General features: G+C 51.9%; 6 protein-coding genes across 7 annotated transcripts; 2 read left to right on the top strand and 4 right to left on the bottom strand.

The window, feature by feature from the left end:
- Positions 1-5,475: 5,475 nt before the first annotated feature.
- NES (nestin) lies at positions 5,476-15,570 on the top strand. The gene is made up of 4 exons (XM_033174338.1): positions 5,476-6,353; positions 8,196-8,320; positions 11,009-11,082; positions 11,230-15,570. The coding sequence occupies exons 1-4, from the start codon at positions 5,529-5,531 to the stop codon at positions 15,438-15,440; spliced, it is 5,235 nt and encodes a 1,744-aa protein (XP_033030229.1). The 5' UTR covers positions 5,476-5,528; the 3' UTR covers positions 15,441-15,570.
- A 27,065-nt stretch (positions 15,571-42,635) lies between these two features.
- On the top strand, positions 42,636-60,879 carry LOC117061861 (dnaJ homolog subfamily A member 1-like). Of its 2 annotated transcripts, XM_033174841.1 has the most exons (8): positions 42,636-42,680; positions 50,904-51,107; positions 51,217-51,400; positions 54,756-54,860; positions 55,413-55,640; positions 57,410-57,640; positions 58,677-58,777; positions 59,237-60,879. In XM_033174841.1, the coding sequence occupies exons 2-8, from the start codon at positions 50,976-50,978 to the stop codon at positions 59,450-59,452; spliced, it is 1,197 nt and encodes a 398-aa protein (XP_033030732.1). In that variant the 5' UTR covers positions 42,636-42,680; positions 50,904-50,975; the 3' UTR covers positions 59,453-60,879. The 2 variants fall into 2 exon arrangements, with proteins under 2 accessions (XP_033030732.1, XP_033030733.1); XM_033174842.1 differs by lacking the exon at positions 42,636-42,680 and having other exon boundaries at positions 50,975-51,070.
- A 5,184-nt stretch (positions 60,880-66,063) lies between these two features.
- Positions 66,064-77,477, bottom strand: CRABP2 (cellular retinoic acid binding protein 2). The gene is made up of 4 exons (XM_033136016.1): positions 77,354-77,477; positions 69,713-69,891; positions 66,915-67,031; positions 66,064-66,351 (listed from the first exon to the last, which is right to left on the bottom strand). Exons 1-4 carry the CDS (start codon positions 77,421-77,423, stop codon positions 66,301-66,303), a joined length of 417 nt encoding a protein of 138 aa, XP_032991907.1. The 5' UTR covers positions 77,424-77,477; the 3' UTR covers positions 66,064-66,300.
- Positions 77,478-107,478: 30,001 nt separating this feature from the next.
- On the bottom strand, positions 107,479-113,606 carry ISG20L2 (interferon stimulated exonuclease gene 20 like 2). Its single transcript, XM_033135930.1, has 3 exons — positions 112,515-113,606; positions 111,846-112,046; positions 107,479-109,883 (listed from the first exon to the last, which is right to left on the bottom strand). Exons 1-3 carry the CDS (start codon positions 113,277-113,279, stop codon positions 109,770-109,772), a joined length of 1,080 nt encoding a protein of 359 aa, XP_032991821.1. The 5' UTR covers positions 113,280-113,606; the 3' UTR covers positions 107,479-109,769.
- A 19,041-nt stretch (positions 113,607-132,647) lies between these two features.
- Positions 132,648-230,637, bottom strand: KIRREL1 (kirre like nephrin family adhesion molecule 1). Its single transcript, XM_033174563.1, has 15 exons — positions 230,489-230,637; positions 158,181-158,330; positions 152,713-152,862; positions 148,692-148,849; positions 146,063-146,213; positions 145,042-145,147; positions 144,457-144,605; positions 143,570-143,697; positions 140,376-140,502; positions 138,762-138,862; positions 138,364-138,562; positions 136,805-136,912; positions 135,864-136,003; positions 134,307-134,384; positions 132,648-133,191 (listed from the first exon to the last, which is right to left on the bottom strand). Exons 1-15 carry the CDS (start codon positions 230,544-230,546, stop codon positions 132,727-132,729), a joined length of 2,268 nt encoding a protein of 755 aa, XP_033030454.1. The 5' UTR covers positions 230,547-230,637; the 3' UTR covers positions 132,648-132,726.
- A 29,139-nt stretch (positions 230,638-259,776) lies between these two features.
- On the bottom strand, positions 259,777-268,357 carry LOC117061500. Its single transcript, XM_033174337.1, has 4 exons — positions 268,255-268,357; positions 267,039-267,365; positions 262,785-263,051; positions 259,777-260,036 (listed from the first exon to the last, which is right to left on the bottom strand). Exons 1-4 carry the CDS (start codon positions 268,355-268,357, stop codon positions 259,951-259,953), a joined length of 783 nt encoding a protein of 260 aa, XP_033030228.1. The 3' UTR covers positions 259,777-259,950.
- Positions 268,358-277,133: the final 8,776 nt, after the last annotated feature.

Here is a 277,133-nt window from a genome sequence, read left to right as displayed (position 1 = left end):
CACAGAAGGCTCTGGTGGCTGCCAACCTGAATGGTTTTAAAAGAGGATTGGGCAAATTCATGGAGGAGGAGGAGAGGGATGTTGATGGCTACTAGCAATGATGGCTATGCTCTGCTTTCCATGGTCAGAGGCAGCCGTGCTTCTGAATGCCGGTTTCTGGAAGCCACAGGAGGGGAGAATTGCTCTTGTGCTTGGATCCTGCCTGTGGGTTTCTCTGGAATAGGCTTGGCCCCTGTAAGAACAGGATGCTGGCCTAGATAGGTCCCTTTTGGCCTGATCCAGCAACCAGGCCCTCCTTATGTTTGGAAATCACCCAAAGGGGGAGGACGATCGAAGCAGAAGCCATTGGGCATGTCCTTCTGTGCTCTGCAGTCGCTGAGTGGCACTTGACAGGGTGAGGTGGGCATCCGTGGGGGGGGGGCAAACCTGTCTCAGATTCCACCCCCAACAGACATTTTTTAATCCAGAAGGACCCCATGAACAATCCTGCAAAGCACTATTTCTGGTTCCGCTTCCTGCACCTCAAAGGCATCTTATAGAGCCCAAATGTTTGCAGGGATGGAGAGAGGTTTTTCTACCTTGTAATCATATAATCCTACAGCTGTAAAGTTGGAAGGAACCCTGAGGATCATCTAATCCAACCCCCTGCAATGCAGGAAAGTTGCAGCTGTCCCCTGATGCAATGGGGTCATCCAAGGAATCTGAACGTTTGAGGACTCTGGACAGGTGAAAGAACATCATTCAAACACGGCATGTATCTAAACATATTAAACTACAATGCTCCGCAAGAGATTGTGGTGCCCTCCGATTTGGAGGACTTTAAAGGGTTTAGATAAATTCATGGAGGTGCATAAGGCCCCCATAGCTGTGTGCTGCTGTGTCCAGTACGGGAGGCAGTAAATGCCCCCAAACACAAGCTGCTGGGACCCATTGCAAGTGGGGGCAGCCCTGCTTGTGGGCTTCCCGTAAGAGACATCTGCAAAGACACAAGGCTGGACTAGATGGGCACTGAAATACAGGAAGGAAATGGAAAAACCAGGGCAGTTAAAAATTAGAATTCAATGGATGTGCGGTGGTTAGTTCCATCCCTGAGAGCCCAGGGTTCAAATTCCCACTCGGCCACGAAGCTCCCTGAGCAACCTTGGGCCTGGTCTCAGGCTCTCGGCCTAGCCTACCTCACAGGATTGTGAAGATAATTTGCAGAGGGGGAGAGCACCCCCTTGAGTTCCCCAGAGAAAAGGTGGAATGTTACATGGAAATACGTAATAAAATACACAAACGGGGGAGCACAAACGTGTTTTTTTGAAAGATACCCAGAGGTGGTGAATGTGGGTGCGCACCCAAGCAGAGAGAGAAGGTGGCTCCATAAAACAGTTCAGCCTCCACACTAAAATCAAAAGGCAAGAACATTCAAACTGTTGGAACCGACAATCCACAAGGAGCACATGGAGAACCTCCAGCCAGCCAACACCTGGGCAGACAGGTGAGTTTTAAGGAGGCACCAGAAACGACCGCAGTCGAGGCTCCCTTACTTACTGCAAGGCTGGGGGTGTTTGGGGGAACTCATAAGGGGAGCCTAGATCCAGCTGTCTACCCCCCTTGCTGGGGGTAAATTAAAGGGTGGGCCAAGAGCTTGGCAACATGCCAAGTGGGGCCACAGGCCAGGGAAAGAAGAGTTTCCACTGGGGCCCAGAGTCTTGGTAAGGCTCTGACCTCACCATTGACTGCAGAATCAGGAATGACTGTTTCAAAGGAGACAAGGTGAGCTGTTTGCCAGGATCCTCAGATCAGTTGGAAGCACAGACAACGGTCTCCTTCGGATCAGTTGACGTTGCAGATGTCTGCTTGGTTGTTGTTTTTTACAGACCATTTAAATTCTGTTTTATACAGAAAAGAAACTGTTGAAGATGTAATATGTCTGCATATCCTTTGCAGGTAGGTGGGGGGAATGGATCTGTTCTGTTCTTCAATAAATTGGTTAGTAAGTTTTATGTTCAATAAACATACTGGGTTTTCCACTCTTGCTTAGTGGAAACTCAGAAAAGTTGTCCTGGTTATTCTCTGGGGAGGAACCTCCGAAACCACCTTAGGCCGAGTTAGACTGCTGGTCCATCTCACTCCATATTGCCTGCACTGACTGGCAGCAGCTCTCCAGGGTAAGGAGACTCCCAGCCTTTCCTGGAGATGCTGCCGGTGGGACCTTCTGCATGCTAAGTAGCTACTCTGCCACTGAGCCACAAGTCCCCCACACCTGCCTCTTGACCCCACAGCATCCCCAAAGTGTCACACAGTGTGATGCAAATCTTGACCATTAAAAGCCTTAAATTGGGGCCCAGGCTGAAGAGCAACAGCACAGTCTGCATTTAGGGGCCCAGTTTTTACCCTACTCCTGAGTAATGGGACTATCCATGAGGAATCAATCCCTGAAATGGCTCCATTGTTAAGGATAATGGTTTAATTTCCTGAAATGGGAATGTTTGTTTAGGTGGATTTGCTGTGTATTTTTTAACATGGGGTTTTTCCTTTAGCCGTAGCTCTCTCATGTGATTGGCTGACTGTAAGTCACATGGGAAAGGCATTCCATTCTGTTGTGACACTTATTCCAGCAACTGTCGGTTTTTAAACTGCTTTTTCTGCTCTTCTCTCTCTGTGTGTGAGGGAGAATGGCTGCTAGAGAAAGGTTTCAGGCTCCTGTGTGCCTGTCAAGGGTGATCTGCCTGAAGTCAAGCACACAAGAAGATCCCAAAATGTTAACAGGATCTCTCTACAGTGGTACCTTGGGTTACAGATGCTTCAGGTTACAGACTCTGCAAACCCAGAAATAGTACCTCAGGTTAAGAACTTTGCTTCAGGATAAGAACAGAAATCGTGCTCTGGCGGCGCAGCGGCAGCGGGAGGCCCCATTAGCACCCCATTAGTGGTGCTTCAGGTTAAGAACAGTTTCAGGTTAAGAATGGACCTCCGGAACGAATCAAGTACATAACCAGAGGTACCACTGTATATTCTTCTCAGTTATATGTTTTTGAAAGCAAAGTTCTTTTGAATATAAGGAGTCTGGACACAGTATAGTCTTTACTAAGAAGCTATAAATCACTAACAGAGAGCTATTTAGCTTCCTAGCGGCCACTTTGCATATCTTTTTTTTTTAATCATAACACCTACCACCTACAGGGTCTCCCTCTTGAACCTTCCTGGGGACACCCACTGAAGTTCTTCCATTGCTGCCTGCACATCTGTGATAATGGAGTGTCCCATTGTGGCCATATGGTGCCCCCACCTGGAAAGCCCCCCCCCCCTGGCAGAAGGACATTCCCTCCTGACGGAATGGGTGCTGGCCAGAGGCCCCTTCAAACTAATCGCCTTTTTGCTGACTTGGAGGGAAAAGCCACAGACACAGATCCACTCATGGAGGTCCTGAAATTGGGGGGGGGGGGCAGCAGCAACAGATTTTCTCAAAAACTTAGTGTGCCTTCCAGACGGAAGGGCACCAGCAGCCCCAGGGTTTAGAAAGGTTGCTAGTCCTCATGAGCTCCAGACAGGGGAGGCTGCACAGGCCTTCCTGAAGCCCTGGAGAGCCGTTGCTGCCAGTCAGGGTGGGCAGAACGGAGACAGATAGGCGCAGAGCGTCTGAGGAGGTGCAAAGCGGCTGTCCTGGGCTGTTCTGTATGGGGCGGACTCGTTCCCCCTGGAAACCCCTAAGCAGGTGGATTTATGAGCAGCTGCTGTTGGCGCACTGTCCACTAGGGGGCGCCATTGCCTATGGTTTGGGGAGCAGGTCCCAAGAACGTGCCTCGTTAATGGGGTTCCTGGTGGCAGGACTCGTCCAAATTTATTTACTCACATTTCACCGGGGAAAGGTGGGGGGCGGCGGGACAGGATGCAAACCCCTGTTTACAAACCACCCCTCTTGAACAGGACAGGTGTGGACGCGCCTCATGGGCTTTGGAGTTTGGTTTCCAGGGACGGATTTTCCCTCCAAGTTCGGCTGAAATCTCAAGGGGCGGACGGGGGCGGGGCTTCACCACTCCGCAGCGTAGAGTTAAACTATGGAACTCGAAGCCACAAGGTTTCAAGGCAGCATCAAAGGGGGAAATCACGCAGAGGACGGCGTATGGCTGCCATACGTCGAGAATTTCCCGGGCACATGTGAGATTCGTCCGTCAAAAATAGCGTCTGGCAACCCATGTCTGAAAGTGGGGTGTTTTTTTGTTTCGTTTTTTGAGAATTTCGAAAAAATAGTTTAAAAACAATTTTCATTCGTTGAAATATGGCAGCCCTAAGTGTCCACGCATTGTGACGGCTGAGCACAAGCTCCACATTCAGGAGCAGTCTACCTTTGTACCCCATGTGTTGGACAGCAGCTGCAGGAGAGAGCTGCCGTTGCCCTCGGGCTCTGCTTGCGGCCTTCCCAGAACAGGCATAATCCGGTTGGCCACTGTGATGCCCTCTTCCTCCTTGAGCCTGATTCAGCCTCTGGGCTCTTTCGGTAGTCTTCTGTGCCTGCTTTGCATTACTTTCCCCTTCAGTCTCTCCGGCTGCCTCGACACCATACATTGAAAGCACATCCCCCCCCCAAAAAAAAAAGAATTCTGGGAACTGTAGGTTTTTTAAAAAGGGGGTTTCTGGGAACTAGCTTTCCGCACCGTTCCCAGGATTCTCTGCAGGAAGCCAAGGGCTTTGGATTTAGATAGGAACCTGTATTCTCTTCTCCAAATTTAGTCCCGTTTTCGTTACGTGGTGAATGAATGGAGAGGAGGCAGAGCGGGGAAGGAACTGAGGCGCAGATTCAGAAATTTATCGCGGGGTGGGGGCGGGCAGAATAAGGGGGGCACGTCACAGAAAGTTAACGGTAACAGCTGGTCCGCCAGCTTCTGTCCCCCCCCCCCCTTGCCCGGTTGAGGGCTGCCCTTCACTGGAGGTATTTGAAGCAGAGACATTGGCTTGACTTGCAAGATTCCTGAGTTCAGCTGGGAGAGGTTGCAGGAGGAGGCAGGAAGGGCCTTAGAATCCAAGAATCTTAGGGTTAGAAGGGACCCCAAGGGTCATCCAGTCCAACCCCGTGCAACGCAGGAAGCACCGCTGACATGCCATGACAGGTGGCCACCCAACCTCTGCTTAAAAACTTCAGAGGAATGTGGGAGCCCCTTCTCGTGTAGAACTGCTCTTACTATCGGAAGGGTCTTCCTAATGTCGGGATCTCCTTCCTTGCCGTTGGAGTCTGGGTCCTGCCCTCTGGAGCTACAGAAAACCAGCTGGCTCCGTCTTCCCTGGGGCTGCCCCTCTGGCATTTGCTCCTGGGCTCCGCGCTGCTCCGTCGTCCGCCTTCCCTCGAGTGGGGGGGGGGGAGGGATGAAGGCCAGCCCCCTCCCCTCGGAGCCCTCCTCCTCCCGGCCAGTATGAATAGCGGTGCTGCTGTTGCGCCTGGGCGCTTGTTCACTGCCCAGGACCGTCCGCCTAGCTCCGGGACTCCGCTAGCTTCTCTGTCTCGTCTCGCTCTCGCTGCCGTCCAGCCAGGCTCCCCGGCGGCCATGGAGGTGTTCGTGGGCTCTCGCGCCTTGGGCGAGGAGTCCCTGCAGATGTGGGACCTCAACAAGCGCCTGGAGGCTTACCTGTCCCGCGTTAAGCACCTGGAGGAGGAGAACGAGGGGCTGCGCGCCGAGGTGCAGGGCTTGCGCCTGAGCCCCGTCGAGGGCTCGTGGCGAGCGCGCTACGAGGGCGAGGTTGCGGCACTGAGGGCCACCCTGGAGCAGGCTTTCCGCGACAAGGCGTCGGCCGAGCTTGCCCGGGACGCGCTGCGCGACGAGGTACAGCAGGCGACAGGCCGGTGTCAGCGGGAGAGGGCGGCCCGCGACGAGGCCAAGAGGATGCTGTCGCGGAGCAGGAAGGAGCTGGAGGAGGAGCGCCGGGCGCAGCTGTGGCTCCGCGAGAAGGCGGCGCAGCTGGAGCAGGAGGTGCGGGCGCTGGACGAGGCGCACCGGGACGAGAAGGCGGCGCTGGGCCAGGAGGTGGCCGGCGGCGGCGGCGGCGTGGGGAGTCTGCAGAGCGGTCGGCGCGGCGCCCCGACGGCCGAGGGCTGCTTCCAGCCTGCCGAGGTGGAGGACTACGCGCAGCGCCTCTCCAGCATCTGGAAGGGGGCCGCCGAGACGTACAAGGCGGAGGTCTGGCAGCTGGAGGCCGCCCTGGGCGAGGCCAAGGAGAAGCTCTGGAGAGCCACCGAGGGCAACCGGCAGGGCCAGCTGCGCCTCCAGCAGCTGGAGAAGGAGCTGGCCGGCCTGAAGATCCGCAAGGAGGTCCTGGAGGAGAGCCTGGCGCAGCAGTGGCAGCAGCAGCACGGCGAGGCCGGGCAGCTCCAGGTGGGTCAGCAGGAGGGCGGGGGTGGGGTGGGCGGCCCTTCCGTGCCACTCCAGGGCATCACGGCGAGTTGGGCTACATGACCCTTGGGGGTCCCTTCCGACCCTATGGTTCCAGGTGCGGCTTGTGCGATTTGGGGGCTTGGAAAGGCACCCGTGGAGCGTCAGCAGCAGCGAGAGAACTGCCAGGTGGCTCCTCTGGCGTCTAAGTGATCCGCCCACTAGGGAACAGAGTGGAGATGTTTGGTAGATGGGGTGGCCTGTGGGTTTTATCTGCCCATGAGCTAAAGAGAGTTGAAGCCAAGCCTGGGCACTGATGGAAGGGAATTCATAGAACAAGAGAGTTAGGACCTCAAGTGTCTTCAGGTCCAGCCCCCTGCAATGCAGGAATCCCCAACAGGTGGCCATCTCAGCTCTGCTTAAAAACATCCAGCATAGGAGAGCCTGTCACCTCCCAAGGGGGTCTGTTGCACATGCAGAACATTGCGCCTGTGCCCATCTGGGTGGGGGTCTCCATGCCAGACTCCCTACTCTGAGCATGCAGAAAAGGGGGGGGGGGAATCCCAAGAGTCTGTTTCTGTGCCAGGGGGTGGGAGGGGCAAAGCTTTGGTTTTTCCCAGGACAAGAAAACTCCCATTTTATCTTGAACCCTTTTACACATGCCTGGGCTGGGCTGTGGGGAATAAGAGCGTTCTCTCATTCCTATTTGCATCAGCTTTCCAGACTGCTGCTGCTTTAAAAACGATTCTCATTTGTGCTGGACCTCCGGCCTGCCCTAGAATGGGTTTCACTTCTACTCCAATTTGTATGCTGTTCACAGGGAGGGTCTCTGCTTAAATGGTTCCTCTCCTCACCTGTGGTGGAGTTTTAGGGCCCCCCTCACTGCTCCCTCAGTGGCATGAGAGACTATAAGGTCCAGCTGGCCGAAGGGGGTCTGCCTCATCCAGCCTCCTGTCTTCAGAGTGGCTCCCCGGCTGCCCATTATTCCTAAACTGAACTGAATGACCTTTTGCGTCACTTCTGACTCTACCATTCTATGATTTGTGGCTCTTTTGTGGTTTGTGTGACGCTGTGGGCTTGGACTCCAGGTGTGGAATCAGGGGGAGATTTGGGGCAAGGAGGAGTGTGGGGACAGGAGGGCAGCGAGGTTGTGGTTCTGAAGCACGATTGCAAGTGTGGGGGCAGGCAGGGATTTGTGCAAATTCTCGCTCACTTGGAAAAAGAGACAGCCAGGAAGTGGCAGTGTGGAACTTCTGGTCCTCAGATATTGCTGGCCTCCAGCTCCCTTCAGCCTTGACAATGGGTCATGCTGGGGGGAGAGGAAGCTTCAGTTGACCACATGGGGGGGGGGATAAAGGTCCCCCATGTAAGCTCTTTGGGGAAGCCTTTCTCCATTCCCCCTTCAGCAGGCCCAAGTGATGCTGTGCTGTGCTGCAAGGCACAGTGTCAGGTTGTCACAAGGCGGACCCTGGAAGGATCCTAGAATTGTAGGGTTGGAAGGGACCTCAAGGGTCATTTAGTCCAACCCCCTGGCTGATGTGCCCTGGCGAAGGGTGTCTCCTGAGCCAAAACACCCAGAGGAAACTCTCCCTGCTGCCACGCCCATCATCGTAGTGGGCACCATGAGATTATCTGTGCTTCCTGCATTGCAGGGGGGTTGGACCCTTGGGGCTCCCTCCCAGCTCTGTAGTCTAGGGGAGGTGGAGGTTCCTCTGGCAATTCCTAGGCCAGGGCCAGGAGCTGTGTCCTCCCCTCCAGCCCCCCTGCCGTGGTGGCCCTTCCGTGAGCTGAGGGAGCCCCCTTGGCAGGCTGACAGGTGCTTCTGTGTCTCCTCTGCCTCAACAGCTGGCCATCGAGTCCCTGGAGGAGGAGAAGCAGTCCCTGCGGGTCCAGATCGCCCAGGTCCTGGACGAGCGCCAGCAGCTGATGCACCTCAAGATGTCCCTCAGCCTGGAAGTGGCCACCTACCGGTGAGCGAGCTCATTGCTCCAGTGGCTACTCTGGGGAAGGGTGGGGCCACATGATGCCTGGGGGTGCGACAGAGGAGCAGCCTGGCCCTCTGGCCTCTTCCCGCCCCTGGCTTTGCTCCTTGAGTGAACTTCAAAAGAGCCCTGTAGCTGGATCCAGCCAATGGTGGACCATCTTGTCCAGCCTCCTGTCCTCACAGGGGCCAAATGCCCCAAAGAGCTTGGGAAGTTAGATAGACTGCCGCTGGAGCTGGAGGTTCCATAAGGACCACAGAAGATCCTGGCTGCTGGGTCAGGCCAAAGGGAGCCCATCTAGTCCAGCCTTCTGTCCTTGCAGTGGACAACCAGATGCCTTTTTGGGGAAACCCGCAAGTAGGATCCGAGCACAAGAGCGACCCTCTCCCCTCCTGTGGCTTCCAGCAACTGGGATTCAGATGCATTGCTGCCTCTTCACCATGGAAGCAGAGCAGAGCCATCACGGCTGGTGGCCATTGATAGCCTTCTTTTCCTCCTCACATTTGCCCAATCCTCTCCAAACGTCATCCAAGTCGGTGGCCTGCCAGGAAAGTGTCTTCAAGTGGTGAATCTTGCCTCTTGATTGCCTCAGTGAAGGTGCAGGAGGAGGAGAGAGGGATGTGTGAGAGAGAGCTGGGTGTGGAAACCTCTGGCTTTTGCATGGCTGGGATGTGGAGAGGCATCTCAGCTGCTCTGCCCACCTTTTGCCCCTGGCCCCGCCCATTGCTGGCATGCGGCCCCTGGAAGGCTGCTCGTCCTTGGTCTGATAAAGCTTCTCTGTTCCTGATCTTGGAGGCCCAGAGGAGGCCGGGGGGGGGCATCCCTTGGATCTCAGCCGCTGCGTCCTTCAGGGAAGGGCAAGTAGGAAACAGGATCTGGCCCAGGTGCCTGACGTTTGCCACACGCGTCTGCTAGACTGACTTACCCCTGCTAAAATACCAATAGAGCTATTTTTTAAAAAAAGAAAAAAAAGGGAGCAGCAGCCACCCTCCCCTCCACTTTTCCAGAGACCCTTCCCCATTTTGATTGATTTAATTGATTTCTACAGCTCTGTGATTCTATGGTTTATTTCTACACCACTTTCCATTCAAGCGAATCCCAAAGTAGCTGATAAACAACAGTAACTTAACAGGACATCACAAGTACAACATAAATAATAAATAATCAGGAAAAGAATTTAGATCTATAGAACTGCACTAAAACGCCAGCAACACAAACAACAACAACAACAACAACAAAGGCAAACATCCCAATTACAACATAAGTCACATTATGTGATTAACAAATAACCAATAAGGCACTTATGATCCAAAAAGCAATATTAACAAAACAGCAACTAACCCCCCCCCCAACCCTTTCTTCACCTATCTTCCTGGATAGGCAGAATCACACTCTATAAAAGGCCTCTACTCTCCCCAGTTGGGTGAAGCATATGCGCTTTGGCACCCTGCTTTCCAGGCTGTGTTCTGGATGCCCCCCCCCACCAAAGGGGAAGGAAGAGGGACCCCCTAAAAACACCTAAAGCCCCTTCTCTCCATTCCTGTGGCCTGTTTTCTCTTCTCCCTCTACCCCCAGAGACCCCTCCTCCTGGGAACTGGACTCTGGTTCACAAGCCCCCCCTCCCTGCATGGCTCCTCCAGGACAAAAGTGGGCTGGCCTCTGAAGGGGTTCAGCACTGCCATTAGCATGAGAATGGGGGGCCCTGCCTGGGGGGAGGAGGAGGAGGAAGCAGAGGCTGCCTATGACATCACCCCAATGGGCTCCAAATGCAGTTGCAAAGGGTGTCAGAGCAAGGTTTCACACCCCTCTGGTGCTGTTTGCTCTGTGTGGCTGGGAATAACTCTCTTAAAGTGCTCGGAAATCTCCTGGTGTGTTTTAAGTGGCGAGGTGGGGGCTTTGCAGGCTCCACGCCTCCACAGGCACTGTAGAAGTCGGTGGCTTGTTTTGCTGGAAGATTCAGGTCAGATAAAAGAAAGGGCTTCCCCACACTGTATAAACTGTGGAACTCCCTTCCACAAGAGGCAGGGATGGCTGCCTGCTTGGGTGGCTTTAAAAGCGGGTTGGACAAGTTCATGGAGGAGGAGAGGGCTATTGAAGGCTGCCAGCCTTGATGTCTAAGCTCCACCTCCACAGCTGGAGGCAAAAAACGCTTCTGAATCCCAGTTGCTGGAAACGGCAGGAGGGGACAAAATGCTCTTGTGCTAGGATCCTGCTTGCAGGTTTCCCATGGAGGCACCTGCTTGACCACTGTGGGAACAGGAGGCTGGGCTGGCTGGGCCAGGGGCCAGATCCAGCAGGCTCTTCCTAGGTTCTGATGGCTTTCCTCTGCCCCCTCTAAAAAGGGTTCTGTGTGAGAACAAATCTTGAAGGATTCGGTTCAATGGAGGGGGAAGAGGTGGTGTGGCTCTGTGGTGAGAAAGGCCACCTTTTGCAGGCCAAACGTCCTATGTTCAACGCACCATGGGCAGCATCTCCTGACAGGGCTGGGGAGAGGCTCCCTGGGCCCTGCCTGAAACCCTGCTGAGTAGCTACTGCCTGTCAAGGCCGATGGAAATAAGCTAGACGGGCCTGGGATATTAAAGAAGCTTGCGGTGCCCCCATTGCAGGCAAGTGCCCTGTCTTCTCCCGAGAGACCCCCACAAACCAACCAGCCCCTCTCCCACGTTTTTTCCCCAGGACCCTCCTGGAGGCTGAGAGTACCAGGCTGCAGATCCCGGTTGCAGACTTCAAACTGGCCAGTGGCCTCAGAGGTACGTATAAGTGGGAGACAGAGGGAGAATGAATGACCAGAATGGCAATGATCCCATGGGAGAAAAGAAGTTTCTTAGGACTGTAGAGCTGGAAGGGAACCCCAAGGGTCATCTAGTCCAACCCCACTGGAATGCAGGGATCACAAGCTAAAGAAATGTTTTGCTTCTCTGTTCTATCTACAGATGGGAAGCTGGAGTTGAGCAACGGCCTTTCCCTGGACAGAGGCCACCTGGGCCCCCGAGACCCCTGGCTGAGCCCAGCCATGTTCCCGAAGGCCAGCACAAAGCCCCGGCCACCCAGGGGCCAGAACGAGTCCTCAGCGGGCAGCTTCACCTCCTCTGCGCCCCCCAAGAACAGGAGCCCCTTGGCCAGGGATTTCCAGAAGGCCAGCGCCATCCTCCCAGACCCCTCCACCATAAGTTTTGAGGATGCCTTGCCAGCCAAAGACACCCTGGCACCCGTCAACTTGCCCGCTTTCGAGCAGACTGAGGTCTGGACAGCCACCCAAATCACAGCTGTCTCCCAGCCACTCTTGCACGAGTCCCTTCCGCCTTTCGACGCTGCAGCTACGGATGCCTTGGAAGAATCCAGCTTGGGCACCGAGCAGAGACTCCAGGAGGATGGAGACATGAGGGGTGGCAGAGAGACTGAAGCAGGAGAGAAGGAAGGACTTTGTGAGGAGGAGGGGGAGGGGGAGGAGGAAGAGGAGGAGGAAGAGGAAGAACAAGAAGAGGAGTGTCTCAGCAATGAGCCAGCAGGGGAGGCCACGACCCAGAACGGTCCTTACCCTGGCCGGCTGGTTACAGAAGCATTGGAAATTGCACTCAAAGTAGTCAATGCAGCCGATGTCCGGCCAGATACCGGCTTCCTTGAGGGCTCTGACTCCCCAAATGGCCTCCCTCTGGATGGCTCCCCCTCCTTAGAGGATGAAGGCAGAGCGGACCCTCCTACCAGTACAAAGTTGGTGAAAGAAGCTGTAGAGAAAGTGCTGAAAGAGCACACAGGGGACACTCTGCCAGCGGCAGACCTTATGGGGTCTGAAGATCCCACAGAGGCAAATGGCAGCCCCAGTGAGGCCTGCGCAGAGCAGCATGAAGGAGAGACTCAGGGCGCTCTGGCAACAGACCCCCCAACTCCACAAAAAATGGGATTGCTGGAGGTAGAAGGGGAGGACAGGGAAACTGCAAACAGTGTCCTGATGACCGGGAGGATCGAGGCCTACCAGGAAGTGATGCCTCCGGGAGGGGAAGGTGAGGAGCCCCCGACATCATGTAGCACAGAGCAGGGGGTGCATGGCAATGAGGAGGTGCCTGAGTGCCCAGAAGTGGCAGGTGCCCTGGGCAAAGATGTGGCTGTTGTGGTGAGGGTGGGGGAGGAGAGCTGGGACCCTGGTGCCAGCAGCCACCCAGAGGAGCAGGCAGGTGCCATGGGAGGGTACCTAGAGGAAGCGGAAGACCTGGAGGTGGTGAGCACAGAAGCCCTGCACCTGTCAGAGGATGAGGAGAGGAGGGAGCTGTGGAGCCCCTCCAAGGAGAACGAGGAGGAGGACTTGCAGGTGCTGGAGGGTGAGCTCCTGCAGGCAGAAGAGTTTGTTGCTTGTGAGAATGTGGCACCATTGAGCCACGTGGCGGCAGAGAGTTGCTTGGAGCAACCCTTTCTTCAGCTGGAGCAGGCACAGCTCCAGGCGCCAGGAGCCCCTCTGGAAGAGATGGATTTGGCCCTGCTGGAGGGAGAGGTGGGAGAGGCATCCCAGGAACCTGACACCTTTCCTGCAGAGGAGACCCCCTTGGCAGAAGAAAACTCAGCAAGGGAGGGAGGAGAGAACTTGGAAGGGGAGCCCAGAACGGTGGAAAATGCAAGGGATGCTGAGGGGGGCAAAGAGGGGGGGGAGGAGGAGGACATCACCAGGCCCCCAAGAGAGGATGGGTTGGAGAATGAAGATGCCGCAGAGAAGCAAGGCTTCTCAGACATGGAGCCTGTCTCCTCCCAAGAGATGGAGGTTGCCTTGCAAGGCAAGGAGATCCCAGGGCAAGGAGAGATCTCCAAGGCAGAGGAGCAGGATGTGGCAGGAGATGCTTCTGAGGAGCAGCAACAACAACTGGCAGAGGAGGAGGAGGAGGAGGGAGCAAGAGAAGAAGGAGAAGAGATCCCAGTGGCTGCTCCTGATGCTGACGGAGACATCCAGGAGGGAAGCTTGGTGGTGGGCCAAGAAGCCTCCAAGGCTGAAAGGGAAGAGGACGAGGAGAAGAAGGAGGCAGGCATTATAGAGATGGAAGAAATAGGCCCCTTGGAGACAAAGAACCTGCCATGGTGCCCAGAAGCTGAACAGGATGGGGCCAATGCGCAGGCAGAGGAAGAAGAGCAAGCAGTGGCCAGAGTAGAAGAGGTTCTCCAAAGTCAGCTGGCCACCCACCTGGGTGAAAGCCTGGCCCCCCCTGCTGACAAAGAGGTGGAGGCTCCTCCAGAAGTGCAGGGCAGCCCCATTGATGGGTCTGAGGGCAAGGACCAGGCTGACACCAGCTACTGTCAGTCACAAAGTGAGTCTTTGGGGTCTGAGGACTCCCTTGAATCTTGGGACAGCTCCCCAAATGCCAGCCGTGAGACCGAGGGGATTGAGAAGTGCCTGGAAAGTGGCAAGGCGATTATGCTGGAGGAGACTCTGCCGGATCACACCCCCTTACATCTGTACGAGGGGCAGGTGTTGGCTGCCTCTGGGGAGCCCCAACAAACGCCTCCAGAGAGCCAAGAGGCTGCAGAACTGCCTCTTGTGACCCAAGATGGATCCACGTCTTTAGAGGAGGTGCAGCATCCACCAGCAGAGGAGGAGAGTTTGCACAGCTCCCCAACAAAGGAGAACATCAACAAACAAGAAGGTGCAGAAGAGGAAGGGGGCTGCGCCATAGAAGCTGCTCCCATCCAAGGCACAGACGACCCCAAAGTTTCAGAAAAACGTATGACAGATGCTCTGGAACTCATCGGAAGTAATGGAAACCTACTTGAAGAAGACTCCAAAGTGCTCAGAGAGGAGGAGGAGGTTGCAAAGGACTCTGCACAGTTGGACGCAGAATCTGAGGAAGAGCTGGCTGGTGAGGAAGTCCCCCAGAAAGGGGGTGAGGTGGAAGAAGACGCCCAGTTTGTAGAACAGTTCTGTAAGGAAGAACATGGCCAGGATTTTGCTTGGGGACCAGAGGAGGACAGCACTTCCCAAGTAGAATGGCTGGATCCCAGCAATGTGGAGGAAAATGCCTTTGTGGAAGGGGATGGTCCGTTGGAGCTGGATGACCAGGGGGACACAGCGGCTGAAGGTGGCCACAAGGTTTCTCCCCTGACCAGCGTGGCTGACTTGGGTGAAATCGTGTTGGAGGGGGAAGAAGGGTCTTTGGATGTGCTGGGAGGAGACCTCACAGGACCAGAGGCTCCAGCATGTGGCAGAGATGAAGATTTGCCCTGTGCCCAGGAGACAACGGACCTTGAAATCTGCAGAAGAGAAGACCAGGTCCTACAGGAAGATGTGGCTGAGGGGGACCCAAGTGGCGAGGATCGCCCAGGTGAGGCAGCTGCGAGCATCTCAAGAGAGAGCATGAAAGATGCTGACATCCTGGAGATCGTGGAACAAGCTCTGGAGTTCAATCAGGAGCTGATCAAGGCAGCTGAGCCGTGTGTTGAGGCCGAACCAACAGTGACAGGAGGGGAGGAAGGTCCATCCCTGGAGAAAGAGGAAGAGGAGAGCAGGGCTGCACCAATTGCCTTGCCTGATGTCAGTGACTCCCAGGTCACCACAGAGGCCCCAGAAATCTCCTTTCCCGATGCCAAAGACCCAACAGGATCTGGTCCTCTGTGGGCTGACAGCAATGCTAATGGGCTGCAGCAAGAACCCGGCGTTGCCATTTTCACAAAGGAGATCCTGAATGGGATTGGAGTCCTTCAGCCTGGTGAGACAGAGTGCAATGGGGGCATCTCCAAGGAAGAACCAATGAAGAAGGTGATCACCACTCAGCAGTTCCTCAGGGAGGAGCTGGACGAGCCCTCCGTGGTGGAGAAGACAGCAGACCAGAGATCGCTTCAAGTGCCGCCCCATGAAGAGACACAAAGGATTGAAGATGTGGAGCCGGAAGTTCATGAGAAGGTTCTGCTGGGACCCAGCAAAGGCCTGGAGGCCACGGATCCCGATGAGAGCCTCTTTGTCGACATCTTGCAGGCTGCCTGTGTCAAAGGGGGGAAGGGCGCTGATCCAGGGGCCGTCTCAGTCCCACCACACTTTGGGGATGAAGTTCTCCGCCTGGAGTCCAACCAGCACCTGAACTTCCGGATGGAGGAGGAGGAGGAGGAGCAGAGATGGTCTTCAGAAGACAACTGAAACCCTGCCTTTGTCCCTCCCAGCAGCTGACTCCTGCCAGCTGCAAAGCGAGATCTCTAGGGGACCATGAGGTCACTCTCTTCCCATGCCCCACAACCTCCACAACCTTTTTTAATTTTGTTTTTCTAGATGCCATCCTACCATTTCTCATTTAAAAAAGGCTGTCAAATTGACAATCAAGAGCTTTGATTAGATAGAACTCTTCTTTTTTAAAAAAACAAAAACAAAAAAACCCCTCCTTTGAGACTTGATGGTAGCGATTTGTTAAAAACCTCCTGTTTGTTGGAGTGAGCATTCAAGCCCAGTGCCTTATAGGGTGGCAGGATATAGGGCCATGGTTTTAATCACGATAGGCCTCCCCTTCCCCTTAAAGTGGGCCCAGTTGTTTGGGAGAGGGGACAGTCTGAAGCCTTCCGACACCTGTGGGGCTGGCTACTTCTGAGGGGGAAGCGGCTGGATCTAACACCTCAGTGCCAACGCTCTAGCCCTTTGGGCCTTGGCACCCTCAATCCTCGAACCGCCAGCCTCCCTCAAGTTACGTTGCAAAAAACCAAACCCCTAACACAGCTTGGCACATCTCCTTTTCAGGATTTTGTGGCTGGCACAGCAATTCTTAAGATCCTCGACCCACAGATCAAGGTATCGCTGAGCTGGGTCCCACCCTCCTCACTGTCTGACCGCCTCCTGCTTCTTTGGGGCCTGATAGTTTATGGAGATTGAAAAGTGGGTTTTAAGCTGCAAAAATGTTGGTTTCTGTGCAAGTCAGGTCAATGTCTCCCAAGTGCAAATTTGAGGAGGGGGGGGGTGTCTTCAGGTGCTGCTTTGAAGTTCACTCTATAAACAAGCCAGCAAGCCAGCAAGAGGGGTGTTTGCAGCAAGACTGGGGCAGGCAGCAGATCTTGGGGTGTGGAGGGGCTGGTTGTTTGGTGTGGACCCTGTTAGTTGCAGAGAAAGGCTGACGGGTGGAGAGATGCAGCTGCTCCCTGGCCTTGAGGTGCAGGACTTAAGAATTCTGCTGCTTTGTTGCCTTCAGATATGGAGCCAGCAAGACGGACCCCCTGCTTCCTCCGACTGAGCCTCCCTGATATGCTAATAAAAGCAATTTGTTTCCCACCACTTGCAAACTCACAGCGTCTTGTTTCTAAAACTGGACTTTTACGAAGAATGTGATTTGCAAAGCGTTATATTTTGATGTGGCTTTCTCTTTGGGTGGGGAAGAAGGGTGGTTGGGTGTGGGAGAGAGACAGAGAACACAGGGCACATGGGCTTGTCAAAGAAAATAGGCTGGTGATCTCAAAGGGGTCTTTGAATGCAAGTCTTCATTTCCAAAGTGGGGGGCTGTGGTTCTCCAGCGGTTGCTGAATGACCCTTGTCCCCACCCTTTTTCATTGACCATGCTGGCTGCTGGGGCTGGTAGGATACAGAGGCCAACATCTGAAGGGCACAGGTGTCATAGAATCATAGGATTGTTAAGTTGGAAGGGACCGCTAAGGGCCATCTAGTCCAACCCCCTGCAATGCAGGAACCACAGCTAAAGAATCTCTGACAGGTGACTACCAAGCATCTGGTTAAAAACCATCAAGGAAGGAGAGTCCCTCACCTTCCAAGGGAGTCCCTTCCACTGTCAAATGGCTCTTGCCCTCAGAAAGTTCTCCCTAAGAAAAGTTCTTCTTTTCTTGCCATTTGAATCCATTGGTTTGAGTCCTACCTTCCAGAGCAGGCGAAAACAAGCTTGCTCCCTCTTCCATGTGACAGCCCTTCAGAAACCTGAAAATGGCCGTCGTATCTCCTCCGAGTCTCCTTTTCACCAACTCCCTCAACCGTTCCTCATAAGGCTTGGTTTTCAGGCCCTTGATCATCTTGGTTTCCCTCTTCTGCACACCTTCCAGCTTGTCTACATCTTTCTTAACTTGTGGTACCCAGAATTGGACATAGTTAGTACAGTCCACCCTCCCTGCCACAAAGAGGCGCCTTCCTTGAACTTAGGCATAAGATGAGCAGGCCAAGGGCCTACTGAGGCCAGCAGTTCCCAGAGTGGTTAACCAGGTGCCCTGATGGGAAGCCCATGCCAGAGGCCAGGAGCCCAGTTGTTGGCTGATCCCTCTTGCATGACCCCACCTCCTGCCTGGCGGATTGTGCCTAGCCATCGTGACTAGCATGAGCCATTAAGCAACTTTGTTCTCCTGTGAATTTGTCTGGCTCCCTTTGAAAGCCACCACTGCATCTGAGAGCAGCGACTTCCACGTTTAACTGCCTGTGAAAATGTCCTCCGTCCTGAATCTTCCAGTGTTCGGCTTCGCTGCAGGACTTCATGACCTTCTGTGGCACAGTGGGAAGTATGTCAGACTAAGACCTGGGTGACCATGAAGCTCACTGCGTGTGACCTCTTAGCCTACCCTACCTTGCAGGGTTGTTGCTGGGGGGATGAAATGTGGGGTTGGGGGTAAGAACCATGTGTTCCACATTGAGTTCCTTGGAGAAAAAGGTGGAATGTGAGAGCCAGTGTGGCATGAAGGTTGGAGTGTTGGACAAGGGCCAGGGGGAGCAGGGTTCGAATTTCCACTCAGCCATGAAGCTCACTGGGTGACCTTGGGCCAGTCACCATCTCTTAGCCTAACCTACCTCTTCACAGGGTTGTTGAGAGGGTGAAATGGGGAGGAGGACCACCATGTACACAACCATGAGATTGTTGGAAAATAAAGGTGGTAAATTAAATCAATCAATCCACCCCTACAGTTCAGCTCCTGCCTCTTCATCCACCTTGGAACTCCAAGTGGAGATCATTCAGTGTTCGTTCACGTGGACCTGAATGGAAACTGGCCACCGATCCTGGCACTGGGGTGTACGTACATCTGGCTGGCTTCCAGGGGACACCCTGGGAGCACAGCAAATTTCTGCAAAACTTGACTCACCATGAGGAAGCCTCCTAAAGTCTCTGAGCCAAGGCAAAGGAGCAAAGGGGGATCCCTAGAGGAGAAATCTCCCCTCCCTTGGTGGGGATGTTCCCTGGCCAGCACCCTGCCTTTGTGGAAGGGGTGGCAGGCGGGGGGGGGGGAGATGGTTGCGTCTTTTTATAGCCAGGGCCAGAAAGCAGGACTGATGGAGGGCCTCAGATATGCAGGTGGCTGATGCAACCTCCCGCTCATCTCCCTGGAGGGCAGGAATATTTTGGGAAGCAGGGAAGGGAGTTAAATGCTTCCAACTTCCCTCCCCCTGCTGGGACTGAGAGCAGGCAGTGGTGGGGCTGAGGAGAAGAGGACCCCTCCATCCCATGGGGGAGGCAGGCAGAAGGGTTTTCCCTGCTGGCTGCTGGTGATGCTGGCTTTGAGGTGTTGGGTCCCCATTTCTTCTATTCTTCTCCTTTAATTAATTTAAAAATCATGAAAGAACATATCACAGCTGGTGAAACAATATTATACACTTCAAAAACAAACTGACAAACTGATAAAGCCCTAAAGAAAGAGAGAGAAAATAAATAAATAAATAAAACAAAAGCCGGCAGTGGTGGATCTGGGTGGATCCAAGAGTCGACTCTAACCTAGCAGAAGAGAAGGCGGCTTCCGATGTTCCAGAAAGAAGGAAATAAATCCAGCAGGTTTATGAAATGGCGACTGGATTGGAAAAAAGCAGAGAGCCCATGAAGGTGCAGGGCAAAACAACCAGAATGATCAGGGTTGGGATGGATGTCCTCTCAGGGTCCCTTTCAGTCCTGTGAATTGTATAGCTGTATGCTTGGAGTCTACATAAGATGAGAATCGCAGATCATTTTATTTAATTAAGTAAACAGTGTGATCCATCACCCTTTTGTTGGGGGGAGGGTTCTCTACAAACTAACAAGATGGGCCAGGACAAGTGACTTGTTGCCATAGGGAATAGTGGTTGGGGGGAGCAGGATCTTTCCCAACCCAAGGGCCACATTCCTTCATTTGCAATGTGCTTCATTTGCTGGGTGGGTGTGGCCAGAGGCTAAAGTGGGCGGAGCCATGGATGGGCCAGAGGTTTCTCTGCTCCCCACTTCTCCATCATCTATCCAGGCCAGCCAGAGGCCTTGTCAAGCATTCAAGGAGGCCACAAAGGAAGAAGACGTGTGTGTGTGTGTGTGAGTGACACAGCTCCATAGACTAGCCCTCAGGGATAAATCGTACCAGCCTTAACTCTTAATATGATCAATCAATCATTTTATTATTTACTCTGTTCCTCAGCCATCCTTCACCAGTTGAGACCCGGGGGGGGACGGACGGACGGACGGACGGGTTTACCACATATTCAGTACATTCAATATAACATAAAAAGCACATATCATTACAGTACAAACTCTTTAATTTTTATTCCCTTTTGAAACATAACTTTTAAGATGGCAGCCATTCTGTTGGCCAAAAGGCGAGAGAGAGGTTTTGCAATCCTTTTGAAGGGACTGCTGCATCTAGTCCAGCCTCCTGATCTCTCAGTGGCTAAATATCCCTGAGAACCTACATAAGCAGAACCTGCTGGATGAGGCCAATGGCCCACCTAGTCCAGCCTCCTCTGAACAGTAGCCTGTGGGAAACCCACAAGCAGGATCTGAGCATGAGAACTTTTGTCAGCTCCTTTAACTCTTTCCACCCCAGCTGGTTGCTAACAAGGATGCTGCATCTGAGAGCTGCTAGCCGAGCTCACCTATTTTTCCTCCTCCCTCCCCAATCCCTTTTCCTTTTGTGTTGTGGTCTTTTTATATTGTATTTGGAACTGCCTTGGGGGGAGTTTTCTTCTTTGGCTGGGCAAAAGAAATTGGCTTCAAAATAAATAAATAAAAAAAAGCTTTAAATAAATAAATGACGAGGCTGTTTTTGAGGCATGGCATGCGGTGCCTACCCCTGGCACTGCCACGGCATGCCATTCCAAAATGCGCATTACATGGCATGCCTCAATCGGGCCCTTTGTGATGGCGCCGCCGAGTCACGGGAGGCAGAGAAAGGGCTGCCTTTGTGCTCCCTGGAGGGGAAAGGGTCTGAGTCACCCAAAGCCTGGCTTGGAGGTGGCTGGGTGGGCTGGAGAATAAAAACAGGCGGGTGTGGGTGTGTGATGAGGATTTCTCTCTCTGGCTTTTCTGTTTAGATGACCAAGACAGAGAAACACAATGTAGACTAGTGGTCAAGTTATGGGCAGCATGAATACAGTATGTGCAGTTGGGAGACAGTGGATAGTGATTTTTTCTTATTACAATAGAGAAAAGAAAGATGGGTTTGACTCAGTGTGGTCTCGCTTTACAGCATTTGTTAACAAGAGTGCCCTGAGGTCCCTTGCATTCTCAGTCACAGCAGCCACTATGGAGAAATTATCTTTTAACACTTTAGTTCAAAGTATTCACTGTGGGTGTGAGCTTAATCCATGATGTAAAAGATTTCCCATCTGTTTTGATGCCATGTGCATACAAGACGTTAGCATCTGTGCATGTGTTTGTGCTGGTAGGCAACAATTTCAGCACAAACACAATGGAAAACATTTTTTAAAAAATCCAATAAAATTTGAAATAAATGAACAGAAAGAGCACAAGAGAGAAGTTTCTCTTCCTTTTCTCCTAATGTTAGAACTTGTGGACTTCCCAATGAAGCTGAACATTGGAAGAGTCAGGACACAAAAAAGGAAGTCCTCCTTCATGAAGCACATTGTTAAACTATGGAACTTCCTCCTGCAAGAGGCAGCGACGGCCACCAACCTGGATGGCTTTAAAAGAGGATTAGACAAGTTCATAGCAGAGGGCTATTGATGGCTACTGGCTGCCAAGATGACTATGCTCTGCCTCCATGCTTGGAAGCAGCTGTTGCTGGCATCTGTCTGTCTTGAGAGACAATGGAGTGGGCCTCTGGGGGTGAAGTCAAACCTCTGGGTTAGCAGCACCAAAGGGACCGCCCAAGGACACAAGCCTGGGCAGCGGGTCTGGAGGCTGCCCAGATGACAAGACCCCCCTCTCGGCCTCACTGATGTGGCCCAAAGGAAAGCAGAGAAAGATGTTTGGCACCAGCTTGGCTGCCAGAGTTGCCAGAAGGAGGCGTACAAAGTGCCATCCAACCGCCTTAGGGACCCCACTCTGGATCTGTGTCGGGTTTACTCCTGAACCTTTTCTTCTCCCAAAGATATTCCGCAAGACAGAGGAGGTTTAGGAGCAGAGTCTTCCTTCTCCTAGATGGGCTACATTCCCAGGTGGATGAGCCCCACCTGCCCCTCACTTCCCTCTACAGCACATGCAGAAACCACCTTATTGGCCGTTGGACCCCCTCTTGGTCTCGTCCATCCCTTCAATACGCCAGAGCTTATCTTCGAATGCAGGGGAAGTGCTTAACACACTGAGGGTTAGAGACCCATCGGCTGCCCTCACCTGGTTTAGCTGGCTATTTGAAGCCGCGCCCGGGGTGTGGCTGCTGCCAGCTGCCAGGAGCTGCAGGTGAGAGCAGAGTGCAGGGTGGGGACCAAAGGTGGGCAAACAGCCCCAGAAGGAGCAAGATGTGTCTCCCACCAGAGGTACCTTCCCTCCCCTAACACCCCATAAACCCCTGGAAGCAGCAATGCTTCTGAATACCAGAATCCCATGATGCCACACCACAGGTCCGTTATCAACTATTGAGAGAGGGACCTTTAACTGAGAGCAGCAGAGGCTGTTATGTGTGCCTCTAAATCAGTTTGTAAATATTAGCCAGTCCCATGTATAAATCCATGTCAATGTGCTCCATTATTTGTGCCAGCCTAGCAGTTCGAAAGCACGTCAAAGTGCAAGTAGATAAATAGGTACTGCTCCGGCAGGAAGGTAAACGGTGTTTCTGTGCGCTGCTCTGGTTCGCCAGAAGCGGCTTAGTCATGCTGGCCACATGACCCGGAAGCTGTCTACGGAAACATGCCGGCTCCCTTGGCCTATCGAGCGAGATGAGCGCCGCAACCCCAGAGTCATCTGAGACTGGAGGTAACGGTCAGGGGTACCTTTACCTTTATACCAAGCAAAAGTCATGTGTGATTTTTAAACTTTAAACAACATATGTATCTTGCGCAGTCTTTTCTGGGAGAGAAAAAAAAGGGTCAAATGACCTGGGGCAACTTCTGCACTACTCTGTCAAGTATAATTACCACAGATCAGTGCTGTCAAGTCTGGCTGGCAGCAGCTCCCAGGATTTGAGGCAGGCATTGCTCCTTTCTTGCCTTGGAGGGCTGTAGGTCTTTGAGGGGTGTGTGTGTGTGTGTTTCAAGGTCCTGACTCTACAAGGCTGATTCCTGTGCCCCAAATGGGAGGCTGGGACTTTCCTGATCCCAGAGGCTTTGCATCCAGAGGCCAGCCTTGCCTGGCAGGGATCCCCCTCTCCTGTGCTCAGCCGTGCTGGACAGAGCTGGTGTGGGAAGAGCCTAAGCTAACAGGCCCCTTCCAGATGCCCTGACCAGGCCTGATAAGCGCCTGTCCAGCAGACACCGAGCTCCTTTTAAGGGCAAACTGCAACGCCAGAGAAGGAAGCAAAGTCCCGCTCTTGACTCAGGAACAAGACCTGACCCCAACGTCTCCGTGTTCCCTGGCCTGTGCCAAGCCCAGCTGTGTTTTCTCTGTCCATTGGGGTGCTGGCTGAGGGTGCAGATCACAGCCTGCCCTCTCCACCTCCGCCTCCGCAAGTCTTGGTTTTGCAATTCCGGGGGCATTCTGCAATGTGCACCTTGCTTAAGTTAAGGATGCTGTGCAACTTCACCTGAAGGGCGTCTGAGCTCCAGCAAGAGCCTCTTCAAGCAGCTCATCTCTTGCAGAGTCCACGTGTTTGCACATGGTCCTTCTGGAAAAATATGGACACCCTAGACACGTTGAGTCGGGATCTCTGTAGGTCTGAGGGTTAGTCTGGGTTCCTTAGGAGTTTTGGCAGCCTTGGTAGGCATGTGCTGGCCAGCCAGCCCTTTCAGACGCCGCCTCTCCCTGGGTTGATGTGGCCGGACCTTCACGTGCCGCTCTCTTTTTAAAAGTTTGTTCATAATTTTAATTTATAACAAATAAACATTTGAACAAACAAATTAAAACAATTCTCACAAATCAAACTTCAACTTCCCTCCTCCTCTTTCAACAGTTCGATGAGTTTACCCTTTCTTTCCCCTTTCACATATCCCAATTAACTCTATTCTTTCTTTTCCTCATCTATTTCATATGTTTTAGAAACTGCAAGTTTTTACAGGAATCCTACTAATGTCTTAATTTGTTTACAATTTGTTTGTAAATATTCAATAAACGATTTCCATTCTTGCAGCTCTTTTATCCCTCCAGCTTTTGGGGACAGACTGTTAAGGGACGAAGAGAGACCAAAGGAGCAAACTTGTGGGAGCCTATAGAGCTACCCATTTGTTTCTTTCACACATGATGCAGTGGTTAGAGTGTTGGACTAGGACCTGGGAGAGACCAGGGTTCAAACCCTCACTTGCCCAGGGTGATCACTGGGGGCCAGTGACCGCCTCTCTCAGCCTGACCTACTCCACAGGGTTTCTGTTTTGGGGATTAAATGATGTGGGGGGAGAACCATGGGAGCAGCCTTGAGCTCCATGGAGAAAAAAGTGGGATATAAAGGTAAATAAATAAAACAGACTCACTTCCCATGAAAACACATCCAAGTGATGGACAATATAAATCACAAGACTCATAGAACTGTAGACTTGAAAGGGTCATCTAGTCGAACCCCCTGCAAGGCAGGCATCACATCTAAAGGAAGTTCAGGAAGGCATGAGCTTAGAAGGCACACAGGGTGGGCCCAGTTTATGGAAGACGACATCCGCCAGGGGCCCCTTCCTGTGTTCGGCCGGGGATATAAAGGGTGAGACAATCTCCCAGTGTCCCTGGGCTCGTCCACACTTACAAGGCACAGGTCTTTCCCTTTGCCCTGCTCCTTTCCCATGGAAAGCCCTCTATTTGGTGCTAAACAGAGCAAATGTCAATCCAGAGAAAAAAAGGATTTCCCTGGGGAAAAGCAGCAGGACAAGAGGAAGTGGGGATAAGCCCAGTGAGTGAGTGAGTGAGTGAGTGAGTGAGTGAGTGTTCACCAGGACTAGCACCTTGATCTTAGCCCCATAGCAAACTGGAAGCCAATGTAACAATTTCAGCAACAGGCTAGTACTCTGGTGGGGACCTCCTGCCAGGGGCGTAGCAAGGGGGGCGGGCCGCCCTGGGTTCCATAATGGAGTGGGTGACAAATTATCAAGTAACAATTTTTTTTTGAATTTTTTTGTTTTTGAAAATGCCTGCTCCGAAGGTCTTATATTACTATACTAGGGATTATATAGCTATATATGAAATTTCATGCATATCAGTTAATATCTTGACCCTCCTCCACCAAAATAGCTGTTCACTTGGCCATTTTCCTGTCATGAAGGCTGAAATTTCAGTTCAGTGCACTTACTGCTCCCAACCCTAACCCTGTGGAAAGCCATCTAATTAGACTTTAATTTGATTTTGAGATGTTTTTAGGAGGTAATTTAATTATTGTTTGATTTTATACCAATGTTATGTATCTGATGTTAGCCACCTTGAGCCTGACTTTGGCCGGGGAGGGTGGGATATAAATAAAAGGTTTTTTTAAATTATTACTTGTTATTATTCCTTTGTAAGAAAATATGAAATAACGTAAAACCATTTGGGGGGGGGAATTAATGGGGGGGTTGACAAGAAATTTTTCGCACCGGGTACCACCTGACCTTCCCAAGCCTGGGGTGTGTGTGTGTGTGTGTGACAAAAATTCATTTGCCCCTGGGTACCAATTTACCTTGCTACGCCCCTGCCTCCTGCCCCAGTGAGCAGCTTCTGCAGCAATAGGCTGGCCAGGGAGCCTTGAGGAGGATACTGAGCAGCTAGAGCTGAGCTGCCTGCCCCCATCTTGGGGAAGTGAGGAATGAAGAGAGAGGGAGGCATACAAATGGGGGGGGCAGGAGGAGGCCACATACCAGCTGGTGAAACTGAAGCACATTCTTTACCACTTTGAATGCTGACAGATGAGGGCCAGAGAGATACAGATGGCTGTTGCTGGTGAACTTTGTTCCCCAGGGAAGGAGAGTGTGATGTATTACAAAGAGAAGGGGAGCGAGAAGGCACCATGGAAGCTGGTGGGTTGGGGAAAATGGGGGGGGGGGAGCGCTCAGGGAATCCATGGGGCAGGAAGGCGTTTGCCATGGAGCTGCCCAGCAGGCAGGGCTTACCCAGCAAGGCCGGATTGGCAGGAGGGGGCTGTGTGGCAGGAGTCACCTTGACCACCTGGCCTGGACCCTGTTGCCACCATCTCTGCTCCTGGACATAGCTGGGGCCAGAGAGAGGGCAAGAACAACCCTCATTGTGAGAACCTAAGAGCCTCCTGGATCAGGCCTAAGGGGGCCCATTTGTTCAGCCTCTTGCTCTCACAATGGAATCTAGACAGACTGCCTTTGGAGCTGGGGGATCCACAGGAACATCAGAAGAGCCTGCTGGATCAAGCCATCTAGTCCAGCTTCCTGTTCTCACAGTGGCTGACCAGATGCTTCTTAGGAAAGCCCACAAGCAGGATCTGAGCACAAGAGCATTTTCTCCCCTGCTGTGGTTTTCAGCAACTAGCATTCAGAAACCTTGCTGCCTCCAGCAGTGAGGGGCCGAGCCCTGTCATTGGCTGTAACTTTAAAAACTTGAGTAGGAGCTTGGTTTTTTCCTCCCTCTTCCCAGTCCCTTCTTCCTTGCGTGTCATGTCTTTTTGAGCTGAGGGGCAGGGACCATCTTGGAAATGATTTTTGTAGGCCTCCCTGAGAGCCATTGTGGCTTAATGGGTGAGGAATTCATGCTGTAAACAGATATCTTAACATGCATTGATTGTATGTGGGCTGTTCTGGGAGCTTCTTTGGCTGAAGAGCAGGGCGCAAATGCTCTGAATAAATAAAAATAGTCTGCCTGCCTGAAGTCTGCCTGCTCCTCCGTGCTAGGACATCACAAGGGAACAATCCAACTCCCGCTGGTCTGAGAGGAGGAGGCTAGATGGCAGCAGCAGGAGCTTTCTGTACCTGGACCCGGACCCAAAATGTACTAAGTACTAAGGATGAGGTTTCCTGGAAACAATGAGCCCAAGCCCCCCCCCTTTTTGGTCACAAGGAGCCACTGGAGCAAATGTAAGCCTCTTTCATGGGCCAGGACAGACGGTTGGGGATTGTTAAATGAAGCCGTTGGGGCACACTTAATCTAATTTGCAAGTGGTGCTGGTGGGTGTGCATGTGTCTGCAGCAGGATTGTGCAATGCTTGAGGAAACAGTAAACACAGCACTGCGCAATTGTGCATGGCGTGCTTGACCACAACACAACCACACTTAAGAAGTGCCGCACCTGACAGTCCTTCTTCTGATCTACAAAAGTGGTTTTGAAAACAGGAGGAGGGGGTTTAAAAATGGCATAAAGCCCCCTCAATGCACAATTGATAAATCCGTGACATTTCAACCCAGGGGAATGAGAACTCTGAGATCCTGAAGTTCAAGGTACAAAATGGGCCATTTCTAACCCTCAATTTGGCATTTCCAGTTTTGAGCGTCACAGAGAAACATGTGCTTTGCAGCCTGAGAGATTCTAATAGGGTGACTCCCAAGTTTTTAATTCCCTTATTTTAGCTTAGATGCACAAAATCTGCAAAGCAAGAACAATAAGCACACAAACCTGAAGCAGCAGGAGTCAAATGGAGCGCGGTCCAAGGAGTATTAATTCACTGTGTAGCTGCTTCTCACTAACACAACTTCTTTTTTTGTTTTCATTGCTGCTTGCATCAAGTAATACTGAAAGGAGGGAGATATCTAACCCAGAACAGCCACCTGCGGGAGTGGACCTTGATGGGAGAATCTGCCTGATTTGCACTTTCTGAAACAGAAGACCAAAACACAGGCAACCTTCAAAATTTGCATGCAGTTCTCCAGTCAAGTAATGTGTGAAAAAGTGCGTATGCACATGTGATGAATGATGAATGACATACAATGATGCATGATATCAGGCAGAATAGCCCTGCATAGATGGGTATGGGAAAGGCAAGATTGTGGTGGGCATTGGGAGCATAGCTGTCAACGTTCCCCCTTTTTAAAGGGAAATTCCCTTATTCCGAATAGGATTCCTTGCAAGAAAAGGGAAAAGTTGGCAGCTATGACATTGAGGAATTTGCACAAAAGTGATGCTGAATTTTCATGAGGGCTCATCCTTTTAATAAACCCTCAGTCTGATGTGGAGATGTGGGGAAATGAGAGAAAGCAAAATGCCCCTCTGTACTTCCAGGGGATCCTTGGCTGTGGCCTCCCTCTGAACCAAACCATCCACACCCCCTCCATCATCCCACCCATGGACAAGTCCACATCGCCATGGAAAATGGAGGGAAGCCTCCCTTTCCCCGCAGGCAGGCGGCTGATGCCCCCCCTCTCTTGGCCCCAATCCAGACAATTAAGAGCTTTGTTTCCTGTGATGGCTGCTTCAATGGAGGCCCACACAAAGAATCTCTGCAGGGGGAGGATGGGATGGGGATTGGGGGGGGGGGAGAGACGATGACCTCAGTGCAATGACCTCACTCAGCACAACTCCCCAAATCTGCAGGCCTTATAAGGCTAGATTTGGAGGAGGGGCAAGGAGGGAAGAAAAAGACACACACATGCACACACACACCCCACCACCACTACCACACAACCCCCCATCCTTTGGGGCTTCTAAATATAAAAGTCTTTTTCTTTTCTTTTCTGTGGAATGAGTTTAACATCCTGCTATTTCGTCCAAGTCGTCTGTCTGCGTGAGATGTTCTGTTTATTAGCCAGGTCTTTTTCTTTCTTTCTCTCTCCCCCTGCCCCAATTCCTTGAAAAAGCCTCCCCCCCCCTCATTCCCAAAGAGGGACTCAACAATGGAGGCCCCTTTGTTTCAAGGGATGGGGCAGTGGGGGCAGAGATGTGAGGAAGCTTCCCGGGGCGGATTCCCTTCGGCCCCTGAGGAATGTCGAGGAGGAGGAGGAGAAAAAACTGAAGGGAATGAAAAATGGTAAAGGACAACATTGTCTGGGTGGCTGGTTTGTTTTTCTCTTCTTCTAGCTGCCTCCTCATCCTCCTCCCAACCCCAAAACCGGCTGTTTGCTGCGTATTGGTGAACAACAGTTCAGAGCACAGCCTGGGCTGCAGCAAGGGGCATGCATTGTATGGGGGCTCCTGAGCATGTGGGGATTTCAGTCCCAGGAGCCGGAATGATGCCAGGCTCTTAATGGAGCCAGGAGAATGAGGAGCCACAGCCCAGTCATGCCTCATCCCTAAAGAAAGAGCACACCGGGATAAAAAAAGATCATAAGCATTTTGGAAATTCAGAGTGAGAGATATATATATATCTCATATATATATGTATGAATGAGAGACTCAGCAGAAGGAGAGCAGTGACAATGAATGAGCTATCTGGGGAAAACCCACAGTATTGCACTTTCCCTGACTCAAATTATGACTTTGCAAAATGTGATAGCCTAGGAAACAGCAATTAATGTTTACCATTTTTAATTTTATTGTGCGATTATCTTCTTTAGTAGGTTGTGCAACGTCTGGATAACGTTGTTTTTGGTTTTTTTAGGGGGCACCGGGAATGAGTTTGCAGGACCAAGGGACAGTGGTCCTGAAAAAGGTTTGGGAACCACTGGACTAGAGCTTTTATTTATCATTTCCTCAGCATCTCTCATTCATTGGAGGTTTTTAAGTAGACCTTAGGTGACCATCTATCAAGGATGTCATGGCTGCGATTCCTGCATAGCAGGGGGTTGGACTAGATGAACCTCAGGGTCCCTTCCAACTCTGCCATTCTAGTATTCTATGCTTCTCCTGAACAGTCTGTTTCTTTTCAGGCACTGATCATGATGATGAGGCAAGGGAGGGAGGGTGGCTGTGTGAATCCCACCCCTGCCGTGTGGACTTTCCAGAGGTGAGGGATCTCTCAGGCAGCTTCCAGGCAGCCCATTTGGGTCTGAACAACAGTCAGGAGTGATAAATCAGGAGGCAGCGATGGAGATTCTGGCCAGAGCCAGAAAAGGCAGGTTAGCTCAGCCTTTGCTCTCCCCTCTCTCTCCTAAAATAGGGCCTCCTTCGGAGCAGGGGGGCTTCCCATCCTCCAGTTGCTCCCCGGCAGCCACTCCCTATCTGCAGCTGTTGCCAGCCCAAGGCCCCAGAGAACTTCCAGTGGGGGGGGGGTAGGTTTTTTATTTTTTAAATGAAGTGTCTAAACCCCAGAAAGCAAAAGATCACAAGAGGCCCCCTCACCTTTGACTGGACTCCATGGAGACGGATTAAAACCCCTCAGCTGTGGGGAGGGGGACGCTTTCTGGAATGTTCTTTCAGAGACATCCATCAGCAGCCCCCCAGGGGTGGGGGGGGAGAAGGGGGTTGAAGGAAGGGGAGCAACCTGACAGAGCTCTCCAGTTTCATGGAAACTGGGGGGGGGGGGAGAGATGGACCAGGCAGCAGATGTTGCTCCTCTGTTTGGAGACCCAGACCCCTCTTGCACTCCAGATCAGGCAGGGGGAGGAATTGGGGAGGGGGGCACGATGGTGGGTCCTGCTGTTTCAGCTGCTCCAGTCGCTCAGAGGTAGCAAAATCGCTCAGTGGAGAGTTTGCAGAATCCAGGATGGTCCAGTAGTCCAACCCCCAGCAATGCAGGAATCTCAGCTCAAGCATCCCTGACAGGTGGCCATCCAACCTCTGCTTAAAAGCCTCCAGGGAAGGAGAGTCCACAGTCTCCCGAGGGAACCCGTTCCACTGTCAAACTGTTCCTAGAACTGTAGAGTTGGAAGGGACCCTAAGGGCCATCTAGTCCAGCCCCTGCTATCTTGAGTGCACCTTGCATGGGGAGAAAGAGGGGGAGAGAGATGAGTGAATGTTGCTAAGAAGCTGCCACTGAGTCCTGTGTCTCCAGTCCACTGGGAGCTAGGAGACGGATGGATTTCGGCAAATGTAAAACAAGAGGGCAAGATGAAAAGACCTTTCTGTTTGCCTAAGCATCTTCCCAAAGCTCCTTAGTTGGCATCAGGAAACAGCAATTTCTTGAACAGTAGTAAACAACACACATAATCTTAAAATGGTAGAGTTTAGAGGGATCCCCAGGGATCCCCTTCAATGTAGGAATCAAAGCTAAAGCATCCCGGACAGGTCGCCAAAATCGCCACCCGGAGGAAGGGGCCAGAGAGCAACTAAGGTCCCTTTGAGGCAGTGGGCTCCACAAAGGTCCACCGGGGTGCCCAGAGGCTGCCCCCAGCGAGAAGAAGGCCTGTGGGTGGGTGGAGACTTGTGTGTCTCCAGGCTCTTAAAAGATTCAGGACAAGGGCTCAAGGCCACAGAATCACAGGTGCAAATTTACAGAGCCAAACTTTGGCTTCAATTTATTTACTGCATTTATTTCCCACCTTTTCCTTCAAGGAGCTCAATTTAATCCCCACAACAAAACTGTGAAGTAGGCTAGGCTGAGAAATTGTGACTGGTCCTCAAGGTAACACCCAGTGAACTTTCTGGCCAAGTGGGGGGATTTGAACCCGGTCTCCCCCAGGTCCTCCTCTGCTGCTCTAGCCACTAAGCAACACGGCCTCTCTAACGTAAATGCCAGAGAAGGCAAGCCAACCAATTTCCCATTTGCATTGCTCTGACTAAATCATAGAATTGTAGAGTTGGGAGGGACACCAAGGGTCATCTAGTCCAAACTCCTGCAATGCAAGATTCACAATTAAAGCATCCCTTCTTAAACTGATTCAAACTTCAGCCCAGTTCACTCCAAACCAGGTCCTTTAACCCTTTCCTCAACAGAGCCTGCTCCAGATCAACCCACTTCCTTTCAGTTGCCTCCAACAGTTCATCTCCCACCTAGGATCCAATTTCCCCCCAATTCATCACCCACCCAGAAGTTTTTCGAGGTCCCTGGGAAAGAGCCAGGCCCAACAACCCCCCATGGGGGTTTGCCCCTCACAGAGCCCCTAGTGGTGAGAGAGGAGCAGTCCTACCCCAACACCAGCAACCCCTGCCCCCAAATTCTATTTCTGTCGGGGAGTGAATTTGGGGAGGCCAGGAGGGCAGAAAGCAGCTGGCTCTCTGCTGCAGAGCAGAGATTAGACTGGAATGGCATCCTGTCCCAGAATGCCTGGACTCTGGGGTGGGCTGCTCAGCTGCACCAGCAGCACACATGGCCCCCCACCCCATGGAGGGTAGAGAAGAGACTGGACTGCAGGGGGGCCTTTGCCCCAGGCAGCAGGTGCCTGGGGTCTTTTGGAGCATTTGCCTGCCGGCGCTTGACTCTGCTTGGGGGCCAGGGATGGGCTGACTGCTTCACACCAGCTGAGCCTGACCCCAGTGAAGCTGCAAGTCAGCAGTAGGGGGAGATCCCCCCCAATATGGGGCCAGACACATACCATGACAACAGGCCCTCTGCGCTTTGTGGGAAGGGAAATCTAGTGTCCCCTGCCTCTGAAAATGTGGAAAGTGGTCCTGTGATTTAAAATTTCCTCAGTTAATCATTTCTCCTTTTTTACCCCAAAAGGAGGGAGGGAAAAAACTGGGGCAGCTTTCCTGCATTGTAGGGGTTGGACTAGATGTTCCTTGTGGTCCCTTCCAATTCTAAGATTCTGGGATTTCAGGGCAGCCTTCCCAGATTAGATTTTGTTAAGGTCTCCTCCAGATTTGGGTGTGTGTGTGGTTTTTTTTAGGGGGGCACTGTACTCGGCCCCTTGTTCTTGACACAATAAATGTGCATTAGTGGTGTATTTGTACTGGACCGTCTACACATCACTTTGCTTTGTTAGTGGTTCTGCTTTCCCTGGTTCTTCCACATTATTGCTGTCTGAAGGTGCAACAGCACAAGAAAGCAGGATAAGCACCCCAGGACATTTGCGGGATGAAAAGTTCCAGGATTTCAGCGGGAAGCAACACAGGACGTGCCCTGATGAGCAACGAAGCACGATGTTCATCTTGAACCTTTCGCAGGTGTAAACAAGCATTGGAAGCGAGATCACGGGTGATCACCCCGATAGCATCGTGGGCACAAATAATATTGAATGCACAATAGAAGAGGAGACCTAGAATCATAGAATCCTAGAGTTGGAAGAGACCACAAGGGCCATCCAGTCCAACCCCCTGCCAAGCAGGAAACACCATCAAAGCATGCCTGACAGATGGCTGTCAAGCCTCCGCTTAAAGACCTCCAAAGAAGGAGACTCCACCACACTCCTTGGCAGCAAATTCCACTGTCGAACAGCTCTTACTGTCAGGAAGTTCTTCCTAATGTTTAGGTGGAATCTTCTTTCTTGTAGTTTGAATCCATTGCCCCGTGTCCGCTTCTCTGGAGCAGCAGAAAACAACCTTTCGCCCTCCTCTATATGACATCCTTTTATAGAGGAGGGCGAAAGGTTGTTTTCTGCTGCTCCAGAGAAGCGGACCTGCAGGGGCCCTCACTGGACATGGGAACCAGTAGCAGGAAAAGCTTGGCTGCCCCATTCATCCAAAAGCAGGACAAGGAGGAAGCCATTCTTGCACAAGTGGCAGCAGAGGGGATGACAGAAGGTGAGGTCCACATTTTAGGTGGGGGGGACTGTGGGGGGTCCTGCAGGAGGCAATGACGGCCACCAACCTAGACGGCTTTAAAAGATTAGACAAATTAATGGGATAAGTAGCTACCAGTGGCTGCTTGCCATGATGGTTAGCTCCTGATGGCTGGGTTAGGGTTCAGATGTTTTCTGGGTTAGTTAGCTGCCCCCTAACTCAGCCAAAACAACAGCCCCAAAGCCACTTGCTTTGAGAGGCTAGCTTGCTCTGATCATATCCCTTGTCACTGGCAAGGTTGGCTAGCCCAGCTGCAGATTGTAGAATTGCATTGGAAGGGAACCCAAGGGTCATCTAGGCCAACCCACTGCTGCAATCACAGCTAAAGAATCCCCGACAGGTGGCCATCCAGCCTGTTAAAAAACATGCAGTGAAGGAGAGTCCAGAGAGAAAGCCAAGAAGCCTCCTTCCAAAGTATCACAAATCACAGAAGTTGCCCCCCCCCCCCCCGCAAAAGACACATGAGTGAGACTTCCAGCTGGTCAGCTCCGCTGAGGAGAGACAGGGTTATTTCCACACCAGTTGGCTGCCAACTGTCTGGCTGGGTAGGGTTTCAGTTCTGGGCTGGTCAAGAAGCAGAGATGGATAAGCTTCTTTTGAGCAGGGTGGAAGCCGCGGTCAGGCTCAGAGCAGTTGGGCTCCTTTCCTGCTGCGAGATGGTTTTCCATCTCCAGAGATCGCTGGGGGTATTTGGGAAGGGGTCAGGGCTCAGCCCCACCTGCTGTCCCCCGGCAGGAAGGGGGCAGCCCTCTGCATGTGGCACAGGATCCCTCTGTAGTGGCAGCTAGAAAATGGCAATAATGAAGACTTATTGGGAGTTTGCCAGAAGGAGATATTTGCTGCAACATTGAACTGTAAAGGATTGTGAATGTTGATTTCAAGTTTTACTGTTGGGCAGTAATTATAGTGTTTTTGTGTTGTGCTAACCACAGAGTATTCCTTGATGAAGGGCAGTCTATAAAATGATTGTGATGGCAAGCAGAATACATTTTTCCCAGTTACCAGCTGCCCCGTGGATGCATTCTGGATAGCAATTCTGTTTTCTTCATCACTGGAACCAAAGAAGAGCCTGTTGGATGAAGCTGGGAGATGCTGCCAGTGGGAGATTGAAGCTGGGACCTTCTGCATGCCAAGCTCTACCACTGAGCTGTGGCCCTTCCTTGCGGGGTTCCAGTGGTCCTTCAGGCTGTAAACTGGATTCCAGGAGTCATTCATGGTGGTTTCCCCATAAAGGAAACCAGAAGAGCTTGCCTTGCTGAACCAGGCCAAAGGGGGCCCAACTAGGTCAGAGTTCTCTTCCCACAGTGGCCAACCAGATTCCTTTTCTGGAAAGTTCAATCTAACTGTGTCCCCTTAACTGCCTTTTCTCTAAACTGAAAAGCCCAAGATATTTCAGCCTTTCCTCCTAGGGGAGTCATTCCTTCCCCTTGATTGTGCAGGTTGCCCTTTTCTGAAACTTTTCCAGCTCTGCAGTGCCCTTTATGAGGTGAGGAGGGCAGAACTGGACACAGGACTCCAAGCGCAATTGCTCTGAAGATTTGTATAATGTCACAACAGTCCCAAGCAGTCAGTCCTGCCTAGTTAGGAGAGTTTATGCTTAACTCACGAGTTAAGTTCCAGCAGCAAGGGCAAAAGCAGCTGGCAAGGACCAAACCCCAAAGAGGAAATGTATCACCAGAGCGAAGCCAAGACTTGATCTCTCCCCAGACAAACACCCCCCCCCCCCGACTTTCAACCCTTTTCAGATAATGGGATGACATCAGACTCTGAGTAATGCTCTCTCAAAGGTCTGGAAATGCCTTTATCCTGAGAAGCAGCAAAGAAAGAAAAGGCAACTTCTGGTTTAATTTGGACCCTTTCCTGTTTTCCACTTTTTGCTTGCAGGTGGAAACAACATAAACCCAAATAGAAGGTTTATTTATTTTTATTTTAAAAATGTACCATCTTATTCAGTTTCTCAAGTTGCTCAGAGCAACTCAGAGAGGTTCATAGTGTGTGGAACATCATTCTCTTTGGCCTGATCCAACATACTCTTATGGTGTTCTTATTTTTCTCCCTTAAAACCAAACTAGTGTCTGGGAAGCCGTGCAGATTCCTAGGATCTTTGGGGTATCTGGCCACTTTAAGAACAGGATGCTGGCCGTTGGCCTCATCCAGCAGCCAGGCTCTTCTTATGCTCTGAATACCAGTTGCTGGAAACCGCAGGAGGGGGGCATGCTCTTGTGCTCAGATCCTGCTTGTGGATTTCCCACTCAGGCATCATTTTCACTGTGAGAAAAAGATGCTGGATTGGATGGGGGACCTTTTGGCCTCATCCAGCTGAAGGGCTCTTCTTATTTATCTTGTGGTTCTCTGGACAACATTCAACCCCTAACTCTTAACTCAGGCTCTAAAGAGCTTTTGGCATGGCACAGGCTAACCCATACTATTTAAAGGCAGGCATTTCAGAGTGTCCCAGGGCACCCCGATGGTGACAAAGACCCCAACAACTCGGACACCCAGCCCCTTTATTTACCGCTTTGTACAATGTGGTCCCAGGGGAGTCCTAATATATTCTTCCCCCTGCAAACAAATACTCTTCTTTGAGGTGGTTCAATCCAGATTCTTCAGCCACAGCCCTTATCTGTCAGCAAAGTATTTTAAGCATCTCTGCCAATTTGGCACAGCTGTCTGAGTGATGTAAAGCTGACAGCTGATTTAGAGGTGAGGAAGGGAAGAGGCTGCCACCTAGTGGCTAACTCCAACTAGTTGAATGCACAAGGACTTTTTAATTTGGGCCATTGCATGGTTGGAAAGCTTAAAAATCTTCTTCCCCAAGCAAAAAAAATTAAATGATGACAAATAAATGTTTACTTCACTAGGAGTGCTTGGACCTGCCACCGGGATATTCTGGTGGACTCTCCTTCATTTGCGGTGTTTAAACTCAAGTTGGATTGGCCAACTGCCAGAGATGCTTTAGCTGTGATCCCTGCATTGCAGGGGATTAAACTAGATGACCCCCAGGGTCCCTTCTAGCTCTACAATTCTATAAAAAGTGAGTTTAAAGGCTTTCCAGAACTGTTGCATGAAGCATCTTACCAACCTTAAAATACATCAATAACGATCAATAAGATACAACAGTGAAATCCCATTACACTAGACAAGTGTAGACTAAAATGGGCTGAAAACAGCATTGGGCACATAGCTCAACCCATCTAACCCAACAGTTAACATCACACTTTAACCCCCAAAAGCCACACTTTAAAAAGTGTGTCTTCAGAGCTACCGGTATATTTAAACAAGTCAGCGACAAGGCTTAACTTTCCCTGGAATTTAGTTCCAGAAATGAGGGTTGTGGGGTTTACAACTGAGAAAAGGCCCAACACATTTTCCTGGGTGACGAATTCCACCATTGCCAACTGAAGAAGATATCCTGGCTGTTACTGTGAAACCACAGTGCATGAGAGTGAGCTTTTGTGCACAAGCGGATAGTGGGTGCCTTTGAAAGAGTATTGGACAAATTCATAGAGGAGGAGAGTGCTATCCATGGCTACTAGCCATTATGGCTCGGCTCCGCATCCACAGTCAGAGGCAGCTGTGCTTCTGAATGCTAGTTGCTGGAAACCACAGGAAGGAACTGCTCTTGAATCCTGCTTGCTGGCTTCCTACAGGCAACTGTTTGGCCACTGAACACCACATGTTGCTGATTGAACCTGGGACCTTCTGAATGCAAAGCAGGTATTCTGCTGCTGAGCTTACAGCCATTCCCAGAAGGGCTGCGGTGGAGATGGAGTGTTTGTTCAAGGCAAGAAGCCCCTTTGGGATCCCAGGTAAGGTGACCCATCTTCTTGACACCCCATTGTCTGGTGAATCTTCTCAGCCGTTGGCTTCCAGGTGGTTCCAGGGGGCCTCTTCCACCCAGAGAGGGCTGCCAGGAGGCGATCAGAAAGGCATCTGTCTGGGTCTGCACAGAAGCTGTTTGCAAAATGACAGGACTCATCCTTCGCTGCCCGCCCAGCACCTGCCCTCCCTGACCCCCGTTGCTGTGGTCTTATTTGCTGGGGGAGGAACAGCTCTCTCATGCCCGGCTGTTGCTTGTCGAGAGCGAGCCAAGCTGCCACCATCTTGCACCACCTCCCTACTTGGTCCCTGGGCTGCACCCACTTTCCCAGGGGCTATTTCTCCCCAACAACTTGGTTACCGCCCTCTGAGGTCACCTTGCTCTCTTTGCCGTCTGCTACAAAACAACTGCTTTCTTCAAAACTGGTTAGACACACAAACTGGTTAGACACACACAGGGCTGGTTTCCAGGTACCAGGGCACCACATATATTTGCATGCAATTTACATATGCTAATCTATATACACTAACAGCTGGGGCAAATTAAGACTGGGACAGGGCAGTAGCTCAGTGGTAGAGCATGCAGAAAGTTGCAGGTTCAATTTTAACATTTTGTATTGCTGTAATTTTTTCTTGATTTTCTTGTTAACTTTTTGCAAAGCTGATTGAGGTTGCTGTTGTTGTTTTGCAATCAAGCAGCATATATATTTTATGAAGCAAATAATAAATAAACAAATCCCTGGCAGCATCTCCTGGTAGGGCTGGGAGAGACTCCCTGCCTGAAATCCTGGAGAGCAGCTGCTGCCAGTCAGTGTGGACAGTCCTGGGCTGGATGGGACCCATAGGTGCCAACTCCCTGGGGCCCTGGGTTCCTGAGCACCCACAAAATTCCCCATGAAGGGGCTGGGCACCCACAAATTTCAGTGCCAGGGCTATACATGCTGCATGGCGCCCCAGGCACCCATGGTCGCGGGGCCAAGCTGGCATTCTTGATGGGACCCAAGTGTCAGACTCTGCACAAGGTAGCTTCCTGTGTTCCTAAGGCAACAGTGGAAACAGTCACCCTGTAAAAGAAAACCTTATTTGCTAAAATAAAAGCACTCTCTTTTTTAAAATTAGGTAATCCATGGCAGAGGAATCCATTTCGAAGGGGCAGAGGAACCAGAGACCAAATTGCAAACATGCGCTGGATTATGGAGAAAGCTAGAGAGTTCCAGAAAAACATCTACTTCTGCTTCATTGACTATGCAAAAGCATTTGACTGTGTCGACCACAGCAAACTATGGCAAGTTCTTAAAGAAATGGGAGTGCCGGATCACCTCATTTGTCTCCTGAGAAATCTCTATGTGGGACAAGAAGCTACAGTTAGAACTGGATATGGAACAACTGATTGGTTCAAAATTGCGAAAGGAGTACGACAAGGCTGTATATTGTCTCCCTGCTTATTTAACTTATATGCAGAATTCATCATGCGAAAGGCTGGACTGGATGAATCCCAAGCCGGAATTAAGATTGCCGGAAAAAATATCAACAACCTCAGATATGCTGATGATACTACCTTGATGGCAGAAAGTGAGGAAGAATTAAAGAACCTTTTAATGAGGGTGAAAGAAGAGAGCGCAAAATATGGTCTGAAGCTCAACATCAAAAAAACTAAGATCATGGCCACTGGTCCCATCACCTCCTGGCAAATAGAAGGGGAAGAACTGGAGGCAGTGAGAGATTTCACTTTCTTGGGTTCCATGATCACTGCAGATGGTGACTGCAGTCACAAAATTAGAAGACGCCTGCTTCTTGGGAGAAAAGCAATGACAAACCTAGACAGCATCTTAAAAAGCAAAGACATCACCTTGCCGACAAAGGTCCGCATAGTTAAAGCTATGGTTTTCCTAGTAGTAATGTACGGAAGTGAGAGCTGGACCATAAAGAAGGCTGATCGCCGTAGAATTGATGCTTTTGAATTATGGTGCTGGAGGAGACTCTTGAGAGTCCCGTGGACTGCAAGAAGATCAAACCTATCCATTCTCAAAGAAATCAGCCCTGAGTGCTCTCTAGAAGGACAGATCCTGAAGTTGAGGCTCCAGTACTTTGGCCATCTCATGAGAAGAGAAGACTCCCTAGAAAAGACCCTGATGTTGGGAAAGATGGAGGGCACAAGGAGAAGGGGACGACAGAGGATGAGATGGTTGGACAGTGTTCTCGAAGCTACTAACATGAGTTTGGCCAAACTGCGGGAGGCAGTGAAGGATAGGCGTGCCTGGCGTGCCCTGGTCCATGGGGTCACGAAGAGTCGGACACGACTGAACGACTGAACAACAACAACAATCCATGGCAACAGTAATGGGGTTCAGGCCCCCAACAGCACCTGATCCAATCTGGGCTCCTCCAGCAAAGGCTGGCTGGTCCTGAAGAAGGCAGGTGCTGCCCCACAGTGGCCACATTCAGAACACCCAAGCCCAAATCCCCTAAATTAAAAAAGCAACAACACCCTACATTTAGTGTGCTTTCCCCCCACCAAAGAAACCTGGTAGCTGTATTTTGCCCCTCACAAAGCTGTAATTCCCAGCACCCTTAAACAAGCTACAGCTCCCAGAGTTCTTTGTTTTTGGGGGTGGCGAGGAAATGCACCTTAAATGGATGCCATGTAAGCAGCACAGCATCCCACCTTCCGCTCCTGGATAATCTAAAATAAATCCAAACTGCAAATGGATGAAATATACTGATTGCTGTATTGTTGCTGTTGGCACCTGTCTGTCTCGAGAGACACTGGAGTGCGCCTCTGGGGGTGAAGCCAAACCACTGGTGGAGAATCACAGCGCCTGCTTTGGCTGCAGAGACTTGTTATGTGCTGCTGCTGCCGCCTGCACTGCTTTTGTTGCACTGGCAGCAGCATCGAAGTGACCTCTCTGGGGTGCAAGCCTGGGCTGTGTGTATGGAGGTCCTGGGCTGCCCAGACAACAGGACTCCCTCTCTTGGCCTCACTGATGTGGTCCAAAGGAAGGCAGAGCAAAACATTTGGCATCAGCTTGGCTGCATGTTATGGCTGTGAAGGCAGATGAAAGCTGCAGCAAATAAGAATTTACCAATCGTCTTGATACTCATGCCATCTGAATAAAGCCTTACTGCGAAGACTGTGCATCAGTCAGCATGCACTGATCTACACACATAAAAGAAATTCATGCACTGGCGTCTTCCAAAAACCCATCCCAAACCCAAAAACAGTTCCATGGTGATTGGCAAATGGTAACGGGGGCAGGACCTTGAAATCCGGAAGTCATAAACCAGCACATGGGCGGTGGATATAGATTCAGTCACAGTGATTCAATGAAAACATGGACCATTATAAACGCCATCTCCAACACTTTGAAAGGTTCCATCAACAGTGTCTCCGAAACATTTTTCACATCACTTGGGGAGACAGGTGAACTAATATCAGCGTACTGGAAGAAGCAAAGATCAGTGCTGAAGCAGTGATTCTTCAACTTCGTTGGCCTGGTCATGTTGTGCAGATGCCTGATTATCGTCTTCCAAAGCAACTCCTCTACTCCTAACTTAAAAATGGAAAGCGTAGTGCTGGTGGTCAACAAAAGAGGTTTAAAGACTCTCTCAAGGCAAATCTTAAAAAAGTAGTATAAACACCAACAATTGGGAAACACTGGCCTGCAATCAACCCGAGAACAGCCTTTACCAAAGGTGTCATGCCTTTGAAGATGCTCAAACTCAGAAAGAAAAGGGAGAAATGTGCTAAGAGGAAGGCACACTTGGCAAACCCTCACCACGATCAACTCCTGCTCAGAAACCAACGTCCCCACTGTGAAAGGACGTGCGGGTCCAGAATTGACCTCCACAGGCACTTACAGACAAACTGTTAAAACCGTGTTCATGGAAGACAATCATACTTTTTTTTAAAGAAAAAAAGGTGCTGATATTCACCATGATGTTGTTACAGTCAGTGCCACACTTTTAACATCTGAAAAAGGTGCCGGTGCTGCATCCTCTCAAGGAGCTCCAGAAAGAGAGCACTGGCGGGCATGGATTTTTCCTTCGTGTTTGCTCTTGAAGGCTTCCTCCCAAATGAGTAGAGCTGCAAGGCAGTGGAGGTTGAGGGTCAGAGTTTTCCATCTCCTGGACGGACTTCCTTCCCAGGTGGATGAGCCCCACCTGCCCCTCATTTCCCTGCAGCCATTGCAGTACATTGCACAGCAAAACTGCCCCACAAAGGAGATCCACAAGGGCGCTGGCTGCCTGGCCTCAGGGAGGGAAAGAGGCCCCAGAGCTCCAGAGTTTGTCTAGCCTTGGCCCGGCCTCCTCTGCAGGGATGGGATTTTTGGCGCATCCGGGACTTGTTGACTTCAACCCGCCTGTTTTATTTCAGGACTTCGTTTTTCATTTTTGACTGGCCACCCGATCTTATAGCCATTCTCTCTGCTTTAATGTACATTACAAAATGCCACGAACGCACTACTTGAGATTCCTACATTGCAGGGGGTTGGACTAGATGACCCTTGGGGTCCCTTCCAAAAAAGAAATATTTACCATAACAACAACAACAATAATAATAATAGTAATTACAATGTATACGTGTAAACAAAATAAAATAAAAAATTCCTTCCAGTAGCACCTTAGAGACCTTCCCCTATCACCAACTAAGTAAGTTATAGGTATGAGCTTTCGTGTGCATGCACACTTCTTCAGAGACACTGAAACACTGAAACGTGCATGCACACTTCTTCAGAGACACTGAAACGGAAGTCATACCAAGAACAAACTTTGTTGTTCAGTCGTTCAGTCATGTCTGACTCTTCGTGACTCCATGGCCCTCCTGTCTTCCACTGCCTCTCGCAGTTTGGCCAAACTCATGCCAGTAGCTTCAAGAACACTGTCCCACCATCTCATCCTCTGTCGTCCCCTTCTCCTTGTGCCCTCCATCTTTCCCAACATCAGGGTCTTTTCTAGGGAGTCTTCTCTTCTCAGGAGGTGGCCAAAGTACTGGAGCCTCAACTTCAGGATCTGTCCTTCTAGTGAGCACTCAGGGCTGATTTCCTTCAGAATGGAGAGGTTTGATCTCCTTGCAGTCCATGGGACTCTCAAGAGTCTCCTCCAGCACCAGAATTCAAAAGCATCCATTCTTCGGCGATCAGCCTTCTTTATGGTCCATAAAAGTTGGTCTCTAAGGTGCTACTGGAAGGAATTTTTTATTTTATTTTGTTTTGACTATGGCAGACCAACACGGCTACCTACCTGTAACTGGAACTATGGAATGTGTGTGTGTGTGTGTGTGTAGGTTCTGGGTGCCAGAATTGGTGGGTGCAAGTCTTCCTGAATTTTTGGATTCAGTAAAAGTTAGAATTCCTCCAGGTTTGGCCAGATGGCGCTTCTCACGACAGCCCTGCCGTGTAGGCCTACGCGCTGCCTGAGGGCGGGGGGGGCTGAGGCGCGTGCGCGGGAGAAAAAGGCGGGAGTTTCGGCGCTCCCCTCCCCCACGCGCCCAACTGCCGCCTCCCTGACAAGAAACCGGCGACAAGTTCCCGCTCTTCTCACTCAAACCGAAGGTCGCCCGTCAGTGGCCGCCGTGCGGCTGACGAGCGTGGAGCACAGCTAATCCAGAGCCGCACAGGAGGCAGGCCGCTCTCGCCGCCGCCCAATCGCGGGGCTCGGAGGCGTGGCCTCTCCTCCGTGCGCGAGTGAAGGAAAACAACAAAATCCCGAAGGGTTTCTCTCCCATTGCCTTAGAGGGAAGGGGCGGGGCTTCCTCGGGAGGGCGGAGCCTTGGCTGCACCCGCTGGCCAATGGGCGCGGAGCCGGGCGTGGCGGCGCTTCCAGAGAGTTCCTAGCGAGGAAGGAAGCGGTCGGAGCGTCGGAGGGTGAGTGAGTCGGAGGGGGGGGGGGCGGGGAGCTTCTCGGACGCCTGGGTCCTTTTCCCTCTTCTCCCAAGCCACGCCTCTTCCTTCCCCGGACGCCTGGGTCCTTTAGTGGGTGAGGGGGCTCCTCGGATGCCTGGGTTCCCCTCCCGTCCTCACCTAGCAGCCGCTCCTGTGAAAAACTCCTTTCTAAGGCCCTTGCTGGCTCTATTGACGACTCTCTCTATTGTGTTTATTTATTTCATAAAATGTATACACCGCTAGAGTGTAAAACAACAACCTTCAAATCGGATCACAGAAATATAAATAAATCAAGAAAAATATACGATGGTACTTTAAAACATAAGAAAAGTCAAAATATTTAAAAAGATTCTAAGGATCTGGGTGGACTTACCTAAACAAGAATGTATTTGGCATATTTTTTTTTTAAAAGAAAGGGTTTTTTCTGTTTTTCTTTTTTAGCTATTGGTTTTTATTGCCTTGGTTATTGTGTTATTGCTGCTTAATAGTTGTGAAGTTTATTTTGTTGTGCCTTTTTAATTCTTAATTTCTTACTGTATAAGCCGCTTTTAAATATTTCACTGGGGGAGGTTGAGGATTTTGGGGGCAAAAATGCAGGCGTGGCTCTTCTGGTGGTGGCCCCTTGGAGGCTCCCACTCGTGTGGTTTTTCTTTCTTCATTAGAGGCGTTGAATAAACTTCCTTTATCACCTGATGAGAAACTAGGGCCCAGGAAATCTCCTGTAAATGCCATAATAAATCTTGCCTTGATTTCTGCTGCAACTTTGGCTACTTTTGAGTCCTAGTTGGAGAGAGAAGGTCACACATAGAGAAAGCAAACAAGACGTCCTGTTGTTGTCCCTGGCTGATAAGAGTCTTCCTTTTCCTCTCCCAGACTCCTCCTCACGTGCCTCTGGAAGCGAGCCCAGCTGACCTCAGGGGGACTTGCTTCCAGCTCAGTGTGCACAGGATTGCAGCCTGGGTCCTTCCTGGGGGAGTATTCTCAGTATAGGGCTACGAGCCATGATGTTTTCTAAAATGACCTGTTGCAGATGAAGCTGAAGCAAAATAGGCTCTGCCCGTGGGCAGTGTACAACTTCCTGTCTCTGCTTTAATTGTGTTGTTCCTCCATGCATCTTTCTTGGGCTTGGCCTAGACGACCCTTGGCTTCCCTTCCAATTCTATGATTCCGTTGCTGAAGTAACCTTAACACACTGTCACTCTTTTTTTACCCCGGTTTTCCTAGGATGATTCAGGTTCCTTCTCAGCCTTCACCCTCTCCAAGGCAGGCCAAAAAAGACACACACCCAGATCCAAAGTCAGATGGCAGCAATGCTTCTGGATCCCAGTTGCTGGAAACCACAGGAGGGAAGCGGGCTCTTGTGCTCGGATCCTGCCTGCCGGTTTCCCACACAACTGGTGAACATGCCATGAAGCTGCATGTTGGAAGATTCAGGACAGGTGAAAGGAAGCCCTTATTCACACAGCATGTAGTTTAACTATGGAACTGGCTCCTGCAGGAGGCAGTGAGGACTACCAACTTGGATGGCTTTGAAAGAGATTTATACAAATTCACGAGAGTGGGTATTTATGGCTACTGGCTGTGATGGGCATGTTGTGCCTCCTGAATGAGCTGCTGGGAACTGCAGGAGTGGGGGGTGTCCTACTTGTGGGGTTCCCACAATAAGCATCTGGTTGGCCACTCTGAGAACAGGGTGCTGGTTAGCCCCCTCCCTTTGGCCTGATCCAGCAGCCAGGCTCTCCTTATGTTCTTAGGGAACTTCCAGTTCCAGAGGCAGTCTATCTTGGTTCCTAGATTCTTAGGACTATTTGGCCACTGTGAGAACAGGAGGCGGGACTAAATGGGTCATTGGCCCCATCCAGCAGGCTCTTTGAGCGCTCTGTAAACTTGCCCCAGCCTCTGTGCAGGTGCAGTATTTGAGGAAGGGACACAGCTTTGTGGCAGAGCATCTGAGAGTCGGGGGTTCAGTTCCTGCTGGCATCTCCAGGTGGAGCTCTGAAAGCAGCCTTGGAAAGAGCCACTGCTGCCAGCTAGTGTAGACTGTCCTGATCTGGATGAACCAGTGGTCTGACTCAGTATAAGTCAGCATCCTTATTTGTTGGGGTGCAGCTGAGGTGTCACTTGCCGGCCCTGATCCTGTTGCTTTAGGGTGCTGACTGAGCAAACAGGATGCAGCCTGGCTGGGAGGGGGAGGATTGTCCTGGGAGTCTTGCTCCCCTGCTTGCTCAGTCTGTCTCGACTTGAGCAAGAACTGAAGATGACTGCACCGGATTGCGGCAGCCGGTCGAAGTTCTGAGGAAATCTACTGCACCCTGCTCCTTTTAAAAATTGGGCAACCCAAGGCAAATTTCCTAGAATTGTAGAAGAGTCAGAAGGGACCTTAGGAGTCATCTAGTCCAACCCAATGTAGGAATTGCAGATGAAGAGTCATCTGGCAAGTGGCCACCCAGCAAGCGTTCGTGCAATGAAAAGCAACCACAGGCACCCCTACCTGTGCCTTCATCGCACAGCCGTGCTGAGAGCTTGTTCCAGGGATAGAGGGAGGTGCTGCTGGCACTTCAGATGCTCACACCACAGCCACAGTCTCCGCGTGCTGTGCTGGTCACGCTTGTGGGAGCCTGCGGTGGCGCCTGGGCTCTTCCCGGGTGCAGCTGTAAGCACCGAGAGAACCTGTTTGTCTGGGTGTCGGCTGGGGTAGGCCAAGGAGGGAAGGAGAGGAGTGGAAGTCATTCCGTGGGCTGTGGCAGCTCCACAAACCTGCCCCTAGAAAGCTGTTTCTGCACCGAGCTGCTGAGAGGCTCGTGCTCTCTGCTGAACGTGAGGCAGGGTCCTGCGTTCCTATTTAAATTGACCATTTATTCAGAACCACGAAGACTGGAATCTTGCTTTATTTTAAGGGGGAGGACTATAGCTGAGTGCAGTGTTAGAAATTAGCCAGGTGCATTTTGTCACGGGTCCAATGGTGACCACGTGGAGATCTCTGGATGCCAGACTGGCAACTGGGGAAAGCAAAATGTCACTTAGAGAAGGATCTGAAATACTTTCCTTGAAGGTGGAATTTGTCTTTATTCTGGATTGCTTTATTTGATGTTTTAATGTGCTGTAAATCGCGTTGAGATTTGTTCTTCTTCAAAATACAAAGCAGTAATGAAATAACTACAATAAATTTCCTTGAAAGAATGCACCAAGACATTCCATTCTGGTGACCGTAACCCATGTTTAAGGTGCCATTTGGCGATTAAATTATATGTTTGATTTTCTAACGCTGGCTGAGTGGTAGGACACCTGCTTGGCATGTAGAAGGTCCCAGGGTCAGCCCCCAGCAGCATCTCCAGGCAGGGCTGATTCCTGGTCTGAAACCCTGGAGAGCTGCTGCCAGTCAGGGTAGACGATACTGAGGTTGATGAACCAAAGGCAGCTTTGTATGTCCTCAGATGGATGGGGACATAGGAGGCGGCCTCATATTGAGCCAGGCCATTGGCCCATCTAGCTCAGGATTGTGTGCCCTGACTGGCAGCAGTGGCCCTCCAGGGTTTCAGACCAGGATTCAGCCCTCCATGGAGATGCCGTTCGGGACTGACGCTGCATGGCTGCCTGTGACCTTTTCTCCCAACTGGAGGGTGGGTGGAGTTCAGATGTGGAGCAGATGCCCGGCTCTCCTGTACAGTCCTTGGGTTTCCCCCGAGTAAGATAGCCTGGCCTCTTTTGGCCGAGAGTGCAGAGCTGTGCCGTTCAAGGCCAGGAGAGCTCCTCCCACGTTTCCTTTGAGGCCTGCTTTGAACCAGGCAGTGAACATGGAGAGAATTCCTTTGCACTTTGAATGTAAGAGCCTGGGTGCTGCTGGATCAGGCCAAAGGGGGGCGGCCTCTAGTCCTGCCTCCTGTTCTCACGGTGGCCGACCAGGTGCCCATTATGGGGAACCTGCAAGCAGGGCCCAAGTGCAAGAGCAACTCTCCCTTCCTGTGTTTTCCAGCAACTGGGATTCAGGAGCGTGGCTGCCATGGTGACTAGCGGCCCTCGACAGCCCTCTCCTCCAATCTTCCAGGTTGGTTGCCCTGGCTGCCTCCTGCAGGAGGGAGTTCCACAGTTTAATTCTGTGCTGCTTGAAGAAGTCCTACTTTTTCTGTGTCCTTTATCCTCCAACATTCAGCTTCATTGGGTGCCCACCAGTTCTGGTGTCATGAGAGAGGGAGAAAAGCTTTTCTCCAGGCATAGGGCCGAGTTTGCCTGTGCCTGCTTTTCTCTCTCTGCTTTCTTCATGCCGTGCATAATCTTATAAACGTACACCGTGTCGCCTGTCCTGTCGGATTTGTTTTAGATCGTTCATGAGTGGAGCGTGGAAGTCGGACAGGGTGCTGCGTTGGGTTGAAAGGCTTTAAGGAACAAGGCTTTAAAGTGCTGAAGTTGAAAAGCTTTAAGGAGCAAACAAATCCCTGTCTTGCATTTGCGTTGGCTTTGTTGTGGGGCACGATCTTTTCCTTCGTGAAACGCCTTGCCGACTCCCCTGTGTGCTGTTTCCAGTGTGGGGCAGCGTCTCTTGCTCACGGAGGAGCTTCTGTGCCCTTGAGCAGGAGCCTCAGGCCAGCCAGGTGGGGCAGCCCTTCACACCCAGCTTTTCCTGGGAGATCAAAGGCCCAGCGTTGGCTCTGTGTGCCTCAGAAGTGGCTCTCTGTGTTCATGGTTTCTTGCTTGTTCAGGGTAATCTGGGAAGTTGTCCTGGGAAGAAGAGTTTTTCCCAGGCTTCCTCCCCGAAACGCTCCCCATCTGGGATGCAGCTTGGCTTTTCTTCCTAAGTGTTACATGTGGACTCCTGGCAGCCCTCCCGTTCATAGAAGAATAGACTTGCAGTGTTGGAAGGGGTCCCATGGGTCATCTAGTCCAACCCCTGCATTTGCTCACCTGTAATCTCAGGAAGCTCCCTTAGACTGAATCATCTTACTCAGTACTGTCCACACTGGCTGACAGCAGTGGCTCTCCGGAGTTCCGAAAACAGGACGCTCCCAGCCCTACTCGGAGAAGCCAGGAGCCTTCCTCAGGCCAAGCAGGTGCTCTGCCCATTGAGCTGTGGTGCCCCTTCCCCAAATCTCAGCCTGGCAGGCCAGGATAAGTGAATGGGCTTGCAGCCCTGTTCATGTATTTATTTAAGAGATTTCTTACCCGCCCTTCACTGTAAGGTCCCAGGATGGGTTGCAGTGACATAATCATTCCACTAAAAACAAGAGGTAGGACAGTTTGTGGAAAGGAATGCAAGGACTCTGAGCAAAAACAACAAAGCAGGAGGGCTGAGCCCCACACAGAAGTGCTGTCCGAGGGAGGGCAGGGTGCACAGGCGTGTCTGCCACCCATGGCGGGACCTGACTCGGTGGTGCCAGACATATCTCTGGGGTGAGAGGGTCACCACTTAGGGGCAGCGACAGAAGGCCCCCGACCATCATTCCCTCCACTTCTGCAGCTGACCGAATGGCCAAGAGCCCCCCCCCCCAACTTGCAGTGGGGCCCCAAGTGACTTGCCCAGATATCTGCCCTCCGGCAGGACCATACTAAGCAGCCCCTGTTGCCTTGCACAAAAACCGCTACCGTCTTCCGCCATGCAAGAGGGCAAGAGGGGCTCAGCATCTGAGTACCCTAGGAAGCTAAAAGAGCCTGCTGGATCAGGCCACCGGCCCATCTATTCCAGCATCCTGTTCTCACAGTGGCTGAACGGGTTGCCTGTGGGAAATCCACAAGCAGGATTTGAGAACAAGACCCCTCCCCGTTTGTGGTTTCCAGCAACTGGTGCTCAGAAGCCTTCCTGCCTCCAACAATGGAGGCAGACCATAGCCATTGTGGCTAGTAGCCCCCGAGCCTGAAACCCTGGAGAGCTGCTGCCAGCCAAGGCAGACATTACCCAGCTGAATGGACCGGTGCTGTGACAGGGTAGCAGAAGGCAGCTTCCTCTGTGTTGGATGATACCCAGCCTTTGCGTCTGTCAGCTGAGTTGACATTTAGCGTTCCTTCAGCAGTGGAACGCCCTACCTCGGAAGAAGGTGGGCTGTAGTCTTTTGGAGGCTTTTAGAATCGAGATTAATCAGGGATCCTTTAGCTGCGGTTCCTGCAGTGCAGCGGGGCTTGGACTAGATGACCCTTGGGGTGCCTCCCGGCTCTACAGCTCTATGCTTCCATCAGGGCTGGACAGCATCTGTGGCCCTCCAGGACTTGTTGGGACAACACTGTCACAGCTGAGCTTGGCTGCTGGGAGTTGGGAGTCCCCGTGGAGGGGGCGGCACCCAAGTTTGCCACCCCTCTCCTCAGAGGGCTTTGCAGAATCAGGCTCTTCTCCTCTTGCAACCGGTGGCTGCTCAGCTCCTCTTGGGCAAGGCCTTCACAAGGGAGTTTTTCTGCTGAGGGAAGCAGGGCACCCACAGACCTTCCTCCAGCTGTTTTGAGGAGCTTTGTGCAGAGAAGAGGGGGCAGCCGCTTGGCTCTCCAGCAGCCCACATGAACTCAAATCCTCTGCCTGTGTGTGCTTCCAAGGGCTGGAGCCGTTGCCAGTGCCTGGTGGAAGGGGAATCCTTGGGGGCGGGGGGGGGGGTGTTGTGCCTCGTGGGTCTCCAATCAGCCCCTCCCTGGAGATCAAGCAAGAGGTCTTGGCAGAGGCGTCTTGCCCAAGTGGCTGGCCTCTCCAGGGCTAGGGTCAAGATGAGACCCGGAGAGGTGGCCAGCTGCCAGGAAGGGCCATAGCTCAATGGAAGAGCATCCGCCTCGCAAGCAGAAGGTCCCACGTTCGATCCCCAAGGGTGCATCCAGTTAGGGCTGAGAGAGAAAGCTCCTGCTTGAAATCCTGGTGAGCTGCTGCTGCTGCTGCCAGTCAGTGCAAGCTATACTGAGCTACAGGGTGGATAAAAATGTTTTTTTAAAAAACAACAACAACAACAACAACAACAACACTTTTTTATTTAAATCGGATTATTTTTTCTATAAATCAGATTTTTTTTATTTAAATTGGATTTTTAAAATAAAATGCTTTTTGGAGGGAAAATCTTTCTAAATATAGTTTTCTAGTTTCAAGTTACATTATAGTCCAGGAAATAGGGATTTGTTTTAAGTTTTTCATGTGTGCTAAAACTCAGTCTAAGTTGTGTGGTTGTTTTTTTAAAAAAATCGTTTAACCACATCAGTTAACAAACATGGATACATATGCTATAATCATTATAATGTTATTGTTATGTAGTTAAATAAATTGTTTAAATTGTTATTAGGGAAATGATTATTTTTCTCCTTCCAATAAAGTACAGCAGAAAAGTTGTCCAAATATAAACAGTTAACTTATTAAACCTCACAATAATTTCATAATTATCTGTCAATGTATTTCTAATAGTATAACCAAATCAGTAATTTTTATATAACTAACTGTAAAAACTACTCTAAAAATGTATTATTCCAAAAATGAAACCTTCCTCTGGTTGTAAATATTAAGATTATACCAGCAAGAATGAGTCTTTCTGTAAAAAAAAAAAAAGATTTAAATCAAGTCTTATTGACTAGTGATTTAAATTGATTTGACCAATCGGTGGACCAATTGGTCTGACTCGGTCTGAGGAAGATGCCCGTGTTCCCAATTGAGGACTAGAATCTTACTTTATTTCAAGGGGAAGAGAGTGACAGGCGGCCCTGGCCAAAGTGTGCCACAGGCAGGCGGGGCCAGGCTGCTTCGTTAGCAAGTGGCAATTAAGGCCTTAAAGGAGGGTTTGGTGCGCTGGGTTGCGCAGCGGACGGAGAGGAAAGTAGGGCAGGGGAATCTTGCTTGGTCTGGGCTTTTCTATGGTGCCGCTGCCGCAGCTCCCGTCGCTTCCTCCCACCCCACGCCCGGGAGTCATTCACGCTCGCCCTGTGAGGCGGGCCAGGTAATCAGCACCTTTGGGACCTGACGCACACGCCCCGCCACACCCTCCTGCCGACTTCCTCCAACCGGTCCGTCTGCACAGGGAGGAGGAGGAGGAGGAGGCACTCTTAATTGGGAAGCCGCAGCAGCAGGGCATTGGGAGCCCCACCTGCCTGACAGGTGTCTGTTTGCGGGAAGGAGGCCAGCCGAGACTCTCTGGGAGCGAGCCCAGCGATTATTGTCCTTTTCCCTTCTCCTTTTCAGCTTGTTGCGCTCTTGGGTCTTTTGGGGTTTTCCAAGAGCTGCTTTTCTTTTCCCGAATGACCCCGAGGTCCTCTCTCTAGGGCAAGGGCTCTCTCTGGGCTTGGACGGGTGAGGCCGGGGGGGCTGGACGCTGCGGGACGCTGACCGCTGAGATGGTGAAGGAAACCGGCTACTACGATGTGCTGGGAGTCAAGCCCTGCGCCACGATGGAGGAGATCAAGCGCGCTTACCGGCGCCTGGCGCTGAGGTACCACCCAGACAAGAACCCCAGTGAGGGGGACAGGGTAGGTGCCAGGGGCGGCTGAGGTGGGCAGGGGGGTTGGACTACATGACCCTTGGGGGTCCCTTCCGGCTCTCCCGTCCCCTGACTCGACACCTTCTCTCCCTGCCCAGTTCAAGCAGATTTCCCAGGCCTACGAGGTGCTGTCGGACCCCCACAAGAGGTCCATGTACGACCGCGGTGGGGAGCGGGCCATGAAGGAAGGCGGCAGGGGCGGCTTTGGACCCCCCATGGACATCTTTGACCTGTTTTTCGGAGGCGGGGCGCGCACACACGGTCCCCGCGTGGAGAGGAGAGGTACTTGGGGGCAAGGGGAGAGGGAGGGGGGCTGGCCTGGCCGGGGGGGTGGGATTTGGTTCCTCTGGGATACAGGCTCTTGCTGAGAAGACTGCTTGGAGGAGCAGAGTCAGGCTCCATTTCAATTTATTTATTGAATTTTCACTTTCCTGCTCAGGAAGCTGTCACTCACCCACCTTTGAGTCCTAAATTGATTTACTGTTTTTAAGTGTTTTGAATAATCTTTGGTGTCGCCTTGAGACAATTGTGTAGAATGAATCGTGAAAATGGAAAAACAGAAATGAATCCTGTGGCCACCTGCCCTTTGGGAAGGTGGTTTGTGGTTCACGGGCCATAAGGGAGAAGTGGGGGCCCCCACTGAGTGATGGCAGCATCACCCTGAAACTTGGCTGCTTGGTAGTTCAGAGGGAGGGGAATCTTTCTAAGCCAGGTGTGGGGGTCCCCAAAGGTACCGTTCCCACCCCTTCACCACTGACCTGCTCCACATCGATATTTTAGTGTGGCAGCCCCTACTCTGTGGAACTCCCTGCCTGTTGACGTCAGGCAGGCACCGTCATTGCGCTTTTTATGGCACCTGCCAAAAAAAACACATTTATTTAGACAAACCTGTATCCAGACATGTAGAGTGTTGGTGTATGCTTGTTTTTAGTTTATTCCCGATTTTAGTTTTAAATGTTTCAAATGGTTGTTTTTGCTGATAAATTTTATTCCTTTCTTCTCTGTGAACCTCTTGAGTCTTTTCTTTGTGTGAAAATGTTGTGAAATCGATGAAATGCCTGCCCGTGGGGCCCCCTTGCTGCTTGGGCTGGTGGCTGTTGGGCTCCAACAATGTCTTGGAGTTCCGCAGATCCCCCATCCCTGGCCAAAACAAATCCCTGAGAGCCAGTGATCTGTTCTGGCCTTCAGAGGTCCATTGACACGGATAGGCTCACTGAGGCCCATTGATTCCAAGGGGTCAGTGGGACACCTGCCATCACAGAGCAAGGAGGGATGTGTTGCTGTGCTTGTTTCGGATTGACTTGTTGTTTTTGCATGGTGCGTAGAATTGGAATGGTAGTGTTGGGAGGGATCCCCAAAGGCCACCCAGACCAACCCTTTCAGTGCAGGAATCACATCTAAATACCCACATGGCGTGTGCTGCTGGAGAGAGGTTCTCAAAGTTCTGAAAAGACGTTTGGAAACGCCTTTGTATCATCACCAAATGTATTCGTATCCTGCCTTTCTCCCAAGCTGGGATTCAAGGTGGCTTCTGACATTTAACAACATCATTCTAAAATACAGAGTAATAAAAGCAAGCATTAGTTAGAAGACACAGAGAACCCGTCATTAAGGTGCAGCGCTTTGCCCTGACAGCAGCCCAGCGGATCTGCATCGCCTGCCCCAAAGGCCTGTCTGGACAGGAAGGTCTCAGCCTCTGGCGGCAGGATAACAAAGAAGGAGCCAGTTTCACACCTCTCCGGGGAATTCCACAATAGTAATAACGAGGATAAACACGAGTCCATTGATTTCAGTGGGTCTCCTCTGAGTAGAACTTGGTGGCTGGATGTAACCTGGGGGGTGGGGGGTTGTGCTGGTGCCCCCTTTAGACTTCCTTCAACAGCAGCCGGCCGAGGCTGTCCTTCTGGTCCTCCTCTTCCTTCCAGGGTTAAGGGTGTGACTCTCCTCCCCCCCCCCATCCAAGCTCCCAGTAATTGCATCCTGTTCCCTTTAGATCTCTGAGAAGTCTTTGCCAGCTGCCTAATTGCCCTGAGTAACCCTTTCAGGACACGGGTGGCGCTGTGGGTTACCTCAGAGCCTTTGGCTTGCCGATCAGAAGGTCGGCGGTTCGAATCCCCGCGACGGGGTGAGCTCCCGTTGCTCGGTCCCTGCTCCTGCCTACCTAGCAGTTTGAAAGCATGTCAAAGTGCAAGTGGATAAATAGGTCCCGCTCCGGCGGGAAGGTAAACAATGTTTCCATGCGCTGCTCTGGTTCACCAGAAGCGGCTTTGTCATTCTGGCCACATGACCCGGAAGCTGGACGCCGGCTCCCTCGGCCAGTAAAGCGAGATGAGCGCCGCAACCCCAGAGTCGTCCGCAACTGGACCTAATGGTCAGGGGTCCCTTTACCTTTACCTTTAACCCTTTCAGAAGTGTTGCCTTCCTGCTGACAGGGAGCTTTGCAACTTCAAGACTGCTGCCATGTGGCCCTGGGGATTTCTCACCAGCCGACAGGTGGGGGTGGGGGCGTTGGATGAGCAAAGATGGGGTGATATTGCACAGGCCCCTCTGCTGATCCGTACAGGCCCCTCTGTGAGAGCCAGGGGGGGTGTATTCCTGAGAGTGTCAGACTTGGGCCTGGGAGGGACCTGAGTTCAAATCCTCCCCATGAAGCTCTCACTGAGTGTGACCTTGGGATAGCCCCCGCCTCTCTCTCAGCCCTAGCCTACCTCACAGGGTTGGGATTAAATGAGGAGGGCCAGAGCCATATTGTTAAAATATTTATTTATATCCCACTGAGGGTGACTCAAGGCTGCTTACAGCTAAAATAGAAACAGCTAAAAGCATTGAGGGGTGGGAAGCAATCATTAAAAAAAACAATTAAACATTTAGACATATAAATATAATACCTGATCATTTAAAACATACGGATCATTACAATAAAAGTATACATGCCACCTTGAGCCCTGGGAGCAAAAAGTAGGACACACATGCCAATAAATGAATCAATCAATCCTGGTGGAAATTCCCTAGAGGGAAGGACTCAAAGCAATGGATTCAAATGACAAGGAAAGAGATTCCGACTAATCACCAGGAAGAACTTTCTGAGAGTGCAAGCTGTTCCACAGTAGAAAGAACTTTCTCAGAAGGTGGTGGGCTCTTCTACCTTTCAGGTTTTAAAGCAAAGGTTAGGTGACCACCTGTCAGTGATTCTTAAGTTTGTTTACTTTATTTCATAAAATTTACACACCGTTTGATTGTTAAAAGCCTTTGATTGTTAAGTGACTTAAACAGTAAAATCAAGAAAAAATGACCACCCTACTTTCAAAGAGACAAAAGTTAAAATACTAAAACAGAATAAAATTAACTCAACTTTCATTCTAGGAACAACCGTTTAGAAATTGGTGCCTGGGTTTTGAGTTTTCCTCCTCCCTCCCTGTCCCGTTTCCCTTGCGTGTCGTGGTGGGTTTTCTTTCCAAACAAGACTGTAAGCCTGCAAGGAGGAATGGTCTTGCTTTGATCGTATGCCAGCCGCTCCGGGAGCCTTCTGGGCTGAAGAGCAGGACGCAAAAGGCCCCAAATAAACAAACAAACAAACAAACAGTATCTCCTTGGTGAACAGCAAGATGTTTCTGATCCTTTGGCCTCCTCCTTTCAGGGAAGACGGCCGTCCACCAGCTGTCGGTGACCTTGGAGGACCTGTACAATGGCGCCACGCGGAAACTCTCCCTGCAGAAGTCCGTCATCTGCAAGAGCTGCAACGGTGAGCAAGGAGGGGGCAGAAGTGTGTGGCGGGGGCTCCTTTGGGTGACGGAACTCCCTCCCACAAGAGGCGGTGAGGATTGTCAACGGGGATGGCTTTAAAAGTGGATTCGAAGACAAATTCATGGAAGAGGAGAGGGCTTTCATGGGCTACTAGTCGTGATGGCTCTGCTCTGTCTCCACAATGCTTCTGAATCCCAGGTGTTGGGAACCGCAGGAAGGGAGAGTTGCTCTTGTGCTTGGGCCCTGCTTAGGAGTTTCCCATTAGGGCACCGGGTGGGGACAGGATGTTGGGTTAGTCGGGTCCCCCTTGGCTTGATCCGGCAGCCAGGCTCTTCTTAGATTTTTGTAGAGCCTCCAGGTCCAGAGGCAGTCTCTCTGGGTGCCTAGCTTCTTAGGGATGTTTGGCTGCTGAGAAGAAGAGGCTGAACTAGAAGGGTCCCCTTGGGCCTGATCCAGCTGCAGGGCTCTCCTGATGTTCTTAAGATTGTCAGATCCCAGGCGGTTGGTCATCCCCCGGCCTCCTGCCAAGCCATTTCTGTTTCCTTCCCAGGCCGTGGAAGCAGGGAAGGGCTGGACACAAGGTGCCCCAAGTGCCACGGCTCTGGCGTGGAGGTCATCGTCCACCAGCTGGGGCCCAACATGGTCCACCACATCCAGACAATGTGCTCGCAGTGCAAGGGCCAGGGGGAGTGGCTGAGGGCGCTGGACCGCTGCCTGGCCTGCAACGGCAGGAAGGTCATCCGAGAAAAGAAGATCCTCAACGTCCACCTGGACAAAGGTGAGCAAGCCCCACAAGGTCCTCTCCGCAGGGCTGGCAGGAGCCTGTCCGCCCAGGACTCCCACCCCCCCCCTTGCCAGCAATGGCACTGAGGGGGAAATGGGGGGGGTCAGCTTGTTCCTTGGGGTTTTGTTGTATCTCTCTTGATGCCAGGAAGTTAGAAGCTGGCCTGCACCTTTTTGGATTGTATCCAGTGCATCGTCTGCCAGGATGGAAAGGGAGCAGAATTAATAGGGTCTAAAGGGATTTGGTTATAAGAAAAACCCACTTTTCTTTTCTTTTTAGCAGAAAACGTAGCCACATTGGCCCATCAGAAAAGTGACGCCTCCAAAACTTTGTTTGTTTGTTGGGTTTCTCTCACACCTTCCTCCAAGGAGCTTCAGGTGGCAGACATGGGTCTCCCTCTCCTCAGTTAATCCCCACAGCAGCCCTGCAAGGGTTGAGAGCAGGTGACTGGCCCAAAGGCAGCCAGTGGAAGCTTTGTGGCCGGGTTGGGATTCGAACCCTGGTCTCTCCCAGGTCCTGGTCTGACCGCTAGTCACTGTGCCACCACTTTTTCTCTCAAAATGGCTTCATCAACCAAAACGTCACAAAACTGCAGCAAGCTTCTGAAGTTTTTTTTTTTTTAAATTGATGTTTTAATTGAATTTTGTTCTCCAGAACTCTTTGTCAGGCAGAATTAGGGGGTGGGGAGGGGAGAACATAAGAGCTCATGGAAGGACAGAGATTAGGCTGGATTTTTCTGAAGGCTTGGCTCAAAGATGGGGGGGGGGGGTGGCAGGTGGCCAGCTGAATCAGTCCCTCCCAAACCCCGCAGAAGCCTGGTTGCCTCCGCCTGGGGATGAAGAGTCTCCATCTGGTCACACCCACTCCTGGCATAAAACCAGCTCTGAGAAGGCTGACTTGTCACCCAGCCCTGAAATGCCTCAAAAGCACACTTAAGCGGGGAAGCTTCATTTGTCATTTTCATTTATGGGAAGGGGCCTGTTTTATGAGATGCCGTGCGCCACAGATCGGCTCCCACCTCTATAAAATGCAAACCCAAGCCCCAATTATTTATTGATTTTTATTTTTTAATAAGCCTGGCATACCTTCACCCGGAGATCACAGGGCAGTTTACAGCATAGAAACACAAAACGCAAAGCCTTTTAAATTAAGGAATACCTTCCTGCCAACACTTTCAAAAGGCCATAGATGGTTTGATCGGCTGAAGACCTAGTTGAAGAGGAACGTTTTTGCCTGGCGCCTAAAGGTTTATAAAGAAAGCGCCAGGGGAGTCTCCCTGGGGAGAGCATTCCACAAACGCGGAGCCACTGCAGAAAAGGCCCTGTTCTTGTGTTGCCGCCCTCCGCACTTCTCATGGAGGAGGCCTCAGATAACAATGGCAGGGTCCAGGTTGTTTCATGTGGGGCGTGCGATCCCTGACGTGTTGCAGTCCTGAGCCATTTAAGGCTTTATAAGTGAAAACCAGCACTTTGAATTGGGCCTGGAAACTAATTGGCAGCTAATGCAGCCGGACCAGGATTGGCGTTATACGCTCAAAGCGCCTTGCCTCCGTGAGCAACTTGGCCGCTGAATTCTGCACCAAGAACACACTGTGCAGTGTAAAAGCACGTAAAATGTCCTAATTGTCTGCTTTGTAACAATGCTAAGAGCCCAACAAGCCAGCGCAGAAGGAGACTGAGAGCTAGAAGGCAGCCAGGTCAGCGGTGCTCGTGGTGGGGGTGAGGGTTTCTGGCCTCCCTGCAGCTCTCTCCTCCCTCCTGCAGGGATGGCCGACCGGCAGAAGATCACCTTCCACCAGGAAGGGGACCAGATGCCCGGCTTTGAGCCTGGCGACGTCGTCATCGTTCTGGACCAGAAGATGCACCCCATCTTCCAGCGCCAGGGCAGCGACCTCATCATCAAGAGGGAGGTGAGCCTGGTGGACGCTCTGTGCGGCTGTCGGCAGATCATCCACACCCTGGACAACAGGAAGCTGCTGGTCTCCTCGCGGCCAGGTAAGTACAGGTGGGAAGAGGGGATCTGGGCCTGTGGGGGGAGAAGGAGCCACGTTTGCCCATGAGAGTGAAATGGAGAAACACCCCTTTGCTTTAAGCAGGGCCTGAAATGCTGGGAGGGGGCTTCTGAGTCACAAAAGTGCTGCCAGGCTTTAGGAGGGAGGTGTTTGGCACCTGCCTGCCAACTCTGCAGACTTTCCTGCCCTGGCCTTGGCCCTCTGCATGCGCCCAAGTGATGTTCTGAGAGGTGGAGAAGTTTGTGTCTGGCTCTTCCTCCTCCTCCAGGCCTGGGAACATAAGAAAGGAGGAGGAGCCTGCTGGATCCGGCCCAGGGAGCCCCAGCTGGTCCAACATCCTGTTTGCACAGTAGCTGACCAGATGCCCCTTATGGGAAAGCCCCGGAGCAGGATTGGAGCACAAGAGCTCTGTCTCTCCTCCTGCCATTTCCAGGAACTGCTTTCCAGAAGCATGGCTGCCTCTGACTGTGTAGGCAGAACAGAGCCGTCCTGGCTAGGAGCCATCAAGGGCCCTCTCCTCCTCCGTGAATTTGTCCCATCCTCTTTTAAAGCCATCCAGGTTGGTGGCTGTCGCTGCCTCCTGTGGCAGGGAGTTCCAAAGTCACTGAAGTGTAGTAATTATACTTGTCAGAGTAGTGCAGATGTTGCCCCGGGTCATTTGACCCTTTTTAATAATTCTCTTTTTCTCTCCTAGAAAAGACCACGCAAGATAGAGTTTTAAAATAACATGACTTTTACTTGGTATGCTGCAACATATTTTCATGAATATATATATATATATGAGACTGACTAATATTTACAGACTGATTTTGAGGCACATGTAGAATAAGAACAGCCCCTGCTGCTCTCACAGTTAAAGGTCCCTCTCTTGACAATTGATCTTCCTTCGCCTTTCCTGTGAATGAAAAAGCCCCAGGGGCAGCAGACTTCCTGCTTGGGGGAGCCTCTCCACCCCCTTGATCATTTTGGCAGCCCTTTCCTGCACCTTTCCCCAACTCTGCCCTCTCTCTGCCCCTCAGGGACCATCATCAAGCCCGGGGAGGCCAAGTGCATCCCCAACGAAGGGATGCCCATCTACCGAAATCCAACGCAGAGGGGGAAGCTGATCATTCAGTTCCAGGTACGAGGGGGGCAGGGGGGGTGCGTTCAGGCTTAATCCAGAGAGAGAGGGACAGGGAGCTGGGGGGGGAGGCTTGTTGCAAACCATTCATCTGCCATTCTAGATAGAATCAGAGAATTGTACTTGGGATGGATCTATTCCAACCCCTTTGCAATGCAGGGATCTTTTGCCCAACGTGGGGCTCAAACCACGACCCTCCGATTAAGAGTCTCATGCTCTCCCCAGTTTATCATTCCCCATCCTCTAAGGAAGAGCTATCTGAGGGAAAGACTGGGGGACGGATTCCCTGGAAGGAGGTGGGCCCTCTTTCGTTGGAGGTTTTTAAGCAGAGGTGGCTGCTGTCTGTCAGGGATGCCTTTGCTGTGATTCCTGCATCATCGGGGGGGGGGGGCTGGAATAGACGGCCCTTGGGGTCCCTTCCAGCTCTACAGTTCCGTGATTCCCCCCTCTCTTGCCCAGGTGAAGTTCCCGGATCCCGGCTGGCTGCCCCCTCACCAGCTGCGCCAGCTGCAGTCCTTCTTCCCTCCCCGCGAAGAGGTGATGGCCACAGAAGACACAGAGGAGGTGGAGCTGCGAGAGCTCTTCACACAACCCCACTTCCAGGAGAGGGGCTTCCACCACCAGGACGACTTTGAGGACCCCATGCACCACAACGTCCAGTGCCAGACGTCGTAGCGCCGCAGACTGAGCCCCGGGGGGCGAGAGGCCTGGAGGAGCCACCGTCACACTGCCTGCCGGCCAGGGACAGCTCAGCCCCACTCCTGACCCTCCCTTTGCCCTGCTGGATGTGCCTTCAGCCTGAGTTGAGGGGGGGCCTCGGGACCCCTCCTGGCATAGGGCACCTCCCTGGCTTCCGGCGCCATGGAGTTCGCCATCATTCCTGACCCCGTTGCCTTGTTCCCCCCATTCTGGAAGGGGCAAAGTCTGGACAGTTTGTCAAAGCGGTTGGTGAGCCCCAGAGCGCTCCAGGAGCCCATAGCGGGTGTGGGGTGGTAGAGTAGCCTGCGGGTGGGGGTCTTTCCTGGGATGCTGGGCTAGGAGGCCAGAAATATCTCCTGTTTTCCCCCGGTTGGTGCGGCCACATAACTCCCTCTCTCCTAGGGCACCTGAAATTCAGAATCCCAGAGGGAAGGATGGGCTGCAGTCACTCTTGATTCTGCATCTGCTTGCCTCCTTGGCAGGTTTCTTTTGGTGCTGGGCCTTGGTGTGTAGAATGAGGGGCGTCTGCAGTGGGGGGGGGCGTGGAGGAGGTAGCAGGCCTTGAGGGTGACTCTGGGAAGAGGCTGGGGGCAAACTGTACCCAATCTCCTTTGCTTTCTGAACCTGTTTGGAGACACCATTTGCACCCTTCTCTGGGGGTTTGGTGCTCCTGTTTACATCGCAGGGGTTGGGCTTTCCTGAAGGTGGCGGGGTCCCACTCTGGCCATTTCTAGGCCCTCCAAACAGTCGTGCCCTCCCCCTTCCACCTGCTGCCGTCCTCTAGAGGGTTGGCACCTCCCTGCCCAGTCACCAAACGGAAGCAGGTGAGGGTCAGTTTGGCAGCAGCTGAGCCCCACATCCCCCCTGGGCTGGGACTCCTTACTGAGGCTGCTCCAGCCCCCAAACCTTGTCCCCCACTCTGGCTCCTGGACTGGCTGGAGCGGACCCCCCTTTTGGGGAGAAGCGACTATTCCCAGTGGGATAATTTTGTAGGTTTCCTTACTCCAAATAACGTGTGTGTAATTTCAAGCACCCGAAAGGTCTCGCGACGACAGCTCATACTTGCAAGAGACTATTTTACAGGCGGGGAACTGAGGCCGGGGAGAAAAGGCTCATGGGAAGTCTCTGCAGAAGGATTAGGCTGTATGTATGTGAGGGGAAAGGGATTTGGGGGTCTGTGCCCCCATGTTTGTAAGAGGCTGGGGGTAGGGGGGTGGGGATCATTCAGGGCTTCTGGAATATCTTGCTGAATGGTGAACGATAGAGCACACATGGGGCACGGAGGGTCTAAATCTGTAGGCAAGCAGCTCATCAGGAAATCGGAACTACCTGGAAACAAGTTAGCTCTGTATCTCAGTCTTTCTTTCTGTGTCCTGTTGTAGAATAAAGAGGCAAGATGGATATTCACAATGTGTTGAGTGAGGAGAGTTTCAGAAAGCCTGGTTTGGCCAAGCTGGGCAGGGGGATCCCACCCCACCCCCCCACCCCAAAACTGGGACACAGCAGCTCTGAAGGGAGAGTTTTTGACAGCAGGGGATGAAAAGCTTTATGATCTCCCTCTTCCTGCATTGAAGAGGGTTGGACTGGATGACCCTTGGGGTTCCCTCCAGCTCTACAATTCCGTGATTCTTCTCCCCCACCTTGGTTCTCCTAACTCGCCTCCCCACCACTCACTTTCTGTGTTATTTTTAAGCACATCAATTGAAAAAAGGCTACTGGCTGTGCTCTGCCATCAAAGCTGGAGGCAGCGATGCTTCTCAAGAATGCCAGTTGCTGGAAACCACAGGAGGGGAGAGGGATCTCGTGCTCAGGTCCTGCATGCAGATTTTGAGTTGGGAGGGGACCCCAGAGAAGCCCAGCGACCCCTGCCTGCCTGCCTGCCTGCCTGCGATGGCCCTGCAATGCCAGCTGTGGCCTCCAGAGGACAGTGTTGGCTCAGCAATGATCCTGGTTCGCTTGCAGGTGCTTTGGAAAGGAAGAGGATGCTGAGCCAGTAATAGTCCCGCTTTGCTTCTCCAGGGAAGATGGAGGCGGCTTTTCTGCTACCCCAGAGGAGACGATGGGTTCCATTGACCAGAAAGGCGGTTCCGATTCAACACTCGGGAGGGTTTTCTGAGAGCAGGAGCTGTGCTCCTCCTGAAGGTGGTGGTCTCCTCCCTCGGAGGCCTTTAAAAGATGCTTCAACTGTGTTTCCTGATGACCCTTGGGGGGGCCCTCCCAACTCTATGGTTCTCCAACCTGGTGCCCTCTGGAAGTTGCTGGGCTGCGGCTCCAACAGCCAGCAGGGCAGGTGGTCAGGGGTGGTGGCAGCTGCAGTCCAGCAGCATCCGGAGGGCACCGGGATGGGGAAGGCCGCTTTGCCCGCATTTGCATTCTAGAGCATGGGTTGGGTGGGCAGAGAGGGGCAAAGCGGAGGGGGGGGGGACCCTTTCTTGGGAACTTCCTTTGCTGCTAATTCTCTGGCTGGCCGGCAGGAAGGAGCCCATTTGCACTTTGGGGTGGGGGGAGCGAGGTGGAAGTCTGAGGCACGGCAGGGTGAAGCTCGGAGCAAGTGGAGTTTAAGCTTTCCTTCAGCAGTGTACAGATATTCCGGGTCTAAATACCCAGCAGCAGAGCCGGCGCCGTGGGGCACCTGTTCCGAAACATCTTGACTGCCTACGGTTGCACCAGAGCGCCGCTTGCTGGCGAGGCACTCTTTGCATGCGCAGAGGCGAATTGTTACCAGGTGGAGAGGAGGCGGCTCGCTCGGTTAGCTGCCCCCTTGCAGCAAAAACGGCAGCGGGCCCGTCACGCCCTCGGAGCGCAGGACAGGAGAAACGAGGCAGAAAAGTCTGCGCGGGAGGCGCATTTCAGTCCCCTCGCCTGCATGGTCTCTGCAACCGACCTTGTGGTGGCTCATCGGAGAAAAGCGGCAAGCCCTTGAGTTGCAGGAAGATTTTTTTTAATCCTGCCGTGTGCGTGGATGGGGTTACCAATGCCAAGAATTCTGTGTTATCAACCACCGCTGGACTGCACCCCCCCTCCCGGTAAATTGTCACTTTTACTAAGGCAATGGCCACTTTTTTCTGTTTCCCCCCGTTTCCTTTCCTTCTCACCTGTTCTCCCCCTCCCTCGGTGAGGAAGAACCTTGAATGGCAGGGGTTGAGCTCGATGACCAGAGGATCCCAAGCTCTTCCATTCCGTGAACTCCCAGGGAGAGACTCGCTATTCGGCTGCTCTTTGAGGCCACGGCAGCTCCTTTCACAATAAACGGCGTCGTCTTCAAGGTGCCACAGGACTGACTCTTTGCTGCTGCTGCTGCTGCTGCTATGCGCAGGTGGGGCGGAGGAAGCTCGGTTTCGGTTCTATGACCCTCGCCAAGCGGCGGGGGTGGAGGGGAGAGGGGTTAACAAATGGAGGCGCCCTACAGGTAAACTACCTGGGACAAGCCTGGGCCAGCAGCCTGTTCCGAGAAGTGCGAGACGGGACCCCCGGCCTGGGGCTGCAGAGGGCGGGGGCGTCGACATCGGGCTGGGGAGAGGAGGGAGAAGCCGCAGCTGCCCCAGGAGAACTTCAGGCTTCCCCGGTCCGTTGTGGCTTCCGCGGGCCGACTGTAATTTCGCATCGGGGCGCTTGGGAAGAGGGCGCTGCGGTCTCATTCGAGCATCATCGGAAGGTTGTGCAGCCTCGCGAGGGCCCAACTATGTGCCTCCAGGGAGCCCACGACCCCAGGAGGGAACGATCCCGTGGGCACCACGTTGGAGACCCCGGACAGGCGGGAGATCGTTGTGCCTGCGCAAAGGAAAGCAGCAACCTGCCTCTTTCATGCCCCTCCGGCACTCCTTTTGGGTTCCTCCCACAATGTATTTGGGGGGGCATGGAAAGGTTTCAAGCAGGGACCTTGGAAGAACAAAGGCAGCCCCCTTAATTTTTTGTGTGTGGGGGCACACCTGAATGCCGCTTGCTGCCTTCCTCCCTGACAGGCCATCCATCTCTTTCAGAAGTGGGGAGCGGCCGGGTGTCGCAGCTGCTCTGCCTCGCAGCCCCTGAGTCTGGGGCGCGGTGGGGGGCGAGCTGGGTATTCAGAGCCCGGGCGACCCTCTTTGGTGGCCTCTGACCTGCCCGGGCGCCTGTATGAGGCGGTAGGTGGGGGTTGGCATTCCCACTGCATTGAGACAAAAGAGGGGCTGAGGGAGGTCGCTCTTTGTCTTGGGGGATGAAAGAGCGCCAGGGAGGGGAGGGGGCTTGCCGAGACCCTCGCTTTCTCGCCGGCCTGGACTTGCTCAAAGGAGACAGGAAAACAGAATTATTATTGGGGGGGGGGTTGGGAAAAGTTTTCTCCTGCGCCATCCATTTAAAGCGCTCTGGTCCCACTTTCAGCAGGCATGGATCGGCTGCCCCCCCCCGGCCCAGATTTTTGGGAACTGTAGTTTGATTCCCCCATTGCGCATGGCTGAGCGTTCCGTAGGAAGAGGGTCTGGTTTTTAAACTGCTCTGGGAATTGTAGTGGCAGGAGGGACATGGTTCTCCTAAGGCTTCTCAACAGCACTCTGAACAAACTACAACTCCCAGGATTCTTTTTAGCAGTATGAAGCCGGCTTCTGGACAGTGGGACCCACTCTTGGTCTCGTTCGCTGGAGCCTTTCTTCACACGCAGGGGGATGATTAAGAGGATCAAACCCATTCCTTGCTTGGGGGCGGCGACTCTGGCTGCGTGTGTCTTAGGAGCCCCCCCCCCCCCCCCGACCTTGCATTAAACAAAGGTAGCGGCCCATCCATCTCCCTATTCTCAGCTGCGACAGTGGCCTCTGGGTGCCCCCTGAGCCCAAACCACTTTTTCAGGTGGAAACGTACCAGAGAAAAACCAGGTAGGCAGCCCCCCCCTCCTTTGTACCTCTGCAAACAGCCATGTGGGTGGGGGAGAAAGCGGAATATTCTCTTGCACACACAGAAAGGGAATCTGCTACCTGAAATTAACCTGTCTGACATATTTTACTTCTCAGTGTTTCAATGCACAGGTAAATCCCGGAAAATTCCTAGGTAGAAGCAAAGAATCCAAGCCGGTTAAGCAGGAAATTGTTCTTAAGTAGATTGACAAAAGGCTTGATTATTTCGGGGTGAGGTTGTTTGATTTGGGTCACTTAACCTTGAGAATAGGGGTGTGTGTCTATGGCAGATGAGAGATAAAAAAAATAAATCACATAAGAAGAGCCCCTCTGCTGGATTAGGCCAAGGGTGCACCTCTAGTCCAGCCTCCTCTTCTCAGGGTTCACATATACCTAGGATAGAATGCCTCTGGACCTGGAGGCTCCACAGGAACACCAGAAGAACCTAGTTGCTGCTAGATCAGGCCAAAGGGGGCCCAGCAGGTCCAGCCTCCTCTTTTCACAATGAGCAACCAGACACCACAAGCAGACTCTGATCCCAGCAGCAGCAGCAGCAACACTCTCCCAGTTTGTGATTCCCAGCAACTGGGATTCAGAAGCATCACTGCCTCCCATAGTGCAGGCAGAACACAGACACCCAGCTAGTAGCCCCTGGATAACATGCAGGGCTCAGAAACACCAGTAGCAGATTTGTTTCAAAAACGAGGGTCTCTCTTCCCAACACTTTCTGAGTGACACATGCCAGAGATCTGACTCTTTCCTGGATTTTGAGGGTGCAACTGAACCGTTTATGTGCATGGCCTTTTTTGCGGGGGGGGGGGGTTATCTTTGGAAGCAAAAGATCAAGAGGAAGAAAAAAGGGCAAGGCAGACAAAAATGTAGACACTTTTTTAATGAGACATTTATTAGGAAGGAAGGCAAACATCAAAGAGGTGGCTTTTGAACAAGAGACTCAGTGCTGACACAGGGAGGTGGTTGTGGTGGGGTTTGTTTTGGGGGAGGGAGGAAGTGGTTATATCCTTTTTCTTCTTCTTTTGTTAGTACAAGGGTAGCAAATAAATACTTTTTAAAAATCCTAGAAATTAACACAGAAGGTCCAGAAGTAAGAAGGCATCTCAATTGGGGTGTGTGTGTGTGTGAAACTCAGCTAAATTACACCTTTTACACTGAGATCTGGTGGCCCAGAGGGGCAGAGCTGGCCATCAAGATGCTCTGCATGAAATGAAATGAAAACCTGGGCAGCCTGTTTGGTTTTAGTTTCCTTTCCCAAGATGCTGAGCAAGAGGGGGCTCAGAATGCAGGGCTTGTGTCAGGGGGCCCAGGAAAATGGCAGCCTTGGAGAACAGAAGAGTAGAGTTGGAAGGGGACTCCAAGGGTCATCCAGTCCAACCCCCAGCAATGCAGGGATTTACTTGGGAGGTGCAGGGGGAGGGAGACTGGGTTGTGCCCCCCTCATCTCATCTTGTGCCAACAGGAGGGGGGGAAAGAGAGGTCAGTGCTAGGGGGACTCTGGCACACACACACCCTCCCCCCCCATCTGATCCCAAATCTCACAACCGGATTCTGAAACAAGGGAATTCTCTGTCTGCAATCCCCGGGGAGGGGGGGGTCACGGACCCTTCGCAAACAAAAGGGTGGCTGGACCCCAGAAGAGAATGGAGGAAGGGGGGCAAGGATGCTCTGATGGGGGCATCACAAGGACAGAGCCTGCTTTATCCGTTCCCCCACCCCTTTCCTCCTCTCAGGCTGGAGGGAATGTGATGAAGAGCCAGCTGCTCTGCGGAAGTCTTTCTGCATGTAGCACCCTCTGAGCATGGGCAGAGAGCGAAAGGGTGACGGGGAGGGCAGGCACAGGGGGGTGGGTGGGCTGCCGTGACCCAGAGTGGAAGATCCCTGCCCATTGGACCCTGCTGCCCCAGCCTCCCCAAATCCAACCGCCACCCCACAAGCAGGCCTCGCTCACTCCCGGATGTAAATCCTTGTGCAGACGACATCGTCGGCCATCATGGTCTGGAAAAAACAAAGAAAGATGAAATCAAGGACAGCAAAAATGGGCACAGCAGAGAGAAGGGGCGGGGGAGTATCCTGCCAACGGTCCTCCTTAAGGTGTTGGCAGGGAGATGGCAAAACGGGGGAAAGGTGTTCAGCCCCCATCCTGACCCCTCCTCCCCACCTGAAACGGACTGTGTGCCTCACTCTGGGTGGGGAGGAGGGGCGGCACACCCAGTTCTCAGTTCTGGAAACCAAATTCCTGGGCTGAGGAAGACTTGAAGGCGCCTCGTTCCTGATTTCCTAATTTCTAAGAGTAAGTCTGCTCCCGCTTCTAAGTCAAAGGAGGTGCAAGGGGGTCTAGCCCAGTGCCAGAGCCCCTGCTTGGCATGCAGAAGGCCCCTGGCTCCATCCTCACCGACAGCATCTTCAAATAAAGATCAAGAATATCGCTTGCCTGAAACCTTGCCAGGCAGTGTCAAAATAATGGAGCCAAGGCACTTTCCTGTGTCCCTGCTCAAGTGTCCTAAACTGCGGGGGGGGGGGTGTAGACCTGGGGGTGGGCGGGAGGGAGGCTCCCTTACCAGAATGAGCTCCCCATCGTTGGTCATCTCCCTGGACCAGCCTGTCTTGGGGCCATCGCCTTTCAGCAATCGCTGCTCACAGACCATCTTGTTGTCGCTTTCCCACTTGGCCAAACTCTGTGGAGAGAACAAAGGGGTGGGAGAGCCCCCCCCCCAGCCAGTGAGATGTGGAGCCTGCCAGCAGCCGACAAAGGGCTGACCCCCTCCCCATCAAAACCCCCACCTCTGCCCCCCAAAGGCGCTCATTTGTCACTCGGCAGGCAGCCGGAGCTGGACGAGGGCAACTGGCTCCCCCCACCCAATTTAGGCTGACAGCTCCATCCATCATATCCAAAGGGCTGGCCAGGAAGGGGGAAGGGGGGCAGGTGGTGGGAAAAAGGGAGCAAGTCCTTTGGGGATCTAAATCATCTCCGTCATGGTCCTCAGCATTTATTATCGATAAAGGGGAGCCGACCTGCTGCCTTGGGAGCCCTGATGAAAATGAGTGGGGGCTCAAGATGCAATAGCTCAGAGGTCAGAATACTGTCCTCCTTCCCTCTTGCAAATAAATAAATAAATAAATGGAGAGGTGCGTGTAAGAGCTGTTGCCAAGGAGAACATGACATACTGGTTAGAGAAGTCACGGAATTGTAGTTGGGAGGGACCCCCAGGGGTCATTTAGTCCAACCCCCTGCAATGCAGGAATCTCAGCTAAAGCACATGGGACAGGCGCCACACAACATCTGCTTAAAAACCTCAGACAAAGGAGAGTCTGCCACCTTCTGAGGTTGTATCCATTCCGTTACCAAATGGATCTTACCACCAGGTTTTAGTCAGAATCTCCTTTCTTGCCATTTGAATCTGTTGGTCCAGGTCCAGCCCACCAGAGCAGCAGAAAACAAGTTTGCTCCAAGGCAGCTGGAGACGTGACCAGCTCAGAGCACAGCAAGGCTGCTCAGACCGAAGCTGCTTTGCGGGAAGAAACGCATCAACGTGCCTAACAGTTGAGGGCGTTTGCAGTGCCTGGTGTGGCGAACAGGAGAGGAAGAGGGGATCTCACGGCCATCTTCAAATATATAAAGGGCCCTGATGTTTGTTTTCTGCTGCTCCAGAAGGGAGGACTCAAATAGCAAGAAAGGCGATTCCAACTAAACAACAGGGATACCTTTTGGGGGGTAAGAGCTGCTTGACTGTGGGGTGGTCTACCTGGGAAGGTGCTGGTCTCTCCTTCACTGGAGACTTTTAAGCAGAGGTCAGGTGGCTGATGCTTAGCCCTACCATTCTGTGATTCTTTGTAGTATTTTGTGATGGATGTGGATTGTGCCAACACCTGCAGAGGATCCTTCCCAAAGGAGAGGTGGGGGGCAAACGCATGCAGATGGTAGGTCTCGGAAAGGGCCAGGCTCTTAGGAGAGAGAGCAGAAAAAGCCTTCTCCCCCCTCCCCCCTCCCCCCTTCTCCATGCCAGGCATCATGTTATAAATTTCTATCAGGCCGCCTCTCACACCTTTTCACTAAACTAAAAAGGTTCTCCAAACTAGAAAGTCCCAAACGCTGCCACCTTTCTTCACAGGGGAGTGTCTCCATCCCCTGGATCACTTCTCTTGCCTTTTTCTGAACCTTGTCCAATTGTGCAATATCCCTTTTTGAGGTGAGCGGTACAGCTTTCCAAATGCGGTTGCACCGGATTTGTATAATGGCATTACGATGCTGACAGTTTTCCTTTCAGTTCCTCCCCTACCGATCCCTAATCTCCGAGGGCATTGTTCAAAGGGGCCAGAGGACAGGACCACAAAGGGCCTTCCGGGACCCCCATGGGGGAAATGCAGCAACTGGGGGAGGGGGCTGGGGGGCTCCTCCCCCTTGCTTTGTGCAGCAGAGTTCAAGGCCCTCCTCCCTCCATTCCCAGGCCAAAGCCCAGCTGGGAAGAAAAGGTTTGCCAAGAAATATTGGACATGGGAGTTAGGGGAGCCCCAATGGACCCCCTTGCAAAGCCAGGATCCATCCAAGAGAGGGGCAGGATGGGGATTGGGGCATCCAAGAGGCAAAGGCAAAGGAGTTACAGCTCAGGGACAGAAGATCCCGGGTTCGATCCCAGACGGTGTTTGCAGGTAGGGCGCCGGGGGGGGGGGAATATCCCGAGACTGAAACCACAGAGAGCTGCTGCCAGCCAGTGTTGAGCTACACGAGCCAATGGTGCAATGCAGTTTCAGAGACTTGTGGGATTGTCAAGTTGGGAGGGACCCTCAAGGGTCATCTGGCCCAGCCCCCTGATTCACGGCTAAAGAATCACTGACAACTTAAAAACCTTCAAGGATGGAGAGCTCACCACCTCCCAGGGAGTCTGTTCCAAACAGCTCATACCCCAAATTTAATCCTTCCTGAACCAGGAGGACTGGAATCTGGTTTTATTTGTAGACAACGTGCTGTAGCTCATTTGGAGAGTCCCTGCTTTGCATGCACCAGGTCCCTGGTGGCATCTCCACTGACAGCATCTCCAGAGAGGTTTGGGGGGGGGGGAAGCCTCTTCCTCAAACCCTGGACAACTGCTTCCGGCCAGCAGCTAAATGCACCCAATGTTATATGGCGAAAGGCAGCTTCCTGCACTTCTGATATCGGCTGCTGAGGCCCAAAGGCTGACGTCAAGCAAAGCAGTTGGAGAGAAGCAAATCCAGCCCAGTTTTGACCCACCAAGGAAAAGAATTGGTGCTCACCTCCCCCCCCCCCCACTTTTCTTGGTCCTTGAGATCTCTGTCTTAAGTTCCGTTTCTCCCTTGGGCGACAGAGGGTGACCCCCCCTCTCCCCTCCCTGCCCCTCACCTTGCAGGGCCTCCCGTCCACCGTCTGCTCCTCGAACTCTTCCCCAATCTTGAAGCTGATCTCGGTGGTGCGGACGGTGGTTGAGGTCTTGATGTAGAAAGACTCCCCGTCCTGCTTGATCTCCACGGCCGGCTTTGAGGCGGCAGCCACAGCGATCTTGCGGAGCATGACATTGACGCCTGGAACGAGACGCGGCAACAGGGAGTGAGGAGAAGGCTCCAAAGTACCTCCCTGCAGGTGGCAGCAGAACATAAGGAGAGCCTGACAGGTGGATCAGGCCAAAGGGGGCCCACCTGCCCCAGCCTCCTCTTCTCACCAGTGGCCAAATGCTCTTATGAACCTAGGAACTCAGATAGACTGCCTCTGCACTTGGAGGTTCCATAAGAAACATCAGAAGAGCCCTGCAGCTGGATCAAGCCGGGGGGCGGGAGCACCCAAGACAGGAGAGTCGGAAACTCAACAGGATGGACGGAAAAGGACCTCACCCACCCCCTTGCTTTCCATTCTTCCTTTCTCCCCGTTGAATTTCAGGGGGGAACCCATCCTCGGGGGGCTATGGGAAAGAGCAGCACTCAGGGCCTTGTGGGTGCAGAATCAGAAGGAGGTAGACAGGCAGCCCCTCTGGGGAAGGCAGACTCTGCTGACGTTTAGGGTATTTTGGGTGCGCCTGTTTCTTCCATGACCTTCCTGGATCAGACTGAGTCACTGGGAAGTCAGTCTTGCACCCACAGCCATGTCTCATTGCAACAGCTTTCCAGAGAGGGGGGGGGAGAGAGAGATGCATGCAGAGGCAGTGTTGACACAACAACCTTGCACAAATGTGCAATTGTGCAACAGACGGGCGAGGGAGGAGATGGCTCAGCAGTGTAAGCGCCGTGGGAAACGGCTTACACTGGCATAGCCCCACTGAAACCCCATGGGGCTACTCCACCCAAGGGACCGCATCTGCAACTGGTGAAAAACTGGCAGGTGAGGGTGCTTGTCTGAATTAATGGGTCCGATTGTCAAATTCAGCCTCTTGGAAAAAAATGAGCCAAAGTCAGTCCTTTGTTTTCCTGGTTCTGCCTGCAGAGGTGGCGCAGCTGTAGGAAAACTCACCCTTTCAGGGAGAGAGGGAGAGAGAAATGGGAGCCATCTCCCTGCCTGCCTCTGGGAACAATTATTGCAAAGGGAAATATTATTGCACAGCCCAGAGGCGTTCCAGGGTCCAGGCGGTGCCAAATTTCCCTTTTCGAAGACTGATTACAAGATGTGAACAGAGATTGTAATTTTATTAGGGGAGTGGCAAGGGTAAGGCCCTCATGAAGAGAGAGGGGGAGAGGGGAGAGAGAGAGGGGGGGGAGACTGCCTGATGTTAGAAAGGATTTTTTTAAAAAGGAAAATAAATTGGCATGTGGGGTTGCCAGGCCTGGAGTGCATAGAGGAAAGTTTTCTCACGGAGAGAGCGGAGGGATAAAAGTTTTCCGCCCTCTCTCCTAATGCTAGAACTGGTGAACATGCAGTGATGCTGAAGGCGCCAGACAGAGAAAAGAAAGCCCTTTGTCACACATTGCAGAGTTGATCTATGGAACTCCCTCCCGCAGGAGGCATAGATGGGCACCAACTGGGACGGTTAGACAAATCTGTGGAGAAGAAGGCAATTGATAGCTACTAGCCAGGAGCCTATGTTCCGCCCTCCCCAGTTGGAGCAGCAATGCTTCTCCACCCCAGTTGCTGGAAGCCACAGAAGGGGAGAGTTGCTCTTGTCCTCGAATCCTGCTTGCGGGGTTCCCAGGAGAAGAGGAGGCAAGAATAGATGGGTCCCCTTTCTCCTGATAAAGCAGCTGGGCTCTTGTGTTCTTACAGCCACTGGCAGGCCGTTGTGCAACTGGTGAGGTTGGTAGGGAAGAGAAACCTTTGCCCAGCTCCAATAAAAATCAGCTTTAAAGGACCTGGAGCCCTGCCTCTCCGTGACCCTCATATGACTGAGGGCTATAGGACGGCCACCCACCAGGGATGCTTTAGTTGTGATTCTTGCATTGCAAGGGGTTGGACTGGATGACCCTTGGGGTCCCTTCCAACTCTACAATTCTATGGCCCTCTCAAAGCAGTGAGAAAGAGAACTAGGTGGGGGGGAGAGAGAGCCGCCCCCCTCTTTGCACTGCTAAAATGCCCATAAAATGCAGCTCGGAGGTGGAGAACCAGGCCCCATTACTCCGTGGGGAAAAAGAGAGTGAGATTTAACAATGCTTTGGCAGCCAAGGTCTCCCCCTCCCCAAATCGCTTTCCTCATTCCAGCCCCCTCCCCATGCCGGCTTATTCCCGCTTCCCCCTCCCCCAGCATCTGAGCCTTTCTGCCCGAATAATTCAGATATGGGGGAAAGGGGCAGCTGAGTGCAGGGGGCGGGCGGGCTGAGGAGTGAAATATAAGCATGTGATAATTATCCCAAAGTATGTTGCACAAGCCCCCTAACCTGGAAAGTATTTGCTGTGACCAGCGCAGGGAGATGGGAGGGGAGGGAAAGGAGGCGAGAAAATGAGAAAATGAAAAATACTAATAAATTGGTGGATTGGAATTTGCCTCCCTCACGGGGTGGGGAGAGGTGTTGCCCCATTTTCTACCCCTAGATTTTGAGGGCCTAGTCCTCCCCCCAAGTCCTGCTCAGAGCATTGCATGCCAAGCGGGTTTCAGTTACGGGGCCTCAAGGTGGTCTCTGGAGTTTTGAAAGGAGGGAGGGAGGGAGGCAGATTCATTCTCTCTCTCTCTCTCTCTCTCTCTCTCTCTCTCTCTCTCTCTCTCTCTATTGTTCCTGGAGAAAGAAGGCTGGGGGTGGAAAGGGAATCTCTGCCCACTAATGCAGCCGGGAGGGATTTTCCAACACAGGTAGGATGGCATCAATCAGAGCGAGATGGAAACATTTAAACTTTTCACTCATTCACACCTGCCAAGACTGAAGCCCACGCTTTAGATGCAATTCAGGTCAGTTGTTGGCACACACATGCTCTCATTTCCAAAGGTTTCTAGACCTCGTGGATGCAAGGGATACACACCCAAACTAGGCTTCTAAGCCAAGGTTGGATGGCCATCTGTCAGGGATGCTTCAGTTACAATTCCTGCATTGCAGGGGGCTGGACTGGATGACCCCATGGGGTCCCTTCCAACTCAACCCTTCTATGATTCTATGTATTGCTACCCAGAGCTCCCAGGAGCCCCCGTGCAGCTGAGCATCCCCATCACAGCCTGTGCCTCCCCTCCACCCTCTTCAAGTGTCTCCTGTGAGGCTAAGGCAGAGCAAAGGATCAAGGGGCACACAGACCCCCCCACCCCTTCCCCCCACAAGGAGAGGGGGCTCAGCCTGGGTTTCCCCAGTCTTCTCCCAAAAGGAAGCTGCCCTAAACAGAGCCACGGGGGTCTCTCTAGCTCAGGTCTGTCTACACCAGTGTTTTTCAACCACTGTTCCGCGGCACACTAATGTGCCGCGAGATGTTGCCTGGTGTTCCGTAGGAAAAATTGAAAGATTTGTGTTTATTTGATTCCTATTCAAGAGAATTACTTTATATATAGTCAATATAGGCACAGAGTTATTTTTTTTAACATTTTCTAATGGTGGTGTGCCTCGTGATTTTTTTCATGAAACAAGTGTGCCTTTGCCCAAAAAAGGTTGAAAAACACTGGTCTACACTGACTGGCAGCAACTCTCCAGGGTCTTGAACAGGGGTAGAAAATGGAGGGGATTGAACCCAGGACCTTCTGCATGCCAAGCAGCCACCCCACTGCTGAATCACGAGAGCCCTTCCCTCTTTCCAGCTGGGTTGCCTTGGCTCAGCTGGGAGAAGGTTTCAGAGAGGCAGAAGGGGAGGGGGCAGGGAAGGCTTTGGATCTGCTGTCCTGCTGAGTTGGGGGCCAGGTAGGAGCCCCTCCTTGAGCTGCCTCGCTGGCCTTCAGGGCTGGATCCCAGGGGGCTGCTTGAAAAGAAAAACACACCCAAGCTCCTCTGGCTTGCCTGTCGCCACCTCCCCACACCCCAGTGGTGGGTGCAACCTCCTGCCTGGCAGATGGCAGGGAGCGCCAGGGGTCAGCAGTCGCGGCCCCTGCGTCATGCCTGGCCCCCAACAGGCATTATTATTAGGAGAGCGGCAGGAGGGGAGGCCAAGCCTGCCCTGCTCCTCCTTCTCCGTTGGGGTGGGGAGAGGTTATTTCAGGAGGAATTTGTCATTGCGGAGCCCAGAGCCAAAGGCCGTGGCACCCAGCAGTGTGCAGGCCTCCATCGCAGGCGGGGTGCAAGACCGGCCTGCCCCGGGGCGAGCTCAGAGCACGGGCCACTCCTGGCACGTGGCCTGGATGAGGCCCTCTGCCAACTCCTCAGCAGCAAAGCGATCTGGTCGCAGGAGCAAAGGAAACAGAGTCATACGAAATCATCCCATCCAGCTCTGCACTGTCTACCCTGGCTGGCAGCAGCGGGTGTCCAGGGTTTCGGGAAGAGTTTATTCACCCCAGGCCTTTCTGAGGTTGAAGCCGGGGCGGTCTGCACAGAAAGCGGATGCCCTGCCACTAAGAAATGAAGATACTTGTTCTTATGGTTCCAGATAATTATGTTCCAGTTTAAATGGGGGCATAAGAAGCTATACTGAAGTCACGCCTGCACAGACTGGTCCCTTCCCAGCCTTACCTGGAGATGCTGCCAGCGAAGGTCGCACCCAGGACCTCTTTCTGCTGGAAATGCTGGGGTGCAGCTCAACTTACACCAGGGGTCAGCAACCTTTTTCAGCCGTGGGCCGGTCCACTGTCCCTCAGACCATGTGGTGGGCTGGACTATATATTTTTTTGGGGGGGGGGAATGAACGAATTCCTATGCCCCACAAATAACCCAGAGATGCTTTTTAAATAAAAGCACACATTCTACTCATGTAAAAATATGCTGATTCCCGGACGTCCGTGGGCCAGATTGAAAAGGCGACTGGGCCGCATCCGGCCCACAGGCCTTAGGTTGCCTACACCTGGCTTACACTAAACCATGGGGAGAAAGAATCATAGAATTATGGAGCTGGAAGGGACCCCCAAGGGTCATCCAGCCCAACCCCCCCCCCCCCGGTGCATAGGAGACATGGGGAGAGAGAGAGAGAACAAAGAACCTCCAAGCTTCTGAGACCATCCTTCTGACCTGACCTGTCCTCAAACACTAGACAGACACACCTGGGGTTGCCAACCTCCTGATCCCATCCTAGGAGAGGAGATCCCTCTCCTTTGTCTGTTTCTCCTGCAGAGACAAAGCAGATCTTTGAATCTCCAACTCACTGGGACAGAACTAGGGATTCTTTCCTATCCAACTCACATGATGATCTTGGCTTCCTTGCTTCCGGCCTCAGAGTGCTGGCTTGCAAGGACCTATGTGTTTCCCCAAGGGATTTGGGGGCGCAGCTCAAGCTCCTGCTGATGTGTAGAGACTCCATGCTCCTCAACCATCCCTCATGCCAAAAGCAGGTCCTTGCCCTCTCCATAGGATGCCTGTGTTCTGTAATGCTTCTGAATAATCCCGGCTGCAAGGGACTGCAGGAGGGGAGAGCTGGTCTGGTGCTTAACTCCTCTTGCTTGCCGATTTCCCACAGGCAACTGTTCAGCCCCTGTAAGGGCAGCATTCTGGGCTAGAGGGACCAGTGGCCTGATCCGGCAAGCTGTTCTTATGTTCACAGCAACCTGGTGTTTTCAGGAGCTGCACTCTAAAGGGGATTCGATGTGCCTTTTGTGGGGGTGGGGGGCAGGGGGAAGCCAACCATCAGAACGTGCATTGGCCAGAACCACCCTGCCCCCCCCCCCGTGGATCCTGTCCAGCAGGAGACTGGCTGGGTAGTGGGGTGTTCACAATTCTGTAAGGTTGCAATCCTGCCACAAGGCACCCAAAAGACCTAGATGACTCTCAGGCAATGCCAAAAGGGCCGAACCCTTTGCACACACAACCGCTTCCAGGGATCTGCCATTTTTTCATCTGAGTCCTGAGTTTCCCTCCTGCTTCTGGATCCGGTTTCCAAACCCTTCCAGAGGCATGCAGGTGGTGACTCAGCCGGCCACGTCAGAGGACAGGCAAAATGGGATTATGAGGATTTTATGGGGGGGGGGCAGGGGTGGAATCCTAGGAAAAGCCCAGACGGTCAGTTCACCTGAATCCACCAAATTAAAATCTCATTTTTTAAATAAAACAAATGGCCAGTCAGCCTTAAGAACAAACGAACATGGATCGTGAAAGTCCTGCTGCAAAACTTAAACAAGTGCTGAGATGGTGGGGGTGGGGATCTCTGCCAAGTAGGAAGAGGAGCCATACTAAAAATGGGCGGGGGTGGGGTGGGGTGGGGGCGCTCATTTAGCCCAGCATCCTGCTTGCCCCGCCTGCTACTTTGGATTAGCAGTCTGAGGTAGACTGCTCCTGACCATGGGGGCTCCACCAGAGCTATCAAGACTAATGGCAGCGGATGGATGCCTCTCCTCTCAATTATCTATACAAAAGGGTAATATATGGGTCTCTCTGGAGTGGCAACGCAAATAGAAAGACCTACAATGGTTACACAGTGGGAGGGGGGGACAGCAGCTCTAAAAAAACAGCCCCTTTCTCTAATAAAATTGCCCAGAGGGGTGGGGGAGCGCTTTCTAGCCTGGTGTCCCCAAAGCCCACTCCCCAAATGGCAAACTTCTCTGGAGTGGCAATGCAAATTCTCAGCTGCGCCTCCCTCCCTCGCGGGGCTGTTCTGAAGAAAAACCGGGGTTGCCGTTACTGTGTGAGACACAGGCGAAGAGGGGACCTCCTGCCTCCCGTCCCCCCCCCCCCCCCGCTAAGTAGGGTTCAAGTCCCATCAGGCTATGTGGGGTTCAACTCCACAAGGTCGAAGCCCACTAGCGCTCTCCGCTCCATCTGCCTAGGCTGGCAGGAGAGGAGCCGCCTTCCGCCTGTGGCTTCTCCTCCCCGCAAGAAGCGGAACGCCAGACACCCCTGCAGGGCGATCGCTCCAGCCGCAAACTTTGCTTCTGGGGTGATGGCGGGGAACACGGAGGCGGGTGCGTTCCTCTAAACACGCGTGAACACGCTGAAACTCCGAAATGGCAGGACGCAGGTCTGCAGGTTCTCAACCCCAATCCAAGCAAATTAAGGCTCCCAACTGCACCCCCTTCTCTTCCCCACCCCAATAATATCCTCCAAGGCTGCACGTTGGGAACCTCAGGCGCCCCACCCCAAACAGCCCCACATCCTTCAGAAAGCAGGAGCCACGGGTGCACCAGACCTCTTCTCTCTCTCCAGCTTATGTTCCCGCCCCCCAGGTTATCGAAAAACAGCAGATTTTAAGATTGCAGAGCTGGAAGGGAACCCCTAGGGTCATCTAGTCCAGCCCACTGAGATGCAGGAATCCAGAAGGCGGCTCCCACTCCAGATATGCCCGGATCCAAATATTGGAGCCATCCGGAAAGCCCCACTCTGTTAGGAGTGGGGAGCCCTCCTCCCAGGGTGGCCTCTGCATGCGCCCCTGCCGGGGCGGACGCATCCAGAGAGGGGTCTAAATATAGAGGGAAAGAGACCCGCTTTCGCAGGAGGGGCAGCGCTGCGTCATCGGCTATTTCTTGGGCGCTTGACTCAGCTCTTCCCAGAAATAAGCCTCCTCCACGGGCGCGAGACTCACCCAAAGCCTTCAGCAGCTCCTCGAAGTTCTCCGAGCTCTTCATCTTCCAGTTGCCGGAAAAGTTGGGCATTTTGGGGCGGGCGTTTGTCTGGCGGCGGCGGGAACGGCAGTAGCGTCGGGAGACCGGCCGGCAGGCGGAGAGGGAGGCGCTGCGCGCAGGTGGGACCTCTCGCCTCCCTCGGAGGAATCGAGCAAGCTCCGGAGCAAAAAGCAAGGGCGCTGCTGCTGCGTCGCCTCTCCTGCGGATCGAGGCCCTCCCGCGCGGAGTTTTGCTCCCGTAGAGAAGGGATGGAGGGATGGTGCGAATGAAAGAGAGCGAGAGAGATGGGGGTCCTTTCCTGCTCCGTCTCTCTCGCTTCCCCTTCGGAGCCTTTTCTTCCTTCTCTCCTCTGCCTGGTCCCTCCCTCTCTGCCCCAACCATGCCTAGGGGAGGGGGAGCCAGAGCAACATGATCCCACCCCCTCAACTGCCCCGCCCCTTCCCAGACCCACCTGGGTCCCCGCTGACTGACCCTGCCCCAAAGCAGGAGGGGAACAGCCCTCCCAAAAGCCTTGTTTCCCCCTTCTCTTTGGCCTGGGCTGCAGAACCCCTGGGGGCTGCTGGGCTGCTACCTGGCTGCCTGTGAGTTCTCTCCCTAGGAAGCTAGAGGGCGAGGCTGGACCCAGGACTAGCCTCCTTCCTCCGCCTTCTGAACTTTAACGAACTCTCTGCACTCCCACACCCTCTGCATCTGCTTCCAGAATAAATAGCGTCTACCGGTAAGTCATCTGTTTTGACGGGGCCTGTTTCTGGAAAAGGAAGATGGCTGCGATTTCTGCACGGCAAGGGGTTGGACTAGATGGCCCTTGGGGGTCCTTGCCAACTCTGCAGTTCTACGACCATGGCCCAGTTGGCGTCAGCCCCTGCTGGCAAACTGGATCTAGTCTCGTGGGTGGAGAAGGCAAGACCACGGAATGAAGCCAGGACAAAGGGGTGGGGGTCCACGTGGCTGTAAATCTGGAGCAGGTCCTCAGGGGGCGCCTGCCATAGAATTGTAGGATTGGAAGGGATCTCATGAGTCATCTAGTCCACCCCCTGAAATGCAGGGATCACAGATCAAGGTGCTGAAATCGTATCTCTTTGTGGATTAAACTAACTGCTTTAGCTGTATGGTGAATACACAGCCAAAGAAAGCGAATAGTGCCCAAGTTTCCTTTTCCTTTTCCTCCTCCCGCCAAACCCCTTTTCCTTTTCTGCCATGTCTTCTTAGAATGTAAGCCCATGGGGCCAGCAACTGTCTTATCAACATTTGTCAGGTGCTCTGCGATATGCATATCAGATTTGGGCTCAGATGAACTTCCTCTTCAGGAAGCCCATCTACAGAGAGACCCAGGATGGGTCAGACTAGGACCTGGGAGACATGTCCACTTGGACATGAAGCTCACTTGGTGTTACAGGTAGTAGGTGGCTGTGTTGGTCTGCCGATTTCTGTTTCAGTGTACCTGAAGAAGTGTGCATGCACACGAAAGCTCATACCTATAACTAACTTAGTTGGTCTCTAAGGTGCTACTGGGAGGATTTTTTTTGTTTTGTTCTCACTTGGTGTGACCTTGAGCACCACAGTCCCTGCCTCTCGGTCTAACTTACCTCACAGGGTTGTTGCGATGAATTAAATTGGGAGGCAGGAAATCAGGAACTTCTGGGCGAGAACAGTAGAATATATGTGCAAGAGCAATTACCGTAAAATCAAAATCTATAAGGGGCAGTTCCCCTCCCCATTTCAGAAAAAGCAGACTTCTTCTCAGTTGCTTTGCACATGATAAAGGTGCTCTTGTGAAAGGGAACATCTGGCATCAATCCACATATTTGCGCAACCTGCGGAGGGTCTTTCCAATGGGAAACGGGAGATTAATGGGGGGGGGGAAAGAAAACTGGTTTTCATACCCCCCCCTTTCCGTTGATAGATCTTGAAATCCCGAATGTTCAATGGAGGTGACGGTGTGTCGCTTTCCCCAAAGCTGTGCCATCTATCGATTACACACACAAGCAAACTGCAGAACTATGAAAAAAAAAAATGATTTCTGTGCCAGGAGTGAGGAATTAATTTTGATACAACAATTAATCTAACTGTTGCTCATTCAGCAAAGTGCCCCCGCCCCAAATTTAAAGCAATTAAGGAACGTTGAACATTAAGGGAAGTCAAATTAACCCAAGCAATGAATCAGAAAGCGGACATGCTGAGACTACAAAATTAAGGCCTTGGAAGGGTTGACTCCTGGCGCCCAGGAACTCCATGCTAAACTCCCAGACACAATGGTGGGAGGGGCTTCTTCTTAGGAATGGGACATTTGCACATTATAAGGAATGGGAATTATTTCAGCTTCAGGTTTGGGCACACCTGGGATGAAAAATCTGAGGAAGTAACAGGGTGAATATGAGACCTGTGTGAAATCAGCCCTCCCCCCCTTTTAAATAACTTTTATCATAAGAAAAGCAAGAAATAATCTTCCAAAATGACACATACAGCATGGATGGAACCAGACACCTTATGATACAGAATGGCGCTAAGTTTCAGGGACAGGTGAGGAGAAACGGGTTTCTGTTTGGGGCCTCTGCCATTTAGGTCACTCAGTGTGGGGACTGTCATCTAGAATAAAAGAACTGTAGAGCTGGAAGGGACACCGAGGGTCATTTAGTCCAACCCCCTGCAACTGCAGGAATCTCAACTAGATCACCCATGATCGATGGCCATCCAACCTCAGCTTAAAAACCTCTAAGGAAGGAGAGTCTGCCACCTTCTGAAGAAAGGCGTTCCCCTTTCGAACTGCTCCTATCGCCAGAAAGTTCTTCCTGATGTTTGGTTGGAATCTCCTTCCTTCTCATTTGATTCTATTGGTTTGGGTCGTCCCCTCAGGAGCAGCAGAAAATAAGCTTCTTCCATCTTCCTTGGGGCAGCCCTTTAGATACTGTATTTGAAAACGGCTATCATGTGACTTCTCTTCTGCAGGCTAAACATCTGCAGCTCCCACAAGGGTTCCTCCTAAGTTCTCTTGGCTTCTCAGCTTCCCTCCTGTGCCCACCTTCCAGTTTGCCCCCCCCCCATGCCCTTCTTACACTGACTGGGGTGCCCAGAACTGGACCCGGGACTCCAGCTGGGGTCTGGCCAAGGCAGAACTATTACTTCCCCTGATCTGTTTCAAGTCATCGCCCCCACAACTCTAGGCGAAAGTTGTGATGTCTTTGAAGGAAACTTTTACAGGTCCCCTACTTGGGCACACCTGGTTGCTGTGTGTATCTCATCATCTTCATAATTAATAAAAGAGATACATTCGCTCCAAGTTGCTGACAAGGAGTCTGCCACGACCGGGTTTCCTCGCTGCCTTAAGGGGAGCGTGTCAGTTTCTCCGTTACACTGCCAAGTCCCAAAGTTTAGCACACACCAGTTCTGGATATTGAGTCCCAAGGCAATTTTCCAGCACAATGGAAACACTTTGTGCTGCCAGGAAGATGAACCCCTTCAAGCCCTGAAAGGGTGCTTCTCCCACACTGAGAAGAGTCTGGCTGCTGCTGGATCAGGCCAAAGGGAGCCCATCGAACCCAGCATCCTTGTCCCACAGTGGTTAAATGCCCCTAAGAATCTAGGATTGAGATAGACTGCCTCTGGACCTGGAGGTTCCACAAGGACATAAGCAGAACCTGGCTGCTGGATCAGGCCAAGGGGGACCAAATGCTCATGGAAACCTGCAAGCAGGATTCAAGCACAGGAGCAACTCTCCCCTCCTGCGTGTTTCAGCAACTGGTAACTGGTATTCAGATGTATTGCTGCCTCTGACATCCTTCGCCTCCATGAATTTGTCCAACCCTCTTTCACAGTCACCCCAGTTGGTGGCCCTCACTGCCTCCAGTGGGAGGGAGTTCCACAGTTTAAGGATGCGTTGCATGAAGAAGGATTTCCTTTTATCCATCCTGAATCTGCCAACATTCAGCATCATTGGATGTCCACCAGTTCTAGTGACCATCTTGGCCATTGTGGAGTGTGGAAGACCCTCTCCCTGCCTTGCAGGCCTTTTCCCACCTGGCTTGGTAGGACGGGGCCTGGACTGACTCCAGCTGCAAATGCTGAGGCTGCTGAACATACACGTTGCCATTATCAATCTTAATTCTTGTATCTTTATCTTCAATCTTTTTATGATTTATGGTGAAATTGTTGTTTAATTGTGCACGTTTGATGTTCCCTTTATTGTTTATGACTACCTTTATTATGTATGTAAGCAGCCTTGAGCATGGCTTGAATTATGGCAGGTGGCATACAAATAAAGTTATGTGTGCATGCATGCATGCATGTAGAGGGGGAGGGGAAACTTTTCTCTACCCGCCTTCTCCATGCCATGTCCCCTTGCCACTCGAAAAGGGAGGCAGAGCAAGAGCCAGCTGGGGCCCTTTGCCACAGGAGAAGGAGACTTGGACAAGGCCGGTGTCTTTAAGGGTAAACCCACCTGCCCTTTAGGAGACCTTTGAAGCAGCCAGGTTCCTCCTCCTCCTCCTCCTCCTCCTCTCTCAGCCTGGCTGCCTGCCTGGGCTGCTCAGCTTCCTCCCAGAGGGCAGCCTGTTTCCACATGCCCAAGTAGATCACCAGGTGAGCTAGTGTAAGAAAAGTGAGTCTGTCTGGTGGATTTAATAATCCAGCCTTGGGCTAGGTGGGGAGATAAGCCGTTTTCTCTCTCTGACTTTCCCAGGGGATGACTGAGCCTGAAGGAGTTAATAATAATAAAAACAGGAATAATATACAGAGGAGAGAATGCAGGGCTGACCACAAGGGTGTCTGAGTAATGCTGGCAGGGGTTTTGCTGCTTTCTCCGGAGTCATCGGGGATCATCTCCACAAAAGCAGATGGAGGAGCATCCTGGAAAGGGCACAAGAATCTGCAATGACATCAGAGCTTCCACAGCCCAGCGCAGGCGACACAGGCTGCACTTAGGGAGGGAGGGAGCCGTCAGATCACAGCTGTCCCTGTGGCCCTGGGTGCAAGCCGAGATCCATTTGGCACCCAGAGACTCATGACACGCACACACACCTTGCTTCCTCTTAATAATCATAGGATTGTAGAGTTGGAAGGGGTCCCCAAGTGTCATCTAGTCCAGCCCTCTGCAATACATGTATCACAACTCAGGAATCCCTGACAGATGACAGACGACCAGAAAGGGTGGTTTTGTTTTTGTTTATTTCAAGCCTCTGCCCTTCCTCCAGTTTCTTCTTTTCTCTCCCTCTCTCCCATTTTTCGTTTTGCTTCACGGTCACCCTGAAGCAGACCTGTGATGAATCCAGCAACTTCCTCATTGCCTCCTTTCAAATTGCTATTAAATCTGAATTTGGAAGAGTTGTGCACAGTTAGGAAAGCAATCAAACAGCCAAACAAGGGTGTCGGAGTGCCTGCACTATCCGTGATGATGTTGCTACATTGACAGAGAAGCAGCATACTAAAAAGGGTACAGTATATGCAATCTGGCTTTCAGCTCCTGCAGGGAGACCTGGGATCAATGCCCTGGATCCCTGGGGTCCCATTCCTGCCAGTCGGGGTGGGGGTGGGGCAACAAGTAAGCTTGATGGATCCATGGTCTGACTCTGATTCAGGAAGCTTCCCTGCCTTGCCCCACCCTCCGGCCCTAGGAGTCCTCACAAGGAAGCTGTTCCTGAAGGAAGAACAGTGAGGGGCAGGGGGGCGGAGGAAGCCTCTTGGCCACCCGGGGCGGGGCGTGGAGGCATCCCCCTGGGGGCGGGGCGCCGTGACACATGGGCGGACTGAGCATGCGTGGAAATGCCGCGCATGCGCAGTCCATCCGGCCCGGCGCTGCTGCTCCTGCGGCGACCAGGCGAGCCGCTGAGCAGGTGGCAGGAATTGGGCATGCACAGTGCATCCGGCCCGGCGCTGCTGCTCCCGTGGCAACCCGCCGGGCGAGCGGCGGCTCGTGGGGCTGCCCTGGCCGTCCGTGGAGCAACACGGACAGGGTGCCGGGCGGCGGGGCTCGGCTTGGGAAGTGGCAGGAGGAGCTGCCGAGTGTCACCCCCCCTGGAACCCGGGGCGCCCCGCCCCATGGCCCCTCCCTTGCTACGCGACTGGTGAGGGGAGAGACTCCATCAGGCAAGGCCTCCTTCCACCTGCCTTGCCCCACCCTCCAGTCTCTGCTTCTCACTTTGTATTGTATTATTCTATGTACTGTGGCTTGCCGTTGTTTTATTGATTATAGTTTAGAACTTATTTATTGTAACTGTTGAGTGGATTTCTGTTTAACTTTTATATGTGGATATTATTATTTTATACTGTTAAAATAATTGTTGAATGTTACTTTTTAATGTAGGTTGCTTATTTTAAAGTTTTGTTTTATTATCACATTTTTGTATTGCATTAGATTGTTATAAGATGTACAATTTTTGTTTCTGCAGCTTGTAAACTGCCTTGAGTATTGTAAGATAGAAAGACGGGATACAAATTAAAAATGAAATGAAATGAACCAGGTCTTTAATCAGAACCATGAGGACTGGACTCTTCTTACTTTATTTCAAGGGGGAGGGCCAGAGCTCAGCTTGCATGCAAAATGCCCCCGCTTCAACCCTGGACATCTCCAAGCAGAGCTGGGGGAAATCCCCAGGGAGACACCATCCTCTGGCTCTCTTAAGAACTTAATAAGCTAAGTAGAGGCTGCAGGATCAAATTAATTAATTAAACCCCCTACAGTGCAGGAATCTTCCTCAAGAGAATGCAGCACCCTGGCAATCATCTCCTCCACACATTTTTTGCCCCCTCTGTGGGCATGCCCCATACCCTCCAACATTTCTCTGATGAAAATCGGGATGTCCTATTCAACAACAACAACAACAACAACAACAACAACAACAACAACAACAACATATATGCCATGCCAGCCATTAAACATTTAAAAAAATCCCTATACAGGGCTGCCTTCAAATGTCTTCTAAAGGTTGTATAGTTACTTATTTCCTTGGCTTTTGCATAACTGCTTATCTTCCAACATTTCTCCAATGAAAACAGGGATGTCCTAAGGAAAAGCAGGAAACACTGCGATCAAATCGGAAACCGGGAAGGCTTCTGTAAATCTGGGACTGTCCCTGGAAAAGAGGGACATTTGGAGGGTCTGAGGTCCCAAGGGGCTGGCTGCAGAGGAAGACTCTGGGCTCCTCCAGGCAGCCTGTTTATTCCTCTTCTGCAGAATCATTGAATTGTAAAGGTGGATGGGACACCGAGGGTCATCCAGTCCAACCCCCTGCATTGCATTTGTTGTACAAAGCTTACGGGGAGGTCAGACTGGATCTGGTCTTGACTAAGCATTTCTACCAAATTGCTTGCAGGATGCTAACTCGCCTTCCCACTAAGGTAATTGTTCACCCCATGCCTTTCAGTGCATTTCCCCCGTCCATTCGCTAACCACAAAAGCCTGTTTGTTTTCAAAGGTGGATTTCTTGCACCACGGAGGCTGTAATCCACTTTCATTGCACAAACCGACAGTTGCCCTGAAATCCCTCCTGCGAAATGTTGACAGCCTGGAGGCCAGAGGAGGGTGTGACAGACAAGGCCCCTTGCTTGCCAGATGCCAGCTGAACCAGCCACACCTGCCCCTGCCCCTCTCCCTGCTGCCACAGCCCTCACTGTGGGGTCCCTGCCTGGCACCTCCTGGGCCCAACACAGCTGACCCTGAGAGGCCTCAGGGAGATGGAGCGAAACAGATCCACCTCTGCTGGGAGTTGCCCTCTGCTGTGCTGGCTGGGCCTGTCAGGCTGGAAAAGGGAGAATCAAGTAGGAGAAGAGGCTCTTGGAAGGAGTCTCTCGTCTTGGCAGCGGCTGGCAGAAAGAGAGAGAGAGAGAGAGAGAGAGAGAAGAGGCTGGCATTGAGGCTGCAGCATCACCGCAGCGGTGCCCTGGGGCAGGGCCAGGGCTGGGGCAGGAAAGCAGACAAAGGAAGCCACCCAGGAACTCAGGAACAGAGCCATCTGCTGGCAAGCAGTGGCGTAGGGAACCACTTTGCCACCCGGAGCGGCAAATGTAGGGACACCCCCAGGGGCGGGGCACTGCTCCCTAGCACACACGCGCCCTGATGTCATGACACATGCGCACTTCACCCAAGATGCCGGGCGCGAGCGGCTGGCACCCCTTCCATGCGGCAGCGGTGGCAACTTGTAAGGCTACAGCGCACAAGCAGCAGCACAGACAGGCTGTGCTGCTGCTCACACGCTGCAGCCTTACAAGTTGCCACCGCCGCCACACAGAAGGGGTGCCGGTTGGCGGCTTGGGAGTGGGGAGGTGGTGGGGCCGAGTGTCACCCTCCCCCCAGGCTGGCACCCGGGGCGCTCCGCCCCCATCGCCCCCCCTCCCTCGGTACGCCACTGCTGGCAAGCTCACAGAAGCAGACAACTGTAGAGCTGGAAGGGAACTCAGGGATCCTTGCAGACTGCCTCTGGACCTGGAGGTTCCACAAGGACACCAGAAGGGGCTGCAATTGGATCAGGCCAGTCGGTGGTCCATCCGCAGTAGCATCCTGTTCTCACGGCAGCCAAACAAGTCCCTGTGGGAGACCCTCGTTGAACCAAAGGCAAACTGTTCAAATGCCATCCTAGCAGTCAAGATAACCCCACAATTAATAGGTAGTTTTTGTAGCAATGCACTCATATATGCTTTGATTCATTTGCTTTGATACAAGCTAATGGGCTGGTTCCGATGGGGGCTTGCGGTGTTCTGAGCCCACGAAGGGGAGCTATCTGTAAGATTTGGCTATTTGCCCTTTGCCCTCATCTGGGCAGGTGAAGGCGATGGGAAGCCTTGGCCAAAGTGACAGATACTGCTTGGTGTATAAAGACGTAGGCATGTTTGCTTGGGTGCCTCTTTGCTGTGTCTCTAAAGGCCGGGAGACCTGGCAGGCTGATTTGATGCAAGAGCACTGGAACTGATCACTCTGGAGTTTTTGACCCCCCTCTTTGGTATCCTTGCACCCAACCACTCCCGCCACGAGCCCTCCTTTGGGCCAGGGGATCAGGACAATCCCACAAGCAGGACAACTCTCCCTTCTTGCAGTTTCCAGCAAACTGGCATTCGGAAGCATGGATGCCTCCAACTGTGGGGACAAAGCACAGGCATCTTGGCAAGTAGCCATTGATAGTCCTCTCCTCCTCCACGAATTTGTCGGATCCTCAGCTTGTCTGGAACCCTGGAGATCCCCTGCTGCTGCCAGTCAGTGCAGACAATACTAAGCTGGATGAACCAATGGTCAGACTCTGCATAAGACAAACTGGAAGGTGCATAGAGGAGAGCAGCCAAGGGGATGGAGAGGTGCCATGAGAGCCGTCTTCAAATAACTGAAGGGCTTCCCCATGGCATATGGAGCCAGCTTGCTCTCTGCAGCTCCAGAGAGGATGAACCAAACTGTTGGATTCAAATGACAAGAAAGGAGTTAGGAATAAATTTCTGATGGTAAGATCTGTTCAGCAGTGGAAGGTGGCAGACTCTCCGCCCTTGGAGGTTCTAAAGCAGGAATCAGGTGGCTATCTGTTAGGGATTCTGTGGCTGAGATTCCTGCATTGCATTGCAGGGGGACGGACTAGATGAGCCTTGGGGGCACTTTCCAAGCCTATGATTTTATGACTAGGAGAGCTTCCTATCAGGAAGAGGAAACTTTGTTATAGGACCCTGTTTTTCCGATTCCTATCAGTGGAATCACCCCCCCCCCCAAAGCTCCTGGAAGTCTCAAGAGAGCAGTGGAATTGACTACACCAGCCAGCAAAGTCCTTTGTCCTAGTCAATTTTGCAAGGAAGGAAGGACAGATGGACAACTGAGGCAACTGATCTGCTGCTTCCTGTCTTTGTTTGGGAGCCCAAATGACTTGGTGCCCAGCGGGTGCCAGGAGATGCCGGCCGAAGGGTGAGCAGTGCAGTCTCCTCTCCAAGACGGTTTGCCGCCTGCATGCGGTATCTGACATCCACGGGGAAATAGGAGAGAGGGAGAGAATTTTATTCTGTTGTGCAAAGTTTACTTTGGCTCCGGATTTGGGACGAGGTAAGACGATTAACTGCTTATGTTAGAGTTAAAAGGGAAAGAAGGCGAATGGGGGGGGGGAATCAGGGCCCTATTCAGAGCAGGATCAAGTCATGCTGCTCTTTTGGGCTTTGCTCCAAGATTGGGGGGGGGCAGGGGGCAACCGTGGCTGAGTGGTCCCTCGCCAGGCCTTGAAGTGGCCTCCCCCCCCTGCAACTGGTGGCTAGTCAGAGAAAACGGCAAATGGGGTGGGGTGGGGGTGGGGCCCCCATCCTCTTTTCTTTCTCTCCAGAGAATCTAGACTTTCCAGTCCTGGTGTTTTGTGAGGGGCAAGGAGGTGTCACCTATCTCTCCCCCCCCCAACCTCTGCCAACTCCAAGAATAATCCCATTCTCTCCCCCCCCCAACCTTCTTCATGCATGTTTGGGCAATTTTGTGACACAGGATCTCCCCCTCCAACCCTGCAAACTGTGCCTAATCCCGCAGGAATGAGGGTGTGGGGTGAGAAGGGGCCCCAGCAGACACCTCTGGGCCTAGATGCGGATTCTCTCTGCTCCTCCGACCTAAGCCTTGAGAGCAGAGCTGTCACCAAAGATTTTCAAAGGGCTGGGGGGGAGGGAGAGACGGACACACAATTCCTCTACGCACACACACACACACACGCCACTGCACACCAGAACAAATACTGCTTCCATCGGAGCAGCATCACTTACAAAACTTATCACGCAAAAGCCTCCCTCCATTTGCTGGGGTGTCACTTGAGAACCCCAAGTGGATGTTTTCAGCTCAATGTAGCTCAAATGGACATCAGGATTCAAATGTTTAGCAGCTGCCACCTCCCCCCCCCCCAACGAGAGCGGCTGAGCCAGGAGCAAGCAGAAGTGTCCTGACAACCCCCCTCCAGCCTGCGCAAAGCAGCCGAACCCCCTGACTCCCCAAAAAACAACACTCCTTGCAAGGACTCCACCCACTTCTTTAAAATACACCCTTCCCCCTGTCTGTAGCTGCCTTGCATAGAAGTGGAAAATTGCAGAGTTGAAAATGACCTCAGGGATCATCTAGTCCAACCTCCTGCAATGCAGGAATCAATTAAAGCACCCCTGACAGGTGTCCATCCAACATCAGTTTAAAAACCTCCAATGCAGCATTCCTCCTTGTTGTTTAGTCGTGTACGACTCTTCGTGACCCCATGGACCAGAGCATGCCACTGCCTCCCGCAGTTTGGCCAGACTCATGTTGGTAGCTTCGAGAACACTGTCCAACCATCTCGTCCTCTGTCGTCCCCTTCTCCTTGTGCCCTCCATCTTTCCCAACATCAGGGTCTTTTCCAGGGAGTCTTCTCTTCTCATGAGGTGGCCAAAGTACTGGAGTCTCAACTTCAGGATCTGTCCTTCCAGTGAGCACTCAGGGCTGATTTCCTTCAGAATGGAGAGGTTTGATCTTCTTGCAGTCCATGGGACTCTCAAGAGTCTCCTCCAGCACCATAATTCAAAAGCATCAATTCTTCGGTGATCAGCCTTCTTGATGGTCCAGCTCTCACTTCCGTACATTACTACTGGGAAAACCATAGCTTTAACTATACGGACCTTTGTCGGCAAGGTGATGTCTTTGCTTTTTAAGATGCTGTCTAGGTTTGTCATTGCTTTTCTCCCAAGAAGCAGGCGTCTTCTAATTTCGTGACTGCTGTCACCATCTGCAGTGATCATGGAGCCCAAGAAAGTGAAATCTCTCACTGCCTCCATTTCTTCCCCTTCTATTTGCCAGGAGGTGATGGGACCAGTGGCCATGATCTTAGTTTTTTTGATGTTGAGCTTCAGACCATATTTTCCTCCTTCACCCTCATTAAAAGGTTCTTTAATTCCTCCTCACTTTCTGCCATCAAGGTTGTGTCATCTGCATATCTTAGGTTGTTGATATTTCTTCCAGCAATCTTAATTTCGATTTGGGATTCATCCAGTCCAGCCTTTTGCATGATGAATTCTGCATATAAGTTAAATAAGCAGGGAGACAATATACAGCCTTGTCGTACTCCTTTCCCTTACCTCCTTACCGGTATGTAAATCATACAGTGCACTTCACGCGACTCAATTGCTGTCCAAATTAACCCCAGTGTGATTGGGGGAGCTGCTGCAGCCTTCTGGCTCCTTCCTTTCCTCCTCCTGGTGCTTTGAAGAGCTGTGGGATCCTAACTGGGATTTTCCTGCTCTGGCCTCCAGGGCGCCATCCAGCCTTGAGCCCCAGGGCCCCCCTGCACTCCTCTCTGTGCCCCATTCTTCCCATCCTTGCTTGGGGGCTTCTTCCTCTTTGGCTCCAGGAGCTGAGCTTGCATTAAAGAGGGTGACTCTGCCAAGACTTGGCATGGCACCTTCCAACAGCACACCTTAAATCCTGGGTCTAGACAGACCTCAATCCTCCCGGAGTCTGGAGATTTCCTGGCCTACCTGCAAGATAAATTACAGGCCTCTTTTCCTGCGAGTGGAATATCCAGCCAGGAGTGGAGGAACCTCCTCGGCTGTGGAAGCCATAAAAAGGGCATTCAAGAAAGAGAGTCATCCCATTGGCATAAGACCCCAAGTCCAACCAACAGTCCAAATCCAGATCTGCCGGTATTCCAAACCTTACGTTTACTTCCTTTCCCCAAGAACATCGGCCAGGCATGTCCAAAGTCTGTTTCGGGGGCTTAATCCGGCCCGCCGGTCGGTTTAATCTGGCCCCTGTGGCAGTCTATCTCCTGGGGTAAAATCCTTAAAAAAGCTCAACAACTTCACTTTGGTTGGCCCTCACGCATCTTCACTTCATCAAATCTGGCCCTCTCTGAAAAAAGTTGGGCACCCCACAAGTGCCCACCGGACAGCTTCAGTGACTCCGACAGATGTCATGTAAGACTCCTTCTGCATTTGCAAGAACCCAGTCATCTAGCGTGGTAACATCTTCACTAAAAACATTGTTAAGACAGGCTTGTCCAGATGCATAGAAAGTCGATTTGCATTTTAATGTTTGGTATTTTCACTTTTTGTTCGTTTTAAAGTATTGCAATTTTTTCTTTATTTTCTTGTTTTTTCCACAAACCATTTTGAGTTGTTCTTTTCAAATGATCAAACGATGTAGAAATGTCACAAAGCAAACAAAAGCCAGTTTAGCTCCATTTTCTCAACACTGACTGTTAGGGGCTCTCCAGGTCTGAGAGAGAGAGAGAGAGAAAGAGAGAGAGAGAGAGAGAGAGAGAGAGAGAGCGCATTCCCTGTGGGGCATTAACCAGATGGCACTTTCCTGAGAGGTTACCTGGCTGAAGGACTGAACTGGGGGCCTTCTGCATGCAAGGCAGGTGCTCTGCCCTTTGGGCATGCTGGCCTTGGGGGGGCACTGAGATCCACTACCCTAGAGGCTGGCCACTATGGGACCCGTGAGCCCCCCCCCCCCCAAGCATCGCTCAGCACCATCTCACGATCCATGGGCAGAAAGAAGGGGCTTATGCAGATCTGGAGTTTACAGCTTCACACAGTACCTTATAACTATTTATAGGGTTTAATTTAGGGGGGGGGCACAGACAAAGATAAAAAAGATGAAGAAATCCAGGAGAAGCTTTGGGGTGACGGGGAGCAAACGTCACTGTTTACGTCTGCTGGAGCCCCAGAGTCTGGGAGCGCCTTTAATAATGACAATAAAAGCCATTATTTGTCGACTCTGAAGAATTCCTTCAACTCCAGGCTGTTTCTTGCAGGCCTTTGCAGTTTTTAATAATGCTTTGGGAGGGACTCAAGGTTAATTTCTCTTTCCACATTTATTCCTTCTCCTCTCCCCTCTGCTCAGTTCTGCAACCCCCTCTCCCCAGGCTTTCTGGGCTGAGATATTTGGAAGTCGGTTCTTTTTTGTCCTGGAGTGAAGATTACACACACACACACACACACACACACACACACACACACACACACACCCTGATTCCCCGAGGAAAGGGATTTATACCAGAACGGTGCTGACATAACCTTACCTACAGCACTGCCTGCTCCTCATAGCTGCAGAAAGCAGAGGATGGATGGATGTCTGCCGGGAGAGGCAGGGTGCAGACAGGGAGGGGTCACGTGTGGCAGGGACTCATATTACTGGCACCCCCTGTGAACTCCCCAGGTCCTAGCCTGACCCCCCGAACCGCTATGCCACCACTAGATGCAACCTCCTATAAATATTATTATAAAGCCCTGCAGAACTTTATAGGAGTACAAAAAAGCAAAAGAGCTAGTACACCAGGGAGTGCACCAAGCTAGAAAATTTATTGGGTGTGCTAGATTTCTGCTTGCAGGGAGTTTGGGCTTTCCATGCAAGAAGTAGTCCCCGCCTGCCGCAAAATATTATATGTATAATCCACCTTTCTTCCAAGGAGCTCAGTGTGGCCTAACTGTGTCTCTGCCTCTCCCTATCAGCCTCACAACAACCCTGCGAGGCTGAGAGGGAGCGATTGGCCCAAGGCCACCCCCAGGGATCTTCATGGCCAAACCAAAGATTTGACACCGCGTCCACCATGGAAGGGACCCTGAAGACCATCTAGTCCAGCAGAGCATTGGCATCCTGGCTAGCTGCCCCCCCCCCAGGGCCCTCTCCTCCTCCTCCTCCTCCATGAATTTGTCCCATCCTCCCTTAAAGCCATCTAGGTGGGTGGGCATCACCACCTCCTGTGGGAGGGAGTTCCACAGTTTAACTTGCACTTCCTGAAGGACTTTCTGTCCTGAATCTTCCATCATTCAGCTTCACTGGCTGCCAAGGAGTTCTTAGGGGAGAGGGAGGAAAGCTTTTCCCTGTCCGCTTTCTCCGTGACACACATAATTTTATAAACTTCTATCATGCGGCCTCTTCCTAAGCAGAAGAGGCGGGTGGGCTCCTCCAGACCCTGGGGCCTGACCCTGCCCTCAGCTGCCTCAGCCTCCCTTGGCCCCAATCCTGCAGGCGCTTTGACCAGGTGGCTCCCTTCCCCGTCACTCTCAGACAGCTGCACGCTCCAGCACGCTTCCTGCGCCAGGGATTCCTCTGTCCCGCAACAGCTGCAGAAAACTCACTCCTTTTAATTAATGGAAGCTGACAACTCAGGAAGAAAACCCAGAGATGGGTGGTTGGGGGGGGGGGAGAGAGAGAGAGAGAGAGGAGGAGGCAGAGAGGGAGACAAACAGAGAGAGCAAGAGAGAGAGAGAGAGAGCGCAGCCAGGCTCCGCTTGCCCTCAGTGTGGTCCCAGCAATTATGGAGAAGTCCTTCTTCACTCGGTGCAGAGCTGAACTCTGGACTCTTCTCCCACAAGAGGCAGGAGGACCACCAACTTGGGTGGTTTTGAAGGGGCTTAGGCAAATTCGTGGAGAAGGAAAAGGCTGTCTGTGCCTATTAGCCACAAGGGCTACATTCTGCCTCCACCATCAGAGACAGCAATTGCCTCTGAATAAGACCAGTTGCAGGAGACCGCAGGAGGGGTGGGCGATACTGCCCTGGGAGCTGTGCTTGTGGTCTTCCCTTTGGGGCATCCGGCTGGGCACTGTGAGAAGACGATGCTGGGCTGGATGGGCTCCCTTTGGCTGGATCCAGCTGCAGCCAGGCTCTTTCATCCATGGCAGGCAGGGCTCATGGAGTCACAGGAAGCAGCACCTGAGAGCACATGCAGAGGGCCCTGCCCTGCCCTCCTCCCACAAGCCTGGGCAATTATGACACAGGGGACTTTCCAGCATGCCGGATCTCAAGACGGTTCCTCCTGAAATCTGCCATGGAGGTGTCAGAGCATCCATTCGGCCAAAATCGCTGCATGTGTGTGTGTGTGTGTGTGTGTGTGTGTGTGTCGGCCTGCACATTAAGCGCTCCAGACCTTCAATGTGCAAACAATTATGTGTGTGCACAAACTGACTTCATCACCCTAATCGATTCCAGTTGGGGAAGCTGGCCTTGGAGGGGCTCTTGGCTGGTGGGGGGGGGAGGAGCAGGCACTGTTAAAGGTAGGGGGGGCATGGGAGAGGAGGGCAGGGGCCACAGGGGGAAGGCAAGACCTTTATCCACAGGGCCAGAGCTGAAGGAAGAGGGGAGGGGGGCACTGTGCGTGCCAAGACCTTTTGCTGCCTTGAGGTGCCGGCTCTGCTCCCCCAATTCTGTGCACAAGGGTTTCCAGCCTCGGCGGCCGAGTCATGGGGCCAGTGTGGCCTAATGGTTAGAGTGCTGGACTGGAATGCCAGAGACCAGGGTTCAAATCCCTACTCAGCCATGAAGCTCCTTGGGTGCCCTTGGACTAGTCACTTCCTTCACTCAGCCTGACCTACCCCACAGGGTTGATGTGAGGATAAAATGGGGAGAACTATGCCAGCCACCTTGAGTTCCTTGGAGGGAAAGGTGGCATATAAAGACAGTAAACCAACTAATAAATACCTGCAAAGGTGGGAGGCAGCAGTGCTCCTGAATGCCAGCTGCTGGAAACTGTAGAAGGGGAGAGCTGCTGTCGTGCTCAAGTCCTGATTGCATGTTTCTGTTAGGGGCACCTGGTTGGCCACTGTGAGAAGAGGACACTGGGCGAGATGGGCGGTGGCCTGGTCCAGCAGCCCAGGCTTTACTTATGTTCTTGCAGAACCTCCAGGTCCAGAGGCAGTCTATCTTGACTCCTAGGTTCTTTGGGGCATTTGGCCCCTGTGAGGACAAGAAGTTGGGCTAGATGGCCCCTGAGCCCCTTGCTGCCAGGCTGTTTCTGCTCTTGAGGCCCTGTTCCCCCTCCACTAAATGCCAGCTCTTGGGCATTGCAAGCGGTGAGGGGGGTCCTTGCACTCAGGCTCCCCGGTAACAGATGCAGGCTGCTTTAGGCAAACGCTAAACTGGGATGCAGCCAGCGGAATGCACTGCAACAGGATGGATGCAGAAGGAGAGGTGGGCATCAGCCACAGGTGGGCAGTCGTGTCCCCCAAGCACCCACATTCATTTCAACCCCCCAGGTCCCAGTGGGGACCTAACTACTGTCCCCCATTGGGGCATTTCTCCTGCACATGGGAGTCTGCCAGTTCTTGAAAAGAGAGCCCTCCACCTTGGTGGGGTTGTGTCTGGGGCAGGACCAGCCTTTTCACCTGGGGTGAACAGAACAAGTGCCTCAAGGGCTGCCTGGAAGATGGAGCCAGTTTGTCTTCTGCTGCTCTGGAAGGGGGGCAGGATCTGAACCAATGCATTCACACATCAAGAAAGGAGATTCTGACGAAACGCCAGGAAGAACTTCCTGATGCCGAGAGTTGTGTGGCAGCAAAGGGACTCCCTTAGGAGGTGCTGGACTCTCCTTGCTTGGAGATTTTCCAGCAGGACTCAGGTGGCCACCTGCCAGGGCTTCTTTCGTGGTGGTTCCTGCACTGCAGGGGGTTGGACTACATGGCCTTTGGGGGAGCCTTTCAATTCTCTTATTCTATGACCCCTGATGCCCATTTTCCTGGCTCTGGAGAGGCTGCCACTTCCTCCTGGCCCAGTCCCAGTTGAGGTGGCCTGGCTGGCTGGCTGGCTTTTGGCCTTCAGAGTCCCTCTCTTGACCGGCCTGCCTTGGCTCTCACCCTTCCTCCTGCCCTGCTCAGAGAATGGGACAGAGAGACAAGGGGTGTGTGTGTCCCACCACGAGGGGAGGGAACATCCAGACACATATGGAAAAAATTCTCTCTTTCCTTTGTTTGGGTCCAAGAGTTGCTTTTTGCAAAATTGCAAATTCTTTCCTTTCTTCCCTCATTTTCCCACCCTCCCCATGGCTCTACATCTCATTCGTCTCCCCTGGAAGTTTTTTTTGGGGGGGGGGAGGGGGAGTGGCAGTGGGGCTTAGGAGAGCCATCCGTCCCGATTCCAGAGCAGAGCATTCCTGGCGCTGATCTTCAGATGCAAGGAAGCCTTGCCCTGATGGAGAGAGAGAGAGAGAGCAAAGAGGAGAGCCGAGGTATATCTGCAGGGCACACTGTTGAGAGGGGGAAAGACATTTCATCTGGTCCCAAGCTGGTCCAGATCAGCTATTTTCCACCACTCCAGAAACAGCTGCTTTGGGCTGGGGGGGGACACACCTGTGTTTGGGCAGATGGGCACTTTGCTTCTGGATTCTCCTGCACACCTTCCCACTTCCAACCCAGAGAGTCAGGAATGCAGGATCTTAGAACTGGGAGGAAGCAATGCTTCAAAAGAGCACTTGCAGGAGGGGAGAATGCTCTTCTGTGCTCAAATCCTGCTTGCTGTTCTCACGGGGCTGCTGGGTGGTTGGCCACTGTGAGAACAGGATGCCAGACTAAAGGGCCCCTTTGGGGCTCGTCTGACGTCCTGGTGGAACCTCCTGGCCCAGAAACAGTCTATCTGGATTCCTAGGTTCTATGGGGCATTTGGGAACAGGAGGCTGGACTAGATGGGCCACTCTGTCATCTAGTCCAACCCCTTACAATGGGGCTTAGTCATCGGCTGTTCTTTGAGGAAGCTTTGGCACATCTGGTCTAGCCCAAATCTGGGCACGTGAGAGACTCCGCAGATGGAGCAAACCCACCTCCTGCCCTCTCGCCCACAGCGGAGGCCACGTCCGAGGAGGGCAGAGGCCATGTCTTCTGGGCTCTCCTCAGCTCCACAGGCAACCAAGGCTGGTGTGATTTTTCACTCTCTCGCAGCCAGGACCCTGAGGGAGCAGAGGGAGCGTTGCCAAAGGCTCCATCCACGCCTGGCTGCATGTGGAGAATCCCCAGCAGGCAGCTCTCCGCCTGAGTCCACGGGAAAGCTGCAGCGCTGACAGCTAGCTTGCGGGCATCGCAGGATGTCCGGTGGAGAATGGGTTCAAAGGAAAGTCAGCCATCAAAGTGGAGAGGCAAGAGGAAGCCCCTTCTCCCAAGCCAGAGACTTGGTCAATCTGGTTTCGTATTGTCCACACCGACAGGCAGGGAATATTGCTTGCCATGCCAGGAGATGCCAGGACTTGAACCTGGGACCTTCTGCATGCCCAGCAGGTGCGCTAGGACTCAGCTGCAGCCCTTGTCCTAAAAAGACAAACCGATAGTGGACCAAAAAAAAATAGAATTACTCCAAGCCACAATGGCTTTGTCCTCCCTCCATTGCCAGTTGTTGGGAATTGTAAGTGGGGAGGTTTGCTGCTCTTGCACTCAGATCCTGTTTGGGGGTTTCCCAGTGGGGCACCTGCTTACTCCCTGTGAGGACAGGATCCTGGACTAGGTGGGCCCCCTTTGGCCTGATCCAGCAGGTCTCCCATTAGCTTGGTGTTCTTATGGAGCCTCCAGGTCCAGAGGCAGTCTATCTGGCATGAGAATAGGGTGCTGGATTAGAAGGTCCCTTTTGTCCTGACTGAGCAGTTCGGCTCTCTTGATGTGCTTTGGGAACACTGAGGGCACCAAGTCGATGCCGCCTGGTTCATGTTGCCCCGTTTGCAACACTTTGTTCCTTGCCTGGACCGAAACGGCTCAGAGGCAGCAGGAGACTCCAGACCAGCGAACCTTCAACTGTCTGCGCAAACAAACCCGATATCTTTGCAGGCAGAACTAAATTAATTAACGTCGCAGAGCCGATGGCTCCTGCACCCTGGGGGGGGGCGGTCTTGCTGGCCGGCAAACATCTTCCCTAATCAGATCAAGAGCCGCCCTGGGAAAGGTGGAGGGGACCCCAAAGGGAACGGGAAGGCAGAGCGCAAGGAGGAGGCTGGACTCCCCCCGCCCCTTGGAGGTGGGTGAGCTTTCACATCTTCATGCGATTATTAAAATAGCTCCGGGACCTTTTCTCAGGGTCTGCCTGACAAGGCGGCAACAGCAACAGATTATTTCAATTAGCCTGAGCTGCGCTTTGGAAAAGGAAGGAGGAGACGCGAGGGGCACGGGGGGGGGTGGGGGCTTTCTGTGCCCCAGTCAAAGCCAGGTCCCCTTTCTGAGGGGTTGCTGTGGCTGGGCGCCCGTGTGAACCGGCTCACACAACATGCTCCAAATTAAATCTGTCCTTCCCAACCTCACAATCATCTCTCCAGCCAGACTTGGGGCTTTTTAGCTTGGAATCCTAGAATTGTAGAGTTGAAAGGGGCACCAAGGATCATCTAGTCTGACCCCCTGCAATGCAGGACTAACAGCTAAATCACCCCTGACAGGGGGCCACCCAACCACTGCTTAAAAACCTCCCGTGAAGGAGAGTCCACCATTATCCGAGAGAGTCCGTTCCTCAGTCGAACAGCTCCGCCTGTCAGAATGTTCTTCCTAGTGTTCAGTCGGCATCTCCTTCCTTGTCATCTGAATCCACAAAGCACAAAACAAGCCTGTTCCACCTTCCCTGTGTTGCAGCTCTTTCAGTATCTGAAGGTGGCCTTCACAGAAGTTTGTAAAATCACGTCTGTCCTGAAGACAGCGGGCAGATAATTTTTTCCTCCCTCTCTCATAATGCTAGAACTTGTGACCATCCAGAGAAGGAAAAGGCTGGAAGATTCAGGGTAGATTTTTTAAAAAGCCCTTCTTCATGTGGCACAGAGTTAAACTGTGGAACTCACTGCCACAGGCATCAGGGGTGGCCACAGACTTGGCTTGGAAAGAGGATTGGGCTAATTCCTGGAGGAGGAGAGGGCTATCACTGGCTAGCAGCCATGACTGCTATATTCTCTCCCTCCATGGCAGGAGGCAGCCATACTTCTGCATATCACTTGCTGGAAACCACAGGAAGAGAGAGGGCTCTCGTCCTCGGATCCTGCTTGCTGGTTTTCCATTGGGGCATCTGGTCAGCTACTGTGAGAAGAGGACACTAGGCTAGATGTGGCCCCCTTGGCCTGATCCAGCTGCAGCCAGGCTCTTCTTATGTGCTGATGGAGCCTCCAGCTCCAGAGGCAGTCTATCTCAAGTCCTAGGCCCTTTGGGTCATTTGGCCACTGTGAGGATGCAGGACCAGATGGGCCCCTTTGGCAGCCAACCCAGCAGCTCCTCCGGTCTTATAACTTGCAGCTGCAGACGGGAACAGAGCCAGGAGGATAAAGCCCTGGAAGGAAGAAGAATACTCCTCAAGTTGTCCAAGGCAGCCATGCCTGGGCTTTGCCAGAGCCAAGCTCTGTGATGCGCCCCTTGGACTTTGCTTAGACTTGCCAGGAAGAACCGATTCCATTTTATTTTTTAAATGGAAACTCCGCAGTTCAGTCTGGACAGCTGGCAGCATAACATATCTCCGCATCTGGGGCAAAATCTTAAGTTTGAAGAATTGAAAGAGACCCCCCAAGAGTCATCTAGCCCACCCCCTGCAATGCGGAATTTACAATCAGGAATGCGAACACGGACAGGCAGAGACTCCCAAGGGTCTCCGATGGTGAGTCTCTGCCAGCAGTACCTGGAGATGTCAGCATCCGAACCCAGGACCTGCTACATACAAAACATACACTCTGCCACTGAAGTAAGACTGCAGTCTTCGTGGTTCTGGCTGCGGGGGCAGGACCTTCAGCATTCAAGGCAAGTGTCCCAGACTTTCCCAGGGAAAAGCCAGGGGGGGGCAGCTGGGCTAGGAAGCGAGGGGTGTGCCTGTGCAGCCCCATGGCCTGTCCCTCGGCTGCTGCATCACGTTTTCCTGGATGGCCACCAAGTGGCATCTGGTCTGCTCCAAGCTCTTTGCTCCAGGAAGGGAAATGAGGCGCAGATGGGCAGAGATCACCAGGCAGCAGCAAGCTGGAGAGAAGGGGGCCCTGTCTAGGGCAAGAGCAGAGCAGTGGGGCAGGGGAACAGCCTCCCCATTCTCCAAGCTGGGCTCCGTCCAGCACAGTCAGCAAAGCGGAGCCATGTGGCTCCCCGCCTGCGAGAGAAGCTGCCTTATTCCGACACAGATCTCAGTGCTGCTCACACCAACTGGCAGCGACTCCCCAGGCCTCTCCCAGCCCTGCCTGGAGATGCTGCCAGCGGGGACTGAGTCCGGGGCCTTCTGGGCTGAGATACAGGCTTCCCCAAAAGCTAAAGCAGGGTTCTTGTTCTAAATAATAATAATAATAATAATAATAATAATAATAATAAAGCGGTTTAAACAGGGATTGAGAGAGCTGCCTTCTTTTGAGTCAGGGGATTGCTGTCAATGTTGCTGCCGGTCATTGCAGGCACTACTGAGCTAGGTGGACCAATAATCTGGCTCAGTGTAAAACCGCTTCCTGTATTCCCGGATGGCAGTGCTTAAGCATGGAAAAATTTAAGAAGAGCCCCTCTGCTGGATCTGGCCAAAGGGGAACCAGCTTCTTCTTCTCACAGGGGCCAAATGCCCCAAAGATCCTAGGAATCGATATAAGACTGCTTCTAGACCTGGAGGTTCCATAAGGACATGAGGAAAGTCTGGCTGGACCCACCTGGTCCAGCCTCCTGTTCTCACAGTGGCACACCCAATGATCCCAAGGGAAAACCCGAGAGCAGGATTCGAACACAAGAGCCACCTCCCCTCCTGTGGTTCCCAGCAACTGGCATTCAGAAGCACGACTGCCTCCAACTGTGGCAGAGCAGAGCCATTGGGGCGACTAGCCCTTGAAAGCCCTCTCCTCCTCCTCCGTGAATTTCTCCACTCCTCTCTTAAAGGAATTCCTGGGGAAGGGAGTTCCACAGTTTAAATTGCTCTCTTCCAAGCATTGGGAGCCTGGACACACGTTGGGTCGCCCGTGGAAGCCCCCTCCCCCAACAGACCCCCACCCAGCCACAGGGAGCCACGGGCTGACCCCTCCCAGCTCCGGGTGACTCTGAAGAAGACGAAAGGCAAGGGTCATGGGGGTACAGTCTCACCCCCCCCAATCCCTGAACCTCATTAGAAAGGGGCTCCTGGTTCCAATTTCCAGAGGCATTTAGAAAAAAAACAGATTTAACGACTGGCCATTTATATAAGCAGGACCGCAAAGCCCGAGGTTTAATTGCCTCCAAATCTGGGCCAGACACAAAAGCTGACCCCCCCTCCCCCCTCCTCTCCCCTTTGTCCCTTCATATTTAATGGCTTCCTAAATCTCAGGAAAGGGGTCCTCCCCCCATCGCAAGACATTCCTCCTCTTTGTAGTTCCAGGGAAGGCGGGATGCTCTCGCAAGGCAGAAAGGTCTTAAGTTACACAAAGGACGGAGCCTCGTCCCTTCCCCGCCAGCAGCCCGTCTTCAGACCCCCAGAGCAGAGGGCACCTGCTTCACGTTTTAGGCCAACAGGAAGACAACCCACCCCCCACCCCCGGTAAAAATAAAATATAAAATGCTTTCACTTGGCTGGGCGGAGCGTGGCTGCGCTGCGCTCACAGAAACCAGGTGCTTAGGGCAGGTTTAAAGCACGCATCAGAAAAGAACCCGGGGAACTGTAGCATCAGGGTGCTGCAAACTATAGCACCAGGGAATAGGCAGGGAAGGCGCCTCCGTTGTTCTTGGCTTCCCTGCCTATTGTCTCAGCCACCGCAGGGAGGGAGGGAGGGAGGGTGGGGTTAGAGCCCACACCCCAGGTCCTGCAAATAAATAAGGAAAAAGTGGGGGGCTGGTGGGGTGGAGGCTGCGGGAGGGAGAGGAAGAGCTGAGCTGTGAGGTTCGCAGCTGGTATTCATTTACGCCATCAGTCTCTTTCCACTTATCTCTGTAAACAGGGGGGAGGGGGGGCATAATTACAGGGCCTCCTTTGCACCGTCTGGCCAGCAGAGTCAAGGCACCGTGCTCTGTGTGGTCCTTGCAGAAGGAAGGGGGCAAGTTCCCACAGGCTGGCTGGCAGGCAGGCAGGCAGGCAGGCGAGGGCACCTCAGGTGCAGGGGAGCAGGAGAACATCCCGGGCGCTTGCCAAAGGGGACCCATCCAGTCCTGTTCTCACAGAGCCCGACCAGATGTCCCACTGGGAAACTGGCAGGCAGGACACCTTCTCCCCTCCTGTGGCTCAGGAATCGTGATAGACTGCCTCTGGACCTGGAGGTTCCACGAGAACATAAAAAGAAGGCCAAAGGGGTGGCATCTAGCCCAGCCCACAGTGGCCATCCAGGTGCCCCCATGGGAAATCCACCCCCCCCAAGATGCAGAGGTGATCCTGCGTGTGTGTGTCCCCCCCCCCCCGCTCTCTCTCTTTCTCTTCTGGCTGATAAGCCGCCTGCTGGCCAGTTCTGACCTGCTGCTGACCCAGCCCAGGAAGGAACAGGCATGGAGCAAAGTCAGCCTGGTTCTTTGGCTGCCACAGACTCTTGGTGCTCTCAAGACAATTCCCGGGGGCGGAAATAGAAGGGGTGTTCAAGAGAGGCTTGGTTGGACACCTTCCACATGTCGTGGGCAGGGGAACGGGCTTCAGGAGACACCACTAGGTGTGGCAGCTCAGTGGAGCATCCAGCCCCAGGGGCAGCCTATCAGATGCTGGGGGAACAAATGAGGACTTGTTTTATTTACTTCTTCAATGTGGATCCTGCCCCAAGATTGCAGAATGGTTCACAACACAGAAATACAAAATGGGAACACAAAATAACTAAAGCAAAACCAATACCACCCCAACCCCCCCCCCCATATTTTAAAGTCCACAGAATGTTACCCAACCCAAGGCTTGCAGACTTTGTGGAGCTATTGGACGATAGGAAATGCTTCCGAATAGCAGGTGCTGGAAGCTGCAGGTGGGGGGAGAGTGGCTCTTCTGTTCGAATCTGGCTGGGGGGGGGGCTTCCCAACAGAGGGTGGCCGTCATAAGAACAGGATGCAGGACTAGAAGGGCCCCCTTTGGCCTGATCCAGCAAGCACTCCTGTTCTGGTGGAACCTTCAGGTCCCGAGGCAGTCTATCTGGGGCATTTGGTCACTGTGAGAGGAGGAGGGTGCACTGGATGGGCCATGTATGCCATGCTCTGGATTCACAGCCATGGCAAAAAAGCAGGATTGGGCCCAGGGGGTACAGGCGAGAGCAAGCGAGCGAGATTTGTGCCTGGCCATTGTACGCCCATACATCATTTTTATGCTCTGGAGTATTTCTTCAGTTGTTTTAATGACTTCCCGTTTCAGTAACGAAGGAGGAAGTTGTTACTCTCGTTTCTTCTTTTCCTTTAACTCCCCCCAACGAACACACAAAAGAGGGTGAGACGGAGGCTGACAGGGAGCGAGGGGGAAAGGCGGCCTCTGTAGCTGCCAGGCCACTGCAGCCCACGTAGCTCAGCACTGTCTGCACTGACTGGCAGCAAGGGCCCTCCAGCGATTCAGGCAGGGAGCATTCCCAGCCCCACAGGGAGATGCTGGGACCTGCATGCCAAGCAGGCCCTGTTCCCTTGAGCCACGTAAGCAAGTAGGATTCTAGTCCTCAAGGTTATGAAGGAACGTTTGAAATTGAAACGCAAGAAGCTTCCCTGGGCATTTAAACCCACCAGACACAGATTTCTGGGCAACTTGCAGACTGCTCTGTGCTCAGCACAGATTTAGTGCAGGACTTGCTGACAGACGCAAAAATATTAAGCATCGCGGCATGGCGCTCTTGTTAAACCCCCAACAGCCCAAATTAATGGCTTCAGCAAAGATGGCATTTTGCCCTGATGGAAGGCAGGATTGTGTGTTGACTTGGGAGACAGCAGGAGAAAACCTTTTGCATCACAGGAGGGCTTTATCGCTTAGCGTATAATAATTATCCCGGAATTGTAGGGTCATCTAGCCCAACCTCCTGCAATGCAGGAATCGCAGCAAAAGAGCCAACTCCAGATGTTGTGCGTTTCCCTTCCTTTCAAGGCTGGTGTGCTTTTCTTTGAGACTGTTTGATCCAGATTCCGCATCAGGATGCTGCCTCGTACAGAGTCAGATCATCGGTCCACCCAGCTCAGTCTTGACTACACTGACTGGCAGCCGCCCTCCTGGGCTCTCTCTCTCGCAGCCCTACCTGCAGGTGCTGCTGGCAGGGACTGTGCCTGGGCCCTTTGGCTTGCAAAGCAGGGGCCTGGCCCTTCCCCAGGCAGTGGCTCTACAGCAGAGTCGGCCAACATGGCACCCTCTCGGCAAGGCTGAACCGCAACTCCCAGCCGCCAGCACAGCTCATGGCTCTTTTGAAGCCATCCAAGTTGGTGGCCCTCCCTGCCTCCTGTGGGAGGGAGTTCCACAGCTTAACACTACACTGCAGGAAGAAGTCCTTCCTTTTATTCGCCCTAGTCCTTCCAACACCAGTTCTTGTGTTATGGGGGGGGGGGGGAGATACTTCTTTATCCACGCAGTGCACCATTTTGTAAACTTCCATCCTGTCTCCTCTCCCTCTGCTTTCCTTCAAACTGAAAAGCTCCAAACACTGCAGCAGGGGGGTCTCTCCATCCCCTTCCTCGTCTCCCCCCCCCCCGCAGTCCCTGCTCCATGTATTTATTAGGTACCAGGGTTCAGCCGTGTCATCCCATTATTGCACTGGAACAAATGAGGTGCTGATGAGGAAGCCCTGAGTCAGCAAAGCGCCTTGCCAGGAAATTCTTAAAACATGTCTCCTTTTTTAAAAACCCAGTGCTCCCACCCGCCCTGCCTCAACCATCCCAGGGCGTGAGAGAGAGAGAGAAAGAGAAAGAGAAAGAAACGGGGCCCTTGAGCCCATGGCCAGAGGCTGCAGCCTGCAGATGTTGCTTTCAAAGCAAAGGGACAGCCTTGCTGCTGTCACTACAAAAAGCACACAGCCCAGAGGAAGAACAAGAAAATAATGGTGCCCCCAGTCACACGGAGCTGTGGCTTGGGGGACTCCCCTCCCCAACACATGGGGCATCAAAACCTGTCCTTCCTTGGGTGAGGAGGGTCCTGTTCCACTGGAGGGGGCCTCGCTGCAACAAATCGATGGAGGAGAAGCTCCTTCTGGCCACTAGCCATGAGGCCTATGCTGTGTGCCCTCGGCTGGAGGTAGCAATGACGGAAACTGCAGGAGAGGAGCATGTTGCTCTTGTGCTGTGATCCTGCTCCATGGTTCCCTTGGGGGCATCTGGTTGGCTCCTGGGAAGCTGGGACCCTGGCCTGATCCAGCAGGCTCTTCCGAGGCTCCAAGATTCTCCACGTCACATATCCATTGTCCCTGGAGCAGCGTGGGAAACGGCACTTTGGAGGTGTGAGGCCTGCAGTTCAATCTCTCCCAAATTCATGTGACGTGTTGCGAGGTTTGGGTGCCAGAATTGTGGCAAGGCCCCCAGGAGGACCCGGCCTCTTGCCCCTCACCCCCGACCATCCTGGGGGGGGCACCGGAATCCTGGAAGGCCAACCCTTGGTTGCCACCCCAAGCGGAGGGGCTTAGGGACGAGGCCCCACCATGGGATCCTGCAGGAGAAACCGGGGCCGTCCTGCACATCCAGACTGGCAGGGACATCGGAAGGTGTCCTGTGGAGAGCCAGGTCCCCTGGATCTGCTTGGCTCCACCTTGCCCACACTGACTCTCCAGGGGTTTAGAAAAGGCGACGTGGCCGCCGTTACCTGGAAGTGCCAGCAGGGACTGACCCTACCGCCTCCCTCTGCACGCAAAGCAGATGCTCTGTCACTGAGGCACAGTTTGCCACTGAAAATAAAGCAGGTTGCTAGTCCTCATGGTTCTGAATAAAAGGTACGAGTGGGGAGCTGCTCCCTGCAGCTCAAACCATCTAGCTTGGTACTGTCCGCACTCACTGGCAGTGGCTCTCTGGTGCTTCAGATAACATGACTCTTCCCCTGCTCTGGATTGAACCCGAGACCTTCTACAGGCCAAGCAGGTGCTCTACCACTGAACAATGACAGCAGGCTTCCCTGTGCAGTCAAGTCCGATAGATAGACAGACAGACAGACAGACACAGCTTAACTGCCGTGGAGCCATTTCTTCTGCCCTATGTTTAGGGGCATTGCTCGACCCTCCTCTCTTGAAGTTTGCCCAAGGCACCTTCAGGGTCCTTCTGAATCTGGGCCCATCTTGGCAAGCCTGGGAGCGAGAGGGTGGGGGTTGCGGCTGGTCTCTGGGCCAGAGCAGCCCTGTCAGAACTGACAAGTTATTTATGTGTAAAGGCAGGCAGTGGAAGAAAAAACGCACAGACCCATTCCTCCGACGGCCATTCCTTAATTATCAAAATGCAGAGAGCTGAGCAAAAGCAAACAGAGGGGAGAGCTTTGTGTTATGACAAAGTTATATATAGCTAAATGGTATAAACACTCCACACCGGGGCAAGCGCAGCAAAAGGCACCCCCTGATTTAAAAGGATGAGCAAACTGAAATTTGGGACCAAAGTGGTTTAGAAAGAATTCATGGAGAGGGCCATCGAAGGCGACTAGCCTGCACAGCTGGAGGAGGCAATGTTTCTGAATAAGTTGCTGAAAACCACAGGAGGGGAGAGTTGCCTTTGCGCTCAAGTCCTGCTTGCGGGTTCCCCACAGACACCTGGCTGGCCACTGAGAAGATGCTGGGCTCGATGGACCATTCGGCTGACCCAACAGGCAGGCTTTTCTCATGTTCTTAGAGAACCTCCAGGTCCAGAGGCAGTCTTATCTCGACTCCTAGGTTCTTTGGGCATCTGGCCCCTGTGAGGACAGGATGCTGGCCTTGGTGGGCCACTGGCCTGATCCAGCAGCCAGGTTCTGCTGGTGTTCTTAGAAACTGGCTCCTCCTCCTCCTCCTCTCCTTCTCTTTTTAGATTTGCATCAAGACAGGCAAGAAGTATTTTTAAAGGAAGAAAGAAAGAGAAAGAGAGGTGGGGAGGCCACACAAAGAGCAAATCCGAACGAGCCCCGAGCGACAGATTCATCACAAGAGGCCCACTGGCTGGGCTCTCACCCTCGATCCCAAGACAGAGGCCATATTTCACCTTTAAAAGCTTTCGTCTCTCCCAGCCCTGGTGGGCCACAGCACATTCCTCCCCTTCCCCAACTGTATGGAGAGGTGGGTTTTGTTTTGTTTTGAAGTCAGCCCCAGCTCCAGGCACACTTGGAAGCTGTGCATGTGTCTCTCTTCCCCACACACTCACACTCTCACACACCCCTTCTCTCCTGTGGAGGCCACAAGCAACCAGGCCTGCCTTTGACGCAGAGGATCCCCGCTTGGCCTGCAGAACGAGGCAACTAAGGCTGGTCCTGCAGCATCCCCTGGTGGCAAGCAAAGCACCAGGCCTGCACAAACTCCCTCCTCTCCAAAGCCACAACACACACCCCTCAGGGTGCAAGAGCCACATCCACTGCTGGCTGAGCAAGGCAGCAGCCCCTCCACCAAAAACAAAGCAGGATTCTAGTCCTTGTGGTTCTGAATAAAAGGGGGAGTGGACATGCAGGGAGATGGGTGGCCAGGGGCCTTGCAAAGAGCCTTTCGCTTTTGCCTCTGCGCTCCAGGGAAGCTGATCCCTCTGGGTGAGCAGGTTCCATCTCTCCAGGGAGATTTTCACTCCTCCTGCCAGAAGGATCAGGGGCCCAGTCAGTCCTGGAGGTACGTGCAGGCAGAAGCAACTTGGCTATTTTCATGGCTACCATCTGCATCACTAGCTGTCCTGGGGCACCTTGGGAATTGATGGTTCAAGATACAGGTCTATTGCATGAGACACGTTGGAATGGCAGGAGCTTGGGAGTCCAGGGAGAGGGTCCCACAGAGGCTGCCCCCCACCCCACCTCCTCGGGGGCCCCTGGAAGCTCCCAAGATCTGAGGAAGCGGAACACCAACGAGCCCAAATTCAATAAAGCAATGATGAGGATGAATTGTGTGGCAATCCTTAGGAGGCCTGGGGCCGTGCAAGGACGACGTGGAGAAGGCAGGGAGAAAAGTTCTCCTCCCTCTCATCACACTGAACCTTGTGAAGCTGAATGTTGGGAGATTCAGGACAGAGAAAAGAAAGGAATTCTTCCCACAAACTGTGGAACTCCCTGCCACAGGAGGCAGGGATGGCCCCCAACTTGGAAAGCTTTAAAAGAGGGTTGGACCAATTCACAGAGGAGGAGGAGGGGGGGCTATCAAAGGCTACTCACCTTGGTGGATTGTGTTCTGCCTCCAATATCAGAAGTCTAGCAGTTGCTGGAAAAGGCAGGGAGAGTGCTGCTCTCGCACTCGGGTCCTTCGTGTAGAATTCCCGTAATGGGCAGGTCCCCTTTGGCCTGATCCAGCTGCATAAGTCTTTTTATGTTCTTGGGTCAGCATAAAACCCTGTTGGGCCTACATGATCCCTTTGCGATTCAGATACAGCAGCTCTTCGGATCAGGCCCCTTCCCCCTGCCACGCCTATGCAAGTACACAGGTCTCAAGACAGCCAGTAAGTGAAATATTTTACTTTTTTAGAAAAAGACAAAACAATCCCAAGCACAGACAGAAGACACACCCGTTCATAATTACCAGCATTAACACAAATGGAATAAGTAAGTTTCTTTTTTTGCAGAGAGCGTGTGGGCTTTTTTGTAGGAAATCTGTTTCCTGTGCGGGTGGATTTAAAATTATTCTTCAATTTTTGTCTTTGTTTTTTTAAAAATGCTCACTTTAAAACAGCTTGAGAGGAATCTTTCTGAGACTGCTGCAAAGGATCCGCATCAATGATTTCCATGGGGAAATGACAATACATTTGGCAACCGTTTTTTAAAATGTTCAATAAAGTTTGTTTAAAATAAATTAGGAGTTCCCTGGAGGCCCACTTGGTAGACTGCGGACGCCCCTTTGTGGCGAGTCCCCAAGAGCCCAGGAGGAAGGGGGAGCCCCAAGCTGCGCCTTCTCCAGTCAGAAACACAAACCCCGGGAGGGAAGGAGGCTGCTCCAAAGGCAAGAGAGGAGGACATTTGGGAAGTTGTTCTTTCTTTATCCAAGGCTCAGTGGAGAAAGGCAAAAGGGGAGACACAGAAAAACAAACCTCTTCTTTCAAAGTAACTGTCGGCATCTCATTAAAAGCAATGTGCTTCGTGGCTCCTTCCCAGAAACACACGCACACAAACAAACACACGTGGCGTCACAACTAACAGCAAGGTCTGCACAGTACTCCAAAACTCACACACACAAAAATCACCTTCTTGCTTCATGGTCACTTGGTGGAAAACAGCACCAGACAGAAAAGACAGAGAGTGATAGAGAATGAGACACTCACTGGCCAAGCCACAGCAATGGAGCCACTTTTGGGACGCTGGGTGGCAATGGGGGGTCACAGTGTTCCAGGGAATTTTCAGCGTCAGAATGAGAAAATGTGCCCAGTGTTTACCGTTGTGGTTTCTCCAAGGAGGGGAACTTTGTGCTCCAGGAATGCTCTGCTGACCTGCACCATTCATTCTGATTGTGCAGCTGGAAGGGGGAAAGAAGAGCCTCTGCAAATCAAAAAGGGGAGGGGGCCTGCCTGGTCAGCCTCCCCCTCTCGCCCTTTGCAGAGAGCCCTGTGCCCTAGATCAGCCCTTGGCCAACCTGGCGCACTCCAGAGCCTGGAAGGCCACAGCTCTGTGGCCAGAACAAGCCTCTGATGCTGCGGCTGATGGGAGTTGCACTCCAGGGTGGCCCAGACAGAACAGGATCCTGCCCATCCTGGCTTTGAGGACGTCCCAGCCAGGCCCCCAGGACCTCTGCTGAGCTGAGAAGGGGGTGCTTTGCAGTGGGTGCTATGGGCATTCCCAGCGTCTGGGCTCAGGGTGACATAAGGCAACGCCCCCCCTTCCCCTCGAGGGGAACAGAGATATTCCTTCCCCCGGCCCCACTTCTTCACCAGGAGGAGACCATAAGGGCAGAAGGCACCAGCTCCTCCTGCAGAAAATGTTCCGGGGTTTTTCTTCTTCTAAGTTTAGGGGGCAAGTGGGGAGGGGCAGGGGGATGTTCCTGGGATTGCAAACTGTTTTGAGTTTTACATTGTTGTAACCCACCCGGGGACCTGCTGGTGGAAACAGATTTAAGGAGAATAATGAGAGAGAATGAAGGATGTGGAGGAAGTGGGAAGAGGAAGGGAGAGACACCCCCCGCCAACGAGAACCCAAGGGGGTCACCGTCCACACAGGGCCACACAGAGGCGAGCTGAAGAGCACTAAGGGGAGACCCACAGGAGTCCAGCTAAGGAACTGAGTGCCCCCCCTGCCCTTTTAACAGGGAGAGGAGGAACGGGGTGAGGGCAGGAAGCCCGTCTCCCTGTGCCACTGCAGAGGCGGGGAGGGGGGTCACCAAAGATCCACCGGCCGAGGCAACAGGATGGGCACCTTGGCCTAGTCAGTGCCCAACCCCAACAGCACGCGAACCCCACAGCCACTGGGGCCTGGGGAGTGGATAGCACCATGTTGAAAGCCCCCCCCCCCTGCCTGGGAGGGTGGGGAGTCCCCCCTCCCTCTGAGGGAAGGAGGCTCAGCACCTTTACAGAGAGGAATGGGAGGAACACGCCAAGGCTGCCGTCAGCTGCAAGCGATGTAATGGACACACTTGCCTCCTTCTCCCCCCTCCCCTGCCCCCCGTCAGTTCCTTCACTCTGCCAGTCCTCCTCTCCCTCTGCCCCATGGACCCGGGAGCATCATCCTCCAAACAGCTCCGGGGGGGCGGGGGGAGTGCTGGCTTCCCCCGGCAGCTCCGGGTTCCAAGGCTTGGTGACGACGAGAGTCAGTCCTGAGGAGAGGAGGTGGCCAGGTGCCTTTCCCACTCGTCCTCAACCACCTTGTACAGCTCCATAGTGGCCCGGGCGTCTTCCACCGAGGAGTGGCCTTTGTGCCCCACCTGGGGGGGAGGGAGGAAGGAAGGAAGGAAAGAAGGAAGGAAGGAGCAAGATGAGGGAAGGGGTCACATCAGCTGCCCTACAGAGCTCTCTCTGACCCCTCACAAAGCGAGAGCACACCCCCTCCCCACACACAGCCATCTTCAAATACCTCAAGGGCCATCCCGCCCCATGGAAGATAGAGGGCAGGACCCAAACCGAGGGATTCAAGTTACAGAAAGGGAGATTCTGACTGAGTTTCTGAGGGCAAGAGCCTCCTTGGAAGGTGGTGGGCTCTCCTTCCTTAGAGATCTCAAAACAGAGGTTGGGTGGCCCCCTGGTCAGGGATGCTTGCATTACAGGGGGTTGAGCTAGATGACCCCTGTGGGTCCCTTCCAACTCAACAATTCTATGATACTAGGAAAAGGCACCCAGATAAAGGGAGGCGCACAGCAGCTTGGCTCTGTGGGAACAAGATTAAATGGTCCCTTTTATACTGCAGCTCCCTATAAATTTATGGAATTGCATTGTTTCAAAGGATTTGCTCTGGTTGCCTGCTTTATTTATACGCTACTGTGTTTTGAGTTTACAGCAATTGCAGTATTTGCTGTTATTTCTGCTGCTACTGTGAGCCACTCTGAGTTCAATATTAAATCAAATCCAGGGTCTCCTCCAAGGCCAGGGGACTCTGCTCCTCAGTGGCTCTTGACACGCTGCCAGACTCCATCTCCCATCAGCCCTGGTACCACCACGGCCCAATGGGCAGGGGTGATGGGAACTGTAGTGTGGCAGCCACCTGGAGGGAGATTAGTTTTGCTGTGTCTCTAACGGGGCGGGTGGCCTATAAACCGCACAGACAGATGGCACAAACAGATTTGGAAAAGCTCCTCCTGGTCACTGTCAGCAACCATTTTCGCTCCAGGCTCAAGGAAACAATAGTGGGTGCTTTATGATGCATATGCACTGACCTGGACCCTGCAATTGTCACCTGAGGCCCTGTGCCTCCTCAATGTCTGGAGGGTGGCAACGCAAGAGCAGTTTCTTTTCTGTGGTGGCTCCCAATTAATGGTATGCTCTCCTCAGGGAGGCTCACTTGGCACCTTCAGTTCGATCTTTAAGTGCCTGGCGAAAGCTTTCCTTTTTAACCAGGCCTTTGTCCTCTGTCTTCGGTCTTTTAGGGTGGGTGAGGTGTTTAAAAATCTGTTTTAATGCATTATTTTAATGGGTTTTTTTTAAAAAAAAAGGGGTTTTGCTTGTTTATTTGGTTGTAAGCTGCTTTGAATTGCCTTTAAAACAATGAACAGGGTGGTGATACAATGACTATTGCAATTGACACAAGATAGTATCACCAAGGCAACTATCTGTAAACAAACACTAAACGTCCATCCATAAAAATGGCAAAAGTAGTTCCCCCCCCCCCAACAGGTTGTCTCTTGAGCAATTGCAAACACAGTAATAAAGAGTCCACTTGTGATATGCCAGTGGTTCAGTGCTCAGACGTCCTTCCAGTAATCCGACATGTATCTGTCCCTATCTGCATGTTTCCATCAGGAGGAGCATAGAAACAGGACAATGCCCTTCAGTTTGTTAAACTTACTCCAACAAGTGAACCACTGATATATTTCAAGTCAACTCTTTATTTACTGCATTTGCTATTGTTTACGATATAACCTATTTGGGAAAGAAACTACTTCTGCCATTTTTTCTTGGATGTTTATGGTTTGTTTACTGATAGTCGCCTTGGTGATATTATCTTGTGTTAAATGAATTGCCTTTGGCAAGAAAAATCAAGCAATACATTTAATAAATAATAATAACTACAGCCAGCCAAGAGGAGGAACTCTTGAAAAGGAAGTCTGCCAAGACACTGTCATTGGGCCTTTCTCCAAATCCTGGGAGAACTGAAGAGCTGGCTGCCAGCCAGTGTAGGCAACCCTGAGCCAGATGGAGGGGGGAGAGCAGACACACAAGGCAGGGGGTGTTACCTGGATGTCCCTGTGGAGGAGCTGCTTGGTGAGGCGCTTCAGGGAGGCCGGCTCGTTCTCCGGGAAGCCGGCCTTGCGGTTCAGCAGAGGGATCTTGGAGGTGTCCCTGGTCAGCGATTTGGGGTGGAAGTACTTGAGAGCTTTGAAGTCATTGTGGATGGCATGGCCCACAACTATCTTCCCAGAGAGGACCTTTAGGATCTGAAAGGCAGGGAGGGGGAGAGATGTCATCAGTCAGCGCTGAATAGCTCAAGTGAGGAAGACTCAACCTGTAGCCAGCCAAGCACAGCAGGATGCAGACCCACAAAGACAGTGTAGCTGCAGTCTGGCCCACTTCACCCATAAGAGGATATAAAAGAAGAGCCCTGCAGCTAGAGGAGACCAAAGGGCTTCTTTCTTAGTCCAGCATCCTGTTGTCACTGTGGCCAAATACCCCACAGAACCTAGGAATCCAGATAGACTGCCTCTGGACCTTGAGCATCCATAAGAAGAGGAAGAGCTGCTAGATCAGGCCAAAGGGGGCTCATCTAGTCCAGCATCCTCAACCAGGTGCCAAAATAAAAATACAGACTGCCGTGGTTTTAATGAAAACATGGAAAACCTTGTATGGGGCAGGGGGGTGCCCAAAGGCTCCCCCTGAGAGGCTGGCAGGTCTCCCCCCTCACTCACCTCCTTCTGGGCCACCTTGAAGGGGACGGCGTTCTTCATGTGGTGCCTCTGGATGCCACTCCAGCGTGTCCGGTAGTTGGTGATGGGGCTGAGGGGCCGCACGTACTTGTCATACACCACATCACCGTGGTAGCTGACAACGCTGCAGCGCGCCAGGTCACTGTTGCGCCCGCCGGGGCCTGTGCCCACCATCTCGCAGTCGATGGCCACCACCTTGCTGGGCTTGGGCGGCTGCAGCACCGGGGACAGCCCACTCTCAAACTCGCTCAGCAGGGCCACCCTCCGGATCTCGCCCGCAGCCCCATTGGCCTGCGTCCCGTTGTGCCTCGCGGAGGAAGTGCCACCCGCACCGCTCCCTGCTTTGCTGGAGGCCGGGGCCCCCCCAGAGGCACTGCCTCCCTGGGACCCAGAGTCCTTAGCCACGCGGGCGGCATTCTCCTTGGGAAATGTCTTGGTCCTGCGGGCCGAGCTGTCCTCCCGCAGCAGTTTCCTGTCCTGCCCCGCGGGCGCCCCATTCATGTCCACTTTTGGCCTCTTCCTGTCCTGCTCCCAGTCTGCCCCGCCATGCTTCTGAGAGGCATCCCGCCGCGGCAGGGGGGCTTGACCCGGGAGCTGCTTCTGCTTCAGGAAGCCTTTCCGCTCCAGGAACTGCCGGCGCCTGATGAACTGCTGGTGCTTCTTGTTCCCCTCAGACGCCTTCTTGGGCTGCGCTGGGAGGGACGTGTCCAGGTTGAGAAGGAGATCTGACATTGTGCTCTCCTCCATGGACGGACGGGGACCATGAGGAGGAGAGGCCGACAAGCGGGCACTGCTCTACAGAGGCCGCGAGGGGTGCGATGCTGGACATGTCCACATGCTAACAAGGCTGGGGAGAGAGGAGGTGAGGGAAAGGGTGAATTTCCAGCATTTGGGGGGAGGATTCACAAAGTTCTCAGCCACGCTGACCTATGTTCAGAATGTTTGCTCCTGAGGTTACTGGAAATCAAACTGCAGAGCTACTCAGGGGTCCTAGTTAACTCAGTCCAGAGCCACGAGGACCGGAATCTTGCCATCAAAAGTTGAATTCTTTTAATGTTTAATTGTTTTTTTAATGACCCCGACCCCAGTATTATCAGCTGTTCTCATTTTATCTGCTCGGTGCAGAATATCTGAGATTCAATCCTAGGTGTCATCTCCAGGTAGGGCTGGGGGAAAGGACTCCTGTGTGAAACCCTGGAGAGCCCCTGCTGCCTGTCAGTGCAGGAAAATAAGCATCTGCTCTGGCTTGATACAAGGCAGCCTCCCTGGTTCCTGTTCCTGTGAAGGTGGCCTCCATCACCCACCCTGTGCCAGCCTCCCCCAGCCTGGCGCCCACTGTGAAGGCTCCTCCTCCCACAACTGCAACAACCTAAGCGGCCAGGCAGCAACTGAAGACAAAACGTATTCCCAAATCCACTGGGTAAGGCTTCTCCGCTCACTCTCTTGGGGTGCTATGAAGGGAGAAGGGGTGCGGCACTGCTACTGCGCTGCAGGAGATTGTACTCGATGACCTTTGGGGGTCCCTTCCGGGTTCCAGGCAGATGGCATGAGGGAGCAGGATGGCAGGGGTCCCGGGCCAGAACCCCTCCCCTCCCAGCCTCCCCAGGGGGCGGCCTGGCCAAGAGGCGGTCCAGCTGTGGGAGCAAAGAGACAGCCTACTCCCCTTCCCCTTCCCCCCCAACCTACCCTAGGCTCAGCCCCACTGTGCCCCCGGGATTGGCCTGGCGGGCCTTGAGAGGGGGGTTTGTGACATAGGCTGAGCTCACCAGGCTCCTCGGCAGGGAGGGGCTCCGGGTCACCTGGGCGAGGGAGGGAGGGAGGGAGGGGGGAAAGGAAGGGCAGCCCCCCCCCCAAAACACAACCCCGATCTCGGGGCCTCGTGCGCGAAGGAGGCCCCCCGCGGGCCCCCCCCCCCAAGGTCATCCAGCGCAACACGCTCCACGCCTGTTTCCCAGCCTGCCTCCGACGGAGGGGAGGCGGGGAGAAGCGGTTCTTCCGTCCCCGGGGGCTCTGGACCTTCCGCCAAGGCCCCGTCCGGCCCGGCTCACCTGCCGTCGGGGGCCCGGCCGCCGCTCACCCGGAACCGGAAAGGCCGGCCAGGGGGCGGGGCAGCGGCTGGGCTCCTCCTCCTCCTCGTGTCCCGCGCGACGCTCCTTTCTTTCCTCCCTCTCTGTCGCTCCTCCTCCTCTCGCGAGACTTTCCAAAGTCTCTCTCGGGCCGCTTCTCCCTGAAGCGAGGGAAGGAAGGAGAAGCCGAGCGGGGCCAATCTCAGCACAGCGGGCTGGCAAAACAAAGAGCGCATGCGCCCTCTCACGGGCCTAGCCAGTCGCTTCTGCGCAGGATACCGAATCCCCATTGGTTGGGTTTTCGCCCCGCCCAACCCTGACGCCGAACGACCGGAGCAGCTATGACGACGCGCCCACAAAGCAGCCTCGTGCGCGCCGGGTCGGACCATTTGAACGCGAGGGGGAGGCAGGCTGGCGCTGCACGTGGTGAGGGGGGCTGGAGGCCCAGAAACGTTCCCCAAACCTGGGTCGGGTCGCCAGCTGGTTTTTTTGGACTACAATTCCCATCATCACTGACCATTGGTCCTGCTAGCTAGGGATGATGGGAGTTGTAGTCCAACAGCAGCTGGAGGGCTAAGGTTGGGAAACGCGGCCCTGGAGTTTCCGCTTCTTGTTGCCAAATGTTGTCGGTGTCCAAGGCGGCTCACAACGTTGTGAAAGACAAAGGACGGTCCCTATTCATGGAGGCGCATCGTTAAACTGTGGAACTCCCTCCCACAAGAGACTGGATGGCTTTAAAAGAGGACAGATTCATGGAGGGCGAGAGCGCTGTGGATGGTGTTGGGGGGGGGGGGAATGAAATGCCATTATAAATGCACGGGGATATGTGTGGTTACACACACACGTGCCCACAAACACCAAATCCCCTTCATTGTAACTACAGGTAATGCAATAGGATCCCTTCTGCAAATGGCATTTGCAACACAGCTCAGTTACATGCTAACAAATATCTTACAATATTTTAGTTACAGGTAAGTAGCCGTGTTGGTCTGCCATAGTCAAAACAAAACAAAAAATTCCTTCCAGTAGCACCTTCAGAACAAACTTAGTTGGTCTCTAAGGTGCTACTGTAAGGAATTCTTTATTTTATTTTGTTTTTACAATATTTTAATCACTTTTAATCTTAGACAAATTTCTCAAAGTTTCAGATTCAGTAGATGAGAAGGTACATATTAATTTCAGTAAAATAAGGCACCTCTCCTTGATCACAATAAACACTAGAGAAACCTGAGGGCTCCCTTGGACAAAAAACACCAGCCAGGAATATCAGAGCAAAACAGCAACCAGTAGGCTTGGTCTTTATTGAAGACTGTTGCGACAGGGCTCCCACCCGCCACCAGGTGGAAGATGATGGAAGCCCAGAACAGAGGGAGACCCCAACTTTTATTAGTTACTATTCCCCAAGCTACACCCCCAAAACTACATCACGGATACATCAGAGTTACATCAGAAAAAGGGAGGGACAGAGGAGGTAACCTGAGTATTTCCACACCTGTCCCATCCTGCTCATACCCCTCCCAGACACACATTTCCTCAAGACAAAAGGGTGCCCACGGTTTCCTGCCCTGCCCAAGGAGGGTCGTTCACTGTTCACTGTTCTTTGTTCCAGTCCAAGTTGAATCCATTCCCAGGTGGTGGGTCCTTTGTGAGTGAAATGTCCCATCATCTGGCAGTTCTGGGCGGGTCTGTCCTGAGTGTCCCTCCTGGCAGGACTCGCTGCGGACATGCTGCTATGCTTAGGGGATTATGGCTGCCTTGTGAGCACACCAAATCTACCCCTATGGTGTGGATCTGATACACGGTTGATTTTATATGACTTTATAACAGAAACACAATAGAGAAAGAAATATTTTCTCTCAAGTGTGTGTGTGTGTGTGTGTGTGTGAGTGTCCTGCTTGTGTAACTGTGTGGTTCGGGGAAATTCCTGTAACATAAAGCATCTCTCCTTCGCCAGAGTGGCTGGGGAAACCCAGTCAGATGGATGGGGGGGGGGTTACAAATAAAAGCATCATCATCAACTGACTTTCCCTTATTGGACATATTGAAGCAGAGAGGTTTAATATCTGCCAGGGATTCTTTAGTTGTGATTCCTGGCTTGCAGCTGGCAGGGCTCCCTTCCAACTCTACAATTCTATTATTCTGTTGTTGTTCAGTCGTTCAGTCGTGTCCGACTCTTCGTGACCCCATGGACCAGAGCACGCCAGGCATGCCTGTCTTCCACTGCCTCCCGCAGTTTGATCAGACTCATGTTGGTGGCTTCAAGAACACTGTCTAACCATCTCGTCCTTTGTCGTCCCGTTCTCCTTGTACCCTCCATCTTTCCCAACATCAGGGTTTTTCCAGGAAGTCTTCTCTTCTCATGAGGTGGCCAAAGTATTCGGAGCCTCAGCTTCAGGATCTGTCCTTCCAGTGAGCACTCAGGGCTGATTTCCTTCAGAATGGAGAGGTTTGATCTCCTTGCAGTCCATGGGACTCTCAAGAGTCTCCTCCAGCACCAGAATTCAAAAGCATCAATTCTTCGGCAATCAGCCTTCTTTATGGTCCAGCTCTCACTTCCATACATCACTACTGGGAAAACCATAGCTTTAACTATACGGACCTTTGTCGGCAAGGTGATGTCTCTGTTTTTTAAGATGCTGTCTAGGTTTGTCAGTGCTTTTCTCCCAAGAAGCAGGCGTCTTTTAATTTTGTGACTGCTGTCACCATCTGCAGTGATCATGGAACCCAAGAAATTATTGTATTATTCCCAAACTGGGAAGGGTCCCTTTTTGGGGATCCATGTTCTCTATTATGTACTGGAGACGATTAAAAAAAAAATTCCTTCCAGTAGCACCTTAGAAACCAACTAAGTTTGTTATGTATGTTGAGTATTGTTAGGTATGGTATCTGAAGAAGTGTGCATGCACACGAAGCTCATAGCAATGATAAACTTAGTTGGTCTCTAAGGTGCTACTGGAAGAATTTTTATTTTTATTTTGTTACCTGTAACTGGATATGATTTGTTACACATATTTAGCCACTAGGTGGCAGCCTATGCCCATCAATACTGCATTTACAACCTGCTCAGAACTGGTGCAAAGTGAAAATACTGTACTGTACTTGAGAGCGCAAGACCCCCCTTGTTACTTGATCTGGTCAGAGCCCCCCCCCCCCCCGGTCAGCATCTTCTTCTCACAGAGGCCAAGCAGAGCCCTCTCTGTCAGAGATGTCTCATCCAAGCCCAGATTTTAAAAAATGTAAGGGAGAAGAGAAGAGGGACCTTGAAGTTTGCTGGCTGCTCGGACAGCAAAGTGAGTGGGAACACCCTCGTCTTCCTCAACAGGGTGACGCAGATCGTTTTCCTTTCTAAATTATAGTCCCCATGATTGAAAAGTTACCGATGTCTTAGTGCAAATTTCTCCTAATAGGCACATGTACAATTTTGCCTAATAGACACATTTTTTTGGCAAAGCAATTCCCCCGAAAGGCAATACATTCTTTTGTATGTTATTTTCACTAATATGGATGAGTTTAAAATCCACAATTTGCCCTAATCAGTTTATTAATATAGACATTGCTTGCCTGGAGAACTACACTGCAAAATTCGGGGAAGTGCAAATTCTTTCAAATTACAAGAAAGGAAAGTCCATCTAAACATTAGGAATAATAATAATAGCAATAATGTTATTATTTATACCCCACCCATCTGGGAATTTCCTGACACTAAAAGCTTTTTGACAGTGGAACAGACTACATCAGAAGACTGTTTTTTATTTTTTTTAAATAAATCTTTATTGAAAATTATATCAAAACATACAAATAAAAAACAAGAAAATAAACATAACAAAACACAACAAAACAAATCATAAACAACCAAATACTTCTAACAAACACTCTAACAAAAACAAAACAAAACAAAACAAACCACCATGCATACATTCAACACCCCTTCTTACCCCAATCTTAGACTTCCTCTCGGGTTATTCCGTTAAACCATTTCATTACTGCTTTCCATTACCACTAAACCAATATATTTGGTAGATTAATGTATTATATATCCTTGTTTCTTGTATGTCAGTACAGATTATTAGAGGTGGATCCAGGACTTTAAAGTGTTTTTTCATATATTCACCAATTTTTCCCCAACTTTGACAAAATTTCTGATTGCTGCCTCCTCTAATTAATTCTGTTAATTTGGCCAAATCTAAATAACTAAATAATTTCTCTTGCCACTCTCTAATATTTGGAATCTCTTGTTTTCCCCCAATACGTAGCAATTAATATTCTTGCCGCAGCAATTGCATAAAGAAAGAGTTTCTCATCTTCTTTCTTTATTCCATCATCCAGTATCCCTAATAAGAAGGCTTCTGGATTTTTCTTTATACAGTATTATCTATATATATTAAATCGTTCAAGTTGGATGTTTGTTAACGATCGGCTTTCTCCGTAACCGCTTGACCGATTCCGTTCAAATTTGGACACAACATTCCATGGCCATATGGGAGTGATCATATGTAATTAGATTGTACAAATACCACACCTTTGACAGGTAAAATGTGATTTTGTGCAAAAATAGCGCCCTCCAGTGGAAGTTAAACACCACACCATACCCATCTCCGGCCCCTACTCCTCCTCCTTCTCGCACCTCGAGAGCCACGAGGCCTACTTCCCACTGCCCTGCCTGAGGCGAGAAGGCTGCGAAGACCCGCAGGAGAGCCTAGGCTGCAGGGCGCCCAGGGGCCCGGAGCCTAACGCGTCCACTCGGCCAAGCGAGCACTTGGCTTGCCCGTTCCCGGCGAGGGGAGGCGACTAGGCCTCGGAGGCCTTGGAAGAAGGAGCGGGGTTTGTGGGCCGAGGGGAGCCGGCGAGGGGAGCCGGCCGAGGCCCGTGAGGAGAGAGAGAGAGAGCGCGCACGCGGACAGGAGGCCGGGCGGAGGGGTCGCCGGACCGGCCTGCGAGGCGGCGACAGCGAGGTTTTTCCTCGGGCCTGAGGGGAGCCTCCCTCCCTACTGCCTCTCCGAGTCCCGCCTGAAGATGCCGGGCGGCGGCGCCGACGGGCAGGTGTGCGCCGCGTGCGGCAGCTCGGAGATTGAGGTGGACTCGGCCCACGGAGACGCGGTTTGCACGGCCTTTGCCTCTGTCCTCGAGGACTACATCATCGTCTCCGAGGTGCAGTTCGTGGAGAACAGCGGTGGAGGGTCGTCGGCCGTCAGGCAGTTGGTCTCCCTCGACGGTGGGTGACGGGGAAAGGAAAGGAAAGGAAAGGAAAGGAAAGGAAAGGAAAGGATAGAGAAGGGGAGACAAGAAGGGAGAGCCGGCAGGGGGCAAGGGGGGCTGGCAGGGCATGTGGGGCAGGGGGGTCTGTGACCAGATCCTTCTGTGAAAATACGGACGTCCTATCTATATATATAAAATCGTAAAATTTGGGTGTTTGTGACTGATTGCGTACTGGTTGAGATCGGGGAGTCACGAGACGGTCGAGACGTGGCATAGAGACAGCCAGGGGAAATGAGCTCAGAAACTACGATACTAGAGAAGCAAGAAAGGCTGTGCAGAACCATGTGCTTTCTCTTTTATATTCTCCTTTCCCATTTCACCAAATAAGCCACAGCAACGTGTGGCCGGGTCAGCTAGTATTTAAATATTTTCTTAATTTCTTCAAAAACCTGATTCCAGAAAATTTTTATTTCCCCACAGTGCCACCAAATATGTATAAATGTCTCAGTCTCCTTTTTGCAGAAGGTGGTGGACATTTCAAAGCATAAGTCAGATGGCCATCTGCCAGGCATTCTGAGCTGTGGTTCCTGCATTGCAGGGGGTTGGACTAGATGACCCTTGGTGTCCCTTCTGACTCTACCATTCTATGAACGATGGCTGCGTTTTCAGTCCCCATATTGTTTGGGAAAGTGCAGATTAGGCAGGTTCATCTTCCCGTGCAAAAGGGATCAATTTTCTTCCCCCGCCCTTGCATTTTATAGATGAACTGCAATCAATGCTTTCTGTTCCACACACTCTGAGCGAGGCGGACCTGTTGCCGCTCCCTCGATGGGCAAAGAGCACAGAAAGGTCAGGACTTCATCTGTGTGAACCGGGCAAGATCTAAGCTCTGCTGTGATGAATTCTTTCAGCCAACCCCCGGGGGCCTGCGCAGCGGCCGTCAGTCTTCCTGGCGTTTGGCATTTTTGCCGTTTCAGAGAATTTTTGAGGGCCCCTGCGGGCCCAGGAATATTGAGGCAACAATTCACACTCAACACTAAACAAGACATCAGCAAAAATTGGGAAAGTCTGAAAAGGGAGCCTCGGTGGGATAAATGCGTGGACCACAGAAGAACCGAGCGGGGGCAGGTTTGATTTGATTCTGTTCCATGACGGCCAACTTAAGAACATGTGAATATCAGAAGAGCCCTGCAGGGTTAGACAAATGGCCCATCTAGTCCAGCCTCCAGTTTTCATAGTGGACCCTCAGATGCATCAAAAGGGAAACCCACAAGCAGAAACTCAGTGCATGAGCCCTCTCCCCTCCTGTGGTTTCCAGCAACTGGTATTATTCAGAAGCATCACTGCCTCAAACTGTGCAGAAAGAGCATAGCCATCATAGTGAGGAGCATCCTTCATTGACCCTCTCCTCCTCCATGAATTTGTCCCATCCTCCTCTAAATCCACCCAGGTTGGTGGCCATCGCTGCTCCTGTGGCAGGGAGCTCCACATAAACTCTGGTCTGGGCAAATAAACCCTTTCCTCTCTCCACCTGCCAGAGGTAGCCTGGCGGCCTCCATTAACTTCCCTTTCCTCCTTACCAGCCTCAACGGGTGCCAGCAGCTACAATGCTTCCTGGAGAGCTGATTTCAAGACTCCAGACGGCTGGCCCAGGAGAGCTCACCCTGCCTTGCAGAAGAGCTGATCTGCGGTCAGCAGCAACTGCAAAGAGGGCAATGGAGCGAAGGACAGGTGGAGCCAAATAATTCCAGTTTCATCTGCATTCTCCTCCCTGCTAAGTTCTAAAAGGGGCAACACTGAGACAGCCACGCCACCCCCTGGACTTCGGCCCCACCAATGAAATATTTGAGGGGGCTGGGCATGGATGGGCATGGTCTTTCAAATGGTGTGTGTGCACCGTGTCATGTGATGGATGGTGTGCCGCAGGGCTTACCTCCTCCAATATTTTATTCAAGCAGATGGGCGCTGGCTGAGGTTGGCGGGGCAGCTAAGAACCTAGGAGAGCCTGGCTGCTGGATCAGGCCAAGAGGGAACCAACCAGCCCAGCATCCGATGCCCTAAAGAGAAACCCATGAGCAGGACCTGAGCCCAAGAGCTCTGTTTCCTCCTGTGGCCATTCAGAAGCATTCTGAAATCTTATTTTAAAGCCATCCAAGCTGCAAGGCTTCTGAATCCCTGTTACTGGAAACTGCGGGAGGGAAGAACTGCTCTTGTTCCCCGTCCCGCTTGCAGCAGGTTTCACACAGGGATCTGGTTGGCCACTGTGAGAACAGGATGCAGGAAGAGATGGCCCACTGGCCTGATCCAGCAGACTCTCCTTGTGTTCTTATGTCAGTATGACCGGCCCAAAGTCACCCAGTGAGCTTCATGGAGGATTCGAACCCTGGTCTCTCCCAGGTCCCAGTCAGACACACCAGTTGCCATTGGCTGGTGGGGCCACATCCCATCTGCCCTAACAAACCAGCTCCCACAGCCCACGACACCACAGGCCCTGCGGAGCCTCTGATGCATGCGCTCAACTCACCAAACACTGCTTGGAATGATGGCGTTCATCTTAGGATGTTTCTTTTGCGATGGTGAGCACTAAGCCGCATTCGACCTGCATTAGATCTATTACTCGGACGGTCATGCGACTTAATCAAGCTTTATCTTTCCGATGCCTGCATTTTACGCCCGCCCCCCGCAAAGGTGACTGTGAGAGTTTGCAAGAAAACCCATATATATGCGTGTTTTATTTTATTTTTGTTACCGATCTGCGAGGGCTCCGCTCGGAAAATAAAGCACCCACTCGCTCAAGTGAGCAGGCGATAAAAGCGCTGGCAGTGGAAAGAATGAGCGTTGTATATCAGAGGCCTCTGGGGGACGAGACCCTGCTCCAGAATGCAAAATGGAAGGAGGAGGCTCCTTGCAGGGAGAAAGCAAGCCATGCCAGTGGGGGCTTTCCCACGGATGCACTAGGTGTCTACTTGCGGGGAGAGTAAGGTTTTGCTTTTTAAAAATGAACAAACAAAATGAGAGGCATTCCAAAATTTGACCTTCCCCACTGCCACCTGCGCCTGCCATCGTCTGTAGTGAAACGGCCCAAGGAGGTCCGTGCCACATGATTTTGGTATAGTCCTTTCCAGGTCTCGGCCACATGATTCTGGAAAATGTTCCACCTCCGTTGTTAGGCTGCACTCATGGGGCACCTTGTTCTGTTTTCCCGAAGTGCTAACTTGCACTTTATATTTGAACTTTCATAAAGGCCACTTCTGGAAATTTAGCAGAACCTAGTGCAAGTTCATGTAAGTTGCTTCCAGGAAGAAGAAGAAGAAATACGTGTTTGCAAATAACAGGGAAACGAGAGCTAAACTTGCTCTAGATTCCGCTGCATTTCCAGAAGCAGCTTTAATGTCGTGCGGAAGCTCAGATACGATGCGGAAATTAACAGGAGAACGTCAGGAAGTCGAGATAAACTGCCGTGTGAACCGAGCCTGAGCTTCCCCACTTCAGTCCAAGCCTTGAAGAATCCATGCATGCCAACAGCTTACAGCAAGGGTGAAGGATGCTTTTCGGTTTGGGGTCTGAAATCCACCCCCAACCTTCTGGGAGCTGCATGGCAGCGATGGGCGGGGCCAGAGGCAAAAGTGGGTGGAGCGACGAATGCATATTTTAGCTGCGTGATAGGCCAGTCCCCGCCCCCACAGTAGTGCGTCTTCCAAGCAGGCCACCAGGGGGCGATATCAGATCCAAAGCACTCGAGGCAGCTAGGAAGCAGGGCTGGCGAGGGGCGTGGTCTGAGGAGGGTTGAAAGGGCCGAATAGAGAGGGCTGAAGGGCCACACGCGACCCTCCCCCCCCCATGAGTTTACAGCTTAAGGAACACGATTCTTCCTTTTCCTCTCCTTGCAGGTAGAACGAGGCAAGCTGCAGATTTATGCAAATGCTGTTTGACTCACTCGCCTATTTGTCGCACTGTTTCGCAAGGACCCTCCACAGCTGAGCAGTGATTTCTCTCTCTCTTCCTGCCTCTGTAATTACAGATTCTTTCCTCTCCCCGGCACACATAATTATGACACTAGGGATGTAGAGCACAAAAAAATTTAAAATCACCATTGAGGTGGGAGGGCGAGAGAGCGGGAGCGTGAAGTGAGGCTTAATCTGTGTTGTTTGCTAAGTAGATTTTACTCCTCCCATAAAAATGATGTGATGCAGGAATGCAGATGTTTATGGGCCGTATCGCTTCAGCATAAAATGTACCGTTGCAGGTTTTCTTTCTTCCAAAAAAATGTGTGTGTGTGTGTGTGTCTGGAGAGCACCAGAGGAATCTTCTGGCATGCGATGTGCGATGTTGGGTAGAGCGTAGCAGAGACACTGTCCTTACCTACAATAGTCTTCGCGGTGAAACAAATAACCACCCGAATCATTTTCAGAACACCTCGTCATTTATCCGAGGGCTTCTTCTTCCCACCCCTCTCTCGCCCTCGCCGGCGTGTTGAGTCACAAGGTGGTTTGAGATGTGCATGCTTAGGAAGGAAATCTTTCCCCCCCAAATAAACAACCACCTCTATGAATTCTTCTTCTGGGCTTCCTATAATGGGCATCTGGTTGGCCTCTGGGAGAACAGGAGACTGGACTAGATAGCCCCCCCCCCCGGCCTGATTCAGCAGTCAGGCTCTTCCGAGGTTCTTACCAAAGAGGGCATCAAATTGCAGCCACTGCTCTACCCGACCTCGTTGAACTCAAGGCAGGCTAGTTTCTGAGTAGACAGGAGCAGGATTGCATGCTTGGTCTGGGATTAACTCTTGCAGATTTTGCAAAGCCTTTTCAAAGTGCAACACCCGCCCTGCATCATCCTCGATGGGTATTTCAAAGGTAGCCATTGTGGCTGAGTGATGCCTCCAGGGTGGGAGGCAATGTGTTTCTGAATGATACCAGTTGCTGGGCATTACAAGTGGGGAGAGTCCCGCAGCTCCTGCTTGTGGGTTTCCCATAGAGTCAGGCATCTGGTTGGCCACTGTGAGAAGAGAAAGCTGCACCAGGTGGGCCATTGGCCTGATCCATTAGGTTCTTCTTATGTTCTTAAAGAGCCTCCAGGTCCAGAGGCAGTCTATCTCGATTCCCAGGGGGCTTTTTGGGCACGGTGAGAACAGGAAGCTGGGGGAAAGGTAAATGGGTCCTCACTCTTCTGCCCCGTGTGCAGTATCTCCCAGCTTCATTCATTCCCTAACAGCTTCCCCAGGGACAACTAGGAACCGCTCCCTCCTGCATGAAAACTAGAGAACCGCTGATGGTCAGCTAGAGTCTAGACAGTGCAGAGCTAGATGGGCAAATGGTTTGACTCTGCTGAAGGCGGTTTCATCGGTTCCTGGCTAAACCAGCACTTCATTCAGAAATCATGAGGACTGGAATCTTACTTAATTTTAATGGGACTAGGCTGCTGTGACAACGCAGCCACTTTGCATGCAGAAGGTCCCGGCGGGTTCAGTCATAAGAACAAATGAAGAACCAGGTGGATGAGGCCAATAGGGGCCCATCTAGTGCAGCCTCCTGTTCTCACCGTGGGCACCCAGAGGCCCTTCATAAAAAACCCGCCCAAGGGCCCCCTCTCCTCCTGCGCCTTTGCAAGCATTCCTGCCTCCGACCAAGGAAGCGCATCGTGGCTACTATGCATCGATAGCCCTCTCCCGCTCCCTGAATCTGCGCGGTCCTCTCTTAAAGCCACCCAGGCTGGTGGCCCGCCCTTGCTGCCTCCTGTCCTGCGGGAAGGAGTTCCATAGGCTGATTCCCAGCGCCCTCTCCTCCAGGCAGGGCCACCAAGGAACTTCCTCGCCCTTCCCAGCACCTGGATCCCCGGAGAGGAGCTGCTGCTGCTGCTGCTGCTGCTGCCAGCCGGTGAAGACAGCGCTGCTTTACCCCGGAGTCAGGCTCCTCGCCAAGCAGCTCCTTGTCTCCCTCCCGCCTCTGAACCAGACCTCACAGATGTTCCCCGTTTCATCCTACACGCTCCCCAGGCGGCCTGTCAAATCAAGGCAGGACAAAAATACGTTGAAAGCGAAGCTCTTCTTTTTAAAAAAAGTATTAAAAAGTAGGGAATCAAAAGAGAGCCCCCTCCCCTGCTTCTAATGGCTTGTAGCCCTGTCGAAGTCTGCGGGGGAACATCAGTGAGGAGGCGAGAGCAGCGCGCCGAGCGATTCCTGAACAGCCGCGAGCGGCTCCGCGCTCCCCTCCTTCCCGTTTCATCCTGGAATAAATTTGAATACATCTCTGCCTCCCGGAATACGTTCGCCACCTGGCGCGGAAAAGGGGGGGCTGGTTTCTGTCGGTGGAAGTGGGCATCGCTTGTCTCGGGGGCCGGAGAGGCAAAAAATGGCTCCCTCCCCGCCCGGCCCAGAGGGGGTGGGGAGGGACGCAAAAAGAGACACCAAGCAGGCCTGCTCATCCCCACTGCCCTGCGAGGTAGGCCGACGACGGGGCAGGGGAGTCGCCAAACTGCCACGATTTTGGCAGAGTCGTGGATCCAAAAAGACCTCCCCTCTCCATTATTCACTTCATTTTATCTCACCTTTCCTCCAAGGAGCTCAAAGTGACGTGCATCATGGCACTTCCTCTCCCGCATTTAATCCTCACAACAACCCTGCGAAGTAGATTAGGCTGAGAGGAGGCCCTTAACGTCACCCAGGAGAGCTTCAGGGCCGAGTGGGAGAGGATTTGAACCCTGGCCTCTCCCAGGCGACCTAGTCCGACACACTCCCCAGGCTGCCCCTTGCCTTGACAGAACCTTGAATGATTCCTTTGCGTACTCACTGATGGATCAATTCATTGATTACAAAGGCATACATGAGTAAAACAATAGGCTCAGAATAGGGGGGGGGGAAGTGTCTGTGGTTTGTCTTGTGGATTTTCGTTGATGTATGTTATGGATTGTAGAAGGGGCTTTTTTCCCCCAGAAAAAGCCCTTCTGGAGGCAATGACATCCCAGCCTGCTGCCCTTGAATTTCGCAACTTTATACTCAAGCAAAACACACACAGAAAGAGCCACTTCCGTGCTTCCAGCCCTCCCTTTCATTCTTCTAGTTCTCTTGGAAGTGCCTCTGAGGCAGCAACCCCTCCATCTCCACAAAGCCCCATGGCCTATCCATTGAGCCCCCCCCCCGGCAAGCCTGGCTTTTGCCCACAAACTGCGGGGCTGATTAAGACCAGAGGTGGCGCCCTTGAGCCCCCATGGCGAGCGGTCAGGGATGATGCGGATGGGAGTTGAGAGTCCGGCCACACCTGGGGGACCCCAGGCCTTTCCACCCCTGACTTGGACAGGAGCTTGCCTGGGCGCCTTTCCCTCTGTCTTTTCCGCCTGTTTCCCCTGGTCACGAGGCCTCCGCTGCCTCTTTCCCTCCCTCCATTAATTCTCTTCTCGTCGCCATCCTTTGCGATGAAATAAAAAGTCATTAGGTCCATTTGTCTTCCAAAGGCCTGATATAAATCCAATATCCTCAGCTCCACGATCCATCCGTCGGAGCCTCTGCTCATCCTTCTATCTCCTCCCTGTTCTCCAATAAGCTCCGTTCTCTCTCTCTCTGCTTTCCCTTTTCTCCTTCAGGGGTCCTCTCTCTCCATCCCTTGCCGGGAGCCCCCTTTTCGCTCTCTCCCTCCTTGCATTAAGGCTCCTTTCCGAAGCATCCCATCAACCCCCCCCCCCATCCCTATCAGCATCTATTCATCTTTCAGCTGCTCACATCTATTTATCTGCCTCCTTCGGATCAGCTCCGCCATCCTTCGGCCTCTCCGCGGCCGGCGCACCTTCCCACCTCCCTCTCCCTCGCTCCTGCCCATCCACGGAGCCCATTAAAGGCTCCCCCTCAAGGGTCCCGAGAGCAGGGAAGCAAATTACTCGGCTCTTGGGTAATAAAAGCCAGGCAGGCAAACTTGCCTCTGCACGGAGAGGAAATCATTAAGCCTCGCCAGCTTGTAAGATCTGACGGTGCTCTGCGGACACCTCGGAGTGGAACAGAAGAGCCTGGCTGCTGCTGGTCCATCCAGCCTCCTCTTCTCACAGTAGCCAAATGCCCTTAAGAACCTAGCAATCAAGATAGACTGCTTCTGGACCTGGAGGTTCCATCGGAACAGATGGAGAGCCTTGTTGCTGGATCAGGCCAACCAGATGCCCGTTATAGGAAACCTGCAGACAGGATCTGAGCTCAACAATTACTCTTCCCTCCTGCGGTTTCCAGCAACTGGCATCCAGAAGCATTGCTGCCTCCAGCTGACAAGGCAGAGCTGAGCCATCCTGGCTAGGAGCCATTGATAGGTCTCTCCTCTCTGAATTTGGACCTTATCGTTCCTTGTTGATGCCCGAAGAAAGGAAAGAGGGTGGTGTAATGTAGTGCTATTTTGTAAAAAAGCAATAACAAAAGAATGCTTTAAAAATATGCATGTGTGTTTCACTGAAACTACACTGCAAGATTTGGATAGGTGCATTCTCAGTTACCTGCGCAAACCAAGCCTCCTGTAAGATCTGGTGAATCAAGTTAGCAAAGAACTTCTCTTCCGTGGCCGCTGCGAGAAGACACACCAGGGGTCCACAGTGCCAGGACCTGTGGAGAGCATCTGGGAGCCTCCTCCTCCTCCATCACCCTAGAAGACTCAGCAGCTGCAAGATTACAATGGATCCGCCCCTGGCTCTTTGGATCCAGAGTGCTGGCGTTCAGCCTTGCAACAGGTTGGAAAAGCACTTCACCCAGGCTGAAGAATCCATTCCAGATCCTGGCCTGAAACTGGATTCCCAAAGAAAAAATTCTCCCCCTGCAACTCATAGCGTTGGGGTTAGCTTGTCGGACTAGGACTTGGAAGAGATCTGGGTTCGAATCCTCACTTGGCCATGAAGCTCACTGGGTGCAACCTTGGAGGCCAGTCACTGCCTATCAGCCTAACCTACCTCGCAGGGTTGCTGTGAGGAGGGTGAGAAGGAAAGGTGGGATTGAAAAGCAATAGAGAAATACAACATGCTGTCCTCCACCCTCCCTGAAATGATCACAGAGGTCTCCAGTTGAACTTTTTTTTTAACATTTAACTTTATATATATAAAAAATTAAATATATATAATATATTGTGTTTAAGACTAAAAATATAGTACATAATATTTTTTTAAGAATGAGAAAAAAACCATTTTTTTAAAAAAGGAAGGTCGGTGTAGAGGGAGAGGGACGAGTGAAAAAGATTCACAGATATATGTCTCCAGCGGGGGGGGGGGGTTGGAATTAACACAGAAATGAGCTGGGTGGGGAGACTTAGTAACTCCCCCCCCCCAGACACACACACACACACACTCTCCCCGAGTACCCAAACGCAGCCTGGCTGGGGGAATCCCAGAAGGAACAACCAGTGCTGTCAGCTCTGACCTCAGAGCGCATCTCCGCTCGAAGGCTTTGGAGAGATTATTGCTGAATTTCCCGACTATCTCAAGGGAGGGGGTCTTGTGCTCTTGGGCAGCAAATGACGCTGAGCCCCCAAACCTCATGAGCTATGGAGATAGCGCTCCCCACATTTTGCGGTTCTGCCTGCTCTGTGGATAGATCCGATGCCTGTGTGAAAAGGATCTAGGGGGTCCTAGCAGATCAGCAGCTCAACATGAGTCAACTGTGTGATGCAGCAGCAAAAAAGGCTAATGCAATTTGAGGCTGCATCCACAGTAAGTCTAGTGTCCAGATCTAGGGAAGTCATAGTCCCATTCTGCCTTGGTCAGACCCCGCCTGGAGTCCTGTGCCTAGTTTAAAGAGGATATGGACAAGCTGGAAGATGGTATGATTTAGACAGAGAGGACCAGGGTGACTGGAGTCTAAGATCAGGAAGCGAGAGAGGAAGAGACTTTGGAAGGAGACATTTCCCTTCTCCCCTCAAAGATCTCTCCATTCTGTTCTCTCTCTCTCTCTCTCTTTTGCAATTCATCTAAGCTTCTCCAGGAGCAAAAAAGGGTGTGAATGTGTGTAAATACCCATCACAACTAGACTTCATTCAAAGGGGTTGGTGAGCACCTCACTGTGGCCACATGCAGTATTGCACCAACTGAGCTGCTTCCTCAAAGGGAAGGGAGCTCACGGCTGATGGGTCAGGCAGCTCCTTTTCCTTACAAAAAAGGAGAAAATATATTGAAAATATCACTTGAAAAAGCAGCCTAAGGGACCTTGTAAATCAAATATTCCCCATCAGATGTTGCCTGATGAGAGACCCCCAACATCTCTTCCCAGCCCCTCTGCCAAGGAGGAAAAAGCAATAATGACAAATCCAAGAGCAGGAATCGAACCTTGGCATGTGAAGAGCGCCAGAACGCTCACTGCCTCATTCTGCCCTCTGACCAGGCAGAGCCACAGTTGCTGGAGGCAACCACAAGATGGTGCTCTGTGTGGGCACATTCTTATGCCCAGGGGCTACAAGGTCATGTGCAGAGAGCACCCCTGCCAAAAAACCTGTTTTCAGATTGCAACCAGAAATGTAGCATGCAAAGGCTGGCGTAAGAGGGAATCTCACTCTTTGTAGGTTCGCAGGGAGTCCAGTTGTGCATCTCTTAGCCCTATTTGCTCACCTGAGAGGCAAAGCAGGCCAAGAAGGGCGGAGGGAGCGCAGCAAGAGAGGATAAAACGGGGGGTGGGTGTGTTTGGACACACAAGAAGCCAAAGCTCTTCCCTTCCTGCAAAACTGCTGAATGGCCTCCCCCACCCCAGACTCCGCCGGTGGAGACTCCGCTCAACACTCTAGGCCAGCCTCCGCAATGTGGGGCCTGCTGGACGCCATGGGACTCCAACTCCCATCAGCCCCAGCACCACACGGCTGTACCATCTCAGGGCTGACAGGGGAGTCGCCCCAAAGGATGCCTAAGGCTGTTCTTTGTGGCCAAATCAATCTAAGTGTTTTTAAGGCACAAAAATTTAAAAAAAGTTTGGGGCAGGGCGTGGGGAGGAGACGATGAAAGAGAAGGGGGAGGGAATACACACAAATGTCAAAAAGAAACGGCATACACACATCGAGAGAAATAAGTTTAACCCAACCGTCTGCGTTGGAAGTGCAGAAGATTGGCGGTCAAGGGATGGGAGGAAGAAGCAAAGGGTGAAAGGCAGGTGGATCCTTTGGGTGGCAAGGATTGGCAAAGATGGAGGAGGCAGAGCCCCTTTTTTGGAATGCACAAAGTAGGGAGGGAGGGGGCCCAACCCTCTGCTGAAGTGGCGATGGGTGGGGGGACATCTGCTGGACACAGGAAAGGGTTCCCTGGGATGGACTCTCCTTCCTTGAAGGTGTCAGGGAGGCTTGAGCAGTGATTCCTGCAATGCATGGGGTTGGACTAGATGACCCCGTGGTCCCTTCCAGACTGGCGATTTCCAGCTGGGACACTTGAGCTGCCCCATCTCTCAGTGCGACTTTCCCTCCACCCCAGTTAAAAAACCCTCCAACCACCCACAGCCAGCGAATCAGTTTGCCCTCTTAAAAGTGCAAGGGAGAAAGAATGTGGCTGGCAAGGAGGGGAGACTGTCAGGGAGCAGAAGCAGGGGGTGGTCGGGGGGGGGCAGCCCCTAAAAGAACACCCTCCTCCAGGGAACGATTCAGGGATGTGTCCTGCACTCGTAGGGGTGAGGGTGGGAAGAGAGACTTCCCGCATTGGGTCGCCACTCTCCGTGGACATCAGCTTCCTGAGAGTCTTGGCTGGTGTTTTGATTTTTCTACCTAAACCTCTTAAGCTGCTAGTCCTCATGGCTAGGAAATGAGCCTGGAGAGAATGGAAGCCAGATGGGAGGAGGTGTTTGAGCAAGACACCCAGAGGTCACAGGGACGGGACCTAGGAGAGCTCCTTGGCCTTTTCCCCCTGGCGGTTTCTCCCATAAGAGCCCCCTCCCCCAGCACCCATCCCTTCCGATAAAGTCTTGGAAGCAGGTAAGACGAGGCATCGCAATGGAGCTCAGCCCATTCTCTCCTCCAGGCCCTCTGAATTTGGTGGTGAGGGTGAAGGCACAGAGGACCCCAGGCAGGATCCTTTTGCGTACCAAAACGGCTCCCACATGGCAGCGGGGTGGACTAGATGATCCTTGGGGGGACCCTTTCAACCATACAATTCTGCGAGTCTATGAAATTCCGCAGGGAGCTCAGTCATGGCCTCAAGGCAGGCGGGACAAGGCTCTCTCGATGTTTTCGGGCGGGTGAAATGTTAGCCCCTGACCTCGATCAGCTCTCACTCCAAGGGATGTGGGGCTCCATTTCACCGGTGTGGGGAGATGTGAAAGGCCCATTCGCATGCCTCTCTGTGACAAAGAAGGGTGTTTCCACCTGCTCTTACAGAGGAGGTGTCGTTGCACCAAGCGCAGAACAGAAGAAGGGGGGGGGACCCCATTTGGTAATCAAGCCGCTAGTCCACATGATATAGAAATCAGCCTCTCTCTGTCTTGCACTCATTATGATGAGAATCACCCTCTGACTGCAACGCACAGCTCCCCACGTAACCCCAGATCCTTGTTTGGGGCCAAGCCAAACACCAGCACAGCCACACTGCCCCCCCCGCTGGTTTGGTCATTTCCAACCTTCTACCTCCTTGCAGGTGTCCACCGTGAGACTAAGGCGCTGCCTCAGGCAGAGAGGAGGGTCCAGTCTCACAAGATGCCCCCCTTTTCCGTTCGACATCCTTGGAGCCCCCATGACTTGGAAAGGGCCCCCCCCTCCCCATCACAGCAGTGTTTCATGCGAGGAGGAAGAAAATATTTCTGAGAAACGGCGGAAGGAAGCTCGGGGATTTCAAAAGACGGACCCCACTGGGACCCCCGGGTGTTGCCCTCGTCCGAGGTTGGGGGGAGGTCTGCGAGTCCAGCCTGCAGGGGAGGCGAAGGGGACCGGGTTTCGGGGGGGGGCGGGGAAGAGCCCCTGAATATCAGGGGGAGTCGTGAGGTACCTTCCGCCTGCCCTCCCCAGTCCCGGCCGCTTTCAGACGTGAGTCTGCATCCGCTGCTGGAAGCGATGCCCGTAGTCCGGGGAGGTGTAGGAGAAGCGGGTGGCTGTGGTGTATTTGCCCAGGGGGTCGTAGGTGTCGTAGGGGGCTCGGTCCAGGGCGGGCGGAGGGGGCTGGGTGTAGCCCAGGCGGTAGGTGGCGTAGCCAGCGCTGGGGGGAAAGGCCCCGTGCCCCCCGTAGTTCTCATAGGAGAGCTGGCTGGCCGTCTCGGCCGTGGAGGCGCCCGCAGTGGGGCCCGGGACGGGCTCGGCGCTGTACTCCGAGGCAGGTCCCCGGCTGTAGGTGCTGAGCTGGGCATAGCCGCTGGAGTGGGAGAGGCAGGATGAGGGTCGCGCCTCGTAGCGGGAAGGGCCGGGGTTGCGGTAGTCGCCGTAGAGCACCGTGCGTGAAGACGGACGGTCCTCGTGGGCGCGGACGTTGTAGTAGCCGTTGGTCGGGTCCTGGAAAAGAGAGAGAGGGGAGCAGGGAGAGTCAAGCCAAGGAACCGACTGGGAGGCAGCAGCGTGCAGTGGTTGGAGGGCATCGAGGCTGGCACTAGACTGACATCTCTAGTCGGGCACCCACCTCCCCGCTCCCTCTTTATTTTATTTTATTGATTTTACACATTCACACAAAAAATACAATCAAAACATAAAGAATTCTACGAATTCTTGGACTTTCTTCCTCCCCTTCGTGGAGTCCACTAATAGTCCCTTTTCACTGCATATCTTAATGTTCTCTACTTATCTATAAAATATTTATATTTCTCCCATACACCATAGATTGATTTCCTTACCAAGTGGGTTAAAAATCCTTTATGGACTTTTACCTTTTCATACCAAAGATATGCATGCTAACCGAATCTGTTATCATGACCTTCCAAATCTAAAACACCCATATTTTCTAATGTTATCCATTTCTGAAGCCAGCAGAAGTAGGACGCCTCGTAATATGACCTCAAATCTCAATTCTGTTCCCTCTTTTAACCTCTCCTCTGCAGGGATGGTCACCGACCTGGATGGCTTCAGAAGAAGATCATAGAATTGCAGAGCTGGAAGGGACCCCGAGGATCATCTAGTCCAACCCCATGCAGGGCAGGAATAGGCAGCTGTCCCATGCAGGGATTGAACCTGCAACCTTGGCATTGTCAGTGGCAAGCTCTAACCAACTGAGCTATCCAGCTGATGAGGGAAATTCATGGAGGAGGAGAGGGCTATTCATGGCTGCTAGCCACCTGAATGATGCCAGTTGGTGGAAACCGCAGGAGAGGAGAGGGCTCTCGTGCTTGGTTTCCCATTGGGGGCATCTGGTTGGTCACTGTGAGAGCAGGACACTGGACTAGATGGGCTCACTTTGGCCTCTCCCAGTAGCCAGGCTCTTCTTATTTCCCTATGGAGCCTCCAGGTCCAGGGGCAGCCTATCCAGATTCCTAGGTTTTTAGGGTTATTTGGTCACCATGAAAATAGGATGCAGGACTAGATGGCCCCCCCTTGGCCTGATCCAGCAGCCAGGCTCTTCTTACAGTCTGTTCCTATGCAACTGCTTCTCGATTCTCTGTCTCCCCGGCTCATCTTACCTTCAGCTCATATTCTTCCCGAGTATCAATGGTGTCACAGCGCAGGTCTTGCTTGAGATCCACGTCATCTTTGAACGGCTGGGGTAACGGAAAGAGAACGTCAGGGACCAGCTCCTTGCAACTTCACATCTACTGCATCTCTGTTATGTGTTATCTTTACAAGACCCTGCGCAGAAAGTTGCTAACTTTTGCAATTTACGGAAAGATAAGTTGAGGCTAAGAGATCTTCCTCCTCCCTTTCCCCACTGCGATGGTTGGAGTCGATGGGTTTTGTTATCGTCTGAAACCATCCAGAGGGCATCAGGTTGGCAGATGCCCACCTAGAACGATGGTTTAGGATGGCAACACAATGGAGGTCCAAGGAATTTGAGGCTGCTTGGTGGGGAATGCGAGAGAAGAGTCCACCACTCACAAGCAACAGCCCTTTCTAGCTGCTCAAATGCCTTTTCTCCCCAAGACCCATATCCTGCACACCGAGACCCACAGCTCATTTACAATTATGCTGTTCGTGGTCCTGGGGACACGACTCTTCATCCTATCAGGTTGTGTGTCTCAGAAGTCATGCAATGCAAAAGACACCATTGTTCAGTCCGCTGCCCATCTGCCACTGGGCCAAGTTCAAGGTTCCTTTATCAATTTACAGAGCCCCAAACAACTTAGATTAGGGACCCCCTGAACACTTCTACCCCGGTCCAATTGCTGAGAGCACCTGCAGGAGCATTGTTGGTCTTTCCTTGAGCTGGTGAGGCTCATTTGACAAAAACTGGAAACCGAGCCTTTAGTGTCATTGGCTCAGTTCTGTGGAACTCCCTGCCACTGGAGATCCAGCAGGCAACTTCCATACCAACTTTCAAATGCCTGCTGAGAACTTTTCTATTCTGCCAGGCCTGTGGAGGCAGTTAAGAAAACATCCTTCCACAATGGTTAACTTACGTCCATTTTAAACTTTCTGAAGGTTTTTATTGTATGGTTTGGGCTTTTATTACTGTAAACCAACACACACACACACACACACACACACACACGAATGACACAGCAGCATACAAATAAATGAATAAATGAAGAGGGGGTGTTTGGAAAAAGGTATTAGCATTTGGTATTAAAAGATGTGGAGTTTAGCATAAGTGGGAGGAAAATAACTCATGAATCGCATGCTGCCAAAGGCTTGGAGGACCCTGAAAAAACTCTTTGCTGTTTGGTGGAACTTTTCTCTTATACACGACAAATGCAGGCACACAGGACTCCTTCTGCGAAGGGTCTTCAGTACTCTGCTTGCCTGATTTGCCTCCTCTAGGTATACTTCTTAGGTTCTTTTGGTTGTTTGATTTATTTTGAAAGCATTTGTTTCATTCTTCTGGCCTCGAGGCTGGGCAAGGGGACAAGCCAGCAGCGACCTCAGTGGCAGGTGGACGGAGGTCTCTCTCGGTCCCTCCTAGCCACCTGGAGTGGGATAATACAAGCCAGCCTTTCCTCCCCCCCCCCCTGCTGGAGCTCACACACCAACCCCTCCTCCGAGCTTTTGAGGCGACTGCCTACAGACGGGAAACGGCACCTCACCGAATAGATGGCTTTCATGATGCGTGTTGCCGTGGAGACGCTGGCCGTGTCCCCCTCGCGGTCCGTGTGCAGCGTCAGAGGCTCCCGGTTGACCGTCTCCACCTTGATGTCCAGCTTGCGCAACGTCACGTCCTTGCGGCCTGGAGAGGGGAGATCTCCATTAGCTGCTGTGATTCATTCAGACAACCTTAAATCCATGACGTCCTTTCTTCTCTTTCCGTGGTTCATTTTGCATACCATCCACCCCTGCACATTTTACATAAACTAAACCATTCAGCAATCCATTGTTAAACCATCAAAACTTATTTACACTGTTGAAATTATCTTAATGCTACCAGTGTTTTTAAATGTCACAATTTTCACCCAAATAATCAGTAAACATTTTCCAGTCTTCTTTAAACGTATGTTCTTCTTGTTCTCTTATTCTATATGTTAAATCTGCAAGCTGCACTTCTTCCATCAGTTTATGTTGCCATTCTTCTTTGGTTGGGACCTCTCTCGTTTTCCATTTTGGGGCTAGCAAAACACGGGCTGCAGTAGTGGCATACATAAATAATTGTAGCTGCCATAATTTTAACGCCTGTCACAATTCTTTTCAGGGTAAAGGTGGGGAATACCTGTGCCCACCCCCAGATCATAGAATTGTAGAATTGCAAGCCCCACAGCTGCTAGTTGTGAGCTATAAAGCCCCATACAGCTTAGGCCCAGCCTGCATTCAGACCGTATCTCTCCCCCCCCCATATAAACCTGCCCAGGCTCTGAGATCTTCAGGGGAGGCCCTTCTCTTGATCTGGCCACCCTCCCAGGCCTGCTTGTTGGGGACATGGCCTTCTTGGTGGTGGCTGCTCCCAGACACCTTTGGAACTCCCTCCCCAGTGAATTTGCCCTGGCTCTCCTGGTTCCTTGCTGTCGCCTCTCCACCCACCAGTGCCCCCACTCACTTCCTTTGCGCCGCCGGTACAGGAAGCAGGCCAGGGCCACGAAGCAGAAGATGACCAGGATGCCAGCCCCGATGGTGGCTCCGGCGATGATTCCCACGGGCAAAACTTCTGCAAAGGGACAGAGGCAGGAGGGTGGGGAAAGGTCTCTCTCTTTCTCCCTCGTCTTCAAGCACAGGGTCCAAAAGATCTGCTCCCCACCCCCACCCCCAACTCCTCCTTCATTTTAATTTAACTTGAAGAGCATAAGAAGCGTCTGCTGGATCAGGCCAAAGGGGTTCCATCCCATCCAGCCTCCAGTTCTCACGGTGGCCAACTAGATGCCTGCGGGAATTCAGACTCAAGAGCCGGAGCTCTCCCTTCCTGTGGTTCAGAAGCCCGTGGAGCCAGAGCACAGCCCTTGTGCTAGGAGCCACTGACAGCTGTCTCCTGCATGAATTTGCCCAATCCCCTTTTAAAGGTGGGTCTATCAAGGCAGATAACTTTAGGGCTGCTATACACCTGGAATTTCCCAGACATGACTGGGGTTTCAAAGGTGGAATTGATGTCCGGGGTGGGGGGAATTCCCAAAAGGTGACACTTTGTCCTGGATGTTAGACAAGTCAATCGAAAAACCGCAGGTTTATTGGCGTCTTTGTAGAAAACAACACCTTGACAATTTGGGGGGTGTCCTGGTTTTTACTCTGTGAAATATGGCAACCCTAGAACTTGGGTGCCTCATTTCTAAAATGCTTAGCAGGGGCAATTAGAATAAGATCTATTCTTTGTTTGTTGATGTAGACCTTCAGAATGTATTTTGTATAGTTAAGTTTTCACCTCTATCTTCAGTACGTTTTATTTTATTTTATTGCTATTGCCAGTGTCTGATGCAAATAAAGATTCTTCTTCTCTTTCTTCATTTCTGCCTCTCACTTGAAGAGGGCATGCTGCCCTGACAGATCCAGCCTGTCCACTTGTGGCTGCTGTTGTGATTTACCTGCCTTTCACTGGCGCATTACCTGTCCTGCATTGGCAAGGACTCACTCTTTCCGTGTCCTTTGGAACTCCCTGCCTATTGACAGCAGGCAGCTGCCTTCAACTGCGCTTAAACAGGTAAAGGTAAAGGGACCCCTGACCGTTAGGTCCAGTCGCGGACGACTCTGGGGTTGCGGCACTCATCTCGCTTTACTGGCCAAGGGAGCCAGCGTACAGCTTCCGGGTCATGTGGCCAGCATGACTAAGCCGCTTCTGGCTAAACCAGAGCAGCGCACGGAAACGCCGTTCACCTTCCCACCGGAGCGGTACCTATTTATCTACTTGCACTTGACGTGCTTTTGAACTGCTAGGTGAGCAGGAGTTGGGATGGAGCAATGGGAGCTCACCCTGTTGCGGGGATTCGAACTGCCAACCTTCCGATCAGCAAGCCCTAGGCTCTGTGGTTTAGACCACAGCGCCACCCATGCCCCTCAGCAGTGCTTAGGCCACCCTATATCCAGACACGTAGAATTGTGGATGTGAGTTTTCATCTGTTCTTAGTTTACTGCTGACTCTGCCCCCGCCCACCCGCTTTCCACCCCCCTGACCTTTCTCCTCCAGCTGAATGATGGCTGTCCGAGACCCGAAGCCGTTCCAGGCCGTGCAGTTGTAGTGGGTCTGGAAGTCCGTCTCCATCACGTTGTTGATGGTCAAGGTGGAGAGGACGCCGTTCCCGGTGTTGCTCCTCTCCACGGTGTAGCGCTCCAGGGTGCCCGCCTCCAAAAACTTCTCCTTCCAGCTCCAAGCCTGATAGAATCATAGGATGGCAGGGTTGGAAGGGTTCCCCAGGGGTCATCTAGCCCAACCCCCCTTGCGACGCAGGGATCTTTTGCCCAACGTGGAGCTCAAACCCACGACCCCGAGATTCAGAGTCTCTGGCTCTACCGACTGAGCTCTCAATTTTGCCTACTGCACTGATCTGCCAAACCGCAAAGGAGGGACTCACCATCCGGTCAGGGAGAGGGGTGCTCCCGATGAAACATTCCACCTTGCCTTGGTCCCCACGCACGGCGTATTGGACCGACTCGCTGGAGATGATGGGGGGACCTAGAGAGACATGGCAGGAAGAAGAGTTGGAGAGCAGAAAAATCTTTGCCTTTGGTTGGGGGGGGGCGGGGGAGAGAAAGTCTGCAAGCGGCTGAATAAAAGCAACACTTGCTCTGCCCCACTCCCCCCACCCCTTGTGAGCTGTTTTGGCCCCCAGCTCCCATGAAGGTCCAAGCTGGCAGAGGCTGATGGGAGAAGCTAGTCCCCAAAGTGTCTCTTGCGGAAGAAGACCACTTGAACCTTTTCATCTAGAGAGAAGTCCAGGAAGGGGAGACACGGCAGAGGTCCATAGGACGCACAGACATCTGACAAGGGGGATGTCAGACAAAAGCAAGGACTTCCTCATGCAGCACAGAGTTACAACTGTGGAACTCCCTGCCACAGGAGGCAGCCATGGCCACCAACCTGGATGGCTTTAAAGGAGGATAAGATATATTCATGGAGGAGGAGAGGGCTAGGGGGGGGGGGCTCCTGGCCAGAGTGGCTGTGTGCTCCCTCCACGGCTGGGAGGCCTCTGAATAGCAGCAGTTGCTGAGAATCCCAAGTGGGAAGAGTTGCTGCTGTTGGGTTCAGGTCCTCCTAGTCCCCCATCTTGTTCCTACAGTGGCCAACCAGATGCCTCAGTGGGAAACCCAAAGTCAGGTTTCGAACACAAGAGCCTCCTCCCCTTCTGTGGTTTCCGGGAATGAGCATTCAGAAGCATTGCTGCCTCCGACTGTGGAGGCTGAGCCAAGCCATCGTGGCTAGCCGTCCCTGATAGCCCTCTCCTGCTCCGGGAATTTGTCTCATCCAAGCTGGTGGCCATCCCTGTCTCCTGCGGGAGGGAGTTCCATAGATTATGCGCTGCATAAGGAAACAGCTTCCCCGCAGGGCTCCACCGGCGCTCCTTTCTCCAGCCTCAGTTTCCCCAATGGCACTCTGCTCTGACACGTCTCTCCAAGGAAAGCAGGTGACACCAATCAGCTCAAACAACAGGCTCCACTAATGAGAAGGATTAGGAAATTTTGCTCGGTGACATTAGGAAGAGATTACGATTCAAAATCCTTAGATCGGCTCCCACTGCTAACAGACCCTGCAGGGAACCCAGATTCTTATTCATTGTCTCTTTAGTACTTTTTGCTGTTAACCTGGGCTTCTCTCTCTCTCTCTCTCTCTCTCTCTCGTATTTGCAGGGGGAGCAGTCAGTGCAGGCTGTATGTATCAGCAACTTCTGAGACTGAAAAGTGTGTAGGGTGGTGCAGGGCACAATCCAATGCCCCCCCCCCAAGGACAGGTGATACTCAGGACCACTAGCAGATAGGACCATAGAACTGTAGAGTTGGAAGGGACCCCGAGACATCCGTGGCTCTGTTCTGCTCCTGAATGCCGGTTGCTGGAAATCGCAGGAGGGGAGAAGGCTGAAGCCAGAGCCCGGTAGACAGTCCTCTACGGAGCAAGCCTCCATCTCAGCAGACGTCAGGCTCGCAGTCCAACAGGTGAAGCGGCTGCCTCTGCGCTTGGCAGCCTCACTCACCATTGACGATGAGGGCGACTTCTCTCTCGCCGACCCCAATCCGCGGCACGATGGCCTTGCAGACGTACAGCCCGGCGTCCGCCTGCGTGACGGACTTGAGGTACAGCTGGTTGCTGTTGCTCAGCACCTGAGGATGCAAGCGGGATGCAAGCGTGAGGGAGAGGGGAAGGAGGGATCCTGCGCCTGCACGAGCCCTGGAGATGCAAGGAGGCGACCGTCTCCCTCTCCCCTTTTCCAGCAGACCTCTAGCCCTTCTTCCCCTGAACCCAAGCTGGCATGAAGTTGTCGGGGTGTCTTGGTCTTCCCTTCGCCACAACCTTCCTCCTGTCTTCTCTGTCTTTGTCTTCCTCTCTCTCTCGCTCCACAGACCTCAACACCACCACAACCCAGGGGTGGGGAGGGGGACACGTGATGCCCTTCAGCAGATGTGGCCAGACGTCAACCCCCACCATCCCGGACAGATAGCCCTGAAGGCCGGGTCCGAGGGGACCTGGATCCCAACAACATCTGGAGCCTGCACAGCCGCTGGGGTGTCCATTTGATCCCTATAACCTACACAGGGAAGCTAAAAGTGCTTTAAAATAATAATGGCAATGGCCTGCTATGGATGATTAAGGTTAGCTGTACTTGCATATACAGTGGTACCTCAGGTTACATACGCTTCAGGTTACAGACTCTGCTAACCCAGAAATAGTACCTCAGGTTAAGAACTTTGCTTCAGGATAAGAACAGAAATTGTGCTCTGGTGGCGCAGCGGCAGCGGGAGGCCTCATTAGCTAAAGTGGTGCTTCAGGTTAAGGACAGTTTCAGGTTAAGAACGGACCTCCAGAACAAATTAATTTCTTAACCCAAGGTACCACTGTATATTAAACCATGGAAGGAATTTGACGTTGTGCCACGGCGAAACATTTAGTCAGCGAAAACAGTCTTCCTCCTCCTCGCCTATTGTGTTGATTTAGGGCAGGGGTTGGCAACCTAAGGCCCATGGGCCACAAGCGGCCCATGGGGGTAGTTTAGCCGGCCCATGGACCCCCACCGCCTGCTCGGTGAGCTCCTGTGCGCTGCGCTAAACCGGCATGGAGCAGAGTGGGGACCGCCTTTTGCAACGCTGGCCGGCTTCCCATTGGCTGCAGGAAGCTCCTGCAGCCAATGGGAAGCTGCGCACACCTCCTCCGTGCCGGAAGGAGTGCTGGAAACAGCGTTTGTGCATGCGTGCAAGCGCTCCGATCCACTGCGCCGTCTGCAGGACCGTGAACTGGCCCAAGCCACAAAAACTTTGCCGTAGCCCAGAATCCCTGGATGGCAGCAGTGTCTTCAGTGAGGTCCGTTAGCGACTGTCGAGAGAGGGAGTTTTAACTGTGAGAGCAGCAGGTGTTGTGTTATGCTGCTCTGTACCTCAGAATCAGTCTGTAAATATTAGTCAGCCTCCTCTATAAATCCATGTAAATATGCTTCTGTATACCAAGCAAAAGTCATGGGTGATTTTTAAACTTTAAACAGCGTATCTTGTGCAATCTTTTCTAGGAGAGAAAAGGTAAAGGTAAAGGGACCCCTGACCATTAGGTCCAGTCCCAGACGACTCTGGGGTTGTGGCGCTCATCTCACTTTACTGGCCGAGGGAGCCGGAATACAGCTTCCGGGTCATGTGGCCAGCATGACTAAGCCGCTTCTGGCGAACCAGAGCAGCGCACAGAAACGCCAATTACCTTCCCGCCGGAGCAGGGACCGAACAATGGAAGCTCACCCCATCACGGGGATTCAAACTGCCAACCTTCTGATCAGCAAGCCCTAGGCTCTGTGGTTTAGACCACAGTGGTCAAACGACGTGGGGCAACTTCCGCATGTAGAATTGCAACGATTTTGGGGGCACAGGAGGAGGAGGGATGTTCCACAATACAAGCAGAAGTGGTCCCAGACGGGACTCATTAGTTGGGTCTCACCCTATCCATTTTATCTATATACTGGTCTATCTTGAAGCGACTAGCATGAGTTTGGCCAAACCGTGGGAGGCAGTGAAAGATAGGTGTGCCTGGTGTGCTCCGGTCCATGGAGTCACGAAGAGTCGGACACGACTGAACGACTGAACAACAACAACATATTGTTGGCCCCCTTGCATGGATTAAGGGGCCCTCCCCCTGCCAGGCGCTCTAGACTCCAATGCCCATCAATGCCAGGGCAGTTGGCAGTTGCACCCCCAAACAGAGGGCGCCAGGTTGGGGAAGAGTGTTTTGACTTTGGGTCGCCAGATCATGTTCAGCCACAACATCCCCCACCCTCAACCAGCTTAGCCAAGGGCCAGGGATGATGGGAATTGTAGTGGGGGCCTGTGAGATGGTGGACTTTCTTGGGTGCTACGTACGTCAACAGCATTTTATTTTACAGCATTTTAGAAAAACCATTTCGTTAATAAACAAAAGAAACCCAAGATAAAAGATAATAAAGAAATACTGTTCAGCAGGTTGAAAGCAGCATAAGGTTGAATATTATTATCATTTAACTTCTTGTTCCAAAGCATGACCAAAATTACATTTCCCCCCATCAATCTGCTAGGCTGGTTTATACAGGATGTGTTCTTTTGTAATAAGCTTAATCATAGTTACCATGGGCCAAATGTTTTCAATCCACTGAGATCTTGTAAGAGATATGCTTCCCCTAAACAATGTTTAGTTCTTATAAACTTAGCAGTAGTTATAAGGTGAAACAGTATTTCTTGGAATAACATCTGCTAGATAACTAAGCAGGAATGTTTTCGGTCCCAATGATATACGATAGCCTAATACATCAGAGATTTTAGCCTGAACGGATTTCCAGAATAACTCCAAAAGTGTGTATGTAATACACCTTTTTTAGAAAAAGAAAAAGAAAAGAAGTAGGTAGAAGGGATTTGTTTAAAATACCCAACAAATCACCACCGCAGAAACACTGCAAAAGCACACACACACACTCGCAAACGGATCGATAGAAACAGCAGATGAAAGGCAGGCAGTTCCCTCATTTATAGCCCAGCAAATACACATTCTGGCCCTGGAGGCACAAGCCTGTTTTCCTCCGAGCAATCTGGGAATGGCAACGGCCGGCCTAATTTGCTCCCCTGTCGAGGCCAGGGCCCCCCTCAACACAAGTGCGGATCGCCCCAGATAGAGTGGGTTGGGGTCAGGAGGAGAGGAGAGGGGAGGGGAGAGAATGGTACCAACCATGTTGGATTCCTTCTTGGTCCAGGTGAGGGTGAGGGGCGGGTTCCCTGCCCACACGCAGGTGAGCGTCACGTCCAGGCTGATGTTGGTGGTCGTGGGCTTGGGCTCCACCACAATGCGAGGGGCGACTGGGGAGAGAACGAGAGTGTCAGGAGATCTACCCCCCCTCTCTCAGGAGACTGGACCAGGTGGGCCTTGGGCCCTGTCTACCCAGCTGGGCTCTCTGTTGTGATAGCAGAACTGCCATGGCCAGGGGCAGTCTACCTCTGAATACCAGGCAGCAGGCGAGGCAACTGCAAAGGGCATTTGTGCACCTGTTCTGCTTCTGGGCTTCCCGTCAGGGCACCTGGCTGGTCCCTGCGAGAACAGTACGCTGGGTTAGCCGGGACCCCCTTTGGGCCTGATCCTGTGGCAGGGCTCTCTCTCTCTCTCCTGTGCTTGACTGAACCTAGGATAGCCAAACTTACATCTAAAATGTATGTGTCTTAAGGCAGACGTTGCGGGCAGGGGAACACAGAAGGGCTGGCTGGCTGGTAAATGGATCTAGCCAGGATCTGACCGAACGTCGCTCCTCCAGGAAGTCAAACAGTGACCTACCTGGTCACAGGGCTCAAGATGGGCTCTCTTCTCCTGCATTAGAGACCCTTCCCAGGCCACCCCCTCCCTGGCTGGAGATGTGCCCCTGAACTCTGATCCTGGCTCTCGCTTGCCTGGATGGAGGAAGGAGGAGCAGCGTGTGAGTCTGTACCAAGGTGACATTTGCACCTGTCCCTTCTCCCCATTTCGCCTCTGGCCCCACCCCCTGCCTTAAAGAGACCAGCCAGGATCTCCAGGTGAGCCCGGCCAGGTCACCTCCTCACCCACCCCTCACCCAAAGCCCCACTCACAATGCACATCCACCAGGGTGCTGACGTTGGTGCTCCCCACATCGTTGTGCACCTCGCACGAGACGGGCTCCGTGAAAAAGGTGTAGTCCACCTGCGTTTCGTATCTGCTCTCCTTGGCGTCTTCGATGATGATGCCGCCTTTGGCCCACCTGTGGGTGGGTGCAGAGAAAGTAGCATCGGAAGAAGCAGAGAGGCGTCTGAAACTCTCTCTTCCCTCCATCCTTGGACCTGTCTCCCAGGGTTAGACTGTGGAACTCCCTGCCACTAGGGGGAGCGGATAAAATGGACACTGTGGGCATCCAATGAAGCTGAGTGTTAAGAGGATTTGGGAGGGATAAGTCTTTCTTCACACAGGGAATAGTTAAACGGTGGAACTCCCTCCCACAGGAGGCAATGATGAGGAGGAGAGGGAAATTGATGGCTAGGAGCCACAGTGGCACTGCTCTGCACTGCACAGTTGGGCACAGCGATGCTTCTGAATAAGAGTTGCCAGAAGCTACCGGAGGGGCCCCCTTTGGCCTGATCCAGCAGCCTCTTCTGACGCCCTTAATTCCTGCGGTCTGCCCCACCTTCACCCCAACTCACCTGTAGCCTTTGATCTCCGGGTTGGCGGTGGCCACGCAGGTGAAAGTGACTCGCTCTCCTTCCTGCACCGTCTGGGGCTGAATGGACAGCGTCACCGTGGGGGGGTCTGCCAGGCAGAAGGAATGGTCACTGTCCGGGAAGGGCATTTGGGGGTGGGGGAGCAACACCAATTGCGTGCAAACGGGAAAGACCCCTTCCTGGCCAGTTGCCGTAAGTAAAAGTCAGTCCACAAGAGCACTCCTTAAATCTGTTTCTGAGATTCCTCTACCTGGCTGACCATGTAATATGAAAAACAACCTCTCCTCAGGATGGGAAAACAAAATAAGTCCCATGTGTCTACAGAATATTATTATTATTATTATTATTATTATTATTATTATTATTACTACAGTCAAACCTTGGTTGTTGAACATAATCTGTTCCAGAAGCCCATTTGGCTTCCAAAATGTTCAACAACTGATGCGCGGCTTCCGATTGGTTGCAAGAGCCTCTTGCACTCAAGCAGAAGCCGCAGCGGACGTTCAGCTTCCAAAAAACATTTGAAAACTGGAGCATTTACTTCCGGGTTTTCAGCATTTGGGAGCCAAAACATTCCAAAACGGAGGCATTTGGGACCTGAGGTTTGACTGTATTATAATATTGATTTATATCCTGCCTTTTCCTTGGCAGGGACTCAAGGCGGCTCACAGATAAGATCAAAACAGCTAAAAACACTGAGCGGGGTGTGTGAAAACAATAATTAAAAAACATTAATTGATTTTAAACACACATATTATATTACATGGTACAAAACACCCACAATATACAGATAACTACCATGAAATCCACCCCTCCCCTTTTGCCAGCCTCTGCCACCACCGCAACCCAACCGCTTTCTGCTCCAAGGAGACCCACTGAGATGAATGGGCAAAGGGGGCCTATTCATTTCCTTGGGTCTGCTTCCGATGGCTGTAGAAGAGGCCTCCAAGGCACCCCCTTGGGATATCTGGGAGCATCGAGAACGAGGCCGCCCTCCACTCACGGTGAACGTTGAGCTTGATGGAGGTCTCTTTGCCTGCTGGGATGGCGTCGTTGGCGCAGCGGCAGACGTAGACGCGGCCGATGTCCTGGTCGGTGGGGTTGATGAGGAGCTGGCTGAGCGTGGATTCTCGCTTCCCGTCCGGCAAGACTTCCTGGAGGGGCGAGAGAAGGAGATGGCCATGTGGGGAAGGGCCGACTGGGGGGTGGAGAAGAAGGCAGCTTGTTTTCTCCTGCTCTGGAGGGCAGGATCCGGATCAACGGATTCAAATGACGGGGGAGATTCTGACTGAAGATCAGGAAGAACTTTCTGATGGCAAGAGCAGTTTGGCAGGAATTCCTTAGCTATGATTCCTGCATCACAGGGGCTGGACTAGATTACTCTTGGGGTCCCTTTCCAACTCTACAATTTTATGATAACACGATATTATTACTATTATCTATTACATTTGCATGCTGCCCTTTGCATACTATTATCCATTACATTTGCATGCTGAAGATCTCAGGGCAGTTCACGGCATAAAAACACAAGATAAAAAACAAATACACAATAAAAACAGGAACAATGATGATTCCAGTCCTCTAAAAATAAACTTTAGATTCCATTCCTTGTGGTCCGAATCAAGGACTGATCTAAATGAGAACCAAGGAAGTTGCCTTGACAGAGTCAGATTCTTCTGTCCATCCAGCTCAGTATTGCCCACACTGACCGGCAGCAGCTCGGGGTGTGTGTCTTTGCCCAGTCCAACCTGGAGATGCTGCCAGTGGGGATTGATCCTGGGACCTTCTGCATGCCAAGCAGCTGCTCTGCCACTGAGCTACAGCCCTCCCTCGTATACAATTGTGGCATTCTCTCCCTTCCCGCTTTCCCCCGCCAGGAAAATCCTCCTCTCTGCCCTGTGGAGTTTCCCTCTTCCTTCTCAGTTATGAATCCCATCTCTCCCCACCACCGCTGGAGCTTCCTCGCTGACAGCCCCCTCCTTGCGCTTGCTCCTGAGCCAAGCCGTTCACGCTCATTAATCCCCCCAGACATTTATGGGGCGATAACATTAATTCCGACAACCTCGTTGGGCGTTTAATGGGCACAGGCAGAACGACGCAGGAACTTGGTTCGGCTCCAGCCTTAATTTGGAATCGACGATCCGTGCAAAATGCAGCCAGGCTCCTTCTAGTCATAAGGATGCAAGAAGAGCCCCGCTGGATCAGGCCCATGGCCCACCTAGCTCAGCCTCCTGTTCTCACAATGGCTACATGCCCCTAAGACTCTCGATAGAGTGCCTCTGGAGCTGGAGGTTCCATAGAAACAGAAGAAGAGCCTGGCTGCTGGATCTGGCCAAAGGAGGTCCGTCTAGTTCAGAATCCTTTACTCAGAAGCATTGTTCCCTTCAACGGTGGAGGCAGAGCACAGCCAACGTGGCTGGCACCCATAGATAGCTACTAATCTTCCACTAATTCCTCTTTCTCCTCCACTCACAAAAGAAAGAAAAGTGGGGTGGGGGCGAGAAAAGCTTGCTTCTGAAGCTCCTTGGAAGGAAGAGCATCCTGGGGAGCTGGGACTCCTGGGTTCTTTCCTCCTGTTCTCCGTTCCAAGAGCACAGCGCCAAGCCAGAATCAGGTCCCCTCCTGACGTGGGTGGGGGGGCCGTGTTCCCTCTGGTGAACCAGAAGGCACAGAGTCCCAGCTTCTGCTCCAGGTTTGGATAAAGGAGACAACAGGGTTGAGAAGGCAGCCAGAACTCCCTGCTCAAATGCAGCATGTGGCACCTTTCAATTTAGAGAAAAGGCGAGGAAGAAGAGACAAGTTTGCAAAATTGTGCATGTCCTGGAGAAAGCGGACGGAGAAATGTTTTTCTCCCTCTTCCGTAATGCTACAACTCGTGGGCATCCAATGAAGTTGACCGTTGGGAGATTCAGGGCAGGCACAAGAAAGTCCATGCGACCCAGCATTAAGCTGTGGAACTCTCTGCCACAGGAGGCAGTGATGGCCACCAACCTGGATGGCCTTAAAAGAGGATTGGACAAATTCATGGAGGAGGAGAGGGCTATCGAGGGCTCCTAGCCACCGTAGCTTTGCTCGGACCTCCATTGCCAGGCAACAATGCTGGAACCATAGGAGAGGACAGGGCTCTTGCGCTCAAATCCTGCTTGTGGGTTTCCCATGGGGAACATCTGCTTGGCCAGCGTGAGAAGATGGTGCTGGGCTAGATGGGCTATGTGCCTGATCCAGCAGGTTCTTCATATGTGCAAACTGAGGCAAGACTAAAGGACATCACTAAATTATCCACAAAGCCAGAAAATCTGTGACACCCTGTCCTGGGGGTTTATGTGCCTCTGGAACTCCTGTGAGGATTTGCCACAGCTTTTAAAATTTTATCCATTCCCGTATCCAGCAAATACAGGAGGCTTCATAATATAACTTCCAAGCTCCGCTCTTCTGGGTCCAAAACGACGCACAAATATGCAGCCATGCAGCAACTGAATGCATGCAGAATGGTCTCTGCCTGCAATATAATAGCATCATCTCCAGGGGACTGGCATACATGCAGAAGTTGCTGGGCTGCAACTAAGGAGACGCCTCCTTTGTCACCCTACTCCCCCACCAGCTGGATCCGAAGCAGGCCCCCCCGCCCCTACCGTGGTCGTGGCCGCTTCCAACTGCTGCACCCCATCGCGGAACCAGACAATGGTGGCGGCTGGCTTGGCGTTGCGTGCCCGGCACGTGAGGTTGTGCGGGGTCCCAGCCCGCAGCAGGATCTCAGGGGCTCCGTCGATCACAGGGTCCTCGGGAGGAACTGTGGAGGGAGAGGCAAAGAGGGTCAGCCATCCCTTTGAATACCGACATGCTGCTCCCTAGGCCAGGAAGCCATTAGAGGTCCTCCAGATGTGGCTGAACTACAACTCCCAGAAGCCCCAGAAGCCAGCCTGGCCGATTGTCAGGGATGTCAGGAGTTGGGAGTCAGAGGTGTTGCCTGTCGCTGCCTCATGTGAGCTCCCCAACCTCCGGAAGAGGCCCTGCTGAACCTCCTCTGTTTTCTATGGGGTGAAAGATGTGGGGGTTGGACTAGATGACCCGTGGGGTCCCTTCCAACTCTATAATTCTACGATTCTTTGATTCTATGATTCTACTCTTCTTATGTTCAGTTCCACAGGGGGGATTTAAGAAGCAGCTGCCTCTGCTCCGTTCCTCTCTGATGAAATATATATATCTCCCTCTTTGTGATTATGCTCTTTCCGCAAGGCAGAGAGGAACTCTGCCTGCTACCTGCGGAGATTTCGGAAGGCTGGGCTCTCCCTCCTTGTTCTCTCCTGAGTGGTCTTGTTGTAAAATTGCTCCGCACAAGCTAGCTGGGTGGAGAGCAGGAGCTCTTCAAAACACGGCAAGACTTCGCGGGATTCCACCTCCCCAAAATAATAAAAGAATCCAGGCTGCATAATTCTGAAATATTGATGCTACTTCAGTGACAAGGAAACAGAGGGTCCCTCACGGTTTTTCTCTCTTTTTGGGGAAAGTAAAATCAAGACCGAGTTGACAACATGATTGTCACTCAGGAAGATAAAGAGACATGCTCCCCCCTCCTTTTTTTTGATGGATTCATTTTCCTTAGATATAGACAGGGGTCCATTATTGATTTATGATCACCCTTTTAATTTAAAATAATAATAGGATCAACAACCTGCTATAAAAGGCCTTGTTCAGAGAAAGAAATGAAGATGAAGGAGGGGAGAAAATGGGGCATCTCGTTGGTGCTTGTTAATTATGAAGCAATGACAAGTAAGGAGATGCTGACCCAAGGGCCATTTGACAGGAGGACAGACGCCCTAGGAAGCTGGCCAACTCTCTTTTGCTTGAGGTTTTTAAGCAGAGGCCAGGGATTGTTTAGCTGAGATTCCTGCACTGCCGGGGGTTGTGCTAGATGACCCTTGGGGTCCCTTTCAGCTCTACGATTCTGTTCTTGCTGACCTTCCCTCGACTGACTCAGGCCAGGCCACTGGGGTGGGGAGGGAGTCATGCCTTGGCCTTCGGTATTCCTCCTGGCGCATCTCCTCCATGCGGCTGACAGCTGGCTGTTTGGGGTCAGCAGCTGGGGCAGGCCGCTAGAGACCCCCAGCGATCCCTTCTCATGGCCACAAGTGGGGATTGGGCAGGGAAGGATGCAATGGGTGCTGGGGTGGGGAGGGAGAGGGAGAGTCTGCCCCCTCCCCGATGTGGATTGGGTGCTGGCAAAAGCCAGCCTCCTTTCCCCTTCTTAATGTTTGGTCGGGATCTCTGTCCTCGAAATGTGAATTGGTCGGTTTCGATCTCGCCCTCCGGAGCAGCAGGAAACAAGATTGCTGCAGTTTCTATGGGGCAGCCCCCTAGATATTTGAAAATGGCCACCAAACCCCCTCTCAGTCTTTGACAGCGGCCCCTTCCTCTTGGTCCAGGGACCCGGATCCCCAAAGCTGCTCCAACTACGACTTCCCCCTCCCCCTCCCCCCTGCCACCCGCAGGATCAGGCCGTTTCGTCCCATTGATCGCGCCTCTGCCCCCCCCGCCCCACATTCCCCCTCCACTCTTAATGCCTTAATATATATTCATGGCCAGCTTGAGTTACACTTGCCGTGGGGGGCTGTAAATTTGTGTTTTCCCCCACTTGCTTCATAAAATCTGCAGAGGAATGTTAGACCCTGTGTAAAACTTCAAGGGGGGGGGGAATCTGTGCTCCTTCTGCCTGCCTGCTCCCTACTCTCCCCCACCTAGTAACTGCATTATAAAGAAAAAGCAAAAATGGGGAGGGGGAATCTTGGCTAGGAGGTTATTCCTGCCCCTGCCCCACAAGTGAGATAGGTTGGCATCACAGCTGGGGTCAGTCTGACCCTAATCTGCCCCCCCCCCCAAACCCAGGAGAGTCAGGGGCATCTTGGTGGCCCCACTTTGTCTTCATGAGCTCCCAGAAGGAGGGACAGGCGGTCCCTTGTGAGGTTTCCTCGGGGAATCACAGAATCCTAGAGCTGGAAGGGACCCCAAAGGTCCTCTAGCTAAGTTGCCATTGTCATCTGTAGCACCAGGAGAAACGAGGTTTCCAGAAGGAGCCGAGTGCGGAGCAGCTTTGAGGATAAGAGCGGCCAAAGAAAAAGACGGTACGTTCTTTCACATGTAGTGGAATTGTAAAAACAAAACAAAAAAGGGGGGGGGGAATGATTTACGATGAATTGAAAAGAATGTTTAAGATAACTTTTGTTAAAAGACCAGAAGCTTTTTTACTAGTCATTTCAGGTCAAGATATGTCAAAAGAGAATAAAAACTGTTCATGTCTGCTACAACAGCAGCTAGGATTTTACTAGCCCAAAGGTGGAAAAGTGATGATATACCAGACAAAGAACAAGGGCAAGAAAAAATGATGGAATATGTTGAAATGGCGAAGCTAATGGAAAGACTTAGAGACAAAGATAAGAGAGGTTTTAAAGAAGATTGGGAACCATTTATGCTGGATCTACGGAATCAATGTAAAGAAATGGACTCACTGGCAGGGTTTGAATAAACACTTACAATTAACAATTGTTACAGGAATTCCCCCCAGTTCACCCAGTTCCACACACTTGAGTGAAAACATTTTTCTCTAGAGTGTTTCTGTTATAAATTCCTATAAATTCAACCATCTGTCGGATCCACGCCATTCCACCTTTGCTTCTCACCATGGGAAAAGGACTATCAAAGGGGGGAGACTTGGAATGGGGGGGGGCGGGGAGGCAGCCATTATCCCCTTGATGTAGCAGCAGTGGACAAAGCGACACCAATGGTGCCAGACTGTGGATCATTTCACTTACAAAGAGGCACCTTTTGGGAATGGATTCAGTGCTGATTGAAACAAAGGACAGTGATCAAACCCTCTCTGGAGGGGCAGGAAACTGGGATCATCTCTTTGTTCTCTGGAAGGTGTGTATGGGAGGAGTGAGGGGAGGAACAGGACAGGTGTCAAGAAACTCAGGCTACTGCCTCAAACCATCCCTTTTTGTGATGTATCAATGATGTAGTGATGATATAGTTTTTAGGGGTGTATCTTGGGGATTAGGAAGGGGTCTCTTCCTGCTGGGGGGCTTCTATTTTGCTCCACCTGGTGGCAGGTGGGAGCCTTTCGCAACAGTCTTCAATCAAGACCAAGCCTACTGGCTGCTGTTTTGCTCTGGTATTCCTGGCTGGTGTTCTTGTTGTTTGTCCAAGGGAGCCCTCAGATTCCTCCGTTAACACAATATAAACATAGAAGCTATAAAAATGAGATCAAAATGATAAGAATATAACAACATTTAATTTAAGGATATAATATTGTAAGCAGGACAAGTTCATATGTAAAAAAACAGAAGGGGAAGTTGAGGGAAGTCATGGGAATTCAATTTGTTATTATTTGCTATGATGTAATTGTGAATAATAATAATAATAATAATGTAAAATTCAATATATATATATATATATATATATAGAGAGAGAGAGAGAGAGAATAAGAGGGGCCATGATAGAGGGGTCCAAGATTGGTTCCCTCCCTCCCTCCCTCCCTCATAATACTAGAACCCAGAGGGGCCTCCAACAAAGCGGGATGTTGGAGGAGCCAGGACAGGATCCAAATGGATGGCTGGGGGACGGGGACGGGACGAGGAGAAATGCCAGAACACCACTTACTGAGGACTGTCAGCTTGGCACGCCGGGATCGAAGCGCTGCTTCTGTGGCCTGGCACTCGTACAGGGCATCGTCCGAGAGCTCAGCATCCGTGATCTCCAGGTTATATTGTCCAGAATCAGAGGCGCCAATGATCCTGTACCGGGGCCAGGCTGCGATGGGTTTTTTTTTTAAACAAAGGAGATACAATGGTCAGGCCGTGGTGAACAAACAGCCACAAGGAATTTCTATTATTATTATTATTATTATTATTATTAGCCTGCTTTTTCCCAGGACTGCGACACAAGGCGGCTTACGCAGAAATTCAGACAAGACAGATAAAACACAAAAAACTAAAAACATAGAAAAGATAATCACTAAAAAATAATTAAGCTGCCGTTGAATTAAAAAGCACATCTACTACAAGAGAGATGATAAACGGAATAATAAAAACAGTGCAGCGCTCTTGAAAAGCAGCCAGTTCCCAAAGGCCTATCAAGGGAAAACAGGCCTCCCCTATTTATGGCATTTATCTACCACTTGATCATTTAGCAGAGAAGAAAGGAACCAGGCGGAGAATAAAGCAATCGGGAAGTCAGGGACAGCCAAGCGCCTGCATTCCCGCCCTCTGGAGCATCCAGACAGTCTCCAAAGGCAGCCCCGGGGAGGGGGGGGGGAGGACTGTAGTAGCCCAGCCAGAATGCCAGGCTTGCCCTCCTGGGCCCTGAGTCGGCCACCATTTCTCCAAGGGAGGCTGCCCGGTGTCTCCTGCTGGTTCTCTTTGTGTGCAAAATGGGCACAAAATGAGGAGAAAGAGCAACGATCTCTCCTCCCCCCCCCCCAGAGTGGGGTGAGCCTTTGAAGAGCTGAGACGCTTCTTTCAGCACCTTCCCCTCCCAACGCCAGGGATCCAGTTCCCTTTCCAGTGCCAGGGATCCACGGTGGGATCCTCCATGCCGATCCCTTGGGAGCAAACCTGAGACTGCAGCAAATAGACTAGGAGGCGTTCCCGGGCGGAGCCACAGGGTTGGGTGCCTTTGGGGTTCTCTTTGGCCCTTCTGCCTGCTTCCACCTCCCATTATTCCTAATAAAGTTCCTTAATTTGACGGCCAAAGTGTGTGTGTGTGTGCCAACCTCGGGGTTTCTGAATCCCACTTGGCCTCCAGGCTACTGGGAGCTGAAGACAGGCACTGCAAGCGAGCAGTGGACTCCTCTGCCAGAGGCAGGCTGCCTTTACACTCAAGTAAAGCACCATTGCGCAGCTTGCGCTGAGGAGTGCTGGGGCCCTGGATCGGGGCCTTTCCAGAGCAGCTGCTTGGGTGCGTCTCAGGCTCCTTCCCCTGTAAGGCTGAAGCAGAAAGCGCAGGGGGGGGGGACACGGACGGACGGACGGGACAGCAACTGGCAGAGAGGAAGACCTCCTGGCGACACCGCAGGGCTGTTGTGCTGCAGCTGAGCAGCAAAGGGAGAGGCGTTCTTCCTTTGTCACACAAGCCATGATGAGAGAAACTCTGTGCATGTGCTGAGTTCCTTCTTCATCATAGGAACAGCACTCGTGTGTCTGCATAGGCACCATTTCGCACACACTTCATGATGATCCTCCTCTCCCAACCCCAAATTTCAAGACTGGCCTGGGCTCGTCCAGACTTCCTTTCGTGCCGTGCTTTGGAGTCACGTGTCTGGACAGTGGTTTGTACAGATTTTTTGGTCCCACCTTGTTTACCGCTGAATTGGGACAAATGGCGATCTGCAGAAAAGCCGATTGCTGTTTGCTTCGATTCAGCAAGCAGGTTCTCGGGGCGCAGCCTTCCTTGCCACTATGGGGAGCGCGGCTTGCATTCCCACGGAGCCCGTTTTCTGCCCTTAGGAAGGCTGCAGAAGTGCACTTGAGACCCCCTGCAAAATCTGCGAGGGCTGGGGAGAAAGCACCCAGGGGGCTCCCTGCTCAGTCCAACTCACCGCCCCCCTCCAGGAAGAGCAGGTGCCAAGAAAAAGAATGTCAACATATGCAAATGAGCTCGGCGCGCATAATTTCCTCGTTAAAAGCGGCAGAGTGCAGCTTTCTCCTGGCGTACCACCGTAATAACCTCGGCGTCAGGTTTTAATTATTTTCATTTATTTGTTTTACTCCCAGGACGCTGGTCTGTGGAGGTGGGCGATGGCTTGGTCAGGACGAACGGGGAAAAGGTCAGTCGGACGTCTGCAAAGTAACTGTCCGTGGAGTTAATTAACAAAAGCGGGGGGAAACAGAAGGGCATCCTGCTCTGGCCGGTGGAGTCCAAGGGGTGGCTGTCCCCTCCTGCCCCCTAGAAAGAGGATCAGCCTGAACCCCCACTCCATCCCCACCGGCCACAAAAGGAGCCTGCTCTCCCCTCTCCTGGGCAGAATGAAGAACACAGGAAGATAGCTTGGGATCCCTCTAGCTCAGCATTGTCTACACTGACAGGCAGCCGCTCTTCAGTCCTTCTCCACACAGTGCAGGGTTGAACCGTGGAACTCCCTGCCACTGGAGGCAGGGAGGGCTTTACAAGAAGACTGGACAAATTCATGGAGGAGGAGAGGACTATCGAGGGCTATGAGCCAGGATGGCTTTGCTCTGCCTCCATGGCTGGAAGCAGCAAAGCCAGAAACCGCAAGAGAGTGTTGCTCTTTTGCTTGGATCCTGCTTGTGGGCACCTGGTTGGCCACTGTGAGAACAGGAGGCTGGACTAGATGGGCCACTGGCCTGATCTGGCAGGATCTTCTCATGTCCATGGCAGACTCGGCTACAACGGTGCTCTGTGTGAGGCCAAAATTTGGTGCCCCCCCCAGCCCTCAAGCTGCCTTCCCAACGGTGCCCAGCTTTGGGAAGGAGGTGCTGGGGACCTGGCAGAGCCCTGGAGCCCTGTGCCTCCTTCTTAAAGATAGGAAAGCGCTAACTGTGTTTTGTAGAGGAGGCGGGAGGACTCTAGGACCCCCTTAGAGCCCCACTCCTTCTTCCCCAAGCCCTGTGCCTCTCTTACTGGGTGCCCTCCTCAGCTCAGCTCACACAGCCCTAAATCTGCCCTGCTGCCACCAGAAAGGGAAGACCAGCCTGCCTTGGATTGGATGTTGTTGTAGCCCAGCCCTCTGCTCTGGACTGGAAGGGCTGGTCTCCCTCCTCTGCCTTTTCCCTCCCCTCCTGTTTCCTCTTGGGATGTGTCTTTTTATTTTGCAAGCCCCCTGCCCCACTTTCCCCGCCAGATTGCCTTACACCCCATGAGCCCCCTTATCTGCAGAACCGGTCTTGTTGCAGGTGCCACAGAACACCTGTAAGAACTCAGCGTTTCAGCGTGGAAGCCTCTACACCCCGGAACTCCCCGCCTTTTGGCGTTAGGCACTGTGCCCTTTTCGGCACCTGCTAAGAACATCTTTGCTTAGGCAAGGCTACATCCAGTTGTGTACAAAGTGGGGGCGAGTTTTGATCTGTCGCTCTTTTAACTTTTTAAGTTTTCTTTAAATGGTTATTAATTCTTATCGATCATTTTGTGAAATAAAACAAAGTTGTGGGATCCATTTTGCAAGATGATAACTGCCCAAAAATTAAAGCCAGAGCATTAAAAAAAGAAAAAGAAATCAATAATGAAACCGGACAGAAAGGTGTGGGGTGCCCACCGCCCTCTTCCGGTAGGTGGCGCTGCTGGCACACTCACTGGGGGCAGCCAGAGCACAAAGAGGAGAGAGAGGGCTTCTGCCAGGCAGAGACGAAAGGAATCATAAAATTCCTATGCGCAGAGGGAAGGTGGGTCGCCCCCCCCCCTCCTGCATGTGGCAAACCTCTGGCCCAGTACTGGGAGGAGATGAGCCACAGGGCTCGGTGGACACCTGCTCAGCATGCAGAAGGTCCCAGGTTCCACCGCTTGGCATCTTAATCTAGGGCTGGCCATGCCGCCTGCCTGACAATATTGACCTGGCTGGCTCAAGGGCCTGACTCTGCCTGAGGCAGCTCCCTCTGCCCTTTCTTCAGAACAACGAGGACCATAAAACACCGGTCCTGAGAGACCTGCATTGGCTCCCAGTACATTTCTGGACACAATTCAAAGTGTTGGTGCTGAGCTTGAAAGCCCTAAATGGCCTCTGCCCAGTATACCCGAAGGAGCGCCTCCATCCCCATCGTTCAGCCCGGACACTGAGGTCCAGCACCGAGGGCCTTCTGGCGGTTCCCTCACTGCAAGAAGTGAGGTTTCAGGGAACCAGGCAGAGGGTCTTCTCGGTGGTGGCACGTGCCCTGTGGAACGCCCTCCCAGCAGATGTCAAGGAAATAAACAACTATCTTATGTTTAGAAGACATTTGAAGGCAGCCCTGTTTAGGGAAGTTTTTAATGTTTAATGCTAGATTGTGTTTTTAATATTTGATTGGGAGCCACCCAGAGTGGCTGGGGAAACCCAGTCAGATGGGCGGGGTATAAATAATAAATTATTATTATTATTATTATTATTATTATTATTATTATTATTATTATTATTATTATTATTATTATTATTATTTATACCCCGCCCATCTGGCCGGGTCTCCCCAGCCACTCTGGGCGGCCTCCAACAAATACCAAAATACAATACAGAGTCACAAATTAAAAACTTCCCTAAACAGGGCTGCCTTTAGGCAGAATGTCTGCTTTGCATAATAAAGGTCCCATTGCAAGCAGGGAGAGGTGCTGCCAGTCCGTGTAGACAATATAAAGCTAGATGGATCTCAATGGCCTGCCTGGGCACCGCACAGCTTCCAGAGTTCCACATCGAGACACATAAAGGGGGCGGGAGACGATGCTTCTTTAAAACCTCTGTTCTTACAAGGCCCTCTATTGGTATTCCTCTACTGTGTGGAAGGATCTAAAGTTTGCAGAGGAAAATATCCTTTTGAATTATATGCCCAATAAATGCTAACAAAGGGACGATGCGAATGGACTCCCTGCGCCCTAAGTACAGCAGAAAGACAGGTATTGATGAACTGGAAAAATAAAAAAGACTGACTGAAAGGCAAACACCATCTCTCTTCTAGCATGTCAGGCCATGGGTCTCTCTAGCTCAGGATTGACTGCACTGGCTGGCAGCTGCTCTCCCGGGTTTCAGGCAGGCGACAGTCCCAGCCCTGCCTGGAGACGCTGCCAGTGGGGATTGAGCCTGCAGCCTTCTGCATGGCAGGCAAGCGCTCTCCCTGCTAAGCTACAGCCGTGCTCCATGTTACAGCCAGGAGCAGCCAGAGACTGAAAGGGAAAGAGGCTCAGCTTCACGCAGCCCAGTCCCCCAGGGCGAGCGTTGCTTTGGGAAGCCAGCTGAAAGCACAACATTGGCAGCCAAGACCCCCCCAAAGGCAATTTTGCAGCCCCAGAGAAGAAAAAATCGGGGTGCAAAGCAAAGCTCTTTCACAGGACAAAAATAACAGTGCAGGCCACCTCCAGCGCCACCATGCACATAACGCGAGGGGTTGGTCTGGATGGCCCTTAGGAGTCCCTTCTCTGGTTCTGTATCCTACCTTTGAGGCCTTGCCCCATCCCCAGGGCGAGGCCATCCTTCGTCCACTGCACGATCCCGGAATAGTTCAGCACCACGCAAGACAGCACAATCCTTTGCCCGGCCACCACCGTCTGGTCCTCAGGCTCTTCGACAAAGCGGGTCTGCAGAACTGGAGAGAGAAAGAAAGAGGCGCAAGTGTTTGAGAACGCTCCCCAAACTATGCCGTATGAAGTCATATCATTGCTGTTATTGTTCTATCAATATGTGTCTGTTTTAATTAAAGCATAATTGTTATTAATCCAGCGGCGGCGTAATGGTTAGAGAGTTGGACTAGGACCTGGGGGAGACCAGGGTTCAAATCCCCACTTGGGCAGCGAAGCTCACTGGGTGCGACCCTGGACCAGTCACTGCCTCTCAGCCCAGCCCTACCTCACAGGGTTGTTGTTGCAGGGATTAAAAGAGATGGGGAAGAACCACGTCTGGCACATGGAGCTCCTGGGAGCAGAAGATGGGGCAGGAGGGCAACCAATAAATAAATAAAGTTGACAGCAGCTTTTCTGCCTTTGCTGGAGGAGAAGTGGGGGTAGCTGGGCAGCATCAAAGTGCACTGAAGTGCCTCGTGCGTGTTATTTCCTCTGACCGCCATCAGGCGGCGCTATCCCTTAAGTGCACTGTTAAGTGGTGTAAAGGCATTGCAAACAGGGAAGCACCAGACAGCCAAACACTTTGGTTTTTTACTTCTTCACACTTTGCGGTTCTACTTCCACCATCAGAAGACTCAGGCGCTAATGGGGACCCGACACCAGCAGAAGTCGATGCATGAACAGACGCTTCCCCCCTCGCCTCCTCCCTGTGCCTGACAGCACCCGTGTCGCCCTCTCTCCGAAGGCTTGTGGGTGCAAAGTGCAGCTTGCTCTACCCGTCTCCCCCCCCCCTCTGCCCGGGAGGAGAGAGAGAGAGAGAGATCAGGTCGATAGCGGTAGATTTTTCCCTTTCTTTTTATCTAGAGCAGCAGCGGTCGTCACATGGCACCCAAATGAACCGCCAGCCCTGGGGTTACAGGGAGATTGATCGGCAGCGGGGAGCAGGCCCTCCTCCCCAACGCCAGCCTCTCTGTGCGGGCAGAGGGAGGCCGCGTGGGCTCCGGGGAGAGAGAACCGGCTGCATTTGCCCACCGACTTCAAACAAAGTCACAAACAACAAGGAAAAAGAAATGGGAGTAGGCAGATTCTGGGAGAGAGGAGAGGGGAGCAGAGGTTTTTCTCCCCAGCCCAGGCTGGCAGCCTGCACTCAGAGGTTTGGAGAGTTGTTTTGGAATCGATTCAATAAATTCAGTCCCAAAGCCATCATCCCTCCCAACATGAAACTAGTGGTCCACACCTGTTTGTTTTTAATCCCTCTTTTCCCACTATGGTCAGGCTCAGCTGCTGAAGGCTCTCCTCTGTAGATCACCTGCTTGGCATGCAGAAGGTCCCCAGCCAAAAGCATCTCTAGGTCAGGCTGGGAATGCCCCCCCCTGAAATTCTCGAGAGCCATTGCTGCCAGCCAGTGCAGGCAAGACTGAGCTCATGGGACCAATTCAGTAGATGGCAGCTTCTTCTCCCCCTGCTGTTTGGGAAGGTCTGTAGCTTAGTGGGGAGAAGAAGAAGAAGAATCATAGAATCATAGAGTTGCTAGAGACCACAAGGGCCATCCAGTCCAACCCCCTGCCAAGCAGGAAACACCATCGAAGAAGAAGAAGAAGAAGAAGAAGAAGAAGAAGAAGAAGAAGAAGAAGAAGAAGAAGAAGTATACCCTGCCCACCTGGGCAGCGCAATCCCCAGGCAGAATCTCAAGGCAGGGCTGGGGAAAAGATATTGTCTGCAATCCCTGCCAGCATCTTGCCAATGTTCCTATTGAAACCCATAAGAACTGACTGGGGGACTTGCACCCTGGTCTCTCCCAGGGCCTAGCCTGACACTCTTACCAGGAGACCACACTGGCTTTCAAACCACAAATCCATCCAACCTGGAGGCTCCCAGCCCAGAGGGCATTGGCTTTTTTAAAGCAAGTACTTGTATCAAAAATAATTTGTAGTGGTTTTTTAAAAACCCCAAACCACAACACACCAACACGACACCCTTCATTGGAAATGCTTTTTGAGTTGATTAAGTTTTTATATATAAAAAAATCAATTAATCTAGTCAGTTAAACTCGATTAAAGGCTACAGCACCAGTGAATGCAGACAAGTCTTGAGCGAGGGATAAAGGATCACAGGGTGAGTGAGGGGAAACAGAGGACAGGCTTGGTCCTCCTCCTGCGAAGACCGTAAGAAGGGCCTGCTGGACCAGGCCAAAGGGGGCCCATCTAGTCCAGCGTCCTCCTCTGGTGGAGGCCAGCCAGATGCCCAAAAGGGAAATCCACAGGCAGGATCCACGCACCAGATCAACTCTCCCCTCTTGCAGCTTCCAGCAACTGGGATTCAGAAGCACACTTGTCTCTAGCTGCAAAGGGCAGAGGCCAGCCTCTGTGGCTAAGTAGATCCTGGCTGCTGGATCAGGCCAAAGGGGGCTCATCTAGTCCGGCATCCTGTTCTCAGTGGCCAAGTATCGTTGCCTGTGGGAAACCAGAAAGCAGGATCTCTCTCTCTCTCTCTCTCTCTCTGGCCTGGTGTTATGGAAAGCGGGAAAGGGGGAAGGAGGAGGAGGAGCAGACAAAGATTCCCCTCTCATGCAAATGTCCTTGGTGATAAACAGCCGGGGGAACTTTCCTTCTGCTCTGCTTCTCAAGCTCCTCAAGGCCCAGGGAGGGCAAAGGGGGGTGGGGTGTTGTCCTCTGAGCTGAAAGCAGAGAGCAAAAGAAGAAGAAAACAAAGCAGGCAGTGTGGTGCAGTGGTTAGTGTCAGGTTAGGACCAGGGCTCAAAACCTCCCACTCAGTTTGCTAAGTCAAAAAATGAGCAGCTATTGCAAGCCCGACAGCGAGACCAGCCAGGGATGTGAATGGCAAGGTTTTCCAGCGAGTAACACGCGAGTGAGATGCCTGGAGAAAGCAGGCAGAGAAAAGTTTTCTTCCCCTCTCCTAACGCTCAGACTGGTGGGCATCCAGCAAAGGTGAGTGTGGGGAGGCTCAGGAGAGATACAAGAAAGTCCTTCTTCACGAAGCACATAAACTAGCCAATGTTCAAAGATATAAAAGGATGTCATCTAGAGGAGGGAGAAAGGTTGTTTTCTGCTGCTCCAGAGAAGCGGACACGGAGCAATGGGTTCAAACTGCAAGAAAGAAGATTCCACCTAAACATTAGGAAGAACTTCCTGACAGTAAGAGCTGTTCGGCAGTGGAATTTGCTGCCAAGGAGTGTGGTGGAGTCTCCTTCTTTGGAGGTCTTTAAGCGGAGGCTTGACAGCCATCTGTCAGGAATGCTTGGATGGTGTTTCCTGCTTGGCAGGGGGTTGGACTGGATGGCCCTGGTGGTCTCTTCCAACTCTCGGATTCTAAGTGTTCTAAGTGTTTACTAGGGACATTGGCTCCGTGGGTTAGAGCTGGTGCTGATAACACCAGGGTTGCAGGTTCGTATGGGACAGCTGCATATTCCTGCGTTGCAGGGGGGTTGGACTAGATGATCCTTAGGGTCCCTTCCAACTCTATGGTTCTATGAACCCTCTTCTGCAAGAGGCAGCAATGGCCACCAAGCAGGATGGCTTTAAAAGGAGGAGGAGAGGGCTGTCGGTGGCTCCTAGCCAGGATGGCTCTGCTCTGCTCCTGAATCCCAGTTGCTGGAAACCGCAGGAAGGGAGAGTTGTTCTTGCGCTCGGATCCTGCTTACAGGTTTCCCTTTTGGGCACCTGGCTGCCCACTGTGAGAACAGGAGGCTGGACTGGATGGGTCCACTTTGGCCTGATCCAGCAGGCTGCTCTTATGTTCATTCTGTGTTTTTTAAAAATATAATATTTATTAAGTTTCCATTTTATACAATTAAAATACATTCATATTTTCCATATTATTTGTTCAAATAAACTGTTGACCTCCCTCCCTCCCATCTCGTGGTTACCTTAATTCTTTTTTATATCATAGCATTTGTACTTCTTCCTCTTTACAGTATGTCCCTTCATTGATCAAAAAATTTAACCAATATGTAAAAAGGTAGTATATATATCGTCATCATTGCAAGTCTTCTTCATTAAGTCCTGCCAGTGTTGTTAATTGCTTGCAATTGTCCTTCAAGTATTCTATAAATTTACTCCAGTCTTTTTGGAACGTTTGATCACGGTGGTTTCGGAGTTCATTCTGGGATGGATATTCCAGAGTTAGAACCGCCAACTTCTCCTGCCACCGCCACCCACAGCCCGCTCCCTCCTTCTTGCTCCGAGCATTGCTGGGTATGGGGAGTGTTGCAGCTGGGCGATCTCCGCCCCGCAGGGAGGTTGTTCTTTGAGGCTGGAGGAGGCCCCAAAGACCTCTCCTTCCCCCCTTCCCATGGCCCCACCTCCTTAATCTCAGCCTAGTTTCCCACAAGCAAGTTGGAGGTTGGGAGGAACCTTCAAAACCATACGGGGAATTCAATAGGATTTCACACAAACTTTATGCAGTCCTTTGATCTTGTGTGTGTGTGTGTGTGTGTGTGTGCGCGTGCGTGTGCGCACATGTGCCTCCACCAACTCGACTTGGACAGACCCTTCAGTGACATTCGGGGAAGGGGGGAGGCAGGCCTGCGAGGAACAGAAAGGAGAGAGAAAGCAGAATGAAAGAAAGACATGAAGGAGCTCAGAGGGAGGAAGGTGACAGGAGCAGGGGAGATCAAAGTGATGACAGGCGCATCAAGAGAGCAGGTGGAGAGGCTGCAATGAGGGGGAAAGATCAGAGCCAGGGAGGGAGGAAGAGCGAGGAGAGAAGCCGATCCTTGGCTAGGAAGCAGCTAACTGTCTACTCAAAGTAGACCAAGTGAAATTAATGGACCTTTAGCGGGGTTTCTTAGAAGTGAATGTGTCACCACTGTTTTGGCCGTTCTCGGACTGGACCCGTGCCAATGGGCTCCTGTCACATTCTGTGGGGTTGGCCAAATACATTATACCAGTCGCTGGACCCAACAGGGAGCGAGAGGGCTCTGGGGCTCGGATCCTGCTTGCGAGTTTTCCTGGGGCAGAATGCCACCTTGCCCTGTCCTGCCACCTGCAGCACCATGCCTGCTTCTCCACCCGCCCTTCTGTCTCCACTGAACTGGCACCGGCACCCATTTCAGGCCAGATCTTGCAGGATTTGGGGCATGATTTTGGCCGATCAGAGGTGTCTTTACCCGGGGGTGCAAGGGGTGCGGGGCACCTGGGCGCTGAATTCTGGGGGGCACCACCTAAGCTCTTAACTATCTACCTGTTATGAAATAATAAATAATTTTGATCAAGCTAGAAAAGCAAAATGCACATATACCTAGGTATTACAGAAATGTATACCCACCATTTTACTAAAGGACTTTTGACTTTGTGCTCTCATTTAACAAAGACGCACTGCGCCAGCGGCGGCGCTTGTCATTCTAAGTGGCACCGTGCACAGGAAATTAACTCTTACATCATAATAAAAGCTACCAATTTTGGGGCTCAACTAAATTTGGGGGCGCTGGACAGATCTTTGCACCCTGGCAGCGCATATGCTAAAGACTGCGCTGTGGCCGATACTGGGTGCCGCTCATGCGCCAGTGGTGGAGGTGGCAGGGCAGGCAGGGTGCCCACGGGTCTGCCACTTTGGAGGCACTGATCAGCCACTGTGCTGGACCAGATGGGCCCCCTTTGCCCAGGCTCTTCCTCTGTCCTTATGGAACCTCCAGGTGCAGAGGCTGTCTATCTGGATTCCTAAGATCTTAGTGGCATTTGGCCCCTGTGAGAACAGGAGGCCAGACTAGATGAGCTGCCATTGGCCCGATCCAGCAGCCAGGCTCTTCTTAGGTTCGGATGTGGACAGGGAAAACTGGGTTCTTTTCCTGTAAGACCAATTGCAGTCGTTAACAGTCGTCAACAGGTTTTCCACACCTTTCAGCCAGTCACTCATTCCCACCCCCCTTCTGAGTAATACCCCTCCCCACTCTCTCACTATATATAAGGGTCTGGTGACTTCTGCTTCAGTGTATCTGAAGAACTGTGCATGCACACGAAAGCTCATACCAAGAACAAACTTAGTTGGTCTCTAAGGTGCTACTGGAAGGAATTTTTTATTTTATTTTGTTTTGACTATGGCAGACCAACATGGCTTCCAACCTGTATCTGGGTTCTTTCCCGTCCCCCATTTTTGAGTCTTCAATTCCATTCAGGCTCCTTTAGCGAAATGTTGCAGAATGTGTTTGTGTGTGTGTGTGTACAGTACGCAAGTGTGTATTGAGAGGGAGAGGAGCCATTGTTGGTTTGCCGTAATTACACCTCGTACTGGTGACATTTCAAGCAGATTAAAATGATAAACCGCACTGTAATCATAGCTAAAGAGCAGGGAGAAATAAGGTTTCCGAGGAGAGGGAGGCAGAGAGAATGGCCATTTATTCCTCCCTTCCCTCTCCCGGCCTTAATAATGCATACGCATCCAACGAAAAAATTGTCAGATGAAAAGATGTGCGGGCTGCTTCATCTGCTCAGCACAGAGAGAGTAAGAGGTACGAGGAACCTTTTTCAAAAGGTGCTTGCCAGAGGGCATTCCCCCCCCCCCTCGCAAGTCTCCTGCCGCCTAAAAACCTCCAAACGTATAAAATAAAATAAGAATACAAAAAAGGCACATTTCCTTCCAGCGTGGAAAGCACACGTTCAACTGCTCAAACGCTGTTAATTCTCCAGAATTTCCAAACTCTGCAGAACAACGATATCAGCCTTTCCAAGCTGGTACCCGAAACAGCAGGATGGCAATCAAGATTCAACCCGTTGGAAGAAGCAGGCGGGAGCAGCCGCCATTTTTAATGGGGCGAAAACGCAGGGCCTTCGGCAGGCGGAAATGAACAGGTGAAGCATGTCCCCGGAATGGGAATGCAATGAGGAGGAAAACTCCGGTTAATATCTGGTGGCGAAAGATATGGAGCGTGTTTGTGTGTGTATTAGGTACATTGCCATCGCTCTCTCTGAGCACACACACCTCCTGGCTGCCAGCGGAAGGAATATGCAGGGAGAAAACTAGCATGTGAAGGACCTCACAGACCCAGCAGATGTTGCTGGACCTCCACACTCCAGCCTGGGGGGGGGCGGTGACAGTGCTGCAAGCCCTGAAGCCTGAAAGGCCTAAGGCTCACCACCCCCTGATTCCAGGAGAAACGCTGGTCTGTAGGCATCAAATGCTGCTCACCAGCGAGGTTTTAAAAGCAGAAATAGGGGAACGGCGCCAGATAGCTGGATCACAACTCCCAGCAGCTCCAGGTGTGATGATGGGAGATGGAGTTAAGCAACTTCTGACGGTATCTGAAGAAGTGTGCATGCACACGAAAGCTCATACCAATAACAAACTTAGTTGGTCTCTAAGGTGCTACTGGAAGGAATTTTTATATTTTGTTTCAACTTCTGAAGGCTTCTGTTTCCCCTTTGCAAACATCAGAAAAGCCCCATTGGGTCAGACACATGGGTGTAGCCAGGATTTTTGTTAGGGGGGCAGAACCTCAGCCAGCCATGTATTTTTATTGATTTTTTTTTGGGGGGGGCAGCTGCCTCTCCCAGCCCCCCCCCCCCCAGCTACACTTATGGTCAAACACACAGAAGGTGGGTCTTTCAGCATTTACTCACAGAACTTCTTTTCCACACCCTTCACTATGTGAAGGTCCTTTTAAAACTGGACACAGGAATGTGACAACACAGAACAGAATGGTTGCCATGACCTACCTTGCAGGGCTATTGTGAGAGATGGGAGAATTTTTTAAAATAAAACTGCACAGGACCCTGCAAAACTGTCCAGAGGGAGTGTGCGTGATGCATTCTGCATGGCAAATACCAGCCTCCTCTCCCTTCGCACGCCCTGCTTCTTGCACACACACACACACACACACACACAGGTAAAAAAACACTCCTGGTTTTCCAACAACCCACAAATCAGGGTCCCTCTGCAAACAGAAGAGTTATATACATGATGAGTAACACACTGCAGAGGGAGTTCATTTAGCCCTGTTGTCGCTTCTTCCCAGATAAGAGAAAACACCGCAGCCGTATCGATTATCGAGCCAAAGAAGAAAATAATGGCTAAGGCAGATCGCAAGAAATCATTTATGTACAAAGACTCCAATTCTTGCTCCAGAAACTAGGAGCTTAGAGAGCGGGGAGAGAAGAGAGCCCTGGGCAGCTGTGGAGTCGGCAACTGGGCAGCCTCTGGGCCATAATCTGACCTAAGTCATGCAGTCAGCTGACCTACCAACTAGACCTCCTGACATTTCAGATGCGGGAAGGGCCAAAAGTGTGAGAGCGCACCTGCTTTGCATCCAGAAGGCCCCGGTTTCAATGGTGCCTTCAGGCAGAGCTGGGGATAGGATCCTGTCTGCAGTGTCAGAATACCCCTGCCAATCCCTAGTGCCCAAGGGTGTGACTTGGCACAAGGCTTCTTGCCACATTCCTGTCTAAATGAGGGCTCTTCTCAGAACCATGAGGACTAGAACCTGACTTGAGAAAGACTGTGTCCAATGTGGGGCTTTCCAGATGGGGCTGGGCTGCAGCAGCTGTCTCTGCAAAGCTTTCGTCTTACACCAAAAGTGCAACTCTTACCCTGGCCTTTGTGTGGGCTCACCCTGCACTTCTGCTTGAAAACGTTCTTTAAGACCATGTCAGGAAAAAAATCAAATGGAACAAGTGAAGTTAACTCTTTACTAGAGGAAACTAGGTCTGCTCAACAGTGCCAGGACTAATGGGCTCAGCAACTCTTCTCAGGAGGTCTTGCCCTTATGAGGCAGTCGGGGAGGCGGAAGGTCCTCTCCTTCCCACAGCTGCCGCCTCCATCGCCTCCACCCTGGTCCTTCTTCCCAAGCAATCTGAGACTCCTTGCAATGCCTGCCTTTGCTCCTCCCTCTTCACACCTCTTCTGGTCCTGGGAGACCAGCAGGGAGGGGAGCTAGTTACAGCAGCCACCCCGGCCTCTTCTTCTTGGCCCTCTTCCTCTCTCCTGCCGAAGCTTCTGATTCTGAACTTCTCTCTGCCACTAAACCGGGTCAGCCCTTCCGCTTCAGACACCGCCTTCTCCCGGTCTTCTCCCTCAGGCTCTGAGTCTTCTTCCCTTGGGGGCTCCCCAACTAGTGCCTCACACCATTCCTTTGCACCTAACCACTCCACGACGCTACCCTTGCTGTCGATAAGTGCACAGAGCCCCTGCTTGGCATGCAGAAGGTCCCAGGTTCAATCCCCGACACCTCCAGGCAGGGCTAGGAAAAGACTTCTTCCCCAAACCCCGGAGCGCTGGTGCTGGTTGGCAATACTGAGCTAGACGGACCCTCCTTTGGTGCTAAACTCGGTTCCCTCTTGCCTCCTGCTAGTCGGCGTCACCAAGAGAACCATCTTTGGAAGACAAGTTATCCCGAATGTATGCAAATGCTATGCAGATGGGATTCTGGGTCGGGTCAGCCCCTGCCTAAGTGGCCCCCTTTTGAAGGTTACTGGAAAGAGCCTGGCGCCTCGCCCAGGGCACCTCGCGGCTGTGCAAGCGCCACCGGGCCTCGGCAGCTGTGCCACGGCGACAGGCCACGCCGTGCGATCCGCAGGGAAGCCCTGCCGCGGCTCAAGACATTTCGAAGTAGGCTGAACAAAGCCTCAGAGGCCAGCAAAGAGGAGAAGGAGGAGGAGGAAGGGGGGGGGACTGGGAATGCTCTGTCTTCCCCAAAGGGCGAAGGGAGGGAGGGAGGGAGGGAGACTCACAAAGACCTAATGAAGGGGCTGCTCCATCCTCAACCCCGAGGGGTTCATGGCGTCCGCTCTCCGCAGCAGACCAACCCAACCCAAAGTCCTTCCACTTGCTCGCCACTGGGAACACCCAGGAAGCTGCCAGATACTGAGGCTGACCATTGGCCCATCAGGCTCAGTACTGTCTACACTGACTGGCAGCAGCTGCCCAGGATTTCAGGCAGGAGTCTCTCCTCACCCTACCTGGAGATGCCAGCAGGAACTGAACCCAGGACCTTCCCCTTGCAAGGCAGCAGGTGCTCCCCCAAAGCTTTGCACACTTTCTGGGATCCTGCAACTATGCAGAGATGTGCCGGTACTTATTTTACATGAGAGGCGCATAGGAATAGCAGGCGCTTTCCGGGTGGCGGCATTTAAAAGCACCAAAACGTGTCATTTTATGTTTTAAAAGTGTGTTGTTTACATAAAACATGCATACAAAGGGTGGCACCCGACTAAGTCCTTCTTAAAGAGCACACCCATTGAAATTCAAGGATCCAAGATGATAATTGATTGATTGCTATTACCTGCCCTTCACCTTAAGGTGCTACAAGGGCAATTCACAACACGAAAGCACCATATTAAAAACAATCTTAAACAACTTACAACCGTAAGAGGAGTTGCACTGATTACTTTTTTAAAATGTTTGCTGTCTCTGCTCTGAGCAGGACATTGGCTGCAACCCCAAAATGCGTACCACTCAAAGAATGACTTTGAATGCGATCTTTCCAAAGACAGAATCCACAAGAAAAGAAAAGGACCTATCGCTGCAAGGCTGAGATGAGCAGAATCCATTGCTCCGCCCATCTCTACAAGCCACTCCCCCTCACAGTCCCAAGGGCGGACAGGCGGGCGGGGCTGACGCTATCCTATCTATCTCCCTATATGAATACAAACGGAAGGCTGTCATCACGCAGCCCCCCATGGGAGGCTCTGCACCACCATCCTGGAGTTGCATGAAGTCACAGTGCAACCCTCGCCCCTCTTCCTACCCCTGCGACTCAAGAGGAAGCCAGAGCAATGTCAGCGCCAGCAAGCGGCACCTTTTGGGGGAGAGAGGGAGTCCTCCTTTTTGGCAGAGGCCTCGACACGGCTGGCTCTGTCGTGATGGCGGCAGCGTTGGAGTGTGTTAAAAGTGTTTCCTTGTCGCTGAGCGGAGGCATTATGTTAAAAGAGTGAGGGGTGGCGGGGGGGGGAGGGGGGCCCTGCTCCTTCCAGAAAAGTGTGTCTGCTTAAAAGGCATGCTGTGTTTGGCCTCACCTCAGCCCAGCGCCGAACGTCGCAAAGTGGCAGCGAGTTAAATTATTCAAGCCTTCTGTGCCAGACTCGCTCTGCCAGCCCTTTCAGTGCCCCCACCCCTCTTTCAGAGCAGGGTTTGGCGTCGGAGGGCAAATGGAGACCCCCCCCCCCGCATGCAGCACGATTTGTGGGTCAAGGAGAAACCCAGGCCTTGGCATGCCAACACACACACAAACAAACCTAACTTTCCAATCATAAGGACTACAAACACAAGGATGTGGGGGGGGGGTGTCGGTGGGTGAAATGAGAACTAAGGTTCCCAAGATGCAGATTTCTGGACTTTGGTGAAGTCACAGGCTACAAGGAGACCTCTGCTAGTCTGCCTTCCCAAGAGTGACCCATGTTGAGAAGTTTGGAGGGGGAAATTTCCTCCTCTGTCTCATGTGACTCCTGCATTGCAGGGGGTTGGACTAGATGACCTTTGGGGTCCCTTCCAACTCTATGATTCTATGAATCATCCTACTGGAAACAGGGTTTACTCAGCAGAAGTGGTAGGCAGCAGTTTTCAGGAGAGGCAAAAAGAAAAGGCCTCATTCTCCACACGTGTTGGTGGGACTCATTGCCACAGGCATCAAAGCCTGTGCCAGATTAATGGAGCCTCCTGGCTCTAGGGCAGTCTACCTTTGGGCAGCATTTGCTGGGGAGCAACGTCAGGAGAGTCGCTGCTGTTGCATCAGGTCGGCTGCTGCGAGAACAAGATACTGGAGTGAGATGGGTCCCTCCTTTGGTCCAATCGATTGGCGGGGCCAAGGGAGTTTTGTTGCCGCAGCTGAGTGAGGAAAGTCCCCTTCCAGGCCATGAGAAAACCAATTTGCGGAGCTCCCTCTCGAAATCCTCATTCAGAGGGGAGAGGGGCTGCCCACCGCCAGAGACAGAACACTAGGTTGGCAGGACCTCCTTATCTGCAGGCCTCTCTCTATGGTTGTGAAAAAACATTCCTTCTGCCAGGCTCCTCAATTAAAACCAAGGCTTCTTGGGCCTGTGTGCATGGAGATGATGCAACGCTTTCTTTCTTTCTTTCTTTCTTTCTTTCTTTCTTTCTTTCTTCCCTCTCTTTCGCAGAGCTCTGAAGATCCACCTTCCAGGGGTGGCAGCCTCTGCCATATGCCCAGCCGTGTTGGGCCAGGGCCTCCTCCTCGCCCGCTCCCTTGCCCACGAGTGCGAGGGGAGGCTGAGCGGGGGGGGGGGGAGCCGAGCAGAGCAGAGAGGGGTGCTGGGGGGGGAGCACCCCTCACTACCCCTTGGCCAAAAGACCAGGAAGAGAGTGAGGAGCGAGAGAGAGTGCCCAGCTGGGTGGGTGGAGGGTGGTGAGGAAAGGGAGAGATGGCAAGAGAGAGAACGGGGGGGGGGGGGCTCACTCGAGGCCTTGTCTCCCTCTATTTATCAAATGAAGGTCTGATTAAACCCCGGGGCTCCCGGCTCCTCTCTCCCTCTCTCTCTTCTCGCTATTAAACTCAGGATTCAAAAAAAAGCCTTTTATTCACACAGACAGCTTTCAGATGGAACTAAATCTCCCTGCGCTAGACTCCCTCCCTGCTTTTAAATTTAAGCCTTTTCCCGCAAGCCGTTCGCTGCTGCTCCCCGATGGATGTGTGGGTGGGTGTGGTGGACGGGGGGGCGGGGGCGGCGGCTCAGCTCTGAATAAAAATAAAAATATCCCACTAGGTTATACTCAGAGTAGACCCTTTGGAATGAATGAGCCCAAGTCAGTGGCTCGCCTCTGCACAGAAGAAACTTTGGGAACAACTTAATACCTACAAACCAGGGGCAGTGGTGGTGTAGTGGTTAGAGCACTGGGCTAGAACCTGAGAGAGCACTGGGCTAGAACCTGAGAGAACCTGAGAGAGAACCTGCGAATCTTCCCACTGGGCGTGGCCTTGGACTCAGTCACTGCCTCTCAGCCTCGCAGGGTTGTTGTGGGGATTAAATGAGGAGGGGGAAGAACCACACACGCCACCTTGGGCTCCTCAGAGAAAAGGAAATAAAGGATGGATGGAAGGAAGGAAGGAAGGAAGGAAGGAAGGGGAGAAGAAGCGAGAATTGCCCCGCATCCCACTCCCAGCTGCAATGACCAACCAGGAAAGAGAATTGTCCCACATCTCTCCCTGCACTAACGGGAAAGAATTGCCCCATGTTTACCTCCCCACTCCACTGACAAAGCAGAAAAGGGAACTGCCCAGCACCTCCCCACTGCGCCAAGTGGGAAGAATTGCCCCGCGTCCCCCTCACCACTTCAATGACAAAGTGGGGTGGAGAATTGCCCCGTGTCCCTCTCCCCACTGCACTGACGAGCGTGAAGGAGAACTGCCCTGCATTTCCGCCATGCTGTAAGTGGAAAGAATTGCCCCGCATCCCCTGCTTCCTCCCACCCCTGGCAGCGAGGGACCCAGTGTTTTGACCCTAGATGTGCCCCACTTTTTCTTCCCAGCCCCCCCTTGCTTCACAAACAGGAACGTGGATGGGGGGGGGGCACTGCCAGCGGCAAGGCAGCCGGCCGGCCTTTGAAACCCTATTAAGATTCTGCAGCTTCCTTGCTCCTTCTCGCTCTCTCTTCTCCGCCAGCTCCTCTGTGCTCTCTCCATCCCTCCTCCGATGTCCCGTCTCTCTCTCTCTCTCTCTCTCTCTCTCTCTCTCTCTCTCTCTCTCTCTCTCTCTCTCTCCATCCTCCTCTCGCTCTCGCTTCTTATCTCTCTCCATTCTTCCTCTGCCTCTGTCAGCAGCAAACACTATTTCTCCGGCACGGAAATGTGGAGGAGGGTGAACAGAGGGGAAGAAGAAGAAGAAGAAGAATATTCACTTTGCTCAAAGACAACCAAGGAGGTTTTCTTTTTGGGGGGGGGGGGAATAAAATGCCTGCGCTTCATAAGAGGCTATTAATGAATTTAAATGTGGTTTAGCGGAGTGGGGGTGGGGTAGGCTGGGTCTCCCCCCCCCCTGGCAGTTTTCGAGATATACAGTACCAGGAACAGCCTTGCTGCAGAAGAGTCCAGAAGCTCTCCAGGTTCTTGCCATTTCCAAATTGCCACCCTTTGGGGGCTGGGAGGGGGCTGCTAAGTGTCCAGGGCCATGGCTCAGCTGAATGACACCTGCTTGGCATGCAGAATGCCCAGGTAGGGTTCAGAAAGCCTCCCGGTCTGAGACCAGGAGAGGTCAGTACTGCGTGAGACAGACCGAGAGGAGAAGGCAGCTTCCGGCATTCCTATTTAAACCAGCCCATTAATCAGAATCATGAGGACTAGAACCTTACTTTAAGCTTTGAGAGTCAAAGCTGTGTAGCTCTGTTGGCCAAACCCCTCCTTTGCATGCAGAATCAATCTCCAGGCAGGGCTGAGAAAGCCCCCGTGTCAGACACTTTGCACAGTTGCTGCTGGCCAGGGTCCATAACACTGAGTGAGGTGCCCCAATGGCCTGATTCAGTACAAGTCGCTGGGCTTGGTGGGCATAGGAAGCCGCCTTCCGCTAACATCGGTTCTGCATTCGGATCCATGAGGACTAGCATCTTGTTTTAATGTTTGGGGGGAAGGGACACAGCTGCTCAGTGGTGGAGCACCTGATTGGTACACAGAAGGCCCCAATCCCCAGGTAGGGATGGGAGAAGCTCCTTGCCTGAAAGCCTGGAGAGTGGCTGCTGCCAGTCAGTGCAAGAAAAACTGGACTAGCTGGGCTCAGTGGAAGGCAACTTCCTGTGTTCTTATGAACCTGCTACTGCCACACACGGGACGCGGGTGGCGATATGGTCTAAACCACAGAGCCTAGGGCTTGCTGATCAGAAGGTTGGCGGTTCAAATCCCTGTGATAGGGTGAGCTCCCGTTGCTCGGTCCCAGCTCCTGCCTACCTAGCAGTTCGAAAGCACGTCAAAGTGTAAGTAGATAAATAGGTACTGCTCCGGCGGGAAGGTAAATGGCGTTTCCATGCGCTGCTCTGGTTCGCCAGAAGCGTCTTAGTCAAGATGGCCACATGAACCGGAAGCTGTATGCCGGCTCCCTCGGCCAATAAAGCGAGATGAGCGCTGCAACCCCAGAGTCATCCGTGACTGGACCTAACAGTCAGGGGTCCCTTTTTACCTTTACCTTTTACTGCTACACACAGACCCCAAATCCACGAGGCCCTTTACATCTTCCTGCTTGGTTGTGACAGCTTAAAAAACATGCCATGAGCCCTGGAGCGATGCGTTGACTCAGTCACGAAATAGAAGAAGAGGAGGAAGAAACTCTTCCTTGGGGCTATGAAGAGCACCCAACCTCTCCTAAGGAGGCATCGCAGCAGCTGCTGGAAGCGGTTTGTTGCCGAAAGCAGCTCAGTTTTTAAAAAGAATGGCGGTGGCGGGGGGGGGGGGAGAGCATGCATTTTGAAAAGGCTGAAAGTAATACCCAAAGGAGGCCGGAGGGCAGAGCTGGAAGCCCATGGGAAGGCAGGGCATAGGGCCATAGGACTGTGGAGTTGGAAGGGACCCCTAAGAGTCATCTAGTTCAACCCCCCGCAATGCAGGAAACTCAGCTCAAGCATCCAGGACAGTTGGCCACCCACCCTCTCTTTATAAACCTCCAATGAAATCCTTATAAATTAAGGTGGTTACAGACAAAAAATACCTTTTACTAACAGTCAGCAATCTAAGCATACACGTTATTACACACTATTTCATATCTGTAAGAATTATGAGATACATACTTTAACACAACTTTGTTAATGTTGTCAGAAACGTTTGTTGGAGCATATATTGCTGTTTTATTTTAATTCTCATTTTATGTAACTCTTGCATGTTGTATGTCTAAATGTAATGAATAAAATTATTATTTTTTAAAGAAAAACTTGCAATGAAGGAGAGTCCACCATCTTCCCAAGGTAGCCCCAAAGCTCCAAAATCTTGCGTCCAGCTGAGCTCCAGGGAATGCTCAGGAGAGATCCTCGCTATGGGGAGCATTTTCCCCGATGTGCCCCACCCAACATGCAAGTAGCATGTATCCGGGGGAGGGGTATCTAAGCAGGCCACCAATTTTCACGAAAGGTTCCAGCGGACCTCCTTGGGAAATGGTGGGCAACCTGGCAGACCGCATACGAAATCTGCCCTACAGATTTGGCCCACGTTGCATTTCTTGAGCAGATCAAAGGAGGCTGTGGGCTCTCGCCAGTCCATCCAGCCCAGCATCTCACACAATGGAAACCAGCAAGCAGGATTTGAACCCAAGAGCCCTCTCCACTCCCGCGGTTTCCAGAAACTGGTATTGAGGCGTTTACTGCCCCTGACTCTGAAGGAAGAACATGGCCATCACGTGGCAGGCGGCCAGCTATAGCCCTGTCTTCCATGGAGGCTACCCTAGCTGGGCACTGACTGGCAGCAGCTCTCTAGGCTTTCAAGCAGCCCTGGGCTCCATTGAGTGGAAGGGCGAGGTGTAAATTTGAGGAGTAAATAAAAAGAGAAACAAATAGCTGGAGATTGAACTCAGGACCCAGGTTCTGGGATTCCTGCATTGCAGGGGGGTTGGGCTAGATGACCCCTGGGGTACCCTTCCAATCCTCCAATTCTGTGATTCTATAAAAAGGAAGATGGCCATGGAGTGCCTTTCCTGAGGACAAACCGCCACTGGCTTCTCCAACGCTACCTGGGGGTAACGATTTCGAAGACGGCTCATCCATTGTTTATGGCTCATGGGATCTTCGCGGGCAAATACCAATTCATATGGGCAAGATCTGCTGGAGCAAGGAGGTCAGGCTCTGCCGCTGTCTCTCTCTCCTGCTGCCCGGCTCTTAAATCCGACAAAGAGGTCAGCCACTCGCGGTCCACCGTAAACCTGAGTTACTGCCAACCTCTGCGTGTCAGGAAGCTGAGAGGGGTGTTTAAATTCCCCGGAAAGGCTGGCGGAGGCCGGAGGGGCTTCCAATGCTGCTTTTGACAAATGGATGCCTCAGAGCTGGAGCACACACACACACACACAAGCGCTTGTAAATAACCGCTAATTGGCTTGCGGGGGGGGTGGTGGTTCATAGAGCCAGGGAATTGTGATGGGACCCCTGAGGGTCATCTAGTCCAACCCCCTGCAATGCAGGGATCACAATACTAAAGAATCCCTGTCAGGTGGCCATCCAAGCTCTCTTTAAAAACCTCCCGTGAAGGAGTGTCCACCACCTTCTGAGGCAGCTCTTACAGTCGGAATTATTCTGCAACCTGAAGCCATGGGTTCGAGTCCTACCCTCCGGAGCAGGAGAAAACAGCCCTTGAGATATTTGAAGATCCCTCTTAGTAACTCCTCTCAGTCTTCTCTTTTCTGGGCTAAACATACCTAACTCCCTCAAACTCTTTCAGGCTTGGTTTCCTCGGTCCGCTTGGTCTCTTCTCCTCTGCACACCTTCCAGCTTGCCCAGAACTGGACACAGCCTTCCAGGTGGGGTCTGGCCAAGGCAGAATAGGGGGGGGGCGTTCCTTCCCTTGACCTGGACCAGGGGTCCCCAACTAAGGCCCAGGGGCTGGATGTGGCCCAGTCGCCTTCTAAATGCAGCTGCGGATGGTCTGGGAATCAGCGTGTTTTTACATGAGTAGAATGTGTCCTTTTATTTAAAATGCATCTCTGGGTTATTTGTGGGGCATAGGAATTCGTTCATTCCCCCCCCCCCAAAAATATATAGTCCGGCCCCCCACAAGGTCTGAGGGACAGTGGACCGGCCCCCTGCTGAAAAAGTTTGCTGAACCCTGACCTGGACCCTTGACTTCTGTTCAGGGCATCCAGGAATCGGAAGCCACCCTCTAGTCTAAAAGGAAAAGGTAAAGAGACCCCTGACCATTACGTCCAGTCGCGGACGACTCTGGGGTTGCGCTGCTCATCTCCCTTTACTGGCCGAGGAAGCCGGCGTCCAGCTTCCGGGTCACGTGGCCAGCATGATTAAGCCACTTCTGGCGAACCAGAGCAGCGCTCGGAAACACTGTTTACCTTCCCGCCGGAGCGGGACCTATTTATCTACTTGCACTGCGTGCTTTCGAACTGCTAGGTTGGCAGGAGCAGGGACTGAGCAACGGGAGCTCACCCCATCGTGAACCGCCGACCTTCTGATCAGCAAGCCCTAGGCTCTGTGGTTTAATCCACAGCGCCACCTGCATTGACCTCAAATCACCGCTAGCTTTCCGCTTGTGGGTTTCTCTGGAAGGCACACTGTTTGTTTATATCCCATCTTTTCCTTCAATGAATTGGAGGTGGCACACGGGTTTCTCCTCGCATCTCATTTCATTCTCACAACAGCCCTGTGAGGTAGGCTGGGCTGAGAAGCAGGAACTGGCCCAGGGAGCTTCATGGCTGAGTGGGGATTTGAACCCTGGTCTCCCAGGACTTAGTGAGATGCCCTGACCCCTGCGCCCCGCTAGCTGCTTGTAGACCCGGAAGATCACTCTGATCCCTTGGGGTGGGCTTTCCTTCTTCTGTGTGTTGCTTCAAATGCCCTTCAAAGACATATATTTGGGGGGCAGGTTTTCTCTGATCCACAAGACTGGGCCCTTTTAGGGCTGGATTCCTGTTTTTATTATCCTGATTTACTGCATTTTATAACGGACCTTGCTTTATTTTTAAGGGAAGGGCCTTAGCTCAGCGGCAGATCCCCTGCCTTGCATGCAGAATGTCACGGGTTCAATTTGCAGCGGCTTCTCTGGGTAGGGCTGGGTCTGCCCCTTACTTGAAACCTAGGAGAGAAGCTGCCAGTCCGTGTAGACGATACTGAGCTAGGTGGACCAAGGGTCTGACTCAGTAGAAGGCATCTTCCTGCATTTCCTGTTTCAACCAGGGCTTCAGAACCATGAGGACTGGAGCCTTACTTTAAGGTAAGCTGCACAGCTTTGCACGCAGAAAGGCCCCTCTCCAGGCAGAGGAGAGAAAGGACTCTGGAAACTCTGGAAAGCTGCTGCCAGTCAGTGTTGGCGATCTAGCTGCGCTTCCTCCATTGTGTGTGTGTGTGTGTGTGGGGTTGGACTGGATGACCCTTGGGGGTCCCTTCCAACTCTACATTTCTCCGATGCAGAGCAAGATGGATCATAGCTTGGTGCGGGAGGCAGCCGCCTCTGTTTCGATGCTCCAAAGATCTAACTAGCACAGCAGCAGACTTTCCCCAATAACGGAAACCCAGATTCCCCTGGAGAGAAAGCAGAAGCTTTCGATTCTGTTGCCGCTTAATCTATCGATCTCTCCAGCTGCTCTTTCTGTCCCCGAAGCCGCTTTTAGCTCGGATCATTTGTGTTTTAATGGCCGGGTCGCTGCTGGTCCCCGTTCCCTTTCACACTCCTCCTTTGCAGAGCTGGAAAGTGAGAATGCCGTTTTCAAAAATGAACAGAGGCAGCTTTAAAAATGGTTCCATCCTGCCCTGGGACCTGCTGCTGGTGAAGAGTGGGGAGTAAATTCAGTAATAACCTAGAACAACAACAGCAGCAGCTCTCCTTTGCGGAGCCTGGTATGCACAGATAGACTGTCCCAGAAACTGGAGGATCCACTCCTGCCTCTCGTGGAGAGCCAGTGGTGGCTTGGTGGTTAGAGCACTGGGATGGATCCAGGTCGAGAGACCAGGGTTCAAGTCTCCCCACCCGGCCATGAAGCTCATTTGGGTGACCTTGGGCCAGTCACTGCCTCTCACCGTGACCTACCTCACAGGGTTGTTGTGAGGGGATGAAGTGAAGAGTTTAATGCTTTAAAGGATGGAATCAACCTTATGCCTGTGCCGATTCCCACCGGGTTCCTGGATAGTTTTGAAAGGCTTCTAAGGGAACAAGTAGCAGAAAGAAAGGGTCTCACTGAGGAATTCTGAGTTACAGAATCAGAGAATGGTAGAGTCGGAAGGACCCCCAAGAGTCATCTAGTCCAACCCCCTGCCATTCAGGAACCACAGCTAAAGATTCCTTGACACAATCATTGTGGCTGGGAGTTCCACAGATGCCGAACCATTAAAAATTCTAGCAGCTCAAATATCTAAAGGGGCGTTTGTTATAAATAGAGGGCATGAAGGAACAGTTACCCAGAGGTTTTTTTCTTTTTCGCCTGTTTGGAATGTGTCCTAGATCATGAAAATAGAGAGGATGCCTCTTGTCTGTCTGAACGGAGGATAGCGAAGGGAGTGTGAGCAGGAGTAGGAAAGAGCAGAGGGATCTAAGAACAGCCTGGCTGCTGGATCAGGCCAAATGACTCCCATCTTGGCCAGCCTCCTGCTCTCACAGTGGCTGGATACCCCCAAGAACCTAGGAATCGAGATAGACTGGTTCTGGAGGTGGAGGTTCCATAAGGAAATAAGAAGAGCCGGGCTGCTGGATCAGGCCAAAGGGGGCCCATCTAGTTCAGCATCTTCTGTTCACAATGGTCAACCAGATGCCTCCTTTGGGAAGCCCATGGGCAGGAACCGAGCACCAGAGAAGCTCTCCCTCCAACCATCCTGCGGTTCCCAGCAAATGGCACTCACAAGCTTTCCTAGATCATTGATCATTGATCCTAGAATCACCTGGTCCTTCTTCTGAACCACGGAGGCCCCACCACTTTTGCATGTGGCCCCTGGAAGGTCACTCAGGAGGGGAGGCGGCCCCTGCCCTTCTTCCAAAAACTCAAGCGGCCCTCCTAACCTTGCAACTGTTCCCCTAGCTTCCTCTCCTTGCCAGCAGGGATATTTTCACCCACATCTTAGCTGGGACCCCCATATCTAGGGGCAGCCGATGCCAAGACCTAGCAAGTGACTGTTGTGGAGAGCAATTCTCGAAGGCAGCCCTAGGGACTGGAATCCCCTCCACCCTGAGATCCGCTGTGCTTTGCTGAGGGGTGTGTGTGTGTGTGTGTGTGTCTGTGTGTGTGTCCTCTAATGCAAAGTTATTACAGGCAGCTTCGTCCGCACATAATTATCCTCGCATTCAAAAAACAAAACAAACAAGGGGGAGAGACAGAAATTAGAGCAAGCTTTAAGAAAAAAGGGCTGGTGAGCGATATCAGGAATGACACACGGATGCAAATATCTCGTGGTTATACTAAGAAATGTGTCTCTCTTCGCCTCCCACCACGGCCTTTCGTAAATAGCAACATATTCAACTGGAACTAAAATTTAAATAAAAATAAAACAAGAGATAATCGTGGGAAGATCCGGCTGTTGGGGTTCGGGGGTTTGGCCCTGCCAGGACTCCTGTCCCCTTGCACTCTGACAGGTGCCACAAAATTCCTCCTCTGCAAGTGTAAGAAGTCAATCTTCCAACGCAGTGTGTGAATTTCAGGCGGGGGTTGGACTAGATGACCCTTGGGGTCCCTTCCAACTCTGCAATTCTATGATCCTATGATTTCGTTGGAGGTTTTCAAATAGGACTCCCTTGGGAGGTTGCGGACTTCCCTTCCTTGGAGGATTTTAAGCAGAGGTTGGATGGTCATCTGTTGGGGACGATCTAGAGGAGATCCCTCCATTGCAGGGGGTTGGGCTAGATGACCCTGGGGTCCCTTCCAGCTCCGCGGTTCTATGGTTCTAGGACGCACAGAGCAACATGTGCCCATGTCCCATTAAGGCACCGCGTGTTGAAGCGTGGCCCTTGTGGCATCAACAGGCAAATGGTCCGAAGGCAGAGGCCCCCCCCTCTCCCTCTCTCCATTGCCCACCACCAAAAAGCAAGCAGGCAGCAACTGGGACAGGATGGGGGGGGGACACACACTGCGGAGGGAGAGGGGGAGGTTGAGAGGAGAGAGGATTATTGATGACCATTTTAAGGACTTGAGTACTTTAGGCCAAAAGGGAAAGTAGGAAAATCCCCAGGAAATGGAAGATATTTCTAGGCGGATTAACTCTGAGGCTGTGAGATTTCTCTCCCCTCTCAGCCAGAGTGTAATTGGTGTGTGTGTATTTTGGGGGGGTGGAGGGTGCTTTGCAGTTGGGAAAAGGGGGGAAGGGTCTGAAGCATTGAACCTGCCCCCCTCCCAGTTAATTTTCATCTCAGTGGTTTTGTATCCCCTTCAGTTTTTATTTTTTTGCTTTTGCAGAGCAAAGAGGAGGAGGAGACATTCAGGAGTTAATGGGCCAGATTCAAAGAATTCTGTGCAATTCAAAAGCCTGCCTATTTTACTTTTCTGTCTCTTGCACTGATCTCCCACCTTCTTCTTGAGGGAGCTCAAGGGGGGGTCTCCCCTCCTCATTTATTCCCCACAACAACCCTGCGAGGGAGGCTAGTCTGAGAGGCAGCGACTGGCGCAAACATCACACCCAGTGAGCTTCATGGCTGAGCGGGGACTCAAACCCTGGTCCCTCATCCCTCAGATCCTAGTCCGGCACTCTAACCACTACACCACACTGTCTTTCCTCTTGTGGGATATTGCAAACCTGGCAACTATAAGTATAATTATGTCTCTGCCGCTCCTTTAGATGGGCGTTAATGCCAAGCTCCAACTAAAACAACAACAGAGGAAGGTGCAGCATTATGCTGAATCCAGCTCAATACTGTCTACACTGACTGGCAGCAATGACTCTCCTGGGGAAGAGGCAAGAGGCATCGGGAGCCCTACCTGGAATGGTAGCACACAGCAATTTGTGCTTAAAAGCAATCCAACTACCTCAACAACCCTTACAAGAAACCCTGCAATGTAGGCCAGCATTATTATTTCCTGAACAAGGGATTGTGGGGGTCAGTTTGGTGGGGGAGAGAGAAAGAGAAAGAGAGAGAGAGAGAGAGAGAGAGAGAGGCGTGTTGTTTTGTCTAAACCCACCCAAAGTGTTCAGGATTCAAACCAGGGGCTTCCGGCTTGTTGTTCACTCCAGCACTCTCATTGGGGCATCCTCCGTGCTAACACAACATGCTGCAGCCTGCCTCAGGCAAGTGGTGCATTCACTGCGGCCCCCGCATTGCAGGGGGTTGGACTGGATGACCCTTGGGGGTCCCTTCCAACCCTATGATTCTGCCTCTCCCTCCCACCTTGTAAGCTTAACTCTTCCTGGAAAGAAGCCCATCGACAATAAATCACCATATACAGATAAATCAAGATAAACTTCGGTGGCTTGGCAGGAAGGGAGCAGCCACAGCACCTCCTCGCAAGGGCTTCTATGCAGTGCTACAGGTGGTTTCCAACCCAGGAAGCCTAAAGATGCCTCAGGCAAGGAAGAAAGTGCCTCGGCGCCTTCTTTTTTGGTCCAGGATGCCTTGGCCCTTGGAGTGTTGGGCATCTCCAAACAGGAACATCAGAAGAGCCTGCTGGATCAGCTCAGTGCTTCTCCTAGTCCACAGTGACCCAATGCCCCACAGAATGTGGGGATCAAGATAGACTGCCTCTGCAACTGGAGGTTCCATCAGAACATCAGAAGAGCCTGGCTGCTGGATCTGGCTGCTGGACCATCTGGCCCAGCTTCCTGGCCTCACAGTGGACAACCAGATGCCCCAATGGGAAACCCGCAATCAGGATTGGAGCACAAGAACCTTCTCCCCACCTGGGGTTTCCAGCAACCGGTATTCAGAAACATTGCCATTTCTGAAGGAGCATAATCATTGATTGTTAGCCCTCTCCTCCTCCGTCAATTTCTCCAATCCTCTTTTAATGCCATCCAGGTTGGTGGCCTTCGCAGTCTCATGTGGGAGGGAGTTCCATAGTTTTAACTACGCACTGCATGAACAAGTATTTTATCTGCCTTGATTAATACTTTATGGAAAGAAACTGAACAAAAACTGCATATAATGTGAGGGCTCTGTCTTTTTTAGAGATTCTGCATCAAGTTGGGTGGGGCGTGTGCTTGTGTGTGCACTGAGAGATGTCTTTCAAGGTCCCAAGCAGCACACAACAAGGTATGTCCTTTTATGCTGTTTCTCCTCTGGAACACCTCTCAAATAACTTGGCAACGGCCAGCATCTCCCTCTGTCCTTGTTCTCCTTCCGGAATGGTCCATTCACAGCAGGGCTTGGAGGCTCCGTTCGCCACCCTGTTCCTCTGTGAAACTGGGGCTGCGGGGAAGGCACTGCTGGGGCTGGACTAGATGAGCCCTTTGGGTCCCTTTGAGGGCTACCGTTCTATGGCCCTTTGCGTAAGGGTGGGGGCAAGGCCCAGCTACAAAAATCCCCAGCCCTCCCCGTCTTCGGGCAAAGGCCGCCAGGTTCTCCCCAGCGCTGCATTTAAGTGCGCCGCTTCTTGCCCGGGAGACGAAGGGCAGGAAATGTTAATTTAAAGGCAAAGCAACAAGGCCGTATGGATATTAAGAGTAAATAATTAAAGGGCGCTGGGATCAGGCTTGTAAACGTGCCGCAATTAAATATGCAGGAACCGCTGGGCCCCCAACACCCCCCCCCCACTGCCTGCCAAGATGGAGAAGAAGGAGAGAGAAACAGTCCGGGGAGACGGCTTGAGGGCCATGAAAAATAGATTGCTCCCTAACTGTGCCTGTTGAAGAGTGCGGTGTAAGCTTAAAAGCTGGCGCACTCTTGGGCCCTGAGAGGAGCGCGCACTCCCCATTAATGGCTTGGGCCAAGGTGGGACACCCTGCCTCACCTCCCAAAGGGAACTGGAGAGTTGGAAAAGAGCAAGCGCAATGATCCAGAGGGGAGGCAGTGGCTCCCCAGGACGAAAGGTGGCAGCGCTCGGGACTTTGTCAGTTTAGAGAAGCAGGAAGAGGCGCCGATGCGGGGCATGAAGAAAGGGCGCAGAGAAGAGCGTTTCTCCCTCCCGCATAACAACATGTGGCTCACTTCCATTTCACTAGCAACAGATGAAGAGCATGCCTAGAAAGCAGGGAGACAGCTCAGACTCCGAATCTCAGGGTCAAGGGATTCCTGCACTGCAGGGGGTTGGACTAGATGACACTAGGGGTCCCTTCCAACTTCACTGGTCTAAGATTCTAAACCACCCAGGACACACAGAAACCTTTGGAACAACACTTGTTGAAATTGGCAGCTATTATTATTATTATTATTATTATTATTATTATTATTATTACTAATGCAGCTGGACGTAATGGGGTCGTTATGGGGGGACTGTAATTGACTGTATGCTTGTTTCTGTATTCAAAATTAATGAATATATACAAAGACACACACCAGAATAGCATCCTATGAAGCTGAATGCTGGGAGATTCAGGACAACTAAAAGAAAGGACTTGTTCATGCAGGGCAGAGTTAAACTGCGGAACTCCCTGCCACAGGAGGCAGTGGCGGCCACCATCCTAGATGGCTTTGAAAGGGGACTAGACACATTCATAGAGGAGGGGGAAGAGGAGAGGGCTATTGAGGGCTACTAGCTTTGTCCTCCATCGCTGCAGGCAGCACTGATGCTCTGAATACCAGGTGCTGGAAGCCACAAGAGTCTTGGGTCTTGCGTTTGGGTCTTGCTCTCGGGTGCTGCTTGTGGGCTTCCCATTTTGGCAGCTGGTTCCCCCCCCCCCAGGGAAGACGCTGGGCTATGTGGCCCACTGGCCTGATCCGGCAGACCCTTCTTACGTTCTGAATTGAATGGAAAGGGCAGAGCCCTTCTTTCCCTTCGCCAATTCTTGCTTTGACCATGAGTCTCCTCTTTTGCGGAGGGCGATACCTGCGCTCCTTGCGGGTGTCTGTTGCACCCTCGGATCTCTTGCGCGGCCCTCGGATTCACGCCAAACTCCTTCCCCTCCTGACAACGTAACCTAAATGATTTCTCATTTAGCTGCCCATCTCAGACAGGAGCAAAAGCCCCTTGATTGGTTTTGACACCAATCTCACAACAAATTTAGCACCTCATTTCCCGGGCCCTATCACATATTCCACCTCGATTATCTCCCAGCCACCAAGACAGGGCCCTGCGCATCCAAACGAGCGGAAAACACCTTCGCCGGATGTCAGACTCAATCTAGCTCACTCTCGGATCTCCTCTGCCAAGCCTGGGAAGAAGGGAAGAGAGCAGGGAGGTGAGAGGAAGAGAGAGATCTGAGGCGGAGAGGAGGGAAGGAAGGTGGCACAGAGTCGGAAGGCACCCTCAAGGCTCATCTAGTCCAGCCCCCTGCAGGGCAGAAATCACGGCTACATCATCTCTGACAGGCAGTCTCTCAGCTTAAAAACCTCCAAGGAAGGAGAGTCTACCACCTTCCGAGGGGGCCAGATCCACTGTCAAACAGCTCTTACACTGGGAAAGTTCTTCCTGATGTTTAATCGGAATCTCCTTTCTTGCAACTTGAAGCCATGGGTTCGAGTCCTACCCTCCAGAGCAGGAGAAAACAAGCTTGCTCCTTCTTCTATGTGACAGCTGTTCTTGAAGACGCCTGTCACCTGCTCTCAGTTCCCTCTTTTCCAAGCTAAACACCCCCCAACTCCCTCAACTGTTCCTCATCAGGCTTGGCTTCTAAACCCTCGATCCTCTTGGTCTCCCTCCTCCAATTTCCTCTTCCCACGATCCTTTTAAGTACAGATCTTTCCTAGTCTGGATCTGTGCTCAGACCGTTTTCAGAGGTTTAAATTGTTTCAGAGCTTCTTTGGGAGCAAGTGCAGGATCTAAATTTAATTAATAATAAACATTAACAGCAATAATAATAACAACAACAACAGGGTGATTAAAGGGGGGTGCTCTGTTTCTGTTCCCCTTTGACCCAAAACTTGCTCACACCTGCTTTTCACCAGCGCCCCTCGCCCAGATGTTTTGTGAAGCTGAGTTACATACTGTACTGGATTTGCCATCTCTGTATAAAGCAGGGGTTCCCAAAGTGGGTGGTGGCGCCCCCTGGGGGTAGGAGCAGGTGGCGGCGCAAATGTGTATCAGACTTGGAAACACCTGGGTCACTGGATCAAATTCATCCATTTTGCTGAATTAATTGGCTTTTGGAAAAAACGTGCAATTAATTGTCACTGTTTTGAATTGTATTGCTTTATTATCCTCCTTAGTGGGTTAGGCACCCGGAAACTACAACTAATCCAGAACGCAGCAGCTAGACTGGTGACTGGGACTAGTCCTGAAAGACCTGCATTGGCTCCCAGTACATTTCCGAGCACAATTCAAAGCGTTGGTGCTGAGCTTGAAAGCCCTAAATGGCCTTTCTCCAGTATACCTGAAGGAGCATCTCCACCCCCATCGTTCTGCCCGGATTCTGAGGTCCAGCTCCGAGGGCCTTCTGGCGGTTCCCTCCCTGTGAGAAGTGAGATTACAGGGAGCCAGGCAGAGGGCCTTCTCGGTAGTGGCACCCGCCCTGTGGAACGCCCTCCCATCAGATGTCAAGGAAATAAACAACTATCTGACTTTTAGAAGACATCAGAAGGCAGCCCTGTTTAGGGAAGTTTTTAATGGGTGGGGTATAAATAATATATTAGTAGTAGTAGTAGTAATAGTAGGAGTAGGAGTACTATTATTTTGAGTAATGCTTTCCATAGGGTCGGGGGCACTGGGGATGAGTTTAAGGAACCAAGGGGGCAGAAGCCTGAAAAAGTCTGTAAAGGAAAGGTGCCCCCCCCCGCCTCTCACTCTGGCACCAACCCTGTGGGGCGGCCCGACAGACAGCAAAGGGCGTGAGAACCACCTAGAACCACAGCAGGCCTTCTGAGGCAAGGTGGGAGGATCTGGTGGCTTGGATTACTTTTCTGCCAGCACACCTGCACTTTGGAGCCTCACCTGCTCGGTGGTGTCAGGTTTTCTCACCTTTACACTGAACGCATTTAAAACTGCTCTTCTTTGCCAGGTTTTTTTTTTTGGGGGGGGAGAACACACAGCTTGGGGAAAGATGCAGAAATTAACCACAGGAAGTACATAGATACTGATTTTTCTACCTGTGTTGTAATATGAAAGGGCATTCCCCCCCCCCCCCCGACAAAGGGAAGTCCTCTAAGCAGCACATCCTTAAACTGTGGAACTCCCTGCCACAGGAGACAGGGATGGCCACCAGCTCAAGTGGCTCTAAAAGGGGACTGAACAAATTCACGGAGGAGGAGCCACAATCGCTATACTCTGCCCTCCCCAGTCGGAGGCAGCAATGCTTCTGAACACCAGTCGCTGGAAACCCCAGGAGGGCAGAGGGCTCTGTGTTCAAATCCTGATTGCGGGTTTCCCAGAAGAGGAACCTGGTTGAGCGCAGTGAGAACAGGGCTCCTTGGGCCAGATCCAGCCCTGGGCTCCCTCTGAGTACTCAAAACTCACGCCTGCTCTCTCTGCAACCCCAGCCAATTGCAACTGGGACTCTGCCGCCCTTTGCAGAGATCCCCCCCGAGAGCCCCTCGCTATCTGATTATCCGCGGAGAGATTCAGAGACCCGGATGGCAAAGCAGGCAGCATTACGTCAAAACTCCTGCCGTATTCATCACCCAAATCAATTTCTTTTAAAGAAAAAGAAAAACAGGGAGAAAAAACACCCCATTTCCCTTCCGTTCCTAGTCTTTCTCTGCCGCAATATCCTAAGAGGGAATAAAATGGGGGGGGGGGAGTAGGGAGAGAGACAGATTTCCCAGTCCAAACATGTGTGGGAGGAAACTGCAATTAGCCCAGGAAAAACATATGAAAAATTTTTCAATTAAAATTGTGTCAAGAGGAGGCATAAATCCAGGAACGGGCTGACATGGTGGAATTGGCTGTTGTTTTTCCCGCTCAGAATGTCCTAAATATCCCCTCCACTCCCCTAATAAATAACATTATCATTAGGATTATTATTTTTAAAAGTCTCCCCTCTTACACCCTCCCCCCCCCCCAGGGCTCAGAAAGCAATATATAAATCCCACCACAGTCGCCACCAAAATTGCATTATTTTCAGTGCCACGAAGGTGCCCAAAAGAAAGCGAGAGAAGGTGGGGGGGGGGGAGAGAGAGAGAGAGGAGAGGCCCTCAAATAAATGAATAGCTTTACTGCATTATAGCAAACAGCTCAATTTGTCTGGAGAGAGAGAGCGAAAGAGAGAGAGAGAGAGAGAGGCAGGAGGTTTTTTTTGGGGGGGGGTAGACCTTCAGGAGGTGGCTGGAGAAAGACTGCCCCAGAGATCGGCTGTGACTCAGGACTTCAACTGGACTGAGCCAATGTTTAGACCTGGCAGAGACCTGGGTTCGAATCCCCCACTTGGCCATGAAGCTCTACTGCAGGGGTCAGCAACCTTTTTCAGCAGGGGGCTGATCCACTGTCCCTCAGACCTTGTGGGGGGCCGGACTATATTTTGAAAAAAAATATATGAACTAATTCCTATGCCCCACAAATAACCCAGAGATGCATTTTAAATAAAAGCACACATTCTACTCATGTAAAGACACGCTGATTCCCGGACCGTCCGCGGGCCGCATTTAGAAGGCAATTGGGCCGCATCCGGCCCCCGGGGCCTTAGTTTGGGAACCCCTGCTCTACTGGGTGACTGTGGGGGCCAGTCCCTCCCTCTCAGCCTCACCTACCCCGCAGGGTTGTTGTGGGGGGGGGGGAGTTAAATGGGGGAGGGGGGGGAGAGAGCCCTGAGTGCCACCCGTAGCTCCTTGGAGAACAAGGTGGAATAAAATGCAATGATCGAAGGAATGAGAGAAGGATATGGACATGGGTTTGCCTGGCGCCATGTGGAGACGTCGGTGGTCACAGCGGCCTCAGGAGACCTGCTTGCTTTCCGGCAGGGCTGTGGGCCCCGGAGGAAGGAGCCTTCCCTATGGGTTGCGTCTGCCCTGCCCCACGGGGCTGTCTGGGCACCAGAGAAGAGCCAGGTGGCTGGATTAGGCCAAATGACCACCTAAGCTCCCACCTACACCAGACATGCAATGCATGTGGCTTCCTACAAAGAACCCTGGGAACCATAGTTCGGGAACTGTAGCGCTATCAGGGATAAATTACATTTTCCCCCTAGATTATTTGGGGGAAGAAGCCATGGGCTTTAAATTGAGGGTGAGGATCCATGCCTCCTTGGTCGCGGATCCTGTCCTCATTGGAGCACCCCAGGTGTCCCAAAGATGGGCTCTGCGCAAGGCATCTTCCTTGTGTCAGGCTTTCTCTTCAGAACCATGAGGACTAAAATCGTCGATCATCCAATGCATCTTTGCAAGGAGAAGGTCCCAGGTTCATGCAGGCTGGGAAAATAATAATAATTGCAGCCAGATGGGCAGGGTAATAATAATAATAATAATAATAATAATAATAATAATAATAATAATAATAATAAATGTGGAAATGTGGCAAAGTGAGCTTAATATGAGGGTGGGAGAAGAAGAAGCCCAAACTGACCCATTTATCACTGGTTTGATCCAGCCAGATTGGGCCCCTCTTGCATCTGCCAAATCCACTGTCAGAAATTTAATTTTAGGCCAAATGGGGTGGGGAGCGCATTTCTCCAGCAAAACCCTCTTGAGATTGCCTCCCCACTGCTTCTCAACATTTTTTTTTTTAAGGGGGAGGAATCAATGTTCCCTGGCTGGTGCTTTTACCATCTTAAGGAGGTTGGGGGGGGGGGTGTGTTGCAAAATTCAGGCACCTCTCCCTTTCTGCAAGGCTTGCAAAGCATGTCTGGGGCCTGAGAGCGGAGGTCAAGCCACTGACCGCCTGTCTGTTTGAAGAAAGCCCTGCAGCCCCCACCCCAGCTGCTGATTCCCCGTTATCTGACTTCCTGGCTGATAAGCTGGAGGAGGAGGAGGAGGAGGAGGAGGAATCTCTCCCAAGGCCAGTGATGAGATCTGGCAACTTACAGACCCAGACCCATGGGGAGGGGGTCACTCTGCTCATCCCCTTTCCCAAGCCCAGCTGCTGCTCATGGGAATGTGAAAACATCCCAGCACCTTTGGAACTCCCTGCCTATTGACATTAGGCAGGTAACTTCACTGCTATCTTTTGGGCACCTGCAAAAAACATTCCTCTTCAGATGAGCCTGCCTGGAAATTTAGATTCGTTGGGATGGAAGGGAGCCGAGGGTCATCTAGTCCAACCCCCTGCAATGCAGGGTTCCTGCCCACAGCTGTCTCTGGGTGGACTCAAACCACCAGCCTTCTGGGTTACAGCCACAATGCTGACCCAGGGCACCACAGAGAATCTTCCATTCTATGGTTCCACAATTGTTGCTTATCTCTCTTGTTGGTAGTTTTCTGCCTTGCCTTTTTGGCAAACCACAAACAGGTTTAAAACGACAAGCGTGTCACACACACGCTTGCACAACACCATAATCAGCCTGCCGCCCTGCCAAATATAACCTGTGGGTGTATGGGAGCTGGCTGCACCTACGCAGTGAAGAAGGGAAGGCACTCTGTATATGCTTAGAGGCACTCTTCTTTACGGTTAAGATCCAGGGAGAGGTCCAGGGACTGTATAGTATATTCTGGGGCAAGCAGAGTAACAGAAAAGGAAAAGAAGAGACAGGATAAAAAGGGAGGAAGAATTACAAGAAAGGAGATTCCTACTAAGTATTAAGGAATGGTAAAGTCAGTTCAGCAGTGGCATGGACGACCTCAGAAGATGGGACATTTGAGGTTGGGACTCACTAGCTGGGATCCCTGCATTGCAGGGGGTTAGACTAGATGACCCTTGGGAGCCCCTTCCAGCCTGACAATTTCGTGATCTGCCTGGGCAGCCACGAGGGGGTTAACCGCTGTCTCCAAGCGCTGCTCTGGTGCTGGAATCCTTATTCTTTGCCACCCCATTCTTTCGCTCCAGAGAGATTCCTTCCACCCCACCCCCTTCTCCTCTCTCCTTTTATAAATGGGAGGCCAGGGGAATCCAATTATCTCACAAGCCTAAGGGGGGGGGGCAGCCTCTCCACCAAGGCAACAGCAGCAGTGCCTGCCCCCCCCCCAGCCTGGCAGGGCCTGCCCATTTACCGTGCCAGCAAAGAAGACACATAAACACCCCCCAAAAAAATGTGGCACAAATTCAGGGGCGGGGGGGGGGTCTTTCCTCATCCCCAAAAAGTCAGGGACAGGGAGAGGGATGGGGCCCCCCTTTCTTCTCCTTATGAAGGTTATTGTGACCATCTTTCCACCTGCCTGCCTACGTCACTTTGGGGGAGAAGGAGCCCCCCCTGGATGCAGGGTGAGAAAGAGCACACACACACACACACACACACACACACACACACACACACACACACACGACTCTTTCTCTCTTTCTTTGCCCACTCCCCTTATTTTTGGCAGTTTAATCCCCCTGAAAGGACGCAGCCAGGCAGAAAGAGTAAAAGGGATTTTGGATCCCAGCCTGCTGGGAAGACTTGGGAAGAAAGGGAGGCTGGGGGGGGGCAGGGGATGTCTACACACCGACACCCACCACTGTGTATAAAAGTCAAGTTTGCCCGATATAAAAATTCTTTGCACTTGTACGCAGCACATTCATGCATGCAGGGAACACGGAAAGTGCCTCCTGGATGAGGCCGCTGGTCCTGCTTGTGGATGGCCACTCTGAGAACAGGATGGACAGTCCAGCATCATGGCTCTGTTTGTACCCTTATGGAGCCTCCAGGTCCAGAGGCAGTCTATCTGGATCTCTAGGTTCTTATGGGCATTTGGCCACTGTGAGAACAGGAGGCTGGATTAGGTGGGCCCTCATTGGCCTGATCCTAATCAGGCTCTTCTCATGCCACAGAAAAATATGGAAATCGCATGCAGAAACAGGGGTGCCAAACTTGCGGCCCAACTCTGCAGTAAAAGAGCCATGGCCAGCACATGCAAACTGCAAATAAGACATGCCAATTTGCCACAGTGCCCCCAGTCTCTCCTCACAGGACCTCTCCCCAACCAAAGTGTCCCCCATTTCTCTCCTTGTCCAGCCACTCCGCAGGCGACAGATCCCACGCGGTCATTTCCATGTGGCCTGTCTGAAAAGTAGGTCACAACCAAATCAACCATTTTCTCCCCACCCCCCATCATAGGGACAGTAAGCATTCATGGCCACCTCATGAGAAGAGAAGACTCCCTAGAAAAGACCCTGATGTTGGGAAAGATTGAGGGCACAAGGAGAAGGGGACGACAGAGGATGAGATGGTTGGACAGTGTTCTCGAAGCTACTAACATGAGTTTGGCCAAACTGCGGGAGGCAGTGAAGGATAGGCGTGCCTGGCGTGCTCTGGTCCATGGGGTCACGAAGAGTCGGACACGACTGAACGACTGAACAACAACAAGCATTCATGCGGTCTAGAGAAGAGCTGCTGGATCAGGCCAAAGGGGGCCCACCTAGTCCAGCCTCCTGTTCTCACAGTGGCCGACCAGATGCCTCAATGGGAAACCAACCAAAGCAGGATTCGAACACAAGAGCAGCTCTCCTCTCCTGTGATTTCCAGCAACTGGGATTTGGAACCATTGCTGCCTCCAGCTGCAGAGACAGAGCAGAGCCAACGTGGCCATTGAGAGACTTCTCCTCTCCTCCTCCATGACCTTGTCCAATCCTCTGCCTGGTCATACAGCAAAAGCTTCTGAGGACCCATCTTCCGTTTTGGGGTGGGCTACTAATGGGGACCCCCTTTATGGATCACCGCCTTGTCGTGGCGAAGGGGCTTGAATAACTCCAAGAAGCTATGAGCCATGCTGTGCAGGGCCACCCAAGACGGACGGGTCATAGCTGAGAGTTTAGACTAAATGGGATCCACCTGGAGAAGGAACTGGCAAACCACTCCAGTATTTTGCCAAGAAAACTCCATGGACATAAAAAAGGAGCAGCTTTGAGAGGGGTCACAGAGAGTCACGACCAAGACGACTAAACAACAACAACAACTAATGGGGACGGCACTTTGTGGAATCTTCCCCAGATCCCCAAATCCTTGGTGTGTGAGTCCCTTCCTTCCTTCCTCTTAGCATCTCTGCCAAGGGCTGTTCTGATGGATCTCTGAAACGAGTGTCATGAACTTGCAGGATGGAGTTCCATAGTTTAACCGGCATGGACTCTTGGAATCAAAGGATTGCAAAAGGACTTGGTTATTTATTTCAGCCTTCCCTCACCCGCTTTGACTCCTCCAGCCCCGCAAACGCCCCGTTCTTTAAGGGGCATGACGGCTTGGAGGGCTCGGTTTTTGTTCCCCGTGAATAGGCTGGTGACAGGGCCCCCGTCTTCCTGTGCTGGTGACTCGCCCAGCTGCCCCGGACATTGGCCAGGATCTTGGCTGGCTCTCTTGCCTGCCCCCCCTTTTTGTTTGGTAACGCACCGTAGCCTCCTGGTGCCAGCTGCCCCCCTCCCTTGCCTCCACCTGCGGGACTCCCTGTGACCCAGTCCGTTGCCATCCCACCTGCTGGGATGTCACAAGAGCCCCTGGCTCACTTCCTTGCTTGTGAGGGCAGATGGTGGTCAGAAGTTTCCTTCTCCAAGAGAGTTTATTTTGTCCTGTGGACATCCAATGAAGCGGAGGACTGATAAGGGGAAGGCCTTCTTCACACAGCACCTCATTAAACTGTGGAACTCCCTGCCACAGGAGGCAGTGATGGCCACCAACCTCGATGGCTTTAAAAGAAGATTGGGCAAATTCATGGAGGAGGAGGAGAGGACTATCGAGGGCTAGAAGCTATGGTGGCTCCACTTTGCCTCCACAAATGGAGACATCAATGCCAGTTGCTAGAAGCCTCAGAGAGGGTACCATTGGGGCAACTGTTTGGTTCCTCTTAAGATCCTAAAAAGAAAGCGATCCTGAAACAACTTGCATTTCAGCTCCCTGTCTTAGAATCCGAGCTCCCTGCAAGGCATCTTCCAATGAGCACTCAAAACTCTCTCCCACCCACCTTTCCCAGCAAGAAGCTTCCCTCGTTGCCCATGCATAATATCACACACTTGTTTTCTTTTTAAGAGTCTTGGTTTTCGTTCCAGGCGGAAGAGGCTATATAAATGCAAAGCATCTCCTATTCCTTGTGCTTTTTTATATATAAAAAGGTAGGCTATCATTTCCTCATAACTTGCCTCTCGGCACAAAGCATCATCGGTGCTAATTGTTTGGCGCTGCCTAATGCCTTTTGCAAGAGGAAAGGGAGGGCAAGAGAGTTGGAGGAGCAAAGAGCCCCACAGCTCGGGGTTTCTGTGGGCCTGGCTTGCCAGCAGTTCCTGTGAAAAGGGTCTAGGGGTCTCAGCAGACCCCCAAGCTTAACAGGAGTCAACAGTGTGATGCAGCAGCAAAAAAAGAGGTAGCTCTATTCTCAGCTGCATCAACAGAAGTCCAGTGTCCAGATCAAGGGAAAAAATAGTCCCACTCTATTCAGTCTTGTGTCCAGTTCTGGGTGCCACAAGGACACTGACAGGCTGGAAGGTGTGCAGAGGAAGGCGACCGAGATGATCAAGGGCAGGGGTCCCCAAACTAAGGCCCGGGGGCCAGATGCAGCCCAATCGCCTTCTCAATCCGGCCCGCGGACGGTCCAGGAATCAGTGTGTTTTTACATGAGTAGAATGTGTCCTTTTATTTCAAATGCATCTCAGGGTTATTTGTGGGGCAGAGGAATTCAATCATATTTTTTTTCAAAATATAGTCCGGCCCCCCAGAAGGTCTGAGGGACAGTGGACCGGCCCCCTGCTGAAAAAGTTTGCTGACCCCTGATCAAGGGTCTGGAAACCAAGCCTGATAAGGAACAGTTGAAGGAGTTGGGGGAGGCTAGAGGAAAAGATTGAACATAAGAGTAGCCTCCTGGATCAGGCCAAAGGGGGCCCATCCATTCTAGCTTCCTGTTCTCAAATGGGCAGACCAGATGCCTGTGAGAAACCCGCAAGCAGGATTCACGCACAAGAGCAACACTCTCCCCTCCTGCGGTTTCCAGCAACTGGCATTCAGAAGCATCGCTGCCTCCAACTGTAGAGCTTAGCCATTGTGGCTAGTAGTCACTGATAGCTCTTTCCTCCACGAGGTGACATAATAGCCATCTTCAGCAGTGGTGTAGCGGTTAAGAGCGGTGGACTCGTAATCTGGGGAACCGGGTTCGTGTCTCCGCTCCTCCACATGCAGCTGCTGGGTGACCTTGGGCTAGTCACACTTCTCTGAAGTCTCTCAGCCCCACTCACCTCACAGAGTGTTTGTTGTCGGGGAGGAAGGGAAAGGAGATTGTGAGCCGCTTTGAGACTCCTTCAGGTAGTGATAAAACGGGATATCAAACCCAGACTCTTTTTCTGAAGGGCAGTCACAAGGCAGCTTGTTTTCTGCTGCTCTTGGGGGAAGCATCTGAACCAATGGATTGTGGATCCAAGTGACAAGAAAGGAGATTCAGACTAAACATCAGGAAGAACTTTCGGAGAATAAGAGTTGTTTGACAGTGGAACGGTCTCCCTCGGGAGGTTGCGGACTCTCCTTCCTTGGATGTTTTAAAGCAGAGGTTGGATGGTCATCCACCATGGATGCTTTAGTTTAGATTCCTGCATTGTGGAGGGTTGGACTAGATGACCCTTGGGGTCCCTTCTAACTCTAAGATCCTATGATTCTGTGATATACATATGTGGAATATATATATATATATATATATATATATAGAGAGAGAGAGAGAGAGAGAGAGAGAGAGAGAGAGAGAAGCTACAGTTAGAACTGGATATGGAATAACTGATTGGTTCAAAATTGGGAAAGGAGTACGACAAGGCTGTATATTGTCTCCCTGCTTATTTAACTTATATGCAGAATTCATCATGCGAAAGGCTGGGCTGGATGAATCCCAAACCGGAATTAAGATTGCCGGAAAAATATCAACAACCTCAGATATGCTGATGATACAACCTTGATGGCAGAAAGTGAGGAAGAATTAAAGAACCTTTTAATGAGGGTGAAAGAAGAGAGCGCAAAATATGGTCTGAAGCTCAACATCAAAAAAACTAAGATCATGGCCACTGGTCCCATCACCTCCTGGCAAATAGAAGGGGAAGAAATGGAGGCAGTGAGAGATTTCACTTTCTTGGGTTCCATGATCACTGCAGATGGTGACAGCAGTCACGAAATTAGAAGACGCCTGCTTCTTGGGAGAAAAGCAATGACAAACCTAGACAGCATCTTAAAAAGCAAAGACATCACCTTGCCGACAAAGGTCCGTATAGTTAAAGCTATGGTTTTCCCAGTAGTAATGTATGGAAGTGAGAGCTGGACCATAAAGAAGGCTGATCGCCGAAGAATTGATGCTTTTGAATTCTGGTGCTGGAGGAGACTCTTGAGAGTCCCGTGGACTGCAAGAAGATCAAACCTATCCATTCTCAAAGAAATCAGCCCTGAGTACTCACTAGAAGGACAGATCCTGAAGTTGAGGCTCCAGTACTTTGGCCACCTCATGAGAAGAGAAGAATCCCTAGAAAAGACCCTGATGTTGGGAAAGATGGAGGGCACAAGGAGAAGGGGACGACAGAGGATGAGATGGTTGGACAGTATTCTCGAAGCTACTAACATGAGTTTGGCCAAACTGCGGGAGGCAGTGAATGATAGGCGTGCCTGGCGTGCTCTGGTCCATAGGGTCACGAAGAGTCGGACACGACTGAACGACTGAACAACAATAGAGAGAGAGAGAGAGAGAGAGAGAGAGAGAGAGAGAGAGAGAGAGTTTCAATATAAGGAACAGTTTTTAATTGCTTGTTTAATCATTCTCACTCCTTTATAATTTGTTTTATGACTGCATATTTTATTGTAGGAACCCACCCTGGGACCTAGCTGCAAGAAAACCAATTAAATAAATAAACTAAACTTTCAAAGCATCAATTCCCTACTCCTTCACCACCACCCCCAAAAAGTTCAATGCAAACAAGTAACAGATTTGTTTTTTCACACGGGGGTTGAGCTGGATGACCCCTGGGGGTCCCTTTCCAACGCTACGATTCTATGCTTCTCCTTGCAACAGGGAGCTCTTTGCTAGAGACCCAAGGAAAACCAGAGTTGACTTTGGGGGGAAAGGAGGACAGCCGTCCTCTTGAGGAGGATCCGGGGTGACAAGGGAGGCTTCGCCCGGCCTGCCTCTCTGGTGCTGCTGACAGCCTTGATTTGAGCTGTGGAAGGATGAGAAGGGAGCTTGCGGGAGACGGAGGAGTCTTCTCGGGAGCCTGGCACAGAGAGGCAAAGCTGGTATCCCTTGGAGCCAGCTGCCTTGGCTCAGCACCCAGCAGGGGAGGAAGGAGACCGTGGCTGCACAACAGCCAGGGGCTTCTCCCTTGTTGCAAGAGCTCCACCAGCTGCCAGCCTGTTCCTGGGCACAATGCGGAGTGCTGGTTATGACCCAGAGAGCCCTAGAGAAGCAGAGGCCCAGGCGATCAGAAGGACCCCGTTCCCTCATACAAAGCTGCATGGGCTCGGAGACAGACTCACAGAATTGTAGAGCTGGAAGGGACCCCTAGGAGTCATCTAGCCCAACCCCCTGCAATGCAAGAATCACAGCTCAAGAATCCCTGGTGGGAGACCATCCAATCTCTGCTTGGAAACCTCCAACGAAGGAGAGACCACTACCTTCTAAGGGAGGCCGTTCCACCATGACCAACTATGAAAAAGCTCTTCCCCTCCAGAGCAGCAGAAAACAAGCACGCCCCCTCTCTTCCTTGAGATATTTGAAGATGGCTATCCTATCTCCTCTTTTCCAGGCTAAACATCCCCAGCTCCTTCAACCGTTCCTCATAAGGCCCAGTCTGCAGACCCTTGGTCCTCTTGGTTGCCCTCCTCTGCAGACGTTCCAGGTGGTCAGTGTCCTTCTTTGGGGGAGGCCCCTTTCTCAGTCCCACCATGCTTAGTGGGGACAAGGGAGAGGGCCTTCTTGGTGGTGGCTCCTCCCAGGCAACTTTGGACCTCCCTCCCTAGAGAAGCCAGGCTGGCTCCCTCCTTGCTGTCCTTCAGCCAGTAGCTAAAGACTGACAGTCCTTTGGAAACTGACTGGTTTCTAAGGAAAAGGCTTTTAAATAGTGCTGTACTATTTTGACTACAGTATCTGTATTTTAATGAATTTGGCTTTTTAATATATTGTTTCAATTCTATTAGAGTTTAATTACATTTTAACAATTGTCTTTTACATGCTCTTTGCTTTTTCAATTTTAACCATATTGTTACGGTTAGGGTAAGCCGCTTTAAGTCCTGGTCCGGCAGAAAAGTGGTCTATAAATAAACACAACGCAGGACTCGGAGTGAGGCCTTTGGAATCAGTGGGGCATTTTAACAAAAGAAGCTAAAAGGTAAGTTTCCAGTCCTCGTGGTTCTGAATATGGAGCTGATCTAACTAGGAACATAGGAAGCTGCCTTCTACTGAGTCTGGCCTTTGCTCCATCTAGGTCAGTACTGTCTGCGCTGACTGGCAGCAGTGGCTCTCCAGGATTTTGGTTAGGGGGCATTCCCAGCCCTACCTGCTGATGCTGTCAAGGACTGAACCTGGGACATTCTGCATGCAAAGCAGCTGCTCTGCCACTGAGCTATGCTCCTTCCCTAGTTCAATGGTTCTGAAATAGACAGCTTGATCTGGGATGCTCACAGCACTGCAGGGCATCGCAAACCAGTCTCTGAATCAGCCCATGTTCTCCAGAGTTGCAGCCCTGAGACATTGGCCCCCAGCTCAGGGGCAAGACAGAGTAGGACCTCGGACAGCTCCCAGTGGCTCCTCCTGACCAAGCCATGGCAGATGTTGTCTCAGCCAAGCGTCAAGGTCCCCGTGAGCATCTCAACAGCCAGAGCATATGAGGAGTCTGCTGGATTGGGCCAGTGGCCCTTCTAGTCCAGCATCCTGTCCTGACAGTGGCCAACCAGATGCCTGTGGGAAACCCACAAGCAGGATCTGACCCCAAGAGCCCTCTCCCCTCTTGTGGTTTGCAGCAACTGGGATACGGACACATTGCTGCCTCCAAGTGATAGCTGTTGTGGCTCTCAGTAGCCTTCTCCTCCTCTGTGAATGTATTCAATTCCTTTTTAAAGCTATGCAGGTTGGTGGCCATCACTGCCTCATGCAGGGGGGAGTTCCACAGTTTAACTCTGTGCTGAGTGAAGAAGGACCCCCTTTTATCTGTCCCAAATCTTCCAGCCTTCAGCTTCATGGGATGTCCACAAGTTCTGGACTCAGTCTAACCCCCCCCCTATTTATTTATTTTTATGGAACCCCTCATATGGGATATTGTATATCAATTTTCCCTCGGCTCTTTTTGCTGGCCCATGTAGGACCAGCATGGATAGTTGGCCCCAGTGAATATTTGACGTTTTTTCCCCTTATGGCTTTGATCTATAAAGGTAAAGGTAAAGGGACCCCTGACCATTAGGTCCAGTCATGTCTGACTCTGGGGTTGCGGCGCTCATCTCGCTCTATAGGCCAAGGGACCCGGCGTTTGTCCACAGACAGCTTCCGGGTCATGTGGCGAGCATGACTAAGCCACTTCTGGTGAACCAGAGCAGCGCACGGAAACACCGTTTTACCTTCCCGCCGGAGCGGTACCTATTTATCTACTTGCACTTTTAACGTGCTTTCAAACTGCTAGGTGGGCAGGAGCAGGGACCAAGTAATGGGAGCTCACCCCGTCGCAGGGATTCGAACTGCCGACCTTCTGATCAGCAAGCCCTAGGTTCTGTGGTTTAACCCACAGCACCACATGCTTTGATCTTTGGGCTACCACTAAAACAAGGCTGCATTTTAAGCTGCATTTTAAGCTGCATTCTAACTTACATTTTAACCAACTGTTTCTTTTGTTTGGTCTTGTTTTTAATGTTTTTACTGTATTTATATTCGGTGTTAGCCGCCCTGAGCCCAGTCTTGGCCGGGGAAGGTGGGGTATAAATAAATTATTATTATTATTATTATTATTATTATTATTACCACCCATAAGGGGTCCATCACTAATTCTTCAGCTCTGGAGCAGGTCTGCATGGGGCTATCCCTATATTCTGAGGGTGATGGGAGAATAAGGGTGGGGCATAGCAAAAAGCGTGCTGAGGGCTCCCCCCAAACCCCCCACCCACCTTGAGTGGGGTTGTTGCTGCATCATCCTCAGGCAGACACTGGGACCCAGAGGCAAGGAAACGTGACCACTGGGTGTCTCTCGAGGTCAACCACCCCTTTAGTCTCCCACTCGTGAAACTTGAAAACAGGGCAGGAAAGAAACAATTTCTTTCCAGTTTGACCACCAGCAGCTGTCACTCAGGCCGCCTCTGTGGTTGGAAGATTCATGTGGTCATTTTCAGGAGGAGGAGAAGTCACACATTTCAAGCCCCCTGTGCCAGAGGCCACCAACATACCTCACGGCAACGATTTCCCAAAACCAAATTGTGTATGAGCATAGAATTGTAGAGTTGGGAGGGACCCCCAAGGCTCATCTAGTCCAACCCCCCCGCAATGCAGGAACTGCAGCTAAAGGATCCGTGAATTGCAATTCTCTGACACGATTTCATCTGCCTCAAGGCGGGTTGGTGAAAACCAGGTGCTGAGATTCCAGGACTTTGAACCAGAGTCTGGAGGCAGAGAACTGAACAGGAGGGGAGGCATTGCCCCAGATAAACAGAAAAAGAAGATCTCTGCTCCAGCCCCGTGTGGACCTGCAAGAGCTTGGAGAGGTGGAAGGGGCGGCAGACCCCAAAGGCGCCTGCCCCCTTCCCATCGCCGCCCTTACGAAATAATGTTACCGACCACACAAGACGGGTCAGTGGGCCAGAGGGGGCCTGGGCAGGCCTGAGCCTGCTCAGATACCGGTCCTTTGATGAGTCTTCCTCTCCTTCAAAGGCAGCCAGATAAGGGTCACTAGATACCAACTCAGAGCGAGGGCTGGTTTGGTTGAGATGCTTCAGGGCAAGGAGAAATCCTACAGAAAGAGGTTTCGGCTCCCCTCTTCCCCATCCCCACCTGGCAGCACTAGCTGGGGCTGATGGGAATGGAAGTCCAGAACTTCTAGACATTGCCAACTTGGGGGGAAGGTGCTCTACAGAGATGGGTGTGAGAGTCAGTGTGGTGTAGTGGTTAGAGCATCAGACTGGGGCTTAAGAGAGATCGGGCTTCAAATCCTCCCACTTGGCTGTGAGGCACAACTTTGGGCAGTCACTGCCTCTCGGCCGAACCTACCTCACAGGGTTGTTGTGGGGATTAAATGAGGTCTAGGACCTGGGAGAGGCCAGGGTTCAAATCCTGCACTTGGCCATGAAGCTCACTGGGTGTCGTTATCAGAGGCCAGTTACTGCCACTCAGCCTAATAAGGAACGCGGGTGGCGCTGTGGTCTAAACCATGAAGCTCTTGGGCTTGCTGTTCGGAAGGTCAGAGGTTCAAATCCACGCGACAGGGTGAGCTCCCATTGCTCTGTCCCAGCTCCTGCCAACCTAGCAGTTTGAAAGCTTGCCAGTGCAAGTAGATAAATAGGTACCCCTCCGGAGGGAAGGTAAACGGCGTTTCCGTGCGCTCTGGCTTCTGTCACGGTGTTCCGTTGCACCAGAAGTGGTTTAATCCTGCTGGCCACATGACCCAGAAAGCTGTCTGTGGACAAGGACAAACACTGGCTCCCTCGGCCTGAAAGCAAGATGAGAGCTGCAACCCCAGAGTCGCTGGACTTAACCATCCACGGGTCCTTTACTTTTTATTTTATTTTACTCAGCCTAATCTAAAACACTGGGTTGTTCTGTGGGGTTAATCATGTCAGCTGTCTTGAGCTCCCAGGAGAGAAGGGTGGGGTAGAAATGCATTTTTTTAAAAAAGTATTTGCAAATATAAAATCAGCCAAGTAGGAAGTCACCCCAAAAGCGTCCCACAGGCACTCCACCACAAAGCAGCCTAGATCTTCTGTTTTGACAAAACCAGCAGAATTATTAATAAAAGTACATTCCCCCGGAAGTTAATATTTCATTATCCCACTGTGCACACGCACGTAGCTCCACTTAAATGTTTAAATACCTGCCTTTTCCATTGTCATGGCATCTCTCATTCCCGAAGTTAACTCAAAAAGCTTTCAGGATTTCAAAAGTTGGCAGGCGAGAAGCAAGGCTCGAGATCCGTGCCCAAACCTCTTGGCTCTGCTGCAGGAGGGGAAGTCTCCACACGCACAATTCCAAGCCACCGGAGCCAGTGCGCACAGCCTTATCTTACGTCAATGAATTCCAAAACTTAAACAGCACAGAAGTTTCCAAAGACTGCAAGGCAAAATAACAGGAGAAACCTGAGGAGTGGCAGGTTTCTTGGAAATCCCCACTATTACTGAAGTGAAACCCTCTGGGTATTTTTCTTTAACAAATTAGTGAAATATAAATATTTTCTAAAATAAAAATACATGCTGAAGAGGCAAGCCTCAGTTGAAATTTGAAAAAAGGCTTGCCTTTTCAGTGATGTATCCTAAGTTGTGAGCAGCCCTCCCCATCAGCCAGGGAGAGCTTGGGCAGACTGCTGTGAGACACCCCCCTTCATTGGGGATGAGAGGTTCAGATCCGCATTGTAGGGGGGTAAACTGGATGGCCCTGGGGGTCCCTCTCAACTCTACAATTCTATGATTCTATCACGGCTCTCAGACTGTTTTAATCCCCAAGTCAACAAAGCATTGTAGGCTGCGTTTGAGAAGGCAACAGTGGTTATTCGCATAGCAGCCTTTCGAGGTCTCAACACCAGAAGTGTTCAGAGAGGAAGCTTGTCTGTGGCAAGGTGCATCGGAGGGAGGGAGGGAGAAGGGGGGGGCTGAGACAGCCTCCTGTCTCCTTCACATCAAAGGCCTAAAAGAAGATGCGAAGCCAGGCAGGCGGGGCTGGTGGCACTCAGAAGTTCAGGAGCCCCTTTTGATCCGCAGGGCAGAGAGTCCTTGAGAGTCAGAGCACATCCTGGGGTTGGAAGCTGCAGTCGGGGCTGCAAAGAGGTGGGGGGGGGAGAGGGTGGTGCAGGAACGTGAGAGAGAGTTTGGGAAGCAGAAGGACCCCCCCCCCAAATACGCCCAACTCAAATGCTCCAGTCAGCGGAGCTGGAACAATTACGGAACCCAATAATCTCCGCTCTGCATTTGTAAGAAATGCAGGAGGTTACTTGGGTGGAAACGTTTATTTTAATTCATTCACTGGAGGTGTTTGAGCAGAGGTTGGATGGCCATCTGTCACAGATGCTTTTGTTGAGATTCATGCACTGCAGGGGGTTGGACTAGATGGCCCTTGGGGGTCCCTTCCCACTCTAGAATTCTATGGTTCATTCATAACATCTTTACACCACCACTAGATTAGAGAGAGAAACCTCAAAGTGTGGCAGCACCCACTGTTCACTGCCTGCTATTGCCATTTGAACTTTCTGAAATTCTTGAATTCTAATCTAGTTGTTCATTCTTGTTATTGATGATTTTATTGTCCCCCCCCCTCTTTCTAAGCCACAGAGGGAACAGACTTCCATCAGTGACCAACAGACATTCCTGGTGGCTCCATGGAGAGTCTCCGTCTTTAGAGGCAGTGCAAGTAGGCAGTTGCAGGCAAAGAAGCCAAGTTGCTTCACAAGGGAACAAGGTAAGTCCTGCAGGATCAGGCCCCTGCCCCACCCAGTCCAGCAACCTGTTATCAAAGTGGCCAGATTCCCCATTGATCCTGGGAATGGAGATAAGACTGTCCCTGGCTTCTCAAAAACTGCAACATCTCTAACAGATGCCTGTCTAGTGTTGGCTTAAGTCTCTCGCACCTCCCTGACCATTAGGAAACCTCTCCTGTTGTCCCTTCAAAATCTGCAAAACCCTCCAGTCGGTTCTCAGCTACAGAAAGCAACTGGGAAGCAAACCTTATCAGGAACGGTTGAGGGAGGTGCCGATCCTTAGCCTGGAAAAGAGGAGATATGATAGCCATCTTCAAATATCTCAAGGGTTGTCAAGTTTGTTTTCTCCTGCTCTAGAGGGTAGGACTCGAACGCATGGCTTACCAAGTTGCGAGAAAGGAGTTTCCGACTAAACTTCAGGAAGACCTTTCTGACAGCAAGAGCTGTTTGACAGTGGAATGGTCTCCCTTGGAAGCTGGCAGACTCTCCTTCCCTGGAGATTTTTTTAAGCAGACGCTGGATAGCCACCTGTCATGAATGATCTAGTTGAGATTCCTGCATTGCAAGGGAGTTGGACCAGATGACCCTCAGGGTCCCTTCCGACTCTGCAGTTCTACAATTCAACTCTGCTCCATGTTCAGGGGGTGAAATTTGCACTCAAATCGGGAGTCAGGCAGAGGGAAGACAAAAATGGCCCCACATCTATCTGTAAATCGGAAAACATACACACACCCAGCCCTACGCCAAGGGATTGTTCCCCCCTGCTGTAACCATTCACTCATACTGCCATTTCTCAATGGGTGGAGACAAACAGCACCAATATTATTACTTTTCTCTATTTGCCCATCCTCATTCTCCCCGCGATCTGGCTTTGGTCTTGTTCACAGGAATCTAAATTTCTGAGGCTGTCAAAGAACACCAAGCAACACTATTTTATTGGTTTGGTTTAATTAATTTGTGTAATGTCCCTGTTAGGAACAATGGCTAATTAAGACTCTGCAAGCCCCCACTAACTCTCTCTCTTTCTCTCATACACACACACACACACACACACTCCCTCTCTCTCTCTTTTGGAAAATAGAAGGGGGAAAAATCTGTAATCATTAATGCAAGAGAAATCTTTCCCAAAGAGTCTGGCACGAGTCCATCAAGCTGATTCCTCTTTCTCTCTTTTAAACACAGAAGTCTTAATGAGATGTCTTTTAATAATGGAGTTATCTTTCAAATCTAAATCGGGGCAAACAGATGTGAGCTGAGATCTGTCATGGTTCTCTCCCCCCCCCCCTTTTAACTCTTTCTCTGGGCAGCTGAGCATATGGAAGAGAGTGTTGGCGTGGCCTCGGATTGATGAATAAGTCCTGCTTCCACCCCACGTGCAAACCCTTAGCACTAAAATGAGTGGAAATCCCATGAAACTGAACATTGGAAGATTCAGGGCAGATAAAGGGAAGGCTTCCTTCACACAGCACCTCATTAAACTGTGGAACTCCCTCCCACAAGAGGCAGTGAGGACCACCAATCTTGATGGCTTTAAAAGAGGATTGGACAAGTTCACGGAGGAGGAGAGGGCTATTGAGGGCTACTAGCCACCGTGGCTCTGCTCTGTCTCCACGGTCGGAGGCAGCAAAGCTTCTGAATGCAAGGAAGAGGGCCCTTGCGCTTGAACTCTGCTTGCGGGTTTCTCCCAGGCATCTGGTTGGCCGCTGTGAGAAGAGGAAGCTGCGTGGGCCACTGGCTTAATTCAGCAGGGCTCTCCTTAATGTAACCCCACTTCTAAACCATATGCACAATTCCACCTCTTTGGTTATTTTTAAATTCGGAGAATCATCTGTGTGCCAGGAACAGCTGCATTCTGCAACCTGGGCACATCCTGCCCATGGAAAGCATTTTCATGTATGTTGCTCGTGATCTATCCTGCCCTCAAGGGGGAGAGCGCTGAGCTCTAACCACTGTCCCCCACTACCACCACCCACCGGACACACGTCTAGCCAGCTCCAGCCTGCAAAGGAAGAACTTTCCAATGGCAAGAGCCTGGATCCCCTCGGGAGGCGGTGGCCTCTCCTTCATGGGAGGCTTTTAAAGAGAGCTCAGGTGGCAGCCTGACAAGGATGCTTTAGCTGTGATTCCTGCATTGCAGGGGGTTGGACTAGATGACCCTGGGGACCCTTTGCCTGAAATCCTGGAGGGCTGCTGCCAGTCAGCAAAGGCAATACAAGATGGACCAGCGGTATCCATTGAGGGATCTTGTTGCACACTGGGAGAAGAGGAGGCTGGATTCAGAGGGTCCACCAGGCTCTTGGGAGACTTGGGGGAGCAAAACTGAACTTGATATATGTAGCTCTGTCGCCCCTCCCCCCCCCCAACCCATTCCCACCCCTCACTCGGATCAGGATCCGTCTCTTTGTGGGGTTAATTGAGGGGCAGCAATGGCCACTGTCCTCTGCAGGCATCCCTGCGTTGTTCTGGTGGGCAGGCTCAGTATTTCCCAAATATTATTTGCAAATCCCATCAGGAAAAAGCCTGGAGATGTGAAGCAGGCCTCTGCTGCGTCTTGCCTGCCCGCCCTCTTTCCCAGCTCTTGTGGTTGCAAAGTCTGCAGTGATTCCACAGCCCAGGAATTTGAAGAATTTCCTGTCCAGAGTCACTGGAAGACCAGAAAGAGAAAAGGAGGAGAAAGGAGAGGAGGAAGAGGAGGAGGAGGGAAAAAGCAGCCTTTCCAAATCCTCCCTTCCTTTGTCTGCATTTGCAAACTCCGCTTTAACTTTGCCAGGGAAGAGATACAGGTGAGGAGCGGCCTCAGAAAGAGAAAAATGAAACAGGGCAGAGAGAAGAGAGGAAGCGCTCCTTCTCCTCTGGAGATGCCAGCCCATGCCACTTTTTTGCATTTTCTCCATCCTGGAAAAAAACCAAAAGTTTGGAGCCAGATTTGGCTGGGAGGCCAAAACAAAGTCGAAAAGGGTGGAGTTTTGGAGGGCTGAGAAAGCCCGCAGGGTTGGGGAATAAGGGGAAAGCCATATTTAAAAAGGAAGCCTGGAGGAAAAGAAAGAAAGAAGAGGGAATGGAAGGAGCTGGATGCCAACCCTGCTTTGTTTGTTTGTTTGTTTGTTTACATACCATAATAAAACTCTGTCCCTACTAACATGGCTGCAAAAGACCACATTTCCCATACGCTTCAGGCACTGTTTTGCAAAATAATGTTGAGGGAGATAATGGCTCAGCTGGATCAGGCCAAAAAGGGCAATTGAGTCCAGCCTCCTGCCCTCACAGAGGCCAAATGCCCCCAGGAACCCAGATAGACTGCCTCTGGACCGGGAAGTTCCATAGGAGCATCAGAAGCGTCTGGCCACAACTGAGGTTCTGCGGTGGCTCCATGGTTGGAGACAGCCATGCTTCTGAATCCCAGTTGCTGGAAACCACCAGAATGCCCTTGCGCCCAGGTCCTGCTCGAGGGTCTCCCTTGGGGGCATCTGCTTGGCCACTGTGAGGACAGGAGGCAGCTGCCAATATCCTCACAACACAGATCTATGGTGCAGCTGCATTCGGAGTCCTCATCTCAAAAAGGATATTGTCCTTGGAAAAGGTTCAGGAAAGGGCAACCAGAATGATCAAGGGGTGGAACAACAGACGGCAGCGCTTGGGACTTTTTAGTTTGGGGAAAAAGACGAAGGAGGGCTCATCCACAATGCGGATTGCTCCATGCCTAGAAAGCAAGCATTTCAGCCTTCTTCCTCCGCTTCTCCCACACTTCCTTGGAAGGGTCCTTTGCCCAGACGTTCTCCCTCAGAAAATCCACTCTTTAGCGCTAAATCAAAAGAATTGGCAATCTGCTGGGAACCTGGTGGCCATTTGTTCTGATTCAGCACTAAACCTCGGGTTTTCCAGGGCGAACGCAGCGGGGCAAAGAGTGTTGTGGATAAGCCCCAAGAGGCCGCATGCTGGAAGTTTATAAAACGATTCCTGGCATGGAGAAAGAGGACAGAGAAGAGTTTTCCTCCCTCTCTCCTAACACTGAAACTCATGGATATCCCTGAAGCTGAATGTTGGAAGACTCGGGACAGGTAAAAGGAAGTCCTCCTTCATGCAGCGCATCCTTAAACTGTGGAACTCCCTCCCACAGGAGGCAGTAATGCCCACCAACTTGGATGGCTTTAAAAGAGGACAAAGCTATGCAACGGAAGGCCATCAATGGCTGGGCACTGCCTCTACGGTCAGAGGGAGCAATGCTTCTGAATACAAGTTCCTGGAAGCAACAGGAGAGGAGAGTTGGTCATGTGCTGGGATCCTGCTTGCTGGTGTTACAGGAATTTTTATAATGATTGCCGGGGGGGGGGGGGTTGCCCCTCCAGCACGCAGTGTGCACCCCCTGCTTTGTTCACACACACAATGTCTCCTCAAAGCACCACGTAACACAATGACACCACACAATTTCCAACGTTGTTCTGTTCGGGAAGGAAATGGCTACCAAGCGGGGAGCTTGGGACATGGGAGGACAGCGGCTTTTTCCTGGTTGAAGTGCAGAGTGTTTGAGGACCAGGACATTCGCAGGGAAACCAAAATGCTTGCTTACAAAGCTATTGTACTAACAACCTTACTGTATGGTTGTGAAACACGGACCACTTATCAACACCATCTCCAACTCCTCGAAAGATTCCATCAACAGGGTCTCCAAAAATTTTTACACATCACTTGGGAAGACGGGCAAACTAATACCAGGGTACTGGAAGAAACAAAGATCACCAGTGTTGAAGCAATGATTCTTCAACATCAACTCCCCTGAACTGGTCATGCTGTTCAGATGCCTGATTATCGTCTCCCAAAGCAACTCCTCTACTCCGAACTTAAAAATGGAAAGTGTAATGCTGGTGGTCAACAAGAGAGGTTTAAAGACTCTCTCAAGGCAAATCTATAAAAATGTAGTATAAACACCGACAATTGGGAAGCACTTGCTTGCGAGCACTTCAACCAAAGGTGCCATGGGCTTTGAAGACACTCGAACTCAGGACGCAAGGGAGAAACGTGCTAAGAGGAAGGCACACTTGGCAAATCCACACCGTGATCAACTCCCGCCCAGAAACCAATGTCCCCAGGGTGGAAGGACATGTGGGTCCAGAACTGGCCTCCACAGTCACTTACGGACTCATTGTTAAAACCGTGTTCATGGAAGACAATCTTACTCTGCTATGAGGGATCGCCAGAGGAGAAGGGACATGAGGGAGGGCAGCCATAATCCCTAAAGCAGGAGCTCAGGTACTCAGCAGCCCCTCTGCCTGAGTGATAATCTCTGGCATCCGGATACCTGAGTGCCAGACAGGTAGCCATTCCAGAAACAGTAACAAACCCAGATGAAGACAACAGGGTGTGATTAACTTGGCTGGGAAACAGGGGCATGTAAATATCTCTTTTGGCATCACTTGATGAGTGTGAGGTGGAGGTCAAGGGAAAGGTGGGGGAAAGCCTTGATGCTCAGGTTTCTGTAGCCAGACCCTTCCGCAGTGGGATGCATCCATGATGTAATTTTAGGGGTGTTGTGGGTATCTTTGCAAAACTGATGAAAGTGGGAGCCATCCTTTGTTCTGGGCTTCTTCCTGCTTCTCCCATGTGCTGGCCAGAAGTCCTACTGCAACCGTCTCTGGAATAAAGACCAGGCCTACTGGCTGCTGTTTTGCTCCTATATTCCTGGCTGGTGTCTTATAATCCAAGGGAGCCCAAGGATTTCCTGTTTAGGCATCTGGTTGGCCACTGTGAGAAGATGCTGCTGGGCTAGATGGGCCATTGGCCTGATCCAGCAGGCAGGCTCTTCTTAGGTTCCTTCGTTTCTAAATCTTGGGGCTCGGGAACAACAACAAAAACCCAGCCCATCTGTTTGTGTGCAACGTAGGAGGAGGCCAACGGACGCAAGCCAGCAAGCCAGGACTGGCTCACCTCTGTGCCTCCAGGCGAAGGTTTCCTGAGTCAACGTGGAGACTCAGCAGGGGAAACCCCAGAGGAGCACAGTCAGGCAGAGGGGTTGGAGCTTTCAACAGCATTTGTCTGTGGGGCGAGAGATTAGGGTGGATCCCTTCAGGCAGACGAACTGCAGCAAAAATAATCTGCTGACGACGTTCCTGGTGGGTTGTGCAATTGGTCCCCAGGCCTTGCAATCCCAGGCTGGTTTGCACAACAGGCTGCCCTCGCCAAGACGCCAAGACACTACTTGTACAGATGAACTTTTAGGAGAGACGCTCAGGAACCAACAGCCTGATTCACATATCACGCTTCTTGCGGGGTCTGCAAACCTAGCCCCTTAAATTCTGCAAAAAGCCATATAGGTAAGGTAAAGGTAAAGGGACCCCTGACCATTAGGTCCAGTTGTGTCTGACTCTGGAGCAGCAGAAAACAACCTTTCGCCCTCCTCTATAAACGGATGTCATATAGAGGAGGGAGAAAGGTTGTTTTCTGCTGCTCCAGAGAAGCGGACACGGGGCAATGGATTCAAACTACAAGAAAGAAGATTCCACCTAAACATTAGGAAGAACTTCCTGACAGTAATTGCTGTTGGACAGTGGAATTTGCTGCCAAGGAGTGTGGTGGAGTCTCCTTCTTTGGAGGTCTTTAAGTGGAGGCTTGACAGCCATCTGTCAGGAATGCTTTGATGGTGTTTCCTGCTTGGCAGGGGGTTGGACTGGATGGCCTTTGGTGTCTCTTCCAACTCTATGATTCTATGATTCTGGGGTTGCGGCGCTCATCTCGCTTTACTGGCCGAGGGAGCCGGCATACAGCTTCCGGGTCATGTGGCCAGCATGACAAAGCCACTTCTGGTGAACCAGAGCAGCGCACGGAAATGCTGTTTACCTTCCCGCCGGAGCGGTACCTATTTATCTACTTGCACTTTTTGGCATGCTTTCGAACTGCTAGGTTGGCAGGAGCAGGGACTGAACAACAGGAGCTCACCCCGTTGCGGTGATTCGAACCGCCGACCTTCCGATCAGCAAGCCCAAGAGGCTCAGTGGTTTAGACCACAGCACCACCAGCGTCCCAACAACAACAACAAAGCCATATGTGGCCGCATCAGTCCCAAAGGAAGAAGCTGAAAGGCACAGGAGGGTCAACCCCAGCCCTTTTTCAAGCTGAAGAGATGCTCTGCTAGCTGGCCCAGTGGCGAGACTGGCTTGAGGCAGCCTCCCCTTTATTCCTTATTACAGGGAACTGAAGGTGGCCAGTGTGGCTGTCCTCCTCTCTGCATCATCCACACAACAGCCCTGGGAGGGGAGAGCCCTGTTCTTATGGTCAGGCCCTGTTTATGCGTTTCCCAGAAGGGTGGCCAATGTGAGAAGAGGGTGCTGGACTGAATGGGCCTCCTTGGGCCTGATCCAGCAGCCAGGCTCTCCATATGTTCTTATTGAACCTCCAAGTCCAGAGGCAGTCTATCTCAATTCCTAGGTTCCTGGGGGAATTTGGCCATCATGGGAACAGTGTGCTGGACTAGATGAGCCCCCTTGGGCCTGATCCAGCAGCCTACATTCTCAAGATGGCATCTGTACTCCCCTATATCTGAAAAGGGCTGGGTTGGTGGAGGCTGACCTAAGTGTTTTGGGCAGACTTGCCTGGAAAGATCAGGAATTTGGCATTTCAGGTCCTGGCTATTCTCTCTGCCCCCAGCACTCTCCCCGCCATGCCTTTCGCTGGCCCAGCTTCACAGCCTCCTTGGGTGCCTTCTCCCGGCCCTGATCCGCCATGATGCCTCTTGCTTCCCTGGGTGGGAAGATTGAGATAGATTACGTGCATGGAAAGTCAACTGGTGGTTGAAACATACAAAGCGAAGATATTCCTTGCTTGACACATATTTGCCAGGTATTTGGCCCCCCAGAGGCTGTCTACAAGGGAATGTGGCCCATGGGCTGGGGGGGGGGAATCCTCTCCAAAATCCTTTAAAACAAATGCCTCTGTTTTGTGTGTGATGCCTGCACCTGCCTCCCTTCTCTTGAGTCTGCTGTTTTTGTAGAATAAATTGTATTTCCCCGTTCATTTTTTTAATTGTTTTGTCGCCCTGAGTGACGCGTAAGTACTAGAATGCTGGAAGATAAATCTTCATATAAATGAGGTAGCAGCTTTGGGCTGCATGTGCTTGGGTTCTGCAGAGAGTTATTTATTTATTTTCATTTTAAAGGGTTTATATAAATATTTATGTACACCGTTGAAATAACAGAAACCAAAAATATACATTAAAACAAAATTGGACGTCAGGAGCAAAGTTAGCCTAATATTTTTCCTTCCCCCCCAAAAAAAAAACCCAAGTGGGGTTATAAAGATATACACTGCAACAAGAAATTGCATATTAAAAGCCAGGCCCCGAAAGCAGTGCAGCCAAGGCACTTGCCTAATATCAATGGGCAGGGAGTTCCAACAGGTAGTCACCGCCAAGCTGAAGGATTGATCTCTTGCATAAGAACATTAGCAGAGCCTCCTCAATCAGGCCCATTGGGGGCCCATCTAGTCCAGCACCCTGTCCTCACGGTGATCAACCAGATGCCTCTTTTAGGAAACCCACAAGCAAGATCCGAGCCCAAGAGTGACACTCCCCACCTCCTGGCTTCCAAAAACTGCTATTCAGAAGCCATTGAGAGCCCTCTCCTCCTCCATGAATTTGTCTCATCCTCTTTTAAAGCCATCCAAGTTGGTGGCCATCACCGTCTCCTGTGGCAGGGAGTTCCACAGTTTACCGGTAACTCTGCATAGTGTAAAGAAGAATGTTCTTTTATCTGTCCCAAATCTTCCAACATTCAGCTTCATTGGAGGTCAATGAATTCTAGTGTCAGGAGAGAGGGGGGAACACTTTTCTCCATCTACTTTCTCCGTGCCAACATGCATAATTTCTATCATGTCACCTCTCACCTGCCTTCTTACTCTGAGCTCAAACATCCCAAACACTACATAGGGGAGTCCCTCTGTCCCCTTGATCATTTGCCCTTTTCTGAACCTTTCCCATCTCTGCAATTTCCTTTCCGAGGTGAGACGACCGGAATTGGTCACCCAGCATATTCCAAATGCGGCCAAACTAATCAGCCCCAGACAACCTGGAAAACATCTTTCCCCAGGAGAGAGAGAGAGAGAGAAGGAGCCAGTGCAAACACACACACACACACACCCCACTCTTCTTCCTCTGCTTCGCAGGAACCCTCATTAGCAAAGGCAGGAGACAAGATGCCAACTTTTAGGACGGAGGAAGGAGCGAAGGAATGGAGGAAGGAAAACCCAGATATGACAGAGCCATCAAGACTCAGCTGCGTTAAATTAGGCTCATTGGAGGGGGCGGGGACTGTGGATGTCAAGAGGAACAATGAGAAAAGGTAGGGAGGACGGTAAACAAAAACAACGCTGTGAAAAGGTCTCTCAAGACAGATTTGAAGCATCAGCAGATATTCCCTCCTTAGGGCAGCAGAATCTCCCGGTCTCAGGCAGGACAAAGTCCTCCAGGACTCCTTTACCTGGCCCTGGAGACTCCCCAGGCCACGCCCCCTATTCACAGGCCACGCCCCTCTCTGCCAGTGTCCCCACATCCTCCCGGAGTGCCTTTGTCTGGCTGGGATGCCTCCTGGAGCTGTGATAATGTCTCTTGCAGAGAGAGAGAGAGAGAGAGAGAGAGAGAGAGAGAGAGAGAGAGAGATGTGCTCATGTTTGCATGTAGAATCATTGGAATCGAGATAGACTGCCTCTGGACCTGGAGGTTCCATAAGAACAGAAGAAGAGTTTGCTGGATCAGACCAAAGGGGGCCCATCTAGCCCAGCCTCCTGTTCTCACAGTGGCCAGTGCCAAGACCTGAGCACAGCAGCCCTCTTCCCCCCTACAGTTTCCAGCAACTGGCCTTATTCTGACACATTACGCTTTCCAACCATGGAGAGAGACCTTGAAGCCATCCAAGTTGCTAGCAATCCCTGCCTCTTGTGGGGGGGAGTTCCACAGTTTAACTATGTGCTGTGTTAATAACTTCATTTTTACACCCCTCGCTCCCCCACTTTGAAGAGAAAAGGGGCAGCTGTTCTTTCAAGAGCGGGGGGGGGGGGGTCATCATACCAGTGAGCCATGATGTCAGTCCAACTATCAATCTGTGTGTGCTATGTGCAAAAATGTGAGTTTTTGAGCAAGCGCAGGGTTGTGGTTTGGGGTGTGTGTGTGTGTGTGTGTGTGTGTGTGTGTTGGAGGCGCAGAGGGGGTGAACTATCCCTATCCAACTTTTATTACAAAATAGGAGAACAATTGTATGCCTGGAGGTGTTTCCATAGAAACACCAAAGAAAGGAAGATGAGGATTGTGTGTGTGTGTGTGTGTGTGTGTGTGTGTGTGTGACGTTTTGGAGGCAACAACCCAATCAGAGTAAATGTTTAAAGGCTCGAACAAAAAACCCATTCAGAGATAATTAAGTAACAGACAGCAGCGGCTTGGATGGTCTCTGGCTGCCATTATCAAGGGAGCAGCTCCGAAGTTCTTGCCTGCTTCTCCCGTCTATTATCTGCCCGCCCTCCTCCCCCCAAATAACAAAGTCGGAAAGCGACTGCATGGAATTTGGCTTTTTTAAAAAGCCAGTGCAGACTCTCTAGAAGGGAGGATCCGTCTCTTGCATTGTGTATCCCAGTAGATGCCTCCCCCCTCTTTTAAATATCTTTATTTCTTAGAATCACAGAATTCTGTGTTGGAAGGGAACCCCTGGGTCATCTAGCCCAGCCCTGCTGAAACACAGGAATCACAACTTAAGAATCCCTGGAGGACGGCAATCCAACCTCTGCTTAGAAACTTCCATTAACAATATAATTGTAGAGTTGGGTGGGACCTCCCAGGGCCATCTAGTCTAGCCCCCTGCAATGCAGGAGTCACAGCTAAAACATCCCTGACTTTGCCTTAATACGGTATGTGGGTTAAATACCCTTTGTGTAATTTGCCTAGAGACACTCCCTCCCCCCAAAAACACATCATGAAAACTTGTGTTGCTGTACATGGCCATCCACTTAGACCAGCATAAACCTTGTGTATCTGAAGAAGTGTGCATGCACACAAAAGCTCATACCAATAACAAACTTAGTTGGTCTCTAAGGTGCTACTGGAAGGATATTTTTTTCCTGACTATGGCAGACCAACACGGGTACCTACCTGTAACCAGCATAAACCTGTAAGACATGTTCTCATTGTGGGCTCCACAAATTAGTATACACCACTGGAACTGGTCGTTGGTTCTCGGGAGAATTTGTGGGCGAAATGGAGCTCCGCCCCCTTCTCCCGCAAAGTTGTTTGTGTGCTTTGTTCCTCTTGCCAATCTAAATTTGTGGGTCGGTTTTTCTGTCAGGCTGACACTCCAACCGAGAGCTCCAGTTCCTCCCTTCTAAGTCCTCCCTACATGCAGCCACTAAGCGAAATCCAATTCGTGGTTTATCCACCGAGTCCCGATTCTCATTATAGCAGGGATTCAGCAAGGCAGGCTGGGAAGACTTCCTGATGAGCAATTCTACTTATCTCGTTGAACACTCGCTCCCCAATATTTGCCACCTTTGGGCATGCCCACCCAAACCGCCCACAGCAGCCTTTCGAAAGCCATTCTGGATGCCAACTCTGCGTTTGTGTCTCCAGGGCAGGAAGCCATGGCGGTGAACCAGCCAACAGGCGAGGGGGGGGTTGTTGCAGCCTTGGTGGCCTGTCCTTTGGCAACCAGAAAACCTCTGGACTAGCCAGCTGGGGGAAACGGGGTCCTGCCCTAGATCAAGGTAGACCGCTGAGGGGAGATCAGAAGAGCCCTGCCACTGGATCCGGCCAAAGGGGGCCCATGCAGTCCAGCACCCTCTTCGCACAGTGGCCAACGACCCCTAAGAACCTAGGAGACTAGATAGACTGCCTCTGGCGCTGGAGGCTCCATAAGACCAGCAGAAGAGTCTGGCTGCTGGATCAGGCTAATGACCCATTTAGTCCAGCATCCTGTTCTCACAGTGGCCAACCAGATGCAAGCACTTTATATAGATATATATATTATATGTTCTCGAAGCTACTAACATGAGTTTGGCCAAACTGCGAGAGGCAGTGAAGGATAGGCGTGCCTGGCGTGCTCTGGTCCATGGGGTCACGAAGAGTCGGACACGACTGAACAACTGAACAACAACAACATTATATGTACGTTCCGTATAGCTGTAACATTTTAGTTGCTTGCTTATTCATTCTCGCTTTTTTTTTATTTTACTAATTTTGTTATATAAATGCGTATTTTATTGTTGGAACCCACTTTGGGACCTAGCCAGAAGAAATCCCATTAAGAAGAACCATAGAGATGGAAGGGACCCAAGGGTCATCTAGTCCAACCCCCCGCAATGCAGGAATCTCAGCTAAAGCTTCCATGACAGGTGGCCACCCAGCCTCTGCTTAAAAACCTCCAGGGAAGGAGAGTCCACCAAAACAAAACTGCCAAAGAACCATAAATTCCCTGCCTCTGCCCAAAAAAACACACACCAAGGTTTGAAACAATGAACTACTAGATTTGTTGCTGTGGTGGATCCTCTTTCATTGAAATGTTTTAAAACAGAGGTTCCTGCACTGCAGGGAGTTGGACAACATGAGCCTCAGGGTCCCTTCCATCTCGGCGATTCCTCCAACTCTTCAACCAGGCCTGTGTCTGATTAATATTCCACAGCCTTTTAAATGTGTCTGTGGGAAAGTGCAACTTATTGCTTTTGTTTTAAAACTTGTGTTTTTATCTTTCATTCTATTCTGTGAACCACCGTGAGATCTTGTGATGAAAGACGGTATAGGAATTTAATACACACCTACATACAATGTCAAGGGGTCTTTGCCTAAGATGAAGGGACACCCGCAGACCACCGGATTCGGCCCTACAACACAGAGGCGGGGCGGAATAGTGGTTAAAGTCCGGGAGCGGGGAGGGGCCAGGGTTCAAATCCCCACTGGGCTGTGGAGCTCTCACTGAGGGATCTTGGAAGCCAGTCACTACCTCTCAGCCTACCTCACAGGTTTGTTGAGAGGATACAATGGGGGGGTGCCGCCTTGAGAAAAGGTGGGTTGGAAATACCACAATAAAGAAACATTAATGAAGATGCCAGTACGTTTCTGAGCACAATTCAAAGTGTTGGTGCTGACGGTTAAAGCCCTAAACAGCCTCGGTCCAGTATACCTGAAGGAGCGTCTCCACCCCCATCTTTCATTCCGGACACTGAGGTCCAGCTCCGAGGGCCTTCTGGCGGTTCCCTCCCTGCAAGAAGTGAGGCTACAGGGAACCAGGCAGAGGGCCTTCTTGGTGGTGGCGCCCGCCCTGTGGAACGCCCTCCTGTCAGATCTCAAAAAGAACAACAACTACCAGACTTATAGAAGACATCTGAAGGCAGCCCTGTTTAGGGAAGCTTTTAATGTTTGATGGATTATTGTATTTTAATATTTTGTTGGAAGCCGTCCAAAGTGGCTGGGGGTCCCAGCCAGATGGGCGGGGGTATTATTATTATTATTATTATTATTATTATTATTATTATTATTATTATACTTTGATGAGGGGTGGAGAGGGTCCAAGAGCTCCCTGCCACCTCTGCCGCTCTTTCTTTCTCTCCCCTTCCTTCCTTCCTTCCTTCCTTCCTTCCTTCCTTCCTCTTTCCTCCCAGAGCAAGAGGTTATGAAAATGAGCAGCCAGGCTCTGGGGACTCTAATTATCTGCTAAGTGTGAAAGCCAGAGTGATTAATTAAGAGATAATAAAAAGAAAAAGGAGGCTAGAGAGGGAATAACAGCTGCTTTGATGATAAAACCTGAAGTAAGCCAAGCAATTAGGGGAATCTTTATGAAGATTTAGCTATAATCCCCCAGTAACTATTGCCAAAGGAAAAACCAAGTTTGGGGCGGGGAGGGGGAGAGGAGAGGAGAGGAGAGGAGAGGAGAGGAGAGCAGCATGGGAGGGATGAGGAAGAAGAAGCTGTAGGCGTGTGTGCGTGCGCAAGCGTCACAGTCGCTCCTGAAAGCTCCCACAAAAAAGCCAGTGAGGCTCAACCCCACCAACGCCCCTGCGAGGTCGGCTAGGCAGAGATTTAGTGACTGGCCCAGTGAGCTTCATGGTCAGGTGGAGGTTCAAGCCCTGGTTTGATGCTCTTATCTGCAGAACAACCCTGCAGGGTGGGTCAGGGGCAGAGGCAGTGGCTGGCCTGCAATGTCTCCCACTGAGCTTCATGGCTGAGTGGAGGTTCCAGGTCCTGGCCCAACACTCTAACCACTACACCACACTGCCTCTCACTTTGGGCTTCTTCACATCCAAATGCCTGCCTTTTCCTTCCTGCAGCAGAAAATCAAGCCGATTCCCAGCCCCTCTCTAATGATTTACCTACAGCCTCCTCCCTTTCTTTCCGCTGCCCTTTCTGTCTGACAAGACCCATCCCAGGTTCGTTCCTTCCTTCCTTCCACGGCGGGTGGGAGGATCAAATTTGGTTTATCATTTAATTGATTTACGTAGGCCTTTCCAAAGAGCCCAATTAACCAGGGAGGCTCGTGATTTATTTATTTTCTGAATCAATACAAGGCAAGATGCAATTGAACATGTGTGCTCAGGGATGGAGAATTCGTGACCCGGGGAGGGCAGGGGAGAGCAAATCCCAGAATTTCCTCCCCCCTCCAACAAGGACCTGCCTCCCTTCACAGCCATAGCATACCCTGAAAGCCCAGTTAATGCATGTAGCACCCTCCACCCTGGCAAAGAATCTGGGGGGGGGGGGAGTCCTTGCAGTGTGGTGCAGTGGTTAGTGTTGGACTCAGGCCTGGGAGCATCCAGGATTCGAATCCCCCACTCAGCCATGAAGTTCTCACTGGGTGACACTGGTACAGTCACTGCCTCTCAGCCAAACCTACCCCACAGGGCTGATGTGAGGATTCCATGGACGAGGAGGAGAGAGTCACCTTGAGCTCATAACATGAGAAGAGTCTGCTGGATCAGGCCAAAGGGGCCCCACCTAGTCCGGCCTCCTGTTCTCACAGTGGCCAGGCAGATGCCTCAATGGGAAACCGACCAAAGCAGGATTCGAACACAAGAGCCCTCTCCCCGCCTGTGGTTTCCAGCAACTGGCAATCAGAAGCACGGCTGCCTCTTCCCTATGTGGCTACTGGCCCTCGACAGCCCTCTCCTCCTCCAGGAATTTGTCCAATTCCCTTTCGAAGCCACGCAGGTTGGTGGCCACCGCTGCCTCCTGTGGGAGGGAGTTCCACAGTTTAACTATGTGCTGCATGAAGAAGGGATTTCTTTTATGTGTCCTGAAACTTCCAACATTCAGTTTCAATGGATGTCTGTGAGTTCTATTGCTATGAGAGTCGGTGGCACTCACTCGGAGGAAAAGCCAGCATATTACAAATGCAATAACTTGATGATGACGATGATATAGAATCATCATAGGATTCTGGAGCTGGAAGGGAACACAACTCAAGCATGGCGGAGGCTTAATTTTTATTTAATACAAATATTATAAATAATTATTATAATTATTTATTCATGATTTGTGATTTATTATTATGTATTACTAACCACCACAATAAGAGATGCACAATGTGGGTCAGGGCTCGGATTTCGAGAGCTCCCTCTGCAGAAGTTCTCTCTTCCACTCACCCCAGGGTGCAAGGGAAAGACCCACAGAGATGCTCTCTCAGGCAGCTCAGGAGGAGGAGGGGGGGTGAAATTGCCTGGGCTTACGGGGCAGGGAGCATATGCTCCCTCCGTGGCCAGAAGGCCCAGAGTTAAAGCCCTTAATCCCGAGCAGCCTGGCAGGCCCTGCTGGCAGCTTCAACCCCAATTTCCTTAAGTGGCTTTTAAAGGAGGGTTTAGGGATGGGGATGAGGAGGCAGCTCAAGTCCCCCGGGGAGGAGACTCCTCCTCGCAGGGGGAGAAGGCCGGCTGGGATTGGCAGAGCCCCGCTGATACTGCCCGGACCATTTCTCCCGCTCCGCCATGGGGTGGCTGGTGACTGGAATGGACACAGCCTGACAAAGAACAGCACCCTCTTCTCTCTCACTTACATAATCACATAAGCAAGGATTTCGGGATTCCCAAAGAAGAAGTTATGCTCCATCAGAGACCGACTCCCACAAGACCCCTGCACCCCAACCCCCACAGGGGACCAACCAGGAGCCTCTGGGAACAGCCCCTTCTCAGAGACTGGGGTTCCAAGGTAGACTGCCTCTGGACATAGAAGCTCTGCTTAGCTATCAAAGCTAATGGGCCTCCCCTCTTGCCTGAATCCAAAAGCCTGTCTAAGCCACTGGCTGGTGCCCAATGTTGGGGGGTCAGCAAGTCACATCAGCTCATTGCACGTCGCACAGAAGAAGGAGTTCCTTGGTTAACCTCTCTGGGCATTGCCAGGAGGAGAGAAGTACGGAAAAGCCTTTAATAAATGAAAGGCAAGAGAATTTGCAACTGGGGTCGGGTTTGACTGCGGCTGATGGGAGTTGTGGTGCAAAGAAGGGCACCAGGTGGGCAAAATCCACTCAGTCATGACTCTTCATCCACAACCCAAAAACCTGCCCAGACTTCTCATCCAAACACACCCATCCAAGCTTTCCTGAGCAGACTCCCTCAGAAGGCGGTGGGGGGAATAAGAAGAGTCTGCTGATCAGGCCAATGTGGACCCATCCAGCCCAGCTTCCTGTTCTCACAGTGGCCGACCAGATGCCAGAAAGGGAAACTGGCAAGCTGGATCCGAGCCCAAGAGCAACTCTCCCCTTCTGTAGTTTCCAGAAACTGGTATTCAGAAGCACTGCTGCTTCCAGCTGTGGAGCCAGATCCATCCCCTCTCCTCCTCCATGAATTTGCCTTATCCCCTTTTAACACATCCAAGCTGGTGGCCATCCTGTCTCCTGTGGGAGGGAGTTCCACAGTTTAATTCTGTGCTGCATGATAAAGGGCTTCCTTTCATCTGTCCTATATCTCCCAGCATTCAGCTTCAATGGATTCTAGCATTAGGAGACAGCAGGAAAAGTTTTTCTCTGCCCGTTTTCACTGGGCCATGCATTGTTTTATAAACTTCTATCATGTCGCTTCTTACTTGCCTGTTCTCTAAACTAAAAAGTCACTGGGGAGTCCCTCCGTCCGCTTGATGACTTTGCCCTTAAACTTTTCAAGCTCTACAATATCCTTCCTCAGTTGTATTGACAAGATGCCCCTTGGGGTCCTCTCCGACACTGCAATTCCAAGGCATATCCAGCTACTTAGAGTAGACCCACTGAAATGAATAGACCCAAGCTGGCCTGCAACTTGGGCCTGGCAGGGGGAGAAGATGCTTTTATTGAGGCTTGTGATCGCACTCAATTCCCCCCCCCCTGTTATCCTTCAAACACGTCCTGCTCTTTGCCGCCTCCCCCCACTGTTTGCAAGGCACCCCCAAAGGAATGCAAGGAGGCTCCCTTTCCTCACCCCCCTGGGCAAGACCCCTCCCCAGCCCCCTCCATCCCACAAGGCTGCCTCTTCCTGTAGCCCCAGCTCAACCCTGGATGCTCGCTGCCACGGGTGGCTGAGCTCCGACAATGGCTCCACTCAGCCTGGCGCTGAGATGGAGGGGAAAAGGAATTTGCTGGGCTGGAGCCCCGGGATGGCCATCAACACACCATTGCACGGGCGGGGGGGGGGGGGGACACCCAGGCTTCCATTTTGGAGAGGGTCAGAGCACTCCCAGCACACTCCACTGTCGAGGCCCCACAGTAGTGTAAGCCTTTGCCAAGTCTGGCCTACCTCGCAGGGGTATGGCAAGGGCAAATCTAGAACCAAGAGCTATCTCAGTACAAACTATCTGGTCCTTGGCCCTTAGCCCAGTCCAGGCCACACACCCTCCCTAAGGACACAGGCCCTTTCCCACACGCCCTTCACATTCTTGAACTGCAATCACGCCCAGAATCGTAGAGTTGGAAGGGACACCCAGAGTCATCTAGTCCAACCCCCCTGCGATGCAGCCATCACAGCTGAAACCTGCTGCTTGCCTGGCTGGGTTGCAGGAACCTCTGCTGGATTCTCACTTTGTTGTGCAAAGGCAAGAACCAGCGCTGTTGCTCCACTCACTTTAGCCTCTGCTCCCACCCCCCCACTCCCGCTGGGATATGGCTCCCAAAATTTTCATGGCCACACAGAGAATTCCTCCAGTGATTGGGCAAGAGGTGCTCCAACCATCACACAAGCCCAGTTCAGGATTCCCCCTGGACCTAGGACCCTCCCTGCCCCCGCCTGGCACAAAGAGTGCTTTGGTGCCCCCCATCTGGTAATCTGCTTGTTTATTACAATATTATTCATTGGTTGCATTTATATCCCACCTTTTTCTCCAGGGTGGCGGGGGTGGTTCCCCCCCTCCCAACAACCCTGTGAAGGAGGCGAGGCTGAGAAGCAATGCTTGGCCCTAGACGGCTTGCCAGACGAGAGGCACAGTGACTCACGAGGCAGCCAGCGCCCATAGGGGCCACACACGTCACTCACCCGGCCTCGGGGACCTGTTGACACAGCTGGATTAATCAGAGGAAAGGCTGCAGGATCCGGGTGCCTTCGAGAGGAATCCGCTCACCTGGCCACCACCCACCAGCCACTCTGGGTCACAGGTGTCCCAGTTTGGAGCCCAGTGTGGGTGGGGGAGAGGAGAAACTATAGAGTCCCTGCAACCACCCAGCAGCCCTGGTTTGCAGGTAGGGTGGGCGGATCTGGGCATTCGAGGGTCTTGTCTCAACCCTCTTCAGTTCTGGACTTCATTTGGGAGTGCTAAAGCATTTCACCCGTGAAAATGCACCAGCGTCTCATTGCAAATTTATCCTAGTCCACGATTATTGTATTATTATTATTATCATCATCATCATCACCATCATTAAATCAGCCCCCCCAATAATGTAACTGTGCCTAACATGCACATTGTTTGCAAAGCCATTTTCCCCAACGTAGAATCGTGGAATTGTAGTTGGAAGAGACCCCCCAGGTCACCTAGCCCACCCCCCCTGCAGAGACAGAAAGGGGTACAGCAACACTTGGATTCAGAGCAGAGGCACCCCAGAGCGTCCGGCCTCCAGGACCCACAGAGGAGGGGCGGGGCTAGGACCGGAACCAACTCGGCACTCTGCACTTAACTCAGAGGCGCTCTTGCCCACTTCAGCTTCTGCTGGTAAACTCCGGCGAGGCTGCATTGCAGGTGGTGGGGCTGGACGACCTTTGGGGTCCCTTCCAGTTTGACCGTTTTGACCCCCACCCACCCCAAAGTCTGGGCTGCCCCCTCCAATGCAGGCCTGCCCAAATGCCGTGGAGAAGAATGCGAGGAGAGTCGGGGGGGGGAGCCATCCTCCGCAGGATCCGTTTTGACGGAAGGTGAGCGAGAGGAGAGTGCGAGGGCTGATTGACAGACAGCCATGGCAGCCGGAGATGGGTGGAAAGGGAAATTCGGGAGACAAGCCGAGACGGGCGGCTGGGGAGGCTGCCTGCCTGCCCTTTCCTCTCCCGTCAACAGGCAGAGGGGAGGCAGCGCCAACCTTGGGCTCCTCTCCAGAGGTCGGGAGAGGAGGAAACGCACCAAAAACGCTCCCTTCAATCTCAAAGCCCTTCTCTCGACACAAAGCGAGGCAGTGAAAAGAGGCAATGGCGCTCTGCACAAGCTCAGGGGCACCACCCACCCTCACGTCAGTGATTGCGGAGCAGAGTGCCGGCTCTGGAAAGGGAGCCCAGGAACAGGTGGGCTGGTGCAGGCAGGGTTAACTGCAATGTTGCCTACACTGACTGGCAGCCACAGCTCTCCAGGGTTGCCGGCAGGGGGCATTCCCAGTCCCTCCTGAAGATGCCACTGGCAACTGAAGCTGGGACCGTGTGCCACTGAGTGACTGGCCTTCCTTCTGAAAGGATGCAAATTTCTTTTATATATAAATATATATGTTGATTTCTATTAGTTTTCCAAATTTTAACAAACTGACCCAAATTATTTAAATTTAAAACAATTTAAAAATAATAATTAGCTTTCCCGCTCCTGTTGCAAACATATGTCCATTGCTTCCTGATGTTGCCACTTCATTCTTCTTCTTTAATCAAATTCTCATCCTTCTATTAATTTTAATCCGTTTTTTTAAAAGGATGCAAGTTTCAAGTCCTCATGATCATGAAGAAAGAAAGAACGAACTTTGGCAGGTCCCTGTGTTCCTAAGCTAATCTCAAGGAAGGCTTGAGCCGTGTGCTGCAGAAGCCAGAGCATCAGACTAGGGCCCAGGAGAGATGACCCTTCGGATGCCCCTACTCAGCCATGAAGCTCCCTGGGAGTTGCTGCCTCTCAGCCTACCTCACAGGGTTGTTGTTGCTGTGGGGATTAAACAAGAACCATGAATGACACCTCTTAACCAACAGGGAGGAAAAGCTGGGCTATCACTGCGATAAATAAATAAGCCAGCATGACCAGTGGTCGGGGTGATGATGGGGCTAGTGGGGAGGGCACCCCACCCCTGTCCAGGATCCTAAAGCAGGCGCAGCAAAAATGACACCCTCCAGAGGCTGTGGGGCTGTTCCTCCAGCCAGCCCTAGCCAGCAGGGACAATGGTTAGAGACAGCAATGGGGTTCCAGCAACATACAAAGTACAGCCGCAGGTGTCTGCACTGGAGAGCCAGGGTGGTGTAGTGGTTAAGAGCGGTAGACTCGTAATCTGGGGAACCGGGTTCGCGTCTCCGCTCCTCCCCATGCAGCTGCTGGGTGACCTTGGGCTAGTCACACTTCTCTGAAGTCTCTCAGCCCCACTCACCTCACAGAGGAGGAAGGGAAAGGAGAATGTGAGCTGCTTGGAGACTCCTTCGGGTAGTGAAAAGCGGGATATCAAATCCAAACTCTTCTTCTTCTTCTTCTTCCACGCAATCCCCTGGTCTCTAGGGAGCTGAGCTCCTCCCTCTCCCCACTGGAGGAGGGTTTTAATCTGGATTTAGGGCGGTGCAGGTGGTCCGTCCCCCACTGGGTGCATAATAATAATAATAATACCTGTTTTCTAAGGATACCTACTGAGAAGGTGCATAAAAAGCAACTGTACCAATTATCGTGTAAATAAGAAATAGTTGGGGAGGAAGAGAAGAGCTCAAAGCTGAGTCCCAAGTTCTGCACGATGCCAGTCGCCCGCCTCCATCTGTTCCCTCTCAGCGAAGCCGGCAGGTAAGTGGCACACGTCTGCGTGGGCAGCCCAGGCTGGCAGTTTCCACACAGCACTAATCAATTTGCAGTCAGACTGCTATTATCTCCCGAGTGCCACTCACAATATTTACGCCGCTTCGTACAAGGGGGTGGGCAGGAAAACCTCAGAGCGGCTGCGGGGGGCGGGCAGGGAGAGAGGCTTCCTTGCTACGAGGCCAGGAGACATCAGAACATGAGAAGAGCTGGCCGGATCGGGCCAAAGGGGGCCCGCCTAGTCCAGCCTCCTGTCCTCACAGGGGCCCAATGCCCCAAAGAACTTGGGAATGCAGATAGACTGTCTCTGGAGCTGGAGGTTCCATAAGGACAACAGAAGATCCTGGCTGCTGGGTCAGGCCAAAGGGGGCCCATCTAGTCTATAGTCTCCTGTCCTCACAGTGGCCGACCACAGATGCCTCTTTAGGGAAACCTGCAAGCAGGATCCGAGCACGAGACCAACCCTCTCCCCTCCTGTAGCTTCCAGCAACTCGGATTCAGAAGCATGGCTTCCTCTTCGCTATGGAGGCAGAGCAGAGCCTTTGTGGCTAGCAGTGGGAATCAATAGCAGTGTTCTCCTTGAATTTCTCCAATCCTCCAATTCTCAAATCTGCCCAGAGGTTGTGTGTATGTGTTTTACAATCAAGTATTAATTAAATTTTACGGAATAAATGAATGAAATGATATATAGACCAATGCCCACCCCCCGAGCCAATTCTCCGCAGTTATTGCAAGTGGGATAGCTCAGTCGGTGGAGCACAAGACTCTTAAACCCAGGAATGTGGGGTTGAGCCCCACTTTGAGTGAAAGATTCCTGCTTTGCAGCGGGGTGGGCTAGATGATCCCTTCCAGCTCTAGAATTCTGTGATTCCGCAATCACCACAGCTTGGTCGCCTAGAAACTATTTCAATTCGTTGCAGGTGACCAGAGAAGAAGCAGACGCTTCCATACGCTATGGAGAAAGAGCATGATATCAAAACCCACCTTCTCATCTCCGTCCAAGACCCTCCACCGTGTTAATCCTGGAAAGTGCTTGCCTCTATAGCAGGGTTGCCAACATTTTTTTCTGCCCTTGCTCCTCTGCAGTTAACACCCTAACTTTGCTTTGACAAGGAGATAAAGGGATGTTGGGGGGGGAGGTGGAAACCTCTGCCTCCTAAATTTCTGAGCTCCTGGCTGCTGTGAAAAGGCCAAAGAGCAGAGCACCAAAAGTTGGCAACTCCGCTGTCTAGCAGAAGAGCTGACCCCATCTGATGTTCCCTGATTGCAACATGAGATAGCGTTGGGGGTGTTTACTGAACCCCTGTAAAAAGAGAGAGGGAGAGTTTTGCTCTATTTTCAGTGGTCTCCCTCCTCTCTTCACACACACACACACACACACACACAATTATCTTTAATCTTTTCCGTTTTAAATTTCCCCCATCCTTCCCCCTGAAAAAAGAGAGAGGAGAAAATGAAAAATAATCCATGCGGACAGAGAGAGAGAGAGAGAGAAAGGCCTCAGAAAATGAATGAATATTTCAATTTGTGACACACCATTGTGGGGAGAAGCCCTGCAGGAGATTGAAAGAGGGTGGGGTGGGGGGGACGGCAGGGAGGGGGAAGAAGAATGACTTTCATTTAGATAAAATACAGAAAATTATTTAGCGAGAAATGAAGAGTGATGAGGCTCATCCAGCCTCGCCACACAAGTGGGCACACAGCCGCCCCCTGCCTCCTCCTCCTCCTCCTTTCTCAGCCCCCCCCCCCAGTAAACACTCTCTCATTCCTCAGGATAATTTCAATACATGCACAGCTCCTTTGATATCCTAAAGAGGCGGCTGGGGTGGAACCTGGGACCTTCTGCAGGTGGTGCAGGTGCGCTAACCACTGGGCTCCCACCCTCCCACATAGGGAGCTGCCTTCTCCTGAAGTCGGGGCCTTGGTCTGCCTGCACTGACTGGCAGCCACGGCCCCCCAGGGTTTCAGGCAAGCCCCCCCCCCCCCGAGATGCGGTTGCAGATTGAGCCTGATACCTTCTGCATGCAGTGCAGGTGCCATGGACCTTCCCTGGTGATCAGGAGGAAAGGACTGCCCTTCTGCATGCCAGGCAGGTGATCGGCCGCAGAGTTACACCCCAGCCCTGCATCACACCCACAGATACCTCCCCCCCCCCGCATCCTTCCCTCCTGCAATGGCCCAGCAGCCCCTTCCTAACGCCTGGCACAACCGCCAATGTTCCCCAGTCCAAATGCCTTCTTAACTCGATATTGACGGCCACCATTGCTCTGTTCTCCCTGCGATGTTGGAGGCAGGACACCTCTCAATTATACTTTTGCACTCAGGTCCTGCTTGCAGGTTTCTGTTGGGGGCAACTGGTTGGCCACTGTGGGAACAGGAGGCTGAGCTAGAGGAGTCCCCTTTGGCCTGATCCAGAGAGTTTTAAATACCGGTGTGTGTGTGTGTGTGTGTGTGTGTGCTTTAAGCTCATAATATAGACCAGAGTTCTTCCAACTTTGTGTCCCCATTGGACTACAACTCCCATCACCCACAACAACTGAACTGACGCAGGATGGTGGGAACTGTAGCCCCACAGCATCCGGGGAGCCAAGAACCCCCGCCTGGATTATATCTGGCGTAAAACATGGCTACTTCCGCATGGTCAAGAGTGGATCATGCCCTGTGCCTAAATGAGGACCAGGATTCATCAGCATCGTTGGGGCCGACCACCCCCCCCCCAAGGAAGCAAAAGAAGAAGAATTACACACAAAATGACACCAATCCCCCTGGAAGCTCCCCGATTAACACAATTTCTTCTACATGCCTTTATTTCAGAGCAATTTCTCCCCAGTTGGTCTCCACCCCCTCTCTTTTAAATAGAAAGTTCTCTTTCCTGTGCTGTTCAGCCCCAGAGAATAACTCAGAAAAACCACCCAAGGGAGGAGGCCTTAGGGAAGTGGGGAGAGAGAAGCAGAAATCCATTTGGGCTCTCTGCCAGAGCATCTACAGCTTTGAGAGGTTCCCCTCTCTCCCTGCATTGCAGAGGGTTGGACTAGATGGCCCTCGGGGGTCCCTTACAACTCTAAGGTTCTACGATTCCCACCCCTGCCCCCTCCTGCATTTGAAAATCCCAATTTCTCTGCTTTTTTCCTCCAGGCTATGCAAAGAGGCTGCTTCTCCCCCTCCCCCTTCTTTTTAATTATAAGGAATGTGGTCACAGAGGGGAGGAGCTTAACAACTCAGCTCCCCCCCATACAAAAAATGAGTGGGATCTCAGCCAATAAAGGGCCCAGAGATTTCTACACACACGCAAAATAATTCAGTCTCTCCCTCCCCAAAACACACACACAGAGCTTTCTTCAAAAGAGGGGAGATTTTGGGGGGGGGGGGAGATTATAGCATTTTAAAGAGAAACACACTTTGGGAACCCCCCCCCCCAGAGGACACCTTTTTTTCCTTTTAGCTAGGGGCTTGAAATATTGCAATAATTGGGCTGCCTCCAATGCTAGCCATGCTCATGATTAGACCTACCAGGTTGTATTCCAACTCAGAGAATTGTGGAGTTGGAAGGGACCCCCAAGGGTCTTCTAGTCCAACCCCCTGCAATGCAGGAATCCTGGGTGGATGATCATTCAGCCTCCTTAAAAACCTCCAATGAAGGAGAGTCCACCGCCATCCCTGGGAGTCCCTTTCACAGCCAAACAGCTCGGTTCTGCTCAAGAGTAGACCCACTGAGATCAGTGGACCCAAGTTAGTAATTTGTGTATTCCAATTCAATGGGCTTTACTTGGGAGTAAGACTAGCATTGAACCCCATCCAATGAAATTGAAGGAAATGGTTGTATTAGGTCCATTAATTCCAATGGGTCTACTCAGAGGATATCAGACCATAAAGAGCGCCTGCTGGGTCAGGGCAATGGCCTATCCAGCCTAGCCTCTAGTCCTTGGAGTGGCCAAACAGATGCCCCTTTTTGCCAAACCTGCAGGCAGAATCTGAACTCAAGACTCCTTTCCACTGCTGCGCATTCAGGACCATTGCTGCCTCCGGTTGTTTAGGCAAACAATAGCCACTGTGGCAAACAGTAGCCCCAGATGGCTTCCTCCGCCTCCATTAATTCATCCAGTCCTCTTTCAAAGCCATCCCAGCTGATGCCCATCACTGCCCCCTGCAGCAGGGAGTTCCACAACTGAACCATGCACCATGGGATCCTCTCAAAGATGGCTTCCGGAGACCAGAGAGAGTCCTTATTATCCTAAAGTCACCACATATCCCTCCCCAAAACAAAAATCTGCACCAGGCCAAAAGCCACCTTGCCCACAATCCTGCCAGCCTTTGTGGCATCCCAGGGTAGACTGCCACTGAAAGGGGAGGCTCTATTAGCGTGTTTCAGTGGCACAAGGAACCTTCATCTTCCTCCATTCCACAGCAGAAGTGGCACAAGGCAGACATCCCCTGCCCCACTCAGCTCTCTTCTGCTGGCATTCTGCAAGCCAAGCAAGCGCCTTCCCTCTTTCTCTTCAAGGTTTCACCCACCAATGTCCACCTACAGGAGTTCCAAGCACAACAGACTCCAGAACAGGGACCCAGAGCTTTTGTACACACAGCACATAGAGGGCTTGGTTGCGGCTGAGAGGACCACACAGGTATAAACACACACACACACACACACAATAGAGAGAGAGGCAGTGTGGTGTAGTGGTTAGAGCATCAGAGTAGGGCCCGAGACACAACAGGGTTTGAATCAGGAATAACAGCTCAGCTGGTAGAGCATGAGACTCTTAATCTCAGGGTTCTGGGTTCCAGCCCCATGTTGGGTGAAAGATTCCTGCACTGCAGGGGGTTGGTCTAGATGATCCTCGTGGTCCCTTCCAACTCTACAGTTCTAAGACATCCTCCCACTCGGCCCTGAGGTTCACTGAGTGCAACTTTGGGCCCAGTCACTATCCTTCTCAGCCTGTCCTACCTTGCAAGGTTGTTGTTGTTGGGGTTAAATGAGGGGGGGGGAGAACCAGGCAGGCTCCACCTTCAGTTCCTCAGAGAACAAAAGGAGGGGTATCAACGCAATAGATGAGGCGGGTAAAGGTGTGGGGAACCTGCGCACCCCAAATGCTGCACTACAACTCCCCCCTTCCACCCCCAAGAGTTGTATGGAGTGCCAAAGCTCGCCCCACAAGCCCTTGGCAACCGCATCCCCCCCCCAGGCAGGGGGCGGGGAGGCGCTCAGGAAACCAGCTCAGCCCCCCACCCCGAATCTGCAGAGGCGAGGGAGAAAGGAGACGACAGAGGTACGGCCATCACCGCTGGTTCAAGTGCCCACCAACGCCCCCCCCTCCACAACCCGACCCCCAAACCGGCACCAGACGCTCTCACCACCCCCCTCTCTCATTTTCTCTCTTCTCCAACCCCCCACCCGCCCCCCAAGTTTGGGTCACGACCAGTTTCATCCTCGTTTGCAACGAGCCACAGTCCATCCCACACCAACAGCGCCCCCCAGGCCCAAATCTTTTCCGGCGTGCGCCTTGGAAAGAATTCTCCCCCTCAGGCTGGATTGGGAGGCGGGGGCGGGGGGGGGAGGCTTGTGTGCATGGGAAATCCCCCCATCCCAACCTATTCCCCCTCCCCCTCTCCTCTCCCACCCTTCCTCCCCCCACTTAACATCTCCTCCCCCTTACATGTTTTTAACTTTCCTGCAGGCTCCAAAAACGAAAAGGGGGGAGGAAAAAAACATTTCCCTCCTCCCACTGGGATCCCTCAAACATCTCCCCCCACGCGCGCGCCCTGATCGAGTCACTTTCACTTTTTCCATCTCTCCTTCTGCCACCACCCGCCCGCCCCCCCCGCGCAAATGAAACCCTTTTAAACCCTTTCGGCCTTAACTTTTTCCCCACATCAGCCCAAAAAACCCAGAGTTTGGCTTCCAAACCAAACCAAATGTGGGGCGGGTGTTAGATGGAAGAAGGGAGATGGGCTTTGTTTTGGGGGTGGGTGGGTGGGGAGGGCTGCTGGCTTGTCTCTCTTTCCGGGTGGAGGTTACTCGCGAGTCAGTATCATCTCCTCCTCCACCACCACCCCGCAGTCACGCAGAGTTCAAGGCTCCTTCCTCGCGAGTAACGCGATCTTTCTAAGGCTGCAGATTGCTTGGGAGCGAATCCCACAAAGCAGGAGGCGAGGAGAATCGGAAGAAAACGTGGCTGGATCCGCCGCCTTCCTCGGCCACGGTGTACGAGCCTAGAGGACCGATCCACCGCTCTGATCCCGATCCTACTTTTTTGGGGGGTGGGGGTGGGGGCTTCATACAGCTAACTTCTCCCTCGCGGAGGGCTCCAAACAGGCCGATCCTCTTTCCCCCGGATCCTTTAAACGCTCTTTTAGCTCCCGCCCCGGCCGCAGAATCGGGCCCCCAGTTTTTAAAATACCTCTCCGCCCAAAAAACCATCAGCTTCAGCGGAGTTTCCTCTCCTGTTTACACCCGTTGCAAATCCGAAGCGGGGCCAGGAGCGACTCTCATTCCTTCCGCCCGCCCCCCCCACCAAACTCCCCTCCTCGGAAGCAAGGAAGCTCATCCCCCCATTTCAATCAGACTGCACCCCCTTTCCACGATTAGCATTGCAAATCCAGACCCCCCCAAAAAAACAACAACCCGTGGGAACGACTCTCTCCTTTCTGGGGGTGTCCTGGGATCAGCTCCACACTTTTCCTAAATCTCTCCCCAGCTCCAAGTTTTTTTTCTCCAGGAGGGGAGCGGAAAATCTCGCCTCTCCCCAGCGCCCAATGAACGAAACAACCCAGTCTCGGTTCTGCGTTTCTCAGCGCTGCCGTCGAGGCGCAAAACAAGCGAGAGAAAAGTCTCTCTCCGCTCCGAATTCGGCTCCGGATTTACCTTGGGCGAAAGCGGCGTCGGCTCCCGTGAAGACCCACAGCACGGCCAGGACCAGCATCGCTCCCGGAGGGCCGGCCGGGGTCCGTCGCTAGCTCGGGGCTCCGTCGTCCGCCCAGCAGCACCGTCGCCACCAGCAAGTCCGGCGGGGGACCCGCTCCGCTCCGGCTCCGGCGCCTCTCCTTGTAGCACAAAAGGCGGAGGGAGGCGGAGGAAGGAGGAGAGAGGGAGGGAGGGAGGGAGACAGAAAGGGAGGGAGGGGAAGAAGGAGCGCGCCGGGAACCACTTTGGGATGGAGGGAGGAGGAGAGAGGGAAGCAGGCAGCGCCGGGGGAAGGGAGAGAGGCGCTCCGGATTGGCCTCCGGGGGGAGGAGCAGGCGGAGGAGGCGACGCTCAACCCGCTTCTCCAGCCAACTTGGGCAAAGTTCTGGCACGTGTGGACACGGCCCGGGAGGGGAGGCCCACCCCCGATCCGGATTTACTCCCGTGTAAAGTCTCCTCAGGCGGAGGCCTTACAGATGGGGCTGTTGGGGACGGCGGCGTTCTCCAACCCTGCGCCCTCCAGATGTGAGAATGACCTAAGGGCCATGTGGTTGGATGGCAAAGGCAAGAACGTCAGGAGCTGAGGGGTGGTGCATTCAGCCTGTGGGGTGGTCGACTTGGGCTGGCAGCCGCTGGCCTGGGCTTCAGGGGGCGCTGGCGGTGCCCCTTTCTTCTAAAGAAATACAGTAACATTCTAGTCCTCATGGGGCTGGTTTGGACAGGAGCATGGGAAGCTGCCTTCCTGGGTGGGAGGAAATCCTATGGATCTCAATGGCAGCTACTCCCGAGTAAGCCTGAATGTTGGCCAGCAGGGAGTGTGGGGCATGTCCAATTCTCTGGGCACAAAGCGCTCCCTGTGCAGATCAGCTGAGGATCAGTCTGATGACTGGCAGGAAGGAATCCTAGCAAAGCAAGAAAACCAGGCCTACATTTCAAGGGTCAAGGATCCAGAATTGGTTTATGGAGGACAATCTTACTTGGCTACAAGGGAGGGATCGCCAAAGAAGAACTTGAGAGCAAATACCTTCTTGATGTTTGTTTATTACAGGACTACTCCACCTTTTTTCTCCAAGCAGCTCAAGGTGGCCTACAGGCTCCCCCCCCCCCCCGTTTTATCCTCTCAACAGCCCTGTGAGGTAGGTGAGACTGACCCAAAGTCACCACAGTGAGCTTCATGGCCATTTGGACCTGGGTCTATCCCAGATCTTAGCTCAACACCCTAACCACTACACTGCACTGTCTTGCTTGGAGCAGGTGGCAACCAGACATAGAGGTTCAAGTCCAGGTTCCTAGGCCCATTTACTTGAGAGTAAAGCTCCTTGATGTGATTTGATCAGAAGGTTTGTGAGCTTTTTTGGGGGGGGAGAAACCATAGTTACATTCCTGAGTTTCCTGGGAGTAAGTCGTCTCCCCCCTACACACTTAAAAGACGCCCGGGATCTGGCTCTCGAGCCCTGTGTTGCTTTCAGACAGGAGTTCCCCGGATCATTTGGGGACGGGTGTCCAGGCGCCATCTGGGTTGCCGAAATCTGTCTGAGAAGTTTAGTGATGATGGGCGTCTCTGAATCACCCCCAGAGGCCAAAGGAGGCAGAAAATTAAGACATTCAGCACAGACAAAGGTTTCCTCCAGCCACCTCAGCTGAAGGCAATTCAAAGTTTATTTCCTTCCTTGCAAAGGCAGTTCTCTCTCTCTCTCTCTCTCTCTCTCTCTCTCTCTCTCTCTCTCTCTCTCTCTCTTTCTCTCTTTCTCTGACCTCCCAGGGGGGTTTCTGCACAGCCTTTCCGGTACTTTGCTGCGTGGTTTTTACCTCAAAGAGACTTCCCTGGTTCTGGGACCAGTTGCCCTCTGAACCGTGCAGCTCCTGGAGGCCCACTTTCCTCGTTTGCACCTTGAGGGTGACGCATGGAGAGAGCATCATTGAGCCTGTGCAGAGTATCTCACATCTGGGAGAGGAAAGGGCCAGATTTTAAGGGCCCCCCCCCTTCTCTCCTTGCAGGGTTGAAGGCATCTTACCACAGGCAACAACACAGAGAGAGAGCCTGTGGCCACCTCCTTACCTGGGAAATCTCATCCAAAGGTGGGTATCTCTGAAGGAGCATCTCCACCCACCCACCCCCACCACCCAGCTTGGACACTGAGGTCCTCCTTCGAGGGTCTTCTACTGGCTCCCTCCCTGCAAGAAGTGAAGTTACAGGGAACCAGGCAGGGGGTCTTCTTGGCAGCCAGATGTCCAGGAGATAAAGAGTTAGAAGAATTTTAAAAGACACCCGAAAGGAGCCCCGTTCAGGGAAGTTTTTAGTATGTGGTGTTGTATTGTGTTTTTAGTATTTTTTTGTCAGGAGCCGCCTCCAAGTCAGGCCTTGAGTTGAAAGACACCCGCCCCCTTGCACACCCACACCCACACCCACGTTGTGGTGTTCAGTACGACAAGCTACCACAAATCTGAGCCATGCCAACGAGGCCCTGATGTTGGCAGAGGGCCAGTATGCCAGTCAACACTGTTCCCACAGGGAATCTGCCCACTAGTGGAGGACCCCTCCCCACAAAAAAACCACTAGATTCCTGCATCTGCCCTCCCATGTGCTGCTGGGCTGGGCCTTCCCTGAGTTTCCGTTTGGACGGACCCACCCCAAAGTTCTGCCCACCACACGCCTAGCTGGTTGGCTGGCATATAATTCATGCCCCACCTTTTCTCCAAGAAGCTCAAGGTGCCAGGCAAGGTTCCCCCCCCCATTTGATCCCCATAACACCCCCCACCCCAAAGTCAGGCTGAGAGGCAGTGACCTGCCCAAGCTTCACTCATGGTGAGTGAGGATTTGAACCCCGGACTCCTGGGTCCTAGCCCGGCGCTCTAACCACTAGGCAACAGTGCGCTACGTTCCTCTGGGCTCCCACCCGCTACTCTCCGCAAACCCGCCCCCCCCCCAGAGGAAACATCAAAGGGACGTCTTCTCTGAAGCGGCTGACCCTCTCTCGCCCCGTCTCGCCGCCTCGTCTCGCTTCCCCGGTTATTGGCTGGCGGGTGGCGGGGAGAATTCTGGATTTCTCCTCTAGTCTGCTTTGCCCCAGGCGTTGGTCTCCATGGCAACGCGGCTGCATCCCCCCCCCCCAATCCCCAGGAAGGGTGCTTGGAAGAGGCAGGGATGGGGATAAATACTCCTCCTGTGACCTGCCCCCTAAGGCCTAAGCCACCCTGGACGGAGCAGAAACTTTGACCTTCCCTTTGGAAAGCGCAGGGGTTCTCTGGAAGCTCACTGCTGCTCTCTGGTGGCCAGCGAGCGGCATGGCGGCCGCTGGCGGAAAGCAGCACCCAAGGCCCGCTTCGCTCGCGCCCGCACGCCCCACCCCGAGAGCGCGCGGATCCCCTCTCTCCTCCCCCCCCGAAGGATCCTGGGAAGTGTAGTTTGTCAGGGCTGCTGGGGGTCTCGGCTCTGGGAGGGGTGGACTAGAGTTCCTGGGATTCTTTGGAGGGACCCAGAGAGCCGTTGTGGCTCCTCCTCCGTGAATTTGCCTAATCCTCTGTTTAAGCCACCCAGGTTGGTGGCCATCGCTGCCTCCAGTGGGAGGGAGTTCCACAGTTTAACCCTGTGCTGCGTGAAAAAGGGCTTTCTTTTATCCATCTTGAATCTGCCAACATCCAGCCAGTGTGGTGTAGTGGTTAAGAGCGGTAGACTGGTAATCTGGGGAACCGGGTTCATGTCTCCACTCCTCCACATGCAGCTGCTGGGTGACCTTGGGCTAGTCACACTTCTCTGAAGTCTCTCAGCCCCACTCACTTCACAGAGAGTTTGTTGTGGGGGAGGAAGGGAAAGGAGAAGGCTAGCCGCTTTGAGACTCCTTCGGGTAGTGAAAAGCGGGATATCAAATCCAAACTCTTCTTCTTCCACCAGTTCAAGTGTTAGGAGAGAGGAGGAAAACTTCTCTCTATCCATTTTCTCCATGCCAGGCACAATTTTATAAACTTTTATCATGTCTCCTCTTACTTGCCTCTTCTCCAAACCAAAATGTCCCAAGTTTTGCTATCTTTCCTCATAGGGGAGGGGCTCCATTCCTTTGATTATTTGGGTCGCCCTTTTCACACACTGCGTTGAAATCCCTTGGCTCCCCTTTTGTGTGTGTGTCTCTCTCTGTGTGTATACACACATGTCACATCAAGGAGCTTTACACACATATATATGACATGACTCATTCCAGACTCATTCAAAGAACTTTCCTTTCATAAACATACAACTGAGAACATACCTACAATCTCATGCTTATTCACTTTGTTCCTGCAGAGGATTCTCCCTGTTAACATTTAGGGATCTTCCTCTGTCTGCTTCACTTCAGGCAGAATACCCTGACAGGCACTCAGGATCCTGAAGAAACCTCTCTCTCTCAGCCATTCTCCCTCATGCACACAGAGAGAAGAGCAGAGAAGGCAGTTAAAAAACAACAGTTGCTGGAATAACAGTCACAACGGAATGGAATGCCTCTCTCATGTGACTCACAGTCAGCTAATCACATGAGAGAGCTACGGCCAAAGGAAAAACCCCATGTCAAAAAATACACAGCAAATCCCATTATCCTTAACATCCCCTCTGGAAGGATCTTGAGAAGTGTAGTTTTTCGGGATCCTGGGAACAACAGCTCTGCAAGGGATAAACTCCTGGGATTCTTTAAAAATCTGAGATCCTGGAGAGCCTCTGCCAGCCAGGGATGGCCAGAATCACTAGATGGCACCTTCCTGCATTTCTGTTTAAAGCAGCCTTTTCTTGCACACCATGAGGACTGGAATCTTACTTTCGCATAAAAGGAAGGGCTACAGCTTGGCGGTCAGAGCATCTGCTTGGCATGCAGAAGGTTGCAGGTTTGATCCCAGGCAACATCTCCAAGTAGGACTGGGAGAGACCCTTGAGCCCCAAATCCTGAAGAGCTACTGCCGGGCAGTGCTGACAGTATTGAGCTAAGTGGGACCGGTGACTTAGGATATTTTTAAGGCTCCTTCTTATGATCCTCCTGGCTTTCGTAGTGCAGGTGGAAGGCAAGAAGAGGAGATTGTTTGGCCACAGCCCTTGTGTTCTCCCACTGCCCAGCACATGTAATTAACTTTTTAATTCATTGGTAAATCAATTAACAGCCAAGCAGGGGGGCTGCCTTCTCACCAGAAATGAGCTTTCACTTTCAGGCTAAATCACAGAAGATGGAGCCAGCTTGTTTTCTGCTGCTCCAGGGAGTAGGAGGCAAGCAAGTGGATTCAAAATGCAAGGAAGGAGATTCCAACTAAACACCTGGCTGGGATTCTGTAGCTGTGATTGCTGCATTGCAGAGGGCTGGACTAGATGACACTTGGGGATCCCTTCCAATTCTGCAATTTTGGGATTCTATGAAATAAACCACACTTTTAAAAGCGTGACAAAGAAAAAAGGCCCGTGTTCTAGCCGGTAGCCCTCGATATAGTTTAGAAAGGAACACATTTGGCACTCATGAGACCTCACACCCACTTTCACGGAGAAATTGGCTTCTCGCGCAGGCAGCCTGGCAAAGGAGCTGTCCCAAAAAGCAACATCAACTCCTCAACCTGTTTTGTTGGTTTCCTCCTCGAGCAAAGCTGCTCCAGAATGCCATCCTCGCATTCCCCCCACTTTGTGTTGGGGAACGTGGACCTCCTAGGCTCCCTCGCCTTTCCTGTCTCGCCTCCTTCACATGGATCTCGGACCAGCAGAGGGTTATTTTTAGAGAATTAGCTGTGTCAGTTGAACTAAGTTAACAGGTGAGGCAGGAATAATTTGCTCCAGGGAAGGATGGGGGGGGGGAGAGATGTCGGAAAGGTTCGCTCTACAGAAGATGAGCCAGCAGGTGAGGGCCTGTTCACACAGCCACATGGGGGACGGGTGGGCAGCAACCACGTTTGTGGTAGGCTGACCATCTCACAGGACCACGTTCGGAGGCGGTTGCTTGGAATGACTGGAGGGGAGAGGCCTCTTACATGCTGGCTCCCAAACAGAGGCTTCTGGTTGGCCACTGTAAGAACCGGGCACTGAACTAGATGGACCCCCTTTGGCCTGTTCCAGCAGCCGGGCTCTATTCATAGGGCCTCCAGGCCCAGAGGCAGTCTACCTTAGGGGCATTGGACAACTGTGAGGACAGGAGGCTGGACTAGGCAGGCAGTTGAGAAGATTCAGCAGTCCCACCTTGTGTACTTATAGAACCTCCCAGATCAGGGACAGTGATGTCTACTTTGCCCACCTGTAGAGGAATCGTGTGGTGTTTCTGAGAGCTGCCACAGTTTAAGAGCACATCATTGCCTCATAAGAGGAGCCTTCTGGGTCCGACCAGAAACCCATTTAATGGAGCATCCAGTTCTCACAGTGGCCAACCAGATGCTGGAATCTAGATCCACGTGCAGCAGCAGCACTCCTGCATTCTTTGGCTTCCAGAAAGTGGTATTTGAGAAGCATTGCTGCCTCTGACCATGAAGGCAGTGCAAAGCCATCCTGGCTAGTAGCCATTGATAACCGTCTCCTCCATGAATGTGTCGAATCCCCTTTTAAAGCCATCCAGGTCGCTGGCCACTGCAGCCTCTAGTGGCAGGGAGTTCCACAGTTTAACTATGCTTCCATCTGTCCTGAATCTTCCAACCACCTCAGTAGAGTGCTTGGGTGTTTTAAGCCCCAATTCTACACCATATTCGTGCTCCAGTTCAGAGTCGACAAAGACTTTCCCGCAACAGCTCACAACCGAGCCACCCTGAGGTCATCTGTCCGCACTTCCCCCCAGTGTCCTTGTGTGAGCTGCCCTTTGGCTTTTGCCCCCTGGCCGTTTCAAAGAAGCCTCCCCCTCCCCGGCAGCCACCAGGTCCAGCTGTCACGGAGCAGTGAGGTAAGAAACGAGCAAGACTAATGAATGCAGTAACAGCCACTTAAAATAAAGTATGTTTTATTAAAAGCAATAATGGCTGCTCGTGTCGGGGACGCGGCATGCGGCTTGCCGCTGGACCGAGAATGACAAATCGACAGTCCCCAGACCACTCTGCCCTTTGGAGATATCTGCTGCCTGCGGACGGGAATTTGGCAGGCTTCCACCCCACGACTGAATATAAGTTCATAAGAAGGACCCGCTGAATCAGGCCGTGTCTCATCTAGCCCAGCCTCCTGTTCTCACAGTGGCCAACCATAGGGGAAGCCCCCGAGCAGGACCCGAGTGCAAGAGCAACTCTCCCCTTCTGGGATTTCGAGCAACTGATTGATGGATCAAGTTTTCTTACATGCTGATTTTGCACAACGAGCTGCGCCCAAAGTGGCTTGCGGCAAACATTCAAAACACTGAAATGCGGAGCGTTGGAAATGCAAAATATTCAAAATACAGAGCAGGTCTGTAAATTCAGAAATGACAAAAAGCAACGATTTGGTAAACACAGAATAAATTCAATGTAACAAAATAATCTAGCTTCATTACATAAATACAAACCAGAACAAGAGCTAACCATTTTCTGGCCCTGGTCTTGCTGCGCTGCAAGGAGCTTTGCCTAAATAAAGCACAGAGAGGAGAGAAAGATGACAGTCAGCTTGCTGCCCTCATCCTTACTCCAGAGGAGACTGGCGGCAGCAGGAGGGCAGCGATGGCCAGCCTCTTCTCCAGCCTCCTGGAAGTCCAGCTGGTGGTGCGCGTCTTATTGCTCTAGTATTCAGGAGCATGACTGCCTTTGAATTTGTCCAATCCTCTTTTAGAGCCATCCAAGTTGGTTACCATCCCTGCCTCCTGTGGCAGCGAGTTCCATAGATTAACCCTCTTCTGCCTGTCCTGGATTTTCCAACACTGCCTTGCTTTGATGGTGTAGTACAGTTCAGAGATGGTGTGGGCACATGCACACACAACCCTCCTGTGTTGGCGTGGGCATCTGAGCAAATCGTGGGAAGCTGCCTTCTATCAGCTCATCCATCTAGCTCAGTGTTGCCAACATGGGCTGGCAGCAGCATTCAGGGATTCAGGCAGGGAGCTTCTCCCAGCCCAGCCTGGAGATGGATTGAACCGGGGATCTTCTGCACAACATGCCAGGTGCTTGGCCACTGAGCTTGGCCCCATCCGCGGAATTTATTGGGGAAATGGAGGTGTTTACTCCTTCCATCTTTTATATAAAGTCCCCAAGCTGGGTAGCATTAAAAGAGGACTGGGCAGATTCCTGGAGGTCAAAGGCCGGCAGTGGCTGCGATGAGAGCCAACGCCTAGGAGCCGAGAGGTCTTCAGCCCCTCAATAAATATTTGAGGGGGCTGCCCCACAGTTGATGGGCATTGCCATTCAAATGGTGTGCATTGTTGTTGTTGTTTAGTCGTGTCTGACTCTTTGTGACCTTGTGGACCAGAGCACGCCAGGCACTCCTGTCTCCCACTGCCTCCCTCATGCCAGTCGCTTCGAGAACACTGTCCAACCATCTCATCCTCTGTCGTCACCTTCTCCTTGTACCCTCCATCTTTCCCAACATCAGGGTCTTTTCCAGGGAGTCTTCTCATGAGGTGGCCAAAGTCTTGGAGCCTCAGCTTCAGGATCTGTCCTTCCAATGAGCACTCAGAGCTGATTTCCTTCAGAATGGAAAGGTTTGATCTTCTTGCAGTCCATGGGACTCTCAAGAGTCTCCTCCAGCAGCAGAATTCAAAAGCATCAATTCTTCGGCGATCAGCCTTCTTTATGGTCCAGCTCTCACTTCCATACATCACAACTGGGAAAATCAAACTTTAACTATACGGACCTTTGTCAGCAAGGTGGTATCTCTGCTTTTTAAGATGCTGTCTAGGTTTGTCATTGCTTTCCTCCCAAGAAGCAGGCGTCTTTTAATTTCGTGACTGCTGTCACCGTCTGCAGTGATCATGGAAACCAAGAAAGTAAAATCTCTCACTGGTGTGCATATACCACATCATATGATCAATTATGCAGGGCGGGGCTTACCTGGGCCCCCCAATGTTTTAATCAAGTTGGCACCCCTAGTGGCTACTAGCCATGAATGGTGTGTATTATTGCATTTCAGCAAATACTCTGAATAATACCAGTTGCTGAGAATTGCAAGTAGGGGAGAGTGGCTGCTTTTGTGTCCAGGCCCTCTTCTTGGGCTCCTGTTTGGGGGGGGGGGTCTGTTTGGCTGCTACTGTGAGAACAGGGTGTTGGACTGGATGGCCTGATCCAAAAATAATTATAAAATGATAGAAAGAGATTTTCTAGGCTAGAGAGAGGTTTTCCTTCATTTCGCATTAACTTTGGACCTCGTGGACATCCAAGGAAGCTGAACACTGGGAGATTCTGGAGAGATAACAGAAAATACTTCACGCAGCACAGAGTTAAACTGTGGAACTCTCTTCCACAGGAGGCAGTGGGGGTCACAAACCTAAACAGAAAACAGAAGCCGGGAGCAGGTCTCACGGTCCAGATATGAGCAGTTCCATAGCCACCCTGCAGAGGGCAGTTTGTTGTTCAGTCGTTCAGTCGTGTCCGACTCTTCGTGACCCCGTGGACCAGAGCACGCCAGGCACGCCTATCCTTCACTGCCTCTCGCAGTTTGGCCAAACTCATGTTAGTAGCTTCGAGAACACTGTCCAACCATCTCATCCTCTGTCGTCCCCTTCTCCTTGTGTCCTCCATCTTTCCCAACATCAGGGTCTTTTCCAGGGAGTCTTCTCTTCTCATGAGGTGGCCAAAGTACTGGAGCCTCAACTTCAGGATCTGTCCTTCCAGTGAGCACTCAGGGCTGATTTCTTTAAGGATGGATAAGTTTGATGATCTTGCAGTCCATGGGACTCTCAAGAGTCTCCTCCAGCACCATAATTCAAAAGCATCAATTGTTCGGCGATCAGTCTTCTTTGTGGTCCAGCTCTCACTTCCATACATTACTACTGAGGGCAGAGGGCAGTAGCGGCACGCATTTCCCTAACCAATGGCACACACTGCCATTCCATGGGCTAAGATAGAAACCTTGTGTGTGTGTGTGTGTGTGTGTGGAGCCCTCCAGAAGGCAACTCTGAATCGCGTTGCCAGTCAGGTGGCATTCTGAAGAGGGTCTCTTTTGGGAAGGCTGGCGAATCAAATTAACCGGCTCGCCAGGCACAATTACGGGGAAGCCCGCGGTGTGAAATGCGCCAAAATTAAAACCCGCCGTGCAGGGAGCCAGGAGCCTGCCACTTGCGCAGAGCTGACTGCATCAGGTGGCGGAGGAAACCGGGGGAGGGGGAGGGGAGAAGTGGGTTCATCGGCAGTGCCAAGGAGGCCCTCCGGCCCCCCGCTCCCATAATTCTCTCTCTCACCACTTGCCGGCACTGGGCCTCGTGTGGGACTGGCAGCCTGGCCGTGTGCAGCGTGGCTCTCTCGCTTCCTCACAATAAAACACATACAGAGCCATAAAATTGCAGGGCCGTTAGGGGATCCGAGGGTCATCTAGTCCAACCCCCTGCAATGAAGGAATCACCTTGGGACACGGGCAAGAAAAGCAGGAATGCGGGTGCCAGGAAGGATAGAAATAGGTCAAAAGAGAGCGCATTCGAATTTATTGTGCATTCAATTATTTATCGGGCTCCACCCCACTTAACAGCACGGCCTCCGCATAAACGCCGTTGTGCAATGTTTTAGGACCTTGGACAGCTCTGGGGCTTTAAGGACACCCACCCAGGTGCATTGAGGTGGCCACAATGTGAATTCTTTCTAGTAGCACCTTAGAGACCAACTGAGTTTGTTCCTGGTATGAGCTTTCGTGTGCATGCACACTTCTTCAGATGTGTATCTGAAGAAGTGTGCATGCACACGAAAGCTCATACCAGGAACAAACTCAGTTGGTCTCTAAGGTGCTACTAGAAAGAATTTTCGATTTTGTTTTGACTATGGCAGACCAACACGGCTACCCACCTGTAACTGGCACAATGTGAATGTAGCATTTGCTACCCTCTCAATTTATCAGGCCGGTGGGGGCCCGTCCCAGTCGCTGGAAGCCGCAGGAGAGGAGAGCGCTCTTGTGCTCAGGTTCTCTGGCTTCCCTTCGGGGCCCCTGGGTGGCCACTGGCAGAGCAGGATGCTGTTCCGATGGAACCTTCAGGTCCAGAGGCAGTCTATCTCGATTCCTGGCTTCTTAGGGTCATTTGGCCATGGTGAGGACAAGAGGCTAGGATCGATGCTTCTTCCCCTTTGGCCTGACCCAGCTGCCAGACTCGCCACAGGGAGATCTACTGCGCTAGCAGAGCCTCCATACCCAGCGGCAGTCTACTCCTGAATGCCAGAGAGTGGGGGCCACACCACTGGAGAGCTGCTGTTGCGCTCAGGTCCTGCTCGGGGACTTCCTTTTGGCGCACCTGGTTGGCCACCGGGAGAACAGGAGGCTGCGCTACATGGGTCCTGATCCAGCAGGTGCTTCTTACAAACCAGAAGCCGAAAATCCAGTCTGCTGGGCTCTCTTCTCGCCGCCTGCCTGCCTGCCTGCCTTCCCTCCCCGCCCTTCCTCGAGCGCCTCGGGCACAACAGGCTCCCCCCGCCGCGCGCCGAGCCGGATGAAAGCCCATCTGTGACAATCATCATAACAATCATGACGATATTTATACGGAGCCTAATGTCTCCGAGCATCCTCGAGGAAGCCATGCCGAGGCAGGCGCGGCGCCCGCGGCTCATTACGAGCAGCGCTTCGCCGCTCCGGGCGCCCGAGAAGAGGAGGCGGGCGAGCGAGCGAGCGAAGGAAGGAAGGCGCTCATTACAGCTCTTCTCCTTTCCTCGCCAAGCGGAGCGGGGAGTGTATGTGTGGGGGGGGGGGGAGCGCTTATCCCACCCCTCCCCACACCGCACTTGGCAGCCGGGGCTTCTGTTGCCCCGAGGGGACAGGATCGTAGAATGGTAGAGTTGGAAGGGACCCCCAAGGGGCATGTAGTCCAACCCCCTCCTGCAACGCGGGAATCGCAGCTATCCTGGAGGAGGAGGAAGAGAAGGAGTGGCAGGTTTTGTGCCCCGGTGGAGAAAAAGCGCGGAGGGATCTGGCCCACGGGCTCGAGTCACCAGCAGGAATCACCTACGCAAGCTTGGTGGGGTCAGTGGCGTCCCAGGCGCTGGTCGACCGGTGCTTTTCACAGCCTTCCGGCTCCCTGAACAAGGGGAAACAGGGTTCAGCAGGAAGTGGGATTTTCTATCCAAATAACGGATGGGAAGCATTAGGCCCCAAAGCGGGTGCAACAAATGCGAAACTCTCTCTGTCTGGTGCCCGGGATGCTCTCCAAGCCACCGTCCCCTTTAGCCACAGCACTTACCCCCAAGCCACGCCCCTCTCCCAGACCACACCCCCATCGTTAGGTCACGCCCATATCCCCAGGTCACGCCCCTTACCGCTCTTGCTCCGCCCCTTTCCTTGAGTATTTTTACCTGTTTGGAATCTGTCCTTGAATGCAGACTAAATGCATCTTGCCCGCTTGGCTGGAGGATAGAGGAGTGGGTGTGTCAATTAACATATGTTGCCCCACCCACTTTGCTTCTGGCCCTGCCCACCAGTGGCACGTGCCCCCCTCCCACTGACTTGGCCATCAAGCCTGTCAGTGCCGGGCAGTTTCTGGCGCTTCTATTCAAACTAGTCCTGTATTCAGAATGGTGAGGACTAGAACCTTGTTTTGGTTTTAACTGAAGGGCCATAGAACCGTGAGAACAGGATGCTGCTGCACTATGATCGGTCATTGGCTGGATCCAGTAGCCTGGCTCTTCTCGTGTTCTTATGGAGCCTCCAGGTGCAGAGGCAGTCTATCTTGACTCCCAGGTTCTATGGGGCTCTTTGGCCCCAGAGGAGGCTGGAGGAGACGGGCCCCCTTTGGCCCGATCCGGGCTCCTCTTGATGTTTAAGAAGCGTCGCTGCCGTCACAAACACATGGTGGGGTCCCCTCCCCCCTTTTTTCCCCGGGGACGTTAAGGCAAGCAGGGAACAAAATGAAAGCCTTCTGACGTGGAGCAACAGGGAGCAAGGAAATAATTTGCAGGCTTCTCCGATGGCTTTGGGGACTGTGGCGCAGGAAGCGGGGCCTCCCCGACAAATAATTGGCAGGGCTGGAGGCCTCGGGCTTCGTGCCCACCCCTTTCGCGCGCTCTTCTTCGCAGGCAATTACCGGCTCTCCCTCCTCGGCGCCCGTTCGCCGTTCCTGCCGGGGTGACCTCTATTCTCTGGCAATTAACGGCTCGCCAAGAGGGAGGCTGCCAGGTAGAGCTCTTCCCGGCGGAGGGAGACACTCATTAGGAGAGCGGCAGGTAATTGGAGCAGATGGAAGGAGGGGGAATTGAGGCTGGGGGCGCCCCGAGGCTGGGACAGAGGGAACGGAGATGGGGGGGGAGCACTGGAAAGCACGCCTCGGGCGAAAGCCCCCTAACCCAAAATGCAAGCCCCGGACACACACAAACAGGGACGCAGGAAGCTGCTTTAGGAAGAGCCAGGCTGCTGGTCCATCAGGCCCAGTGTTCCCTACTCTGACTGGCAGCTGCACCCCAGGTTGTAAGGGCAAGAGACTCGCCCACCCGGAGATGCTGAGGGGGCTTGAGCCAGGGGGCTTCTGCAGATGCTCACCCACCGACCTGCAGCCCCACCCCCCTTAAATTTAAAGGAAGATTCCAGTCCTCATGGTTCAAAACTGAGGAGCTATTCCAAGATAGGGGGCTTGCTCCACCTGGCTTCATATTGTCCACACTGATTGGCAGCGGTGTCCGGGTTCTAAGGGCAGGAGCTGTAAAAGAGCTGTGAGTCAGCCAGGAGGGATTTGAACTCGCAGCCAGGAGCCCACCTCTTCTCTCTGAACCCCCAACTGTATTGCCTATTTCTCCACCCACTGCCCCCAAATGGAATCCAAACCTTCCTGCAGTGACAGCAGCAGGCCTTCCTGGGCCGACTCTTTGCCTTCTCTCCCCTTCTCATTTGGTATTGGGGAGGGGGGAGAGAAAAGGGGGGTCCTCATTGGAAGACCGAGCCCATTGCTGCAAGCAAGTGCCACTAGAGGCTCATCCCGGAACTGCCACCCCCATAAAAGGATATTTTTGAAACATGCATTTCCATAACCATTTGCTAGAGGCAAACATCTCTCCCTCTGCCGCAGGGACAGCCTGCCCATCCAGGGAGAGGAATCTGGACCCCCCCCCCCCCAGGCAGAACTGATGGAAGTCTCAGGAAGATCCTCTGCCCACTATGAGATTCCCACCCCTCCCTCTCTAATGAAGGAATTGGCACCCCAGGAGGGTGTGGAGATTGAGGGCTGTACCTGGAGAGAGAAGAGGGAGGAATTTCTCTTGGGCTTCAAAGGAGAATCCAAGCCATGAACCTTAGAGGAGGAACTAGCCAAGATGAGAACTAGGCTAGTATGGTTTGGCCGCTTTGGCTAGCAAGTGGCATCTGTGATGTCAATACAAGTGTGAGATTTTTATGCCAGGGGAGGGAGGCAGAGCAACGCTCTCTCTCTCCCCCTGCTGGAAGGAAGTGGAGCTGACTTTTCCCTTCCAGGAGAATAGAAGAGTGCGGTCCATTTCCAAACTCATGGACCAGCCTCCATCCCCAGTCGAGAGGCCAAACAGCACACTCAGAAATTGTCCCTGTTGACCCAGGAGAATCAGTCCCATTTTCAAAATCTATGGTGTAAAACAATTCCTATTTAGCCTTCTAGGGAGACCTGGGAGGCGGTACTCTTAATAATAATAATAGTAATAATAATAATAATTACTACTACTACTACTACTGGAAGTGTGTTCATGTATAAACCATGTGACCCTCATGAAGGCACTTCCGTCTCAAGCCAGCAGTGGGAGCAAGAGAGACCCATTTCTGAACAGGGGCTCAGAGAGGGCAGAGGTCAAGGGATCACTGTGTTTTGGGTCACGCAGATTAGGTCCATTCATTATGCCGATCGAACTGGATTTGTCCCCATCCCTGACTGGTAGCCAGGCTCAGCCCAAGGGGGTCCGTGAAGGTGGAAGCTCCCGCCAGGGCTGGCCCTAGACCTTTTGCTGCCCAGGACATTGAAGAGCCACCAGGTGACAACTGCCGCCCTATATAACCAAACACACATCCTCTTTATCATTCTGCTATGTGCACTACAACCGGATCTTACGTGGGAGTTATGCTCCAGGGATGGCGCATGTACGCAAAAGCACGTACAAGATCTCATGGGGACGTCCGAGCTCCCACAAGATTTTGTGTGACCACCCCCAGGCTTCCAGAGCCAGCGTGCTGAGAGGGCCTGGCCTGGAAAGGATGGCAGAGACTTTAGAAGCTCTTTCAGCGGCGCAGCTAGCTGCTCGGGTGCCTGGTGCGGGGGCGTGTCCTGCAGCCGGGGGCGGGGTGATTGACCCCCATGGGGTGGGGCGAGCCTCTTCACCTTGTGGAGCCTCTCTGCCACCCCCTCCTCAGCTGGAGGGCAGCTGAGGAAGAGGCAGATGCAAGTCCCACGCTGCCGTTTCAGGCAGCACAAAACCTGCAGGCGCCTAAGCCACCATGTCACTCCTAAAAAGTTTCATGAGCCCCCTTTTTAAAAAAACACATTTTGTCACACTCACCCTCAGTGAGGTCACCCGGGGTGGAACACACCCACCGCACCCCCCCTTCCTCCTCTTTCTGCACTTGGGAAAACCTTGCGTGGTTGAAGGCTGACCCGTTGAAATTGTGCAACTTAAACCACAGACGATTGAAATAATACAATCCTGGGGTTGCAAGGTAACCCAGGGGTCATCTAGTCCAACCCCCTGAAAGACAGGAATAACAGCTAAAGGATCCCTGGCAGAGAGTCACCCAACCTCTGCTTAAGAAGCTCCTGTGAAGGAGAGCCCACCTCTTGAGCGAGTCTGTTCTCCTGCCGAACAGCTCTTGCCATCAGAAAAGTTCTTCCTAATGGAATCTGATTTCTTCTAATTTGAAGCTGTTGGAACCTTCCAGGGCAGCAGAAAACAAGCTTGCTCCCTCTTCCATGAGAGAACCCTCTAGATATTTGAAGATGGCTATCATATCTCCTCTCAGTCTCCCTTTCCCAAGGCTAAACATACCCATCTCCTTCAACTGTTCCTCATAAGGCTTGGTTTCAAGACCTTTAATCATCTTGGTCACCCTCCTCTGCACACATTCCAGCCTGTCAGTATCCTTGTGGCACCGAGAACTGGACACAGGACTCCAGGCGTGTAGAATAGAGTGGGACTATGACTTCCCTTGACCTAGACACTAGACTTCCGTTGAAGCAGCCTAGAATTGCATTAGCCTTTTTAGCTGCTGCATCACACTGTTGGCTTGTGTTAAGCTTGTGGTCCACCAAGACCCCTCAGTCTTTTGTTTGTGCATCTGGTTCTTCCTGCCTAAGCGCAGACCCTGACATTTGTCCCTCTTGAAATTCGCTTTGTGAGGTCGGGCCCAGTTCTCCAATCTGTTGAGGCCATCTGGTGAAACGTGTGTCAGACGCCATCGTGCTGCATTTGTTCAGGGTTGTTGAGCAGACACTGAGCAGCGGGTCGGCCTGGGTCCTTCTGAAGTCTGCTGCTGCTGCTTTAGAGATCCTCTTCAGACGGCTCCTCTGGGGTGGGGGAGAGTGAAAAGGCGGCTCGTCAGGGCGGGAGGGAGCAGGGGAGCAGGGACCATGCTTTGCCACCCCAGGGGCACTTGCCTCCACCGGCCTCATAGTAGGCCTAGCCTTGCCTCCTGCCAAGTGCCAACACCAGCTAAGCTGTCTGCCCCGTGGACCAGAGCTGCTTTGACGGAGGTGCCATCCACACACACACACACACACACACACACCGCCCCATCCACCAATTCCTGGAACGCACTGCCATCTTCAGAGCAGGCAGCCAATTCTCCGCGAAGTACGTCTTTCTCTGCCCGGTGGTCTTCGGGGCCCTTGGACAGGGGCGCTAACAAGCCCATCGCGCCATTGCAAAGGATTAGGTGCTCATCGTTGTTAACACGCTGTTTCCTATAAATAAGTAATTTGTCCCCAAACTTGTGTTCAATTATTAAACAAAACACAGGCGTAATTCGGCTGTTCCAGAGATGAAGCGGTGTGTGCTTGGGAGTCCCCGGCTGCCTTCTCCTCCTCACTTGCAGGCTTCTGGGGGACAGCCCTTGAAAGTGGGTGAGGTGGCAGGGAGCCAGCAGGTGTCTAGCACCCACAGGATGAGGAGGGGGAGCCGGATGTGTGTCTATATGCAGGGGAGCAAGAAAGAGAGAGAAAATGGGGGAGGATGGGGTGCATTGGTGAGTGTGCATGTGTGTGGGAGGGAGGGAGGGAGGGAGGGAGGGAGGGGGGAGAGTGGGAATACAGAGGGGTGGGTTTGGGAGATGTGTGAGAAAAAGAGAATGAATTGATGATAGTTGAATGATGTAGTGTTGGGGGGGGGGAGATCAAACCTCTCCATTCTGAGGGAAATCAGCCCTGAGTGCTCACTGGAAGGACAGATCCTGAAGTTGAGGCTCCAGTACTTTGGCCACCTCAGAAGAAGACTCCCTGGAAAAGACCCTGATGTTGGGAAAGATAGAGGGCACAAGGAGAAGGGGACGACAGAGGATGAGATGGTTGGACAGTGTTCTCGAAGCGACTGGCATGAGTCTGCCCAAACTGCGGGAGGCAGTGGAAGACAGGAGTGCCTGGCAGGCTCTGGTCCATGGGGTCACAAAGAGTCAGACACGACTAAACAACTAAACAACAACCTAGGGGGTGGGAGATGATCCAGGTGAATGAAGACCTGGCTATATACATGCCTGGCCCTCCTCTGGATGCTTCCTGGGTTAACAATTCACTTTTGAACATTTGGACAATACTAAATCCCAGTTGCTGGAGGTCCCAGGAGGGGAGAGGGCTCTGGTGCGAATCCTGCTTGCTGGTTTCCCAAGGAAGCCTCTGGTACCACCGTGGGAATAGGATGCTGGAGTATGATGGGCCATTGGCCTGATCCGCAGGGTCTTCTTAGGTCTTGATGGAACCTCCAGGTCAAGAGGTAGTCTACCTAGATTCCCAGGTTCTTGGGGCCACTTGGCCACTGTGGGAACAGGGTGCTGCGCTAGATGGGCCACTGTCCTAATCCAGCGGGCTTTTCTCACGTTCTTCTGTTCTTCTTCTACGGGTCTTGGCCCTTGTGCCTTGAGCTGTGCTTGCTAGTTGAATGGGTGCTGCCCCATTTTTTCCTGAATATGGTTGTGTCCAAGGAAAAACTCCACCTCCATTTGCTATAGCTAAGATTGCCACCTTTGGTTGGGCAAAATAAAGGACAGGTCAGGATGAGCCTGAATGCGTGAAAAAAGACATCTCTTTTGAAGTCCCAACAGGACAGGGGACACCTTTTTCTCCAAAAAGGACGCTCACGTTTTTCTAGGGGTGGGTGGCAACCCCTGCTGCAGCAGCTGCTCAACCCCCAACCCTTCCATCAGGAGCAAACTCCTTCCAAAGTCTCTTTCCTCCCGCCCCCCCCCCCCGCACCCCCAGAGCCGTTGAATTATTCTGCAATAGGGGAATTTGTGGTTTTAGACAAATCACACCAGAGACCTCCTCCCTCCTTCCCGCCCTCTCCTCCAAAGGAAAGCTCTCTTCAAGGAGAGGATCTGATTAAAATAATACATTAGTCGGGCCTCAAACTTGTGCAATAATATCATGATTAAAAAGTGCAGCTGGGTGATGAGAGGCCTGCGGACGGGGAGGCAATTAAATCAATCTTGGAGGAGGAGGAAGGAAGGCCTGAAAAGAGATGGGGGGGTTGGACTTGAAAGGGAGGCTTAAAGGAGAGGAGCGGCAGGCTTAATCGGAGCAGCTCAGAAGGTCTTAAGCTGATGCTCAATGGAGTTATCTCTGGTTCCACGTAGACCAAGAATAAAGGCAAGGAATGTAATCTGGGGAGCGGAGGAGGAGGAGGAGAAAGGAGACCTAATGATTGGGGACCCCTTTAAAAACACCCCGCCCCCCTCCAAACTTCTCACAAACCCTGCATGTTTTGGCATGATCTCAGATCTTTGGACTAGGTTGCCTGGGAGATCAGAGTTCGAAAACCGCTCATATCAGCTGGTCACCACCTCTCAGGGCTGTTGTGAGGATGAGATGGGGATGAAGAGAGCCAGGGACCTGGAGTGAGGAGGAGATATAAATGCAGTAATGGATTTGTGCAAAGGATGGAGGTGTGCCCGGACATAAGGGGGCCCACCTAGTCCAGCCTCCTGTTTTCACAGCGGCTGACCAGATGCCCCCAAGGGAAACCCCCAGAGCAGGATCCGAGTGCAAGAGCCCTCTCCCCTCCAGGGGTTTCTAGCAACTGGGATTCAGAAGCATCCTCGGTTTTCCATTTTTTTTGCATTGCATTGAAATGAATGTACTGTATGTTAGGTCAATCAGTGGGCAGCAAGGCAGGTAACATTGTCTCTGGTGGAAAGCAAGCTGCAGCAGAGTGGAAGCAGCGCTGCTGGCGACGAAGATGGCTCAGGACAGAAATCTCGGCCTTCTCAAATCCCTGTTAAAAATGAGTAAACGGTAAGTTCTTTCACAAAGCCATGGGTTGTGCCAAATGTTTGTCCTACTCAGAGCAGACCCATTGGAAATAGATCCCCGCCCCCATGAATTTCAATGGACCTATTCATATTTTTGAGGCACGCGGGTGGCGCTGTGGTCTAAACCACTAAGCCTCTTGGGCTTGCCGATCAGAAGATCGGTGGTTCGAATCCACGCGATGGGGTGAGCTTCCGTTGCTCGGTCCCTGCTCCTGCCAACCTAGCAGTTCAAAAGCACGCCAGTACAAGTAGATAAATAGGTACCGCTCCGGCGGGAAGGTAAATAGCGTTTCCGTGCATTACTCTGGTTCACCAGAAGCGGCTTTGTCATGCTGGCCACATGACCTGGAAGCTGTACGCCGGCTCCGTCGGCCAGTAACACGAGATGAGCGTCACAACCCCAGAGTCGTCCGCGACTGGACCTAATGGTCAGGGGTCCCTTTACCTATTCATATTTTGCAGTAGAACTCAGCTGGGTGTGATCCTGGGCCTGCCTGCTCTGCGTTTGTAATGCTGCGCGCAATGACTAACCTCGTGGAATCCTAGATTTGTAGGGTTGGAAGAGACCCCCAAGGGTCATCTAGTGGAACCCTCTTCAATGCAGAATCTCTAATGTGGACCCCTTGCCCTGTTTCCCCTCTGCTTGACTTCCCACCAGCTTCTTCTTCTAAACCTCCAATTATCTGGTGAAATACGAGGGGCATAAAACCTCCCCAAACTAGCCTTCTCCAAGGACGGCATGCTGGCTTTTATGACCCCAGAGCACGTCGAGAGTGCAACATTGCGGCCGCCACAGCAGCTGCATTATTTACTGCCCAGCTACTCCTCTAATTAACTGCAGTGAAAAAATAATATTTATCCCTGTGTGATGGGGAACAATGAATGCAAAAGATCTTTGATGGCGAAGATATAGCCTCCTGCAGAGGGCAAGGCAGAGAGAGGCTTATTTGCTGGGTGTCATTACAGACCCGATAAAACACGCAGCGCACTCCGGGAAGGATATATGAGGGTCTATAAAATATTATAATGAGCCTGGGACCACCAGAGACCTTGGCTAGCACTAGAGCTGGAAGGCCTGGACGCCAGCTCTGGTAGAACTTGGATTTTCTGGAGGAACAAAAACAGCACCTTTAGCTATGGATGCCATGAGAGGCAGCGGTGGTGTAGTGGTTAGAGTACCGGACCTGGGAGAGACCAGGGTTCGAATCCCCCTACTCGGCCATGAAGCTCACGGGGTGTGACCTCGGGGCCCAATCGCTGTTTCTCTCAAACTAACCTACCTCACAGGGTTGTTGGGGGGGTTAAATTAGGAGGCAGGGAGAACCATGTACACTACCTTGAGCTCCTCTGGGAGGGGAAAGGTGGGATGTAAAGGAAAACAAACAAACAAACAAACAAACAAATATCCCTCCAAAAAATTCAGTCCAATATCACCCAAATTTCAAAACCTTTTTTGTGTGGGGGGGAGGGCTCTCTCTCTCTCTCTCTCTCTCTCTCTCTCTCTCTCTCATGGTCATCAATGCTTTCATGCAAATCTATGGTGTGACCACATTTGGAATATACAGCACTTTGTGTGTCTATAGTTCTGGTCGCTTCAACCCCCCCCCCCCAAAAAAAAATGGAATTGGGAAAAGTTCAGAAAAGGGCCACCAGACTGATTGAAGGGTTGGATCGACACTCCTACAAGGAAAGTATGCAGGATTTGGGACTTCTAAATTTGGAGAAATGTCGAGGAAGAGGCAACATGATAGAAGTTTATAAAACAATGCATGGCCCAGTGAAAATGGGCAGAGAAAAGCTTTTCCTGCTGTCTCCTATTGCTAGAATCCATTCAAGCTGAATGCTGGGAGATATAGGACAGCTGAAAGGAAGCCCTTTTTCATGCAGCGCAGAATTAAACTGTGGAACTCCCTCCCACAGGAGGCAGGGATGGCCACCAGCTTGGATGTGTTAAAAGAGGATAAGGCAAATTCACGGAGGATCTGCTCTGCTCTCATGGAAGGAGGCAGCCATGCTTCCGAATCCCAGCTGCTGGAAAACCACAGGAGGGGAGAGGGGTCTTGTGTTCGAATCCTGCTTGCACAGTGGCTGGCCGCTGTGAGAACAGGAGTCTGGCCTAGATGGGCCATTGGCCTGATCCAGCAGGCTTTCCTGACTTACTTACATACTCTACACTTGTTTCCATCAGCATCCTCGTCCTGGGGGCCTGATGAAGAGGTCTAGGGGCCACATCCCCCAAACACCCATGTCCTCTAGGACTGCAGCTCTGGCCAATGCATCTAAGTAGCATCTCAGGAGGGCGAGGAGAGGAGGAGCGACTCTCGAGGAGACCCTCCAGAGCACTGAGGGGAGCAGCCTTGGGAAGTTCTGCCTGATTCCTCAGCCCTGATTCATGAAAGCGGCCAGGCCATGAGTGATATTCCCAGGAGAGCATTTAGACGGGAGCCGGTGCGAGTAATTTAGTGGGAGCATTAAGACAGCACCGGATTACTTATTTATGGGAACTTCTTGACAGATCTGTCGCTCCATAATTCATGCCGCTGAGCGTTTAGTCAGGGTCGCCAGTAAATAATTCACTTATTATAAACTAAGGGGTGTTTTGCGGGAGGCTGAATTACGGCCTCCCTCCTGATTCGGGGCTGTAAATATGGAAAGTGACGGCGCCATCGTCTTCCCAGACTAGAACCTGGGAAGGAGAATCACAGAATCTCAGGGCTGGAAGGGATCCCAGAGGGTCATCTAGTCCAACCCCCTGCAATGCAGGAATCTCAGCTCAAGCATCCAGGACAGGCGGCCATCCAACCACTGCTGAAAACAGCCTCCAAGGAAGGAGAGTCCCCAACTTCCTCCACCATTAAGGGAGGTGATAAAAATGTAATTAAAAAAACAAACAGGAGGCGGAGTAGTTCAGATCTTGGCATTTGCATCAAAGAGGAAAGTCAGGTACTGTACTAAAAATCAGTGCCCTTCCCAGCCCTCCCTGACAATGCTGAAGATTGATCCTGGGACCTCCAGGGTTTCTGGCGGGGGGGTGTGTCTCTCCCTGCCCTACCTAGAGATGCTGCTGGAGACTGAACCTGGGACCTTCTGCATGAAAAGCAGGTGTCCTGCAGATCTATGAGCCCTTCCCCTTATGCTCAAGTAAGATTCTAGTCCTCATGGTTCTGAGTTAAATAGGAAAGCAGGAGGTTGTCTTGCACTGAGACCTTTGATCCATCCAGCTCGCTACTGTCTACAGTGACTCTCAGGGCCTCCCCACCCCCCGGAGAGGCTAGCGGGGGGTCCAGCCCTCTGCACACAGGGCAGATGCTCTAACCACTCAGGCCTTTCCTGTTTAGGAATGTAGGAAGCTGATGGTCATTGCCGCCTCCTGTAGCAGGGAGTTCCACAGTTTAACCACACGCTGCACAAAGGAGCACTGCGTGAAGGAAGAGAAGGATCTCGGCCAACTGACAAAGAGAACTGAAGTCCGTGAATGTTTATGCCCTTATAAACATGTTCTCTCAGTCTCTAAGGTGCCACAAGGCTCTGGGCATTGATGGCCCTGTGGAAATAAATCTCCTTGTCAATCAGATTTCAAGCATCGCCGGCTCCAGCCTCTGATCCCCCTGGATTTGACAAAAGTGGCTGATGGCTTTGCATCATCAGCTGCAGCACGAAGGCTGTGTGTTTCCTTGCCCCCTGCCCTGCCCTGATCTGGATGTCTGGGAAGTTCGTAGGATATTGCAGAGTTGGAAAAGGGGATGCCAGAGGGAATGGAGCGGCTCCCCTAAGGGAAAAAGGAGCAGCATCTAGGACTTTTTAGTTTGAATAAAAGACAAGTCAGAGAGACCTGATAGAAGCTTACAAGACGATTCCCGGAGTAGAGAATGTGGATACAGAAAACTTCCTCCTCTCTCAGAACTCATGGACATCCCTTGAAGCTGAACCTTGGGAAATTAGGGCAGATAAAAGAAAGGACTTCTTTACACAGTGGAGCTATGGAACTCACTGCCACTGGAGGAAAGGATGGCCGCCAACAAAGGATTAGACAAATGAATGGAGGAGGGGGGGCTCTTGAGCACTACTGGCCGTGAGGGCTATGCCCGGCCTCCACCACTGAAGGGCAGTGATGCTTGTGAATACCAATTAACTGAAGGAGAGGGCAGCAGCGCTCGGATCCTGCTTGAAGGTTTCCCATAATGAGCATCTGTCTGGCCACTGTGATAAGACGATGCTGGACCAGAAGGGCCACTGGCCTCATCCCCTCCAGCAGGCCCTTCTTATGGAACCCCCAGTTGCAGAGGCAGTCTATCTGGCTTCCTAGGTTTGTATGGGTATTTGGCCACAATGATGCCAGGCGATTGGCCTGATCCATTCTTATTTCAACCTTTCCGCATGTAAGGAAGGTGTGCGTCTGCCCAGCCCTCCTGCACTGCAAGGACTGGGTTCCAGCAGGGGGGTGGAGACAGAGGGACAAGGCACCAGAGCTTATTCCTTGCTTGCATCCCCCCATCCCTGTGCCCCCCCTTCCCCAGCTCTTTCTCCCGCCCCCACTGCTTCTCCTCTTTCTGAATCCCAAACAGGGTTTATTATCTTGCTGCCTCACTGCGACCAAATTGATCAATGTTTCACGCAGCTGGAAAAGCAGTGGGCAGAGAATCGGAGATTAAACAAGGAAGGAATTTTCTGCTTTTGCTAAGAGGAGCTCTTCTCCCCCCCCCCAAGCCTCTCTAGTCAAAGGTCCCTCTCCCCATCCTGAACTCTCATGAGTTGAGAGGTTTGGGGGCTTGGTGGAATCGAGCTGCGCAGGATGGATTTCGTAGAATCACAGAATTGTAGAGTTGAATGGGGAACCCCCAGGGGTCATCTAGTCCAACCCCCTGCAATGCAGGAATTGCAGCTAATTCCAACCTCTGCTTAGAAACTTACAAGGAAGGAGGGTCCACCACCTTCTGAGGGAGTCCAGTCTACCATTGAACAGCTCTTGCCATCAGAAAGTTCTTCCTAGTGTTTAGTCGGAATCCCTTTGAATCCCTTTGAATGCATGTTCTTGGGCTTCTCGTCTAATGCTTTTTAAACAAGCACATGTTTTAAAGCTCATTCTTTTCTTTCTCGTCTGCTCTGCTGGAGCTCGTCTGTGACCATATAATAAATGATTTCATTTGATCTGACCCAGCTAAGATTACAAAAGAAGCAGTGAAGAAAAAATCAGTTAAAACTTGCCGTAAAATCAGGGGGGAAACCTCACTTATAAAATGCCTGCTGGAAAAGAGAGCCCTGTGCTAAGCGCCTGAAGTTCAACAGGGGAGGAGGCTCCCTGTTCTCATTTGGGAGGGAGTTCCACAGGACCACCCTACTGACTGCATGTCTTCTGGCGGATGTGACCAATGGCAAGCCTTGCAAGATTTTGAGAACCAGAGTTAGCCCCCAGCAACTGTTTTAAGTTGCATTTTCCACCAGCTGAAGCCTCTGGTCCAGACCCCAAGGGCAGCCCCACACTGAGTGCATCGCAGCCGTCAAGTCTTGTGGATTCCAAAAGGAGCCTCTTTCTGCTTCACTCAGTGCACAAACTCTGGAACTCCCTGCCGCAGGAGGCAGCGACGGCCACCAACTCGGGTGTCTTTAAAAGAGGATCGGGCAAATTTATGGAGGAGAATGCGCTCTCCGTGGGGCTTCCCTTTCACTTGACCCAGAAGCTGCCACGGGTTCAGGATGCTGCAGCAAGATTGCTGAAAGGAGCGAGGCCTTGTCTATATGCAACACCGGTGCTCAGAGTTCTGCAATTTTCTTAGTATACAAGCCCTTAACAACTTGGAACTGGTCTACCTTTGAAATCGCCTGAGCCCACAAGTGCCCACTCAACCACTTTAAGGGGTGGAATTGGCATTGCCGCAGGTGCCACACAACCCCTATTCTGAAATTTGTAAGGACTCATCCAGTTACTGTGGCAATGCCTATCCTTGGAACTCCCTGCCTGTTGATATCAAGCAGGCACCTTCGCTGTTCTCTTTTCAGTGCCTGCAAAAAAAACAACAACACATTCTTGTTTAGACAAGTCTGCCAAAGATTTTTAGAAAGCTGGTGTGTATCTAAATCTGCTTTAGTATTTTAACTGTTTGCATGTTTCAAACTGTTGTAATTCCCCGATTCTCTTGTTTTATCTTTTTGTAAACGACTTTCAGTCTTTTGGTTTTACATTCAAGCGGTGTACATTTTCTGTAAAATAAATACACAAATGGCTGCTAGCCACAATGTCTGTGGCTTGTGCCTCCATGGCCAAAATCTTCTGAATACCAGTGGCGGGAAACTGCAGGAGGGGAAGAGGGCTCCTGGGTTCGAATCCTGGGCTGACGTATTGCTTAGACGTTTTTGTTGGTGTGTGTGTATGTGTGTTGGGGGGGTCATTGTTGCTGTTCCTGCTGTTAATTTTTTGTATCTTTATTTTGTATCTTAGAATACAATCATAGAATTGTAGAGTTGGAAGGGACCCCCAGGGGTCATCTAGTCCAACCCGGTGCAAGGCAGGAATCTCAACTAAAGCATCCCTGACAGATAGTCATCCAACCTCTGCTTAAAGACTTGCAAGGAAGTCCACCACTTTCTGAGGGAGTCTGTTCCACTGCCATGTGGAAATGGTTCAATTTGGTCAGCTGGATGTTTCATTTATGGTTTATGACTATTTTCTTATGGTTGTAATTTTTAAAAATACATTGCAAGCTGCCTTGAGCAGGGTTTTAACTTTGGAAAGGTGGCGTACAAATAAAAGGATTGATCAATTGATCAGCTGAATGCCGCTTGACTCATTTACAGGCTTCCTTTTTGCTCATGTGGTCCTTCCAAGAGAGACACAAAATGCCGCCTGCCTGCGATCCTGGGAACTGAGACTCAGCCCTGACAGCTCAGGGGCCGCCATCCCTCACAGCCTGGGATTCCCTCCTGGGTAAGAGAGAGAGAAATCAAATCCTTCTCCAGTTCCCAACACAGCCCAGAGCTGCCTAATGTCTCTCGCAAAGCTGTCACTGAGAGTCCTGGGGGGACCCATAGTGTCTTGGCTAAATATCATTTCTGGAGACTCCTCAACCGGCTGCCAACATCCAGGGGATGGAATGAGAGCGACCACTTAGCGCATCACCGAGAGAGAGAGAGAGAGAGATGTGCGCTCATGTTCGCATTGCATGTAGAAATCTGTCTTTTGCCTGCCTGGAATGTAACCTGCTGTACATAAGAAGAGTCTGGCTACTGGATCAGGCCAATGGCCCACCTGGTGCAGCATCCTCTTCACACTGTGGCCAAATACCCCAAAGAACATTGGAATCGAGATAGACTGCCTCTAGACCTGGAGGTTCCATAAGAACAGAAGAAGAGTTTGCTGGATCAGACCAAAGGGGGCCCATCTAGCCCAACCTCCTGTTCCCTGAGTGCCTTGACTTCCCAGACACTCATTCACACAACCTGGCAGACATCCCCTTTTCTGATCCTAGAATCACAGAATTGTTGGAAGGGAACTCCAACAGCCATCTAGTCCAACCCCCTGCAACGCAGGAATCACGGCTCAAGAATCCCTGGCAGATGGCCATCCCACCTGCATTTTAAAAATCCCGAGGAAGGAGAGGGGGTCTGCCCCGCTGTCTAACGGCTCTTACCATCAGAAAGTTCTTCCTCACGTTGAGTCGGAATCTCCTTCCTTTTCATTTTTTATCCATCGCTTCAGGTCTCCCGCTGTGGAGCTGCAGAGAACAAGCTTGCTCCGTATTCCCTGTGACAGCCCTTCAGGTATTTGAAGACGGTTCTCATGTCACCTCTCAGTCTTTCTTCTCCAGGCTAAACATCCCCAACTCCCTCAACTGTTCCTCATCAGGCTGGGTCACACTCACAAACTCCTTTCCCCTGTGGGGTATGTACGCCCTGACATTGAAAGAAATCACAGAGGCAGGGAGAAAAACCTCTTGTAGAACCCAACACAGTTTATTGCTGCCACCTGCTGGACAGGTTAGAGTTCTTTATTCAACCCAGAGTTATTAGCAGACAATGACAAATCCCTGGTCATCCCACCCCCACCCCCCCGCACGTCCACAAACAGCCCAGGAGGACATCGAACAACGTTAGCTCACAATACAGCCAGGGTTGTGGATGAAACCCCTTAGGTGCCCCTCAAGTTCCCTCTGCGCATCTCAGAATCGTAGAGCTGGAAGGGACCCCCCAAGGGTCATCTAGCCCAACCCAAGGGCCATTTGGCAATGAAAGAATTCCAGATTCTTGCCCCATCCAGATGTTTCTGGCTACCATTCCCATCGCCCTCTGCTGTCGGCTGTGCTGGCTGGGGCTGATGAGATCTGCGGAGACTAAGAACATCCTGAGGGCACCACGTTGGGGAAGTCTGGACTGCGCTGGCCAGCAGTGGCTCTCTGAGGTTGGAGATGTCGTCAGGGATCGAACCTGGAACCTTCTGCCAGGAAACTACCCAATGGGCTGAAGAGGGCCAGCTCCAGGGTTTTGCAGGGTTTTTGGTGACCCTACTCCCCCCCGCAATGCTATTTTCGCCTCCTCCTTGTTTTCCTTATTCCTGCTGCTCCCGCTTGCTTGCTGGACAGAGAAGCGGCAAGGAAAAGTCAAATTGGTGAAATTAGCACTTTCTGAAATGGTAGAAGAACCAAAATACACCCATCTTTCGAAACCCAAACTGATCTGAATTTTGCAATGCAGTTCTCCAAAAGAAGACTATTTTACAACCCCCCCCCCCAAGAAACCACCCACAGAAGAAGCATCTATTAAGGGAAAAGGTTCTTTCATATTAACATACTGTAGCAGGGAAATAACATACAAGAATGCCTGGGGGGCTGGGGGGGGGTTGGGGGGATCCCTCCCCAACCCAGGTATTTTAGTTTAATACAGCCTCCATTAGGAGGAATTCACATTAAAAGGCAGGCCAAGTTCCATGGGGATTTTTAAGAAATAAAATAAAATGGCAAATTGCTGCAAGGAAAGCAGAGAACTGAATTTAAGACTGAAGACACTGAGAAGAGTGGAATGGACTGATCGTTTCTACCCATGCCAACTGCGGGTATGTGGGCCCTTGGAGGATGCCCAAGCCTGCCAACCCTTGCCCCCTGCCCCCTATGGGATTTGACCTGCAGTTTAGCACCAGGTTGGGGGAGGTTGGTCCACCCTGACCAGCAATGGCTCTCTGGGGTTTCAGACCAGCCTTAGCTGGAGATGTTGTTGGGGTTTGAAAATGGGGCCTTCAGCATGTTATACCGCTGAGCTACACCCTTTGTTCTAAAAATAAGACTCTAGTCCTCATGGTTCTCCGCAAAGGGATGATTTAAATAGGAACATAGGAAGCATCATGATACTGAGGTCTTTGATTAGGGACAAAATCGAGGCAGTGGTTTCAGAGGATCAGCACTGGGAAATAGGAACATGTTGCCTGGGGACACCCAAGCATGCGTGAATCACAGAATTGCAGAGTTGGAAGGGACCCAAGTGGTCATCTAGTCCAACCCCCTTCAGTGCAGAAATCTCAGCAGATCCTGAGGTGTGCCTCCCTGCCAGGGACTGGTTGGGCGCAGAGGAAGGGGGGGGGAACCAGCTGGATAACGGGGCATAATTAGTGAATGTTAATTCAGAATTCTTCTTCTCTCTCTCATTTCCTAATACAGTCAAACCTTGGTTCTCGAACGGCTCTGTTTTCAAACATTTCGGCTCCCAAACTCCGAAAACCGGGAAGTAAATGCTCTGGTTTATGAACGTTTTTTGGAACCTGAACGTCCGACGTAGCTTCCGCTTGAGTGCAAGAAGCTCCTGTGACCCATCGGAAGTCGAACAGGCTTCTTGAATGAATTAGGTTTGACAACTGAGGTTTGACTGTAAAGGGGAACCAGAGCAAGGGGCGGACAAGAAGTGGCAGGATTGGGAAAAGATAGGAGGCAGCTGGATTTCCACACTTCGCTCAGGAAGCAGCTGGAGAGCCACTGGCTATTCACAGGAGCATGAAGACAGTGATGACGGCAGGTGCCAAAACAGCTCTGGCAATGTGGTAGAAGAACAGGCCGGCCACGGAGAGTCCTGCAAAGAAAAAGGGCGGAGGGAGAGTTGGGAGATGTTCCCGATTAAACGGAGGCAGAGATGGCCACCAACCTGGATGGCTTTAGAAGAGGATGGGACAAATTCACAATGGCTCTGCTCTGCCTCCGCAGCTGGAGGCAGCGATGCTTCTGAATGCCAGTTGCTGGGGACCACAGGAGGGGAGAGAGTCCCTCTCGCACTCGGATCCTGCTTGTGGGTTCCACACAGGCATCTGGTTGACCACTGTGAGAACAGGAGGCTGGACTAGGTGGGGAAGCCACAACAGAAGGAAGAGTACCTGAAGGAGCGTCTCCACCCCCATCATTCATTCCGGACACTGAGGTCCAGCTCCGAGGGCCTTCTGGCGGTTCCCTCCCTGCGAGAAGCAAAGTTACAGGGAACCAGGCAGAGGGCCTTCTTGGTGGTGGCACCCGCCCTGTGGAACGCCCTCCCACCAGATGTCAAGGAAATAATGAACTATACAACCTTTAGAAGACATCTAAAGGCTGCCTTGTATTGGGAGGTTTTTAATGACTTTTAATGTTTTAATGTATTTTTAATCTTTTGTTGGAAGCCGCCCAGAGTGGCTGGGGAAACCCAGCCAGATGGGTGGGGTATAAGTAATAAATTATTATTATATATGATTTGGGGGTGGGATGGGGGAGCACAACACTCCCAAAAGGACCATCTCAGTATTACCCCCCCCTCACCCACTGAACTTCAGAGGGTAGAGGGATGGCAATCAGGAACAGCACCCCTCCCCCCAGTGGAGATTTTAGCTCAGAGGCAGGCAGGGACGTGTGAGAAAAGGCTCTCCATCCAGGTACCCGCATCCCAGCCCGTAAATACCTTTCCCAGGGAGATGTGGCCACCTATGGCTTTCAGAATGAGCTGGTTCCAAATGAAATGAATAAATTAAAACAAACCCCACAGAAGCCCCCAGACGGCACAGACATGCTTACTTGGCATGGTGGAGATAATTACCTTTTTGCTTTCTCTCTCCAACAACCTCCCCGTGTTCCAGGGGTTAGGCAAATAATGACTTAAATGACTTCAAAAAGAATGGATGAATACCAAATAATGAATTACAATGAATAATGCAGGGGAACGGCTAAAAGGGTTCTGAAGAGGGAACATTTGCTCCGGCGCACTTCAGAAATGACGCCATCGTCTCAACCCAGCTGACAAATGCGCTATTCTCAAAAAAGGAAAATAATAATGTTAATTTGGCAAGCTTGATTATTTCAAATATTTGCTGCATAGTTTGGATTCCAGATGCTCCAACAGGATAGGATTATTATTATTATTATTATTATTATTATTATTATTATTATTATTTTGATGAGATGAGGAAATCTCAAAAATATTTCTGTCCATTGATGGTCTCTCTTTAGCCTGTCTGCATAGCAGCTCATCTGGAGATGCAGCCCAGGCTGTGATTTGGAACTTGAATTGCACCAGACCTCACCTCCTGGGCTAAACAGCTTCAAGTTATAACGCAAAGCGACCCAAATTTCTCCACCCTCACCTCTTAGGGATGATGGAAATTGTAGTACAACAATATTCTGGGGGAGTCAAAGGGTGTCCATTAGAGAGAGAGAGAGAGCACATAAGAATCAGCCCCATCTAGCTCAGCATCCTGCAGGAAACCCGCAAGCAGGATCCAAGCGCCAGAGCAACTCTCCCCTCCAGTGGTTTCCAGCAACGGGTGGATCCCCTCCATCGATAGCCATCTCCTCCATTAATTTGTCCAATCCTTCTTTAAAGGTTGTTGAGCCTTCCTGCCTCCTGTGGCAGAGAGTTCCACTGTTTAACTGCCATTGAAATTCTACTCAATATTGATCCAGAGTAGATTCCAATGTATAGCTAGCAGAGTAACAACTTAAACATGTTGCAGGACCCCCCCCCCCAAAAATAGACCATAGGCAATTGAATTTAATCCATCAAAGCTTTACAGCTACTGAAGGCAAATGAGCAGAATGGTCACGAATGCAAGACATTCAGGATTGGCACAGTCCGTAAGAAATCCAGTTGCAGCAGACTTAACTTAAACTTACAGTAACTTATAATAAGACTCAACCTTAACACTTTATGCAGGACACCACACCAGAGGGAAAGAGAGACAGAAAGCGAAACCCAGGCTCCTTCTGGCCTCTTATTATAGTCAGCATGACTTTGACAGAAAGAGATTACAGAACCAGTCTAAGCCAGCTGTACTCGGCTTCTCTGAAGGAAGAACCCAAACATCAGGTACCTTCTGCTTGCTTCTTTCACACAGAGAAGCTTCCAGAACCCTCTTGAATTAATAGGAGAGAGCAGCACATCAGATCAATACTTTTTGCACTAATAAATGCAAAGTGACGTTAACAATGCGCTGCTTGAAGAAGTCCTTCCTTTTGTCTGTCCTAAGTCTTCCAGCATCCAGCTTCATCAGACGCCCATGAGAGAGGGATAATAGCTTTTCTCTGCCCACTTTCTCAAGGCTGTGCCTCATTTCATTCACCTCCCCTTTCCTCTAATCTAAAAAGCCCCAAACGCTGCGACCATTGCTCACAGGGGAGATGCTCCGCCCCGCTGACCCTTCTGCTTGCCCTTTCCTGAACTTTCCCCAACTCTACAACTTCCTTTCGGAGGTGACATCCTGTCCTTTCCATCACGGGCTACGGTCTTTGGTCTTCTGAAGCACTGCAATATTGAGTGGTAGGACCTGATGGCAATGGGCGGGAAATAAATCGAAATATGACTCACCTGCAGCGGCAGATGTTGGGCATGATTCATAGGGCAAGACTTCCCAGGCTTTCTGGGTCCCCAAGGCCTGCGCGGAGCAGGTGTAGGAGTCATCCTTGCTCTGGGCGTTCAAGGTGAGGTGCAGCCGGGCATTGTCGGAAGCCGTGTCCCCCGTATTTGTATTCTTCCAGGAGTAGGTCACCCGAGCTTTGGCTCCAGCTCCGGCCTCACACAGCAAATTGAGGTTGCAGGAACTGTTGGCCAGCCTTTGTCCCCTGATGCTGATGTCTGAGACGGGAGGGAGGGAAGGGTCAAGAAATCACAGCCATCAACTTGATCCCCTCCCCCTCTTTCCTTTTTCCTCCTGTGATGGAACTCCTATTTGGGGACTTCCCTGGCTTTTTTTCTGGCCCATGTAGGACCAGTCTGGATAGTTGGCCTTGGGGAAGATTTGACGCTTTCTTCCCCAAACAGTTTTTTGATTTGAGTTTCTACTGAAATGAGGCTGCACTTAAATGTTATATTTTAACCTTGTTTTAAGTTGTATTTTAATCAATTGTTCTATACCTGGTGTTAGCCGCCCTGAGCTCGGTCTTGGCTGGGGAGGGCGGGGTATAAATAAAACTTATTTATTTATTATTATTATTATTATTATTATTATTATTATTATTATTATTATTATTATTATTATCCTCCAGTCTCGGAAGGTGGAGCCAGCTTGCGACCTGCTGCCCCAGAGGGCAGGGCCCGAACCAACGGAAAGGAGATCCAGACTAAACATTGGGAAGTTCCTGACGCTAAGAGCTGCTCGACCGTGGAACGGACTCCCCGGGAAGGTGGCGGACTCTCCTTCCTTCAACAGGTGGGTCAGGAGGACTCAGAGACAGGTCGCAGCCTGATCCAAGGTGCGTAAAAGGCTTAAGGAAAAGGGTCCCCAGCAGGTGCACGTTGGCTGAAAAGGGGGTCCTGTGGGATGTAACATCACCATAGCAGTCAAGTTCAACATTTCCTGTTCACCCAGAGCGGACACACAGGGGGATGTTACTCTGGCCAGTATAACTTCCTGTGACACCTGGTCTGGAGCATCCTCCCCCTGCATGTGACCAGGTAGATGGGCGTGACCCTGGCAGACCCCATAAAAGGACCGGCCACGCAGCCTTCTTCTCTCTTGAGACCCTTCTCCTTCTCTGGATGCTTTTGCTGTCTGCTGGCTCTCAGCCAGCAGCACATGGGCTCATTCCTCACAAGAGGACAAATCCATGCCTTTCTCTGGATCTAGAACTACAAGCTAAAGCCTGCTTTCAGGATCATACTGTGAACTGGATGTAAGTAAACCTTGTTACCTTTAAGAGTAGACTGTTGTGTCTTTATTCTTTTTAAGAGGGAATACAAGGGGAATTTGCCAGGAACAGCCCAGTTCTGGACAAGCCAGACTGGATATCTTAACTCAAGAGATTCCAATGAATCTACCAACTACGGTAGCTTCCTGCTATATAGTGGGGAATGTACTCTGCTACTGACTCACTAGCGCAGGGGTCAGCAAACTTTTTCAGCAGGGGGCCGGTCCACTGTCCCTCAGACCTTGTGGGGGGCCAGACTATATGGGGAGGGGATGAACGAATTCTTATGCCCCACAAATAACGCAGAGATGCATTTTAAGTAAAAGGACACATTCTACTCATGTAAAAACAGGCTGATTCCCGGACCGTCCACGGGCCGGATTGAGAAGGCGATTGGGCCGGATCTGGCCCCCGGGCCTTAGTTTGCCTACCCACGCACTAGCATGAGGGAGGGAGGATAATATATAATCAATATATCCTCTCCTGCTATCCACAACATTCCCACAAGTCCTGAGTCTGGAAAGGGTAAAGACATCTCACTGAGAGTGGCCACTAGCCACTTTTCAACATTTCGGGCCGGAGTCTTTCCCCCCAAGATGCCATGGAGGAGGGAACCTGAGACATTCTGGATGTTAAGTGCCTGCTCTACTACTCAAATGCAGCCCGACTCCCACGACATTTTTCACCCTTTTTCTTTGCCAGGGTTACACATGTAAAGGGGTAAAGGGACCCCTGACCGTTAGGTCCAGTCATGGATGACTCTGGGGTTGCAGCGCTCATCTCGCTTTAATGGCTGAGGAACTGGCATACAGCTTCTGGGTCATGTGGTCAGCATGACTAAGCCGCTTCTGGTGAACCAGAGCAGCGCATGTAAACGCCGTTTACCTACCCGCCAGAGCAGTACCTATTTATCTACTTGCACTGGCGTGCTTTTGAACTGCTAGTTTGGCAGGAGCAGGGACCGAGCAATGGGAGCTCACCCCATCGCAGGGATTCGAACCGCCGACCTTCTGACCAGCAAGCCCTAGGCTCTGCGGTTTAACCCACAGCACCACCCACGTCCCTGCCAGGATTACATATATTCTTGCTTCAAAGTTTGACGGTTGCATCTAGCATAGAAGTTCTGCTGAAGAAGGATAATTTTAGCTGCTGTTGCAACATTAAAAAATAAAACTAAAAGCAGCCGCCCAACTTCCTTCCCTTCTAGAGTTGACGCTGTAAGTGCTCGGTTGAGGAACTGGCAATTTCTTGGAAAACTCCTGAACTTAGAAGTTGCCAGACACGGCTTTGATTAGTCATAGAAATTAGAATCAGAGTTTCCAAGGGTCATGTAGTCTAAGTTCCTGCAATGCAGCGATCACTGCTCATGCATCCTTGCCCGATGGAGAGCCTGCCCTGCGATGATGTCGGACTTTAGAGAAAAGGTGACATCATGATGGAAGTTGATAAAATGGTTCCTGACATGGAGAAAGTGGAGAGATCATTTTTCTCCCTTCCTCTCTCCTAACACCAGAACTCCTGGTCCAGTGGCGGACCCTGTCCTCTCCAATTTCACCCTCCCCTTCCATTCTACATCAGAGTTGCAGCGCCCGCTCCCCCCGGGACTCCACACCCAGTGCAACAGAATTGGTCTCGCTCGCCTAAATCCACCTCTGCCCCGAAATCCAGTGAAGCTGAATGTTGAAAGGTTCAGGACAGATAGAATAAAATTCTCCTTCACGCATCGCATAGCTAAACTATAGAACTCCGGGCCGCAGGAGGCGGTGATGGTCACCTCTTGGATGGATTGCAAAGAGGATTGGACAAATTCATGGAGGAGGAGGAGAGGGCTGTGGAGGACTACTAGCCACAGTCGGAGGCAGCAGTGCTTCTGAGTTCCAGGTGCTGGAAACCACAGGAGGGGAGCGGGCTCTTGTGTTCGAATCCTGCTTCCGGGTTTCCCACAGGCACCTGGTTGGCCTCATCCAGGAGGCTTTTCTTATGTAGGACGCAGCACTGACACTTGAAAGGCAATTTGGTCCACACAAGGCAAGTTTTTTTTGGGGGGGGGGGTGTTTCTTGGTGTTTTGCTCAAGAACAGACTAAACACAATTAGCTGGTGAAATGACCAGCTTGTACTTGACCCTGAGGTCCAGCTCCGAGGGCCTTCTGGCGGCTCCCTCCCTGCGAGAAGCCAAGTCACAGGGAACGAGGCAGAGGGCCTTCTCGGTAGTGGCACCCGCCCTGTGGAACAACCTCCCATCAGAGGCTTAAACAGAAAAACAACTACCAGACTTTCAGAAGACACCTGAAGGCAGCCCTGTTTAGGAAAGCTTTTAATGTTTAATAGATTATTGTATTTTAATGTTCTATTGGAAGCCGCCCAGAGTGGCTGGGGAAACCCAGCCAGATGGGCGGGGTATAAATAAACAAATAAACAAACAAATAAATAGTTTTGTGATTAAATGCATCCAGGAAAATACTGCTGCACACCCGCCCTCCACCTGTCAGGAATTCTCTTGCTGAGACTCCAGCATTGCAGGGGGCTGGACTAGATGACCCTTGGTGTCCCTTCTTCTTTGAGCTGATAGCCTGTGCCCTTTGGCTATTGAGTTCAAATTCCCTGCCCTGAACTAAGGCCACAGCCATACCATACATTTATGAACCTATCCGCTTTAGTATTTTAACTTTTGTATGTTTTAAAGTATTGCTGTGGTTTTTTCTTGATTTTCTTGTCATCTTTTTTAAATAATCAAGTGGTGTACACATGAAATAATGAAACAAATAAATACGTTTATAGCTCGTTCAAAGTGCATAACTTCCCACTCCAAGAATCCTGGGAACCGTAGTTCATTAAATGTGCTGGGAACTGTAGCTCTCTGGGTGGGGGACTGTGATTCCCAGGATTCTTGGGGGCGGGTGTGCTTTACATGTGCAGTTCTTAGAAGTTACTTACGGAAGACAAAGAGCGTGTAGCGGTTCAGCATCGTGGAGCCTGCCTGGGTCAACATGGAAACGTCATAGCTTCCTCCGTCTTCCAAGGTGAGGTTATGGATTTGGAAGGCCGGATCCTGCTCCAGGAAGGACACCCTTTGGGAATATCTGGGGTCCAGGACCGTGACGGGCTTCCCTTGCTCCCACAGAGCGACGGCCTTGCTGGGTGGGCCGAGGGACCTCAACATGAGACCCGAGAAAGTGCTCCCTTTTGGAACCACGACAGGAAGACTGACCGTGTGCCCCACATCTTTGGGGTCTAATTCAGCCGCTGTAGGACTGTCTGCGCCTTGGAGGGGAGAGAGAGAAGATGGGAGAAAGTGAATTTGGAGAGGATGAGATTCAGGCACCATCAACAGGAAGCAGGTTGAGACATTGACCAGAGTGTTTCAGCGACCTGTTTTTTTTGGGGGGGGGGAGTGCAGTGGGGGTTGGACATTAGATAGGCTTGCAAAGCAACTGAGGGAGGAGGCACAGGAGCTGATAAGCCATTTCAAAATGGGGAGGAGTTAGGGGGGAAACCTAGGGGGCACAGCCAAGTCCCTCACCTCATAGAATCATAGAGTTGGAAGAGACCACAAGGGCCATCCATCCACCTCCTCACACCCCTTTCATAGAACGGTTGAATCATAGAGTTGGAAGGGACTATGAGGGTCTTCTGGTCCCAATCCCAGCAATGCAGGAATCACAACTAAAGCATCCATGATGACAGATGCCGTCCATCCTCTGCTGAGAAACCTCCAAGCAAGGAGAGCCCACCACCAATGAGGGAATCTGTTCCACTGTTGAACAGCTCCTTCTGTCAGAAAATTCTTCCTAATGTTTAATCGGAATCACCTGCCTTGCCATTTGAATCTCTTGGTTTGGGTCCTGCCTTCTGGAGAGAACAAGCCTGCTTCGATTTCCATGGGGCAGCAGCCCTTGAGATATTTGAAGACAGGCCCGTCTTACCCATTCAGGCTAGTGGCGTGGGGCGCCAGGGGGCCAAGTTCTGGAGGGCGCCAGACGAGAGTCCGGGGAACACCAAACGAGTGCGCTGACTGAGCGAGGGTGCGTGTGCCGCTCCCGCCGAGCGTCGGCTCGGTTTTTCCCTTTTAGCCTGCAGGAGCCGAATTCTGCGGGGCACCAGAAGGATAAAAGGGGAAAAACCAAGCCAACGCTTGGCAGGAGTGGCGCACGTGCCCTCGCTCGCTTGGTGCAGGCCCGCTCGCTCAGTGTGCTGCCTGCTGTGGCCACCGCAGCGCAGCACAAAGCGGCCAGCTGAGCCAGGAGGCGCTGCATCCACCTATCACCTCTTCCCCGCCTTCCAGCAGCTGCCCGCCTCCTCCAGCCCTAAATATAGGTCAACTCTGGGAAGGGTGGGGGGGGGGTGTGTCAGAGGGATCTTTGCACCACGGCGCCGGATATGCTTAAGATGGCCCTTCTGCTCTACTGCAGGCTAAGCATCTCCAATTCCCTCAACTATCCCTTGTCCATTAATTGTACCCATAAGGAAATGTATACACAGTACAAACCAGCAATCACACAGAAGATTGGATTGGATTGTGCATTCGAAGGACAGGACCTGCCTGCTTCATGCCCTCCAACATTCCTCAGATGAAAATAACCTCTTCTGGCCCCAGGCCCAGAAGCAGTCTATCTAGAGTCCCAGGCAGTGCTCCCCCCCAAAAGAAATGTTTAGGGGTGCTCTCATTTTGAGTCAAGAAAATCACCATTTTATAGTTCAAGTCAGGAAAAATAAATACAATAAATGGACAAAAGCACAAAGATCCACAAAATATTTAGGGGTACATGTACCCCTGCATACCCCCAGAAAAAAGCACTGGTCCTAGGTTCTTAGAGCCATCTGGCCGCTGTGGGGACAGGAGGTGGGACTAGCAGGTCCCTACTTTTGCCGCTGCTGCTGCAGCTGAAACTGGGATCTTCTGTGGTTCACACCTGTCTGACACCAGCAGAGGATGCTTAGTGTTGTTCCTCCCACCACTCGGTCAAGTTAGGCTTGTCTCCAAATGCCACTGGCTGACACAATACTTCTTGAGCAATTAACGGGGGTGACCCTGCTTGTTTCACAGGCACACACCCAAACCCCATTGCCAAATCTTTCCGGATCAGTTCCTCTTACTCCTAAAGCAACCATTAGGAACATCTCCTCGGAATCCAGGTTGAATCCACCAAGAAGAGCCCAGAAGCTGGATCAAGCCCACGGGGGCCCATCAAGGCCAGCCTCCTGTTCTCACAGTGGCCATGCAAAAGCCAAAGAAGAAGAAGAAGAAGAAGAAGAAGAAGAAGAAGAGGAGGAGGAGGAGGAGTTTGGATTTGATATCCTGCTTTATCACTACCCAAAGGAGTCTCAAAGCGGCTAACATTCTCCTTTCCCTTCCTCCTCTGTGAGGTAAGTGGGGCCGAGAGACTTCAGAGAAGTGTGACTAGCCCAAGGTCACCCAGCAGCTGCATGCGGAGGAGTGGAGACGCGAACCCGGTTCCCCAGATTACGAGTCTATCGCTCTTAACCACTACACCACAATAGACCGCCTCTGGACCTGGAGGTTCCACCAGGACATAAGAAGGGTCCCATCCCTCCTTTTTCCCGCAGACTCCTTGTTTCGCAGTGGCCAAATTGAGATAGACTGCCTCTGAACTTGGGAGTTTCCATAAGAATGTTGTAAGACCCCTGCTGCTGGATCAGGCTGATGGGGGCCCACCCAGTCCAGCCTCCTGTCCTCACAGCGGCCAAGCAGATGCCCAAAGGGGAAGCCAGCAAGGAGGGCCTCACTGAGCACAAGGGCAGCCCTCCCTGCTCCTGCACCTCCTGGCAACTGGCATCATTCAGAGGCATTACTCTGGGAGTAATGTAACCTGTTCATACCCTGCAGGTAACAAAGCCACAGTTTCCCCAGCAGCTAGGCATCACGATAATGATGACGGTGGCCATGGGCATCGTAAGGCCAGAACCTCAATTTGCAGCTTGTCCATCAGGCTACAGGCAAAGGCGGGAGATAAGACCCGGGGGAACCAGCAACTCTGGTTCTCCTCCCACCCCCCAAAATTTTCCAGTTCTAGCCTGCTGCTGCTACAACAACTCTCTGGGGCTGGGGCTGCTTGCATAGCAGGGTGATTTGCAGTGACAAAAGGACGCCAGCACCTTCTGGACTCACAAGCCCACCTAATTCCACCTCTGGGCACGGATTCTGTGATTTTTGCATTGAAGGGGGTCGGACTGGGTGGCCCGTCGGGTCTCGTCCATCTTTACAGTTCTATGATTCTACGGAACGTGCGCTTAAAAATCGAAACCAAAAGCCAACAACTCGTTGCACCCCTCAGCACCCCATAATAACCAGACATTTATTTTCAACGCTTCTGAGAAAATGTCCCGTCCATGATTCTGTGGTTGCAATTAACCAGCCACAATTTAGTCTTTTTGTGAGCTGCTCGTCAGAAGGGTGGGGGTTTTGTGGGGTTTTTTGGTACCTTGAGCTCTTTGGAGAAAAGGTGAGATACAAATGGAATATCATAGTTTACCCTCACCCAACAAATACACTTTTAAAAGGAAATTGCCTTTTTCTTGGTTGTGGAATGAACAAGTGCCTATTGGGAAGACGGATAAATACCCTGTAAGCAAATCTGCCTGAAGCTCATTGTCCAATAACTTCTCTGAAAACAAGCTGGAAAATTTCCTCAATAAAGACTGGCTGCTGTCTAACATCTGTGTGAGCAACTCGGGATAAATGTGGAATAAGCAGGGAGCCCTATTCCTCCACACACATTGTTTGCTCGTGCCTGAACCCCAAAGGGTTCAGGCATGAAGAGGCTAGGGCACTGCATTATGGCGCACACAGAGAGAGGGAGTTTAACTGAGAGTCACCTGGATTTTACTCACTTGTGGCTTGGAAAGTGAAGACGAGGAGGAGGAGGAAGGCAACAGCTGGATCCATGTTGGAGTCACGGTGGAGAGATCAGCCCCAAGGAAAATGTGTGAGGAGCCTGGGCAGCTCAGAGGGACACCCGCTTCTCCTTCCCTTTTCTGCAATTTGGCCAAACCAAGGATGGGGAGAGGTTTCCTGCTGCACGCCCTCCTTGTAGGCTTGGCCATCGGATGACACCCAGGGTGGACCCTGGGGCCATGTGACCAGGCCCCATGCACACAGTAGCCAGAGACCTCCCTCTGGGTTTAGGAAACACACACGCACACACCCCCTCAAGGCACAAGAGGAACGTCCTTGCCATCTCTGCTTGATGGAGGAGGATGGGGTGTGCAAGCTTTTGGATCCGCCAGCACGGTGGGAGAAGCAAGGCCTTCTTGGGGGGTTAATGCTGTGAGCCCCTCCATCACAAGGGCAGGTTATATACTGTATATGTGTGAACAGACCATCTATCACAAAGACGCCACAATATCTGCGGTGCTTCGTTCCAAGGAAACCAAACTCTGGGTAAGCGCTTGAAATCTCACTTTGCTCCCAGATTAGGGTGCCATGCAACATTATGCTTCTGTTTATGACATATAACTAATGAGTCAATTCCACTCGAGTCTGGTGCCCTGGAGTAAAGTCTATAATGCGCTGGTTCAAATATCTATAGAATCACACTGGAGAGACCTGTCAGGAGTAAGCATGGACCAATGGGAAACAGCCTTGTTAGAAAAACTAACAAACCCAGTTAAGCTGTCTTCCGCTCAGTCACACAATTGGTCCACCCAGCTGAGTGCTGTCTACATGGATGGGCAGCAGTTGTCCAGGTTTTTAGACCCATTCCCAGTCCTGCCTGGAGACCCCAGAGACTGAATCAGGGATTTGCCCCCCTGCTGCATCTGCACTGAACCCTGCCTGGCCTCTTCGCTTCTCCAGTTCGGCACTGGCTTGAGACACAAGCTCAAGGAAGCCCAAATCTTTCGATTCCCCCTTTTCACCCCATCTGCAGAAAAAGAGGAACCGCAAGAGGGGAGAATCACGGGATCCAGAATCGGGGCTTTTTTTTAGGGTCAGCAGGAAAAGGAGTCAAAGAGGAACTGGGCGTGGGCAGCAAATGTTACCATGAGGGCCAGAATCACTTTCAGGATCAGCAGTGAGCAGAAATTTCTAGACAGTTCCCTGGAACTGACGTCATGCCTTCGCTCGGCTGATACAGGAGAAACAGATGATATTGCTGCTCTTTGGGTGCAACGGTTGTCAGGCTCTTGGGTTTTTAAAATAAGTGGCTTGAGATGATCTTTCTTAGAACAGGAGGAGAGCCCAGCTGTTGCTGGACCTGGCCAAAGCCCATCTAGACCAGCTTCCTGTCCTCACAGTGGCCAAATGCCCCTAAGAGCATAGGAATCAAGATAGACTGCTTCTAGACCTGGAGTCAAAACAAAATCGAAAATTCTTTCTAGTAGCACCTTAGAGACCAACTGAGTTTGTTCCTGGTATGAGCTTTCGTGTGCATGCACACTTCTTCAGATACTTCTAGACCTGGAGGTTCCATAAGAGCATAATGGATCAGGCCTATAGCCCACCTAGTTCTCACTGTGGCCACCCAGGTGCCTCTTCTGGGAAACCTGCAAGCAGGATCCAAGCACGAGAGCAGGACTCCCTCATCTCCTGTGAAGGGAGGCTGTTGGTGATAGGACTGTTGGTCGCCTCAAGAGATATGTGCAAAATGTGATTCATTTATCAAATATCGAAAAATAATACCCTGCATTTTTTCGCTGTTTCGAGGCCTCAAGACTAAACTGGCCACCTGTTTAGCCTTCTCCACCATCTGGAGAACGCCTTGAGGAAGACTCTGCAAAGGCCATTGTGCTTCCTGAGGAGTGCTGTTCATTCTGATTCAGCAGAAAAGGGAAAGGCACCCTTGGAGACGGAAGTGGGAAACCCAGACCTCTGCCTAGGAAGCGCAAAGGTAAGAGGCTTGTTTGCAAAAATAAAAAAAATCTGATGGCCTCTGAGGATGACTCTTCCTCGGGGAGCGAGGCATGACAAGGAATCCTCAGCTGCAGAGAAAAAAAGAAACTCTCCGGAACCCAGTTTGGCACTAAGAATGTATGAGGAGCCCTGTGGCTGGATCAGGCCAATGGCTCTCCTGTTCTCACAGTCCCTCCAATGCAAAGCCTGCAAGCAGAATCTGAGAGTAGGTCTATTAAGAGAAGACCAAGCCAAAGGTTGCAAAATGGCAGCAAGCACCAGTGTTTTCCAGAGCTCTTTGTCTAGAGAGATATTCTGCAAAGTGAGGAGCAGGAGGAGACCCGGGAAAAATAAAAAGCAACTGATGAATGCTTTTTTTAAATGTATCCTGCCGAATGCTGTAGCCCAAAGGTCGGTTTGTAGACTCCCCCCCCCCCCCCCCCATTCACCAACTTACCAGATCCTCTCTGGTAACCATCCCATTTGGTGCCTGACAGCATCACTGTGCAGAGCCAGTGTGGCATCATGAGTGTTGGACTAGGACCTGGGAGAGATCCGGGTTTGAATCCTCACTCAGCCATGAAGCTCACTGGGTGGCCGGTGAGGCCAGTCGCCATCTCTCGGCCTAGCCTACCTCTCACGGTTGTTGGGAGGATGAAATTGGGGGGGGGGGAGAAGCATGTAAAGAACCTGGAGCTCCTTAGAAGATAAGGAGGGTATAGAAATGTGATCAATAAGCCATGGCTGCTCCTGTTTGGGGGGGAACATAAAACCCAGATGCACCCCATGCCTCTTAAAAGCACAGCAAACCCATCCTGGTGGTCAGGCAGAACCTGCAGGTCCTCTTGGAGACTTTGAATAATAATAATAATAATAATAATAATAATAATAATAATAATAATAATTTATACCCCGCCCATCTGGCTGGGTTTCCCCAGCCACTCTGGGTGGCTTCCAACCAAATGTTAAAAACAACACAGCATCAAACATTAAAAACTTCCCAAAACAGGGCCACCTTCAGTTGTCTTTTAAAAGTAAAATAGTTGCTTATTGCCTCAACATCTGCTGGGAGGGCGTTCCACAGGGCAGGCGCCACTACCGAGAAGGCCCTCTGCCTGGTTCCCTGTAACCTCACTTCTTGCAGGGAGGGAGATTAAATATATGAATCTGTGTGACCCACATGCGTGAGGTGGAAAAGAAAAGAATCACGCTTAAACATGCACAGCAGCAGAGTTTGGCCTCACAGAGTCAAGCAACAGTACATTCGTACCTTGGTTGCCCAACGCCTTGGAGCTCGTACGTTTCGGCTCCCGAATGATCAAAACCTGGGAGTGAGTGTTCTGGGTGCCAAACGATTTTTGGAAGCCGAAGCTCCTGCAGCCCATCAGAAGCCGCACTCGGTTTCAAAATGGACTTCCAGAATGGATTCCATTCGACTTCCGAGGTACGACCGTATAGCGTTAGGAATATAGGCTATTAGAGCTTTCTTATCCTGCTTACAACACTCTCCTCTGTCTGCCCCCTTGGGCAAGGGACAGACCACACAACGCTACGTAAGTTTAAAACACTTTATTAACAGATTCAAAGGTGGGGTGGGAGAGAGAAATTTTAAAAATGGATTTAGCCCTTAAGCAGGGGTGGGGAGCTGCGAGGACTTGCAATTTTGGGCCCAGCATCCTTTAGGGCATCCTCATTTTCGCCCAGGACAGTGAACACATTGAGACTCCTTTCTTGCACCTTGAAGCCAGCGGTTCAGGTCCTACCCTCTGCAGCAAGAGTAGTAAACAAGGCGCACCACAATTTTACAACGTGGAGGCCCTTGAAGTGGCCGTGTCTAAATTGCTCAGCACTGACTGCAACTTCATCAGTGCTGCCAAACTGCTCTTGTCCCTCTCCCCAGATGTGACAATCAGGAGGTATTCCAGCACCTTACAAATCTGGATTAGAAGTATGAAGAACTGCTGCATATCAGATGTGAACTCCGTGGCCTTGAGAGACAATGTCAATTTCTTTGCTGAGTTGCTGAAAGCAAAAAACACTGTGGAAATCCTCACGTACAAAGTATCCAAACATTCAATTTGTACAAAGCCATGCTATGGTTTCTGGCAACTATGGGTTCTTTGATGGGAAGTGAGTCCAGCTGAAGCCTTTCCCACATTCCAAGCATCAATAGGGTTTCTCCCGTGTATGAATTCTCTGATGTTACATGAAATGGGTGCTCTGACTGAAGCTCTTTCCACCCTCTTGGCATTGAAACGGTTTCTCCCCATGGTGAATACGCTGATGCCGAAGGACGCTTCTGTTTGCATTAAACCTCTTTCCACATTCCAAGCACTGATATGGTTTCTCTCCGCTGTGAGTTATTTGATGGGAAATGAGACTGCCCTTCCGATGGAAGTTCTTTCCACATTCCAAGCACCTAAATGGCACCTCCCCTGTATGAATCCTTTGATGGGAAGTGAGCCATTTCTTCCGGACGAAGCCCCTTCCGCATTCCAAGCACTGATGTGGTTTCTCCTCTGCGTGAACTCTTTGATGGGAAGTGAGGGTGCGCCTGTATCTGAAACTCTTTCCACATTCCAAACACATGCATGGCTTCTCTCCGCTGTGAGTTCTTTGATGGGTAGTGAGATGGGCGCTCTGGCTGAAGCTCTTTGCCCACTCCTGGCATTGAAATGTTTTCTCCCCGGTATGAATTCTTTGATGGGTTGCGAGGTGGGCTCTGTGACTGAAGCTCTTTCCACATGCCAAGCACCGATATTGTTTCTCTCCTCTGTGAGTTCTTTCCTGGGAAGTCAGATGGACCTTCTGACAACAGCTCTCTCCACACCCCAAATATTTATGTAGCACATCCACTATAGGGATTTTCATGTGATCTCCCTTGTTCTCCATTTCTAACATTTCTCCGCCTGTAAGGAAGAGAAAAACAGATTCTCAGGAAAACCCAATTATTGAGCAAGGAGAATGAAAGGTTGTTTTAGTCAAAGAACCGAAGAGATTTAGAGGGCTGCGCAATACCAGCTTTTCAACATTGTGTCGTATCGCCAGCTAAACAGACTAGCCAAACATTTGGCAATATACGGCAATGTTGGAAAAAACAGGATGCACTGGCCTCTGCCCATGAGACACAGGGTGAAAATGGCCCAGCTCTCACCTTGGGAGCTGAGACAGTTTCAGCCAGGCACTTGCAAGCTGGAGCTTCCTTTAACTGCTCCACTGAGGCAAGGGCTGCTGCACACTCCTCAGTTGAGCAGATTAAGGAAGCAGAGGGAAGAACAAGCGGTTTCTCCCTCGGAGTTGTATGAGGGCAGAGTGGGGTGGTGGTTTCACTCAGTGGTATATTGTGGATGAAAGCATCGCTGCTCCTGAGTCCCTCTGCGAGAAGCGCCCGCTGGAGGAAGGAAGCCTGGTCGAGCCTCCTCATACTGGTCCAGGGGGCTATAGAGATATATCGCACAGGCCTAGACGTGAGATGTCATAGTTTTCATTGACAGGTAATCACAGGCCTATTTATGGGAACCTGAGATTCGAAAAGCCTGACTCTTTTTGGGGAGAGATTTTTTGGGCTCAATCATGGGATCCACTTCATCTCAAAGGTCAGTAATCTCTTTGGTCAACTGAAATTGCATAGAAGCAAAAACAAAAAAACCTGACAGAAGCTCCTTCCACTTTCTTAAGAACTTTGAAGCCTACAGTAAAAAGCCCTTATCAGTTCAGACTAGCCAGACTATCTTCTGTAAAGTTTAATTCTGGATTGTTTTATTTGACTTTTAATGTAGGCTGCAAACTACAGTAATTTGAGATTCTTTTCTTAAAAATATACAGTGGCATAGAAAGGAAGCGCATGATAGTAATAAGAAGAACTGGAGAAAGAATATTCAAAGACCAAACAGGAGATAGCTTGGGGAGGGCTAGAATCCCAGAGGCGGGAACTGGTGCTGTTGAGCTCCATCCAAATACGGAAGGTAGGTCACAGAGAGATAGGCACAGAATTTTAAAACAGACACAGTCGTACTTCGGGTTACGTCCGCTTCGGGATACGTTTTTTCAGGTTACGCGCTCCGGTAACCCGGAAGTGTTTTTTGCAGCGTGCGCAGTCCACGCATGGGCAGAAGCGTTTGGGTTACTTAACCCGAGGTACCAGTGTACTCTGATCCGACAGGGAGCCTTACTGAGAGAGT

This window comes from Lacerta agilis, chromosome 17, assembly GCF_009819535.1.
Source record: "Lacerta agilis isolate rLacAgi1 chromosome 17, rLacAgi1.pri, whole genome shotgun sequence".
In the NCBI taxonomy this organism is placed as follows: Eukaryota; Metazoa; Chordata; class Lepidosauria; order Squamata; family Lacertidae; genus Lacerta; species Lacerta agilis.
The sequence above is the reverse complement of the archived record's forward strand: the minus strand, read 5'-3'. Positions and strand labels throughout refer to the sequence as shown.

Excerpts from the sequence above, each read along its gene's own strand:
- NES (XM_033174338.1), top strand. The coding sequence starts at position 5,529 with ATGGAGGTGTTCGTGGGCTCTCGCGCCTTGGGCGAGGAGTCCCTGCAG. Across the intron at positions 6,354-8,195 it reads GCGAGGCCGGGCAGCTCCAG|CTGGCCATCGAGTCCCTGGA; the intron begins GTGGGTCAGCAG and ends CTGCCTCAACAG. Across the intron at positions 8,321-11,008 it reads CTGGAAGTGGCCACCTACCG|GACCCTCCTGGAGGCTGAGA; the intron begins GTGAGCGAGCTC and ends TTTTTTCCCCAG.
- LOC117061861 (XM_033174841.1), top strand. The coding sequence starts at position 50,976 with ATGGTGAAGGAAACCGGCTACTACGATGTGCTGGGAGTCAAGCCCTGC. Across the intron at positions 54,861-55,412 it reads CATCTGCAAGAGCTGCAACG|GCCGTGGAAGCAGGGAAGGG; the intron begins GTGAGCAAGGAG and ends TTTCCTTCCCAG. Across the intron at positions 58,778-59,236 it reads AGCTGATCATTCAGTTCCAG|GTGAAGTTCCCGGATCCCGG; the intron begins GTACGAGGGGGG and ends TCTCTTGCCCAG.
- CRABP2 (XM_033136016.1), bottom strand. The coding sequence starts at position 77,423 with ATGCCCAACTTTTCCGGCAACTGGAAGATGAAGAGCTCGGAGAACTTC. Across the intron at positions 69,892-77,353 it reads GGAGCTGCTGAAGGCTTTGG|GCGTCAATGTCATGCTCCGC; the intron begins GTGAGTCTCGCG and ends GTCTCGTTCCAG. Across the intron at positions 66,352-66,914 it reads ACGATGGGGAGCTCATTCTG|ACCATGATGGCCGACGATGT; the intron begins GTAAGGGAGCCT and ends TGTTTTTTCCAG.
- ISG20L2 (XM_033135930.1), bottom strand. The coding sequence starts at position 113,279 with ATGGAGGAGAGCACAATGTCAGATCTCCTTCTCAACCTGGACACGTCC. Across the intron at positions 112,047-112,514 it reads TCAAGGTGGCCCAGAAGGAG|ATCCTAAAGGTCCTCTCTGG; the intron begins GTGAGTGAGGGG and ends CCTGCCTTTCAG. Across the intron at positions 109,884-111,845 it reads TCCTCCACAGGGACATCCAG|GTGGGGCACAAAGGCCACTC; the intron begins GTAACACCCCCT and ends CCTCCCCCCCAG.
- KIRREL1 (XM_033174563.1), bottom strand. The coding sequence starts at position 230,546 with ATGCTGGTCCTGGCCGTGCTGTGGGTCTTCACGGGAGCCGACGCCGCT. Across the intron at positions 148,850-152,712 it reads TGCCAAGCTGACAGTCCTCA|TTCCTCCCGAGGACCCTGTG; the intron begins GTAAGTGGTGTT and ends CTCCCTCCACAG. Across the intron at positions 138,563-138,761 it reads CCCCTCTCCCTGACCGGATG|GCTTGGAGCTGGAAGGAGAA; the intron begins GTGAGTCCCTCC and ends TGATTCTATCAG.
- LOC117061500 (XM_033174337.1), bottom strand. The coding sequence starts at position 268,357 with ATGCAGCGCCTCCTGGCTCAGCTGGCCGCTTTGTGCTGCGCTGCGGTG. Across the intron at positions 267,366-268,254 it reads CACCAAGCGAGCGAGGGCAC|GCGCAGACAGTCCTACAGCG; the intron begins GTGCGCCACTCC and ends CTCCCCTCCAAG. Across the intron at positions 260,037-262,784 it reads CCCAACATCTGCCGCTGCAG|GACTCTCCGTGGCCGGCCTG; the intron begins GTGAGTCATATT and ends TTTTCTTTGCAG.